This window comes from Myodes glareolus, chromosome 11 (genome assembly GCF_982192425.1).
Source record: "Myodes glareolus chromosome 11, mMyoGla1.1, whole genome shotgun sequence".
Classification (NCBI taxonomy): domain Eukaryota; kingdom Metazoa; phylum Chordata; class Mammalia; order Rodentia; family Cricetidae; genus Myodes; species Myodes glareolus.
This window is the reverse complement of record NC_142036.1, coordinates 35,960,464-36,248,821: the sequence shown is the minus strand read 5'-3', so window position 1 is coordinate 36,248,821 and position 288,358 is coordinate 35,960,464. Positions and strand designations below refer to the sequence as shown.

Here is a 288,358-nt window from a genome sequence, read left to right as displayed (position 1 = left end):
TGCTTCCTTTAAATGACTTTACTCTGATATTTATCACAGTAACGAGAAATGCACAGCACAATGGGAATGTTGGAAAAACAAGCAACAGTCTCAAGTTAACAGCTTATTTGGGAATCCCTGGCTTCTGATTTTATTCCCTTCTTGATATTACAACATAATAGAAGATATACACTTAGTGTCAGTCCAAGACTCTTAAGATATAACTCATACAACCTTTGCAGAGAATGGTGTTAGGAGAGACTTTCTGACCCAATATTTGGTCTCTGATGCTAGTTCCTGATCTAGAATCCCAAAACTGTTGGAATCTCATGGGAATATATTTTATTTTCCCTCATAAAGCAACCTTTGATTGGCTTTTGGATAATAATTAAGCACTAGAAATGTCAGCTCATGATCAGAAATTTTAGCTTCCACACTTCACTGCCATCCTTTGTAGGATGAGACTAGATCAGTGAATCACATCTGTGTGATACAACCTTCTCAAGAACTTCGTAATTTGGAGCCTGGTGAAATTCCTGGTGACTAGACATACAGAAGGACCGGGTGTGCGTTATGCTTCGAGGGAACATGGCATCACATGGCCTTTCTGCATCTTTGATTGTGCCATCCCTGAGTTGCATCCTTTTATCAGAAACACAGTTATGTAGGCAAAGCATTTCCCTGCATTCTATACACCATTCCCACTTTCAATTTATAGTTTTCTGAATCATGAGAGGCCTTTATTTGTTCTTGATATTTGAAGTGAGACACAATCAGGGAGTCTGAAACCTTTACCTGAGGAACCTGGCAGTAGCCCAAGGTAAATAATGTCAGACATGAATTTCTTATCAAGATACCCAACTGTACTTGGAGAATTAGTCAGCGGGGGTGAATAGAACTTGCATCTTACAGACCAGAAATGTTAGGTTAGAGCGAGTGAAAAACCAAGCTTGCTTTGTCTTTACTTTTGACTCATTTTCTACTGTGAAACTGGCCTTTAAGACTAATGTAACATAAATCTGGAAGATTTACAAACAGCAAGCATTTTTTCACCGTTCTGGAGATAGACACCCACAATGAAGTCACCAAGTAATCAGGTACATAGTGATGGCATCCTTTGTCTACGTGGCCATTCCTCACTACAAATGTACTTCAGCAAGAGAGATTTTTCAAGTGTTTTGGTAAGGGAACTTATCCTATTTAGAGAGTGGTGAGGAGAGCACTCTAAAGATCCCTCCGCCAAATAGCCTCACGTCAGAGATCAACTTTGACACATGAATTTTGGAGGAACACAAACATCCAGACCACAGGAGGACCTAATTAAATCAATTGGCTCTCTGTCCTTGGGCATTTGTGGTTTTAGACTTTACCAGTTGCTAAAGATAGCCATTGACCCTACTTGGAAGAATCTCAGGAAATTTGACAGGAACATGGAGGGGAGTCCTGGAGACAAGACATATTCTTATGAAATATAAAGCTTAGTAGAAAGGAAAGCTGAATTCAAGATACACCAGAGAAAATAGCATGGCCACAGCTTCTGGAAAATGGACATGGGAATGGGGACAGAGAGGAGGTAATGGGAAATCAAACCTGACCTTGTGGATAATTCTGTTTTCTCATAACTACTGTTGGTATAGCAGCTGGTGTCAAATGTGTACTAAGTCACTCAGCAAGCTGGCTTGGTTAAGAAGGGAGGCATTATGAAAAGCTGGTATTTATTTTTCAAGAAATTGATAGGAACCAAAGCTTAGGAGACAGTTTTACCCTACTCATTCTTTACTGACAGGAGATAATGAACTGAGACCTCCAAGGCAGCTGGGAGAATAGCAGCCTGCCACAGCCTGTAAGCTTCCTAGCGCAAAAATGATCTGTGTCACTAGCCTGGCCTGACCTCCACCAAGTTACATAACTCAGTTCCTTACATGGCAGTTATGGAGACAGGAGAAATCCAATCACAGAGTTGGTCGTAAAGATTTTTGTTAAGCCAAGTGCACCAGTGAATGCTCACTCAGAAAAGCCAATACGTACTGGTCAATTGGATTGAAATGAAAGCCTCACAGTGGGAAGACTGTGGTGTGTTGTAACCTACCCCCAGTCTTCCACTTATACGAAGTAACAGCCCAAACAGTGGGAGAAGATGAATCAATAAACACCCTGATAATCGCACATCTTCCATGCTAATCACAAAAATGAAACCTCCCATGTGGATATAAATGAGAGCAATCTCACTGTCAAAAACAGACTGGAAAGAATCCTAAAGCACAGCCAAACAGCCTTATCCATAAGTCTATTGCACCCATCTTCATTCATTACCTCTCCTACGTAGGTGTTCATTAAGAGAGTCAACGTTTATTGGACTACTCATAGTATTAGGCGTGTGAACTAAGGATAGCATTCTTAACATCGAGTGCAACATGTTGTAGGGGGCTGTCTTAAGAAGGAAGATGAGAGGTGCTCTCATCTGGGAACCTAGTGACCAAAGCGCTGGGACGAAGGTAAGGTGAGACTTGAAGAAGTGTTATCTCCCTGGACCTACAGGGTTAGTAAGAGTCCCCTCAGTAAAAGTGTTAGGAATAGGAAGTGAGTGTGGTAGACAAATTCTTTTTTTCTTAATTATTTTATTTCTTTTAAAAAACACCAATCCAAATTCCCACTTCCTCCCCTCCTTCCACATCCCTCCCACTCCCTCCACACATCCTACCCTTACCCCCCTCCAGTTTTAAGAGAGGGCAAGGCACCCTGCCTTGTGGAAAGTCCAAGGCCCTTCCCACTATATCCAGGTTGAGCGAAGTATACATCCAAAGAGAATAGGATCCCAAAAAGCCAGTACATGCAGTAGAGATAAATCTCAGTGCCATTGTCATTGGCCCCTCAGTCTGCCCCAACTGTAAACCACATTCAGAGGTACTAGTTTGATCCCATGCTCATTCACTCCCAGTCCAATCGGTGTTGGTGACCTCCCATTAGATCAGGCACACTGTCTCAGTGGGTGAAACCCTCATGGTCTTGACTTCCTTGCTCATACTCTCCCTTCTTCCACTCTTCAAGTGAACCTTGAGAGCTCAGTCCAGTGTTCCAATGTGGCTCTCTGTCTCTGTTTCCGTCTGTTGTTGGACAAAGGTTCTATAGTGATATTTAAGATAATCATCAGTCTGACTAAAGGGCAAGGCCAGTTCAGGTACCTTCTCTATTGCTTAGGGTCTTAGCTGGGGTCATCCTTGTGGATTCCTGGGAATTTTTCTAGAGCCAGGTTTCTTGCTAACCCCAAAATGCCTCCCTCAATCAAGATATCTCTTTCCTTGTTCTCATATCTGTCCTTCCTTCATCTCAATTATCCAATTCCCTTAAGCTCTCCCCAACCCTCCCCTTCTCTCCTCCTCTTCCCCTTTTTGAGGCAGATGAACAGCACATTTAGTCTCAGTGAGCCCCACCCTCCAGTGTTTATAGATTGGCCCCTACAAGGCAAGTCACATACTAGATGCACTGCCAAGCATAAAAATGAACAAGATACCCTTTCAGGTTCCAGTAACCTTGGAACTTGGCGGATCAGATTATGTTCACGGTTAGGAGACAAAGCATAATTTACAGGCAGAATTTCTTGGAGGTCTGGTCAGTTGAGTTAATTACCCTACGCACTCTTTTCACCCCAGAGATTCCACCCTGAGAAGAGAGCTGTTAGGATTTGTGTCAATTAAATAACCATTAGGAGATGATTTTCCTATTTCAGTTCTTACACCATCTTGAAGAAAGGGGAATAATTAAAATCATTCTGCCTTTGTGTATTCACTGGAAGGATGGTCAATTCAATGGTGAGAACGAGCTCCTATTGCACCTCTGTGCATCAGCATTGATTTGTTCAGTCTAGCCAGCACTCAGCTCCTATAACTTTGACATCCGACATCCTACTCCCTTAATGTTCGGCGTTCCTTCCATACCTCAGAAATTTGCATTATTCCTGAATGGCTTGCCCTGCAACCAAATATACCCTAAATTTATGAAATTTAATATTTTAAATGTACAGATACCTAGGAAGGCCTGCCCACTAGATACATTAAAGAACAAAGAAGTCAGGGAAAACTGACTCAGGGAATTGGCTCCTGGATATCAAGTCATATTTTCAGTCTTGTGTGCTAAGACTGCATAGTCCAAAGCTTTACTAGAACCCTCGGGTCCTCCAGACACTTCCTTGTCTAGAACAATAAGAGATGAACTCTATGAGAAGACTACAGTCTCTCCTCTGGATAGAGGAGCTGCTGGTCTGGTTTTTATCTCTTTTTCCTCAAGTTTCTGTATGACTCCATTATCCATGGGCTTCCAGAGAAGCACGGTTTTCCCTGAACTGTGGTGTCTTGCCTCATGGCCTGCGCGCTGGCTGCCAAGGCACCAGGGAAGATCAGATTCCAGGCCTTCTGGCTTTGCCCTGTCAGAATCTGGTCATGTAATGAAGTACAGCCTCTGTTTTCCTGGCATTTCCCAACATCTGCTCCATTTCACTTGCCTCTTCTCCACTGGCTTCTGACAGGTCACTCTCCAGATGAACCGCAGCTGAAACTGGACTCCGATGAGACTCCACAGGGCTCCCTCTGGGAATGAGAGGAAAGCCAACAAAGAGTCCCTTGAGGCCAAGCCATTAGGGTAGTGATCCTTGTCATGACGCCTTCCCAGTTATCTCACTTCCCCTGCTCTGTCCATCTTGCCTTCTTCCCGAGGAGATGCCAGCTAAGCCACAGAAATCAGGCGAAGGAAGGAGACTTGAGACCCTGAGTGAGAGAGTATATAATTTGCCTCACGGAGCTCAGAGTCCATGACATACAGCTTCGTGAGTCCAATTAAAAATCACAATCATATTGCAAGATTCTAATTTTCTTTTGAAGGATTGTAGAAAGACTACAGGCTCTTAGTGTTGCCTGTTAAGAAATGGAGAGTTACATAATGTCTCTACTTATAACCAGAGTTTGTAGCCCTTGGTGCAGAATCAGAAAGTCAAGTTGAGATTTCAGGATATTGTTCAACAAAGGAAAACCATTTCGTTCACTGTATCCTGACTGGCAACTTTGGTGCTAAGCATTGCTCAGCCCAGCAGCTAAGATAACTAATTAATCTATCTTGAGAAGACAATATTTAAGGTTACAAGTATACTCCTTAGCATACAGCCTATTGACTCTATACTCTACCACAGAGATACTTGCCCATTTATGTTTATTGCTAATCTGTTTGCAAAGTCAAGGGAATGTGACTGGCCTATATGTTCATCAACAGAATATTGAAAGATTAATACATTTGAAAAGGAATTATACTCAGATATAAAGAAAATTGAAATAATGAAATTTGCAGGAAAATGGATGGATGTAGAAAGTACATCTAAGTGAGGATAGTCACACATAGACAAAAATCATATTTTCTTTCTCCTATGTGGATTTAGCTCTTAATGCTTGTATGTATGTAAATAAGATGGTATGAAAGAGAGGGTACAGTCTGTGAAACTAGTCAGGAGACCAGAAAAAGATAGCAAGAGATATTAAGAAGAGCTGTGGGGACAAAAGGACATAGTGGTGTGAAAGCAGCAAAGAGACTCCTGGTGATTGGTAGGGTTCTGGGGGAAGGGGGAAACAGCAGTATAGGGTAAGAGAGACAACAAAAGTATTTTGATTAAAAAATCAGTAATGACCCCCAATTGCTTATATGCTAATATTATTTTAAATTAGGCTGGTAGAAATTATGCCACCTTGTTTAAGAAACAAGTTACAATGAGACTTCCTCCACAATCCTCATTTAATTTCCCAAGATAGAAGCCTACTTTGAAATATTTGTATCCAAAACATAAATGGTGGTTCTCTTGTGACCAGATTGGTGGTGGCAGGAGCTAAATTTGGAATTAGTTTTCTCCTTGGGGTTATTGTTTTTTTTTTTTTTAAACATTAGGGGTGGCTCTGTTGCTAAGTTTGCCCAAGATTACAAGCGTTTCCAACTATCTCAGTGTGCACATGGGTCAGAACGTGGTCCCATGGGGCAATCGTCTCTTAACTGCAAGTCCTAATCATGTTCCCCTGGGGCACTGCCATGTCACAGTTTCGTGAACATCATTATCGAGCCCTAATTTTGACCTGTGACTGCAACAATAGACTTATGCTCCACTTTTCTGTTTTAACTTTCAAAATCAAGCCATGTTTTTTTTTTCAGGTAAGATTTTTTTTTTTTTTTGATAATGTGACATAGACTTGAGTATACGGTTTGATTCGAACCATTCTTGGCTTTTAACAATCGTCACCTTAACCTGCACCTTCCCAAATCCCTTAAAAATATGGCTCCTCCTCGTGGCAAAGGGACTACAGTTTTCCTCCCTGGAAGAACTTCAAGGTAAACACTGGGCGCATAAGGTTTGGTGCCTACAAACTGTCCTCTGATCAAAGGATTATAAAATGTTAATGCTGGGGGGAGAGGGACAAAGAGAAAACACATCTCCATTAGCTTTCTCCCCTCAGTAAATAGCTAAGAATAGCTGCACTGTGTCTGGTAGAAAACAAACATACCACATAAAACATATTGTTTCTTCAGAAAATAAAGCCACACATGTGTTTCTTCCTCAGTATCTTCTACTCACAAAAGCTATCTAATATTCTCAGAACTAGGGACTTACTCAAATCCTGATGCTATCTCTGTTCAATGGCAGAAAGGTCCAGTAGCTTAAACTAGAGCTTAGAGGACAAACTTTTCAATGTGCCCTCCTTCTACTCCTTCCTTATGTGCGTCTTGGAAAACTTCTGTGTGAGTGTGTTCAACTGATTATGTGGGAAATGCGGATCTGAACTAAGGCACTCATGGTTGTGTGGCAAGCTCTTTACCAAACTTAACCCTCTCCCCAACCACTTTTCACCTATATTCATATACTTATTGTTTTATCCTTTATTCAACAAGCATTAAATATGAAGTATGCCCTCTCTTAACTCACAGGTTAACAAGCAGAAAGCCAATGTCCGGGCAGCAGGTTCAGCCATGCCTCTCAAAGAGACAAAGACAACCCAGTTCTTTCAAAAGATCTCTCCTCTCCAAAAGTCTAAAACAGGAGTGAAAGTCTAGGCAGAGGAAAGCTGGGGCTGCTGGACCTAGAACCCCTGACGTTCCTGTCCTCATCCACACAGAGAAACGTGAGAGCTGACATAGGCGTGCTCTCCCTGTGGCACAGAATTTCCTCCGGCTTATCCTAGCTTGCCTGGCTCGTTCTATCCCTGTACCTTTTTCCGCTCTGAAAGAAAATGCCTAGATTGCCCACGTTTTGTCTCCATATCTTCACTTAAATTCGCCCTTCTGATTCTCCCTTTAGCTCCGCAGTGCACCCTGGCTTCACTCCTATCATTCCACAGAACTTCCTTGCCAGAGTCAGTAGTGACCTCCATGTTGCCAAAGACAAGGAACACGGTCTGTCTCCTCTCTTGAAATCTTCTGTGAGGAACGTTTTCAGTCCTTTGTGTCAACTCCTCTAACAATATGTGTTTTTCTCCATTATTTGTCTCTCCGTGTTTCCTCTTCTTTTCTGTCTTCTGAATTTGTGAGTATTCTTCAGGGGGTTGCCTGGACCTCCTCACCTTTCCTTCTTTCCTCCCTCCCTCCTTCCCTCCCTCCGTCCTTCCTTCCTTCCTTCCTTTCTTCTTTCCTTCCATCCTTCCTTCCTTCCTTTGTATGTATGTGTTTGTGGAGGTATGTTTCAAGCATGTTCAAGTAGAAGTATGTATGTGTATGTGCAGGTGTACATGCATGTGTGTGCACGTGTGAATGGACATCAGAGGCTGACACTGGGTGTTCTCCTTCATCACTGTCTACATTATTTTTCAAGACATGGCCTTTCAAGAAATCTAGTGTTCACCCATTCAGGTAGGTGTTTGACCTGTGAGCGCCAGGGATCCTCTTGTCTTAGCCTTAGGGAAGTATATGACTGTGTTCAGCATTTTCTGTGAGTGCTAGGGAACTGAACTTGGGTTCCCATGCTTTTATGGCAAGCACTTTACCAGACCTCACCATCTTTACCCCAACCTCTCCCTCACCTATCTTCATATATTTGTTTTTTATCTTTAATTCTGCAAGCTACAGTTCTTCATTTATATATTTGGAGCATCTATTTTCTCTAATCTAATACAACTGCCTACTCAGAAGACTTGTGGTCATCTCAGCTTTCATGCTCCCAAGATAGATCCTGTACTTCCTTGTCAGTCTCCCTTTCTTAAGACAGTTTATAACAAAATTATCCATTTAACTGCAAAAACTAGATCTATTATGCCTTGTTATCTTGGTCCTACACATTTAGCCCACCTAAATCCAAATTGTTTCAGCCTAACAATAAACTCAGCCTTGCTCCTGCTGCTACAACTCTTGCTACAATCCTGCCACAATTCAAATGATTTCCTGCCCTGATGACCACTGCTATCTCTTGGCACTATGCCTTCCTTTCTTTGTCAACCATCCCCAACCAATTTTTATGATAGTTAAATAATAATTTTTAAAATGTAAGTAAAATCTTAATGCATTTCTAATTCAATTCCTTCAATAGGTTCCAAATATATAGAATAAGATCTAGACCCCTACAAGGCTATATGATGAAATCTCTCTCTCTCTCTCTCTTTCTCTCTCTCTCTCTCTCTCTCTTTCTCTCTCTCTCGTGTGTGTTTGTCTCTCCCCATTCATAATTTTCCCATTGTTATTTTTAAGGCAAAAGTAAGTCATCATCATAATTCTACAAATATTTTTTTTTTCTGTGGGATAAATGGTAGTTGACAAAATGACCCCTCAGAAAATATCCAAGCCTCGAACTGGAATCTACATACACTGCTTTATACAGTAACTAATCTACCAAAACACAAAGATTCTTTGCATATACAGAGTTTTCCATGATTAAACTATTCTGGTTTATCCCAGAGGGCTCTAAATGCAACCACAAGTATCCCTATTAAAAGGAAGCAGAGGGAACTCACCACACAAGTGGAGGCAACATGCTCAATGAAAACAGATACTGCCATGGTGTATACCACAGCCAAGGCATGCCAGCATCTACCACAAGCTGGTAAATAATGGATTCCACTCTAGAATCTCTTGGAAGCAAGCTTCTTAATTTTCATCAGTATTACTGATTTCAAGCTTGTTGACTACAAGAGAATGAGTTTCTGTTGGTTAAGTTACCAACTTATTGTTAATTTATTGTGACAGCCACCAAAATCTGATCCAAACTTAATGCAATTTTTGATTATGCTACTTATTTATTTATTTACTTATGTGGTAGTTCACAGCTACAATAAGAGTAGAGGTGACATTTATCTCTAGTGTGCATGACTGTATTCCTGAGACTTTGCTATTAGGATCCTAATACGTGCATTTTACTTAAGTAAAATAATTTATGTCTTTCAAATAATTTGTTGCTTTTCAAATAACTAGTCAAGGACTTTAAATTCAGATATCTATAAAGGCAGAGATATTTGATATGAAATCAGTAAATCAAGCAGTGTTTCCTCTTGCACGACCTCTTTCCAATGCAAACTTCAAACATTTATCCATTTGTTCTTCAATCATCTATGTAAATATATTTCTCCACCATTACTCCACTCCCAGAGGTTTCTAAACTTAGTAGACCAATGAAAACTCTTCTTAACTCTTTTAACTACCTCCATTCTTGCTCTTTCTAATCTGGTCACTATTAAGCCCTTACAGCAGGATGATATTTAAAATAGACTTGGTTATGCTACTTTATGCTTAAAGTCCTTCATCAAATCTTTTGCTCAAAACCCTTAACGTGGCCTACTAAACCCTTTCCCATCTGTCCTTCACCCATGGTAGCCTCTCTAGTGCATTATCATAGCACCTTCTTATCCTCCCTAACTCCCCATACTTAATCTATGAGGAAATGAGATAAAGAGAGTAGCAGTTATAATTTTAAATCACTATCCTAAAAACTATCATTATTGTGATCACTGAATTCAATAGTACCTAACACAATAAGAGATTCCAAGAGAAATTCTCAAGAATGGTTTTAAGTCTTTTATACTTTCAAATGTTGCACAGCAGATTTTACACTACTGTATTTAATGTTCCTCCTAGGAATCTTTGATACAGATTGGACAGGTCATCTGACTTTCTCCATTTTACAAGGTAAAGAATTAGACTCTCAGGTTTCAGTGACACTGACACACCCATGTGGGTGGCAAATTTGAAAAGATAAATTCTGTTATGCACCAGCATATGAGATAACCTGTACATTAAGTATGAACATCTATAGTATGTCAAGAATGTGCTAAACACTACAAATGTATTGATTTAATATAGAAAACCTTATAAGATAAAGACAGGTATATTGCAAGGATGAAAAAATTGATCTTTTGTCAAGTAACTGTCTCTAAACCACAGGAGAACTGAGAATGAATCTTATGTCTGTGTTATTTCATGTATCAGATACTTAACCACTTCCATGGCAATTTATTTCTTAATCCTGAGATGTTTCAAATAAACAAAAAGTTCAAAAACACTAAAATAAATCCACTGGCTCATGGTTCAACACAAGAAATGAAACACTACAAGGCAAATAAGAGTGATTCTTTCACTTATGTGTAAGACACCTAATTACCATAATTTATCTGATCATTTCTACTTTTGTTTGTACCATATCCATGTATGGATGCGTTCCCAAAAAATTACACAACATTTTAAACAGATAATATAAGTCCACTCAACAATCTATCTCTTAACACATCCTTTGTGATATGCATTCTTGTGGGTGTATGTGGCCCTCTGTTTATAAAGCAGCTTTAGTTTAGATTGACAGCAAGAAAGATAATCTTTTCAGAATGGAGGATTTACTCATTGTTCTATTCTGTAAATAGGAAAAATAGAAAAGAATAGTTTTACAGCTCTTGATCTTTTCTTGTAGTATTCAAGCTGAAGCAACACTTTGGTTACTAAAACAGCAATATTTTTCTGTTTGCTGCCAACTCAGATTCAAAGACAGCTCTTTGTCTTCAAAGAGAAGACACCGCTAAAGAAAGCTTTCCTGGAAGGATATGCCATGACTTTCCTCTGGCAGAGTACTCTTCACCGAAGGTGGAATCATTTCTGCAAAATACTGTCAATCCAACTGAGAACTAGCTGACATTTCAATAGAAGAAGCATGTATTTTGATTGCATTCTGACAATAAAGCTTGCTTTGAGTAAGAGGGCAGAACTAGCCTCAAGTCGACCAAAATTAACCATAGAAATTTTGGAGGACTAAGGACAGATAGAGAGACAGAAAGTATTAAGACAGGGCTTAGAGAGGATCTCAGTCTTTTGACTGGAGGAATGGAAGAGGAAGTTGATAGTGGTTTCTCTGCTGCTTTCCGATCATTCAGGTTTTCACCCTGATGTCTGACTCCTAATTCTTTATTGATAAGAATAATTACATAAACACATCAGAAGTACTTTGGGGGCTTCCTTTTTTGTTTTTTTTTTGTTTTGTTTTGGAAGGAGTATTTTTCAGAATGCCAGACCACCATCAGAATCATGTTTCTTTGTCAGCTAATTGGTTATTGGAAAGAACAGCTGAGAATTAATGCACTATACTAATACTAATTTAACTAATGATTTTTAACCCAAAGAAGACACAGTTGCAGAATTTGGGGAATGCTCTTCCAGTATTGCTCTGTCTAACAGGGAGAAATACTGCTTTCAGAAGAAAATGGAGCAGACATTTGTTTTCCATAGAAAATATTTGTTACGTCTGTACACAGTTTCTCTACAATATTTCGGCTTACATTCTGTATTAGTTACTTTTCTGCTGCTGTGATAGAACACCATGAACAAGGCAACTTATAGACAAAAGATTTTATTTGGGCTTAGACTTCCTGAGGGCTAAGCTTCCCTCATGGTGGGAAGCATAGAAACAAGTGACAGGCAAGGTGAGAGGAGGTAGAAAGCTAAGAATTTAAATCTTCAATTGTAAGCACAAGACAGGTAAAATAAACTAGAACCAGGCAAGTCTTTCAACTCTCAAAGGCAGGCCCTGGTGACATGCTTTCTCGAGGCACACCACCTAAACCTCCCCCAAACAGCACCACCAACAGGGTATCAAGTGTTCAAAAGCCCCAAATTACGGGAAACATTCTTCATTCAAATTACTACATATTTTCTTTCAATAGCTCATTACTTGAAATATGGTATCTGTTGTAGGGAGCAGATATGGTGGTTAATACCCATAACCACACCACTTGGGGCGCAGAGAGAGAGACATGGTGTTTAGAAGTTTGAGGCCAGCCTATGGTGCATAGAGAGGCCTGGTAATACAGTGAAATGGTACATTACCTGGACTTAATACTTTCCCTTGTGACTCTTAGCTTGTGAAACCTCCTCAGTACTTCCATATTCTAGAAAGATATATTGATCATATTGAGTGAAATATAGGCCTATGCAATTGGATAATTATTGCGTATCATTCTAGTAGTTAATTATAGTATGGAATCACTATTTATTCATGATAGATACCTATACACTCATATTTATAAAAACGTCAATAAAACTCAACTAAAAGCTTTATTTTAAAAGGTCAGGTATACATTTAAACCCAAAGCTTGTGATGATAAGGCAGTAGGATTGATGTGAGTTTGAGGGCAGCCTGGTCAGGCTAATGAATTCTAGAATAGTCCAGGCTGCAGTGTGATACCTTGCCAATAGAGGAAAGAGGGGGAAGAAGGAGAAAGACTGAGTGATTTTCGTAACTATGGGATTAAGTTGAATATTGTTGAGTTTTCTCTTTTGTTTTCCCAAGTAAATTTCCCCTTTTCTTTGCATAAAAGTAAAATTCAAGATGAAAGAGGGTACTAATGAAAAATCACAATTAAGACATACAAGGGAAGTTTCTATCCATCTTCAGCAAATTAATGCTAATAAGAGTCCAGTTTGGATATCCTTCAAAGAAACTTGTAAAAACTGTTTTGCATTTTGTCTCTGGAAAGGCTTTGTAACAAGTCTTGGGACAGACTAGTCTCAGGAATGGACACACAAACTAGCCTTCTGGAAAAGTCAAATAGACCTTAGTAAATCTCCCCAAATCAAAAATGAATGTTCCAGGCCATTGCAGGTGGAAATCTGTCCTGACATCAGGCACCAGTGTCTACTCTTGTCTGGAATGTTTCCACACTTAATTCCCTACTCAACTTCTCCCCTTCTACTCCTTGCAGTCAAAAAGGATTCGTAATGGAATGTTGACTTGGTGATCTCATTCCAAGGCCCTGTCTATTTAGACACAATAATTTGAAAAGGAAATAAAACTAGTCATGTTGGGAAAGGAAAACTAATAAAGAGGTTTCACTCCATCTCTTTAAAGGACTAAACTGAATTAAGTCTCTGTTTCATTTTCAAACTGGTTTGTGTGTGAAGACCATGCCTGGGAAATAACACAAATCCAAGGTCTTGGGGCTGTTATTGAGATATGTAACAGGGAGCTGAAAGGCCCTGGTCTCGGGGCACCACATTCACAGGTGGCTTCAAGTTGTTTGGGGAATGGAGTCTTCAGAGGTCCCAAGCTAGTTAATATTCAAGCCTGGTGGTGATGCTAGACAGTGACCTGAATTTCACACAGCAGGTTTCCGGAGAAGGATGAATAAAGATCAGAATAACATCAGGCTGGGCTATGACTGAATTCTTAAATTCATACTCCCAATGTTAATAAGCTGGGTCAAGAAACTCACTTAGGCACAGAAATTTAAAAATATAGAAATATAGAAACATAGATAAATTAGAGGCACCTATGAACATATAAAAAGACAATAAAGCAAAAACACAGGAGAAATAATTTCTGGCAAAGAATATATTTCCAATAAGATTGCATTGCTCTTTGAAGTAAAAAAGTAAATGAAAGATCTATTCAATACTCACCCTTGTTCTAGAATATTTAGATATATAATCCTATTAATTTGTTACAACCCTCCAATGAGCCTCCAGCAAATGTTCTTATAGTGTCATTTTAGTAGTATATAATAAAAAAACTATATAGAATGAGAAAAATAAATTTTTATTTTTAGCAAAAGTATTAGATATTTTAGATAAATTACAACAGAGAGCTGTTGTAATTTATTTGACCGTTATCTAACAATTTTCCTAATAAGTAAAGTGTTAGACAAATTTGTAAAGACAAGGACCCCCAAAAGAAGGATAAAGAAGAGCTCTTTCATTGGATGAAACTGTATGTGGCCAAGCAGAATTGAAGGGCAGCTTCTTCAACAGGTTCTGCGGAGTTTGCTTTATAATTGAACTAAAGAACGGATATCAGCATTTGTCCTTTGGTTCATAACTTTAGATAAAAGAATATTCTATTCGTCAAAAATGTATTGATTAGCTATTACATGAGACAGTGGTGTATATAATGATAAATGATATGCGGTCATTAATTTCAAACAGATTATTAGATACTATTGGTCATGTATTTGCAGAGAATAATATAGAGACTAGACAGGTGTGAAGAAGTATTTAATCTTGGTCACTATACTAATGTTTAAGAGACCTTAAACCAGCTTTAAATAAAGATTTGGAAAGAGGATATAATCTGGAGTACTTGTGGTGGCCAGTGATCAACCTTGTATATTATCCTTGGGTGCAAACCACCTCAGTTGCTCAGACATAGTATCTTATTGGCCTAGAGATAGCCAGTTCAAATAGGCTAGTGAACTCTAGCGATTCTTCTGCCTCCACCTCCCTAGCACTGAGATAACCAATGCAATCATGTCTAGTTTTTGTTTTAATGTGGTTTCCAGGAATAGAACTCAGGTATTCATTCTTGTGTGACAAGTGACAGAGCCTGTGCCTAAATAAGTACATTTAAACTATCACAGTTTCTTGAAAGAACTTTCCAAATCCTATAAGTTATAATTTCATTTGATAGATAAGGCATCTGATGTTCAGAGTATTAAGGGTCTAGCTGATTTTAAATTGCTTGCTTGAACAAGGACTCTTTGTTAGAGTCAATGGTTTCTCCTCTACCACTTGTAGGCTTAGTGACGCAAACTATTTCTCAACCTTTCTCTGAACCATAACCACTTAGCCAAAATCATGGTTTGGTTAATTCATTTATTAACTCTAATGATTTTACCAGTTGCTGTTTAAGGGACTCTTCAGCTAAGCAAAATAGTCAGACTTTTAAATTTTATGTAGGTCCAGATTTTAAGATTCCTTTCTTTATGACACTAGGAACTATGCCAGTATACAAAACTGTTTGCCAGAAGGCAACATGATCTGATAGTGTGCCTGCCTGGACAAAGTCTAGTGTCCAAATCCGATGATGGTGTCAGTACTTGGCAACATGTTCAAGAAAAGCTAAAAGACAAATCCAGCCCATGATATCACCTAATCTCTAATTCACTGATGAGAGAAGGCTCATTGTATCATCATGTCTATGTGATAGTAAGATAATCATTCTAATAGTAAAATACAAAAGTCAGTGGGAAATTTGCATTACTAATATTAAGCAAGGCATCCTTGAATCTTGGTGGAGTATTGCATGACAGTTAAGGCATATCTGATTTCTACGACCTGAACGTTTTAGTATCATGAGACTAGCAATATGTACTATATATTGTGATGAGATTCTCACTGTATTTTATATAAGTTTAGTTCTCTGAAAGGATGTAGTGATATACATTCACAGACCAAGATTCTCATGAATTTATGGGGAAACTATCTGAAACTTCAGTAAGACTCTCCTTAATATCCTTGACATATTTTAGTGAATCATGGCTTTATAACATAATCCAGGTGAACATGTTTAAGAAGCTTGTGACTCATGTAAGAATTGGACAGTAATGGCTTCTCTTGGACAATAATCTCAACATTCAAAAATACCATATGTCCAAATGTGACTACTGACTTTATAAGAGATGTATAGTTTACATTAGACTGCTTTGTTTCAAATTTCTTGGAAGGGATGAGGAATTGAGTGATGGAAAATCGATTATCAATCTTAAAGATTAATTTATGTCTCTCCTAATCACCACTAGTATAAAACTATTAGTAAATTGGGGAGTTAATAAAGATATTGGACAGCACGTTTATCATTGTCTCAATAAGTACACATAATATAGATATCCTCCAACTTCATTATATAAATTCATGGTATATATGAATTACTCACCATTACATCATTGGAGATTTTTTTCTATAAAGTCTGTATAGAAAAATCATGCTATTCTAAGTAATCTGCTTATCTAAAACTATTACAAAATCATTCTGATTCTCCTTGTGTAATAATTTTGTTAAAAATGTAATTTAAAACCTTTAATTAAGCATATTGATAAGGTACGAGGTAATAAATTAACATTTTAAATAGAGTGAAATTATAAAAATGTCTTTTAGTAAAAAGAATGATAAATCCTTTGCCAAAAAATACGCAATTTCTCAAAATTTTCTGCACTACAGTAAATAAAAGCAGTTAGAAGCACTGAGAATACTCAATTTACCAGCAACTGGATCATAGACCATATCAATATCCAAGGAAACAAAATGGCCATTTAAGTTCCTTTCAATACATTGTGTTTAGGGTCAGTTAAATGGTTGTGCTTGTCACAGATCAACTTAAGTCACAGTCACATATCCTTGTGGTATAACGATTTAGTTATCAGTTTCTTGAATGATTAGCTTGAATTGAGAAATCTGTTTCTTTCACCTTACAGGCAAGCAAGTTACTGTCTATATTTCCTCTTCTACAACATGAGGACAACAGACTCGACTTCCTTGGATTATTATAACTTGGATTATTATGACATGTATTATGTGTATTAATATAGATCATACATTAGTACGAATGAAGTGATTTTAACATGCATGGCGCTGACAGTTCAGCTCTCCCTTCATCCACGCCACGTCAGTAGGTAAAGTTTCTCATCTACTTTGTCTTGTGGCTAGATTTTCCTCTTCCAGCTTACCCATAACACCTCATCCTGACTCATTCTACCACAGAAACTCCTTTGAGGCAGAGACCACATCCTCTATGTCTTGGGTTCTCCCTCATAATGTGGTCTTCAATTCATTCAACATTGTGTGGCTAAAGTTAAACATTTATTGAAAAAGGTTGCCCTGTTCATCCTTTGACAAAAAATTTGTCCAAGAGGCACACTTTCTTCTGTGCTGTCTTTGTGAGGTGACCTAACACCACTCCAGGGATTTATTTTGAAAGGTATTATAAGCATCCTGATTACACATCATTAAAGATTATAGGGGACGACCTACAATGCATTCTTTACTTTGAACTCTGTGAAGTGGTGCACAGAAAGAGAAGGGTCAAGGACACACATGAGGCTAGATCCCAGCTAGCAGAAGGGATATTTAGATTGTGAGCTTTAGTCAAGTTATACTTTCTCAGAGGATTAGCACATTTTAATAAAAATAGTATGGAGAAGAATGAAGTTTTAAAAATTCACTGTTCTTTAACCAAGAATTTAATCTACCTAACACTCTCTACCTTGCCTAATTGCCTGCATGATTCTGAGATAACAGCTGAAAGTGAGTATTGTCAGATTATGTAAAACAATTCAATCAATGTAGAAAATAGAGCTGTATATTCCTGCTGCAAAAAGAGGCATCTTTGATGAGGGGTAAGTTCGTCACTTATCTATGGATATGAGCATAAGTCTTTAGAATGCAGCTAGAAATTAGGCCGGTCTAGTAAAATGGTAATAGTAATGGAACCATTACAGAAAGCCTCAACTAGTCAAAAATGTAAGAACAACTGATGTTGGGCTGCTCAGCCCCAGCTGACGTATTTACAACACAACCTTCACACCCAAGACTCAGGGAGCATCACCGTTGGTGGGACAGAAAGATCACAAGAGCCGGAGGACCTGGAAGTCTGCTGTGAAACTATGCCTCGTAGTTATGCCAGGGAGGCCATACTTATGAAAGCCCAACAACATGGGTACCACAACAATACCTGAACAATTCGAATGACAGCTCACAACCCAATGTACATGGAAAAATATCCCATGAAGTTGCACCCTCAAATGAAAAACTACAAGCAATTAACAACTGCTGAGAGAGGGCAAATTAATTTTTCCCATTGCAACACAGAACAGACTCTGAAAGTTGTGCATGTAATGTTTATTTGTTTATATGAATATGTAACAACTACAACTAACGAAGGGAGCCTATACATTGAGAAGAGAAGGGACACGCATGAGAAAAGCAGGAAGGAGGGAAAGGAGAGAAATGTATGATGTAATGGGCAAAATAATTTGCCCCGCAAAACCCACATCACGTCTCTTAAAGGAGTAAATCACAAAATAATCTCATACCAGTTTGGAATTATGATTAATAAGAGGGTTATTTATTTAATGGAAAAACTTACAGATCACCGTTCCAGACAATAGCCCTCTGCACCATCAGGAAAAGAGTCTGGAAGCTGGAAGCAGAGTTGGAAGCAAGAGAGGGAGCACAAGGCTTGAGCTACTTTTTCAAGACAAAGAGACCATGCCCAAGTGGGCTGGTATCTTAAAGGCTATTGGCTGAAGGAGTGGAAGGAGCTTTCCCAGCAGTTTCTCTCATGTTTATGTTGCTTTGTAGTATTTTTGGGGCAAGGTTTGATGTCATTGCTGTCATTTTGGGTTGTTTTGTTATGGAGATAAGAAGAGAAGAATGGTAAACTTCATGTGATATATAGAATATTCTTTACAAATGAAGGGTTTCAATTCTATCCTGGTCCAGACAAGAGGAAGCCAACAATATAATATACTTTCGAGCAAAGTGTGCTGACCTCGTTTGAGGTCATAGAAAGCCAAATATAATAAAGCTAATTTTACAGAAGTCATCTATTCAGTAAACAATATAACTCATACATACTCCATAAAAAATCCTTATTAGCTAACCTTATCTCTTCAAACCTGAATAAGAGGTTTTACATCTAGAGGAACTGATAGACAAATAAATCTGAGATTCCCAAGTTATAGGTGTTTCTAGAAGTGATATTCTTGGAAGTTCAGCTTCATCAATGTTTTATAAATTCAATGATACTTCACCTACAGTAGAAAAGCTTGACATTCCAAATAACTGTATAGTGATTTTTTTAACCACATCACTGATGATTGACAACCCATATATATGACTGATATATTCACCTGTCTATAAGGCAGAATCCACTCTAAGAAAAACCACTCTAAGCAAAACCACTCTAAGCAAAACAGAATCTAAGCAAAACCAAATCATAATGCCAAGATTGATTAGGTTCTTAATGTCCTTGTTTTATAGAGATTAAGTAAATTAATATACGCAAAACTCTTTGAGCCTAACAGATGTAAGTATTCAAGAATACCAGATGTTTTTGCTTACATTACCTTTCTTTGTGGAAGTATATTTGTAAATTCCCAGATACTCCTTAGTAAAGTGGGCAAGAGACATTTCTCTTTGTTTCCCAGATAGAGTTTTGTTTTTTTTTCTTTGAAACTCACCCCACTCCAAGTTCTCCCTGAGGCAAATCAAAGTCCTAACTGGAAAAACAGGGTTCAGGTAAATTCTTCAGAGGATTTCACAACCAGCTTTAGCCCAAATCATGCATAATTCATCACACTGACTTCATATTTTGGCAAGGACAGAAAGCGGCCATTAGCCTTAGTGATAGGACTTAAGTAGTAGACTCACACCTGTATTTCTCTTAGCTGTTTTTAATTGTCAAATCTAATTGTGTATTTACTTAAAGATGCTTAGTTGCCCTGGTTATCAGCTAAGAAAACTTTTCTTTGGCTTCCCTTTTTGTTTCAAATTCCTGGATACTTTTAAATTTCAAATACTTTACAACTTGAACTCTTAATGCTACAAGTTCTGATAAAAAAGACCAAAAGGAGGTGGACAGCACACAGCTAAGAGAAGAGACATCTTTGTCAGTTGGCCTCTTCTAGGTTTTCCTATTCATTATGAGTTCCTGCCCACCTTGGTTTTCCAGCTTTGTTTTCCTCCGTTCTCATACAGGGCCAATCAGAGTTCACAGTTCACAGGGCTATTGTGGGAAATTAAGTCACTGAAAAATGAATGGTCAAGGATCTTCTAAATTGTAAGTTCTTAGTGTTTGTAATGCTAGAAAAAGTGGGGGAAAAAAGAGACTGAGCGGTGGTGGCACACACCTTTAATCCCAGCCCTCAGGAGGCAGAGGTAGGCGGATCTCTGTGAGTTGAAGGCCAGCCTGATCTACATGAGCTGGTTCCGGGACAGGCTCCAAAGCCTGTCTCAAAAGTCAAAAAAAAGTGGCTGAAATGAGCAGAAATTTGGGTTATTAGCATAGCTTTGAACAAGGAATTATGGCCCTCAGAAACTATTCCTGTAATAGAAGAATAAATGATGACTGAAAATAGAATGCACATAATTTCCTTAAGTACAGGGATTAGTGGTTCTTGCATGTGAACATTTACTTGGATATAATCACATGCATAGTCAGGAACAGATTGCGTATGTCTGTTCATGTATAAGAATGTGCGTGCATATATGTTATGTATGTTGATCTGTGACTTCTTTTGAAAAGAATAAGGAAACAGAATATGTGTTTCTTCCTGGTTCAGGATCAGGACCAATCAAATATGACCTCACTGAAAGTCAAATTTTCCATGATCGCATATTTTCTTGGACATTTTGTAATAATTATCAACATATAATCTTGATCCATTATCTATTTAAAGGGTTTAGTGTTTATGTTTAAATATTGACCATGTAACAATGTGTTTAGAAGCATTTTTTGATATACCTGCTTGCAACCTATCAATCTCAATTTTTTTCTTTAGTTATAAACTCATTGGCCCATTAGCTCAGGCTTCTTATTAACTCTTATAGCTTATATTATCCCATTATTCTTATCTACGCTAGCCACATGGCTCAGTACCTTATTCAGCGAGGCAGTCACATCTTACTTTTTCTGTGGGTGGGTAACGACTGCCGATTAGAATGACGTCACAAGATCATTTCTAAGTGGTACTGTAGTTATTTGACAATCTTAAGACTTACTTTGCCAAAGGATCAAAAAAATCATCCAAGGACAGAAGAAATAGCTAATTCTGTCTATACTGGTTAACTCTTGTGTTTGAATGTACTGGGAGTATACAGTTGAGACGCTGGCCTTTTACAGGTTAGAGTGTCTCATAAAATGATGTCTGTTGTGGGAGTAACTTCCGCTGCCTCAATCAATAGTCGCTGAAATACGAGCCCACAGTGCAGCGGGGAGCGACTTCCGCTCCGTCAGCCAATAGCTACTGAAATACCAGCCCACTGGGGCGTGGTATATTTCTCTTTTAAAAAGAGAAGCATATCCGGAATAGGCCCTCTTGGTTCCGGCTCTTGGTTCCGGTGCTCGGTCTCGGCTGCTGCTCCCGGCTCCTGCTCCAGCGACTAGGCTCCCTTCCTGACGGTTTATGGTGTATGTAAGTTTTACCCCCCGCCAAATAAATAACCCCTTAAAACATAACTGGTGTGGGATTGATTCGTTAATAATTGGCGCCCAGCGTTTGGTTTAAGAACCGCCCCACCCCCCCACCCCCAGCTCGGCCTTCCAGGATACACAGGTCTGGACAGTCTCTGCCGGCTTACTTTGCCCTGTTCGGCACGGATTTTTTAATTTCTCCTTGCAACGTGAGTCAAAGAGCTCACAGCGCAAGCTCCCTTTGAAGTTCCAGCAAGCTGTTTGAAACCCATAACTGATTAGGAGTGCTGAAAGCAGCTTGACCCTTAATCCCAGCACAGGGACACGGGGCCCAAAGCACTAGGCCTCTTTAGCAACAGCGCAGTGGCTGTGTCACGACCCTCTGCATCCGGTTGAACAGAGCAGCAGGGCCTTGTTTATTGCCTTGTTTATTGGCCACTAGAAGCTCTCTGACCTTTTGTGATCTGTGGATTTAACCTCTGGATTTGAGTGTATATATTCTAGAGTTTACTTCCTCAATCAATACCACTGCCACGTGGATTCAGGTGCGCCCCACCTCCTACTGGCAGGCAACGGTCATTACAGGTAAGATTTTTCTTTTCGGTTGAAAATAAATACATACATACATACATACAAGTACAATTTCCTTTGATTGAAAATGTCAGAAAATATTACTATCCAAAAGTTCAATGGTTTTTTCAGTTGCGCTATGGAGGATATTCTGAAGGATGTCTCAGATATTCCTCTTACTTTGTTATTCCTGGGATCTGTTGCTTTTCTGGTGTTTGGCTATTTTATAAGAAAGATACAGTCCTTACAGACTGAATCTACAATGCTGAGGGCAGAGATTAAAACCTTAAGAACAATTCAGACTGATACCAACCTCCTCAAAAAAGAGTTTGGAGATTTCAAGGAGGAAACTAGATCAGAGTTTGGAGTTTTCAAGCAGGAGACTAGATCAGAGTTTGGAGTTCTCAAGGAGGAGAATAGATCTTTGTTTGATATGACTCGGTCAACTGGCCAAAATATCAAGAAGGTACAGTCTGATATTGCTTCTTTAGAAGGGAGCGTCACTGCCCTGGAGGAGGGGACAACCAAAATGAAGCATAACCTCCAGTCCATGACTGTAAGTGCTGAAACATTAGCTGAGAGGATTATAACCATTGAATGTGAAAATCGGACTTTATCAAAAGGGTATGATAGATTAATTGACAGGATTTCCATACAAGAAGGCACAGTACATGCCATGAGGATTATGTCCAAGGAGGACATCGTGTCTCTGACGGACAAGCCCCATGCCTTAGAATCGTTAATGAAGGCTTTGGAGCATAATACTGGACAGGAGATTCAGGACTTACAGAAGGCAATGGTGAGCAGATTTAATAAGATTGAGGAAATCATAGACTCTGATGAACAGGAGCAAAAGGTAGAAAGGCAACCTTCACCTCAAAAAACTCTCAGTCTACATAGAGTTATACCTGCCTTTCCAGTAATAACATCAGAAAAGATAACTGGCTCCAAAAACCCTAAGGTCGTTAAAGAACATACATGGGAGCCTATACGTATGAATGATCTGAAAGAATTTAAACAAGCAATTGTGAATTATGGACTACATTCATCCTTTGTTAGGGAGATGTTAAAATCCTGGGCTCTGAGCAACAGGGCCACCCCTAAAGATTGGAACCAGCTCACATCAGCTGTCCTTGAGAACGGACCTTTATGGCATTTCAAATGCCTATTCAAACAAGAGGCCAGACTTTTACAACAACAAGAATCAGCGAAAGGAATTGAGGTTTCTCTAGATCAAATTCTAGGGGAAGGACCTTACTCTGATCCTCAGGAACAAGCTCTTTATGATGAAAACATTTTATCCATATGTGCTACAGCAGCTCTAAGGGCCTGGGACAGGGTTCAAGACTCAGGTCAGAGAGTAGAATCGTATGTCAGGGTCAAACAGGGTCAGAGAGAACCCTTTAGTGATTTTTTGCAACGACTAACTAAGGCTGTACAAATAGGGATACCTGATCCAGAAGCAAGAAATATAGTAATTGAGTCTTTGGCTTATGAGAATGCCAATGTAGAATGCAAAAGGATCCTGGGGCCTTTAAAGCTCAGATCAGCGCCTTTGGACGAATGGGTTTTACATACAATGAATGTTGATACATTTGATTATGGCAATGAAACATGGGTACAAGAAGCAATTTCCAAAGGTAAAAGGAGACATCAGATTACAAAATGCTTTCATTGTGGCAAAATGGGACACATGAAAAGGGACTGCAGACAATGGAAGTCCAGGAATAATGCCTCTTCTAGGAATAACAGGAATAGGAGGACTCAGCCTTCAGGTTTATGTAGGAGATGTGGAAAGGGCACTGTGAATGAGTGCAGGTCAGCAAGAGATAAACAGGGCAACCCATTGCCATCAGGAAACTCAATAGGGGGCCTCTCGAAGGCCCCCATGGCAAATGTGGTCCAGTCATTTCCGATCACTGCAGAGAACATGCCTCTTCAGGGAAATTAGAATGCCCCATGCCTGCTGTTAAAAGCAATAACGGCCTGAAGGATGAGTTAAATGTGGTGAATGAATCAAGAAATCTAAGAGGACAAAGTAAACGAATATTCTGGCAGACTTCTATAAATGAACAAAGGCCACAGCTAAGAGTGTGCATAAATGGCAAACTTATTACTGGCTTACTGGACACAGGTGCGGATGTAAGTATCATTACACCAGAGTCTTGGCATCCGCATTGGCCTCTTCAGGAGGTAGATATTCAGTTCTTAGGAATTGGAACCCTATCTCGAGTAAGACAAAGCACGAGATGGGTCAATTGTATAGGTCCAGACGGACAAATAGGAAAACTAAGGCCATATGTAGCAAATATTGCAGTGAATTTATGGGGCCGTGACCTATTGCAGCAATGGAATACCCAAATTAACATTCCTGCTGCTTCCAGAGCCCATATTTCTGAGGACAATATTACAAGATATTACAGATGGCGGAAACCAGCCATTAGAGCTATACAAGAACACAACACAATTGATGGCTCTTCAGAGGTACCAACAGCCATGCCTCTACAATGGTTGACTGAGAAACCAATATGGACTAAACAGTGGCCTTTAGCTGAGGAAAAGTTACAGGCTTTAGAACAGCTGGTACAAGAGCAATTAGATGCTGGACATATAGAAGAATCTACCAGCCCTTGGAACTCTCCTGTGTTTGTTGTTAAGAAAAAATCTGGTAAATGGAGAATGGTGACAGATCTTAGAGCTATCAACAAGGTTATTCAACCTATGGGCCCTCTGCAATCTGGAATTCCTCTGCCCTCCCTGTTACCAAAGGGATGGCCTCTTATAGTTATTGATCTGAAAGATTGTTTCTTCACTATACCATTACAAGAAAAAGATAGAGAAAAGTTTGCCTTCACAGTGCCTACCTATAATAACTCTCAGCCTGCAAGGAGGTACCAGTGGACCGTCCTCCCACAGGGAATGTTGAACTCTCCCACCCTGTGCCAATATTTTGTAAGCCAACCATTGAAAATTATACGCAAACAATTTCCTAAGTCCATAATATACCACTATATGGATGATATCCTGATATCTGATCAAAACAAAGATACCTTAGAAAGGCTGTTTGAAGAAGTAAAACTAGTATTACCTAAATGGGGATTGCAAATTGCTCCTGAAAAAATTCAGAGAGGAGATTCTGTTAATTATTTAGGTTATAAAATAGGCTTACAAAGAATTAAGACTCAAAAGGCACAAATCAGGAGAGACCGGTTACGAACGCTTAACGACTTTCAAAGATTATTAGGAGACATTTCCAGTCTACGACCAGCTGTTGGGATAACACCTGATCTAATAATTCATTTAAACAAAACCTTAGATGGTGACAAAGATTTGAATAGTCCCAGAGAGTTAACAGCTGAAGCAGAAAAGGAACTGATGATGGTTGAGGAAAAATTACAGGAGGCACATGTAGATAGGGTGGATCCAAATTTTAGTTGCGTTCTAGTTATATTGCCTTCCAGAATTTCTCCTACAGGAATTTTAATGCAGAGGGAAGATACTATTTTAGAATGGATTTTTTTACCACACAAACCAAGTAAAAAATTAAAAACTTATGTGGAAAAAGTCTCTGAATTGATTATAAAAGGAAAATTGAGACTTCATCAATTAGCAGGTATAGACCCATCAGAAATTATAGTGCCTTTCACTGCTGATGAGATAAAAAAGTTGTGGGAAGACAATGAACCATGGCAAAGAGCTTGTGCTAATTTTTTGGGAGAAATCAATAACAATTACCCAAAAAGCAAGAGACTTAACTTTATAAAGAGAACTTCTTGGATCCTCCCTCGAATTGTCCGTGATGCTCCAATAACCGGAGCCCATACATTTTATACCGATGCTAATAAATCAGGGAAAGCAGGTTACAAATCAGAAGAATTGAGTAAAGTGGAACAAAGTCCTTATGATTCTGTCCAGAAAGCAGAATTATATGCCATCCTTATGGTGCTTAGGGATTTTAAAGAACCTCTTAATATAATTACTGACTCACAATATGCAGAAAGAGTTATTTTGCATATTGAAACTGCTGAATTTATACCTGATGATACAGAACTGACCTCATTGTTTATCCAGGTACAAGACATGATCAGAAACAGGCTCTGCCCTATGTATATAACGCATATCCGATCCCATACAGGTCTGCCAGGTCCTCTAGCACAAGGTAATGCAGATATTGATCAATTATTAATTGGTAGTGTGCTGGAGGCATCTGAATTTCATAAAAAACATCATGTCAATAGCAAAGGCTTGAAAAAAGAGTTTTCTATTACATGGCAACAAGCTAAGGAGATTGTAAAGAAATGCCCTACTTGCTCTTTTTATAACCAAACACCATTGCCTGCAGGGACTAATCCAAAGGATATTAAAAGGAATGAAATTTGGCAGATGGATGTGTTTCACTTTCCAGAATTTGGCAAGTTAAAATATGTACATCACACCATTGACACTTATTCAGGCTTTCAGTGGGCAACCGCTTTAAGCTCAGAAAAAGCTGACTCAGTAATCACACATTTATTAGAAGTTATGGCCATTATGGGTATACCTGCACAAATAAAAACAGATAATGGTCCAGCTTATGTATCTAGGAAAATGAAACGATTTTTTGCTTATTATAATATTAAGCATGTTACAGGTATACCATACAATCCTACAGGTCAAGCAGTTATAGAAAGATCAAATCGTACTATAAAGGATATGCTAAACAAACAGAAAGGGACGAAAGATACCCCCAGAAATAGATTGCATAATGCTTTATTAACCTTGAATTTTCTTAATGCTAATGAGAAAGGAACAACAGCAGCAGAGAGGCATTGGATAATGGAAAAAACTTCTGAACTAAACCAACCTGTTTATTTCAAAGACGTGCTGACCTCTCAATGGAGGCCAGGAGATGTGCTACGTTGGGGAAGGGGTTTTGCTCTTGTTTCCACAGGAGAAGAAAAATTGTGGATACCATCAAAATTAATAAAGGTTCGATTTGAAGAGGAGAAACCTCTTGGAAAGGAGAAATGACAGCTCATCCACAATGATGATATTCATACAGTTGGTAAGAAAAACATATAGAATGGGGGCAGGGTTCTGTTCTTATCTCCACAGGAAAACACTGATTTTTGAAAAGTTCAAAGGACCCTGGATATCTGAATACTGACAGATGGAAAATAATGGCACAATAAGGACTATCAAGAAAACTGAATAGGTTCTGTAAGTGAAATATACTAAATCATATTTCTAAATTTATAGAGCTGGTTTTAGAGTTGGACTCTGGCTCAGTCCCTCTCTAATTCCAAGCCTGTTGTTAAAAGAAAAACCCAGAATTTCTGGAGTTTCTGTCTCATGTCAAGAGCCATGATATGGGACAGAAAGAAATATGAGTTTAGAAAACATTTTTACTTTTCTTCATATCTATCATACCTTTCAGTGAATATATCTATCATGTCTTTCATTGAATATATGTATGTCTGTATATGTCTATATGATTAATATATGATTATATATTATTATAATCATATAATATATGATATTAATATATGATTAATATATATGATTAATGTTTAATTTTTCCACAATGAACAATAAGTTTTTCCTGCAGTGATATTTGAAGTTTCCAGGAAGAAGATGGGGCCCCATAACAACAACTCCACCTGGTTGAGATGACATCATGATACTGATAGCACTACTACAAGACCTGTTTTGGGTACCAGATGCACAAGACGATGCCAACGTGGTTAGCTGAAATGATGCACATCTTGTACAACATTCTGGCCAGACCTCCACAAAATACTCAGAGACTATTTGCAATTTTAAAAGACATTGATCTTGAAATTTAACCATCATTTTACTTTCACAGGATCCCCCAGAAAGAACGTCGCCCCCATGACAGCTGGAAGTAATTCTAGAGAACGACGTCCCCTCTCCCAGTAAAGTTTGTCCTTGGGTTTAGGGACATCATTTAGGGGTTGGTTATAATTAGTATAGGGTTGAGGGTTGGGGGAGAAATTTTATAAGCGCAGGAATTCAAAAAAAAAAAGAGGGATAATTGGATTATGGGATAATAGCTTTGTACTTGTGAGTTATTGTTTTTAGACAAATATATTGGTATTGATTCTTATATATTGATACAAACTTAAATTATGTTGACTATTTTAGGCATGCATGCTTCTACCTCTGTTTAAAACATTTTTATGTATTGACATATATATATTGTATTGATATATGTATATTTTACCATATTGCATTGTACACTTCTACCTCTGATTAAGATACTTATATATTGTTTATGTATTGATATATATATTTACCATATTGCAATGTATACTTGCACATTGTTTATACTTGGAGGTTATATTGTCCCCATTTATTGCACAGTTGTTTACTATTTCAGTCTTTAAGTTAGATAGATATTGAGAATAATATAGATCAATAGTCATCTAAGTTTGTCATTTATAATTAGACTAATCAGGTTCTTTAGATACATAGACATTATATTCAGTATAGATAGATAATCTTCAACCTCTTCAAAGAGCTGTAGAAAATGGCCTTTAATCTAACTCAGAGTTCTGTGGTAGGGAGACACAATCGCTCCTGGCAACACTGATCTATTCCCGAGAGAATGTTGAGCACCAAAGACACTCCACCTGGAGCCTTTCTTCTTGGCAGAACTGGCCTTTGGGTAAAGAAATGCCCATACCTCAACTACTGACAGAGTTACAGAGTATCCGTAAATGGATAAAACAGGACTGTCATATCCTGCCAAGACAGGATAAGATAGTTTTGAAAAGTTCCTTGCCTTTGAAAATGGTATGTCAGTTACGTTAGGCCAAAGTTGGTTGCTTCAACGCTGCAAACGTGATTTTGGGTGTTTGCCCAGGTAGCCAGTTGTCTATGTGATTTGTTACATGTTCTGGAAGTTTGATTGCACTTCCTAATTACTCAGGTAACATTATTTCCCTTCTCAGATCTTTGATGGGATTGAAGATTATATAAACGTAGTTACTTTCTTTTCATGACGTGGCCAAGTTATTTCTTATACAAGACTTAAGCTAGTTAGAATAGGATATTTGTATTTATTGTATATAATTGTGTAGGTTTGTACTTACTGTATATAATTTCGTAGTAGGCTTAGAACTCTCTTACTTAAACAAAAGGGGGAGGTGTTGTGGGAGTAACTTCCGCTGCCTCAATCAATAGTCGCTGAAATACGAGCCCACAGTGCAGCGGGGAGCGACTTCCGCTCCGTCAGCCAATAGCTACTGAAATACCAGCCCACTGGGGCGTGGTATATTTCTCTTTTAAAAAGAGAAGCATATCCGGAATAGGCCCTCTTGGTTCCGGCTCTTGGTTCCGGTGCTCGGTCTCGGCTGCTGCTCCCGGCTCCTGCTCCAGCGACTAGGCTCCCTTCCTGACGGTTTATGGTGTATGTAAGTTTTACCCCCCGCCAAATAAATAACCCCTTAAAACATAACTGGTGTGGGATTGATTCGTTAATAGATGTCACTAGCCGTCTCCAACAGCACTGGAGTTTTGTGACATTTCTTTCCAGTAGAATAATGCATTCTATAAAATGTGCACATAATTTTCAAATTCATTTTCCCTCTCTGTCCCCAACATCTTGATAAGTCTACTCTATTTTCATGTGCACCGGACTAAATAAAATTGGATGTGTAGTGTGTATATAATAGGTAAATCTTTACTGGCTAATTTTGTGGTCCTGGTCTCATTAATACCTTACTCTCAACAATGAAAGCAGCTAACCTACACTTAATATTAATTGAGTTATTGAACAAATTGGAATAACCCTAGCATGGTTTTAATGCTTTTACTTCATTAGAAAACTTCCCTGGTTAGCAGTGACATTGAATCAATCACATCACGGATTGTTGTTAAGTGTGTAGCCAAAGAAGAACAGTCAGCTAGAATCTTCATTTAAGTTCTAACTGTGGTTTCCACATTATGAGCTGGCTACAAGTGCATTTAGAATCATTTTGTGCTAAACATCATTACATTATCCTTCCTATGCTTCTTATCATTCATCAATATGCTAAATATTTTGACATTATATCTTATTTCTGATTTTGTGTGGAGTTGGTTTGTCTTTGAATCATTTTTTCCTTTTTCATGTATTCTGTTTATAATGTTTTTTCTTTTAAATTTTCTTTTCCTAAGTAAAAACAAATATTCCTGAACATCCACTTGAAGCAAAATTTTATTATTATAGTGGAATTATAGCAAAGAACAGGAACTCATTAGAAGAAAAGAGCAACAGAATTTAATGTATCCTATGGTATGTCTCACGGTGTGTTCTAATACCTGCTTAGGAAACCACAGGTGATCTCCCAGAACTCCAGGTTGACATTTAGTCCGAACATGAAGTAATAATAATAAAAATAATAATATTATTAATAACAATTAATAGTAACTATAGCATTGAATACATATTGATCTAATTTTATAAAGCATAATCTAATGTTGATACTATAAATATTGACATAATATACATAAGGTACATAACTGCATATTTTAAAATGTCGTATGAAATAATATGAATGTGCTATATCTATTTATTGATTCTGAATCTTTCTATGTGTCTTTTTTGTGGTCTGCCAAGAACTGAGACCACATCCTGGAACAAAGCAGCAATCCCACTTGTCTTCTACCATTCCCGTTTCCTGGTCGTGAGAGCAGCATCATCACAGGAGCATTTCTCCATCTCCTGCTCCCGCCCAATTGCTGCTTTTTCTGGGGAGGCCATGGTGTTCTAACTAGTGAGTTCTCAGCAAGCCTCACTCAGTCCTTCCGTTTCCCACTCCTGACATGCCACTTTGGCAGGTACCAGTCTTATGTGGCATTAACTATTAAGATGCTCTCTATGATGATACATCTAAGACACTTCCTTATCCTAGTATTCAGTAATAATACCAAAGTTTTGACCTCAAAAAAAGTATATTAAAACTTTTGTTTTATTAGTCAGGAGTCTCCCAGTTTGGGTAATAACTAGAATTGCTCTTCACTATGTTTCTTCAAACCTAACACTGCAAAGAAGAAAGGAGTGAAGCCTACCAATTACTAGTCCTTGCTCCAAACGTTAAAGTTGATTCCACTTCTGGATCTCACATTAGGCCATGTGCAACAAGCAAAAGACCTCTGACACCTTTAGAAACCAGTGCTGTGCTGCATTCTTATATCTCTGTTCTGTTCTTATGGGGCAGTCATAGATGAAGTGAAAGGTGGCACCCTTTGAACATGGGACCTCCATTAGCCCAGGACCCTGAAGGAATACTATACATAGAATTGTCCTACTGAGTCAGATTGGACTTTACACATGAATCACAACCAGGACTTTGTTATTATAAGTCACCGAGGCTTTAAAGTTCTGGTTGTGGGTTTAGACAGCCAGCTCAAGATGTACAGAGAAAGGGAAGCAGCACTGAAGCTTAGACAAGACAGAGGAGCAGCACCCATACATAGAAGAAACAAACTGAAGACACAGCTGCCACAAAACCACATGCGGGAGGAAAGAACATGGACTACTCTGGGACTGGAAGATCACAGCTGGAATGGGTCTGAAAAAATAAGACCATTGCCCAGGTCAGCATCTGCGGAGGCTTGAGCTCTTCTGTCTTCACAGTCAACACACCTTTGTTCTTTCCTGAAGTGAACCAGTGATGGCCTTTCCTCGTCTACTGTAGTGTTCTCAGGCTTTTAAAAACCCATAACACCAAGGATAGTAAAATATTTGCCAATGCCATTATCTAACCCCCATAGACCACAGACCTCCCAGCCATGAAGATGCACTTCATTTAGTTGCATCTGGGACAGAAGACTGAGGGATCTCTCTCATAGGAGATGCCAGGTGAAGACCTTTCATTTTCACCCCAGAAAGCAAGACCTGTCCCGTTGCCAAACCACATCCATTTCTGTGTATACTTATTCTTATTAGTGTATGTTATACATAATAATGTTTTCATTATGTTGAACGTATATAAGATATATCATCTCACTCATCCATACAGCATTGCCTGCCTATCTTCCTACAATTACTCCTCTTTGTTCCTTAAAAACAAACAAACTAGATTGAAGGCACAAACAATCCCACACCAGTTTGGAATTATGATTAAAGAATGGTTATTTATTCAAAGAGGAAAAAATTTACAGATTACCATCCCAGACAACAGCCCCTCTGCGAGATCAGGAAAGGAGTCTAGGAGCTGGAAGCGGAGCTGGAAGCCAGAGAGAGAATGGAGGACAGCCGCTGCTTTTTTAAAGAGAGAGAGACTACTCCCCAATGGGCTGGTATCTCAGTGGCTATTGGCTGAAGGAGCGGAAGGAGCTCCTGCAGCACTAGATTTCACTTTCTGAATCTGACTTATTTCATTTAATGTGATGATCTCTGTCTCCATCCATTTTTCAGGAAATTATTTAATTTTCTTCTTCTTTGAACCTAATTAATGAATATCCACCGTGAGTGTACACCTCTTAATCCATTCTTCTGTTAAAGGACATCTAGGCTGATTGAACAGATTATCTGTTGTGAGTCCTGTATCAATAAACAAACAAACAAACAAGTATCCCTGTGGTATGGTATAGTACCACAAACAGGTCATAGAGGGTCTTTCCTGACTCCCTCATATCCTGGGCAACAATTGCTGTCTTCTTTCCTTTCTTCCACATCTTTCTCTGTGTTTCTTTTCTTTTGCATTTATTTCCTTTTCCTTTCTCTTCTGCTGTTCTAGGACTTGACTCAGGGCCTAAGGTGCATTCCCAGGCTTACCTTCTTTATGGTAGGCATTCTGAACAGGGTGCAGTGGAATCTCAAACTCTCACTGTGTATCCTTAACTTCTGCTAAGGAGTTTTTTCAGCTGTGGGTCTCTAACATGCTTCATTGTCTTAACACTAAGTTTCCAGAACTCTTCAATCAATTAATGAGCTCCTTTCCTGTGCTAAATATTCTATTACAGCACAAGATAAATTGTATCATTTTTATTTATCACCAGGTGTGGGGGTACATGCCTCAATCCTTTCACTCAGAAGGCAGAAGCAGAAGCGACAGATTTCTGTAATTTTGCGGCTAGCCTGGTTTACACAATGAGCTCCAGGACAGCCAGGGCTGCACAGAGAGACTATGTCTCTCTCCTATTATTTATAGATGCTTTGCTCTCTGTCCTTAAATTTTAAACTACTGCATAGAAACTATTGTTTCCTAGAAGGTCATGAGACAAATCCACAATTGAGCAGTAGATGCTTTGTGGAAAAATTAAAGATGCCGAGGACCAGGAGTCACAGCCTGGATCTGCTCAGATTCAGCATGGTTCTACTGTCACATCTGGATCTATTCCTCTAGCCTGAACTGAATGCTCCATTCTCTCTCCTAGAACTGCCTAGGTAGAGCTGTCTGGGGAATGAGATCTTTCCTGTCTTGTACCTGGGGAAATTACAAATGGAGCTTTCCTTGCAGAATGCCATGGATGCCTCCACAGGGGAACACAGACATCTTGAAATCAATGCTACTATTCTTGTTGTTTCCTTACCTGCCCTTCAGGAAACATTGCAGTTCCACTGTATGGTCTTGATGTCCTCCTTGCCCAGAAGGTTCAGTTCAGTGAGCAGAAACATCAAGTGTTTTATTTTCAGAACATGGGCCTGGATTTCTAGCTCATGAAGTAGAGCCATTGTAGCATGCCTACTTACCAGAAGCCAAGAGTGAGCTACATACAAACTACCATGGTTGAAGGATAAGAGGAAAGTAGCCCTTGAGATGATCAGACCCTTGTGTCAAATATGCCACTGCAAATAAATACCAAGCCTATCTCTTGCAGTGAGCGAAGTTGAAAATAAAAAAGAAGTCACCCAGCTATGTTTAGAAAAAGCTATGGGTTTCATGAAGGTCTGTGTACAAAACCTAGAAGGTTCTGCAGGTTTTACAACTGGAGAGCATCAAAGTACTGGACGTGGAAAGTTTGGGGTATCAAGATAGCAGAAAAATACTAATTCCCTACCTTTGCAAAATGAGTAACTTTCAGAAGTGTTCCTTTGTCAATAAGAGTTCAAAAAACAGAGCGTTCTGAGTCACAAAATAACAGTGTTCCCACATACATGATGCTCATTTACAAAGGTGGAAATTTTCAAAGTTTTATTTTATTTATTTATTTTTTGCTTTTTTATAATTACTTTAAAAAGTATCCATCCAAATTCCCATCTCCTCCCCTCCTCCCACTCCCCCCCCCACTCCCTCCACACAATCTTCTCCCACCCCCTCCAGTCTTAAGAGAGGGCAAGGCACTCTGCCCTGTGAAAAGTTCAAGGCCCTCCCCATTACATCCAGATTGAGCGAGGTATACATTCAAAGAGAATAGGATCCCAAAAAGCCAGTACATGCAGTAGAGACAAATCCTAGTGCCATTGTCATTGGCAACCTCAGTCTGCCCCAACTGTCAACCACATTCAGGGGGACTAGTTTAATCCCATGCTCATTCATTCCCAGTCCAGTTGGAGTTAGTGAGCTCCCATTAGCTCAGGCACATCATCTCAGTTGGTGAACCCCTCATGGTCTTGACTTTCTTACTCATATTCTCTCTCCTTCTGCTTTTCAACTGGACCTTGGGAGCTCAGTCCAGTGCTTCAATATGGGTCTCTGCCTCTGTTTCTATCGGTAGGACGAAGGTTCTATGGTGATATTTAAGATAATCATCAGTCTCACTACAGGGCAGGGCCAGTTCAGGTACCTTCTCCTCTACTGCTTAGGGTCTTAGCTGGGGTCATCCTTTTGGATTCCTGGGAATTTTTTTAGAGCCAGAACAGTGTTCCCACATACATGATGCTCATTTACAAAGCTGGAAATTTTCTAAGTTTTAAATAGATGACTTCTTCTTCTCTGGGAAATTGTACAACATACTCAGGAGTTGCACTCCCTTGGATTCTCTTTGAAGTCAAGTCCACTTTACAAATCAGAATTGAAGCATCTTGACAAGTATCTGAGCACCAGGCAGGTGAAACGCTTAGTCTTTGCTCTTTTCAAGCTCTGCAAGAGAAGGCAGCAGGCACTTTAAGATCCCGGTACTGGACCATTATCAAACCACCAACTTCCAGCTCAGTACCCTCCTGCCTACACCGAGCCCCTGAGCTTTCAGCTCACTATACTCAGTTGATATGGAAAAGAATCTGCATGGATGTTCTGGAGAACCTACTGGGCAACACTGCCAAGTTCAGTCTGTTAAGCAATGATTGCATCTGTACCTCTGAAGAACCATATTCGACATTGGACTTTCTACTGCTGATCTTGGGTAATCTGTTCAGATGCCCTCTAAGTTGAGGCAATCACTAGGGGGTGTAAGGTCACAACATAAGGGTCACATCATTGCCTGTAACATGAAGGCCAGCTTGTTGGGGTTTCTGTCCTGCCCAGTACCCCAGAGCCGGCAAGTCCCAAAGAAAATCAATCACACAGAGATCTCTATAAATTATAAACTGATTGGCCCATTAGGTCAGGCTTCTTATTAGTCCTTGTAACTTATATTAATCCATTATTATTATCTATGTTATCCACACGGCTCAGTATCTTTTTCAGCTGGGCAGGTTACATGCTGTCTCTTCGGTGGTCTGCACAGGAATGGCTGGGAAGCTTCCTGCTTCCCAGAATTCTCCTGTTCTCATTGCAGCACCTCTACTTCCTGTCTGGTTGACCCGCCTCTACTTCCTCCCTGGCCAATCAGCGTTTTATTAAAATACATGATTGACAGAATACAGACAATTCTCCCGCACCAATTGCCAACTTCCGTGGTTTGGGAAAGCTCCTGTATTTTTTTCTGGGACCCAGTGGCCACTGGAAATTTACAGCAGAGTGTCACAACATATTTCCATATGACACCAATACTATTGGAGCATTATACACCTGCAGTCTGACTGAGGCAGGGAGATCTTGATTTCAAGGTTAGTCTAGGGTACATAGGGAAATGTTTTCTTCATCCATCCCACTAAGGAAGATCAGAAACAGAGGGAGTTCCCATGTGAAGAGAAAGGAAACCAAAGTTTTTATGCCAGTATTTGGCTTTCAAGTTTTTGGAATTTGCTTTTCCAACTAAAAATTATACATGTCAATTATAAAATTTTAATGTAAATAACAAATGAAAAGTAACCCTCAAACCCTTTAATACTACTTATATAATAATGTCTTTCCTTTAGTCTTTTTAATTTCCAGTAGATTTTTGAGGATCTCTCTTTATATATGAAGAGAAAATAAACTTTTGTCATTTGTGGGCCATTGTATTCATTTACAATACAAAACAAAAAATGAAAAATACATCCCCATATGATTTTACTTTAAATGGAGACTATATTTTGGTGGCCAAGTCTACAAAAATGAAGAACATATGCTATATTCACTCCAAATTCCCTTGCATTTAGCCAGTTAAGCAAAGAATGAAATTATGGTGCATCATACCAGTTTCAGACATTGTCTTATAATTGACTATCAAATTAGAGCATTATGCATTATGTTTTATGGAGGAATTAAAGACAGCATAATGAAATAGACTGAACGATTTTATACAAAAGGCAATTTTATATTTTAAATTTAATTTTAAATGTAATATATGCCCATGATTAAAATGAAAGCAGAAAAATGAAATGAATGCCATTATCCAAGATAAAGCTAATAAAAATAGTTTCTTGACATTCTTCCAGAATTTTCTATTCATTTATCAGGTTTTCTTTAAAGAATCCTTTTTATGTTATTATAAATTATTCTACAACTTCTTATTTTCAAATAGAATATTTAGAAATATTACATAATAGTGCACACATGTGTATGTGCACATGGAAAAATGGAACAAAACATATGTAACTCTCCTCTAAGTGATTTACATGTAGATTATTGTTGGTGTACTTTTTATTATTCTTAGGAAGACAACACCAGTAATGACAGCGGGGAGAAGGATGAGAAGACACTGATTCTGGGAACTGGCTTACACCATTATGGAGCCTGAGAAATCATAAAGTACCCCAGAATATGGAGTGTAAGGACCAGGGAAGTGGTTGGCAGGGCTCAGTTCAGTTTAAACAACAGCCAGTGGTATAATTCTTTGAATCCAGTGGGCTGAGAATTCAGAATCCCTCAGGGCAAGTCCTGAACCACAAACACCCCAGAACCTAGATTTCCATTGTCCGTGAACAAAAGGAGACATTCTAGCTCCAGGAGACAGAGAATTCATCTTTCCTCCCTCCTTTGTTCTCTCTGTTAACCCTATGGCTTCTGCCTAAGCTTAGAACAGATTTTCCTCTCTCGGTCCCCTGACTTACAGGCCAGCCTCCTCTCGCAGCCCCTCAAAGACAGGTCAGAAACAATGCTTCAACCACCTAAGTCTTCCCGAATCAAGCCAAACCCACAATGAACTACCATACTCCATCACTTTATTGCAACGACATGGAAAATTAGTTTGGTTGTTTTGCTGTAGTTTATTTTAAATACAACTTGAAAATCAACTTTTTCTTTTGGAAACTGATTTTGTTTTGCTACAGGCATCGCCCTAGCTGGTGAGTTTGTGCTAAAACAAGTTTATTAAAGCACGCAGCACTTTCACACTTCGTGGCTACATGGCCCGTGACCTATCTTGGTTTTTACTTTTTAAAATTTGTTCTAGTGAGTATATGTATAATTTGCTATAGAACACTCAAATATTAAAGGCTCTGATTGTTGATTTTTTTCTCCAGTTTCTATCAATTTCAACTATTTTGGCTATGTACTATTACCAGTTACAAAATATAACTCTCACTCAACAGCTTTTTTTATTTTTTGTTTGTTTGTTTGTTTTTTGTTTTCCAAGATAAGGTTTCTCTGTGTAAAAGTCCTAGCTGTCCTAGAACTCACTCTGTAGACCAGGCTGGCCTCAAACTCACAGAGCTCCACCTGCCTCTGCTTCCCAAGTGCTGTGATTAAAGGTGTGTGTTCCCACTGCTTGGTTCCAACAGCATTTTTCCCCTGTCTTTTCTTCTAATGTCAGATGGTTTTACAGCTTATTTTGGTTTTTACTTTGTCAAAGTTTTGAAACTTGACATTCAATTTGTAATCATAACACTTAATGCTTAGGATGAAGCCCATATTTCCAATTATTTCATGTTCCTTCCTACATGTTCCAAAGCTAAACTTTCCTTTTTCTGAGTTCTTGATTGACTTGTCTTTGAAGAGGCTGAAGTGTATCATCATAAATAATTTTCATTTTGACTTTTTTTTTCATTCAAGACATGTTCACTAGTGCGATATTCCATGACTGCTTCTTTGGGTAAACTTTTTCCCCCCAAATCAAATTTGGATAGCTTGAGAATGTCCATGACCCATTTACCCCAGAACTGTCTGCTTTGACCATATGAAAGCTCTGAGACCAAGGCATTCTTAAAAGTGTGCTGGTTTCAGAATTGATCTTAGTTGTTTATTTCATCTTTTCTCTGTATCTATAGGATTGATTTTCCACCCCCACTGAGGAAGTTTTGCCTTCTTTTATTTATAGGATTTTCTTCTGTTTTGTCTTTTACTGCATTTCCAATTCTATGTGTCTATATATCCAACATAAAATTATTCATATTTCATATTGTGTAGCATGTTCTCTGCATCAATCATTCCATCCTGGAGGAAAGCTACTGAAGATTCAAAAAGTCCTAAAAAGAGGCTCATTAAGAATAGCAAAATTCTAAGGGAGCTTTCCATGAGATTCGGTTAGTAAATGGTGTGTAAGCCTTAGAAAGTCCCTGAAACAGATCACATGTGCAAACCCCTCTCTCTTCAAGGTGACAAAAGCAGTAAGGACTGTGAAGATTCAGAACAAGCTCCTAGAGAAGAGGAGATTCTGACCAGTCAGGCTCTGAGAGTTATACAAAGGATCCAGAGTTCCAGTCCTCTAGGCATCCCATGCTTCTGGAAGTAGCCCTAATAAACTCTTTATTTCATTTACTCTGATTTGGGTGTGCAATCATCACTTTGGTTTATTATTAGTGCCCTATCTTGGGCAAATATATATGTGTCCCTGTCTCCCCATGAACATTGTCACACAACAACTGTGTACTTATATTTATCTTCCATATCTATCAACTCTCTAATAATGTGTACCATAGTGACATACTCAAGCCTGAATATTGTGTCAACAATAAGCTTTTGCTACTTAAAATGTTATGAGTGTCTTAACTGATTTTTTTTAGTGTGGTTTCTAAGTATGCAAAACTGATTTTTTTCTCTTCATAGTGGTATCTTCCCTGTCAGGCATTTTCATTTCTTCTTTTCTGAGTTTTTTCACCTACTACTGTTGACTTTGCAACATTTTAAAATCCTTTGTATATCCTTATTGGTTTCCCCTCCAAAAAAATATCCATTTAGTGTATAAAAACAATTGGCTGGAATTTCCTTCTACCTATTAGAATGTGCATACTGTTCTAGATTGTGTATATGTGTATCACTTATTACCGATTAGGTTTTTTCATCTGTTTATTTTTGTAGCACCTGTCCCAAAGTCTCCAATTCTGGAGATTGTCTATGCCTCGATCCTCTTTAAACATGAACAGTTCTAGGTACATAATTTAAAATAAAACAGGAAATATTATTGCTACAAAATCTACATGCCATTTAACTTTTCTGTTTCACTCTTAATCATCTACAAGACTGAGCTTTCTGTTAATACTCACCAGAAGTCATAATCATTGCTCAACTCAATGGACAACATTGTCAGTCTTGGATAAAAACAAACCACCAGCGCTATCAAGCACTAGTGACACATCTTCAGAGAACAGCACCTCACATATTTGCTTCAAAGGACACATGCTTCCCCTTCTTAAATTGACTGAGTCAGCCTATGCCAAATATCTTCAAAGTACTGGGCCTTACAGCTCTTTCCCAGAGTCCTCATGAGACAGTTTAACTCCGAGATCATGTCCTTGTTCCAGCTAAACATACCTCTTCCTTTCTGAATACGGTGTTTTCTACTGAATGCCGACTGGATCTCCTTCGTGTACTCTAGACCCACAAGCCTTTCTGCTCTCCTAAGGCACTTCCTCACCTCTTTCTGAAACATGCTGAAGCATTGTCATCAGGAGGGTTTTTCTTTGTTTTTTTTTTCCCTGAGGTCCAAATCTCTTCTAACCCAGAGTAGTCAGAAGTTCAGAAAGAAGATCTCTCTCCTCTGCATTCTGCTCATCCCACAGGAGGGGAGCAGCCCCAATTAATGTCCAGTGTGAGGCAACAGTATCCACATCTACTTGCAGCTCCTCTAGTGCACACCACCTCCCCTACCTTTTTATACCCCAGAAGTTTGCAGCAACATTATGTTCACTTTCTATGTCACAGTGTGTGTGTGTGTGTGTGTGTGAGAGAGAGAGAGAGAGTGAGAGAGAGAGAGAGAGAGAGAGAGAGAGAGAGAGAGAGAGAGAGAGCAAGCATGTTTTATTTGCTCTGGTTTATGTTTTCCTTTAGTGTGGAAATGGTGCTTATCTTTGATTCCAAAGCTTCTAGCATACAGTATGTGATTAAGAAGTGACTATTAAACTAAAACTAGTCATCTGACTCTTAATATGTATGTGTACACACACACACACACACACACACACACACACACACACACACACTTTAATTGCCCTTTCCAAAGTTTTTAGAGAGAAAACAACAACAAAACAGTCTTCTTCTTGTGTCCCTTTACCCTCACTCCCGGGTTTCTGCATGTATACCAGTGTAGAATACCATTCTTATTAAAGCGAATATGAACATTAGCTCTGAATATGCCTTCTCTTCCCATACATATTTTACCTTCCTCAAAAACCCAATGCATTTCAACACTGCGCCCCTCAGTTTCCCTGTTCTGTTGTACCTGCAATCTGAATTACAAGTCTTGAGCTCTGCTCTCCTGGGAATGTTCTTCACCTTCATTTTAGTCATGTCTCTCAGTTGTCTCCTATGTTAACGTTGATTCTTCTATATCTTTCATTCTTGGAGTATTGCTATATTCCTTATTTTATACGCTACATTTTTTGCATTTTTTTGCTAAGAAAATCTTTGTCGAAACTAATATTCCTCTGGAATGGTAATATTTTTAGAATCTTGCTTGTATTTTAAAACCTTTTATTCTACTTTCACACATGGTTTCACACATCTTTAACTTATAAAAGAATTCTGAATTAGATATGCCTATTTCCCAGAGTCCGTAAAGTATCCCTTGACTTGGGAGGGCTCAATGAACTCCGGGAAAAGAATCTCAGAGATTATGTAGAAAAGTAGACTGAGTAAGAAAGAACTCAGGGTAAGGCAGCACAATTGTCTTGGGGGAGAGAGGTGAGGGGTCATCACCGAACTCAGATGTAGACTTTCCAAGGTTGATTAAACATTGAAAGAACAGGGAAAGAATCAAAAAAGCCTTCTGCAAAGGATTTGAACTAGAGACATTTATGTGGCAACATAAAAAAAGTCAGAGAAAAATAAATAAATCAAATAAAAGATCTCTTAATAGCTTTCAATTTAGCTCCAACCACGGACTGCAGAAGCCTCTTCAGAGACAGTTCACAGTCCTGACACCTGGTCGTTATCCCTCCTCAGTCACATTTTTTTGACAAGGTAGTCTCAACTTTCATTTAATCTTGCAACTCAGGCCAAGAACAAAAATGACTCAAACATTCTCATATTTCCCTGCTGTAGACGGACCTTTAGGTCTACATTAGGTAGTTGCCACCTACAACATAAAATAGTTCAGGAAACTTGCCAAGCTGATAACCCCTGTTAGGATATTGAGAAAACCCAAGGGATTACTGAGTAGGAGACTCAAAGTACATCTGAGCAGGTAGAACTACAATCAAGTGTGCAGCTTGACTTATATCTCCCTGGATATAGTGCTCTGGACTGCTGAGAAGGATCCTTTCTGCCTCTGTATAGTACACAACCACGACTTTTAGGTAAGTGTGTCTAGATCTCTTTCCTATTCCAAAGAAGACCTGCTGCGTATTTGCTCTGAGAAAGGAAATGTGTCACATGCACAAATCATTCCTTTTTACTTCCTTACAATACTACTTATTTGAGTTTGGAAAGTTTATGAGACTAAAGAGCGTTAGATAAAAGCAAGAATCACTTAGCGTTCAGTAAGACAGGGTAAACTCTGAAGGAATGTCAGAAAACAAAGATAACTATCCTCCTACCTGCTCTCCTTTGGTTAAAGGCTTAAGGGTTTTCCCCCCAAAGGTCTTGATTTATAAATGTGGTTCACTTGACAGCAGCAGTTCATCCGGGATCTTATTTGAAATTTAGAGTCTTAGACCCAACCCTCCTCAATCAGAGCCTTCTATTTAAGAAGATCTAGATGAGGTAATCACTTCTGTAAGATTATATCTACATGGTTTCTCTAAGACAAAGCTAGAGTAGTCCTCCTTTGTTTATAGTTGGTATTTGTGTGGTTTGAGTCATCCTTGTCTCTCAACATTGAATTATAAAAGTTAACTCAGGTGTGTGGTATAGGAAGGCCTTCACATGGACTCCCTATCATGCTCACATGTATGTATATCTATGTGTATGTGTGTGAGTGTTTGTGTTTGTCACCTTCATGTGGGCTCTGTAGCATGCTCATATATATGAATACACTTATATGTTTGTATAGCATAAGAGAAGTTAATATGTATACTAATATATTAATATTTATATATATATATATATATATATATCCTTTTCTTTATTTCTAGCCCCTCCTACTAAGTTAATCTTAAACTTTGCTCATTCCAGCCTTTGAAAGTGACTTTTGTCTGAGAAATCAGTTGCCTTCAGTTAGTGACAAGTATTTAGAAACCGAGATCATGCTATGAGGATGCCATGATTTTCATGTCATCTCAGAAAGAGAGCAATAAATGTATGTGTCTGTGTGCTAACCCATGCAGATCACTTTTTCACTTTCAAGACTATTAAAGCACAAGGGCTAATACAAATAAATCTGCTTCCAAACCAGCAGCCTGGGACCTCATTAACTTTCCTCTTTCACTTACTTGCAGATTCCCTCACAAGAAACCATGTTTTCAGTATCAATCCTGGTCACTTGTTTATTCATAGCATACTCTAGCATACAAATAAACAGGTGTAATAATTGCTAACACATATCCTGGTGAAAAACACATCGATTGACTGGAGCCCAATATTCGTGTAAAGTCCTTAATATATTTTAGCTTCCACTGCCTAGTTGAAATTGTTCTCCAGGATCAATGAAATTGACTCTTTTCTTCCTCATTTTTATTGTGGATCTGTGGTTTATTTGTAGCATGAAATGAGGTTCATTTATCATTATGGTATTTTATACACTCTTGGATTATGGAGAAGAGGAATGTGTTGACTATCAAAAGTCCTACCTTCAGCAAAGAGCTATACATAGAACAATAATAGTCTAGCCTCTGTTGGCATTGCAAGGTATTGGACAGGAAATGATCAGTATATAATAACTACTGTCTTATACAGCATGGGAAGGGACTCATGAGTCACCAGTTTCTACTTGATGAGCTACTGACATCTGATAATTTCTGGAGGATAAATGTGGTCAACCATATTCCACTGAGTGGACTTATACCCATGAATATGAGCTGCATAAATTGTACTGGGTGGGTTATAAAAACAAGTTGAGAGAGGGGTTGAGGAAGTTGATAAAGAATAGGCGAAATGCAAAATATTCATGTATAAAATTCTCAACAAAATAACTTAATAACTTATTTAATAACAGATTGCTATTTTAATGCAATCTGAATAAGGAAAGCAAGATCTAGTTCAAAATGAGAGGCAATCCTGATTTAGGTTTTTTCTAAAACAGTGATTTGCTACTTTTGGAAATTTAGTAAAATTTTTATTTGCATATTATAGTCAAATAAATTTGTATCAGATAAGTGACAATCAAAACCATCAATGAGAAAGCACACTCGTCATTTACTAAAATAGGATAAAGGAACTGAACAAGAATAGGCTGTCTAAAAGTTACCCAATATTTCCCATAGCAGGTGAGACACACACAAAAAACTGAAACTGTAATTTCTAAGAGTAAAATGTATATCCTTTTGGTCTGAGCATCTAAAATCATTTTAACACTCATATTTTATGGACTCAAGGCATAACCAGCTGCCTATAGTTGGTAATGTCATGGATCCTATAGGAGATTCTATGACCACCACTCTCCTAAGCAAGTGTCCTTTCTAAGTGCAATCTAAATACTTATCCTTATACCCATAGATAAATACGTCCTTCACCCTTCATCAAGGAAACTTCTTCGTACAACCAACAGAGACTCTTTCAAAAACCTGCTACTGGTCAAAATGCAGAGAACAATTGACCACGGCTTACTCTGCTTTTACAGATCCTCTCCAATACAACCCCTACACCTAAGGCTAGCACTATATCGTGGGAGATGGGGCAGAAGTATTGTAAGAGTCAAAACACACAGGAAGTATGCTATGAGATAGTGTCTTCTATACATGACAGAGAAGTTGCGACTGTGAAATATAAGAAAAAATGTCTACCTATAATAACACAGCACTTTGGTGTTTCACTGTGACAACATCAGTTGACATCCAACATAGACGGAGAAAACCTTAGCCTAGAAGAAGAGTTACAGGCAATTATTGGTTGCTGAAGGAGGGAGAATCAGTCTCTTCCAGGGTTGAGCCCCTTTTGGGTTATGAGCACCTCATGGGTTATCTAATACCAAGCTGTAGCCCTAAACACCTACACATGTGAGTAATACCAAATGGATTCAACAGGGTGTGTGTGTGTGTGTGTGTGTGTGTGTGTGTGTGTGTGTGTGTGTTCAATAACCAAAGAGAAAGCAGTCATGAATTGATATGGAGTGCTAGAGACATAGAAGGAGTTAGAGGGGAGAGGGAGAACAGAAAGGAATACAGTACATCCTATGTCTGAGGTAGCCAATAAATTTCTGTCTAATTGAGTTTGGTTTTTGTTCAACTCTTTAGGTTTGGCATGTTTCACTTGCAGCCAAGGGTGCAGACTACAAAGGTCTGCAATAGAGTAAGGAAGGATTGGTCAGGTACTCAATCCCTTAGTGGTATATTCAGGTAGCTTCTGGAAATTTTGTTGCATTTTGTTATTAAAACTGGAGACAAAGGATCAAAATGTAAAGAGGTGAAAGCTGTTAATAAATATAAAATTGAAAGTTTATAGTGTCTGGCAAATTATCAATGGTCTATTATTTTTAAAATTAAAAATTTTAATTCCTAATATGCAATGATTACTAAACCACTTTCTAGAAAACTATAAACATTGACAGAGATTTTTATAAATGCTTTCTCAGTCAGTCTCTCCATTCCCTGTTAGTTCTTAGACTTAGCTCTGTGTTTAAAAAGAGCTGATTTGAAATATTAATACCCAGGCTCAAATCTCAGATATCATCAATTATTAATCTAGGTTAGGACCTATAGGACTATCTTTATTTACTGCCACATGAGACTCTGTTGCACAACTAAGTGGAAAACCAATATAATGGTGGATGGTGATCAATGGGAAATTCAGCACAATTATATATGTCCCGTGGTTCTTCAAATTAAATTTACAGTTTAAATAAACATAGGGATATACATACATATATATATACATATATATATTGTTTGTGATATATATATCACAAACAATATGTAAAGGTATCTATAAAAATACTTTTCATCAGATAGTTCATGAGCATTGTGGATTTATGCTTCTCTGGGACTGGTTGGTTCACACAGGTTTCAAGGAGAAACATGAGTTTCCATGGAACTTCATTACATGGGAATATGCTGTTTAAAAGAGGGTAAAAGCTATGTATGGTAGAGTTCAAGGCCATCTGGGTTTATGGTGTGAGTTACAGTCCAATCAGGGCTACACAATGAGAAAAAGAGAGGGGGAGGAAAGAGAAGAATCAGGGGTAAGACAGAAAGGTAGAGAGAGAGAGAGAGAGAGAGAGAGAGAGAGAGAGAGAAAGAGAGAGAGAGAGAAATGAGAGAGGAGAGGTAGAGAAGGAAGAGGGAGAGAGAAAGAGATAGATAAAGAGGGAGAGAGAGGGAGAGAGAGAGAGAGAGAGAGAGAGAGAGAGAGAGAGAGAGAGCAGGAGAACAGAAGGTGTCATGCCTGACATGTGGAAGCAGAGTCCAGAACAAGCAGAACAACTGTGGCTGGAGCAGACATGGTAAAGGAAAAATCCACAGCAGCCTCAGTGCTGAACTCTGCACTGTAGACTCCAAGTGCTATGAAAATTCCAGAGAGTCGTTTGGCAGGAACAGCCTGGAGTCTTCATAAGAATGTAGAACCTGAGCTGGACCATGAACGACAGATGAATTCCACGTCCAGGCAGAAAAAGAGAAGGAATTAATTTTACTTTGAGATTCCTGAAATCCAGCGAGTAAAATGAGACCACTATGCTGAAACATTCTAATTTTTGAATAGCTATAAGACTATGGTCATTGTAATCACTAAAATTTTTATCTAATATATATTTTTAAAGATTAGTTTCTTTTTATTTTATAAACATGAGTGCTTTTTCTGCATGAATGTATGTGTACCACATGAACGCAGTGTTTGTGAAGGCAGAAAGAGGGTATTGGAATCACTACAGTTGAGATTACAGATGGTTGAGAACCATTGAGTAGGTTCTGGAAACTGAATCTAGGTTCTCTGCAACAGCAGCTAGAAGCAACCTCAGAGCCTTCTCTCCTGTTCCTAAATGTGTACTTTCACATATAACTAAAGTGAGTTTTTAGTTCAGAGATTATATTTTTAAAGACAACATGTTAGGTTTCAAACTAAAATCAGAAAAACTTACATGAATAGGAAAAGTAAAGAAATAGGGGAAATTAATTGTGCTACATTTTATGTAAGTATAAGCATCCATACACATATGTATACTGGTTTCTATAAGATAAAGTTTAATTCTATAATGGCCAAGAGATTGAAATAAAAATAGAAAAAAGCAAGTCACACAATTCCAACATCCATGAGAAACATCCATGAGAATAAATTATATTAATATTTCCATGGGAAGGAAAATTTTGCATGCACCTACCTGTAAAAAAATTTTTCAACTTTATCTGAGATCCTAACCATGTTCTTACCTGTGGAATTGTGTGCATGTTCCTTATTGAAACTCCAGATCAGTGAATCACAGAAGTTGCTAAATGGGTAGGTCTGTTACATCCTTGTTGTTGAACTTCATGACACATCAATTGCTTGCCCATAAAGAGCCAAAGAAAACTTGATTTTCAATATTTTCCCTGTTGTGGGCTCCAATACTCTTGGAAGAACCAGGATCATCAGAAAAGAATGTTTGTGATGTGTCTATACAGAGTTAGTTCAGCTGCTTTGGTTTAATTAACTTCTCTATTTAATCAATTAACAATTTGATTCCATGAAAAACATTCCACAAAATATAGTAATATGAAAAGTAAGTAGGTTACTAACATTGAAGATGTTTATCTATTAAGAATGCTCTGTAAGCCGTGCAAAGACAGAGCTGGTTTTGTTTTCCTGTTTTTTAAAACCATAATTCTGAATATGCCTGGGAAGTGACTAGTAATATCTGATGACAATTATTTGCTTTTGCACAGCCTTTCCAGAACTTTCTCAGAAGTACTACCACCCTGAAAGATTGTGTTTCTACCTATGAAACAGGGAGCCCAATGATTGGCCAAAGTCTTGAGAGAAGAAAGGATGATGGTATACAAAGAGATTTAGAAATTATGCTAAACAGAAGTTTATTGTTTGAAACTTGCATTAGCTAGTTTTGTGGATTAATACCATGTTCCAAGTTCAGTCTAAACTCTAGTCTAAACTCTCAACAACGAACCTGCTATCCTGTCTCTCCAAATTTAGTTTTACCCTAACAATCACTTGATTTTTGGTCCTAGTTTCTATTTTTAATATTTTAACATTTTTTCACATTTTTTTACCTGAAATACCATCAATGGATTCAATATCTTGTTTGCCCTGGATGAGAAGGTCAGCCTCACTCTGGCAAAGGAGAACTTGGTTTTCATGCTGGTCCTGGTCTGAATCAAACACGATGGTCTCCAAGGTATTTACTGTCAGCATGAGATATGACTCCCATGGATACCAAGAACTAGGATAATAGTCATCACCAATATTAGGACATATATAAAGACTACAGAAGTCAACAAGATTAAGCCACAGAGAGAGAGAGAAAGTATGGATTGATTTATATCAAAAACAATACCAGTCCCAATACAAGAGGTGAAATTCTTTACATGAGTCGCAATAAGACTCTCCAAACTATATTTCAAGACAAATATAAATGTGAAATGTCCGTCGCTTCTGTTCATTTGTCTCAAATGAACAAACCACTCTATACCACTGGGAGGTTCACTTTCTAAACTATGGTATTTTGAGCCTTTTTTCTTGAGAGATATAAAGAAGCATCCATGCACCCCTAAAGAGAAGACACCAGCGATCAAAGAGGATTCTACTTAAGTCCTGGCTGGTGAACCAATGAACTGATACTATTCATGATTTTCCAAACCAAGCATGGATGACTCAAAGATGGCTGCTACACTACCAGGAATTTCCCTGGGTACTTCGAGGAACCAAAGAGTCTTACCCACAGTATGAATAACCCATAAAAAGCTGCAATGCTAAAGGCATCCATGAGGTAATTATAGACAGAGGAACTACCCAAGAACCTGAACCAACTCCTGGGATGTTGTTTAACTCACGTAATCAGTGAGAAGGTTTTACAAATCTCATGGACCTCTTTAGCCTTCTCTTTCCATACAGGAGGGGATGATAGTCAAAAATCTCACAAGGAGGGTTTCATGCAGGTGATCACGGCTGCTGTGACTCAAGTTGACAACTATGCCACACCCAGAGGAAGTAATTATACTCCCCTGCTTTTTCTGACTCTTATGTTTTTCCACTCCCTGTTCTGCGATGTTCCCTTGAGCCTGGATCTGCTCAGGGCTTAATGTTGAACCGTTCCGTCACTTTAACATTGTAAGCCAAGGTAGCAAACACTCACTCCAAGCAGTTCCATCACTTATCAACTATTAGTAACTGCAACGACTATAAAAAGAAGCTTCCTTCCCCTCTAGCTGAAAGCAGCAGTTATTTACAGACATAAGCACAAAGGTTTAGAAAGCAATATTACAGCACCCTGCCCACTTAAAGAAAACAATAGCAATCGTCTCCCCACTGCAGTCTGCAATTTCCCCAGCCATAGGTTTTTGCCTAGCTCATGGTACCAAACACGCGTTTCTTCTTGTGGAGTGAGCTTTCAACACAATTGGGAAACAATTGGTCACACCCATGACAGTCGTGTCATTATTGCATCAGTGACACACCTTGCCCTGGCATGCTGACTGCATAATATGCAGAGACCACAGCTGAGAAGGGCTATTAGGGAAACACCTCCCCAGCAACTTACAGAGGAAGAAAGTTCCTAGTCAATCAGACCTGACTTTGCCATGCCTTGCAACAAAAATATGTAATTTCTTTAGGATAAGAAACTTGCCGTTGAGTTCTGGCACATCACCAACAGCATTGGCAATAGTCTATATTATGTGGGGAGACTCATGGAACTCCCTAGGCTCATAGGGCAATAACTCGTAGGGTAATAACTCACAATTGGCATGAGGATTTTCACTCTTACTTATAGCACAGGTCAGGAAAGCAAAGTAAAATGTTGGGACATCATCCAGTATCTAAAATGTTCTGTGTACTCACAGAAAACCACTGCATTTCAACTTAGGGCTTCTGGTTGCCTTTCATGCCCTGCCCCAGCAGGTAACATTTACTGGCCACCTCATTAGTGTAGCACCGGAGATATTTCAATGCCACACAATATGTCATCCTCACTGAACGCACATGGATCATGTTCAGCGAGGGTAACAAACATATGCCTGTCATCATCTTTTGAGTGAGCTGTTGTTCAGACTTCATGGCCTTCTGGAGGCTCCTTTAGGTCTATCGGTCCATGTTTAGGTGTGAAGTATCATATGTCTTTCCTGGTGATGCTATTCACACAAATAGAGAAGGTACCAAAATATTTAAAAATGAGAGGGGGGGAAGGAAGGAAGGGAGGAAGGAAAGAAGGAAGGAAGGAAGGAAAAATAGATCAAGCCTGATGAGCTAATGAGTTTATTGGGGGTTATTTTCAGAAACATGAATAACATAGGGTACAACTAAAGAGGTCCACCTGCATCATGAATGACTGAGAAGATGCTGGACCGTTGTAGATACGCTAGTGTAGATACACTACAAAGTATTCCAACCCCTAGTCATTGTCCAACTCGTACACAATCTTGTAGAAGAGAGGGACTTTGCAAGGCTCATAAGCCGCTCCTCTCCTTTTACAAAGAAATATTAATAAGCATATCTCATGAGCTTATGTCACAGATGGTCACAGCTACTCCGGTTCAAGAAAATAGTGGTTACGTCATGCCTGGAGGAATTCCCACATTACAGCTCTGAATTGCCATGTCAAAATGGGAATATGTGAAATGTAGTCTTTTATTCCAAAACTACCACCCAACTTCTTCCCCCACATCAATTGACACGATCAGGCTATTTATAACCTTAATTAAAATATTATCAATAAAAAAGTAGACTTAGTGACACTGGGTTATAACAAACAAAGTTGAAACAGTTACTCGGATTCCTGTTTAGTTATCATATGGGCTAACTTATAGGCTTGTTAAGAGTCATTCAATGACTCTTTGGTAAAAGAAAACTTGACAAAAATATCAGCAAATGGTATTGTGTGTGATGGCACAGTATTACTATACCACTAAATGATTTGTTCTATCTATCTGTAATCAATGATTAAAATTACTACACATAGGTGTGTGGCTATAGACACACATACATACACACACAGAGTCGGTAGATTAGTTTGCTTTGTATGGCTTCAGAAAAGAGACTATAAACACAGACAATGTTTAAAACTCAAGAAAAGAAAAATTGCAGGATATAATGATGACACTATAATGTTGATGGTTATGGGGACGGTGGTTATAGTGGTGCTGGTTTTGAAATCCACACAAAGCTGTTAACAGCATCCAGTGTAACCTGCTTTGCCATTGCAGCAAAGGTGTAACAACTTCCTTTACTACTATCTTATGTAAGATCTGCTTTTTGATGATTCTCAGTTTCATGGAGATTCTAAGTTACTTGATGACCAGAAGGATGAAGATAAATGGTTTGTTCCTTCAAATAGACTTGTGGCATTTGTGAACATCTTAGACAAGTAAAGTCAATAATAGGTTTGATACCAAATGGTATTTCTTTTATTCCTTTTCTAAATTGTTCTATTGACACATGCAGCAACTAAAATCACAAATTTATTGAATTTACAGGAACAAAACGATAATTGGGAACTTTCATTAGAGAATTTTCCCAGGTATAATGCAATAGTATCCTGCTTGTCTTAAGCATTATGTGGGTGCCAAAGCCTAGGGACTTAATGGAACCCAGGCGGTCGATAAGAAGCATGACACACACAAAAAATGATATCTACAAAGATTGACTCTATTACCCATATTAGATAATGGGATTGTGGGGTGTCCAAGACTAGTTCTGTCAAGGGCCTCAGCCAAAGCTGAGTCAGTCTTAGGCACCATCTGTGACTGGTCTCTGGGACTGGAAATATTAGCACATTATTTCGGGGAACTCATGTTTGCCTTTGACCTCTCCTCCTGTATCCCAGACAGTCCTACTTGCCTCTGGCCATGATGAGAAGAAGTTCTGTGAGCTCATTTCTGGGCAGTGTTTCGATGGAATGGAGACAGTGTCCACTGGGGCTTATATGTGAGGAAAACTTCAAGGCCTTGCTTCCTACGAGAGCTGGGAAAGACATTATTAGGTGTCGAGAAGAGCTGCCTGTGGGCTTTTAAAATAAAATAATAAAAGTCAAACAAAATGAGAATTTTCCCAGGAAAATTTGACTTGGACATATTTTCTGTGGGTGGAGTAGCAGACACCAGCTTGGACCTTGCTGGACAACTTTGGATGAAAGCAGACAATGTGAGCTGGTCATTGGCTAACAGGATTGCTGAACAGGATCAATCTGTATCTATTCTTTGAGGCTGCTTTTGTACCCATCTTTGGTGTGTTATCGCTAGAGATGCCCCAACCTCTAGTTAGCCATTCTCTCCAGCCAAAATCAACAAGCTGATTATCTGAACTATCCAATATAATCACCAATAGCCACATGGACCTATTGAACTGTGGAGACACTGCTGTGCTGAATTATGCTTTAAACTTAAAATATACAAAGTTATTTAAAAATATATATAAGAGGATATTTCAAGAATTTAGTACAAAACTCTAAATTATCACACTAAAATTGTTTTGCATGTTGAAATGAAAATACTTTGGAAATACTAAGTTAGAAAAACAAGTATGTTATTAAAATTAAATTATTTCTCTTTACATTTTCAAAAAATGTGGCTACTACAAATTTTTAAATTACATTTGTGGTTGCATTTGTGGCTCACATTGTATTTCTTTTGGAGCACATAGTTCTCTATCCTCAGAATTGTTATTTCTAATATATCCATTTACCCTTGACAATGATGAGCATGGGATTTCTCAAATAACACATTTTATTTTAACAGGAGTCATAGAAAAGGGTAAGATGAGAAATAGGTAAATCCCTTCACCTCAAATATGCTTCCTCCTTCTTTATCCTGGAAAACTCTGCTTTTATCCACATCAAAAGTCTTCTCACCATGGACTTTCAGAAACTTTGGTTGAATCCTCCATAAAACTTAATCAGAGCTGCCTAAATACTACTATAGAGTATCTTAATGCACATTGCTTCCCTTCTGTGTTATGAGTTTGTTATAAACAAGAAGTTCTTTATTCCAATAACATAATGCCACAGTAGCAATATAAATGCTTTCTTATTTCTTATTTTATTCATTGATAAACTTCTTCACCCAACCTGGTACATAGCCTTATGTATCATTTAGTCAGTTATAGTAATCTTCTTCCATCCCTTGTTCTTCAAATAGCCCATAATACCATAAAGCGAAATTTCCTCATGTTAGTTGCTAACCCAGATGCTTCTTTTTAAATAATATTTGTTAATTCTTTGAGAATTCCATACAAGGTATTTTAATCATATTTACCACCACCCTTAACTCCCCCCAGAGCCACTCAAACTCCCTACCTATCCAATTCATGTTTATTTTAAAGCCCATAAAGTCTTTTCTCTGTTTCTGAGTTACTTTTTAGAAAATTAATTTATTTAGATATAAGTATTCCAGTGATGACAGAGGACAAAGTTTTTACCATGTCCTCCCCTCTTTTGTCTACACAAGGGTCCTGATTTTATTCCCCTGGTATGTGTTCCATACGATCAAATCTAGGCCAGCTTTATCTCCAGTGCTTACATTATATTTCTCTTTCTTTCTAGTAATGCTCTTAAGGTTTTGTTATCAGCTTTCTCCTTGCTTCACCCCTGTGAATACGTCCCTGTTTCCAAATGGAATGTTTATCCCACTGATTGGGTGTTGACTTTCTTTGAATCTAGTATAATATGGTATTGATTAGGAATATGATGACCTAATGACTTAGCAAGAATTAGTTCTTGTCCTATTTCCTGACACGTGTCCATCTACGAACTGACAAAGTCAAACTTTTAATACATTTTGATCAGTCTTTTTTTTTTTTTGGATCCTGCCTGAGATTTTGTTGATCTCTGCCAGGTAGACTAGTACACCAAGTATGAAATAGGAAGTCAGATCGTTTTTTGGTTGATTACAAGCATTTTCCTTCCACATACAAAGCCTAGGTGATACATCTAGGAGCTGACCTTACTCGAATAGCCAGCATGGCTCTTTCTAAGGGCTGTTGTTCAACCAACGCCCAACAGTTGACCTTGGAAAAAGTCTTTCCAACTTGTTTAAAATATGGTCCAAGAAGAAGAGGCAGCTTTGGCATTCTCATGAAAGGGCATAGTCAGAATTCTGTCTTCAATTATCACTAAGATAATAAAAACAAACCAGTCTGCCAAATTATTAAAGTAGTGAAAATATTCTGAAAAGTCTCTAATTTCCTTTGGTCATGAGGATATATTCAATATGACTGCAGAAGAAAAAGGAAATAGAATTGATAGATGCTGTCATCTTTTAAATATGAGATTACACAATTGTGTAATTTTGTTATTGTTCTTTTGCTTCCTTGACTAATTTTTATTTCTCAGATCTACTGGAATGGTTTAAAGATAAAACTTTGATCTAACTGGAACTCTCCCAGACCTCCCACTTTGCCTGAATAACATCTACCATTTCTCCCCACTCCCAGCCCCTCATCAGCTTGGATTTCACTCCTGTTATAAAATCTTTTGATTTGTTTCTTACTTTACTTTGTGTGTGTGTTTGTGTGTTTAGAATGCCTTTTTAAATTACATACTTTTTAATTGATTCTTTAGGATTTTCTCATCATGCACCCCAGTCCCCCTCATTTCCCAGTCCCTCTATATCTGACTTCACACTTGTAGCATCCCCCGACAGAAAAACGTAAAAAGAAACAATAAAGATAAGATTATGAATTAAAAACCAAAGCAGAAAAAAGGCAATTTGCTAGTCCATCTTCTTCTCCTCTCCCTCACCTCCTCATTCATTTCACTGGCACTGGGAGCTGAGGTGTACCATGCAGTGTACCCTTTTGTCCAACCAGTTTTACTTGCAAATATTTCTTGTGTAATATATTGCTATTTAGGCTCAAGGCCTCTGGATTCTGGTACACCATCAATACCAAACTCCTCTTGGATATCCTGCTGCTAACCCAAATTTTCTTACTGCAAAAAAAGAAATGGACTACTGTATGTCTCCCAGAATGATATCCAAACCAGGTAGCTATTCAAAGAATATTTACTGAGTAGAAATGAAGGAATGAATGTTAGCAAAGATAAATGTAGAAGATCATTGTGTTATAAAATTATCTTTATTTAAAGATAACCATAGTTCTATAAAGAGAAAAATAGAAAGACTCCCTCAAAATATCTGCTAGAACTAATAATTTAATTATAGAATTGAAGACTACAAATTATATACAAAACATCACCAGCGTTTTTATATATCAATAATGAACTTGATGACAAAAATACTGAAGAAAACAATCTTATTCATATTAGCTACAAAATAGTTGATGCCCTAACAATAAATTTAACCAAGGAAGTGAATGATGTCTATAAAGAAAATCATAAAATATGATGAAGGAAATTGAAAAGGACTCAAAAACTGAAAATATACCCCATATTTATGGTTTACTAAATTGTACTATTGTTTAAATGTTCATACTGTTATATGCTACCTGCAGATTAAATGCAATTTTCATCAAAATAGCAATGACTTCCTCTACAGAAAAGAAAGTAACCTTGAAATTCATAAGGAAACAGCCAAACATTAGGAGGAATTCTAATTAGGGGATTCCTGCAGAAGAGAAAGAGGGGAAAAGATTGCAGGATCCAGAAAGATCAAGAAAGGACATCACAAGAAAACTCACAGAATCAACTAATCTGGGATCATAGGGTCTCATAGAGACTGAACCAACAACCAGAGAGCCTACACAGGACTGACCTAGGTACTCTGCATATATGTTACATATACATTATTTTTATGTAGCTTAGTCACTTTGTGGGACTCCTAACTGTGGTAACAGGGGCTGTCTCTGACTCTTTTACAGGCCTTTGGGACCCCACTCCTCATATCTGGTTGCCTTAATACATAGGGAGGAGCTTGATATGGGAACTTGATATGTCACGTTTGTTGACATGGCAACTTGATATGCCATGTTTGTTGATACTAATGGGAGACCTGCCCTTTCCTAAACAGAAACTGAGAAGGAATGAATTGGGAGGGTGGGAAAAAGGTGGGCATGGAGAGGACAGAATGGAAGGAGAGGAGGGAGGGGAAACTATGGCCAGGATGTAAAATAACTAAACAAATTTTTAAAGATGTATGTGGAACCACAAAAGACTTCTAGCATCAAAAATAAAGTGAACAGATACAGCAAAGCTGGAGGTATACCAAACAGGCCTCCAAACACTCTACAAAATTACAGTAAGGTCCTGGAGAATGGTATCAGCAGTTCAAAATGTTTAATGCTCTTTCAGAAGACCCAAATTCAGTTTCTAGTTGCCACCTTAGGTAACTCATGACCACCTCCTAATGCCCACAAAGATCAACTGATAACTACCTATTAGTTCATTTTCTGGTGATTAAGTCCCTCTTCTAGCTCCACAGGTACCAGGACATAGGATGTAGGTAGGTAGGTAGGTAGGTAGGTAGGTAGGTACATAGATAGATAGGTAATGCATACATAGTTACTTAGAAGCATAGATACACATAAATAAAACATAGCTAATACATTGTTACTCAAATAAAGCCCAAACAAAATAGCAATGAGAAGAATAGAGAACTGAGAAAAATGCATATATCTTTAGGCTACAGATCTCCAATGTACAAAAAATATTACTGAAAATACAATCTCTTAATTATATATTGCTGGGGAAACGGCATATGTAGAATAAAATTAGATACCTGTCTATCACCATTTACTATAATCAACTCAAAATGAAACAAATTGAACTAACTTAAAAACCAAAACTATTGAAATTTCTAAAAGAAAATATATGTGAAACACTTCGGGACACTGGTATAAGCAACAATATTTTGCCTGAAGCTTCAAAAGCATAGGATATAATGGAAAAAATATACCATGGGAAAAACAACAAACTAATAAACGTCTTTATAACGAAAGAAAACAAGAAAATAAAGAAATAGCCTCCCCAAACAGAAAAGCCAATATTTTTAAAGTATTTATTTGTTAGCAAGTATATATGTATATGTATGTTCAGAAGCATGTAGTGCACATGTGAATGCAGGTGTTTATTCATGTATGTGGTTTGTGAAGGCCTTGATGTTGATTTTTGTGTTTTCTTGCATCATTCTCCACTTAATTTATTGAGACAAGGTTTCTCAATTATACCTGCAGTTGAGGATTGGAAGGTCTAGTTATCCAGCTTGCCATAGAGATCTCTGCCTCCAGAGATAGTTTAACATAGTTTCTGGAGATAAGAATTCATGAATTCATGCACTCACACTTGTATAACAAGCCCTTTATCCACTACGACATCTCCCCAGCCCCTTATAAACTCTTTAGTCACCAAAAGATTGTTATCCAAACACCTTAAAGGACTCAATTACAAAATGCCAATTAATCTAATTAAAAATGGGCAAACTATCTGATAAGACATCTTACAAACAGAAAATTAATATATCAAATATACTCATGGTCACTACTCATCAGAGAAATGTAGATCAAAAACACAATGAGATACCATTCTCAAGTTAGGTTGTCAATTAAACAAAATAGACAACAGTAGCAAATGCTCATAAAGATGCTAAAAGAAGAGACTGTACACTAATTGTGGGAATATATTATTAATTAGTATAGTCATCATAGAGAACAATATGGAGGCTTCACAAAACGATTACACAACTACATGACCCATTATTTCACTAGTGAATATATAATAATCAATATAGCAGAGATGGCTTTATATTTCTGTATGGTTTATAATAATTTAGCATATGCTAGCCTTTTGGAAAGGGGAAAACTCAATTAAGAAAATACCCCCACCAAATTGGCCTGTGATGCACTTTTTTGATAGATGATTGATGTGGGAGGGACCAGACCAGGCGTGGTGGCACCGCTGCCTTGATGGTCCTTAATGGAACAAGAAAGCAGGCTGTGTAAGCCATGAGGAACAAAGCACCATTCCTCTATGATGTCTGCTCTCTGGCTTCCCTCAATAATGGATTGATAAGCTGCAATATAAAAAAAACCCTTTCCTCCCCAAGGTGCTTTTGATTATGGTGTTTTATCACAGAAATAAAAACCCTTAGAACATAACCACCCTTGTATATTTATTAGAGTCAATGCTATTCACATTAGCCAAAATACAGTGTTAACTAAGGTGCTCATCAACAGATGAACTGATTAGAATGTAAGATACTGTGATCATTGGAATGTGTTTAGCCATAAAAAGAATGAAATTTTTGTATTTGTGACAACATGAATGGAATCAAAAGATACTATATTAAGATTAAAATATTCATATAAAGGAAGTTGTTTATATAGCAAGAGCAAATATAGGATGATCGTATTAATAGATAGATGTAAACATTGATTTCACAAAGTAGAGGGCAGAACAGTGGTCACTAGAGTCTAGGCAGGGCAGAAAGGAGGATGTTAGAGGGTAATTAAAAAGTAGGTACAAATGTGCAGTTAGAGAGAAGAAACACAGCTGAAGCTTATGCATGATAGTAAGGTGACTAATTTATAATTTATGATTCATTTTATAATGAGCTAAAAGACAGAGTACTGGTAAATGTATCAAACCCCGGACTTGAAGATCACCAGCATAACTCTTTACCAAACTTAGTAACTTTTCTACATTTTTTGAATTCATTTTTAAAAACAGACATAATCACATAGCATTCTGAGGTGAAGTAAGGTCAAGCTAGTGAAAACATTTTGTAAACTGAAAAGCCCAATAGAAAATGAACTGTTAACCTGTACTCTTTCTGCCTTCACATGCATATTCCCATGAAAGAACCAATGCAATGCATCAGGGTATGGGAGTCAAAATTCTCTGCAAGGCAGGTAGGGCCGAGGGTCTCCACGTCACATACAGTGCATGGTGCAATTCTACTTCCACATAAACTCCACGACTGATGTTCGGAGAATTCTTTCTAAGCAACACAGGAAGCCAAGCTCAGGTATCCTCTGCACCAGAGCAATGAAAGAACTCGCAGTAGTCAGAGGACGTGATAGCATGTTTTCTCATGCATGACCCCACCCATGGCAAAAATGAACTAAATTTAGAGACCCAGGGTCTGCGGGAGATTATGAAAGTCCAATACAATGTTTTAACTAACCCACCCGCCAACGATAACTGGGTTAACTATGAAGCTTTTTACCTTGCCTCCCCAGAGAACAGAGGATTTTATAAATTTATTTTGTTTCTTATTCTTTGAGAATTTAAAGTACCTGGTAAGTTAGAATCATATCTCCCTCCCTTCTTGCTGGTCCATAAATTCCAATTCCCCGTGAATATGCCTCTTCACTTCACATCCTATTTTTATAAATAACCCATTAAGTATATTTAATGCTGCCCGTATGTGCATGGGTGTAGGGCCATCTACTGGAGCATGGGCAACCTACCAGTGACCATACACCTCCCCCCCACACACAGAATGACCCTCACTCTTCTGGTAACAACCAACTGCCAGCAGCTTCTCAGTTAAGAGCAGGGCCTTGTGAATTCCTCCTCTGTCTATGTAAGAGTTTTGCCTGGCTTGATCTTGTGCAGGTCTCATGCAAACAACCACAGCCATCATAAGTTCATGGGTGCAGCAGCTCTAGCGTAGTTAGAAATACTGATCTAGTGAACAGAATGATGAAACTGTTGCACCTCGAGCCACAGATTGTTGACGAAAGGCATTATTTATAATGAGTGAGGAAGGACGGACTACAAGGAAAGAAAGAAAAATTAATCAAAAAAGGAAATATTATGGTGGTATAGCATGAGGTTTGCTGATATTTACAGCAAGAGTGTTGGTAGCATGTAGGCTGTCACTATATATGTGTTAGGCATTTAAATTTAGAATAGGGTTTGCTCTGAGGACCTGTGAAGAAAGAAAACCATACAGAGATGTGTTGTGCAATTCTTACTAAAGTTGACTGAGTGACCTTGACAGTCTGTCTTAGCATGTTTGTATGAGATGAACAGTGACCGTGATCCAAATCTATTGTTGCCAATTTTTGAGTCTTATGAATAAAAGGATTAGCCTAAGCATAGATGACATTGGGTCTTTGTAATAGTTTATCACAAAGAACAAAAACCTGGTTGAATTATTACAAGTGTTTATATTGTAATGAATCTCAGGAGTGTCCACGGATATCCAAGAAGAGTGGAGCTATACAAGGACAGAAGGTAGAGTTGACAAGTCAAGGAGTAGGACATTGACAGCTTTACTTGAACACTTTGGTCATCTACATCTTGATTTCCCACCACACCCTCCTTATTTTATGAACTTCTTTGTTGTTTATGTTTATAACGGAATATCTGGTAATTCTCCATGACTACATTCTAGCATCTAAGAATACTGACTACGGTGCCCTACCTGGATCAAGTCAACTGTGAACACTAAATTAAAGGTAAAAGTGGACATTAGGAGTATGAAGTTCAGGTGAGGGGATAGATCTGCCCTGTGGAAGCAACTCAGGGCTGATGAATATCTAGAGACATGAGAGGCAGTGTGGGTTGAAAGCTGGCAAAGAACTATGGTCTTCATCTTAGGACCATCACTAATAGAGGTAAAGGGGAAAAAAAGAAAGGAAAAACTGGACTATACTAAAGTGTCACACATCTCTTTTCTATGTTTCTCATCAATCCACTTCTAAGGGAAATGGTGATTTCAGTCTGCCATGAGTCACAAAGGCATGGGAAGATTCCATTAAATGGGTTTCTAATTGTGGTTTGGGAGGAAGCCTTGTTAAAAATCTGTACCTAATTTTCTGCTTATGAGCTAATATGCTTAACATATTATCACCAGAAACCAAAATATTAAAACACTTTCAGATTTCAAGTCCTCTTTCATTACCATGCTCCCTGGCTGCTTCCCTTTGCCTGGTGGCATGCCCCCTTTGGACTGTGGGTGACTCAGGAGTTTACCTGGAGACCTCACACTGTGGGCTGCCCACTTTTTCCTGTACTTGCCTCTGACTACCACAAAGAACCTTAGGCAAGAGCAATAGGCCACAAAAATTACTTGAACCCCTATTCCTCGTCTAAAGCAGCCACTTTTAGCCTTCATGTTCTTCATGTCGATTAAGAGAAACAAAGGAAAACAATTTCTCCTTGAGAACATAGGCCAGTAAGGAAGGCTGACCAAGCCCTAAGCACTGGCTTTAGGCTCCACATCTCTGCAGAAATGGGAATATGTCCAGGTTGAGGGGGCACGTCACGCCAGCACTCAACAAAATCTTAAATGGTGCAGGAGAAGCCAGACTCCTGTAGTGATGAGGACAAAGCTGGGCTTTAGTTGCTAAACCCTGAGACCGGTCCTGACTAGAAATGTCCAAGATCACCCAGGAACTCACCGATCTACATGGTGTCAACAGCTGTGTTTACAGTCTATTGGCAAGCAAGGAAGGAGTCATTATGTAGCCATTGCTGTGCGGGAGTGGGAAATCTTTGTGTTCCTGCCTTGTGCTCTAAAGGAAGTGTAAGATCAATCAAAGAGATCTACAGGTCTTCTTAGGTGAATCCAGTTAAAACATAAGTTCAGATGTGCAGCCATTGTTCCATGAAACCTCCAAAGATATGATATCATTATATTTAAAAAAATCTTAACCTGCCTTTATTTAAAGTAACGTTTTATGCTAACAATGCCCCATGTCCCTTCAGCTTCTTTTGTTCCTCTACTCACGGACACCACATGTTGACTCCAAGTCCCCTCTCTAAACTGTTCCTATCACATCAAATGTCTCTCCTCTTTCCTCCCCCTGCTGCCAAGATGCGTTTCCTGTCTAGACCATTACAATGAATTCCAGTCAATTAACCATCTGAATCCAACCTAAACAATAACATTTCTGTCTAAATCTTCTCAAAATACAAAGCTGTTTGCATCACTTCCCTACTTAAAAACCTCTCCAGTGGCTCCCCATTCATTAAACCACTAAAGAAGCTATGCAAACCCTTTAGCCTGATGGTCATTCTTCACAGCCCTCACCTCCACCAACTCCTCCACTGCATCTTTCTCTTGTCTACTTATTGTTTCTGTCAATATTTTAATAACATTAGGTAAGTCTAGAAAAATTACAGAAAAAAATGTATAAACCTCAACCCTTTGTCACCGTTCAGAAAAGCATTTTTGTCTATTTACACATGGACACAAAAGTAGAAACATCTTGGTTCTTTTTACTTATTCAGTAGTACTACCAGTGACATTTCCCCAATATTTAAAATATTTTATGTATTCAATATCACTTGTGACCCTGAATAAATATATAATTATTTGTTTTTATAGTATACTTAGTACTCGGGTATAAATATTATGACAGATGTAGACATGTACGTATATGTTAACAAGCAAGCCTATGACTTACTTATACAACATAGAGAAACCACTGCTGACATTTTTAGTTGTATAGTTATTGCTTCTTTAATTTGATCATCATATCATGGCATTCATTCTGTTATATTTTTCTTCTTCATTGGCTTCAAAACTTAGCATCATGTTTTGTTATGAACAGTAGTAAATTGCATAGCTCCTATCTTAAAAATATACTAGAGCCTGGTTCCTCTAGTTGTTGGTAAGAGTGAAAAGGGTGTATTCATTTCCATGGGGATGCTGCTTTCCTATTCTTGTTTCCTTAAGAAATTTCCAATTTTTTTTACAATGATCCGAATTTCCACAGCACGTTTATGACCTCTTGTAACCTACCTTTTAAAGGTTATTTTAACTATACAATGTTGCATATTAATAACAATAACAATAATAGTAATAGTAATAATAATATTCAAATAGCTTTATCTCTCAAGACCAAATTTCTGTTTTATTTTTGGGTTGATGGCTGCATTTGAATTTTCTATTTTCTTCAAATAATGTTGTTCTAAACAAGTTTGTTCAGAAGTATGCATTCATTCCATGCTCTCTAAGGACCTGTCTGAAATATGTTTTCTTTCTTCAAACTTATCTGTGGCCATTTTGTCATCTAGAAGATTTTTCCGTAACAATATTTAAAATTTCAATACCACCTCTTTTCATCCTCTATCCTTATTGGCTCTGTTAGTTTGAAAAAAAATTGATGTCAGTCTTTCTTAGGTATTTTTTGATGAAACCTGTTTCAATAAGCTCTAAAATTTTCCAGTTTACTTCATCTTTGATTTTAAATGGTTCAATATTAAAGTAGGTTCTAATGTATTTCCATTAAATTTAAATAAATAACCAATCATTCTTTTCAGTTAAAGACAGGTCTATTCAGAACATTTCGTTTTACTTTTTCCCCCTACTCTTTCCATGTATGTGATTCTACAAATTTCCATATTATGTGTGTAATTTTTTTCTTTAAATTTGTGATTGATCTTCTCTTTTATCTTCTTTTTCATTTAAGAATTGTACTTCAGTACTCCCTTAGTATCTCAGAGAAATGTTCTGTTTCCAAAATTATTATTCAGTTTTATAGTGTTCAATCAAATCTCTGCAGCTTCCTCCTAATTAAGCATTTTCTACAATTCTATGAAATCTTTCTTACTCGCAGAATATCCCCCATTTACAACTGCTCACTCAAATTTTATAGCTATGACAACCTCTTGAATCATGATAATAAGGATAACAATACTTCTAAATTTTCCTCCTACCTTAGAAAAGAGAGAATTACCCTTTTGAACTACAGTACAATTTTTATGTATCTGGTATTATGTGTCAGGTATTACAACCCTATTAATATCTCTGCATAAATGGAGAAATAAAGTCAGCCATGCTTGGCATTTGCTATTAAAGTAGGAGCTAAGGTAGGAGGTTCTTTTTCAACTTCTTGAGGGAGGAATTTCTGTCTTTCTGGTTTTAAGTTCTTATAAATTTTTACCCAGTCCTATCATTCCTCTGTAAGAGTCTTCATTAAATCTGTGCTTTCCTCAACACAAGCCTTATGCCCCTTACAAGAAAGAATGCTTCAGATCACTCTTCTATGCTTTGTTGTGCCTTATGTTGGATTTTATCAAGGTAGGAATTCTAGATGTTTTCAGAAAATGGTTCATTGGTTGCATTTTCATTATTGGTCTAACAGAAATAAATATAAAAGGTTTGTACGAGCTCATGGTTAGTGGTTAGACACTGTGGTTATCAGTACTATTTTATTTTATTTTTCCCCCCAAGATGGGGTTTCTCTGTAGTTTTAGAGCCTGTCCTGGAACTAGCTCTTGTAGACCAGACTAGCCTTAAACTCACAGAGATCTGCCTGCTTCTGCCTCCTGAGGGCTGGAATTAAAGGTATGCACCACAACTGCCCAGCAACAATACCCTTTAGTGGGGTTGAAATGAAACAAATCCCAGCAAGACTGCACCATAGGTCAAAACTCTTTACCTCATTGCAAAGAGACAAGAAGAGAAGAAGAGGAAAGGGTCATATGATATTCTTTAGAGAAACACCTCCAACAACCTGAGGGCCTCCGTTAGGATCAGTCCTGCAAAGGCTACATCATACCCAAGGAGCACCACCCTACAGCCTTTGGAAAATGATCAAATTCTGCATGTAACAAGTATATGTCAAGTTTCTGCTTCCCATATTTTTTTAAAACTTGATTACTTTATTGAAACCTGATGGTGTGAAAGAATGCAGTACACCTCTGCTGTCGTTACATTTCCAAACTCTTTAGGTTAAATATTTTATTTTCTGTATTATTATTTTTTATCAATCTCATTACTATATATTGTATATCTTCTAGAAAATATACATTTTTTTCATACTTTGTGTTTTGGAAAGGTCTCTTTTAATATCTCTTCCAAAACACTCTCTTCCTATTGAAATAGACAAGACTCTAACACTTACCAACTGCAATAAAAGTGTTCAGGAAAAAGCAATGGAAAACTCACCTTTGAGTAAACTTTCATGTTTTCTATGGGTTGGTATGCACTACACTGTGCCACAAATACTAGCCACATATTATTATGTCTTATTTCTCCCAACTAGAGAATTAAAACTGTGGGAGAAGCAGCCATGTTTTCTTTGTGTTTGTTTTCTACTAGGGTACAAAGTATCATATAACTGGGTCTCCCTAAATTATGCTAAATTTAGTTGAAGTGTAAGTACCATTTCATGTGCTATATATGTTACATGAATTATTATTATGTATTATTTATGCACCTCATAAAATCCATTGCAAATACCATCCCTTTTGCAAAATAGTTATATAAGGCATAGATAAGATCAATAATTTTACAGTTACCTACTTAATGATTAAAATTAGAATCAGATCCAAGTCTGATTCCAATGGCCATATGATGTTTCTGCTATGCCATTCTCATTAAATTAAATTTTAATGACATTGAAATGACCTCACCAAGCATAAAACTTAGAAGGTCTATATCTGAGTTACATATAAAGCAGCATTCATCCCTTATCAAGTCTACTTGCATCTTCTCTTTGACTGAACATGAGAACGGGGCTCAAAGTTTCTACAGAATGGGCTGTGGTGATGCTGAAGACCTTTCTAGTATCTCTTTTCTTTTCCGTGATAATAAAGTAATTTTCCACCTACTACTTCTATAAAATAATTTTGCCATGACATTCCTTAGAAATCTGAATGAAATTAGATCACGAACAGAATTTTTCCCATACCACAGCTACAATTTCATGTTAGAATATTTAGTCTACATATTTGGTGACCCATTCATTCTTCTGTGCTCAGTCCATCCTTTTCACAGTGAACAGGGGAAAAATGATGTGTAGCTGCAGCTGTTTAGTGACCAGAATCAAAGTCATTGAGAATGGAAAAGAAGGCTTTAAAGCTTGTACTCTCAACCCAAGGGCCAAACCCTATTCTGTGTTCTGTTTAGTTTGGATTGAATAGTACAAAATCTATTTGATTTTTTTTTTTAGTTAATTGTCTTAGTTGGGGTTTTTATTGCTGTGAAGAGACACCATAGCCATGGCAACTCTTACAAAAAAAAGTTTAATTGGGGGACTCACTTAAGTCCAAACTCACTTGAATTTCAAAGGTTCAAACCATTATCATCATGATGGGGAGCACAGCATGCAGGTAGATATGGTTCTGGAGAAACAGATGAGAATCCTATATCTTGCAGGCAACAGGAAGTTGACTGACAGTCACAGTGTGGGAAGCTTGAGCAAAAGAGGCCTTAAAGCCCGCCCCCACAGTGACAACCTGTAGGTACCCAGGTCTTTTCCCCTTTTCTTCCTTGGCAATTCGCAGGGTCGTTTGACCTCTGGCTCCCTGGAGATTCTGCACTAGCACTGGCTTGAGGGGATAGCTTAGGAAGAATTTGGCTCTCTTTTGTTATGGTGATTCCACCTGTAATCAAGGTTCTAGCAGTGGGCCCCACACGCCTGGCCCCTCCCAGCTGATTCTGCCTGAGGCACCAGGCACCTGTAATCTCCTTCTCCTGCTCCTGATGGGAGGAGGCCTTGCCCTTTTGAACCCCCTTGCCCACTGGTATAAATACCCGACTTGAGTTTAATAAAGTGGCCATTTACTCTTTGGTAAGTGAGCAAGGTCTCTTTTGTGTGTGTCTGTTTAAACCCTCAGGAGAATCGTCCATTCTCGTGGGCCCAAGTTTGGGAAAGCGCGTGCCCTGGATTGGGTGTGGGTATCCACAGAAAAGGCGGGAGCTTACAGATGGTATCCCTCGGTCGGCCTTGAAGAAGAACTGAAGAACCACGTCCTGCCGTCCGTGGATCCACCATGAGAAACCCAAGAGGTGAGGGTCCCCCCACGATCCGGAATCTGGCCAGTTTTGTAGTGTGCAATTGTGCACGTGTGATAAGGGGGTGAATAAGCTTGATATGTGAAGTATGGGTGCCAAAAGGTCTGATCCGGAGCTGAAGGCCAGTGGGCAAATCAGCTGCTAAATTTCTTAAAGAGACTAGGCACCAGGATTAAATGACACTGCATTAGAGACCGCTTAGACTATTTTAAAACTCAGTCCCTGGCTCTCACATGCAGGGAACTTTAATTTTTACCAAAGAGCACAGGCTGGGCGCAGTTAACTCCCGGCTGGAATCCGTTCCCAAGGCAGCAGGGCCAATGTAACTGGTGACTAGCAAAGTAAATAGCCGAGGGCCCATATAGGTGCGGGCCTTGGGCTGAGAGAGGATTAAAGATATATTTGTAAGTTCTATTAAGAGTTTTTGAGTAACAAAAGAACAGTTTCACAGAGCTTGTCTTTCAGGGAGACTAGAAAGCTCCCATGCATGTTTGAATGCGGGTCACAGGACCGCACTAGGCCCTTCACCATGGCTGAGGTTCTACAAAGTACACTTTAAAACAGAGAGACAGGCTGCTGGTTGGTGCAGGGAGGAGCACAGGCGGCCGGTGGGACCATGACAGGCAGGCCAAGGAGGGTAAAAATGCAGCGGTGTGCCGATACACTCAGCTGCGGATGCAAACTCGTCCAGGAGGCATGGCCGCGCTGACCAGACGCAGAAAGGCAGTCGCAAAAGGCAACGCAAAAGGCAGTCGCACATATGCTGACTCCCTAGCCCAAGGTGGCTAGTGAGCGGCAGGCCGCAGGAATCTAGGACAGGGTGCAATGCCAGTTAGGGCGGCGCATGGGCGGACAGATAATAAAGAGAGTGCTAGGCGGCTGAAAAAAAGCAGCGATGCTTGACTGAGGGCAACCGAGGCAGCGACTAACTGCAACACGGACGTGGCGGGCGTGCTAGGCGCCTGGAGGACTCTGGCGCCTCCTGGGTGGGGGCTACGGGAGGAAGGCGCAGGGCAACACAGGGCGCGGCGCCCGGCCTTTCCGCGGGGCCCGCGGCTTATTGGCGGACTGTTCCAGCACCTGAGCTGGCTTGGAGGGCTTACCTGGACAACAGAGGTAGACACGGGAGGCGACAACAATAGCCAGGCCTTGGTGGTACAAAGAATAGTTAAAATCCGCCCGCCAAAACTCAGGTGACAGTTTGCAAACGGAGCGGAGCGGGTCTGTGTCCTGCCCCCCACTGTGCAGCGCAGCTTCGACAGTTTTAAGTTAGAAACTGTAATAGATTCAAAGGTTATACAGACCCAAAAGAGGTTAACTAAATCTTGGGATGGTTTGTTGCCTAATTTTCTAAAAATCCAAACTATGCCAGTTTGCATTTTCACCAATGGTGGAGGAGTTTCTCTTAAGAGTTATGAGCAATGTTTGATCTTGGTCATGTCATTAAAATTAGATGGAGTCTCAAGAGTTATTTTGATTCACACTTCTCCAATGATTAAAGATGTTATAATTAAGGATTTTTTAAATGTCTTTCAGTCATTTTAAGTTTGTCTATTGAGAGTTTTCAGTTTAGGTGTGTTGCATATATTTTTATTTGATTAATTGCTCTTTAAAGGACCAATCTCTGAAGTCCTCATGTTTTTTATATGGATTGATAACTGACAAAGATTTCCAAATCTGTAGCCAGATATGTCGATCCTATTAATTATTTCTCTAATGTTGGTGGGAGGCAATGTGTCCCCATAAAGATAACAATTTTAATAATTCTATCCAATTGTGTAAGTGCTCACGTACTGGATCAGATAATTATTTTCTGCCCCTGGAAAAGTTCCAGGCGGAACTGATTCTCAAAGATATTTTGGGGCTGACCATTCAGCCCAGTTCAAAGACCTGCTGCAATTTTGCAGGCCAATAAAAAGTTGATGTTTTGAGGTTGGTTAATTCAGCCCAATATTTAGGCCAGTTGCAGTGGCACAGGCCAATAGAATTTGCTCCTTGGAGATGGAGACCTACAGATCTCTATGTGTCCAAGACCTGCTTGGTTATAATTTAGATCCTAAACAGCTAAGCACATCGCTCCCAGAGACTGACGAGGGGAGCTAGTTTCAATGGCACACGCAGGCAAGATTTGCCTCAGCTAGCATCTGGCATGGTCCAGGTCGTGTACTAATGTACATGGTTCGGACCAGGTTTTGATTTGGGGAAGAGGAGCTGTTTATGTGTTTCCACAGGATGCAGAGTACCCCATCCCCGAGCGATTGGTGCGGACCGTGGATTCCTCTATTCAGAGACCTGAGGACGAGGAGAGATCAAGAGATCCCACGGACACGGCGGTGAAGGTGGTGGCGGAGTTGGCAGATTCCTGAGAGATGATCCAGCGCCTGATTTTACCCCTTTCCCAGCTTCCTATCTTTGCTCTGCCTTGATCTGTCCGTTTCAGCCAAGGCTGCTAGACCCCCTGAGGGGAAAACAGCTACCTCCCCTGCCCTGTTTACAGTGTTGGGTGCTCATGGCAAAAACCTTGCCAGATAGACAGAATTACCGTAACTATTCAAAGTAATCTAAATTCACAATTGGACGCTGTAGTTAATCTTTACAATCTGGGTGTAGATTTTGACCTCTGCTGGTTGCAGGTTAAGATTTTGCTGCTTTTTCTCGGACCCCAGAATACAAAATTACTAATTGACTCTAATTTAGTTTGACTAGTCATACCAGGGGTCCCATTTGCCGGTGCTGTAGCCCTACTCAAGGGGCTCTATTGTGAGCAAATGTTTCAGATATTGTGCAAGCACTGTCTCTTCCAGGAATGCTTATGTGTATGCTGGAGTGTCTTCACCTGGCCAATGGCTTCAGGTCCGCCACGGCCTGGCCCTAGTAGGCGTTCGCCTTGGAGTATCTTTCAGCATAAAACCGGTTGAACGTGTTGGAGGATGGCTTTAACCAGAGATGGGTCTAGATCACTGGGCAGGCTTTTCCAATCTAAGACATGGGATACATCTGGACCTGAGGCGTCATCCTGACGACGGATCCGGATTTGAACTGGTTCCCGGTGATGCCTAAGGCAGGTTTTTGTCATCATATTTAATATAAATATTTAAAGGGAGACTTGTAGGTACCCAGGTCTTTTCTTCCTTGGCAATTCGCAGGGCCATTTGACCTCTGGCTCCCTGGAGATTCTGCACTAGCACTGGCTTGAGGGGATAGCTTAGGAAGAATTTGGCTCTCTTTTGTTATGGTGATTTCACCTGTAATCAAGGTTCTAGCAGTGGGCCCCACACACCTGGCCCCTCCCAGCTGATTCTGCCTGAGGCACCAGGCACCTGTAATCTCCTTCTCCTGCTCCTGATGGGAGGAGGCCTTGCCCTTTTGAACCCCCTTGCCCACTGGTATAAATACCCGACTTGAGTTTAATAAAGTGGCCATTTACTCTTTGGTAAGTGAGCAAGGTCTCTTTTGTGTGTGTCTGTTTGAACCCTCAGGACAATCGTCCATTCTCGTGGGCCCGAGTTCGGAAAAGCGCTCGCCTGGATCGGGTGTGGGTATCCACAGAAAAGGTGGGAGCTTACAACAACCTTCCTCCAACAAGGGCACACTTTCTAATAGTGCCACTCTTTCTGGCAGCCATTTTTTTAAACCACCTCACCAATATTTAAAAGTTTGAAATCCCATAAAAAGACTAATTCTTAGCTAAAATAGATATTTGAACACATTGGTCTTGCATTTCTATACACGAACGATAACTTAGCTTGAGTAATAGCAGGAATCATTACTGCCTTCAGTTATGGGCCAGAGATCATGCAGACTTGATGTCAAACAAAGAAAATTACAGCAGGGAGAAACCTTAGCAGAATTAACTCAGCCTTTTCATTTGTATTAAGGAAGGATGATGTGGGATCACCCAAGGTGGTGGTTTCCAGGAGACTGATAGTACAGAATTGCCTATTCTGATTGCTCAGGCCACTGCTCTTCTTATTATCAAGCTTCAAAATGCAATAAAGACCTCACATAAAATTCTATATTGGGTAATTTAAAAGTGAGCTGTACTGTGAAATACCAAGCTGCTGCTCCAGGTTCCCTTAGTGCCTGTTTTCTTCTATGTTTACATTCACACATCCTGCTGAAGGACAAACAGATCTTCCAGGCAGACACTGCAATTTCGCTAAATAACCACAAAGCAATGTCATTCTGAGCGTTGACTTTTTATGAAAATACAACCATTTATTCTGTATTAAGCTTATTATACATGTACTTTATTTGTTTGACATTATGCTATCTATTAATATTATATTGTATCAACAAATTGGACAGTCAGTGGGGATAAAAAGAATGGGCAGAACAGTAAAACCATTGCCTCCATGGTCATAATTAGCCATCCAGAACTGAATCCCCAACAGTGAGTATAACATGAGGGCCTGGCTTGTTGGGGTATCTGTCCCGCCCGGCACCCCACAACCAGCAATTCCCAAAGAAAATCACACACAAGACTCCATAAGATTATAAACTGATTGGCCCATTAGGTCAGGCTACTTATTAGCTTTTATAACTTATGTTACCCCGTTATCCTTATCTACGTTAGCCACATGGCTCAGTACCTTTCTCAGCTGGGCAGGTTACAACCTGTCTCTTCAGTGGTATGCGCAGGAATGGCGGAGGGAGCTTCCTCCTCTCTAGCCTTCTCCTAGTCTCATTGCCCTGCCTCTACTTCCTGTCTGGTTGACCTGCCTATACTTCCTGCCTGGCCAATCAGCGTTTTATTAAAATACATGATTGACAGAATACAGACAATTTTCCCACACCAAGTGAGTATGGAAGACATGCTTTCCAGACCTAAAATAGTCCTATTTCTTTGTATTTCCTAGATTAGATCAAGCATAATATGTGTGAGTCATAATTTAGTCAAAAGTTAATGACAATTTAAAATGAAAAACTCGAATAGAATCAGCAAATTTATTAATCATTCAACAAATTTTCAAGAATGGGTAAAAGTATTAACTTTTAATGATCTATTGTGTTTCTAGTAAAGGATTAGGTTCTTTTTTTTTGAAGCTTTATTCTAAAGCCTACCTATGATGGGAGAATATTCATGATCGAAGAAAAAGTCCCTAGCCACCCACAAAGAATGTTCTAAATGAGTATGTTGAATCAGAAACTTCTATGCAATAAAAGGAAGCTGCAGGATGATGAACTTTTCCCCTAATGTCTACGCATTTATTTCTTAAATGTAGTTCAGTGATAGCTATGAATTGGGCATCAATATTTGTCACTGGAAATATAAAAACAGGCTTATAAGATAACTAATTTCTTAGGTTACAAATTAATTTATTAACTGAGAAGCAGCCTAATAGATAAAGTTAACAAGGAAGAGGTCCTGGGTTTGATTCCCAGCACTTCAAGAAAAAGTTCATTAAAAGATAAAGATTGAAAGAGATGGAATATAGTTGATGCTTAGTTAACTATGGTTTTATTATTTTGTTAATACATAGAAAGTATATGCCGTAGATATGCAAAAATAGAAGCTAAAAGTGAGAATGGTCAAAACAGTCTTCAAGGGAACACTGAATTTTCAGGAAGTAAGAATAACTACAAAAGTGAAGGAGGGCAGGCATCTTTAGGAGCAGAAACATAAACATATCAATGGGGGCAGAAAATCAGGATTCTTTCTACCACAGAGTTAACTCTCAGCTAGACTCACAATGAGGACTGAAAAATGGCTAAGATAAAACAGTATATTCGAAGTGGAAAGTCGAAAGGGTAACAAAAGGAAATTAAAGAAAAAGAATGGAGGAGAGAAATTTATTATATTTAGCTAGACTATACTCAGCATAGCAAGACACAGATACTATAATGTTGTGCCCAGTCCATAGGGACCTCAAAAGAACACCAGGGAGACTGACTCACTGAAATGCAAAAAGCAAGGTTTATTGTGTGCACAATACAAGCCAGCAGGGACTTTGTCAAAGAAACTGGCACAGCAGCAGCAAGAGGAGGTGCCCCACACTTCTAGAGGACATCACTTAAAGGCAAAATCCAGAAAAGTTATATTAGCAGAGTGTGTGGTGACGTAGGGAATTTTCAGAAATTTTATTTTCTAACCTCACCTATCGCTTGTCAAGTTTACTTATTGGCTAGCCTCCAGGGAACATTCTGTGATCATTTGTACTTTCAAGATGGTTACCCTGTTACTTTTGCCCCTAGCCATTTCTGAGGATCAGCTTACACAAGACACAAGATGGAGGCAGTGAACAAAATAGGAACTTTGGTTCTTCAGCAGTGATGTCATCAGAAGTCCATCTCTGTTAGACCACAGATCTGCCTATTTTTGGACAAATATTGAAGTCTCTTCTTTCTCATGTCCACCCACACATTTATAACCTGACCCAGATACTTGAGAACTGATTACATTTAGTTAATACTTAATGAAACAATAATAGCATATGAGGTTAGTAGCTAATGTCTTCTTTATTCGTGTTTTGAAACTGAGACACTTTTTTTAATTATTAAATTTATTTTTTTAGAACAATCTTTTCTCATTTTTCATACCCATCCCAGTTCCTACCTCCTTCCCCTACCCTTCTCCCAACTGATCCCCCCACATGCACTCCTGAAAGAGGGTAAGGCTTTCCAAGGGGAGTCAATAAAATCTGACACATCACTTGGAGGCAGGATTGAGGCTCTCCCCATTATATCTAGACTGAGCAAGGTATCCCTCCAAAAAGAATGGGCTCTAAAACATCAGTTCAAGCACTAGGGATAAATTCTGGCCCCACAGACTGCCTTAGCTACACAACTGTCACCCACATTCAGAGGGTCTAGTTTGGTCCCAGGCAGGTTCCCCTACTATCAGTCCAGGGTCAATGAGCTCTCACTAGCTCGGGTTAGCTGTTTCTGACATCATCCCTTTGCTCATATTATTGTCGGCCCAGTGCTTAGCTGTGGATCCCTGCATCTGCTTCCATCAGTTGCTGGATGAAGGTTATATGATGAAAATTAAGGTAATCATCAATCTGATTACAGAGGAAGGCCAGTTCAGGCACCCTCTCCACTATTGCTTAGGGCCTCACATAGGGTCATTCTTGTGAATTCCTGAGAATTTCTCTAGTGCCAAGTTTCTTGCTAGCCCCATAATGACTCCCTCTATCAAGATATCTCTACCCTCGCTCTCCCCCCCCCTCTCTCCTGTGTGTGTCCTTCTCCCACCTCAATCATCCTGTTCCCTCATATTCTCCTTCTCTCTCCTCCTCCTCTTGCCCTTCTCTCTGCCCTCCCTTTTACCTGCCACCCAACTCCCAATATTCTCAGGAGATCTTGCCTAATTCCCCTTGCCAGGGGGATTTATATATGTCTCTCTTAGGGTTTTCCTTGTCATTTAGCTTCTCTGGGGTTGTGAATTACATGTTGGTAATCTTTTGGTTTATGTCTAATATCTACATATGAGTGAGTACATACCAAGTTTGTCTTTCTGGACCTGATTACCTCAATTGTGGTGGATTTTTTCTAGGTCTGTCCATTTTCATGCAAATTTCAAGGTGTCATTATTTTTTGTTTGTTTGTTTGTTTTGTTTTGTTCCTCTGAGTAGTACTCCATTGTGTACGTGTACCACACTTTCTGGATCCATTCTTTGGCTGAAGGGCATCTAGGGCATTGTTTCTAGGTTCTGGCTATGATGAATAATGCTACTATGAACACAGTTGAATAAATGTCCTTGTGGTATGAGTATGAGTGTATACCCAAGAGTGGCATTGCTGGACTTTGAAGTATATTGATTCCCAATTTTCTGATAAGCTGTCATACTGATTTCCAAAGTGGTTGTACAAGTTTATACTCCCACCAGCAATAGAAACTGGTTTTTTTACCCTGCATTCTCTCCAGTATAAGCTATCATTGTTTTTGATCTTAGTCATTCTGCCATGCGTAAGATGGTATCTCAGAGTTGTTTTGATTTGCATTTCCCTGATGGCTAAGGATGTTGAACAATTCCTTAAGGGTCTTTGGCCATTTGTTCTTCTGTTGAGAATTCTGTTTAGATCTGTACCTCACTTTTTTTTTTTTAGTTTTTAAATATTTCAACATTTTATTTGTATGTGAAATGGGGGAGGTAGTGTATTTAAATGAACATGGGCTTAGAAATCAAGACGTTACAATTCATATATCAATAAGAAAGTGAATTTAAGAGACAAAATAGAAGAGCCAGCACACTTACAGTACCAGATTTTGTCTTCCTGAGACTCCTAATCTGTTCTTTTTAAAATGGATGAATAAAGAGAATAAACAGTTAATAGATGTTTATAAACAAACCTTGAAGAAGCATAAATCACTCCCACATAGTTTTAGACCAAAGTTTGGTCACATGACTACACCTAACTGTGAGAGCAGCTACAGAATACAGAATAATTGTGTGATTGTGTGGGTAAACACATTTGATAGAACATAATCAAATACCCATCATAACATCCTTAACACTGTGCAAATACCATTATGTTACTCATTTAATAACCTTCATAAGGAAAGTGTCATTATTGTTCCTAAATTATGTATGATTAAAATAAGAATATTCAGAAGCATTTAATCAAGATCAATAAACTAGAATAAACTAAAATTGAAAAACTAGAGGTTTTATCCAAGGAACCAGAAATAAGACTACATAGTGTTCATCTCTTCCAACATTTTAAGAATTAGCTTGATTGTTTCCATAAAAAATATTTCTAAATAATAAAGATGTCAATTCTCTGAATTTATCTATAGGTTTTGTGCAATTTCTATGGAAATCCCAGAAATATTTTTTATGGAAACAATCAACCTCATTTTTTTTATTGACTTGTTGGGTCTTAGGTGTCTAGTTTCTTAAGTTTTTTATATATTTTGGAGGCCAGTCCTCTGTCAAATGGGTGGTTACCCAAGACTTTTCCCATTCTTTGGGATGCCATGTTGTCTTATTGACTGTGTCCTTTGTTGTGCAGAAGATTTCTAGTTTCAGGAGATTCCCATTTATTAATTGTTGCTCTCAGTGTCTATGTTGCTGGTGTTATATTTAGGAAGTGGTCTCCAGGGCCCATATGTTCAAAGCTATTTCCCACTTTCTCTTCAACAAGTTTCATGTGACTGGATTTATGATGAGGTCTTTGATCCATTTGGACTTGAGTTCCATGCATGGGGATAGATATGAATCTATTTGCATTCTTCGAGAAGTCGACATCCTGTTGTTACAGCACCATTTGTTGAAGATATTTTCTTTCTTCCACTGTATAATTTTAGTTCCTTGTGAAAAATCAGGTGTTCATGGGTGTGTGGATTAATACCAGGGTCTTCAATTCGGTTCCATTGGTCCACTTGTCTGTTTTTCTGCCAGCACCAAACTGTTTTCATTATTATAGCTCCATAGTAGAACTTGAAGTCAGGAATGCTGCTGCCTCCAGAGGTTTCTTTATTGCATGTGATTGTTTTGGATATTGTTTTGGTTTTTTGTTTTTCCATATGAAGTTGAATATTATTCTCTTGAGGTCTTGAAGAATTGTGTTGGAATTTTGATGGGAATTATACTGAATCTGTAGATTCCTTTTGATAAAATTGCCATTTTTATTATGTTGATCCTACCTATCCAAAAGCATGGGAGATTTCTCCATTTCTGGTATCTTCTTCAATTTCCTTCTTCAAAGACTTAAAGTTCTTTTTGTACAGGTCTCTCACTTCTTTGATTAGTATCAAGTATATTTGTTTGTATTTGAGTGAAATGTTCTGCAGATGTCTATTATTTCCATTTGAGTCATGACTTCTGTTAGTTCTTTTATTTCTCTTAAGTTTCTGTCTGGAAGACCTGTCCAGTGGTGAGAGTAGAGTGTTGAAGTCTCCTACTATTAGTGTGTGGGGTCTGATAGGCCATTTAAGTTTTAATAATATTTCTTTTACATATGTAGGTGCTCTTGTATTTGGGGCATAGATGTTCAGAACTGAGACTTCATCTTGATGATGAGTATGAAGTGTCCTTCTCCATCTCTTTTGATTGATTTTAGTTTGAAGTCTATTTTGTTAGATACTAGGACAGCTATACCTTCTTGCTTCTTAGGTTCATTTGATATGAAAATCTTTTCCCAACACTTTGCTCTCAGGTCATGTCTGTCTGAGGTTGAGGTGTGTTTCTTGTATACAACAGAAGGATGGATCCTGTTTTCATATCCGTTCTGTTAAACCTATGTCTTTTTATAGGTGAATTGAGTCCATTGATATTAAGAGATATTAATGACCAGTGATTGGTTATTCCTGTTATTTTTAGGTGGTAGTATTCATGTATTTCCCTTCTTTTAGGTTTACTGGTATGAGGTGCGAGGTTATCTGTTGCCTGTGTTTTCGGGGGTGCAGTTAACTTCCTTGGGTTGGAGATTTTTTTCTAATACTTTCTGTAATGATGGATTTGTGAATAGGTAGGTATTGTTTAAATCTGGTTTTGTCATGGAATATCTTGCTTTCTCCTCCTATAGTAATTGAACGCTTTGCTGGGTATAGTAATCTGGCTTGCATCCAATGTCTTTTAGTATTGGCAACACATTTCTCCAGGACTTTCTGGCTTTCAAAGTTTCCATTGAGAAGACTTGGCCTTTTTCTTTTTCAGCTTTTAATATTCTTTATTTATTCTCTTGTAATCTGTTGGTTATGTTTGCATCTGTAATTCTTGTTCATTTACCCAGATTTTCCATTTCCAAAATTCCCTTGGTTTGTGTTTACTTTACTGACTCTATTTCAATTTTCAAGTCATAAACTATTTGAACTATTTGCTTCAGCTGCTTGATTGGTTTTTCTGTTTGTTTGTTTGTTTTTGTTTGTTTTCTTGTCTTTAAGAGATTTATTGATTTCTTCCAATTTGTTGTTTGTCTTTTCCTCCATTTCTTTAAGGGAATTTTTTTATCTCCTCTTTAAGTGACTCTATCATCTTCAGAATGTTTTAGTTAGGATCATTTTCTTCTGCTTCTTTTGGGTTAGCATGTTCAGGTCTTCCTGTTGTAGGTCCTGGTGCCATATTACTCTTTATGTTGTTGAATATATTCTTACAATGCCATGTGCCCATCTCCTTTTCCAGTGGGGACACGAGAGGCTTGTGCTTCAGAGGGTCCCTCTTCCTCCAATTTGTGAAGGTGGGGCCTTTGACTTGGGTGGTCACTCTTCCTCCAGGTGCAGGCAGGTCCATGCCTCTGGTGGATACTGATATAGTTCTGGGGCTCCTCCAGGTGTAGGAGGGGCCAAGGCTCTCTCCATGAGCAATCAGGACCCAGACTCCAGTGGTCACAGATGTGGTTGGAGAATGGTTGTGTTTGTGGGAAGGCTGCTCTGGAGTCTCTGTAGTTTGGTGGGTAGTGGTAGGGCACAGGGATGTGCTTCCCAGGGCTAGTGTCTAGAGAGCAGAGCCCTTCATCTGGGAACCCAGACACTCACCTTTCCAGGAGCAGTCTGGGCCAAGAATCCAGTGGTCATAGATGTGGTGGGGAATGATTGCATATAGGGGAAGGCTGTTCCAGGGTTTCTGAGGTTTGGTGGGTAAAACAAAAAAAAAATCTTAGGAAAAATGTCAAATAGTATTTGCCTCTTGTATAACCTGTAGCATCTTACACATTACCACGGACAGACCAGATGAACAGTAGATATTAGTAGCTTTGAAATTTTCTTGAATTAATCCTAAGTGAGGTGACTAGGGCCGGGAATTTTATGTAGAAATGATAATTTATAATATATATTATGGGACAGACAGAGGAGCCAGTGGCAGACAGTTCTTATCTTCTGCAGTATTTTCAACACTGATGTGCTAAAATCTAAGAATAATGTCGACGTGTTAAAATAATAAAACAGCAGAGTTTGACAGGAAAATCAATCTGTGAAAGAAGATAAATTGTTCCTTGTCTTTTGCTTTAACAGCTAATGAAATATGTGAGTAGCTAATTCATGTTTCAAAAGGTCCATAGCAATGGAAAGCAGATGTGGATTCAGTTCTGCATGAGGAGGTTTGAGAATCACTCATGAACAAAGAATTGAGCATGACATTGTTCAGATTAGATAACATTCCCTAAGAAAGCTTTCAGCAATAGGATAAGCTATGTATTCATGGGGAATGGATCCTTCTACTATAATTCCTAATAGATCCTGGATAAAATAAAACTAACAGACTTCAAAACACATGAACAAATAACAAAGGTTTTCTTTCTCTACTATCATTCTCAGTTAGTACCAGTAATATATATATATATATATATATATATATATATATACATGTGAGTATATATTATATTATATTAGTTATAATGATTATATATTATATAATATTATGTTAATTATCCCATGAAATGATGGTAAATTTAACAAAATCAAATGAAAATGCTAAAAGACTTCTTTCTTTGATCTTGACAAGTACATTTTAAAACATATATAAAAGAAACAACTATGAATAATAATCAAAGTGTCCCTGGTAGATGAGTGTAAATGAAAAAGCAGAAGTAGAATTAATTGTAACAATGTAACAAAGCTCATCACAAAACTACAGCATTCATTTTAATACATAGGAAACTGTCATTGTATAGCTCAATACCAAATGTTGATAAATTCTCAAGAGTTACCAAAATAATGAACTCTCTCTCTCTCTCTCTCTCTCTCTCTCTCTCTCTGTGTGTGTGTGTGTGTGTGTGTGTGTGTGTGTCTGTGTGCTGAAATTATATTATTAGGAGTTCATGTCTTTCATAGCACAGCTCTGTCTTTCTTTGAACAAATGTTGTAATTTCCCCTTTCTTATCTCTAAACCTGTATTTATTGACTGATCCATACACTTGGGTAGCTAATTACATTTAGTGAATACTTAATTAAATGATATTTTAAGTAGTGGATAATTTGCATGAATATATGGAATATATATAATTCATACATGTTTTATATGTGCATACATATACATATGTACCTGCAGACATACACACTATATATGTATATATATATATATGATATATAAATTATTGGTACAGAAATATAATATACTTGCTGTAGGAGGCTGTTTGGTCAATTCCAGGCCACCCATATTCCTGAAATAATCACACAAAAACTATATTATTTGCAAGAGTCTTTGCCAATAGCTTAAACATAGTGCCAGCTAGTTCTTACATTTAGAATTAACTCATTTTGATTATCTTATATTTTATTATGAGGTTCATGACCTACTTGCAAGTTTCCACCTGTCAGCTTGCTTCTTTCTCCTACAGCTACATGGTGTCTTGTGACTCTCCCTTCTATCTCCCAGCACATTCAGTTTAGTTCCTCCCCCCACCTCACCCCTACCAAGCTCTACTCTGCCCTATCACAGGCCAAGACAGCTTCTTTATTCATTAACCAAGAAGAGCAACACATATGCAGAAGGCCTTCCCATACCATATATTTATATTAAAATACTTATATAAATTTATAACATATAATTTATGTATCATAGTTATGTAATATATATTTATAATATATTGCTGGTACAGAAAAAGATGATAAAGAAAAAATCTGTAGTTTATACAATCGAGGCACATATATGCATTTGGAAACTTGTGGTCAGAACTATCATTATTGAATATTGGTTAAAAAATAAACGAAAGGTACTTTAGTAATTAACTGATAAAGAAGTAAAGTGAAACTTTGTTTCTTAACTTGTATCATAAGAAAAATATGTTCATGTACATAATGTAATCAAAAGGTAAAATTTCTGAAAGAAAATAAAGGAAAATCTCCTCCTTCCCTTCCCCTTCCTTTTCTTCTCCACCTCCCTCTCTTTCTTATTATCCTATTTTTGGGGAGACAAAGTCTCAACATGTAGCATTGGTGGTTTGGAACTAAACCAGGCTGGTTTCAACTTCAGAGATCTTGCCTCTGCCTTCCAAATACTGGCACTAATGGCATGTACCACCATGCCTGGTTGCTTTTCTCTTCCACAGTAATGAAATTTTATATGGATGCATAGATATCAACAATGAAGACTGCATGTTCTAACCTACCTTACATGACAGTCAAGTCTGGTGCCGTGTTTCAGTGTGACTGCCTTCATAGGTTCATGTTCTGGATTTCCAGCTAGTGATGCTATTTTATCAGACTGTGGAACCTTTATGAGGTGGAGCCTTGTGAAAGAAAGTTGAGTTACTGAGCAGCAGACTTGGGGTTTTCTGGTCCAGCCTCACTTCCTGTTCACTCTTAGCTTTTCAAGTGTGGATGCAATGTGACCAGACAACATCCTTCTCCTGTTATGGCCTCTTTCCTGCCTTCTGCTCTTCTTTACCACCATGAAGGACTAAAATCCTCTAGAACACTAAGTGAAAAAAAAACCCTGTCTCCTTTAGGATTCTTTTCTCACTGTATTTTGTCTCAGCAATGAAAAGGTAATAGACAGTGGGTGATAAACTTCTTGCCAATGGGATGTGTTTGGAAATATCAATAAAGCACTTCACATGATCCTCCTTAAAAGACAGCTGGCACACAAATGCTTTACCCATCTAGTTTTCTTTGTCTACCTTTGTCTATAGTTTAGTTCTGTAAGAACTGTCAAAGATTGGATGGGGAACACAATCATTTGGGGACTTAAGCAGGCTTCATGCAGTATAACTCCCATCCTTGCTCTGATTTCCTACCTCAACACTCTCGATAACAGAGACTAGCACGTATCTGTCTTGTCTGAGTCTCTATTACACTATCTCTTATCCTACCTCATTTTACCTACATCACAATGCTTATTTTCTTTCTTTCAAAGGAGTAATGTGGTAGTTTGAACGAAGCTGGTACCCACAAGCTCATAGGGAGTGACACGATTGGGAAGTGTGGCCCCGTTGAAGGAAATGTGTCACTGTGGAGGTAGGCTTTGAGGTCTCCTGAGATTCATTCAGTGTGACACTCAGTCCATTTCCTGTTGCTTTCTGGCCAAGATGTAACCAGAACCACGTCTGCCTGTGTACCTCCATGCTTCCCACCATGCTCCCTGCCATGATGACAATGGACTGAACCTCTGAACTGTAAGTAAGCCACACCAACAAAATGTTTTCTTTACAAGCATTGCCATGGTCATGGTATCTCTTCACAGTAATAGATACCCTAACTAAGACAAGTACGTAGAAAAAATTCTATGGACATGTCCATTTTTAAGAGATTGTACGGAAAGAGAGAGGTAAAATGAGAGGCTATAGGAGTTAGTAACATCCAATGTCATTCAAATATGGAGAATGAGGACTGAAATAACTTGATCTTGTAGTCAACTAGATTAGATGGAGTTCACTGGTGACTGTAGAGGGCTATTTTCAAAGGGTGATTAAACAGCCGGTAAAACAACCCAGCCCTCAAGGGATTATTGCATGGTATGTGGAAGCCTTCCAGCTCTTCTTAAAGCCAGCACCCAAATATGTTGGGTGTTTCTGGACTAGGTGGATCTGAATCATGAAGAAATAGACATAGCCCTTGCCCTGAACGATGCCTTGATGCCTTCCCATAATCACGGTGCATCCACTAACATATCTGATCTACTTGACCTGGTCACTAGAATGTCATCTGCTTACTAATTTGAGTACAATTCACCTTTGTCCTTAGTTGAATCTTCGAAGGTCACCAACATATGCACATTCTATCACGAACAGCATGGATTTCTAGTAACAGTACAGTCTTATTTATAATGAAAAATGATGGCTATCTTAAAGATATAACCACAAAGTTGGGCCATGTTTAATTACCATTCTTTCCATAGAAGCCATAAGCAACAAAACATAGGAAACAGAAGCAGATCTAGGCCAAACTTAGAATTTTTCAAAGTCCGAATAAGCAGTGATTTATATAACCCAAAGAGATAAATCCCATAAAGTACACAAAAGTTTATTGTGCCAAAGTCATTGTTCCATAAGAAATATTGACAATGATTAAGTTTAGGGAATTCCAGTCATTATAACATAACATAGCCTTTATTTATTGACCTTGAAGAATAACAAAAGCACCTAGGCCTACAAACGCTACAACACATTGCTAAATTGCCTAAAATACCACATATGTTGTATAAAATGATGAATCAAGATTTTTGTCTGAAATAGATGGACTGATAACCTATACAGTCTATTCCATGCCATCCAAACTCCATGTCCCCCACACGCTAAAGTTTTTTTGTTGTTTTTCTTTTTCTTAAAAGAACAAAGAAAATGTGTGGGGTGGGGGGAGGGCAAAGGCAGTAGAGGAAACAAGCCACAATTCCCTTCTCCAGAGGTGAGAATGGGAGGCTCATCACTTCCAATCTCTCATTTTAACCAGTTAAAATGGTGGTGGTTTTCCACAGTGTACCTGAAATCTCTGTTAACTGCCATGCAGGCCTAGGCAGTTGCAGAATTGAAAATGATGCTCATGATACTTAAGCGGCAAGGCATAAGCAGTCACAAGCTCAACACAGAGCAAACTGCAGCTGGTTGGCTGTAGCCAGACTTGGATCCCGCAAGGAAACCCCTAGAATTCTCAAAGGCTAGATGCTATGCTCACTCCGGACATCATATTAACCTCACCGTAGCAACATCTGTGTTTCCTTGACAGTACGGTTTTAAGCTTTTGTGCTGGTCTTATGTGAGAATTTATCTCCTGCCTTTTCTCCAGCTTCATTTCCTTTGGATATGAAGCAAACTCACACCATAGCAATTAAACGCTTTGCTCAAACCATAGCAAATCATCATACATGCAAATCTGTGAACAATTATAAATGCCCAATGTAATGCACTGTGTTAATGATTTTATAAAATACAGTTCCAAGCAATAACAGCCCAAGGCTATTCAGAAGGGTCCTTTAGTGTGTGTGTGTCTGGTACATGTGTCTTCATGTTTGTGTGTCCATGCATTTTTGTAGGTACGGGGGATAGAAGTTATCATCAGATGTTCTCTTCTGTCATTGTCCCATCTCATTGTTTTGAAACAGGGTTTCCAACTGGACATGGCATTCACTGATGGCTAGACACTTGGCTAATAGGTTCTGGGATGCCTCCAACTTCACTTCCCACCAGGACCAATGTTCAGATATGCACCACCCTACCAGTTTGTTTCAAAATCATTACTATTATTATTACTGATAATTTTATATGAGGACTATATTTACATCATTTCCCCCTTGCAGTTTCTCCCTCAAACTATTCCTGTGTCCCTTGCCCCCTCTCAAATTCTGATTTCTTGATTATTATTTCATGTGAAAACATCAAGCTAAGTCTATTTTTGTGTGTGTATGCATGTGCTTTCAGCAAAGATCACGTGGTTTTGGATAACCAATTAGAAGGCTGAACCCTGGGGGATATTGATTCTTTCTCTTTTATCAGTCATTAGTGGCATGTTACTCTCTATATAAGAGTAGAACTTTGTGATAGTTCCCTTATCCAGATTACATGCAAGGTTTTATCCACAAGTGTAGAGATCTAAACTCAGGTCTTTATGCCTGTGCTCCTGGCTTTAATAACTGAGTCATCACCCAGCCCCTTCCCTTATGTTTTAAAATTCTTTTTTTTAGATGTTACTTCTGTATATTTTCGGACTCCCCTTCTAGATAGAATTGAATATCAGATCTTAAGATATATATATATATAATATTCTTAATATTTATAATATATATTTATATTAAATATAAATATAATATAAATTTAAAATATATAATATTCTTAAAATTTCTGTCCATTATTCTGGGTATATATGTATGATGTTTATGTGTGGGAGCACCTGTCACAACAAAAGTGTGGAGACTTAAGGGACAACTTCATGAAGTTGGTTCTTTCTTTCCCTCTCTCCATAGTTTGCTGGAATTGAACTCAGTTGATCAGCTTTGTGCAACAAGCACATCTACCCACTGAACCCTCTCATCATCCCTGTATTCTGACTTCCTAAGTTTCTAGTTACACAAGTGAGGCATACAAATACAGAATAGCTTAGTAGCCTGGCACTCCATTTAGCGGGGGCTCTATACATACCCCTCCTCTAATGATGCACCTAGCAATTCAGTACCCTCACCTACACTGAGCCACACAAACGTAGAACTTAAATAACAGAGTAAGTCTTTCTCCTTTAGTAATAAACTCCTCTTTTGTGGTTAGTCTCCATTCAAACATGCTAGAACCTATTCAGGAATAGAGGAATAGGGGCAATGGACTGATCTTGGTTGGGATTTCCATTTTTATGTCTATGCATAGTTGGGTATGTATATGATTAAAACCAAGTGTATTATGAGAAAGGACATGCACAGTGGAAAAAAGACTTTCATAATCTAAGTCAGTCAAACAAATTGGAGACTCACTTACACTGTTCCCCTCGGCAACTTATCCCTTCCCCTTCTAACCCTTTTAAAAGAGTCCCAAACAGCAGCCAATGTTCATGGATAGTCAAGAACCTTGCAATGTATCTTGCACTGTTTCTTTAATTGAACCCTCTCACTGCCTTAGCAGCTGTGTGCACCTTTTTAATTCTTTGACTAAGACAATGAGAAACTGGAAACATCAGGTCCAGATTAAGATGACAGGTAATTTATGAGCTTGTCTGTTACCACTTCATCCTAACGTGTAAACAGTTGAACAGACTGAAAACTCAACAATACTTTTCCATCCATGCAGAGAGTATAGACTCAGAAAACATCTTCCCCAAGACTGGGGAAACAGGAAGGTAAATACATCACAGCTTAGATGGTCAAGAAGCTTGGTTAGTAGAAGGTGAAGAGCTGGGAACACCTGCAGGAACCTTTCCCTGAGTAGAAATATCCAAAGAGTAATTGATGCATTGGAGGAGCCTCAATGTGAGAAATGGGTACTAAAAATTCCAGGAGGACCCAATCACGGTGTCTCCTCACAACTTTGTAGGTTTCAACTCCAGAAACTGAACTGGGCTCTGGGTTTCAGAAAATTAGAAAAATTCCTCTCTAGCATTTGGCAAGCAGAAGACAGAAAGATCCATTTTGAAGCACACCAGAACCTTGTTTCCAGAGGTCTAACCCCTAGGAAAGACGGGCGAACTATACCTGACCAGCTTGGGTGTTGTGAGAGTCTGACTGACCTCAGGAAAGAGAAACACAGTAATCAAGTCAATTCTAGTTAGTCAGTGCTATGTAAGCAGGGTGAAGAGATGGGGCAACACCTGTGAGGATCATAGTTCTGAGACAAGGGCTTATAGAAAGACTGAGGCATGCCTTTTGAAACTGTCTTTCAAAACTGAGGGAAAAAATAAAATCATTTTCAAACAAAAATGGAGAATGTTTCTTGCCAGGAGACCTCCTTCATAAGAAATGTTAAAAGAAATTCATTCATTAGAGAAAAGGAAAGTGATATAGGTCAGAAACTACATACAGAGCTTTGACAGCAGACCTGAAATAAAAACTCGGTTTCCTTATTCTTATGTAGCAGATAACAGTGTTTAAAAGATTGGCAGCAATAACACTTATGACTATGTATGCATGCACACAGAATAAATGACAGTGTTAGGGACAGGAAAGAAAAAACAAAGGTAGTTTGTTGTTTTAAGACGTTCAACCTACTTAAAACAGTAAGGTGTTGTTTGAATGGGATAGACAATGTTGTAATTGAGCACTGCAAACCCAAGGAAAACTATTAAAAAGTAAAGTGGTGTGTGTGAGTGTGTCCCGCGCATGTGCGAGTGCATATAAATGGCTCTGTGGTTAAGAGCACTAACTGCTCCTTCAGAGAACCCAGGGTCTGTTCCTAGCACCTGTAGCAGGTGCCTCAAAAACCCCTATGACTCCAGCACCAGACGGCTTAGTGCCCTCTTCTGGCCTTCACGGGTTCGTGCACGAAAGTATGCATACACAGAGTAAAGCACACACATAAATAAATATCTTTAGAGTAAAACAAAAAACATGAGGCAGTTATTTTGGGGGGTTGTGGTTACTAGCCAATAGAACCATTTAAAAAATTTTAAGCCAATTTGCACATGTTCCTTGCAAAATTTTAACAAATTCCTGATAGGCCTCTTGAAGAAGTCTGGTATTTATAGGCATATCACGGGAACCTAGCTTGGGGCTCTGTAAAGGAATGAAGCTGAATGAACAATTGTAAAATAATGATATTTTTTTTTAAAAAAAGTTCCACTAAAATTCAGAGTATTATATAGGATCCTACAAGTATTAATAATTATGTGTTAAAAATTCATGAGAAAGCATAGGGTCTCAGGAAATATCACCTTTTTGTTTAAGTAATCTGAGAAAGAAAATCCACATATTGAACCACATTCCAAGCATATTCCTTATGATTTCTGGTCATGGCATTCACAGTACATCCATTTTCTTGTGCTCTTTCACCCTGGGACACGTGTAATATACATAGGTCTAATGCTTTAGCTACATTATTAGTGCATTGCTAACCACATAACGAATAACATATGTATGTGTCTGTATGACTGTGTATGTGTTCTGCGTGTGTGCTGCTTTAACCAACTTCTTGAATGTTCCTTACACTCAGAAAACCTAGACTACAAATCTGACAAAGTAAATGCTTGCTTCACAGTCTCTGGAATTCAGGCCCCCTTTCATGGATCCTGTGTGTAATTTGTTAATAAATATGGAAAATATCTGAAAGTTTATTTTGAACTCACCTTGATTTCCTTGAAAACCCTGGCACACGGCATTTATTAAATAATCTGGCATGGCTTTGCCCACAAATACCAAGGAGTGCATATTAGAAAGATGGATGCTCTTTTCCTTGTCACCCATGAGTGTGTTTCAGCCCAGAGCGAGGTCTAGGAAGCTATTTAAAAATAAACAAATAGAGCCAAAGAGTAACTCTATTCTTTTATTCAAAGTTTATTAAAACATGAGAACAAGTTGTATAAGCACACGTACCACTCAGCACCGATAGAACAGCACTCTTTCTACTGATAATCCCCAAAGCTTTCCTCTTGTCTGCAACCAAGAAGCAGAGATGGACACACACACACACTCTCATCGCATTGACCCAGCACTCTTCGCATCGTGACCCAAATATTCTCCTTGCCAAGGAGACAGAGATGGGAGAGGCAGACTCATGTGACTACATCCAACCACAGACTGAGCGGGTGACTCTTTCGTCGGCAGTTATCATTTCCACACCAGTGAGCTCTGCCCATCTCAGTTTCTCCCTTCGGGTGTCTGGTTATCTGGGTTCGTGAGACAGTCTGGTGACAACGGACACACAATTAAACAAAACTGGCCAATGTTCCCTACCCAAGATCATGTAATTGCTTTGGTTATCAAGTACTGGGTACATAGGTCTTCTCGTTCCAACTCCTGACACATAAAAACCGCCTGGCATGGTCTGGAGCAGTTTTGAGAGAATTTTATTTATTTCTCATCCCCTTCTGAGGGCCTCTTTCATTTTTATGTTTACCTGTTTGAATTTTTTTTTCTCAAGATAGATGGGGGAGGGCAGTTTGAGTCAAAATAGCGACTTCATTAAACATCTGCTAGGTCTCCAAAGTCTCGGTAAATATTAAATAAACTCCCCAGAGCCCTGGTGCTGTTGCCTGAGACAGGCAGCAAGTCCTGGCTTGCATGAAAAGTCTTGTTTGGATATCTGTACGTGTTTGCTTTCTGCTGGTTCAGACTCATCTTGGAACAGAGCTGAGTCTGTCAAGTCTGCGACCTTGTTTCTGGCGTTATCTAGAACACAGCATGAAGAAGAGGCAGGGTGCTTGCTTATCCTAAAGTAATTCACTGACATCCAACAACCTCCAACTATAAGAAGTTTCATTTCAAAATTTTCCAAGCCAGGAAGGGGGGGGAGCTAATTCCTCCCACCCAGTAGCTTCCTAGTTCATACAGCCTCAGATTCCTCCTTTCCTAGGGGGACTCGGGACAGTCCCAAGACAGTACAGTCATCAAGCAGTGAGTGATTCTTATGACCATTCTAGGAATCTACATAAAGAATGGGGTTTGGCTTCTACGTTTAAGGCAATAATAGACATTGGAGTATAACCAAATATCCTTGGGTTCTAGTTGGGGACTGCATCCTAACGAAAGGTCCTAAAATTAAAAGACTCACAGCCAATTTCCACTAAAGAGAGAGGACACTGGACGTGTTCTAAAGATCAGAAGTGCTAATCTGCGCGTTCATATCATTCAGTGGGGCGGAATCAGCCTGATTTCCCCCTCTGCAGTATCCAAGGTTATTTTCCAACCCATCAGTCAGAGGTCAGGTGGAGCTAATGTCCAGGCCGATCCTCTTGTGAAGTACATACTGAGACGTCCTGGACACCAGCAAATCCCTCTTGCTGTGGATGGAAGCTACAGGGCATGCCAAGGACAGCTTACATCCACCTGAGAATTCTCTGAAAATCACAAGTAGCATCCACATCCTTCTCCTCCAGTATTTTCTGGGGTGGGGGGTAGCCCCTACCTGTGACCTCACAGTGCTCTGTAAATTTCAATCAAAACCCAAATAGTAAAATACACTCAGACAAAGGGATCAGACTATTAGTCTAATAGTCAGACTGCTGACTATTAGAAGTTAACTAAATCAATAGGACCACTTCGAAGCAGATAGTACCAAAAGTCCAGGGACATAAACTATGAACGAGGTAAAGACACAGGAGGGGAGATCTAGAGCTGGAATAAAGCCAACATGTGCGTTGCATGACTGCCACTCTGACCGCACAGAACAAGAACAATGACCACTCTGCCTCCACTGAGGTTCATTGCCGTTGTATGAAGGATGTCTACATTTGCTGGGTGGGCACTTTATTCACGCCCATTTAAGAAAGTCATTGTTCAGATTATTTCCTCTAACCCATAAACTAAAGTGATAGACTAAGATGTCTTTCAAACACGAAGGGTTTGAGAAGTCCAGATGCTGGGGTAAGTTCTGAGCAACTATTTCAACAGTGGTCAGGCCAATTCAGTTTAAAACTCTGAACTGATATGCCCATGTAAACATCTTACAGGAGGAAATGTTTATGTTCTGGGAAAAATAACTCCAAGATATATATCTTGGATATATCAATGATATACATACATATATATATACATATATATCATTGGAAGAATATATAAGCATATGTACGTATATTTCCTTGTGAGAATTATAGTTATAACTCTTAGAAGGAATATACATTATAAAAGGCATACTAGACAGGTGGGTACTGACAGCCTAATAGTGTCACTGAGCACAAGAGCTGAGCATGAATTTTCTTCTCTGGATTAATGACGTCTTAATTTTGTAAAAGGCACATCATAGGAACTCATAGACATATACATTGAGATAAATAGGTTACATAATTACAAGCGTATCCTACCCGGGAGACCACCCCATTCTACACAGTGTAAGATTCCTGAGCTCTGCCAACCCACCTTCTTCCTGGGCCCTTCAACAGTTTTTCTTCCAGTGTTTCTGCCATGTTCTACTGAACATGTCTGTGTCCCTGACAGTCAGACTATGTCTTTGTATATTTACTTCCTCTTCGTCCTTTCTCCACTGGCCTGTGCTCCCAAAGACAAATTGTATACACATACAACCTTCTCTTTCTGAAAAGATACAGCACACCTGGGTGCTTTGTTTCCATCACTCATTTCCCCCGACACCTAGCGTGGCTTTAGCCAAAACTCATCCCCCCACCCACTTCTCTGACGTTCTGTTCCACTGTGGTACATGAAAAACCAAGGGGACATTCAGGGACGACGATGTGAAGGTTCTGAAACCAATATTTCACTTTGCTTCTTTAGGGAGGCACATAAATCCCAACACCATTCTGAAGACTGAAATCAGCGAGGGATAGCGGATAAGCCTTGATGGCAGGCCTTGACATTTGAGGAGTCTGAAGAAGTCTCTCTTCAGTTGTATTTTCCAAAGCCACTGCAGTTTTCGAAATTTACTTTGTTTCTTTGTGGGCATGACTGACAGGACTGGCAATCCTTAGATGCTGCCAAACATAGTCACAATCCTGCTTTAATGTCTAAACAAATGTGGGCTGATGATCTGACTTATTTCTTGCTGCCATTTTTAAAAGCAATACTTTTGTTCCACGCACACCCACTTTCTAGTTTTCTCATTTGGGACAGCTTTTTAATAAGATGACTTTAACTTTAGATTATCTTCTCCCATGTAGTTCAAATTTAGATCTAATCATTGAAAGAGAGAGACATAAAAACCAATTGATTTGACCTGTAAATATAAACATATGCTGTTAGCTAAAAGTCTTTGAATTTAAAAAGTAATTATGATACAATATCACTTGGTCTGATTTTTGGGGGAGGCTGTGATCTTTATGTATTGCTTGTGGGTAAAGCTGTGTTCCTTTTATTTTAAGAGGAATGTATCCATAGATATAATCATAGTTATGCACATAGTTACTAAACTTCACCCAATGGGTTAACTCTAGTTAAAGAAAAAAACCCAAGTGCAAATTCAAATGTCAGTGAAAATTCTATTTTACCAGATCCCAGTGATACCAAGAAGCCTATAAGCCTTCAAAACTATGGGAAAAAATAATCAGAGTAAATTGTTCTCATGTTAAAGTGAAGAAACCCATTTTCATTAGAGTTTACCTACTTTAGGAAGGATCTGGGACTGAATAGCTAGGGTACCTGGCTCCTACACCCTTCACTCAGCATCCAGAGAAAACAGTGATTCTGAGATTACGGACAGAGGGGAGCGTAACATTGTAACTGTAGGAATTTGGCAGGAATAACTCAGCAGCACCTGGCCCCCTGGATTTTCCCTTAGCAAGTATCACCCATTGAAATGGGTATATTCTAGAAAGTAATTATCTCCATGTTAAGAAGGTTCACCTGTTTTTATCTTCCCATCTCCCACTCTCTCTCAGTCTAAGGGTACTGTTACAATCTTGTCTCCATGTGCATCCTCCCTGTGTTACTTTTAGCCAGCGCCTTTCTCTTTCCAGCTGTGTGCATGCTTCCATGCTGGTGTGGCTGAATGACACTCTTATCTACAGCTTCCAGGCAAAACACTGTGCAGTTTTCTCCTCTTTCTGCCCCCTCTTTCTTTGTTTGATGAGTTCATTTTCTCTCACCTAGCGCTTTCCCATCTACCAGGTTTCCGATGTCATCTTAACCCCCTAGGTTGGGGAACCCATTCTTGGTTTCTACATATATGGGAATATGGGAATTCTGGGCTATAGAGACTAACACAGGCATTGCACAGTGAGAACTAACACCTCAGACCTAAGGGCATGACATTGCTTCATGATCACATTATAAGTAAGTATTTGGGGGGGGGGGTTCCAATTGGGTTTGTTCCTGATGTCTAAAACGGAGACAATACAGTTCATCAGATCATAGGTAGTATAGCTCCCTTAACATTAAGTACTCTGGGAACTGTTGTCCTCTGCTCCCAACACATGTAAAGGGCAGAATCAATTCTGTTGCAAGCAAGGATGAACACACACCGCATCAAAGTTTCTTCCACTCCAACTCGGATCAGTTCACTCAGAAGGGAGGTAACAGGGCTGCTATTTAGCATGATGCCATTTGTGTACTAAAGGAAGTATTGAAATGTTCAGAGGTTGATGTTTTCTGACAGGTATATATCCCTGTCTTTCAGTGAGGCAATGGGATTCAGTTGAAATAGTAGATTCAGTTCTCAACTTCTTTTACATAGTTTTTCTTAAAAAAAATAATAAACACTATTACAATCACACATTTAACCAGCTATTCTAAAATTCATCTCTTGTTGAAATTCTTCTCCAGCCAACTCCGGACTTCTTGGAGGTTGTAGCTGAAGGGACCCTTCCCCCCTAAATAAGCAATTTTCTGTCTCTGCACGATGCACACACGTTCAAACGCTACCCCCGTAAGCTACGTTGGCGTTATTGTCCATGCGGTCAGCCACAACTTGACACTGGGGCGGCAAGGAGAAACGCTCCAGGAGCTGTTGGGCTGCTGCGCATCGGTCCTCTTGGTTCCGGTGCTTCTTCACCTCAAAAGACAGAGAGGAGTCCCCAGGCACTGCCCAACCATCTGAAGGATGAGCCTCATCAATGTATACCAACAGGAAGTCGGCCACTGATGAGAACTCTTCCACCAATTGGCGGAAGGCTGGCAGTTGCCTAGTGAAAGGTGGTCAGGTGGCTGAACCAAAGTTGACCACCAGTGGGCGCTCTGCACTGGCAAAGTCGAGGAGGTGGCATTCTGCCCCATCGGCTGTCTTCTTCAAGGCATAATTGTTACCTGCTTCAGGACTGGAAACATGCACCACGCTGGAATTGGGGGCATCTTCACCCAATTTAACCTAATGGTGAAAAAGAAAAAAAAATGTATTAGTACATTACTAGTTCAATTTACTCTAAATGCAATGGGTTCTAATGAGAGAGAGAGAGAGAGAGAGAGAGAGAGAGAGAGAGAGATTTGAGTAAAAGCCAGTCATGTCATGTCAGGTAATCCAAAGAATGGTCAAGAAAAAAATGAAAGTATAAAAGAAGTCTTCCATTCTGGCTATTCATTGGAGGTAATTCTTTCCATCTCTGAAGACACTGGAGGGAACTGCTTTCATAATTAAGTCGACTCTGGTGTTCTTTGCCACTCTCACTTTCCTGTCAATGCCTAACAAACACTATAGAATGAATGATTAATTGACTTCATTTTAAAAGTTAAAAGTAAATGGCCCACTTTAAGATAAATTATCTCATTTTTGGAATGGACTGCCTTCTTTCTGAAGCCTAAAAGATGCAGGCAAGACCTGAGTTTTCACACATATGGGTTTAATTTGTTTTCTCTTTTCTCCTCTTTTAAATAATAATTTAATATATTTATTTGTTTATTTGTTCTTTCTCTCTCTCTGTGCGTGTGTGTGTGTGTGTGTCTGTGTGTGTGTGTGTGTGTGTGTGTGTGTGTGTGTGTGTGTCATTCTCAGCACTTGTGGAGCTCAGAGGACAACTTGTTGGAGCTGTCCTCTCCTTCCACCATGTGGGTCCTTGAGTTCAAACTCATCTCATCAGACTTGGAAGCCCGGTGAGCCATTTCACGCACCCAGTGTAAGTCCTTTACTATTAACCAGTGAATCAGTTCTGTCTCTGGGCAAAGCTGGACAATCTCTAAACCACCCTTTGTGAGTAGGGTTCCTCCCACTTGCCCTTGTCCATGCTTTCCCACCCGGAAATTTAGGCAATCATGCCTGCTTCCCTTCTGTGGGCCATGGATGAGGAAGTAAGTAGAGGCACTCTATTAATGACTCTGTGGGGGTAAGAGCTGCCACTGTGGACAGCACCCATCACATAAGGCATACTGCCACTATTGGGAAATCATATGTTCAAAAAAGTGCAAATTGTTCTGAGAAAGAGATTTATGCTCCCCTCAGCATGCATGGTATGATCTCTGTAGGTTCTTGTGGGTACTGCTCACAATATGTATGTTTTTGCTAGAATCTCAGAGCTGCCCCTGAAAAGCAAAAACTAACAAGAAAAAGAGCTACTCCACAATCTGACTTTAGCTAAGTTCTGACTTTCTATATATTTTGGGGTTTTTCTTACACTTCTATATTGGAAGACCCAAACCTTGAGCTTTTCTGTCATATAATTTATTATCAAATCCTTCAGAATGATAATCATTCAGATACAAGGCATGGTGACTGAAATTATCCTATGAACCCCTTAGCCCTTGGTTTAAATCATTGAACATAGAATACTGAAAGCTAGTAGCCTTTGGATCTGTAAATTGATAATAAAAAGCAGGCAACAGAAAAGAGTCAGTTACTTACTTCAGAATTAACATGAATGAGTCTCCCTCTAGAATGGTTTAATCAAGGCTAATACCATTAGGAATAGCTTACAATGGAACAATTGATTTTTAGATACTATCCTTAATATTACAAAACACTTCCAACTGGATCTACATATCTTTCTCATATAAATATAGTCCCATATAGAACTACCATTAATTGAAGCTACTTAAAAGGGAATTGCCGGAGAGAAAAGATGTACACAGATGTAGAACACTCAGGAGATTTTCGCTTAGGGAAGGAATCAAAGTTCTTTCTCGTTCTTCTTGAAGCTTTCAGGACTGGTTTGAAATAGATACTAGTAATGGTCCAAAAGACATCTTAAAAATCATAGTCTTGCTTCTTAGATGTGATTTAAATAAATATATTTTGATTCAGTCACAACTATGAAGAAAGTTACTTATATGGATCATCTTGGCTATTTTACAATCAACCAGATAGAGAATTCCCATAATTCTCCTCTGACCAGATGGTCTCTACACTGCTCTTTGAAGCACTGAAAAACACATTAGGCAGGAAGACACACATTTTAGGCATTGTTGAGCTTTAAAGTCGTGGGGACTCTTGACACTTGCTCCTAAATAAGGTTATAAAGGGGCTTGCCATGACTTATGACTTCCCGTCGCACCGTGCACTGGTGCCAGGACTGCTTTGAATGCCACTGGCTGTGCGATGTTGATCCTCAATGGCCTGTGATAAGAAGGCGGGGATGTGCTCTGATGAGCATGTTGTAGAGACTACTTGTTGGATCAGAAAATTTTCATGGGAGGAAATAATCTCTGTCCTGCAGACTAGAGGATTCATTCTGGGTGAAAGCATCCATCTGCATGTGGGAGTCATCGTTGAGCTCTGTGAACAACTGTGTGGTCTTGATAAACAGGCCTGGGTCTCCCTGGTTCCCAAGCAGACCTGTTGATCATTGTGTTATTCCTGACTATTCACCGGAACAATCTGATCTAATATTTTAGTTACAGATGATCTCTTGTTACCTGCAGTAAATTTCCTTGGAAAGTTTAAGAGCATGTCACTTCTTCGAGACAACGGACAGTTCTGCCATACAACCCTTCACAAAACAAAGAAATTTTAGTTTCTAGATTACCTTAGAAAATGAAGGATAAGTATCACACACTTTAAATTTGAAATTTAGGGAAGTCAACAGATTCTTAATATCCCTGGTGGTGGAGGTGTTTAGCATTCCATTGCTCTGGAAAATATGCATCTTGAAAGCTTTAGGGAGTGAATTATTGAATAAATTCTGGTTGCTATAATCCTAAATCAGGGAAGACTTTTACACTGAATAGCAACCTTGTCATACAGTGAGCGCAGTCAGGTGATGGACAAATCCACTAAAGCACATTCATTCAGAAACAGGAACCCTACCCTGTCACCAGAGACTGCTGTAGTCAACACAAATATCGTTGACCTGTTCTTAATTATTTCAGCTAACCAGCAAATAAAAGAAATGAGATCAATCCTCTTTACTTTGTTCTTCAGCTGTGCACATTAGGAAGTCACGTATGAACACCTTATTCATGAAGGTCACAGGCTAGAGAAAATACATATGTAAGATTAACGGTACTAATAAAATGAAGTGTGCTGGGGCACTTGACTAGTATCCATAAAACCCTGGATTTGAGCCCCAGCAGAACAAAATTAGCATACACACACGAGAGAGAGAGAGAGATACATTTATGATATATAAGCCTAAGTGTGAGCAAACCATTGGTCAGATTTTATAAGCCTTATAAAACTAGTCATAAATTGACTCATCTCTTCTAAAATCTGATAGGAAATAAGTTGGATAAAATTTTGAAAAATAGAATTAATCTTTAAAAAATGTTTTAAATCTATTTCCCAAATCACTATGAAAATTAAATTTCTATTTGATTAAAATTCCCAGTAGAGAATTTCTTGATTTTTTTTTTTGGTTAGAAATTCTGCTGAGATGGAATGGGAGAAACCCCACTGTCACCCATACAATGGAAGACAAGAGCAACGTAGTCCCTGAAACAGAGCCAAAATGACGAAGAAAGTAAAGTTGGTCCCATAATAACACTAAGGCTACAGGAAAGACGCTCGACAAAAACAAACCATCCCCTGGTACTCCCAAACTTTGTTTTAATTTCCCACAGTGGTACAGAAAGTCTCCTGGCCACAAGTTACCTATCATCTTAATTTCTGCTTCGTAGAGGGTTTGTGTTTGGTTTTTGTCCTTAATGAGACATATTTGCCAAAGAGGCATTCAAAAGGCATTTTTTTGCTCTTGCGGAAGAGTAATTAGGTCGGTACCTCTTTCCCTGCCAGCATCAGCCGCCTAAAGAGAACCCTGCCTGGTATTTAATGCCCAAACACAAGAAGCATCATTTCCACTAATTGGTCTTGAAGTTCCGATGTTCCCAAAGGGTCTCTTTATTTTGCAAGGATCAGAAGGGACACACGTAAACTGTGATAGCGTCACTACTGACCTTTATCGCTCTCATCTGCCCTGTTACAGTCATTTCAGTGGACAGGAACACAATGCCCACTAAGGGAGTGGGTGAGGCATTGGCAAGTTTACTGCTGATGACATCTCTGGGCCAAGTTCAAAGGTGATAACAGATATGTTTGTAAACATGAGCAAAAGCACAAATGCAGACTGTATGTAAGAATTTGACTCCCTTGATGATGGGTTCCAGTTTAGGACAGTGTCGAGTACTTAGGGAGTAGAGGGATAAAGCAGCAAGATGCAGACCCAAGGGAAATATGGAACCATTCATTGAGTGAACCAGAAACAAAGCATATAGTGCCAACCTTGCTTTTGTTTTTGTTTTGTTTTGTTTTCCCACAGCATAAGAGGAGCTTTTGAGTAACATATCACATACTCTCATGATGAGTTGTGAAACAAATTACAAAAATGGGGGACAGGCACGTCCCAGAATATTTACACAGACTTTTTGTCATCCAAAGCACTGGAAATTAACTCTCAGGAAGTGTCCAATTCTTCAACAGAATGATCAGGCTACAGCAGTGTCCTCAGAAACATGGCCAAACAATCATTAGGCAGAGCTTCGGCCATCCCCATTCAGATGGGCCAAATAAATCAGCCTTGAAGAACAGCCTACCTCCTCTATCTTCTGGGTTAAGTTCTCCTCTTTGGCTAGTCTCTTTTTGATTTGTATCTTGAAAATGAAGCTCGAAGTCCTATCATTTCGCTATGTTTTATCCAAGTGACAGACAAGCTCTGGCTGTGGCCTTCTTTGTGTCCTTGTAGGACAGTTTCTCTCTCTAAAGAGCCTCTTTTCACTGTAGAAGCCAGTGTCAAAAGGCTGGAGGTTAATAAAGAGAAGGAGGAGAATGTTAAAGAGACCCTTTCAAAACCAAAATTGTATGTTCCCATGAGCATGTTTTCTGTGCCACTGCAACATCAGCCATGCGGAAACGAGCCTGCTTGTGAGTGTCTGTCTATACTGTCTGCTTACTTTTACACTTCATTTAGGTAGGAGCCAGGCTCCAAGGGAGGACAGCTTGCTTACTGGTTGCATTTCTAAGTCGTTGAGCACCAACACAAGGGTCCAGTGTTCACCAGCAAAGACACCGAGGAAACTTAAATCATAAATATCTGTTATTTCTTCCAACCCTTACACCAGTATTTTAGATTTCCTTTTCAACCCAAATTGCACACAGACCTCCTGATCCATTACCAAGCCCATGTGATCTTTGATAAGTTCCTTATAAAGATGACTTTAAGACACTTTTAAAATTTCAGTGCAGTTTTTATTACTAGTATTTCATTCTGTTCTCCTTCTCTCTCCTCACTCCAGCTTCTGCCTGTGTCACCTCCTCTGGGAATAAATACAGCATCTCTAAATATCTTCACAAATATAATAGCTGACATTCACTAAGCAAGGAAGTTGGGAGCAATGAATGATCTGTCCAAATGAAACTCATGGAGACACACCCCTCAACCTGGAGAAATCTGCTTCAGGGGTGGCAGTCGCCAAATAATGCAAGTCAAGATTGTGAAATCCCAAGATGCAATGTCAAACAGGACCTCCTCCAGCATCTATGGAAACAGTCACGCCTAAAGACAGTGTGCCACGGATGACACAGCATTTGGCAAATGATTCAACCTGTTTGAGAGGTTCTGAGGCCACCACATCCACCGTGATGCCAGGTATAGTTAAAGACAAAAGAGGACAGGATTTTGCTCAAGTCGTACTCATAATGTTTTCATTTATCTCACACCCAGCCCAGCTTTTTCTCTGAGCTTCTGTTTTCTTGGGGTTTCTTTGGCACATAGTCGCTATTGTACGAATCATTAAAAGCAAGCATAATAACATAAGTCATGAACTTGGTCATTAATCAAATCAGTGGGCAGAGACAGAGAAATAAATAAGAGGAATACACAAAGCATATGCCAACAGTAAAAACTAATCATTTATCTTTCTCAGTTCCCATGAACATAAATAACAACATACAACAACACAATGGAGCACTATACATTAGTGAAAAAAGACACTATGAAGATTATTAGAGAGGCATTTGCTTGCTTTTTCCTTTTCCACATCAGTGATATTGATGGGAAAACACCTCAATTAATGTTTATAGGTGTTTTTGTAGCCTCAAAGGTTGATATGAAAATAGTATTTATATTCTCTACATATGTGTATGGGTAAAATTCTCCAAAAATTCACTTTTAAATTTTTCTCAGCAGAAGTTCACTGTCTTTCAAAAGCGAAGCTTTTAGTATACTGAGATCAAGCCACTAACTTTTCATATTATCTAAGACATGATATATATCTAAGATATGATGTAATTGAAGGAATTGCCTAATCAATAACATTTTAATGTACAGGTGTAATGCCCCACTCCTCCAACCTCCTGACACCTGAACATACATACAGACATCACATTCTCTGTGGGGATGGAGTTATCTCTCAGTATCTCCATGCTCATTCTTGTTATTACCTCTACATGTAAGATAAAACGGGGCTTTAATTATAGTGCAGGAGACTCCTTTCCTGATGAGGGCATTCCTACTTGCTAGAAAGAGGCTTGGCATTGGACATGCCCTCAGCACAGGAAGAGGGGACCTTCTTCCGATGACTTGCAGCAACAATATCATGAACCACACAATCTATTCACAAAAGGCCTTTTCTTCCCCAGCACCGGCTTGGATGCTTTGTTTTTATTTCTCTGGCACATGGATTGGTTTTTCCACTGTTTATTGGGGGAGGGAGGGCTCCTTCCCCTCCTCCTCGGCTGTTATGAGTTTCCCTCATGCTCTCTACCATTCCACCTGTCTGAAGAATGCCACTTGGTTGAACATCTGGCTTCACTACTGCAAGCTCCCTTCTCTAGCAAGTTCTCCCTGTGGCCCTAGGGACACATTTCCTCCTTTTGCAGAAATCTCTTTCCAATGCATTCGTTCTGCCTAAAACCCAGGATGCTTCAGGAGTCCTGTGAACCTAAGCAATGGGAGCAAAGGCATGGAGGAGCATACAAAAATATTCTTCTCTGCCCTGACAGATACCATTTGAAAATGTTCCCCTAACATCTCCCAGCAGCAGAAAGGCTCGAACACCAGAACTTTTCACTTCAAAACACCAGTCACCCACTCGGGTGTTTCAAATGCCGATAAAGACACACGTTTGCCAGGTAAGGGAGGTCACTGTTGCAATGTTAGGCTTTGGGAGCCTGATCTTGGAACACACCATAGACCCATCAGAGCTTTCCTAGGTAACTTATTTGTGGCTTTGGTTTCACATACAAAGTTTGGATTTCTGGCAGTTCCTTGATCTTTCTTTTTGCAAACTGACACTTCATAACTAGGAATCCATACATTTCAACCAAGTAGGTGGCTGTCCTGGGCTTGCTTCCATTAGTTCTTACCTCCCTAAGAAATGAAGGGGCTAGGGTGTGATCATCATCATCATCATCATCATCAGACTCTGACCATTTCAGCAGAGACGAAGCATTATCCAGACCTTCCTACTACATCTCCTACAGCCTCCTATTAAGCAAAGCAGCAGAACCCAGCTCATGCCGAGAGCAGAACAAATGCAGCCCCCAGCCTCCAACAAGCCTAACTTCACCCAGGGTTATTTCACCACCACCAAGCCCCCAAACTGCCTAGTCAGAGCAAGGTAACAGCAGCCATCGTCAAAGACTCTTGCTGAGCTCACCCAGAATCCCGATGGCTCAATATCGGTCACTCCCAAATCTAACCTGTGCAACAGGTGTCCCAAGCGACATTGAGACTTCCTTGAACGTCATCAAAAGGGCAGGCCACCCCAGATAGGGCTGCCCATGACCTGCAGCCCCGTACCTTCCAGTCCCCTGTCTCTGCTGACCTAGAAGCCCAGTGGGTGCAGCTCACCTGTTTGTAGGCATCGAGGAGGAAGCTCTTCCAGACACAGCGTAGTCCCTCTGAGGTCAACATGCGCCGCCACTCTCCGCGAGTGGACTTGGAGCGGCTGAGCAGCAGCGCCACGTGCTTCAGCAGAATGACCGAGTCATAGAGCGCCAGGAAGAGGCAGTTGGAGAAAAAGACTGGCAGAATCTGCAGTGTGATCAGCAAGTCTACGCTGAGGAGTCCCATCTTCTCTCCTTCCGCAGCCTGTCCCCTGTGTGCTCTGCTTCCCCCTTCACCCTCTTTTTGAAAAGGAAGGTGGAGGTAGAGGAGGTGGGGGACCAAGGAGGAAGGTTGGGAGTGGGGGTGGGGGGAGAAGGAGAAAAACTAAATTAGAAGGAAACCCAAGTTGTCTCTTCTTTGAAAGAAGCAGAAATGGCAAGACTAAGTTCGCTCTCTGCAGTCCAGCAGTTGGAGTGTGCCCATCAATTCATTCAATTCCGAGATGCATTTTTTTTTCCAGGATTTAAGATGGTTAAAAAAAAAAATAGAAAGAAAGAAAAGAAAAAACCCTGGCGTACCAGTTCCTAATCCAGTTACCCCTGTCAGAGTCCGTTAAAGACAGGAAGCTCTGCTTTCATTTCCAGGCACCTATGAGACTGCAGAGATGGTAAAAATTTCTTTGAGCTTTTCATGTTCCTTTAAACGCAGTCTGACTTCTTGCAGTGCCAAATTTCTTAACTGTGCTGTAAGGGTAGGATTTGTTTGTATTTTTCTTTCTTTCTTTCTGTCTGTCTGTCTGTCTTTACTCCGTCTTAAACATACTTTCTCTTCTCCTCCTCCCAGCCTGCCTCTGTCTGTTCTTTCTCCAGGTTCTCCAGGAGCCGCTGAGTCCTCTGCCCCCTCCCTCTGGCTTTTCCTCTTTGCTATCTCCTGCCTGCGTAGCAGAGTGCCTCTCTCTGCAACCCAGTGAGTCTCCCGAAGCCTTTTATACATTCCCTGGCTAATTGCTGCAATAGAGAAATGAAAGCCTAATCTTGCTAAAGATCTTGACGTCATCGAGAAAGAGGGCTTTACTTTGGCCAGGAGCACAGTGAACAGAAAAGCAAAACTCCACAACTTTTTTTTTTTTTAAGAAGGGGTGGGGGAAAAGACAGTGGGATTTTGCTTTCTGATTTAAAGGGAGAGAAAGGAAAAGAAATCACCTTTGACAGCTTTCAGGAAATGCTTCCAAACTTGAAGGAAAGTAATTTGTAGATTAATATGTTAACACTTTCCTCTGACTACCATTTTTATTAACCTATCAGTAGCTTTGGCAATAATGACTCCTGGCAGACAGGTAGAAAAGGGGAGGAGTGAACATAGATGGGTTTTACCCATATATATGTTTTCAAAAGATATTAATGCTCCTATGTGAGCATTATGCCATGACACTTTTTTTTCACCAAATTTGGGTCCTGGGTCCTGTGAATAGGGTCCTATGAATATATATTTTTTATGTAATGATCTTATCTAAGAAAACTTATCTAAGTTGGAAAATTTGTAAACTGTTTGAGACCACCACAATAGCTCTTTAAAACCTATTCCCAAACTCGATATCAGTGTTATTTTTGGTTTTACTGAAGCTTCATTTCATAATAACAATAATAACCTTCCCGGCACGGAAGGAACTGGGTGACCAAATCTTTGAGTGTCATTTTCCTTCAACACTGGTAAAACAAACTTTCCATTCATTGCCATTTAGATGCCACGAAGTTGAGAAATCGATTATTTATGAGAGTCCTTTAAATTTAGCACTTCTCCTAAGGGGCCTGAAGACTTAGGAAATATTTTGGGATTTTTTGGCTTGGCAAAAAATAAATGAGTCTATAGGTAGGTGCTTAGGGACAAATCAAGAATCGGTGCCACATGCCTCCTGGCCGTCAATGACTTCCTTGCTCTTTGGTCTTCACGACAGTTATTTAGGCAGGTCCAGTGTGGCAGCAGCTCATCACCCCCCCTCTCCTCCTACTTTTCCTTCCTTTCTTGCCTAAGAGATCATCTCTGGGAATACTTTTCCCTGAGAGAAGTAGTGGCAATTATAGGCACTGGGGTGGGGAGGGGAGTCATAAAACTGTAATTGAAAGTTGATTAGTTGAGTTTTCTATGTGCACAGAGTCCCCATTAAGCACACGCTAAACAGTGGGCGCAAACAGGTGGTCAGTCTGCTGCCCTTACTGCTTTGTCCCTCCATACAGCACTTAAAAGCCTAGACAGAGCAGAGTCATTCTTTGTGGGGAGCACGGGCGAAAATCTGCATATGGGTGTATTTTGTTCAGCTGGCAAGGCACCTTTGAAATCGAGTCAAAAGAGAGGGTAAGCTCTGTGTGACCCACAGCTCTCGCTGGGCTTTGCCATCTCCCCAGCACTTAAGAATCCTGGTTGGCATTTGTTCAGCTCAGTGAGGATGTTCGGAATGAATGAATACCGAGGCACGCAGAGGGCTCAGCTTGCTTCACACTAGGGGGCGCCATTCACATACAACATATCAGAGTGGAGAGGTGCCCTGCAAGTCTAAAGTGAGGTAACTTTTGCATGGCCCTCCCCGAAGACAGAGATTCCATACCACATAACTTTGGTTTTGTTTTTTTCTATTAATCATCAGATGTGAGGTTTGGGTATATACCCATTGGACTAAGTGTTTGGAGGAGTACTCAGGTGTTTGAAAAAAATAACACAAACGACAGAACATCTGTCCTTGCAGTACCAGCGCCCATTGTTTGCAAAAGTCTATATACACACACAGTATACGTGTTCCGTTCTTGAGCCCAAGCTTCTAAAAGCCTTAATGGGAAGTAGCAAAGGACATGGAGATGGAGGTGACTGTGGTGTCTCAACTAGTGTAGATGAGAACACTTCAAGACCTGATGAAGTCACTGCCAGCAAGGACAGGAGGTGTGGTCCCCCAGAAACAAAGCTTCTACTCGCTGCTGAACCCTAAAAGTCTCAAGCCTTCACAGAGTTCTTTTGAGACCAAGAAAAGTAAGCAGATGCTCCCCGTCCACTCAAGATCTGAGGCGTGATTGGAATCGGCCTCTTAAGGAGAAAGATTAGTGGGAAGTCAGAAAATGCTTCCTTTTCAAACGCAAAGTGCAGAATACAAGCAGATGCCAACCAGAATTATAGCCACTGGCTGCTATTTGTTCACAGTTTTTCCTTTCCTTTCCTTTTTTTTTTTTTTTTTGATCACAAATGTTGGAGTGGAAATTGAAAATGTAGGAAAATAAGTAGCCCATAACCAACCTGAAAAAAACATTTGTAAGATTTCTATTGATTTTTTTTTCTGAGTAAAGGAATTATAAAACTGAGCACCTCCTCCCATCTGTCCAACACCTCAGAAGAAATTACAATCCTCCGAAACAAGGTCTCTTTCTACATGTGGTCCCCACTTGCTTGTCGGAATTATTTGGTAGTTATCATTTTTGATCTTCAAGTGATCTTATACTCTCTAAGTCACAGAAAAATAATGATGAGGCAGCATATGGTTTTCCCCAGAATGATGAGAAAAAGCAGGTCAGCATGGTTGGAGAGTCGAGTGGTGTGGGATATCTCTCTGCACCCTAAACTTCACTATTCTTATCAGCTGTTCTCCTGTTCCTGGTCAGGTCATGCCTCTGAGAACCAGAAACTCTTGCTGAAGTTGGTTCACTGGGAATTTTACCTTCTAAATTGAAGTGAATATCTAGGACTCAGCATCTGTTTAATATTGTCCCAACTCAACCCCTTAGTTCAGATTTCTTATCTCCTTGAAAGGTTTTGGATCTCCTCTGGTCATAAATTGTCCTGAGCAGTCAATATGCTAATGAAGTCAATGCAAACCAGCAGGGCACATGGTGGTTGAATTTCCCCATACAATTTTATACACTACTTTTCCTCCCCAAAGACTCAGCCCAGAGAAAAACACACTAGGTATTTTTTACTGAGTACAGAACCACTACAAAATCATATAAGATTGCCCCCTCTTCTCATAGTAAGAGTGCATCAGATCCTGCCTTTGACTCTCTTTGGTGGAAAAGAGTAATACATGATGAGTCTTTCCTTAGTCTGCTTGCTTTTGGCTTTTCAACTGAGATTAACAAAACGAAGTTGGGTGACCTGAAAGCCTACTTGATAATTTGGAATGTGACAGCTGCCACGCTCTTTCCTCCACTCTCACCTATAAAAAGAAACGAAAGCCCAAAGGATTTTGTCACAATGGTATTTCATGCCACTGGCATACAAGCTGCCTTGGTTTGGAGCATTATAGTTGTCCTCATTCACGTGATTTGTCAAATGCATAATAAACATGAGGTTTTATCTTTACTAAAAAAAAAAAATCTGTAGAATAAGTGCGCCAATTTTCAATCCAAAAAATCACCGGAGGGACAAAGGTGCTTGCAAATAGTGCTTTGTGACATATTTCGCTAAATGATATGTTCTAATCAGGAAATGGAATAATGCACAGCTTCCTGTCTCTAGTTCTGGTTCTGCCAGACACAGGACTGTGACGCAAAGTGTCTACCACAAGTACCAATTCCCTATGAATTCCCCGCGGGTCCACCCCTTCTGAAAACACAGCCATGTTCCCTGCCTTCCTGTGATGAAATGTGCAGGTCGATGGACAAAACACACAACCCCCGAGTCAACTCTGACGCTCCTTAAACAAAGCAACTCAGCACTAAGGTAGGGCATGCAGGCACTGTGGGTGGGGAGAAACGCCTTCCCTACAGCCCTTCCCTAGATCCTTGGCAAGTGCTGGCACATGGGAGGTGTGAATGCACTCTTCCCTCAGGAACTGAGGCTGCTCCTTTTTAAAGTCCACCTACCTCAAGCAGAAGGGAAGACAAGGAAAAAGGAAAAAAAAGAGAAAAAGGAGGAGGGAAGGTAAAAGTGGTAGTAATGGAATTTGAGGAAACGATGGCTTAGTAGGTGTCTGAGATTGTTATTGTTCTGATAAAACACCACCACCTAAAGCAACTTGGGAGGAAAGGGTTTATTTCAAGTTCAACTTTTAAGTAATAGTTCATCACTGAGGGGAATCAAGGTAGGAATTCAGGGCAGGAACCTGGAGGCAGGAACAGAAGCAGAAGTCATGTAGGCTTGCCCCCCCATGACTCGCTCAGTTTCTTATACAACCCTGTACCACCTGCTCTAGGGATAGTATGTCCACCTGCCCTAGGAATAGCATGTCTACTTGCCCTAGGGATAGCATGTCCACAGTGGACTTGCTCTAGGGATAGCATGTCCATAGTGGACTTGCCCTAGGGATAGTATGTTCACCTGCCCTAGGGATAGCATGTCCACAGCGGACTTGCTCTAGGGATAGTATGTCCACCTGCCCTAGTGGTAGCATGTCCACAGCGGACTTGCTCTAGGGATGTCCACCTGCTCTAGGGATAGCATGTCCACAGCGGACGTGCCCTAAGGATAGCATGTCCACAGCGGACGTGCCCTAAGGATAGCATGTCCACAGCGGACTTGCTCCCATCATCTCTCAAGAAAAGGCTCAATAGACTTGCACACATGCCAATCCGATTGAAGTATTTTCTCAGTTGAGGTTCCTCTTCCCAACTAACCCTGGTTTGTGTCAGGTTGACAAACACACACAAACACAAGACAGGGTAGTGGTAAAGTGCTTCCTGTGCAAGCATGAGAACCTCTGTTGGGTCCCCAGCACCCACATAAAGGCCAGCATACACTGTAACCCCAGTGCTGGGCAGTGGAAGACAAATGGATCCTTCAGACCCAAACAGAGTCTAGCCTAATAAATGAACGTAGGTCCCAGTGAGAGATCCTGGCTCAAAAAACAAAGAAACAAGGTGGGTGGTCCCTGAGGAACAATCCCCAAGGTTAACCTCTGGCTTCATGTATTCTGATGCATAGAAGTACGGATGACCCATTAGACACATATAAAACTAACATGGTGGGAAGTAGAAAACGGGAAAGGTTCAATGAATTACCCGTGGAGGCTGCCACAAGGAAATCAATGAATGCCAATTGTGGAGATGCCTCTCTTGAGAAAGAGAGCTGTCCAGAACCTGGATGGCAGCCATCACCTCAATTCACAGAGACCTCTAAACAGCTGTTCAGAGTCAAGAATGTTCAGTTGCCCCTGACCTGGCCTGTATTAGAATTAATGGCCGCTCTCCACCCCTCACACTTCAAACATCTCCAAGTGCCATGAGGCTGGCTCTCTGCGTGTTTGCTTTTGAGAATTATTTACCTCTGGAAATGGCCTAACTTGGGGACCTCGTGAACCAAGAGGTCGCAAAGGAAGAGAGTAGAATAGAGTCCTATCATGACACACATGACACACTCCAGGACAGAGAGCTCTCAGAATAAACAGTTTCGACTCACCCATTTCTGTGAATGTGACTCAATCATTTCATCTCGCCAACCTCCGTGACCTATTACAGTGGACCAAGAGAAACAAAGGCAAACGGCCAGAACCAGTCCATCACCTTTGGAACAACTTTCCCTTGCCCTTTATTTCATTCCACAGTTTGTTGGACACCAGTAGATTATATTCAGCTTGTAATGAAATAGGTCATTCTTGTAAATGGGTCTACAGCAGCTCTTAAAAGAATCACTTTATATCACCTTATTCATGATCCAGTACATGGGCACGCAGCATGAGAAACATTGCGGAGGCACATGCTGGCTCTTGTCACTCCAGAGACAGTGGAAGGACTTGTTGTGAGAGTGAGACATGCCACAACTCCCCTTCTAATCAGTAGACATTAATACAAAGGGAAAAACCAGATGGTTCGCTCTCAACTTCAGCAGAGATGGGGAAGCTGAAAGAATTAATTGTATCATGGGAAAATAATTCATGTTTGGTGTGGGGATGAATATCTGCAATGAAGATGATTATAAATGAGACCTATTACCAAGTGAAATTATGAAAATGTTACCCATGGACTGGCTCTTGAGATAGGGAGGAAGGTTAAAAAGATAATTTCTCAAAACTCCTTTAAACCTAGGGTGCTATTAAGATAATAGTTTAGAATGAATTACTGTACCACACATGCATAAAATCATGCAACTGGGCTAATGGCAGAATATGATATCCCTAAATGATATTTTTTTAACTTCCATTTCAATTTTAAAGGCTCTGTTTTTATCAGATTAAATGAATATTTGTGCTCTTCTAAGAGGCTGGAGACAGGAAAGGATTAGTGTGACATACAAGGACAAAAATCTAAGGCATGAAATGCAAATTTAGTTTGAAGCTGGACTTGTTCTTTAGATGGAGGCTAGGAGTCTTTTATCAAGATACAACCACTTAGCTAAATGATTACTTCTCAAATAGATATATAAACAAATTCCTGAACAGACATTTTACTTTCTCGGGGGACTACTCTATCATTTGAAAGATCCTAATAAATCTTCATTCCTGAAAGAAACCAATATGCTTTAAGATTTTTGCATTAGTAATAAAAGCTTCACTAACCTAACAGCCCCAGAGGAAGCATGTCTGCTGTTTCCTGGAAATGTTGAATGTTAAAACAATTGCAACTTCTTATTTGCCATTTCTTTTATTGCTGTTGATTTGTAATTGTTTTACAGATTTGACTGGGTATTGAACCCATGTGTGTGCCAGTCCAGCTTGTATTATGAACTATATCCTCAGTTCTCTCTCTGCTTTTTACTTTGACACTGTGTCTCTATGCTGTCCAGAGTAGAATTCACTTTGTAGCCCAAACAAACCTGGACTCTGAGGTCCTCCTGTCTCAGCCTCCTCATTAGCATTTCAGACTTGTGAGGACTGTTCTTTGTGGTTAACTGGAATATCTGCAATGAACGATTATCCAGAAATGGAAAGCAGACCTCCAGATCTTGATCTGGATCCTGAGACAGGAAGGCAACATGCCTTTGATTTGGATCTTGAAGCTGGGTGACACGGGTCTTTAATCCAGATCTTAAGAAGAGAACACACCTTTAATCTGGACCGCTTTTTCTGCTGGAAGTCTATATATAAACAATGGAAGAAGGAAGGAGTCGTTCTTCACCTGCTTACCCTCTCCTGGTCAGCACTGCATTCCTTCCCTGGCGTTGGAGCCTACTCTTCTTTGGAATTCCAGCATACACAGACCAGCTGAGACACCCTGCCTCATGAGACTGAACAGCTAGCTACTAGATTCTTGAACTTTCCACTCACAGCTACCCATTGTTGGATTAGTTGTATTGCAGCCTGTAAGTCACTCCAATAAATTATATATGTGTGCTTATATGTATGTATATATATACTTATATGTATATGTGTGTTTACATGTATATAAATATATATATTTAAAATTTCTGGGATCATGAAGCCCATGTAACCATAAACAGACCTAGTTTCATTTTTCTCTCTGTAAGTGGAGCTGTTGCTTCCCCATATATATTCAATGTTGATAGATGTCATGTTGTATTTCCAAGGAACTAGTCAAAAGAAAATGTTTGTTCAGACTTTCTTAAGTTTACTTCTTCTGAATAAATTTTCAATACCAGTGGTGATGGAGGAAGAGGAGAAAAAGAAAGAGGGGGTTGATGGGAATGAGAGAGATGAGGATGGGAAAGAAGAGGAGGGAGAAGAGGAGGAAGAGGAGGGAGAAGAGGAGGAAGAGGAGAGAGAAGAGGAGCAAAAGGAGGAAAGAGACAGAAGAGCTGCTTGCTGCAAGTCTGACATGACATTGCTACCAATCTGTTCCGGCTAACCTGATGAAAACTTTAGATGAAAGAGTGAAAAAGGATGATTATCTGTCACTGAAAATACTAGGCATGGGCACCATTCCTGAGGAACGACATGACCAGCCTGAGTCTCTGCCCCACGCCACTCTAAACCACAATCAAGTGTGACATCCTCCAAGGCACATATCTTGAGATTATTTGGCACTTAACCTTCTCTCCATCATCCAAGATGCTAGCGAGAATGAAAAGCTGGCCAAATATTTCCTACTGTATAGGACACCTCTTGTCTTAAATTGCTTGGACCCAAAGAGAATAGAAAGACTTCTAAAAGGAGATGTTATAACGGATAGAATGCTTTCCAAATTGAAACCTCAACAACATTCAGTACTTGCCAATGATTTCGGTACTGCTTTCATTCTTCACCAGAGCTAATTCCCTGTATAGGGGTCTCAAAAATCATAAGAAGAGGTGATTTGGTGAGAAAGTGCTTAGCAAGCCCAAAGCTGTGGATTCAGTTCTCAGAATTCCCTCAAACTGTAGAAAATAAATTGGCTACAAAGACCATCTTGTGTAACATAATTATCATTCTAGGAGCGGTTAACTGGAAGAACTAGGGAGTGGTGGTGAAGCAAGGTAAAAGACAGGTAGTCCAGATGGATTTCATTCAATATAAGGACAGACACGGGTAGGGGCAATAACAGACAACATTTGAATTCTTCAATTACAACAGTTGCTAAGCATCAAGAAAACAGAGACATGTGAAAAGTATAAGTTACTTCAATAAAGAGATAGGAAATAATTCAGTAGGCAACATATTTTTCTTTCCTAGATGCAGGACCATTGTAAGAATATGGAATATTGGTGCTGGAGAGATGACTTAGTTAAGAACACTGGGTGCTCTTCCAGAGGTCCTGAGTTCAGTTCCCAACAATCACATGGTGGCTCACAACCATCTGTAATGAGATCTGGTACTCTCTTCTGGCATGCAGGCACACATGCAGGCAGAACCTAGTATATAAATAGTAAATAAATAAATCTTTGAAAATATGGAGTATTAAAAAAGAATAAAACACAGAAAAGAAAGAAAAAGAAGAAGGAGAAAATAAAAGAACATATGTTTATATTATGAAACCAGTTCAGAGCTACACCAAGCATGAACCACCATGCATCACGTAAGCAGTCGTTCACTGATAACTGGTATTTGCTGGAACTATTAAAGATGATTCCTCATCTTAAAACAACTATTTAGAATCCAGTAGGGGGAGACAGACTTGTAAACTAAAAAAAAGGGGGGGGGAAATACAATGTTTAGATAGCACACAGCATTGCAGTATACAAAGGGTAAAATAAAAGAATTAGCTAATGTTTACGGAGTAAGAATAAAGAATGGACTAATGAAAAACATATCCTGACCCAACTACATATAAAATGAATTTCACTCATGTGATATTTGGTAAAGGAACAAATGTAAAGTGGTGGTTTCTTTATATATTTATGTGTGTAATCTTTTATAGATCACTATTCAAGGAACTTATATACTATACTATATAGTATACATATTTGAGGGCTTAGAAGACAACTTATTTAAGACTATAACCTACTAACCTATTAATACATAAGAATCTTCCAAGGAAAAGTGAGCTAAAATTTGTTTCAGTCTTTGTTTTAATGAACCCTGATAGTTAAGAGACAGTTACTGGGACCTGGGTTATTCCTTCCCTGTCTTCAATCTATTGGAAATGACTAAACATAAGTTCAATCAGCCTTAGCGTTTAAATATTAGCCATGGTATACCATCAAGAATCTTCAGCAATGCTGTTCTACTTCTAGTTAAAGAATTGTGTCAATGAATGTTATGGAAAACAATGACCAGACCAAGTTCTAGTTCTCCACAACTGTATTCATTTTTAGTTGATCCTTTTATTTTAGACTTGACAAAGTTCCTCTTTGAAATGTGCTTATAGAACACATTGATGTCCCAAGTTAACAGTGTGACTTTGAGAAATTTCATGCTATGGGCCAGATACGGAATCCTAGCAGAATAGCTTAATCCACACGTCCATTCTTCTCTTTCTGCTAATTCTATACTTCCACACTATTTGTTCTATACTTCTGTTCATTCTATCTTTCCTGCTATATTATGTGTGATGGTTATTACATTGATCCTTTCATACCAGACCATTCTTACAGAGTATAAGCAACAGAACTGAGTGACATTGAGGATGTTTCCAATGACATGTTCCAAAGAGATTTAGAAACTGAAATTATAGAATTATACCTGAAAAAAATGGAGATTGTGATATCTGTACATAGAGAAATTCTCGTTTCATATTTGGTTTAAATTACTGATGGAAAACAGCCAAAATACTGAGATTAAATTTTGTTTGGTTTTTTCAAGACAGGGCCTCACTGTGTAGCCCTGACTGCTCTGCAATCACTATGTGGACAGGACTGGCCTTGAATTCACGGAGATCTAATGCCTCTATATCCCAAGTATTAGGATTAAAGCATCTGAGATTAAAATTATTATGGAAAAATTAAAACATAAGCAATATTCAAGAGCAATATAAGGAAAAGTCACTTAGAATAAATATATACTAAAGACCAATTTCATTTCACTTCTGCTACCTTTATCTACCTCCTCAGTTCCTCTGTGACTATGAAGCAGTTTTATATACCCTCCAAATATCTATAGTTTCAACCACAGAAGACACAGTATAAATTTATCTGACTAATTTATTCACTTTCTACTGTATACTGTTTTCTCTTTGACAATCATATGTCAAACTGCTAAGAAACAAATGAAAACTATAAATTCCTTTTCATAATTTCTGGGCTTAAGCCAAATCTCCCATCTGAGTTCCTTTATACTATGGTGGAAGATGCTATTAAAAATGTATATACAAAAATAAAGTTGTATCATTATCTATTGAAAGGAGCTGCTGCCTGTTGGTTCCTGGCCACCAGACGAGCTTAGACCTGAAATAATCACACAGAAATTGTATTAATTAAATGACTTCTTGGCCCGGTAGCTTTAGCTTCTTATTGGCTAACTCTTGCATATTAATTTAACCCATTTCTATTAATCTGCATATCGCCATAAGGCTGGGGCTAACTGGCTAAAGTTCCCAGCATCTGTCCCCGGTGGGTCCACTGCTTCTCTCTCTGACTCTGCCCTTCTTGCTTCTCTCTCTGACTCCGCCCTTCTTTTTCCAGCATTCAGGCTAGCTTTCTCTTCCTACCAATGTTCTGTCTTGTTATAGGTTCAAAGCAGTTTCTTTATTCATTAATGGTAATCACAGCACACAGAGGGAACTCCCACATCAATTCTCCCAAAATTTCTGAGCCACAGTCATTTCCTCACCAATCCACCCATTTGTAATGATGCAGTGGACATGCTGGCACAGGGTCATATTGCTCTTTAGAGCATGGAAAGATCTCAGTTTGCTTATTTTCATACACTCCATCATTGAATATATCAGGAGGTATAATAGGAGATTGCTCCCCAGGTCATGAGTATCCTTGGATAGAAGAAATGCAATTAGTAAGAATTCACACAGCTTATCAATACCCTTCATAATCTGCATAAGTCAATATGATCTATAATGTAGAGTTTTCAATCGGAAAAAATCTCATTGGTGGGAGAAAATGATGCAACTTACCACAAAAACATAAATCATAAGTGGATAATAGATATAAAACAAAGGATAACCAACCATTCTATAGTTAATGACCCCAGAGAAGTTAAGGGACAAGGAGAACCCTAAGAGACACATTCATGGATTCCCCAGGGGAGGGGGAATAGACAAGATCTCCTGAGAATATTAGGAGCTGGGGGGCAGGTGGGGAGATAAGGGAAGAGAATAAAAGAACATGAGGGACTAGGATGGTCGAGATAGAGGAAGGACAGAGAGAGAGAACAAAAAAAGAGATATCTTGATTGTGGGAGTCATTATGGGGCTAGCCTGAAACCAGGCACAAGGTAAATTCCCATGAATCCACAAGGATGACCCCAGTTAAGACCCTAAGCTATAGTGTGCCCGAATTGACCTTCCCCTGTAATCAGATCGATGGCTACCTAAATTGTCATCATGGAATCTTCTTCACCCAGCAACTGATGAAAGAAGATGCAGAGATCCACAGCTAAGCACTGGGCTGAGCTTCTGGAGACCAGTACTAGAGAGGCAGGAGTGATAATATGAGCAAAGAGGTCAAGATAATAATGATGATACACACAGAAACAGCTGATCTGAGCTAGTGAGAGCTCATTGACTCTGGACTGACAGCGAAGAAGCCTGCATAGGACCAAACTAAGCCCCCTGAAGGTTGGTGACAGATGTGTGGTTGGAACAGTCTTTGCAGTCACTGGCAGTGGGACCAGGATTTAACCCTACTGCTTAAACTGGATTTTTGGAGCCCATTCTTTTTGGAGAGATAATTTGTTCAGCCTAAATATAGAGGGAAGGGCCTTGGTTTCACCTCAAAGTGATGTTTCAGATTTTGTTACTGCCCATGGAAAGCCTTACCCTCTCTGAGGAGTGGATAAGGTAGGGATGGGAGGAAGGTAGGGGGAGCGGGAGGAGCGGAGGAAGTGGGAATGGGATAGGTATATAAAATGAGAAAAGTTCGCTTTAAAAAATAAGTAAATTTAACAAAAACCATAAATTATAAGAATGTAAAACCTTTTAGCGAAAACCATGATAATGGGTATCTATGCCTACTTTTTTAAAGCCAATCTCCACTCTGGCTCATCACATGCCCCACAAAGAGATCTGTGTATCTCTTTTCCCTGGTGGTTTAGCATTTTCTCAATCACTTATAATGAAGATCCTCATCCCTCATATGATAAATGGGTGTTTTGGAGAACTTTCTGGAAAAAAATTAGTGCTCCTTCCCTGTATCATTGATGACAAGAAGACATGTGGAGGATGAAAGAGGAAGGAGAGGTGTGTGTGTGTGTGTGTGCACATCTATTTGCCTCTCTGCATTTTCTCCAAAAGAAGGTATAAAGATTTACCTGATATTATTCTTGCATCATACACTTGCATATGCATGTCCATTAAATTTTGTAGTCATGCATTGCTATATTGAAAAACATGCTCCAATAGTAAATTCAGTATATGAAAATTGCTTTCTTTTCCTACAGTATATAAAAGTGCCAGGACAATCTGCTCTCTGTGATCAGACACCAGAAAACTAAACATTGAGTGATCTCCAACTTTATGAGACACATAAAGAGGAAATAAAAATGGGTATGAAGATAAACACTTAAAGAGATAAACAGTGTCAAAAAGAAATGATTACGAAGTTTGTAACAATTTGTATTTTTCATTGTTTTCTGTTTACCTGGCTTTTCCCCCTATGAATTTCTTTTCTTCATTTCCCCTTCTCTTAATAAAGTTTGTTCCCATAACCATTGACATTAAAGTGAAGAATGGGAGCCAAGACTCGTTTGATATTTATTGGGAAGAACATAAGCAACTGGAAAATGTGAAACTCTCCCTATATTGTTGAAAGTTTCATCTAGCGGCTTCCATTTGATAGTTCTGGAAAACTGATCTCCTTTTCCACACTGTCTGTACCATATAGAATTGCCACTTTCAACCTATATTTAACATATAAAATAGTAACCCCTATTATTTAAGCCTAGTACTATGTCAAAGGGCAGAAGATCTACAGATTTGTGTTACATTAGAGCTGTGCATGATTCTTTTCTTGTGAAATGCAAAGAGAAAATGGATTATTGTTTCCATTGGTGTGCCCTTGACATTGTCATTTGAATTTTTGCTTCATTAAATTTTATCATTTGATAATGGAAATGACAAGATTGTTTCTAGTGTTACCCATAAATGACTGTCATTAGACTGATAAAACTCTCTAAAGAAATTACATAATCTGCCCATTAGTGTGTATAGTGCAGCCCCATCACAATGTATTCTAAACAACCTGATATGTACATTAGATGCATAGAATACTGTTCCTTCAAAAGGAACAGAGTAGAATTTGAAGCTAAAAAGGTTTTGTTGGTTTTTGATTAGCAAATTAATTGCACTTATTTTACATTAGTGAAGAGAGGAGAGGGCAATGTACTCTCTTAGAGATAAATAAAAAGAAATCTGAATGGGAGAATGACTAACATAAACTTGCATGAACCTGGGCTCTCAATTAAATCAAAAGGACTTCTGTTATAATCTAAAACCCTGAGGTTTTATCTTTAGGTCTGAAATGTTGATAAAGTGGACCAAACACTTCTAGAGTGCAGTGCAATTTCTTCTCTGCGTGGACAGTTTATCTCCTGCTCCTCTTAAGTCCATTTATTGTTAACAAGATTTTGAAAAGCTTAGTTTCAGAGTTACCTACTGGATTCTGGGATTCAGTTAGCATGTTTCCCACTGAGACAAAGTGAAATAAACTCCACCAAGTATATTAAATGCTTTGTTTAGACCAGTTGTCTGCTTTACTTCTATGATTTCCCTTAGTTGTAATGTAAAGACATAAAATAACGTACCAATAAAGAAACGTGTGAGAAGCATGACATAGGCCAGCCAGCAAAAGTTTAGTTTTTTTCTCCCATAGCTCTCTTCTCTGTGATCATCATAACACCAACATGAAGAGCATAAAAAGGAATGATTACTGAGTCTCACTAGAGTTCATTATATACCAGTCAGTCTCTAAGTATCTCAATAGGACTAACTGAAATGGCCTTCATAAAATTCTTATGGCCTATTTGTTGGTTCATTTCATAAATGAGAAAACCAAGACTCAAGGGGCAGTGAAGCAAATCACTGAAGATCACCGTGTGAATCACAGTGTCCTAATGCAGGAAGTGCCTGAGATACACGCAACTAGGACAGCCCTTAGTGTGTCTGTAACACTGGTGAATCTTAATACATTGAACCTGATTTGGAAAAAGTGAATGAGCAGCCTCCTAGTACATCTAGGCAGATATGATTACATTAAAGATCTTGATATGAGGAAATGACCTCAGTTGTAAATTAAGGAGGGTCTCAAAAGGCATCTCATACACCTTGATAAAATGCTGGTAGAGGTGCCTTTCACATACACTGTGAACAGCAAAAAGGCATCAGGCCAGAAAGAGATTTGAAGATGCTAGCCTTGAAGATCACAAAGATTTCATTAAGAGGAGAGGAATGATGGCAACCAAGACTTAAAAGGGGCAGGGGACATATTCTTTCTGAAAGTCCCTCGGTGGAATGGTACCCTGTAGGTACCTTGATTTTGACCTTCAGTTTCTGACTCCTAGAATACTAAGAAACTGAATGAGGGTGAGCTCAAGTTGAGACATGGCCCTTGGCACCTTGAAGCTGAGACTCTGTGATGATACACAGGAGACCCTCTTAAAGTCAGATCTCATGGAGGTTCAGTGGAGGGTCTCTAGAACTATGAGACTCACAAAAGCCCTAGAAGACAATCCCAGTATTCTCATAAGGACCATTGCCTTCTGAGATTATATGAGGTAAACAAGCAAACAATTACCTGGGGTTGATTTTCCCAGTTGTTTGACAATCCTTACATCACCCGGGGGCTTTGATATATCTGTTCCAAAGTTTCTCTTGTTCCAAAAGTAGCCCCAGCAAATTCATAGCTTCACCAAAATGGAATTTAATAGAAGTTTTGTTCTGTTTAATGAATTACATTTCTTTATATCTCTCCAAGAAAAGTCATGCAACATGAATGTTTTTAGTTATGTTAAGCTGATCAGTGGTAGTCTGTTACAACTACCAGAGGAAATAAACATGGACTATAATTAGGAGAGTCTCTAGATTCTGGAATTTAACTATTCCTGTTTTGTCAATAGGCCAAAAAAATTACATAGACTGTTACTCTTATAATGGCCGTCTCACTCTTGGTAAATGTATCTTCCACTTTACAAATCCAAATCCGTGACTTTCTTTGCTTGGCCTTCTGTGGTAACAGATACTAGCTTTGTTTTGTTTCCGTATGAGTCTTCCGTATTCAGCCTGACTTCTGTTCACTGCTACATTCCATAGGCTGAAGAGTCCTTATTTATCTTACCAATTACAGGACATATTTCTGCAATCATGACTGTCTAGCTTTCTTCCGCAATCTTGCTACAGTTGTGAAACTCAGAAATGGTTCTAGGATTCAAATAAATTCAATTTTATCAAAGATCAAAGTAAGGTGAGCATCCAAACAAACCAGGCTCTCACAAAGTCAGCCCATGCAGTAGAATCAAAACCCAGTGCCATTGTCCTTGGCTTCTCAGAGTGGGGAGGACCTTGGACTTCCCACAGGGCAGGGAACCCTGACAGCTCTTAGGACTAGAGGAGAAGGGGGAGGTAGAGAGGGGGAGGGAAAAGGGAGGCGGGGAGGAGGTGGAAATTTTTAATAAATAAATAAAAAACAAAAAAGATCAAAGTATAGTAGGGAAACCATGGAACATATTAGACCAAGTAGGTGCCATTATGCAATTTTCAAAATTTCTATTAGGTCTGTAACTGAAAAACATTTTAATGAATCCAGTCAATTCAGTCAATGCCTCTAACATTAGCAGTTAATCTACATTTCAGGCTCGTTCCTACCAACAACATGAGAGGTGTTTTCAGCTATGTGAAAAGAATGCCAAGAAATCACTAAATAATTGTACCTGTGACTTCAGTGGCTATATTTAAATCTATCCCACAGCAGAACAGACCAAAATAACAAATACTTCCTAAGAGATACCAAGCAGCACTCTTCTAAAACTGCTAGTTCAGGGATGTCATGGCCTCCAGTCTACTGGGAGAAGCCTATGGTTATAGATATATCCATAGGCAGTAGGTGAGGCAGTCTACACCCAAGTCAGTTCTGTTTCTAAGTAAATAAATAAATAAAAACAAAAATATGATTAAGCAATCGGAACCCATATTCTTAAAGATATCACCTGTGGCCATAATTAACAAAGATACAAGAGGCCTGAGAGTCACAGGCAACGTTATTTTTAGCTATCAATAAAATTTGAATCCCATCAGAATCAACGGAGTTTGCTGTGTCTACTTTGTTCTTATTGCTTAAACAAAGGCTTCTTAAACTGAGCACTACTGACTTTGATGATGGGTTCTATTTGTTGCAGAATTTCTACTACTCTATCTCTGCCAAGAGTACCATATCACACTAAGGCAGGACAATCAAATACGTCTTCAGCAGTGTCAAATATCTCCTGGCAAACAAAATGACACAAAGCTGAAACCACTATTTTTAGAGGAAGGCATTTGTGCTAATCGTAATTATAGAAATGTGATACATTGTTTGGTTTTAAAGTGGTCCTCTTAGCCATTAATGTTATTTTAAAGAAATTGGTACACTCATAACACAAGCCAGCAAGGGCCTCCTCCTTCTTCAAGGAAGATAGCGCTCTCTTAAAAACAAAGTTTATTTTTAATTATTCAGCTTTTATGGCTGATATCTAGGTCAAAGGACAAATCATGTATGCCCCATATCTCTTCAACAGTTCTTACCTTAGGTTTCTGGGAAGGAGGGTTTTAAAGCCAGTCCTGGATGTACACAGATTACACTGATACCCAGAGCAGACGTGGATCTGCACTCAGTTCTATTCATAAATGTATCTAGAACACATGCATACAGAGAAGCTGTCCCTCCATTAGACATGAGCAATATCATTAGGTTAAGTGGCTTACAGGTCCGTTTTTAATTTCCTGGGTCATTTAGGAATAAAGGCAGGGAGAAAACAGACTGAAGAGAAGATCAACTAAAATATTTGCCCCATTTCACCCGTTAAAAAGGGATCTTATGCTTTTATAGCAGATAGAACTGAAGTATCCCACTCAAGGGCTCTCAAGGGCCATAAGATAGCATCATCTCAAAGAGAGAGAAACTAGTGCATGTGCGACAGAGCTTCAGGCCTCTTTTTTTGAAAAGTAAGAGCAAAACAGGAGTCATATGAAGTTTTTTTTTTCCACATCATCAGAATAGATGTCTGTGAATATTTGGAAAATGGTAGTATCTGGACTGAGGGACTGGTTGCGGCAGGAGGGCTGGCTGCACAAGCGTGAGGACTCAAGTTCAGATCCCCAACACCTAGGTAAAAGGCCAAATATGACCCCGTGCCTGCAACCCAGTGCTAGGACTGGACAGTTGCAGCCAGATTTCCAGGGCTGTCCGGTCTAGCTGAAGCAGTAAGTTCTAAGTTCAGTGGGATGCCCTGTCTCAAAAAATAACACTAAATAAGAGAGAAAGCAATAGAGCAGGATACTGGACATCCTCTTCTGGCCTCTGTACACATGCACATGGGCTCATGAACATGCACACACATGAACACACATACACACAGTAGAAATGACAAGATATATACACTATGAGTAGCCAGAGTTTAAGGATTTCTAATTTGCTATGATTCCTTTACCAATCATGTAAATATTGAAATTTTAAATAATGTTGGGATTTTCATGATATTCTGCAGATGTATATAGCATCTAATTAGGGCAAAAAAAAAAAAAACCTCAGATAGCCTGGTTTTCAGAACTAATAATCTTTCCAACCTCAAAAGATACCCCCTCTCCGGCTAATAAGTGGGGTCGCAGCTTAATGTCTAGCTTTCATTTCTGATGCAGCCATCAGCAATCCTCTCTCTATGTTCCCAAAAGGTAGTGCATGTGCAAACAAACACAGGAATGTGTTTATTGTTACTATATTTAACCAGGCCATCATCATACAGGCAAGGTGCTAACTTTCCTGCTCATGACATCACAAACACACCCTTCCAAGGCAAACTACGCAGGTCCTGACCTCAACTCCTGTCCTAGCCAGTGCAGGGCTTCTACTCAGGATTGTTTTCAACATTCTTGCACAACTAAATCAAAAGCCTGTATAGACTAAAAGTATGGACACAGATCTTGTTGCCAGAGACGCGTAGTCCTGCCTCTGCTTCTGACTGATTTTCCATTTTGATTGAGGGGATTTCACCAATCAAGGAAAAGTTACCCTTGAACTGTCATCTCTAAGCAAGAAGCTGATTAATGGCACTGTCCCCGCCTGGAAGGCGGTTCATCTCTGTCGTTACACGATCAGGCAACCTTTGTAACCTGTCAAAGCTGTATGTGTTTCGTCCTCCATCCTCTTCTTTCTTTGGCTCCACCCAAAAAGTGGGGGGCACATACTAGTGTTACTGAAAACAGGAGGCTCCTATGGTTTGAATTTCACTGACTTTGAAAAATCCAAGGACTTTAGTTTGCAAATGGGAAAACTCTTTCATCAGTTCTTAGGCAGTAAAGTAGGATTGGGAGAAGAGAACAACCAGCCTATATTTTAATAACTTGCATAATTTAAAGAACCTCTTTAATAATAATAGTCATAAATATACAAATTAAATATAGAAGCATAGAACACTATGAACAGAAACCGTTATAATTATGCAGTTTAAAATACTGAAAAATACTAAAAACATCACAAAATTCAGAAAAACATTTCAGAATATTTTCATTAACTGCTTGATAAATTTTTTCATATTTTATGGCAATAAATTCTTTAATTGTTGCTTCATAACATAATAATATTGCCCTATATTTTTCTCCTGAGAGAATAAAACAGATAATAGCTGTTTGTGCAAATCTGCAAATAAGAATGAAGCTCTGTATTGCTATTGATTGCTTAAAAGATTTTCTTTCAGCTTTACCACCCATTAAAGGCAACATAAAATTTTACTATGGATGTCAAAATTCTTGCTTATTAGTGCCGTCTCAATTTTCAAGCATATAAGCTTCTAATTTTATGCATTTTCCACATTTTTTCTTCTACTAACATGTCTCTTAGTGCTTTGGATCTGCATTCTGTCATGGATGATAGTGTTTCTAGAAGCTTCCTCATACCAGAATGACAAACATTAACAAAACATTGTCACTATACCTTACATAAATATATTCATTTATATCAAGTTAAATACATCTTCAAAATGTCTTCCAACCTCCAAACAAATGACCACAGAAAATATAGAGAGACAAAAGAGAAGGCATAAAGATGGGGTGTTTTAATCAGTTACGCTTAAAACATATTGCTAGTATAACTGTTGCAAAAAATATGACTCTGAGTTTGATGCAACTGAAGGGCTTAAAACTTAATGGAACTAGTAGATTCTCATCTGCCTAAAGTTTGATTTAATTAACATAATTGTAAATAAGTCTTAGGGAGGTCAATAAAGACTGTGACCTGGGTTGAGTCTTCTGACCCTGCCCTACTTCTCCACATACATCTCCCAACAACTTGTGTAAGGTGACTATCAATAAATTTAACCACGTAGCTCCTACGAAAGAATGTTTAGTAATGGAATTAGTGTATGGAATGTGAAGTAAAAAGGCATGAAGATTTATACATATGATTATCAGCACAGTGTGCTTTGGTCACAACAGGACTGCTACGCTCATGAACTCATGAAGTTAGAGCTGCCAGCCCAAGACCTGAAAAAGGTAAAACCAGTCAACACTCTGTCGTGGAGTTGAAGAAAGTTCATGAGCCCCTCCTCCTAATGGAGGATCTATGGACAGTTCATGGCTTTACTTGAAGGGTATCCTTAGTAGGTTGGCCATGCTCCTGTGAGTGACTCTACAGTACCCGCAAGTAAATGGGCAGCAAATATTAGAGATGATGAGTTGCTGTTATTTGGGAAGTTGTGAAGTATGGTCAGATCTGAGAGGAGGTGGGATGAAAACAGGAAAATACAATGCATAGAATTTTCAAAGAATTAATAAAAAATAATTTTAAAAGAATAAGGAAAGGAAATGAGAGTGATGCTGACTACCTAGAGAAACATGTACAAATAAATTTATAGAAGCACATTATTTTAACATATGTGATTAAAACAGCCCATTTTTATATATACCTTATCTTTTGAGCCTTTATTCCTTTTGTGTTCACTGGAGAGCAGAAGGCATAAGTACAGAAATTACTCTGTATACATTCTTTTAAAGACAGGAATGATGTATCAGTGGGCCCAAGAACTTTAAACCAGTGATATAAATATACCCCAAGGATTTTTCCTGAGAGAAAACTATATCATGATATTAATAAGTGAATTTAATTCATATGTAAAGAGAAAAATAAAAAATCATGGAAACAACTAAAAGACAAAAATAGGTGAATATTTAACTCATCGCTTTTATAGAGAGAATACTTATACTATAGGATAGAAGAAACGAAATGGAAAAATTCAAAGATGCAAGTATATTATGACTAAGCATAACTACAAGTGCTATCATCAGCCACATCAATAAGTCTAAAGTAAGGTAAGGGAATGTCAATCATATTTACTGTAGATGAAAAGTTCAATGTGAACACTGATTATCAAATTGAGGGGATCTAGAATCACCAAAAAAGGAAAACAAACAAACAAAAAACATGCTTGTGGAAATGAGTTGTATTGTTGTCTTGGTTAAATTGATTGCTCCTGTACTGCATAAAAATGAAGAAAATTATCCAAGCATCAACATTTATCATTCTTGATGTGGGATTCCCCTATGTATGCTGTGAATATGTTTTCTTACCATTGGTTAATAAAGAAACATCTTGGGTCTATGTCAGGGCAGAATATAGCAAGGTAGGAAATCCAAGCAGAGACAGAAGAGGAACAAAGGAGGTATCAGACAGATGCCATATAGCTGCTGAAGGAGAAAACTGCCGGAACCTTACCAGTAAGCCACAGCCTTGTGGCAATACACAGATTAATAGAAATGTGTTAATTTAAGATGTAAGAGCTAGCTAGGAATATGCCTGACCCATAGACCATTGCTATAATTAGTTCAGTTTCTGTGTGATTATTCGAGTCTGGGTGGCCAGGGACCATAAGCTCAGTCTCCTTTACACACTCTTCTTCCTGACAATGGAGTCAATGTGACTGGCAGGCTCCTGCTCCTGCTACCATGTCTCCCCCAGCATCTCAGAACTACCGCAAACTGTAACCCAAAATAAAGCCTTCCTTCCTTAAACTGTTTCTGTCTTATTTTCATCACAGTGATGAGAAATGCAACTGATAAGAGTGAATATAATTTCTATATCAAAAGTTATATTAATTATTTTAGAATATGATATTCAGTAGAAAAATAACCAAATGTGATTAGTGTATAACTAACCAAAGAAAGTATGATGACAAATAGATGAATAGTAATTCAAAATAATAGAAATTAAGTAAATCAAAAGTAAGTAAACTATGTCATATTTTTACTCATAAAAATGTAAAGGTTTTTGTTTTAAAAGTATAAATTTGTGCTGATAAAGGTGTGTTGAAAGGGCACAATACTGTTAATGAGAATGCACTATAAATATTGTGGTGTGTTAAATCATTCAAGACAAAACTGTTAGTATTTATGACAAATATAAATTAATCTAATTTTAATGCTCCCATAAAAGATAAAGATTTTAAAATAAAGAGGAGGACATAAAGTTGATAGTAGTTTTATTTATAACGACAATATAGTAGCTATAAAATATGTGTCTAACAAGAGATAACTTAATAAACTATATTATATACAGAAATACTTCAAGGTTAAAAATTTCTTGAATCTAAGCTGGGTGGTGGTGGTATTTGACTATAATCCCAGCACTCAGAAAGCAGAGGCAGGCAGATCTCTGTGAGTTCAAGGCTAGCCTAGTCTACAAGTGCGAGTTCCAGGACAGGCTCCAAAGCTACAGAGATACCCTATCTCAAAAAATCAAAAAAAAAATTCTTGAGCCTTACTTATAGTAATAAAGCTATGCCTAAAGTATAACATAAATATACTTTTATGTAAACCATTGGATAAATATATTATTAAATCTTATACAAAATCAAGACCATTTGGGGTACTTATATAATAATAAAAATGGTGGGCAAATATAAATGTTATCAATAGGTAAATTATAGTACATTGCATGATAATATACTTTGTTTTACCAGGGATTGAGCTATTTGTTCATCTCTTTTTGTTTGTTGGTTGGTTGGTTGGTTGGGTTTTTTTTTTTGAGACTGGATTTCTTTGTATAGTTCTGGCTGCCCTGGAATTCACTCTGTAGACCTTGAACTCATAGAAATCCACCTGCCTCTGCTTTGCAAGTGCTGGGATTAAAGGTGTGCACTACCACACCTGGCTTTGCTCACCTTACTTAATAACACAATTTTAATTCTATTTGAAATTCATACCAAATATTTTCTAACTCTTTTTACCAATATATACAAATGACATTATGGTAAATAAAATAAAAGTTATAATATAATGAGGGGAGCTTGTGACAATATTTCTTTGAGGGTCAGATAGCAAGTATGCCATCTTATTATTCTATTTGTACTTCTGCAGAATACACAGTGCTTGGAGTTCTGACTTATATCTCAGACTCCTGTTACATCTCTGAAGATGGAAATCACACAGTAAGCCTGGTAGAGCGGAAATATGAAAATTTCCTACATCTCCAATAGTCATAGGCATATTCAACATGGACAGGATGGGTTGTTTATGTACTTCTTAAATAAAAGAGAAGTAGAAATCCATCATTTAAGTCATCAACTTGAGTTCATGTATCCAAACTTATCTAATACAACAGTGCTTGAAAATGGATGGTGACATTCATAACATAAGAAATGAATCAAATCTTCCCATTGGAAAAAATTACAAAAGTTAAAAATATATATAATTTACTTGACGCTCTAAAGTCTGTGGTGATGATTAGACATATAAGGTAAATATTTGGGAGAAAAAGTGACAAGTTCAGCATGCAGAGGCATTTTAGCTGGAAAAGTGTTGATAGATCTGGACAGTCAGCTGAGAGGCTGAGTAGAGTTGGCTTTTTCTCTTTTGTGGGGCCAACCAGCTACCAAATCATCATTACTAGTTCTGAATGTTCATGCTTGGCCTAGCTTGAGCACATTTCTGGCTAGCTCTTTTAATTTAAATTAACCTGTTTCTCCTTATCTACCTTTTGCCTCAGGGTTTAATGCTTCTGTAAGTTTTTCTACTTCTGTAGATCTTACTTTCACTGCTTCTCTATGTCTAGCTGGCTTGTGTCTGCCTAGCTTCTAGCTCTGGTCATGTCATAAGTCCCTCCTTTCTTCCTCCTTCTAATCTTTTGTTCTTCCCTCTCTTAAGCCTAATTTTTTCCTATTTATTCTCTCTCCCTGCCAGCCCTGCCTATCCTTTCTCCCTAGCTATTGACCATTCAGCTATTTATTAGACCAATCAGGTGCCTTAGGCACCCAAGGTGAAGCAAATGCAACACATCTTTACATAATTGATCACACATCCTTATATTATTAAACAAGTAAAACATAAACAAATGTAGCACATATTTACACAATTAAAGTAGTATTCCACATCGTAAAGAAATGTAACACACCTTTGCCAGGCTGAAACAATATTCTACTACAGCTGAGAGCCTAAGTTGTGCTTTATAGAAACTTTTAGGTTTAAGGGATTAAATATGAAATATAACCCTTCAGTGCTTCATATTGGGAATATAAAAACTATACCTTAATAACAAAGATAAATCAGAAATATAGCAACTCTCAAAGGGAAAAGAAAGATAAGATTCCAACAGTTTCAAACCCTGAAATTAGATTAAGGTTTTATCACAGATTGTGTCCCTAGTTATTTTCCAGAAGCAAATGTAAGCTTTGCTGATGAAAAATACCATTATTTTAGTTGACAAATTATTTCCATAGTTATTGCTTGCTTATATACAGCATCTTGTATTCTGTCAAAAATAAGTTGATACAAAAAAGGAAACAAAACAGCAACAAGACAGAGAGAGAACAGTTGATGGGAGCCAAGTGTTCAAATATCTTCCTAATGAAATTATCAAAAATAAATTTGAATCAAGTACCAAGAAAATGAGTTTGTTGAGAACAATGCTGAATAGGTACAAGAAAAAAGACTTCAATATTCAAAATCTTTTTTCAAAAGAAAACACCCTGGAAATTATAAAAGTGAATCAAATCAAAGTTCCCCAAAGCAAAAGATACAATAGCCAAGTTATAGCTTAAGAAAAAACTTGAATCTATGAAGTAATAAGAAATATACATAATGGGCTCTACTCTTAGACCTTGGCATTAAAATTATTTGCATTTCTAAAAACCCTAGTGATTTCAAAAGCTTTAAAATGCTAAGTGAATCTTTGTTCTATACTCAATTTCCACCCACTTGTGGAGAATGCTTCTCATGTTTTATATATAAGATTGATAGGAGAATCGTTTGATCAAACATTTGGCCTTTGCATTCTGATTCATGACCTAGAGTTTCTAATACTTTGGAGTTTCTTGATTAATGAATACATGTTTTATTTTAACAAGATGAGTATTGGCTAAAGTATATAGCTAAAAAGATGGAGGTTAGTAGTTATAGGTACCAACCACTTCATTATGAAGATTTAGAACTTCCCATTTCCCACACTTTGGAAAGAACAGAAGGACTAAATGTTGATGTGATCACCAATAATCAATCATACAATCAATTATATTTATACAATGAGGCTTCATCAAAAGCTAAAAGAATTGTGTTTGGGTGAGCTTGCAGATAAATGAAAACACGTAGGACAGCAGTAGAGAGGGGGCATGAAGGCTGTATACCCTTTCCAGATAATTGGCCCACTGTGTCTGTTGGGTCCTGTTGTTCAGCTGTGTTTTCTGTAATGTCTTTTATAATGTACTAGCAAGTGAAAATCAAGTGTTTCAATGGCAAAGGAACATGGGAACTCCCTGATTTATAATTGACTATGAGCTTAGCTCACAAATGACTGGTTGACATACTGTGAGATATGAATTGGGGAGATTGCTTAGTGGACAAAGCACTTGCCACTAAAGTTTTAAGACCTGAGTTCAAATCCCCAGAACTCACTTAAAAGCCAGAAGTGGTAGTGTTTGTCTATCATCTCAGTACTGCTAAAGCAAGACAGGAGGTGAAAATAGAACTCCTAGCAAGCATATCGATCAGTGAACAATAAGAGTTTTGGGGATTTTCATATGTTTGATAACCAACCCAATGAAAATGAAAAATTATATTTCAGTGTCTCTTTTGGTCACAAATGGAAGCAACATCTAAGTTAACTATTTACAAATAAAGATTGGTATTAAAGATTAATACATCAATATTGGTGAAGTTTAATATTCAAAACTTAACACCCTGTATTACTTGACTAAGGAAATTACATGATTCAATATGTGCAGAGAAAATGTTATAAATTCAAAATCTACTCACAATAAAAGCTTATAACAAATTAAGAACAAAAACTTTGATGAATTATCAAAAAGATAGCAGATAGCCAGGTGGTGGTAGAGCATGCCTTTAATCCTAACACTCAGGAGGCAGAAGCAGGCTTATCTCTGTGAGTTTGAGGACAGCCTGAACTACAAGAGCTAGTTCCAGGACAGGCTCCAATGCTACACAGACAAACCATGTCTCTAAAAACAAAACAAACAGGTAGATAGATAGATAGATAGATAGATCAGATATCCTAGATAATGTCAAAAGGAAGGTTTACTATCAGTAACAAAAAGGATTTTACTAATACTAATTTAATTTTTAAAAAGCATGTAATAAGTAAAGTTGAAGAAATAAACACTGAAAATATTAAAAGAAATCCATAGGTTGGCTTTATTATTGTTATGCAAAGTCACTATTTTTACATAAGCATCCATAGACAAATTATATGTAAATATATTTCTAGAAATCAATATAAAAACCATAACATAATAAACCAGGGTCCAGCAAGCATTTTCTGTAATAGCCAGATGATAAGTGTCTTAGCCTTTGCAGGCTGACTGGCTGATCTCTGCATATTTCATTGCCCATACAGAAAAAAAGTATGGCTGCATTCCAATAATACTTAATTTTCCAAAGTGGGTAAATGGCTGAATTTATCCCACATATAATTTTCTAACTCTCTCACTAAGACAAGCAGTAAAAATGCATTAATGCATTAGTGCATAATAATAATATAATTGAGATGCCTGTTCTCCCTAAATAGATCTTTTTGAGCACAACAATTTAACCATCCCAGATGGATGGATGGATGGATGGATGGATTAACTCAAGCAGAATATATAACTCAAAGCAGTGTGGAAGGAATTGTTCCAATAAATGGTTCTGGGTCATCTAGGTAGAAATATTCTAAAAGAAAATATTTTATAGTACACCAAAAAGTACACACATATTATCAACCTAAGCACAAAATATGAAAACAAGAAGCTGTAGAAGAATATCTGGAGTTCTTGGAGGCAAAAAAATATTCCCTACCAGAATCATCCCCTTTGCAGGGTAACTTCATTTACATGAGGTAGGGGTATGTGTGTGTGTGTGTGTGTGTGTGTGTGTGTGTGTGTGTGTTATAAAATAGTGGGTTTCTCTATAACTTTTCCAAACATCCTTAGTAGTATCTCACCCTGTGCCCTGTTCTCTGCTCTGCACTGCCATCCCCTTTCCAATTTACCTGTTTCCCACCTTTCACACTTCACACCACCTATGCTCCACTAACGCTCTCCCTTAAATCTTTCTCCCTACTCCACCCACGCCCCCTTTTTAGTTTCCTGGAAGTACTCCAAGTCTAAAGTACACTTTCTTTCTATTAATATCCATAATGTGTCATGTCTGTGAAATTCTCTCATATAATTTTTGTTCAAAAATTGAAAGTAATGTTTGAAATTTGTAAAACTATACTTTGTCTAATATAGAAGAATGCAGGGCACTGGTATTTTATAAAAGGAGAAAGATAGAGGCATTAAAAACTAAAAATGAGTTAGCCTCATCCTAGAATCCAGAAATAATAGCATTATTTTAAAAGAAAAAAATATGCTCATCCTTTCTTTAAAAACATTCTGGGCATAAAGAAGAAGAAAAAAAACACAATCTCTATTCAACTCATTTAAATAAGCAAAATTTTAACTATGGTGACTATGTATAGTTAAAACAAAATCACAGAAGCAAAATTTTAAAAGTGTTTACATAAAACAATATAATCTGTTCTCTTCTATATCCAGTAAATCCTGCGTTATGTGTATGAGTAATAACCACATTATATGCAGGACAGTAGTTTTTGTTCCTATCATTGTGTAATATTATAGCAGACAAATACAGAACAAACTCTGTATTTGGATTGTTTCTAAGGAAGGACAATTGTGATTAGCACTGCTATGAACATTTTTTCATATGCATGCATGCATTTCACATTGAAATGTACTTAAACTTTAACATTTAGTAAGGCACCCATATGTTCAACTTTACATGTCCTGTAATATTGTGAATACACAATTATGAACCCACACTATGTGATATGCAATGCTTACTGGTCTTTTTTAATGTTGATACCGCTTTGTCCCTTTGATTTATGCTGCCCTGACATGCCATAGTACCTACCACTTCTTCAGGGGGACATCTTCTTGTATAGTGTCCAATGGACTGCAAAAATTGACTCACTCAAGGGATCTTTAGATAATTAGGAGTTCATAAATTTAACGTTGACGCCTTTAAAACTAGTGTTATATAGATTCTGGTTGAAAAACTTTTGTTTTTCTTCCAAAACTTAGATATTCTTCTATAGTTTCTTGTTTTGTTTTTTTGTCAATAGTCTTACTGAGCTGTGACTGCAATGAACTAAAATAATGACCATTATGGCAAAATGTGCCCATGGGTGCAATAGTGGTATAAAGATTATGGTGGTAACCAACCACTCGCTAATTAGATTCCAGTTTAAGTACAGAGCAAGAAACTCATGCTGAGCAATATGTCTCTGATCAAGAATCTGTGGCTGGAGAGATTGCTTTTCAACAGCATAAAACATAAGAGCCTGGTGGTGGTGGCACACACCTTTAATCCCAGCATTCGGGAGGCAGAGGCAGGTGGATCTCTGTGAGTTTGAGGTTAGCTTGGTCTACAAGAACTAGATCTAGAACATCTAGGACTGTTACACAGAGAAACCCTGTCTCAAAAAACAAACAAAGATATAGGCACAAGAGACCACTTCCTAAGCAGAACCCCAGGAGTGCAGACAATAAGAGAAACAATAAATAAATGGGACCTAGTGAAACTGAGAAGCTTCCGTAAAGCAAAGGACACTGTCAGTAAGACAAAAAGGCTACCCTCTAACTGGGAGAAGATCTTCACAAACCCCTCAACAGACAAAGGTCTGATCTCCAAAATATACAAAGAACTCAAGAAACTAGACACTAAAACTCTAATAAACCCAATTAAAAAATGGGGTACTGAACTGAACAGAGAATTCACAACAGATGAACTTCGAATGGCTAAAAAGCACTTAAGGTCATGCTCAACCTCCTTAGTGATCAGGGAAATGCAAATCAAAACAACTTTGAGATATCATCTTACACCTGTCAGAATAGCCAAACTCAAAAACACCAATGATAGCCTATGCTGGAGAGGATGTGGAATGAGGGGAACACTCATCCATTGTTGGTGGGAATGCAAACTTGTGCAGCCACTTTGGAAATCAGTGTGGCGGTTTCTCAGGAAACTGGGAGTCAACCTCCCTCAGGACCCAGCAATTCCACTCTTGGGAATATACCCAAGAGATGCCCTAACATACTACAAAAGCATTTGTTCAACTATGTTCATAGCAGCACTATTTGTAATAGCCAGAACCTGGAAACAACCTAGGTGCCCCTCAATAGAAGAATGGTTAAAAAAGGTGTGGAACATATACACATTAGAGTTTTACTCAGCGGTAAAAAACAATGACATCTTGAATTTTGCATGCAAATGGATGGACATAGAAAATGCTTTACTGAGTGAGGTAAGCCAGACCCAAAAAGAGGAACACAGTATGTATTCACTCATAAGTGGATTCTAACCATAATTAAAGGTCTTTGAGCCTATTATTCGTGATCCTAGAGAAGCTAAATAAGAAGGTGAACCTGATGAAAATCATGTAGCTATCCTTCTGGAGACTGGAAATAGACAAGAGTGCCAGGTAACCTCGGGGGCATGGGGGGGCTGTTGGAAGGGGAGAGGGTTAGAGAGAAGGGAGTAGGGGAGGAATGGGGAAAGATTGGGGGACTGGGATGGGGGGGAGGGAGGAAGGATGGATATGGGATCAGGGAAGTATATACCTCAACTAAGGGAGTCATTTTAGGGTTTACAAGAGACTTGATTATAAAGGGGATCCCAGGTCCAAGGAGAGATCCCCAGATTGTTCTCTGGACAGAGGAGAGGGTGCCTGAACCGGCCTTGGCCCACAACCATACTGATGAATATTTTGCATATCACCATAGAACCCTCATCTGGTGATGAATGGACATGGAGGCGGAGACCCACGTTGGAACACTGGACCTAGCTCCCTAGGTCCAAACGAGAGGCAGAAGGAAAGAAAACGTGAGCAAAGAAGGCAAGAGCAGAGGAAACCTTCATCCGACGTTGTATGGCGATACAGACGGAGACCCATATTGGAGCACCAGACTGAGCCCTCCACGGTCCAAATGAGGAGCAGAAAGATGAAGAAAATGAAAAAAGAAATCAGGACCGCGAGGGACGCGATCACCCACTGATACAAGGGGACGGATATAATGAGAGTTCACCAAGGCCAGTTGGACTGGGACTGAACAAGGACGCAATCCAACCAGATTCTCTGAATGTGGATGGATTCTCTGAATGTGGCTGGCCTGGAGCCTTTCTGAAAAGCCATTGACAATGACACTGGGATTTGCTTCCTCTGCATATACTGGATTTTGGCGATCCAGTCTGTTTGGATTCTCACCTTCCCTGGACCTGGAGGGAGGGGGGAGGAACTTGAACTTCCCACAGGGCAGGAAAACCTGACTGCTCTTTGGAATAAAGAGGGAGGAGGAGAGGGAGTGGGGGGAGTGGGAGAGTGTTGGGAGGAGGGGCGGAAATGGAAACTTTTATAATTTAATAAAATAAAAAAAGAAAAAAATCAAAAAGTCAAAAAAGAAAAAATCAAACAAAAAAAGAATAGAAAAAATTATATAAGTATATCTAAAAACAAAAGTGTAAACAGTTTACATAATCATCAATGCAAGTAAAAAATGGGGGCGAGTATATAACACACACACGTACTCACATGTACACACACATGCATGTACATGTACGCACACAAACACACACACACATACACACATGCACACACACGTGCATGTACAGAGAGAGAGAGAGAGAGAGCCTAAGGGTTTGAAATGATGTGTAGCCTAGTACAAATTAATGTGGCAAACATGACAGCAGAAATGTAGGCCAGGTCTAGGCTATATCAATAAATGTTGCATCCTGAACAGGAAAGCTAATAGTTCCATCAGATTTTTCACTGGCCAGAATAAACTGGAATGTTGTCCTCAGTCCTGGATGATCATCAAGGAAAAGGCAGCCAAGATGGTGAGGTGTCTGGAAATCATGATTTAAGGGTGCTTGGTTCTTGAAAAAGAAGAAATCCAAAGAGAGTCAAGAGGACTGTCTTTGAGCACTTAAAAGGTTGCTGTTTGTTAGAGAAACTTGGTTTTCTATGAAACATAGTCCTAGTAAAATGCAAGTTCTAAATATTGAATATACTATAAAGGAATAAGATAGGCATAACCAAAATTAGGATAGATTATATGTATAAATTTCCAATAAGAAAGTCATATTATTATATTGATGAGAACAAATACAATCATACACACACACACACACACACACCACTACCACCACCACCATGAACTCCATTCATTACTCTGCACGAGAGAGAATCAATTAAAAAAAACTTAATTAAATAGTATACTAAACATATTTCAATAGTTTAAACAAAATTGGCAGTGACCCTTAAGCTAAGCACTAAAGAAATAAAATATTAGTATTTTAGAAGTGCTTGGGGATACAAATATCTTAAATTCAAATTGATAGCTTTACCATCTATATACAGGTCCCTAAATAATATATTGCATAATTAGATAATGATAGAACTTATATTGATCAATAATTTATACCATTGTTGACATGCATGTTGGTATGGGTGTGTGAAGATGGGCATTTAGGTACAACAGGTGCACAGCTGTGCTCTTGGAAGCTAGAGGTCCTTGTCTGCTATTCTCTTCTGTTACTCTCTATCTTCTCTTTTTGGAAGCTCTTTCATTGAACGTGAAGCTCACTAATTGGTTAAGGTGGCTGACCAGTGCTGATGTTACAGATGTCTGCCGCCACAGTCAGCTTGCATGTGGATGCTGTGACCCCAAACTCCAGGCTTATGCTTGCCAATTTACTGACTGAGGCATCATTTCAGCCCCTGAGTGTGAGGCTTTCTGATTCATCCATGCTGTTGCATAGGAGGATGATTTGTTGGTTTTCACCAGTGTGTAGTTCTTTCCTTACATGGAACTACATCTACTCCCTGATGCACACTGAGGGGCTGCTAACTGTATAAGATGCTTACACAGGCTAACCAGTGCACAGGAGTTTCTTCAAGTAAGTTCAACTTCCCTAGGTCACATCAAACTGACCAAAAATGACTGGCCCCATTTATCCTCCCATCAGCAATGGGTAAGGGCCAATACCTTCAAGTTATTGCTATTACTTGCTTCCTTCTTCAGACTTTGAGGCTGCCAATACAGTTCACATGAGATATATCTAATCATGATTTGTAGCTCACACAAATGAAGTGGTAGTTACAAAAAAAAGTTCATATGTTAAAGAGGCATTTGTTTTTCATCTTCTTGCCTATAAAAGTTCTTTTTCTGTTGTGTATGTTATTGTTTTATCTTGTTAATAACCAGACACCAGTCCTTTTGTTTTGCTTGTTTGGCTGTTTTTAATAATGATCTGTACTCTCCTTACTATTTGTATACATTTGGAATTTGAATGCTAATTTAACTTCTTTAAATATTAATTTAGTCTCATTGACCCATAATTTATCAGAATGATTTCTCCATCTTTGTCTTTATGGTCTGCCTTTATATGTATTTTTTAATTAATTTATTTATTTATTAAAAATTTCCACCTCTTCCCCTCCTCCCTTTCCCCTCCCCCTCCCCACCTCCCCCTCCCCACCTCCCCCTCCCTCTCTAGTCCTAAGAACAGTCAGGGTTCCCTGCCCCATGGGAAGTCCAAGGTCCTCTCCCCTCCATAAAGGTCTATAAAGGTGAGCATCCAAACAAACCAGGCTCCCATAAAGTCAGTCCATGCAGTAGAATAAAAACCCAGCGCCATTGTCCTTGGCTTCTCAGTCAGCCTTCATTGCCAGCCACGTTCAGAGTGTTCATTTTGATCACATGCTCCATCACTCCCAGTCCAGCTGGCCTTGGTGAGCTCCCATTAGATCAGTCCCACCGTCTCAGTGGGTGGACGCACCCCTTGTGATCCTGACTTTCTTGCTCATGTTCTCCCTCCTTCTGCTACTCATTTGGACCTAGGGAGCTAAGTCCAGTGCTACAATGTGGGTCTCTGTCTCTGTCTCCACCCATCGCCAGATGAAGGTTCTATGGTGATATGCAAGATATTTATCACTATGGCTATGGGACAAGGCCAGTTCAGGCACCCTCTCCTCTGCTGCCCAAGGAACAATCTGGGGACATCTCCTTGGACCTTGGAACCCCTCTAGAATCAAGTCTCTTGCAAACCCTAAAATGGTTCCCTTCAGGAAACTGGGAGGAAACCTACCTCAGGACCCAGCAATTCCACTCTTGGGAATATACCCAAGAGATGCCCTAACATACTACAAAAGCATTTGCTCAACTATGTTCATAGCAGCACTATTTGTAATAGCCAGAACTTGGAAACAACCTAGGTGCCCCTCAATAGAAGAATGGTTAAAGAAGGTGTGGAACATATACACATTAGAGTTTTATTCAGCGGTAAAAAAACAATGACATCTTGAATTTTGCATACAAATGGATGGAAATAGAAAATGCTTTACTGAGCGAGGTAACCCAGACCCAAAAAGAGGAATATAGTATGTACTCACTCATATGTGAATTCTGGCCATAATTAAAGATCTTTGAGCCTATAATTCGTGATCCTTCATATGTCTTTTTATGGGATTTCTTTCCTGCCATGATTTAGTAATATGATATTCTTTAATGCATCTTCAAGTTTTCTTGAGTTTTGGCTTTACTACACTTCTTTGTTTGTTGTTTGTTTGTTTGTGTGTATGTGAGGGCCTTGGTGTGCATGTGGGTATGTATATGGATTTTCATGCATGTGGAAGTCAGAAGATAACTTCAGGAGTCATTCCTTCCAGCATGTGGATTATAGGGATGGAACTCATGCCATCAGGCTTACTGACACATGACAGTAAACACCTTCACCCGCTGAGGCATGCTGCCAGCCCCACTTACCTTTATTCCTTCTATAGATAACCTTATTTAAAGTGTAAGGTCATGGGTCATGTCTTGGTTTTTAATCAATAGTCTCTGATATGAGGACAATCATTCAATATCTTTTCTATTCAAGTATGAATGTACTTAGGGCTCATTGTTCTACGAGTCAGTAAATCTATACCTACACCTTACTCTAAGGCTCTGTTCCTACAGGAACTAAAGATAAAAGAGTATTTTAAAATAAACTTGCTTTCCTATTGCTAATATATAGAGATACACCAGCCTTTTAATATCCACAACTATATTTGAGTTTCAAATGATAAATGCTTTGTAGATACTATGCATTTTAATCTTCACAGACCCTATTAAGTAGTTATGTTATTACACTAAATAATAAAGTTTAGTAAATTGACTTTTGTATCTGGCAGAATTAAAAAACATTTAATCAAAATGAATCTTATACATAATCTTTATATTTCATTTAGACAGTCCTTAACTTTATCTCAATAGGAAATGGAAAACTTTCAACATTTCACTTTAAATGTGATTCTTTATATAAAATTTTAAAAGATTTTACATTAGATGAAACAAAATCTCTCTTATTCTCATTTATTAGGAGTTTCATTTTCGATGCATTTTCAGATCTAAAAATTGCTTCTTGTGTTTATTATTTTTATATTTTATTTCCTCCTTTAATCTACTAATGGAATATATATAACTGAAATAGCTCAGCCTAGTCATGGTCATCTCCTTTAGATAATGCTCAATTTCATTTACTAATATTCTCTACCTAGTTGAGTAATGAAATGACCTCTTGCATTAATGGTTTGCCTGGCACCCCACATCAAAGTAATGTCAATTTCATTAGAGGAGCAGGAGAATTATTCTTAGTGTTTTCCTGAAGAGTTTGTGTGGATTTAAAATTATCCTTTAATATTTAACACAACTGCCCATAAAATATGTGAACTTAGTGTTTCTTTTTGGAAAGACTATTTCACTTTTAATTTATCTTTCTTAATGATTTTATAATGAGTGACACACTGTAATTCTTCTTGGGTCAATTTCAGAAGTTGTGTTTTCCTAATTATTTATTTATTTCACCAAGGTTTTAAATCATTGTAGCATTGAGTTATTTATAATAACTTCTAAAGTACATACTTTGGTCACCGTTTTCAATTATAATGTTTATTTCTAATTTCCAACATTAGGGTCTTAGTTAATCCTGTCAAAGGTTGTCTAACTTGTTAACACTTCTCAAACACCTACCTCTTACTTTATTGATTTTTGTTTTCTACACTATTACTTTCTTCCCTTTACTTTCTTAGGGTTATTTTCTTATTAAAACTTTTCAAGCTGGTTGCTGAATATGTCTGACAAATTGATCCTGAGGCTTTCTTATCTAGGCTAATCACATCCTCCTAACATCACCTAATTTCCATAATAGTTTTGACCTCAGGGTTTTCATTACTAAAGTTTTCTCGATATTTCCTAAGTGCTATTATGATTTACTCTTTGGTCAGTGTATGTATTAGCAGAGTATCTTAATCTTTAATCATATTTTCTATTTTCAAAGTACAATGATCTCCAAGCTACTGTGACCAGATATGTGGTACTTACGTTATTAAGTCTTTAAAAATGATTTTGACTAAATTTATGGTAGTCAGCTTTGTTCAATATGCCACATGGTTGTAAAGAATGCATGTTGGCCAACGGTTGAGTGAAATTTTCTCTGGAGAGCATATTTATTGATTCTTCTTCTCACATTCTCTGTATACACAAACATATACAAATAACTGAGAGATATATTATCAATCTTAACAGTATTTCACGTATATTTTCCTTGCACTGTTTTCAATTGAGCTTCAAAGTTTTGAAGCACCTTAATTATTTATATAACAACTGATATATAACAATATATCAATATCCTGGTAAATTCAGACGTTTCATCCTCTCAGTAATCCTCAGTTTTCTTTGTCTTAGGTAATATTGACATTGTTAGCAAGTTTCTTTTGGTTAGTTCTTTTTGTAAATGATTATTATTGCTGTTTCTGTACATGGTGATGGTGGTGGTAATTTTTTACAAATAGGGTAATCTTATTTTTAATTGAAGTCCTGAGAAGTTGAATTCAAAGCCCAAATTCAGATAATTCATGAAATGTAACTAAAATCCAGATTTCCTGAATTCCAATTAAGTGAGCACAGAGCCAGAAGGAAATGGTTGGTGACTGTGGGAGAAAGGACGGGGGCTGCATCTCTGGTAGAATAATGGAGGGAAATAAACCCAGGCACAAACTTTTGTGGCAAACACGTCCTGTCAAATTGAGATTTTCGAGTTCCTATCATTTCATCAGTATTCAGGAGAAGAGATGACTTTAGACTATTTAGAAAGATCCTTACCCTATAAATCTGCTCTAATGTAATAAACGTAGGAATCAAAGGATGTGAAGGAGAGAGAGAAAGTGGATCTGAGATTTATTATTTAGGCAAAATGATGTACCAAAATGAATCAATAGACTTGGGCAATGAAGAAAATGAGAGTCCACGTACCAGCTTACTTGTATTTATAGAGCCTAGCTGAAGCAGCAATTTTGGGTAGAAATCATAGAGTTCAAGCAGTCTTGGTAAAGATGATGGGAAAATGCTAAGGTCAAGCAGTGACCCTGCTATTTCTAACACACACAGAAGAAGAGGCTAAGATATGCATATCTTTGCTATTATGGGCCACTTTGTCTCATTTCATAAGTAAGGGAACTGTGTACTGAAGTGATTATTGAATTTTCCTTTTAGGTCTGTGTTTTTTTAAACACATAAGCCCTTTCAGGAATCAAGTATCACTTTTGACAGAGTTTTAAATTTAAAAACCTGTAGTAATTGATTGCAGTGACATTTTTAAAATTGATATCAGGGAAATGACTTCATAAACAAACTTGGTCAAATAGGAGAGCTTGGTTGGGCCATCTATTTACTGGAGGCTTTTATTGAATATTCTTGTATTAAAAAAAGTAAAATGTAATGTCTGAGACCTTTTGAGTACCCTGGGGCCCTCCCCTTAAAGTATCAACAAAGCTCAACCCTATTTAACTCACAAATATTAAAATCTAACCATTACATAGCACATCAACTTGCACAATAAGTAGTGACTTTAGAGAATAATCTGTGTATTTGGTCACCATGAACCCTGGGAGAATATGCTCCTGACAGGACGCTAAGAGCACTGTCCCCAAAGATTTAAACCAATGTGCACAATCAAGTGTACATTTTGTTATCATGGTTGAGTTTGGTTGTGGTTTTTGTTGTTCCAACTGGGCAAAATAAAAACGCTTGAGATCTTTTATGACATAATGTGATTTTGGAAGGGTCCCTGCTGATGTTGTGGGGCCAGTACAGCAAGCTGAAATTCAACTCCGGTTGGAAGTTCCTAAAAGCCACCCCAACAAGCCAGCATTCATCCAAAGAAAATACACACTGAACCCTTCAGTGACATCCTGGATGAATCATTTGATTATTCTTTAGCATAAATTATAGACTGTTTAGATACTCTGAAATGACAAATTCAAGTTTCAGGCAGGACCTAATAGCTTTTGGTCCAAAGTCCATTCCTAGGAAAGATTGGTACCCACTATGGGAAACTGTTGGATATGATATTTAGATAAATCCAGACCACATAGAACGTCAGTTTCAAAAGACTCCACATCAATTCTGCTCTCAGTGAAGGCTCATTACACCCTGAGATCTCAGACAGAGGCAACCTGCCTCTGAGAGCAGAGATATGTAATTCCAGACTGATAATAAATGACAAGCTTCTTTAGTCAATGTCTGAAAATGTATGATGTCTAGACCACAGAAAATGTTTCACAAATGTCTTCCAACAATAGGACACAGGAAAATGCCAAGCAAGGGAACCAGGAAGCAGCAGTGGGTCCAGTGGTTTCTGTTCATTCTCCAGTCATACCCCTGCTTGGATTTTCCTTGTCTACATCCTCTTTCTAATAAGTTTTAAGCACGTTTCGGTAACCAACTGAATTCTCACTTCTTCAAAAAAAAAAAAAGAACTAAAAAGTTCGCCCTAGTCCAAGTTTAATTTTATCATTTCTTTTGATTTGGTCACCTTCTTGGCTGCTCTTTGTTATTTTATCACGTTCTCTAACACTTACCAATACTTCTTTCCTGGAGGATTAGTTCCTCAAATACAGACTATCTGATTTGTGTCTATAATTCTAGCATCTATCATTTAAGTTTAGCAAAAATTTGTTAAGTGCATAATGGAGATCTAACAAACTTTCACATAGAAAAAAGATTTTTCTCTTACAGGAATTCCAGGACGTTGCATCCATTCCTCAAGCTATTAAAGATATTTACTGAGTGTTTGCTATATGTCTCCAAGTATAGGAACAGATAGCAGAACAATGAATAAAACATAAATAATTCCCCCTTGGCTATCTAGATTGCTCATTACCTGTGGGTTTGACAACCTGAGTTCCATCCCCAGATTCCACAAGGTAACATGAGAGAACTAACTTCTAAACTAACTCCTGAGAAGTGTCCTCTGACCTTCACCACATACACACAAACACATGCACACATACACAATCAATCAATTAATTAATTAGTTTAAAAGTATTACTCTTAGATCCTATATAATATTGGGGAATTCATACAATAAAACAAACCTAAGTAAGTTAATGAACAGTCTACAACATGATGCCAAATAGTATTCATATTAAAAGTTCATGAAAAAAAAGTCAGTCAGAGACATAGATATCAAGGTAATATATAAAAGTGGAGCTATGAAGTGGAGGAGCTGGAGACTGTGAAGATGTTTGGGAAGTGGAGAAGCCCTTTCTGGCCTGGATGATGTGAAAGGAGCCCATGGAGGCAAGAGCTATGTGTCAGGAAAATGGAAAGGTTCTGTTCAGTGAACTCATCTTTTGGGTGTGGAGAAGAGCAAGGAGCCAGTGTGACTCAAGCAGAGAGGGAGGGTTGTCACAGAGGACTCTGGCCTTAGGGGTTTTAACCTCCCAGAGCCTTGCAGCCATCTGAGAACTTAGCGTGGAAGAAACAGCATGCAAAGGCAATGGAGCTCTTCCCGATAGCCCTAATCAAGCATGTCTAGTTATGATTCTAGAGGGATTACTTTGGCTGTAAAGGAAGATAAAGGGGGAACAGATAACCTAATGTAAGGGAGCTTTCACCGTAACCTGGAACAGTGCAGGTAGTGAGCAGTAGGCACATTTCAGGTCAGCTTTGAAGACCGAGCCAATAGAATTTGGCATTTACTTCTGTGATGCTTTAAGCTCATTACAAAATAAATTATGCACAGGCTAATCCTCTGACTAATCACAACACATGCATGAGCATTCATCATGAGCAGATAAAGCCCGTGGCCCAGCACGCAGGAAGCTCCTCATTTAATCTGATCTGGGGCTGAGGTACTAGCTGAAGATGCTGTGGAGTTCTGACTCAGAACTCACCTCAGCGTGCTGCTCCACGGGAGTCTTGTCTGGCTCCCTCCACCCAGCTAGTCTACAGTTTTTCAGCTTTCCTTCCTCAGATATATCATCCTGTTTGAGACTGAATGCAGGAGCTCCTATGAGCAGTGGCTTTCACCCCAGTGTCATTACAAATCCTGTTTAAGTGATGTCCGAAGAGGAGGCTGTCTTACTCCTGAGATACGAGAGGAGGCTTACAGTTGAATCTTGGCTCTCACAGCAAAGCAGCGTCGTTTAGCCTCTCTGAACCTGTGTTTTGACTGGTATAAGGAGGAAATTTTACAAATTTGAAGAGTTTATGGCTTTTTGTTCACTTCATTCTACGCAGGTTTCACTTCATTTAGAGTTATTGCCAGAGAAGGTTGTCATCAAAAAAAAACACTAGTAAGACCTCCAACTGGGATAGCCATGGCAATCATGTTCAATATCCACAGCCACACATATGGTGGAAACATGCCTCTGCTCCCCAAACTCTTAGTATGAATCCCTTCCCATCAGTGGATTCTGTACAAGTACTCACTGTCTCTTCCAGAGTCCAAAGACAGCATCGGATGGGATCCTGGGCTTCTGTGACCCCATGGTGTCAACTCAGAGATCCACAAATACAGGTGACAGAGATGTCCTAGAAAGCAGGATACAAGCAAGACACTCTTCATCGTTGGGCAGTCGGGACCCTTATCTTTACAACACTCTTTTGGTTATCAAAAAAGGCTACGGTCACCAGAGTTGCACTTATTTGTAAGTAGTATTTTGAAATATGTGTCAAAAATTATGCCAGTGGAAAAGAGGGAGAGACTGCGAGCAAGAGTGAAGGGTGAAGGTTGAACACTGTTTCAATACAAACAATGGAAGTCACCAGCAGATGCTGGCAGCAAATTACTTTCATATACAGAAATTATACCCAAATAAAAAAGACGGATAGATGCTCTCACAGCTGTTATTAGGAAAACATAATGGCAATTGTTCCAAGTAAATAAGGGGGCAGCATCAGGTTCAATATGAGAGGCTTTCAGAACTTGCCAACAATAGAGAAGTGACAAGCATCAAACAAAGCTACGAAATAATCAGAGAGAAAGAATCAAGACTGAGCCTCTGGTTGGTGTGATGCAGAGAATGATGTTAAGAGGCTTCAGTCAAAGCTGGTCTTCTGATATCTAGGTTTAATTTCTAAACATACAGCAGGTTAACACACGGCTTTCAGACAACTTTAAATGTGTTCACCATTGGACTAGGGAGTGTAACTTTCTTTGTTTCTCACTTAAATTCAGCATTATATAATGGTTAGAATTGGAAAAGAACTGTCCCGTGAAAACCTTGGGCTCTAGAAGATGCTTAGGCACACGGACACAGGTAACACAATTTCATGTATTTGGACCCAGGAGTGCTTTAGAATGTGTTATTTGGCAAATATATTGCTGAAAATTGTGCTTTAAAATAAAGGTCCAAAACATTTGTTTCTTCTGTTGACATAATTGTACCATTCAATGCCTCATCAAAACTTAGTCATCTCTTCTCAAGAAAGGACATGGTATAATTTCATTTTGATAACCTATGAAATCAGAGAGAAGACCACTCTCTGTACTTATTTATTGCCAACCTGAAATGTGATTTTGGAAGATCAAGAGAACAGCTCAACACATTATGAAAAACTGAATATTATTGGGCAGCCCATAGAAATCCACAAACTACCTGAGATATTGACAAGGCTACTGGAGGCTCTCTACAAACTGACAGTAATGCTTTATTGGTAAAGATAACACTTTCAGAAAATGGAGCCGTGGAGCTTGTGCCTACCTAAGGCCTTCACCTTTACTGGCTAGTGTTCACGGTACTGGAAGGTATTCTGAATGCTAACACAGGAGAAAGGCAAACACCAACCCAGCTACAAAGCCTTCCGTCTAAAATGGTAAACTGCCTGCCAGATGAACTAGTGCAACAATGGCTCAAACTTTGTGAGATTAACTGACCAATATCCAGCAAGATAAGGCCCACTCACTCCACGAGATGCATCCATACCAGACACTGCTTGGGCAATGAAGAATCTGATATTTGACAGACCAGGGACCTAGGAGAAAGACAAATGTTACTGTTCTGCTAAAAGAATATAGCAATAATGTGACTCCTAAGGACATTCTGCTCTATGCATATTTCAGTTCCTACTTAGCCAGTGTCAGAGAAGCTTCCTCCTTCAGTATATGTGAATAAACACTGAGAGCAACAGCTGGACAATGTGCAGTGAGTGAGAGACTTTGTAACCATCAGCCCTAAATGGGATGTCTTTGCCAAATTCCTCTTTGGGGGGCTCAGGAAAGCCTCTGAAGGAGGAAACAGATTTTAAGAGCCAAAGGTGATTGAGAACACCAAGAACATAAGGCCTTATAAATACAGGAAGGACCAAATACACCTATGAGCTTACAGAGACGATGGTACCAAACACAAGGTTTGCACAGGTCTGAGCTTCATGAGATCCCAGGACAGAGAAGAGGAGTGGACACCTTGGAAGTCCAATTGGTAACCATTTGCAAATGAAAAATTAGCTCTCTGTGATAGATTTTCACTTGGTTTACAAACCACACTTAAGGCCAGGCCCCATGCCCAGCAATAGGTGCCCAACACCAAAGAAACTCAATGGTATTTTTGGCGCTCCTTTGTCTCATAATGCTTTATCAGATCTTTTCCTTTTTTGCTTTTTTACATGTCCTTTGTGTATATATTATGGGTTCAGGTTTTGTAATTTTCTGTGATTTCTGTGTGCAAATGTATGTATCTCTACATCTGTATATGTTTCTTGATCTTTTTCTTTAGCCTTTTTCTTTTCTTATTTTATTGTGTTCTTGTTTGTTTTTATTTTACCTAATTCTAATTAATTACTACTTTTTAGATGCCTGTCTGTATTCTAATAAGAAAGGAAAGGAAACAGGATGGATTGGGATGGGTGGGGAAATAGAGAGGCTCTGGAAGGAGATGGGACAGGAGATATCATAATCAGAATATATTATATTAAAGTTGAGGTGAGCTGCTTGTTTGTTCCGGTCACCCAGAGCCAAAATAATCACCCAGAAACTGTATTAATTAAATCACTTTGGCCCATTAGCTCCAGCTTCTTATTGGCTAACTCTTATATCTTAATATAACTCATCTCCATTAATCTGTGCATTATCACAAGGTTGTGGCCTACCAGCAAAGTTTCAGCATGTCTATCTCCAATAGTAGCTCCATAGCATCTCCATCTCTCTGCCTTCCTTCTTCCAGCATTCAGTCCAGTTTTCTCTGCCTACCTAAGCTCTGCCCTGTCAGAGAAGAAGCCAAGGCAGTTTCTCAATTCATTAACCAATAAAAGCAACACATAGACAGAAGGACCTCCCACACCATACTAAAATCTATTTTCAAAAAAAAAAAAACAAGAAAAGTAAAAGCTTAAAATGTGCTCTTCACGAAAGCAGTCTTGGCAGTGAGTCTGAGGTTCCACCAGGCAAGGAGGAGTTAATTAAGTTGTAAAACGTAGAGCCCTGCAGTTTCATTTGTTCCGTTCCTTTCAACAAAAATAGGCCTTGGGAAAGTTTGACTGACATTTATGATAATTACATTTAGAGATTAAAATAATTTAGGGTTTCACAAGGCTTAAAATTTATACACCATATTGGGCCTCGCGTGATTATGGTTTCCTTCATATCATTTCAGTAGGGTGTTGAAATCCATTTGATGTGAATGTAATAGTCATTTTAATGGATATTGTTAATTCCTTGTTTTCAGCATAATAGATAAAGGGGTTTTAATTAAATTCATTGTGCAAGCACTTATCAGGGGTAAAAAAGGTTCAGAAAATTATTATTTTTCTGGCATGACATGTCACGAGCATTGCAAAAGACAGAGAAGAAAGCAATATCAAAGTGTGGCTGTCATTAGAAGTCAGACCAGCTTCATTTCCCTGCAGATGACATGGCATGCTTCAAAACACAGCTAAAGAGTGGTGTCCGGCTATAGGTAAAGCATTCCACCTTGAAGCTTTACTTTTCGTGAAACCAGTGTACTGGAAGAACACTAACCTCACTCTTCATAACCTGATGGAGTTCCCAAAGGTCAGACTGCAATCCCTCAAAACATCTTAATGGAAAACTAAATTCTGCAATGCAAATCTTATCCCAGCAGTTCTGGTTCTTGGATCAGATCAGAAGAACCTAAGCATCAATACTCTTCAAAGGTTTGGGGAATTCATAGTTATAGTCTCTGGTTGACTATGGTTTTAAAACCATTGCCCAATTAGACAGGAACTGTGAATTTATAAAAAGTCGATTCTCAGGATGAAAAGTCCAACGTACATCACAGGGGAACTGGGCAAATTTTAGTAGAAGAGGAAGGCCCTGGATTATTAAACTGTTATGACTCATACTAAAAGAATCCTATTTTGATTGCTTACTTCTGTTTGGACCATTCAGCTCAAAAGCTCTGCCCTTAGTTGTTGTGAAATCTTTTTGTACATTGTGAAGATTTGTCATGGATAGGTTTAATAAAAATCTGAACAGTCAATAGGTAGGCAGGATTTGGAGGGCAGAAAGGACTCTAGGAAGAAGGTGGAGACACCAGCAGACACAGAGAAGCAGAATGGGAAGTAAGAAGATGAAGTAATAAAGCCATCAGGCAAAACGTAAATTAACAGAAATGGGTTCATTTAAGATATAAGAGCGAATTAGAAACAAGTCTAAGCTGTCGGCTGAGGTTTCATCATTAATAATAAGTCTCCATGTCGTTATTTGTGAGCTGGTGCCCCCCCCAAACAAAACCCCTTCTATATTTAGTTTACATCTCTCAAGCATTTGCCATCAATTCCTCAGTGTTGAAAGACGACACTCACACAGTAAAATCATTTAGTGCTGGTGGAAATAGAAGTGCCACTGAAAAAGAAACCATAAAAATTTTCAGCAAGTATAAGACTACTTATACTTCCACTTTACTCCTACTGAACATTCAACATTGAATGCAGATGGTAAAGACAAGCAATACAGTAATACAATACATATGTATGCATGCATGCATAGAAACATGCCTATAGCCATTACCTTTTTGTGAAGAAATTCCATAAGATTTTACTTGATCTTTCAAATGATTATATCACAATTGTAATGAATATAAATACTTTTTTTTAATTTTCAAAATGATTGGTAGAATTAAGTTGGGGGAAGGAGGTAAATGCGATCAGAGCTCATTGTATGAAATCCCCAATGAACTAAAATTTTTAAAAGAAAGTAAACAAAAACAAAACAAAGAAAAAAGATAATTAAGTGACTTATATGCAAGCTTTTTATGGAATTCAAGAAGATGCTAAGGCACCTAAATTGGATAGTGTCCATGTCATGTCTAACTGGGAGACAATGTATACAGAAGTCTGTGCAGGCCTGAGTTTGATTTCAGACTCATTAGGTTTGAGATATATCAAGCAGATCTAGGAGATGCTGGATAGGTTACTGATACTTGTCAGTATAAAAGAAATAGTTTGATCTAATAATTATATCAAGAACATACATACAAGTAACATTATGTATTATATTGACTCAACTGGTTATATTTAGAAATATATACATATATATGCATATATTAGTGAGAACTATTAGTGAGAAAAGAGATAATGAATTTAAAGGAGAGTGGAGAGAAGTATATGGAAAGGTTTGGATGGAGAAAAAGGAAGGGGGAAATGTAATGAAATTGCAATCGCACAAAAAGACGATAGTACACTTAAAGAAAATGAGTGAAAATAAGAGAAAATTATACTAATAGTCGTGGAGGCATCAGCATTTCAATAGTAGAGAGACCCAACAAAGCAGGAAGTGATGGCCAAGGACACAAACCCACTAGCATGGCAATAATAGACCCTATCTATGTCTAGCTGACACTGAAAAGGTGTCCCATGAAAACTTTCTGCTCTTCGGGATTACAAGAATTCCAAAACCTTGATAGAGCCAGGCTCTTCTAGAGTCCTCAGTCAAACAGGAATTAAAACAGTGCTTTCCAGACTTTTCCGTCATAACCCTTCTTCACAGTCCTCAGTTTAAGCCAATCAAAATGACCTATTTTCTTCAAATTTTGCATGCCCTATTCAGCTTCTCTGTCTTCATTCACACTGTTTACTCTTCCATGAATTCCCACGTCCCCATGCTAGGCATCTTCACCAGACATCATCCATCATCATTAGCCATGGCTTATGAGAAGCTGAAAATAGTTCCAACTGGAGTCACTAACATCAAGAAGAAAAAGAAGGGCATTGTGACTATTTATACAGGGTCTACGAATAATCTAGAACACAACTTGGCAGTGAGCTTCTGTGAATAAATCTCATTTAATCTCAAAACAACCTTAAAAATCCCTTTAATAGATCACAATAGTAGAGCTCATTCATTCCCTTAGTAAATATTAACCAAGCGCCTATTATTTGCCAGACACTTTTCTAGATGCTAAACAATGGTAAAACAAACAAAGCCCATAGTTTGCTCCCACAACGAGCTAACAATAATGAGAGAGGCAAACACCCAAAATATAATTGTGTAAACAAATACTTAATAATGAGTCTGAGAAAGGGACAGAATATAAAAGGATGGCCAAAAAGCTCAGGGTAGGAGCCTCCTTTAAGACAGGAGCACTTATGCTGAGACTTCAAAGATGAGTAGTCAGATAAAATAAGGGGAAATACAGAAAGTGTAAAGAATTCATGAACAGCCAATGTTATAAATTAATAAATGGGATAAAGGGGAGATCTACGTGACTGAACTTCAAGAAGTGGAGCCCAACTTATGTGTCTTTGTTGATCATATTCAAAAGCTTAGAGTTTAGTAATAAATAGAAAACAATGAGTTATATAGGAAAACTAGAACTAAACACTACTTAGTAAAGTATATAATGTCAATACATAAAGGGAAGAATAAAAGATCACACAGCAAGTCTGATGCCTTGCATTTTCAGAAAGCCTATATTATCCATTTATACCAAGTCACATAAGGTAAAAGACAAGGTCACTTCTGGTTTAGCTTAGGTGGGCTCATTTCAGATTTGATAATGGCTTTTGTTAAAATTCAAAGTCATAGATGATCATCTCTGAAAGTACATAAACCTTTTTGTCATATGGCATCCTAGGAAGACCAGACTTTTTCAAGTGTTGAGTTCCTTTTGTATCAGCTTTAGTAATGTGAAACCCATTTTTTATTTTCTATCATCACCTATGATAAATGTAGTTCAGTAAAATGTTTGTAATGGTATTGCTTTTAACACCATTTTGTATTTGCTAGAAATGAACCATAGCTACCTAGGGGTTTTATAAGGCAGTAGGACCAGATTACCTGGATTCCACATCTGACTCTCTTCTGACTAACTTGACAACTCTGAGCTAGACACTTTTGTACTATCATGTCACCTCTACCATGAGGATTGTGTGACTCATAGGATTGTGTAAAGATTCAGTGAGGTAATGTATATATATATACACATATAAAAACACTGGCAATAGTACCTAACACATAGAGTTTGAAATGATCCATAACTTAGTCTCTTTCTCTCTCTCTCTCTCTCTCTCTCTCTCTCCCTCATTCACTATCTATTTCTCTCTCTCTCTCCCTCCCTCCCTCTCTTTTAATTTTATCTTTTGGGCACGCAGAGACTTGAGTTTGTAATTATATCGCTTGGGAGGCTGAGGCCAGAGGATAGTCAGTTTGAAAGCACCCTAGGATGCACAGGAATATCTACCTCCAAACAAACAAGAGGTAAAAGAAAAGAATATGACCATGGAAAGGAGGGGGAGAGAGAAAGAGGCAGATAAAGAATAACAGCAGACTGACTTATTTAGATGAAGAGGCCAAGACAAAGATGTGTTATTTTCACATCCCTACTGAAATATGTACTGTTTGTGCTTACCAATGACTTCATGAGCACTCCCACACTTCTGTCCCTATGTGAGAGGTAGGAAAGCCCTGACAAATGGGTAATTTCCCTCTAGAACCTTGTCATTTTGTTCAAGATACATGTTCAAAGCAGCGACTATAAAAGCACACAGTGGTTGGTGGGCCCTAAACCCACCTGCCATCCTTTTAGAACTATTACTGGTATTATGAAGTCCTCAATCACCAAAAAGGAACAAACACAAAGCCTTGAGGCAAAGTCAGCAGCAATACTTTGTTATAGTTACAATCTCTAGAGAGTAAGAGCATACAGAAGTTACTTGAGAGTCGTGACAATGGGTTTCCACTTCTAAATACTGAAACAGAGAACGCCATGAGGGGAGCAGCTTCCCTACTTATCTACCCCACTGAGAACTGATAAAGGCCCCAAATTAAAATGGTGTACATGTAAACTTCAACAAAATGTTCTGATGAAACTAAAATATGACTAGGTGAAGCATTCCCATCGATTAGAAGCTATTTAAATAATTCCAGAAAGAGACAGAGAGTAAAGTCTGGCTACAGTCAGAAGCAGACTATCAGGCATTGCTCTGACTATCCCACAGTGATACCATGGGTCTTTTTCTCGAAAACCTTTTAAAACTGGAATTGTGCTTTCTAGAGATTTGCAGTCTTTCGTTCCTTTCTCCCTGCTGTTCTTATGTGAAGCCACCTCCTTCAAACATTTCAATGGGATAGGTGAGTTAGTTTCCTTCATGTTTTTTTTTTTTGGAAATCTGATACAAGTTAAAGACAAAGCAATCGAGCTGAAACAGAATCATGAGAATATTCATATTACGTTGTCTACTTCTTTGGAAAATTTGAGCTGAAAAGACCCAAGGATTCAATCCTTTGAATGATTCATTTATTACTTTTAAATTTGTAAATCATTTCTAAAATTCATCAGTCAAAAATCTTAATTTTTATTTTTCATTTAGATGACAAAGTGACATGTGTTTATTGTCTTTGGAACACAAGAGAAAAAATTAGAACCTTCTGTAATAGTTCTACCCTCTTATTCATAGTTAACGTTGCGAAGTTCATGCTCATTATACTTTATTCAAATATAGCTGAGTGATCTAAATGAAATTGCATTTCTAGCATATACAATAAACTAAATTTCACAGCTAGTCTTAAGAATTTATATCAAGTTTTATTCTTTTAATACATAGACTCTCATCAACAATCATAAAACAATTATGCAATTACACTTTTATTGCCATTAAATTGTTTGCAACTGCGACTGGAGAGATGGCTCAGAGGTTAAGAGCATTGCCTGCTCTTCCAAAGGTCCTGAGTTCAATTCCCAGCAACCACATGGTGGATCACAATCATCTGTAATGAGGTATGGTGCCCTCTTCTGGCTTTCGGGCACACACAGAATATTGTATACATAATAAATAAATAAATATTTTAAAAATTGTTTGCAACTATGAGAAGAGCCCATAAGCACTATGGCATTATTTGGTGGTTAGGCATGGCTTTTCCTTTAGACCAATCAAATATAAAGCAAACTATTAGATTGAAGGATATAAATATTTTAAGACATATAATACATATGAATAACTTGGGACCATCAAGATCATGCTGGTTTGTCTCCCACTGTCAGAAGGCTTATACTGGCGAAGTAAGAAGATGGAAAACCTTAAAGTTTTAGCAACTCAAAATAACAATGTCTGCTCTTAGCTAGAATCAATTCTTTTAAAGTGGAAGAATAATAAAGTAAGAACAAAGACAAGACACAATCTAGTTTTTCTTAAACTAATGGTCCTCTCCGCAAGAGTACCTCCTTCCTACTTGCAAGTCTTCTATTCCTGGTCTTTTAAAAAGTGTCATGGGAAACTACTGGTAAGTTGAATTGAATCCAAACACTGTGAGTCCACCCTGTTGGTCAAAAAAATATTAAGAAGGACTATAAATCCTGACATAAATATTTAAAGAAAACTGTATCACTTCAAAGCTCTAAATATTCAAATTATTGACTCAAAATAGGAAAAAAGAAAAAGGAAATCTGCATAGAAAACATCTACTATGCTGTCTAACCTTCGCCATTTTCCTCTGTGTTCAGGTTACCAGGCCCGCCTTGTCCAAGACTCCACCCACGAAAATAGTCACGTAAAATCTCTCTGCCCTCATTGTTTTCAGATCTTCCCTGATGAATCATCGCTCCTGACTCCCTGCTTTCTGTTCCACTTTGTGATTTAAATTCCACCAGGCAGGAGAAGTGGAGGCTGAAAAGCTTATACTAAAAGATGCCGGGAGAAAAGATAGAGGTTTTTCTAATACCCTGGTGAATAACTAATTGACTCAAATGTGTGAGCTAAAGTCATGAGAACTGAATGTGTGTGGGCACTGAAATATGTCCTGAGCAGAAAGGATTAGTCTAATGAGTCATAGGGCCATGCTGTTTGAATATAAGAACTGAATGGAGAAAAGAACAGAGCTGGGTTTTTACCTTTTGCTCTGGAAATTTCAACTTTTCCATGTGGATAAATTAAGCATTGATGTTTTAGCATGTGATGTGAATACATATATAGAATCATCTCATTTATTGAGTATTAGCATTCTCTCTATGTACCCTTTGGAATGGGCCTCTGGAAACTAAGTGACAGTTTTTAATTGTCGTGTGCCATTAGCTCTTGTGAGGAATGACCTCTGGGAGCAAGGTGGGACCTTGTGTCTCAAGAAGGTTGCTCTTAGGTGTCCTCTAAGACTGTTTGTCCTTGGAATGTTGGTTCCTTGAGACTGTGACAGAGAAAAAAAGACAAAGGTCCTAATAAACAATGTACCCTTAAGAAGAGCTAGAAGGTAAGACATTCTAGCAGAGGTCACTATCGATTATCCCGTCATAGAGAAGTGCTTGCGGTGAGATTGACAAGCACCATATGCAGGGAGGTCACTCTACCTAGAATTGTAAGTAGAGACTCCAGCTGGGTTGTTTCAGTCGAGCTTTCTGGCCATTTCTGCTGGATGTTGTAATTCCCTAATCTGGTCTTCTCCTACTTATCTGATACTTGCTGTGTATTCTTCTACTCACTCACTTGAAACAAAAGGCACTGCTTTTACAGATCATTCTCCAAACAGACAATATCCCATTGACTCACTATTGCTCCACACTGATCATGCGTTTCCAGTTCTGTTGGCCAGTGATAATTTGGAAATGGACATCTAACGTGACTCTAGCCAGTGAGACAAGGCAATTGAGTTCTCAAAGGAAGGTCCTGAGAAAATTGTTTCCTAGGGTGATAAAAACAAACAGAAGAGGAACTCCCGCCCTGTGCTACTCTGTGACAAGAGATAACGTGCGCTACAGATGCCAGCTCGGGAACACAAGAAGAGAGCCCTGAGAATGCAGGCTTGGTGAAGCCAAGTGTGAAATGATAGAAAAGCATGTCTTCCCTAAACTGGGAAGACATCTCATAGCACTGAGTGACTCTTGAAAAATCCCGTCTTCAGATTTCTTCTTTGGTAAGACAATCTGGTTTTTTTTTTCATTTTTGTTATTTAAGTTGCCTTTAATTAAATATTCCATTACTTGCATCTGAGGTCATCACATGAATATTATCTGACTAGACATGAGATCAACTTCTAGAAAGAGAGAGACTATGTCTGCCTAGGTTCTAGCTTAGTCCCTGTCATACTTAGCATCAGTTGCCTGCTTGGAAAATGTTGAGAGAGGGAACTGCAACTGAGAAATCGTCCCCATCTGATTGGCATGTGGGTATATCTGTGGGGCATTTTCCTGATTGCTAAGTGACATTGGAGAACCCAACACAGTGTGGACTTTGTGTGTATAAGAAAAGCAATTGACCAAAGGTATTGCTACACAACTTTAGTCTCAGCACTCTGGAAACAGAGGCAGGCAGATCTTTTTGAGTATGAGAGATACACAAGGTTAGTTCTAGGCCAGTCTTGTATACATAGCAATTTCCAGGCCATCCAAGTCTATAGAATGAGATCCTGTCTTAAACAAACACAGACAAAAACAAACAAGGAAAGGAAAGAAAGGCAGCTGAATGTGAGCATGGACACAGCCAGTAAGCATTCCTCTGTGGTCTACAGATGAGTTCCTGAGATCCTGCCTTAGTTTCTCTTCATGACAGACTGGAACATAAGCAAAAACAAACAAACAAACAAACAAATCCCACCTTTTCTCTCCAAGTCAGTTGTAGTCAGTGTTCAACACAGCACCAAAAGACAAACTAGAGAGCCTGCTTCTATATTATTGTTCACTGTGCTCGTTCTATCTGGACGGTCCATCATTCTCCCCTGAATGGCTGAGTCAGTTTCTCTTTCTCTGTGATGCTGTCCTATACCATGCTAGCACTGTCTTGCTTGCGTGCTCCATCATCTGTGCTTCTATACAATCAGCTACTATCATTATTATTGTAATTACAATCTGATTACCAGACATTGTGCAGTTCTCTGTGACAGGCACTGTGTAAGGTACATTGTGTAGTTTACATGCACCCTATCTTGTGGTAGGTTGATTTCTTTATTTATAAATATTTACTTTCTCCTCAGTTGTATCAGGAACTGTCCATTGAATTTAGTGCTTGGCAATTGTGGTGGTTTTAAAGAAAATGGCCTCCAGAGGGAGTAGCAATATTGGAAGGTGTGGCTTTATTGAAGTAGGTATGGCCTTTTCAAAGGACACGTGGCACTGTGGAGGTGGGCTTTGTGGTCTCATATTGCTCAAGCTTCTCTCAGTGTGATACCAGAGTTTGCTTACTTTTGCCTTCTGATCAAGATGCAACCAATACCATGTCTTCCTACATACCACTATGCTCCCCATCATGATGATAAAGGTCTGAACTTCTGAAATTGGAAACAAGCTACCCCAATTAAATGTTTTCCTTATAAGAGTTTCAGTGGTCATGGTGTCTCTTCATAGCAACAGAAAATGTAACAAAGATAACAATGTATCTAGATATGGCTACTCAACTTTGAGTGAACCAGATACTCATGACATCTGACAGACACTTCAGATACCCTCACAGAATCCAACTGTTTCCTCTTCACCACGACAAAAGGATGTTTCAGATATACTTCTTTAAAACAAATTCCAGAATGAGAGGACATGTGAGACTTAGCAGAATCTAAGATAGTCAAGTTAAAGCCTGGATAATTCATTGTCATCACATAGCAAGAAGAAACATGAATGAGCTTCACCAAATCATTGGGATGATAGGCACAAACTCATCACATTAGCCTTGACTCTAAATCTCATGAAAAAAGGCAAGTTAGAATGATATTAACAAAAATTACCATGGTTATTAAACATTGGAGAAAATCATCATCAATTATAGGACTGATATTGATCCCTCACATAATAGATACCTATGTCTCTTTCACCACACTGGACTCCTTCTTTCCCCAACACCTTACACATTTTGTCTTCTGGATAAAGTATGCTCTTGGAAGCAGGATTTGTAATTTACTAAAGTGTCTTCATTATTCATGTTTAGATACTTTGATATCAATAGTTTAGATGAGCCACTCTCTGCTCCTGTAAATGCCCTTTTATTTTAAGTATAAAGAGAACTTCTGACGTATATTCTGCTAACTACCTATAGGGAATATTTATGTCTTAGTTTCACCTGAGTCTATGCAATAAAAAAATCCTCTAGATAAAAGTACATATTTACTATGAAATATCATGTTAGAAATTTATTTTCAAAAAATGTATTATTTTTAGAACATTTAAAATAGCTTTAATTCAATAAAATCTAGTCTGTAAAGAAAGATAACACATATTTTGGTATCCAAACTCACAAAGCTTAATGACTACTTGAATAAAGATGGAGAAGAAAGAATTGTAATATATACAGGATGCATTAGAATTTACTTTTTAAAAAAATTTGTTCCTGTTCTATTTTTATTGCTTTTATTGTGCTATACACTTTTCTCTGCTCCCCTGTCTTCCTCCCCTCTCTTCCTTTATCCTTTCTTGTTTTTTTAAATATTTATTTATTTATTATGTATTATTCTGTCTGTGTGTATGCCTGCAGGCCAGAAGAGGGCACCAGACCCCATTACAGATGGTTGTGAGCCACCATGTGGTTGCTGGGACTTGAACTCAGGAACTTTGGAAGAGCAGGCAATGCTCTTAACCTCGGAGCCATCTCTCCAGCCCCCCTTTATCCTTTTTTGTGACGCATGATCCCAATCTTCTCAGATCTTGTCTTTTCTAGGGTAACAGAGAGGAAATACAGAGAGAGGAGGAAGAATAGAAAGAGATGGAGACATAAATAGAGAAGAGACTTGACTCATGGTGACTGAACACTGTGAATGCCAAGATTTGCTTGGATTATGTAAGTTCTAGCTCAAGTTCAAAGGCCCAAGAGCAAGAAGAAAATGGTATAAGTTCTATTCCAATATAGTGGATTTGGGACCCATCCAAACTCACAGGCTAAAAAACACCAGTTTCAGTTCAATTTGTCAAGTAGGAAGCATTCTCTCTTACTTACCCTTTGGGTTCTGGGCAAGGCTTCAGTTAATTAGATGAGGCTAACTGACATTATAGAATATGATTTCTTTAGAATTGTTTTAGTCTCAATTGTGACTCAAAACACCATCATAAAATATCCAGGATAATGTTTGACAAACATTTAGGCCCAATCGAGTTGACATGTACAACTTACCATCACTTAAGATTTCTTCATTCCCTAACCAAGAAGCAATCTCCAATTGACATCTGCTTGTAAAAGGAAAATTGATTTCTCCAATCGAATCACAACATACTGGTATATTAATCACACTTAAGGGTAAGGGCATTCTCAGCAGTAGATGGACAATAAAAGATTGAATTAAATGGCATTTTTGAATATATTTTGTCTCAAATTGTTTTGTTTGGGCATATTATTTATTTGTTTGTTTTTGTCATACTGGTCTTTTGCTTGTATATTATGTTTCTTATTTTTGTGTTTTTATGGATTTTGTCTGTATTGCTGTATATGTGTGTTTTTTGTTTTATCTCCTTGTTTTTTTTTCAAAAATCTGATTCATTTAATTTTTACCTTTTCATTTGTTTACTAAAGAGAAAGACAGAGGGAGGAGAGAAGAGAGATGGATGGGTAAGGATGTGGGGAGAGTCGACGAGTAGTCAGTCAGAATATATTGTATGAAAAGAAAGTTTTCTTTTCAATTAACAAAACAGAAGATCCCTTTACTTACCAAACACGTTTGATGTGCTCAGTACCTATTGCTTGCTTGAGATAAATCATTTCAACCTCCCTATAGCAATTCAATTTTCATTTTTCATAAAAGAATTTTAAAACTAATTCTAGAAGTTATTTTTTCAACTGAATCATTTGTACAGATGAGAAACATGAGGCTTAGAAACACTAAGTGATTTGCTTCCAGCAACACACTTTTACAGGTAAGAGTAAAAGCAGGTTTAGAGTCAAGGTCAGGAGCATATGCTCTTTCCACTACACTGCACAGTTCCCCTTCTAAGTATGTTACTGCAAATCCTAGCCCAGAAGTAGAAAAAGAATTAATAGATATAAGTGCATGCAAAAGGCTTGTGGAGTGTTTATCTTGTTACAGATGCATACACACAAGCATTTATGAACACGGGGAGAGATAAAAAGCTTTATGACAGCTTCCAAGCACTAGTAAAACCATTTGAGGCATAAAAGACAAGATTTCTATACATAAAACATGCGGTTCACCCTTTTCAGTATTTCTTCCATTAGAGAGAAATATAATAAAACACTCAATTTCTACTCCTGGATGAAGACTTACAGGACTTTAATTTTTCTTGCCAACCTCCAAGTAACCTGATGATGTTTGCCTAAACATGAGGGTACAAGGTATTAAATTCATCAGCATATAAATGATTTTTCTAGGATGTGGAGATGGGTCATAGAAAAAAAGTCCATGATTTCAAACAGTATTATTTACCAAAGGAAAAAATGTTCAGACTATCATTGTGGACGATTGTACTGAAATGTTCTTGATATTATCATTTTCTGCCTCGTGATTTTCCCCTAGAGAAACTACATATAAAATAAGGTATATGACCCAATATTCTCAGAATCTTCACATGTTTTTCTCTCATTGTTTCCCTAAACAATGCTGTTAGAAAAGAAAATATTGGCAATTGACCTCTATCAACTTCAGCAGTAGCATTTCAGGGTAACTTCAAAATGTCTGCATTTTATTTGCGTTCCATAGCAAATACGATTCCATCATTGAAAGACATTCTGCTAACATAAACACCAGCAAATATTTGTATACTTCAATTTTAAATGCTTTAATTTCAGTGCAAAGACAGTTCTGGAATAATATTTTTTCATGTCTTAAGATTACTCTTAAATATATGTTACCCAACAGAAAACTTTCGTATAAATTGACCGATGGTCAATTGTTCATTCAGTCATCAATTACTTAACAAACGTGTATTACTGTTCTTCCAGGGATCAGATGTTGAAGTTGTTTCTAGCAGTTGTGTTAGAAGCTGAATTCTCAAAACTTAATGATAAATGAGATAGGTATTGATAAAGAGCTACAGGAATAAATGATTGCTTTTACTTTACAGGACAGTGACTTTATCTAATTAATTATCACAAGGATATCCTTATATGCTCCTGAAGGGTAACTAAAAGGAAAACTCATTCTGGTTCTCATACCAGAATCAGAGATAATAATCCATCCCAAAGTAAGGTGGTACTGTGGTTTAATTCCACTGTGTACAGGAAAAAGCATCTTCAGCACTTACATTGCCTTCCCTCTCAGTGGGAACTAAGACAGACTCAACACAATGGACAGGAATGTTAATGGATTTTGTAATACCATGATTACCTAGAAATGCAGCATTAATGATATCATGCTAGTTGGTAGTTTCTGCCACATAAAATGAAGATAACTGACTTGTAGAACTTATACATAATGTGTTATAAATCTCTAAAAGTAACTTGACATGCAAGTTTATCTTTATGCTTTTAATTTTATTCCTGGGAGTCAGTGAAGATTAGGGTGTTGCTAAAACATTTTATTTGTTAACTGACTGGATCTTGGGCGGGTCTTGGGTAGTCAAACACTGGAACTACAAGTTCATGTGTACAGTAGTCAACTCTTGTCCAGAAGACAGCTTTTGACAGCATGCCTTTCCATCCCCCAGATTTGACATCCTTCTGTCCTCTCTTCAGTGTTTCCCAAGTCTTGATGGGGCAGGCAGTGATAAGATAGATCTTCTGTCTGCTGCTGAGTGCAAACAGTCAGTTATCAGACCAAGATATAATGTGTACATGTACAGCATTTTTTTAAATAACAAACAAACCCTTTTTATCAGTCAGTTCATTATTGGCTCATTTTAGATGTATGATACATTTGAATAGGCTAAAGAAAAAAGGCATCGAAAAAAGCAAAGTACTATCATACAGAGAATTGGAAGATTTATATTTAGTTGTCTAGGGAAGTAAATTGCCTTGGTTAGCTTGTTTTATCAGTCCTTAATTAATGTATTGTGAATTGTTCTTGTCAATTTTCTAAAAAGTCTTTGAAAAATGTATTTGACAACTTAGTGCTATATAGACTAAGAAGTCACTAAACTAAAAATTTTATGGCATTTGAATTTAATATGTTCATCTCTAAGTCAGGAAGTTTTTTTATAATACCCTTATCTATCTGTTATTTGGCATGTCCAATTATCTCATACACAGTAGATGATACTTCCTTTTAACATTACATTACATTTAATTATTTTAGTTTTTTAGTACAATTCATTCACTTAACTTTGTCTTAGGTACCTCTTTACTTTTCTAATTAGGAATGAAAGTAGCCATGAAAATTCATATGCAGGATTTTGTATGCCCATAAATTTCACCTTTGGGGTTAGAAATGAAAGATTTTGACCGCTAGGTCATCTAAACAGGATATGCTCAGTTTTTTAAGAAACTCTCAAAGTGCCTTCAAAGTGGCTGTAGTCACTATGTGTCACTACTAGCAGTGAAGGACGGCTCCTGATCCTTCACAACCCACCAGCCTTTGGTATGGTCTTTGTTCACACATTGGAATGATTATTGCAAAACAACATCTTATTTTAGTTCTCATTTTGTTGTTGGTATATGATAGTTCCTTTACCACCTAAATGTCTTCTTTAATGAGGTATCTGTAAAGGCATTTGGCCCATTTTAAAACTGAGTAAATTATTTTATCTTTGAATTTTAAAATTCCACGTGTATCTTAGATAACAATCCATTACCAGATGCCTTTTGCAAATGCTTTCTCCCAGTCTGTAGCTTGTTTCCTTGGACTCTTGAATATAAACACTTTCCAGGGCTTATACCATGTTATTAAATAAAGATAAATATGTATATATGTATATAACCCATTATATTTAGTTACATTTTGTAAGTGTACATAACCTAAAGTGTATCATTTAAACATTTTAATATACAGTTCAGTGACATTAAGTATTTAAACACCATCAAGCAACAATCAACACTTCCTGTATACAGAACTCTCTCATCATTATACATAGATTACAGTACCCACTAAATAACTTCCTGTTCTTCCTTCTCCTTCAACTTGCCAGGGTCCCTGCTGAATTATCCATCCTACAAGAAGACCTGTATCACATTAGTTTGTTGCGATAGGACAGTTAGGACAATGACTTCTGGGTTTAGCCATGTAGATATCTTGTGTTACAATGCCATTCTGTTTGAAACTGAATCCTATACTATTGTATATCATCAGTTTTAAAAGTCACATAAATTGCCATTACACAAAGCCATTAAGCCAAATATCCTCAGCAGCGAGCTGATAACTTCTGTAATACTGTGAGAAAACTGGCCATAATAACATTTGGAGGAACTTAAGATGTTATCTATGTCCTAAATTGTCTTCCATGCTCACCTTTAGCCTTTTACATATAATTTTACAAAGAGATCTTTTTAACTCAAAGGTTTCTGGGAAATAGTCATACTAAAACAAAAATATTTGGGGTAAGCTAAATCTTTACTTTCCTTCCTAAGCAGAACCTTGGTGGGAACAGAATGGAAATATTTCGTGCATGTCTAGTCCCTGGTGTACACAAACGCCCAGTTGATGAAGTAGGATTGCCAATCCTCCCCGTGATGAGGAAGCAGAGGCTGAGGCTGGTTAAGCAGATGAAACCAGATGAGCAACCTTCATGTAGGAAACCCAACTTTGTTTGCAGAAATAAAGCTTTTCCTACCACACCTTGCTGCCTACCAGGAACAAGTTACACCACATGGATGAAAAGGAAAAAGAAAATGAATGTGGAAGAAAAAAATCTATAAACTTTCTAATTTTACCAAAACTAACCTAGATCATCTGTTTCACTTGAGCTGGTTCTTAGTCTAAAATAATAGTGTGATATACCTCAAAAGTAATTTAAATATTAGCCTTGCTGGAATAAAAGCAGTCGACAATGAAAGATTCATGGGGGAAAAATGAAGCAACTGATTGCATTGTAACTATACAAGCACAAACTATCATAGATAGGGGAGTGTGTAAGTATTTTATCAAGGAAAGTTCCATCTCCAGCTGTCGTCATCTATGGTCTAGATTGATGACATCTTTCAGGGAGGAAGAAAAGGATGACACAGGCTTCCATTTGGCAAATCTCTTCGGGATTTGAAGCCAGACTTTGAGCTTATTGCTCACTGAGCTAGTCTTTAAGAATAGCTCTTGTAAATCAGGGCAGGGAAGAGATGTTAGACCATAAAGTGCTTGCTAAACAAGCACAAGTACCCGAGTTCAGATATCTAGCACTCACACAGAAAGCCAGGCACAGGAGCACATGCCTGGAATCCCAGAGACGGAGAGACAGAAATGAACAGACCTGGTGGTTTGCTGGTTAGTCAGCCTAGCCTAGCTAGCCTAGCTAGTAATTCCCAGGACCAACTAAGAGGTTCTGTCTTATAAAACAAAGTTTATAAGGCTCCTAGGCATAATATTGAAAATTGATCTCTGGCCTGCACACATGTGTACCTGTACACACCTGAGCATGCATACACACTCACACACACACACACACACGCATGCATGCGTGCACATTCACATACATGCATAAACACACTCACACATTCTTATGCAATCACATACACACACTCATACATACACACATACACACATTCACACATACACACACACTCATACATTCATATACACAGATCCTCACACATTCACACATAATCTCTCACACACTCATACATTTACACATACACATACATTCACGCACATACTCTTACATTCATATACAAACACGCTCGAACATTCACACACACTTCACACCCACATTCACACACAGTTACTCATTCACACACAGTTACACATTCACACACAGTCACACATTCACACACTCATACATTCATATTCTCTCTCTCTCTCTCTCTCTCTCTCTCTCACACACACACACACACACACACACACACACACACACACACGTCTCAGAAACCATGGAAGTTAAGTGACCAAGACATTTGAAGTGCTATAATATTCTCATTGAACTTTCTTTCCCCAGGTGAAATAAATTTAATTTCTTCTCTCCTATCTTCTAAAATCAAATTTTTTCCAAATTTAATAAGAAGTGTCAAGACTCAGAAAGAGACCATTTGTCTGAGGTCCTGCAGTATGAGTTATGATTTATAATTGTCAAGTATACATGCCAATATCAAGCATAAACATGGAAGCAGTATTATGTATTTAGTAGACATTAAATTGAAATAGCTTCAATTAGCTAATGAAGGTGACTCATACCTGTAATCCCAGCACTTGGGAGACTGAGAAAGGGTTGTCCCAAGTTCAAGGTCATCTTGACCTTCTTGGACTAGATAATGAGCCCCTGTCTCAGAAATAAATAATAAACAAGTAAATAAATAATCTACACTGATTCTAATTAAAAGTATGAGAGAGCATAGTTATATTATCTAGATTTCCCAAAGTCTACTACCATAAAATTCTAATTTGGTGGGCTGCATAACTAGAAAGAGAAGAAGCACTGACAAAAACCAGGCAAGAGAGAAGACTAATATGAAATTTGAATAGTATAGACTACATGGGGAGATCATGACAAAGTCATTAGAAATTACAACCCTGGAAAACAGTCATATGCCTCTCAGAGGTGGTCTCATGCTTAGCAATGCCATCGGTACAGAATTTATATTGCAAAGTTCACTTGTGTGAAGGATATAATTTAGAAAGTTTTAGTAAGCTTACAGAATTACACAACCATCACCATGATCTAACTTTAGAATATTTTATCACTGCACAAAGTGGCTTCATACACTCAGCAGGTACCTTCATTCTCTCCTCCCATCCCCAGGCAAAGCACTAATCTGCTTTAATGCTTTGGTTGATTAGTTCATTCTGAACATTTTATATAAATGGAATTCAGAGTGTTTTGTGACAGGTTTCTTTTTACTAAATGTGCTACATTTACATTCGAAGTGTATCTATGTTGTGGCATTTTGCTTTTGTTTTTAAGATTTATTTTCTCTCTCTCTCTCTCTCTCTCTCTCTCTCTCTCTCTCTGTGTGTGTGTGTGTGTGTGTGTGTGTGTGTATGTGTGTGTGTTGTGTGGCCATATGAATGGAGATGCCCACATTGTCCAAAAGAGGGTATCAGAGGCCCTGGAGCTGGAGTTAGAGGCAGCTGTGTGATGTCCAACATGGGTGTTGGGAGACAAGTTCCAATGCTTTGTAAGAACAGCAAATTTCATATCCAGTGAACCATCTCATAAACAACTACTTACAAATTATATCAAATAATCGGTATAATATTTGGATACATCATAATTAGTCTTTTGTTTTACTTTATGTGAAAGTATTAAGGTTGTGTTTCTCATTTTATCTACTATATGAAAACTTGTGTGCCAGTATTTGTGTGAAATATTCATTTTTATGTATCAAGCAATATTTAGAATGGAAATTGGGAGGCCTATGATAATTCTCTGCTTAACTGTTAGAACAAATAAGACTCTTCACCAGAATGGTTGAAAGCTTTACACACCAAGCAGAACATGAGTTCTCAGTTCTCATGTGCTCAGTAACAGTTGTGTCTGTCTTTTCTTTTATAGCACTGAGTTGGTGTGAAGTGGTATTTCATTTGTGGTTTTCACTTGTATTTCCCTAATGACTAGTGGTGCCAAGCATCTATTCATGTGCTTTTTAATCATTTCCAGATTTCTTTTAAGAACTGACTATTCAGATCCTTCGCCAAATTTTTAATTAGGTTGTTTGTAGAATTGTAAGAGTTCTTCATATATTCTAAATTCAAGCCTCTTACCAGCTATATGACAGATAAATATTCTCTCCCATTCTGTGGTTATTTTTTTATACAGATTCTGAATTTTGATCATGCTTCCAATGTCATTCTTAAGAAGCCATTACTAACCCAACGCCATGGATACTTAGAATTGTTTTCCTTTTAATCTTACACGTGGGTCTGCAATCTACTTGCTTTTATAGTGTATATCACCTTATATATGTGTTTAAATCCATATTTTTCACATAAATATCAAGTTATACATGCACCATTTCTTTTTGAACAATTAATTTTGCTCCATTGAATTGACTTGCTCTTTTGTCAAAATGAAATGAACCGAACACTATACTATATCTCTAGCTATTTAATTCTGTTACTCCAAGATAAATAAATAAATATATCCTGTGTCAGTGCCATCCTGGCTTGATTATTACAGCTCTGCAGTGGCTTTCTAAAATAAGGGACAATGATAGCTGTAAACTCACATATTGTTTCTCAATGTTTTAGCTAGTCCAGACTTCTAACATTTTCATAGGAATTTTAGGATCAGTTTGTCAGTTTCCTAAGATAAATTCAGTTTGTTTTTGGGTTGATTTTGTTGAATGTGTAAGAGACTAACATTGAGTATTTTCCATAATGTAAAATATTACAATTATAATTACCCAATAGACAGTCAGTTATTTCAGACTTGATGAGAAGTTGAAGCCATAATTGCATTTTATAAGTAGTCAATAACAGATGCATGTACATGATTGGTAAAAGCAATTAACTGTGAAATGTAAATATAGAAGAAAGTAATTAGTATTTTTAAAAAATGCTATTTATTAATGAACAAATTAGTTAGGTCCTCTAAGAGTATTAATGATAAAAAAGATTTAACTGACTCTAAATAAAAAAACATAATTGAAGAATCAAAATTCATTTAATAGCTGCAAAATATAAGTTCATGACAACTTCTTGAAGCTCGGTTCTTGTAATACTGGACAATATATGATATAATAACAAAACTCCCAGAAATAGGAGAAATCCTGTGTATGTGCAATGATCTAGAATTATGTAACCAATTCAAAAAGAATGCTATGTCAAGATTATTCTTACTGTGTGTGTGGCCATTTCAATGCATTAAAAATTGCTGGAAATAACTATGAGAGAACAATAGAAGCTGTGAACTCCGCAGAATATGTCTGCTTTCTTTGTCCCTTTGAAAAATAAGTCGTATGCTGTCTTTGTTGTGGTCTAGTATTCTACAATAGAGCAATCAAGTAATATTAGACCACACAATAGCTCAAGAAAATCTATTCACCTCTCTGCCTATTTTCAAAAGCATTTTCTCTTGACTTTGAGGATGATAAATATGCTACAGGACTTAATCAGGCCATCTATCCTTAATAAACAGTCCTACTAATTATGAGTTAGCTCTTGCTAGAGGAATTTTCAAATTCCACTTGAAAGGAAAAAGAAATGCTTTATTGAATAATTCTTCTTATTTATGTTTTATTTACTAAACAGCTGTAATTGGTTGCCCCCAGGATCTTCAGCTGTGTTTAGCCTCTGAGTGTCCTTTGTCACATGAACAGTCACTTTAAAGATCTTCCCAAAGCAACAAGTGCCACAAATCAATTATGTTAAAGGGAACTTCCCTGTAACCCCCTTAAATATTCCATTAATGTTTAAATAATGGTCGTTTTGTTCAGTGAAGACATTTTCACAAAACACTAATTATTAACTGTTAGGTTTTTTCAATCATGAGTATGTTTGTTTTGTGAGCAAGATTTACTGAAGGTGATTTTTTTTTTGACCAAGAGGCAGCTAAATACAAAAAAATAGCTATGTTCTTTAGTGTTAAGAATGAACACGTTGGCAAAGAGGTAGTGAGTGTTTCCTTTTTAATTGGGATAGCATTTCCTAGTTTGGGGGGCTACATTGGAAATTTGATGCTGACTGGTAAGAGTGGGTGTTTTATGTTTTTTACCCAATAATATTTTAGTAGTTCCCTGACACCTTACACTGTGAACTACAACTTAAGTTGATGTGCAAATTGAATTTAAAAATGTGATCTAAAAATCTAGCATATCCCTATTGCTAGTCTTATGAATACTTGGTTTGGGGAAATGATAAATTTACCAAGAAATAGAAGTCTATGACTTGACAGTCTGAAAAGCTGTTGCTCTCTTAGTAGCTACTGATGGTAATTTTAAAACTTTTAGAGATTCCTGTATGAGTTTGTCTATTCTAATTGCTCCTCTGAACATTCAAATCATACAAGAGCTTATATGATCATTTGCAATGAAAATATGAATTAAAACACCTAAAAACATTGTTGACCATTATAGATTACTTTACTGTGAAAGAGAGTAAATAAGTATTATCCATGAACAAATATTTCTTCAGGTATACTGTAAAACTATCTCTGATTGCTCAGAGGAACTGAACAAGGATCAGACATGATGTCATCACATTGGAAGTTAGTTTCTGATGTGGGATTCCCTTCTGTGTGCTATCAATATGTTTTATTACTATTGGTTAATAAAGAAGTTGCTTCAGCCTATAGCAGGACAGAATCTAACCAGGCTGGAAGAGATATAGAGGGAGTACGCAGAATAAGAAAGACACCACATAGCTGCTGAAAAAGAAAGACACCAGAAAACCTTACCGATAGGTCACAGCCTTGTGGCGCTACACAGATTAATAGAAAATAGTTAATTTAAGATAAGAGTTAGCCAGGAATATGCTTGAGTCATTGGCCAAGCAGTGTTGTAATTAAAATAGTTTCTGTGTGATTATTTGGGTCTGGGCAACCAGGAAACGAACAAGCATCTCCGTTTACAGTTTCAGCACATTAATTTGGACTCCTTTTCTAAATCACTGCTTTTTGTTCCCTATTTTGGCACACTATCCAACTGGATTGACTCATTTCTCTTCCTAGCTTAAATTGCTGAAGATTTCAGATTGTCTAAGGACTATACGTCGGCTACTTGAACATGCAAACAAAATGATTGACTCAAACAAGAGAGGGACATATTATTTTGGCTCATAGACTCAGAGACTTTAGTACATTATGGTAGGGAAGGCATGGCAGAGTTCATGATCCTAAGGGCATGTGCCAGAGGTTACTTACTTATCATAGCAGAGCAGAAAGCAAAGGGAGAGGGACCAGAACCAGGGACTAGCTGGAAGTTCCAATAGTCATCTAGGGATGACGTCAGCCAGACAGGCCCTATCTTCTAAAGGATCCATAGCCTCCCAGTATGGCAGCTCCATCTGAATATTAAGAATTAAGACATGAGTCAGAGAGAAAGCACATTTCACATTTATTTGATAACAGATGGTGCCTTACATCCAAACCTCATCATTCTTCAAAAGATGAAGCTTTCTTATTTATGTCATCCACCTACCATGAAAAAAAAGCTAATGGTAGTTTTTTAAATAAACTTGACTAACTTATTGTCCATAAAAAATAACACAGACTATTCGTACTACTTGCATGTTTATGTCATGCCTGTCTGTCTCTATGGTGACACTGGCCATTTCCACCTCAGTCCAAGTATCACTTCTTACTTCAAATTATCAGGTCTGACTTGAAAGAAACCTAGAATAGACTCTATTCTGAAAAAAAATATATTGCCAGTAACAATTGGCACATCTTTATTTATTTGACATTTTTAGGCACCTGGCAGTATGATATGTAGTTTACGAAAAATCACATTTAAACCTCCAAGTCCAGAAATAAATGGTGTTTTCCACATCTGCTTCTTGGCTTTCCCTTGTCAGGACAAAGGGATTTTCAGCTCAGTACTCCTATTCTCATGGTCAGAGAGGACAGTGTGCTCATCCAGGAGTAAGAAATGTGTTGTTGGACAGTTTGATCTCAGCTGTCAATGGTCTGATGAGACAAAGAATGTTATACACTATATTCAAATCTAATGCATTGTACATCACATTATGGCCAATAACTCTCAATGATATTATCAGCATAGTCTTCATAGCAACGCTGAGAAGCAAATACTTTTTACAGTCTCATTTCATCGTTGCAGTACTATGGATCAAACTTCTCTCTTCACACATGCTATGTAAGCACCTTACCCCTGAGCTATAGTCCCACCTCTGACTTCATTTTTCAAGGTGAGGAAAATGGTCTCAACTAGAGAGAAAGCTAGAAAAAAAGCCTGCTACCAAAAGACAGGCGCAAGAGTTAACAAGGCCTTATCGGCCTCCTCATCCATACTTATCATACACACTTTACGTCCTCAGAACAATATCATGGATACACGCTCTTATACATACCTTGTGCATTATACATACATTGTTGCATACATTTGTGTGCATATATGTATGTGATTGTGTCTTTTAAAGAAATGAAACAATTGTCTTTGAAGGAAGAATTATTTAAGGAAAAGATTTAAAATGAATAATAGCTGATACTCCGAAAATAAAAAGAAATATCCAATTATAATTAATTGATTCTAAAATCTATATTCATATTTATATGTAAACTAGAGGAATGTATTTATGGGATTTCATATAATTTCACAAATTCAATCTTACTTGGCTTATATATGATCATTGATATTGTAGTTACCACAACGCTTCCAAAGAAGAGGGAATGTAAGATTCTTAACATAGATCTTTTTATATTGACTACTATTCAGAAGAAGAAAAAATAGGGATATACTAGCAAATAAAAAATGTAAAGAAAGAATAGGCACAATGAGTAAGAAGTCTGAACTCCAGTCAATCTAATGTTGTATTTCCTAGAGAATATGAACTATAAAATACAAAAAGAACTTCTAAGGAAAGAGATAATAATTACATCAATAGCTAACATTTAATACAGACAACATACCAAGAACTTTAAATACATTTTTAGATTTATTTTTATTGCTTTCCATTATATGTAAGGGAGAGAGGTATGTGCACATGAATTCAGATGTTCCCAGAGAGCAGAGGTGCCAGGTAACCCTCAAGTTGGGGGTACAGGTGGTTGTGAGCCACCTAATGTGCTGGGAATTGAACTCAAGTCCTCTGGAAGAGTAATACATGTTTTTAAACAATAAGTTATCTCTCTAACCCATATATATGTATTAATATATTTAATATTCATGTAACCCCATGAGGTATAGTTATCACCTGTACTTCACTCAGAGGCCATTATGATTTCGGAAGCTATGAGAACAAATACCTAGAAGTCACCCTTTTTTAAATGTTTTGAGTCAAAATTTCTGATATATGGCTACCGATAGTAGCAGTCTCTCATGTGTAAGGGAAAGATTAATGAAATTAAGAAAAATGAAACATGGATCTACCAATTTCTCTGAATTTACTAAGCAAAGAAATTGCAGTAATTTCAAACTGCATTCTTTTTCAGTCAGTAATTTAACAAGAAATGCATGATAGTGCATGACTATCTAGTAGAGCTTAGGATGTGGAGGCAGGAAAATCAGTAGTCCAAGTCTACTTGGCTATGTAGTAAATCTGAGACCACCTCTCTCAAAATAAATAAATGCTACCATAGTAATTTACGACAGCTCATACGTTAAAAATATAGGAAGTTTTAGAGCAAATGCTTAGTAGAAGGAACAATTGTCAACTATGAAAATAGGTAATAAAAATAGAACAATTGTGTTTACCTGGAACTTCCTCTACAATAGAAAAAATCAGTTGGGAGGGGGAGGGAAAAATGCTGAAAAGAGGGTAAATAGATTCATCCTAAAGACAATGCAAGGAGCTCTCACTGAGTGCAGAGGAAAGTTCAGAAGTCATCAATACCCAAGATAGTCAGGAAAGCATTTGAACTGATTGCTTGAGGTAAGATTTGGAAAATAATTTTCTGGCTCATCTCTTCTTAGAAAGAACAGAGGAACATTCAACAGTTTGATCTCAATCATGATAAGAGATTTGCAGAGATTCTTATATCAAATTCCTTGTTTCTAAAAGTCTTGCCCTAAAGTCTTGTTATTCATATCACAGTCCTTGGATTCCAGGGTGCACAATCCAAGAACTGGCAATCACGGATAAGTGATGCCCGTGCTGTGAAGAGTCTGTTTTACCCTTCCTCGGGTCTTTCTGTGGAGTGTTGTAGGAGAATTACATCATGCATAGCAATTGTATTCAGCCCATCAGCTGATTACAGACATCCCTCCAAGGAAATCTTCAATCCTGATACGCCCCACTCTATTACTCAACTGTGCGGCAATGAAAGATTCATGAAGACATTACCACAGAGGGGTGAAACATGAAACATCCAGGAGGAAATGAGACTTTTTTTTAATTCCTTGATCAATTATGGTGTATTCCATACAGTAGAGAGTAGCAAGCTGTATACATAATAAAAAAAACATTTTTTTATGAGCTTGGGCACCTTGTGCCACATTTCTTATCTCCACAGAAATGTACCGAGTGATGTGATACCTAAGTAAAATTCCAGTTAGAGGCAGAGAGCATATCCATGTTCCTGAACACAAAGCATGTATTTACTCCCAAAATTCACTGACAAAAATGCTATAAAAAACAATACTGAGTCCTTATACAGAACTTTTATTTTTTTATCTTATTGTGTCTGCATGTGTTGTGTGCAAGGTGTATGTGTTTCTCTGTATGTGTGTGCATATGCTCATGATTGTGCAAATGCATGTGCATATATCTGTGCATGTATGTGGAAGTCTGGAATTGATTTCAGATATCTTCCTTATGTGCATTCCATTTTATAGATTGAAACGGGGTCTTGTTGGATCCAGAGTTTAGTTTTGGCTGGTCTGACTATCCATCTTTCTCAGGGCTTACCTTTGCACAGACTGGGATTACAGGTGGCTTTTTCTGGATTCTGGGATCTGAACCTTAGTCTGTACTTCTGCAGTGAGAACTCTACCTGCCGAGTCACCTCCCTAGTCTTATCAGTAGACTTTATCTACTAAGCAGTTTTTTGGCCAAAACCCCACCACAGCAGAGCTACCCCTTTGGTGGGCTTGCCATGTGGTGACTTGGCAATTTCCCAGGCTTGCATATGCTCTCCCCATCTCCCACAGCTTTCCATGTAGTGTGGTGACTTACACAGCTTCTGGATTGTGTTCCCAGCTTACAGTTTGTGTTCCTGGCTCATGAGCTCTGGATTTTTTGATATTCTGGCCACCAGAAAAACGCTGTCCATGTATGAAATTGATTTAATTGCTCTTAATTTGTCAAGCATATTTGTCAGTATTTAAGCATATGCCAATGTGGAACTGAGCAGGACTGTTCAGGCCACTACTGGTCACTTATCTCTGCCATGCACCTGCAACAGCAACACCTACTGGCCAATAAAGATTATTGCACCTACAACAATTTACTGAAATCTCATAACAGAGGTAAGTTCATCCAATAAATAAATAAATAAATAAATTTGAAAGTTATAATATATGCAGACAATATCACCATGCTGGAATTTAATAACTGTGTTGTTTATATAATGGTATTCTTTAGGTGTATATGGTTTCTCTATGCATTCATTTATTTGATATTGGGACTTAGCTTTGTTTTTCATATTATATCCTTAAAAATGGTTTGATAACAGAGTCAAGAATGAGGCACTTTTATAAATGATACAGTCTTTATAGACTAATAATGAACAGATAGCTGATAGAATTTATACCATCACAAATCAAAAGTTAGCTGAAAACATTAATACCATTAAAAAGGATAGATTTTATTTGACAGATAAAATTTAATCTATGTCAAAAGTTGCTGAGAAATTATCTGAAAGAATTAATACAATTTCACAATCAAAATCTGTTTAAAACTTATGATAAGATAGCAAATAGAGTATTTCTCCAAGGAGGCACTCTGTACATCATCCAAATATATCCAAGGATGAGAAGTTGTCATTAATGGAAAATTTTCATACTTTGGAATCATATGTGAAAAATGAGGACCAGAGGTTTTATTAATCAATGAAATAATTAGAAATTTTCACAGGTCAAGAGATTCAGGCCTTAAAAAAGATAGTGGTAAAAACATTTGAAATAATTGAGAAAATTATAGGAACTGATGAGCAGGGAGAAGCGGTACAATGACAGTATTTAGGATTGTCAGTATGTATCGGAGTCCAATTAGATTTATCAAGGGTTTTAGCTACTTATCTTGTGATCATCTCTGGCTAACCATCCAGTACTAAATACCCAAAAGGATTCAGAGAATGTAAATGGAAAGCTATAGGTATGAATGATCTAAAGAAAATTAAGTAATCAGTAGTATCTTATGGCTTGCATTTACCATTTGTTAGGGAGATGGTGAAAATGTGGACTTCAAGCAATAGGGCATCTGACTTCAATTAATTTCAGCAATGCTAGAAGACAGACCACAACTACTTTGGAAATACTACTAGTGAGAAAAGGCAAAAATTTTAGAACAACAGGGAAGAGCAAAAGGAATTGAGGTTTCCCAAGATCAAGTTCTTGGCAAGGGTAATTATGCTGATCCACAGGATCAAGCTCTTTATGATGAACACATCTTGTCCCTATGTCACACAGCAGCCTTAAGTGCTTGGGACAAGATTCAAGAACAAGGAAAAAGAATTGAATCATATACTAGGGTTAAACAAGTCCAAAGAGAAACCTTAAATGACTTTTTATAAAGATCATATAAGGCTATACAAATATGAGTAACAGACGCAGAAGCTAGATGAATATTTTTTTGAATCACTGGCTTTTGAAAATGCCAACTTAGAATGTAAAAGGATACTTGGACCTTTAAAGGTTATATCAGCACCAATAGATGAATGGGTCTTGCATATAATGAATATTGAGACATTTGACTATAATACTGAGGCTTGAGGTAGGAGAAGCAATTTCCAAAGGTGTAAGAAAACATCAAAATGCCAAATGTTTTAATTGTGAAAGAATAGGACATCTGAGAAGGGATTGTAGACAAGGCATTCCTAGAAATAATGTCTCCTTTGGGAATGACAAAAATAGAAGGTCTCAATCTTCAGGATTAGGAAGAAGATGTGACAAAGGCCAGCATTGAACCAATGAATGTAGATAAACAGAAGGCCAACAAGGGAACACAATACCATCAGGAAACTCCTTGGTGGGACCTCCCACAGGCCCCCAGGTCAAATGTGGTCCAGTCATTCCCAGTCACTGTGGAGGACATGTCTCACCAGGAAAATTAAAAAATCTATTGCCTTCTGTAAAAAAATTATACTATTCTTGATGATTGATTAAACATAGAGATGAATCAAAAATTCCAATAGAAAATAGGAAACACATATTTTGGCAGACTTCCTTAAATGATCAAAGACCAAAGCTAAGAGTACATATAAATAACATAGTAATTGAGGGATAACTGAACACAGGTGTGGATTTGACTATCATTACTCCAGAATCTTAGCATTCAAATTGACCTGTTCAAAAGGCAGATGTTTAATACCTAGTAATTGGAACCCTATCTCAAGAGAAACAAAGTATGAGATGGGTTGAGTACATAGGACCAGTGGACAGAGAGGAAGGTTGAGGCCATATGTGGCTAATATCACAGTGAATTTATGGGGTTGTGACCTGCTTCAGCAATGAACTATCCAGATTAACATCCCTGCAGTCCCAGAAACTCATGCTTCTGGAAGGATATTATAATGTACTATTTAAAAAAGGTCACCAGCCATTCAGGCTGTACAAGAACACAAAACAACTAGAAAACCATCGAAGACACCAATGGCCCTACATTTAAAATGGTTGACTGAGGAACCAATATTGGTTAATCAATGGACTTTAACAGAAGAGAGACTGCAGGCTTTAGAACAGCTGGTATGGGAGCCACTAGATGCTCACCATATTGAAGAATCAACCAGACCTTGAAATTCTCCTGTATTTGTTGTTTAAAAAAATCTGGAAAATGGAAAATGGTGACAGATCTAAGAGCTGTCAATAACATAATTCAACCTATAGATCCTCTACAATCAGAAATTCCTTTGCCTTCCCTATTGCCTAAAATATGGTCTCTTGTAGTAATTGATTTAAAAGATTGTTTCTTCACTATACCCTTCCAAGAAAAGGACAGAGAAAAATTTTCCTTCTGAGTGTCTACTTATAAAAATTCTCAATCTAGTAGGAGATTCTGATGGACCATTCTCCCACAGGAAATGCTCAATATCCCCACAATGTGCCAATACTTTGTAAGTCAACCATTGTAAATAATACACAAACAATTTCGTAAATCTATCATTTATCATCAAATGAATGACATTTTCCTGATTCAAATGCAGATCCCTTAGAAAGAACATTGGATGAAATAAAGTTTTGCCTAAATAGGGACTATAAATTGTTTCTGAAAAAATACAAAGAGGAAATTCTATCAATTACCTAGGTTATAAAATAGGTTTACAAAAAACTCAAATTAGGAGAGAACACAAAATGCTCAAATTAGGAGAGACCAATTGCAGACTCTTAATGACTTTCAAAGATTGCTAGGAGACATTTTCAATCTATGACTTGCTGTTGGGATAATACCTGATCTAATAATTCATTTAAACAAAACCTTGGATGGTTACAAAGACTTAAATAGTCCCAGGAAATTAAAGCTGAAGCTGAGAAAGAATTAACTTTGTTCAGGAGAAATTATAGGCGGCGCATGTGGATCAGGTAAATCCAAATCTTAATGCATTCTAGTCATATTGCCTTCCAGAATTTCCCCTGCAGTAATTTTAAGGCAGAGAGAAGATATTATTTTAGAATGGATATTTTTACTATATAAACCAAGTAAAAAATTAAAAACTTAAGTGGAAAAAGTCTCTAAATTAATTGTAAAAGGAAAATTGAGACTTTGACAACTAGCAGGAATAGACCCGGTAGAGATTATTGTGCCTTTTACTATTTGATTAAATTAAAAAATTGTGGGAAGACAATGAACTCTGGCAAAGAGTTTGTGCCTACTTTTTAGGAGCAATTAATAGCAATTGAACAAAAGCAATAGAATTAACCTTATAAAGAGGGCTAATTGGACTATTCCCAGCATTGTACATGACACACAAATAACTGGAGCCTGTACATTCTATACTGATGCAAATAAATCAGGAAAGGAAGGTTACAAACCTGAAGAATTAAGTAAGGTTGAATGAGGCCCTTATAATTCTGTCCAAAAGTGAGAAGTATAAACCATTTTCATGGTACTAAAGAATTTTAAAGAACCTCTCAATATAGTTACTGATTCACAATATGCAGAAAGAATTGTTTTGCATATGGAAACCACTGAATTTACACCAGATGATACAGAATTGACTTCATTATTCATTCATGTTGAAGATATAATCAAGAATAGGCTTTGTCTCATATACATAGCACACATCCAATCCCATATGGGTCTGCTAGGTCCTCTAGCAGAAAGTAATGCAGAAATTGATCAATTATTGATTGAAAATGTGTTGAAGGCCTCAGAATTTCATAAAATATTATATCAGTAGCAAAGACTTAAAGAAAGAGCTTTCTATTACATGGAAGGAAGCTATGGAGTTTATAAAAAGATGTCCTACTTGCTCTTTCTATAACCAAACACCACTACTTGTAGGGAATAACCCAAAGTGTGCCAAAGGAATGAAATCTGGCAAAAGGATGTGTTCCACTTTATAGAATTTAGAAAATTAAAATATATATACTACTCCATTGATTCTTATTCAGGTTTTCAATGAGCAACTGCTTTGAACTCATAAAAGACTGATTCAGTAATCAAACATTTATTAGATGTTATGGCTGTCATGGGTAAACCTGCACAAATAAAGACAGATAATGGTCCAGCAAATGTCCTTAAGAAAATGAAACAATTTTTGGCTTATTAAAATATGAAACATATTATAGGTATGCCAAACAATCCTACAGGTCAGACAGTTATAGAAAGATCATATTGAACTATAAAGGATATGTTAAACAAATAGAAATGGATGGAAAATACTCCCAGAAACAAATTGCATAATGCTTTATTAACCTTGAATTTTCTTAACACTAATGAGAAAGAATCAACAGTAGCAGAGATAGTAGAAATAACTTCTGAATTAAAAGAGCCAGTGTATTTCAAGGATGTGTTGACCTCATAATGAAAACCAGGAGATGTGATGTTGTTAGAGAAGGGGTTTTGCTCTTGTTTCCACAGAAGAAAAGCTATGGATACCTTCAAGATTGATAAAGATTCGATATGAAAAAGAGAAACCTCTTGAGACACAGGAATGACAGCTCATCCACAGAGGTGACAACCAGACAGGTGATATGGAAACTTCATAAGGATTTTGGCAGGGTTTTCTTCTTTGCCTTTGCAGGAAAATACTCATCTTCAAAAAGTCAAGAGACTGGACATTTTGATGCCTGAAGAAGAAAAAATATCTATCCAGAAAGAATCACCGAGCAAAGAAAAATCTGACTTATGGTACCTTATTCAGTACAGGGTAAAATATCATCACCTAAACACACACACACACACACACACACACACACACACACACACATACTTCTCAGTGTAATAAAAGTGTAAATCACTTAAAAAATCAAAGCTGGCTTTGAAGTTGGAGTATGGTTATCCTTCTCTAAATCTAAGCATGTTGTTAAAAGAAAAATTCAGAGTTTCTGTCTCATATCAGGAGCCATCTGGTATGGGACAGAAAGAAGAAAGACTTGGAAAAAATTTACTTCTCTCCAAAGCTATTTTTGTCTCTATAGTACATTTCATCTAATATATGTCTATATGAATAATATTTGTTTTTCACAATGAACAATAATTTTTCCTGCTGTAATATCAAGTTTCCAGGAAAAAGACAGGGCATCATAACATTGATTCCACCTGGTTGATATGATGTCATGATACTGATAGACTTACTTTAAGATCACTTTTAGGTACCAGCTGTTCAAGATAACTCCAACTTGTTTAGCTGAGATGGTTCACCTTCTTACAACATTCTGGCCAGAACTTCAAATAAGAACTTAAGAAAAACCCTTCATTATACTAAATTCTAATTGTAATTAATTCAAAGGTAGTATGGGACTACTTTATCATGTTCATCTAGAAGACTTTTTCTGGTGGACTAGCTCAACAAGTTCAAGGCCAGAGCTAGATGTGTTTATCCAACAGTAGTGACCCAATAATCCAGTTTGTCTTTCTTTAGATTTGGAAAGGATGAAATTAGGGGAGGAAGACCTTCAAAGACTTTAGACTTGAGAAGAGCCTTTCTGTCTGCTTGTTGTATGTATGTATATCAGCTTTCTCACCCACTAATAAATGCCTTTTTTTACCAGAGGGGGAAGAGAAAGAAAACTTGGGCAATGTACCACTCTGGCTCTGTCACCTGCAGCACATACAGGCTGACTTCAGTTTACATCTGCCACTGTCCTTGATGGGTATTTCACAGTCCTGCCATCTCTAGTATTCTAAGGTCTCCATTGCACCTGAGACTGCCTCTTCACCAGTGACCTCTTCTGGCTTTTCTTCAGAGACTCAGACCCTGACACTATACCAGGCTCCAGGAATTCTCTAAGATGCCCCCAATTATACAGTCTTTGTGATCTCAAAGCTATTACCATGAGGATCACTATTATATATTGCCAAGTTCTGCTGCCAGCATGAGATGTTCACCCCCTGGAGCACAGCTTCTTTATGCTGACACTGAGGAAACGCTTTTGTTTGTACCAAATAAATCACAGATTTCACCACAGTGGTGCTAGTGTCTATCAATCACAACTGACTTTAAAGACAGAGAGAGAGAGAGAAGAGAGAGAGAGAGAGAGCGCAATCAACAAGCACACAAAGCTGAGGCAAACCTCATAAACACACTATCCTCACAAACACACCATCCCACACTTAGGCAGTCTTTGCTTCCATATGAAACCACATAACCCAGGCTTCCATCACCTCAATTTCTCTAAGCATTCATAGCTTCCAATTTTCCATAAAATTCAACCTTTACTCTAAACCCATAACACACAACAGTTTTTCCAGCCTAGTACCAAAGGCTTCCACATTTTTTCTACAAACAGTCCAAGGCATAATAGCCTGTAGTCAAATTTATGACAGCAATATCCCACTTCTCTAATACCAATTTATGTTCTAGTTTCATTCTGTTGCTATGACAGCTATGACAAACACCATGAACAATAGCAATTAAGAGGAGAAAAATTTTTTTTCAGCTCATCATCCATCACTAAGAGAAATAAGGGCAAGCAAGAGAAACCATGGAGGAACATTGCTTGCTGGGTGACAGGCTCATGTTTATCTAGTCTCCTTGGATGACCCAGGACCACCTGCCCAGGAATTGTACCACCCACAGTGGTGTGGGCCCTCTTATGCAAACTAACAATCAAGATAATCCCCTACAGACACAGACACAGGTCAGTTTGAATCCGCTCTAAGTAATGCTGCAATTGAGACTACCTTTCCAGGTGACTGTAGACTATGTAAAAATGAAAGTTAAGACAATTCATGCTTGTGTTTTCCTCAGCATCAAAAAACTACAAAGAATATTGACTTTCTAATATTTAATCTGGAAATCAAACAGACAGAAGGAAACCAAAATTAGTGTACTTAAAAAAAAATAACCAGACTCACTTAGCGTTTGCCTTTAAAACATCCTGATAATGCATCATGTTTATTCTCAGGTAGATCTGTTATAACCACTTCTGGTTCTCAGCTATCAAACATAAATTAAAGGAGAGATAGCTTCTTCAAGATGCAGGCCTTCTAAGAGCATGCCTTCATTTTCTTGTATTTCTTTCCCTCACCTACATCACTGACCAAGGTAGATTGTAGTTGACTTGCATTCTGGGTCCTTTAGTACTATAGATCTGCTTCCATAGTATTGATTCCATGTCTTTTTTTTTAAGTAATTTTATTAAATTATAAAAGTTTCCATTTACGCCCCTCTTCCCAACACCCTCCCACTCCCCCCCTCCCTCTCCTCCTCCCTCTTTGTCCCTAAAGGCAGTCAGGGTTTCCTGCCCTGTGGGAAGTTCAAGTTCCTCCCCCCTCTCTCCAGGTCCAGGAAGGTGAGTATCCAAGCAAACTGGATCCCCAAAATCCAGTATATGCAGAGGAAACATGTCCCAGTGACATTGTCAATGGCTTTTCAGAAAGACTCCGGGAAAAAAACAAACTCCTAGAAAAAAAACAAACATTTGTAGTGTAGAAAAGATGAGCAAACTTCTCCTGTAAAAGTTTATGTATATATGATATGTGAAGCATGGTTAAGTAAAATGAATTACAGATGTTTTATAGACATTACATTATATAGCAAAGCATATCTACAACTCTTAGGTAAATAACATAAATAAAAAGAATATCTCCTTCATAAATCTTTGAAAAATACAAACATCAGAATAAATGATCATTTTATTATCTTAAAAAAAAAAAGAAAGTTAAGACAAGAACAACCACCTAACTGCTTTCTCTCTGGGGCTCTTTACTTAATACACTAAGTTGTTATATCTTTTAAACTTGATTTGTTAAAAGCATTTTGCATATTTAATATGGTAGCTTTTGATTTAAAATTATAAATAAACTTTCAGAGTTTGGACCTTTATTAGCATATTTTTGATTATTTTATTTTATTTTATTTTATTTTGCAAGCATGCACGTATGTGCACATAGTGGGTACACATACAGAGATCATAAGAGGGTGTCAGATTCTTGGAACTAAAATTATGAATGGTTTTGAGTCACCATATAGGTGGCTGGAAATGAAATTATATCATCTGCAATAGCAATAAGTGGGGTTTTTTTAAGTTCTACTAATTTTTTTCTTGGTTATCATTCATATATATATTCATGTATAGTTCAATAAAAGCAATTATATATGAATATATAATATAATATATATTTATTATATAATATTACATATTTATAATATTTATTATGTAATAAATACATTTATATATGTGAATATGTGTGTGAATGTATATAATATATTATATAATCTTATATTTGCATTTTACATATATTTATATATGATTACCTTTATGAGCTATACATTTTCTATGCTCCTCTCCCTTCCTCCCTCTCCCCTTCTATCCTCTCCCATGACCCTCACACTCCCAATTTACTCAAGAGATTTTGTCTTTTCTCCTTCCTATATAGTTCCATGTATGTCTCTCTTAGGGTCCCATTTGTTGTCTGGGTTCTTTGGGATTGTGATTTGTAGCTTGGTTTGCCTTTGCTTTATGTCTAGAAGCCACTTATTAGTAAGTATATATTATATTTGTCTTTTTTAATCTGGGTTACCTCACTCCATATAGTATTTTCTAGATCCATCCATTTGCCTGCAAGATATCATTATTTTTTACTGCTGTTTTACTACTCCATTGCGTAAATGACAACATTGTCTTGATCCATTCTTCTGTTGAGGGGCATCTAGGTTGTTTCATGGTTCTGGCTATTACAAATAATGCTGCTATGAACATAGTTCAGCACATGTCCTTGTGGTATGATTGAACATCCTTTGAATACATACCCATAAGTGGTATTGTTAGGTCCTGAGGTAGATTGTTTCTCAATTTTCTGAGAAATCGCCATAGTGATTTTCAAAGTGGCTGTACAAGTTGCACTACCACAAGCATTGGAGAAGTCTTCCCCTTACTCCACATTTTGTCGAGCATAAGATGCCATCAGTGTTTTTGATCTTGGCCATTCTGACAGGTATAAGATAAAATCTCAGAGTCATTTTGATTTGCCTTTTTTTTTTTTCTGCTAGCTAAGGGTGTTGAGCATCTTAAGTGTCTTTCAGTCTTTCAGCCATTTGAGATTCATCTGTTGAGCATTCACTGTTTAGGTCTATACTGATTTTTTATTAGATTATTTGTTCTTCTGATGTCAAGTTTCTTCAGTTCTTTGTATATTTTAGAGATCAGTCCTCTGTCCAATGTGAGGTTGGTGAAGATCTTTTACAAAACTGTAGGCTACTATTTTGTCTAGCTGACCATGTCCTTTGCTTTACAAAAGCTTCTCAGTTTCAGGAGTTCCCATTTATTAATTGTTGCTTTCCATGTCTGTGTTACTGGTGTTATATTTAGGAAGGGGTCTCATGTGTCAATGCATTCAAGTGTACTTCTCACTTTCTCTTCTGTAAGGTTCATTGTGGTTGGTTTTATGTAACAAGTGTTTTTCACTGCTAAGTAATCTCTCCAACCTTGTTAGTACATTTAAATAATACAAGTTTTACTATATCTGGGTTGTTTTTGATTTACAAAGTATTTTTTAATCCAAGACACTTAATTCTTATCCCTTCTTTGCCACTTATATTATTAACTCAACACCAATAAATGTTTATTGTTCAAGGTAAATAAATCTTCAATCAAACAACTTTTTTTAAAAATAAAATACTCAGCTTTTAAAATCCATGTATATAAAATCATGGGTCATTATGACACACCTTGGTCAAATAAATACCACATTGTCAATATTGTTATGAATGATAAAATATTATATCTGCTCAAATAAGTAAATATTTTGTCATTATAATAAAAAAAGAGAGGGAGAGAGAGCAGTGATCCAGAAAGCCTACAGGACGGCATGCTCTGTCCTGAGCAGGATGATTGACATTTTATTTAAATCATGTGAAACTAAGATTTGGTGAGAGGAAATCACCTACCATTAAGTCATACAGAGACAAAAACGAGCTTCTTCTGACTTTGAAGAAGTCTTTCTGTACAAAGTCACAAAATAAGTCTCACCACATGTCTGAGGAATGTGCCATCACACTTGGTGGCCAGTGTTATTTTTCTTAGACTCTTAGAAGCCTGTTTAAGCCCCAGATAACAGCTATTACTGACATTATGTGCTTAGGTACAGAAACCGAGAGAAAATGATAAGTAATATGGGCAAGGTGAACACTAGAACACGAAAATCTCCCTTTATCTAACTCAGATTGCAGAGTATCTGGAGGAGAATATAGTTTGTTTTGTGTTTTGTTGTTGTTTTGCTTTTTAGAGAAAAGGCTGTGAAGACATACAAAAGTTTTAGTGGTTAGAGAATTTGGTCTTTACAGATTTACTTCTGAAGAACATTATCCGGAATGATTTAGGACTGATCCACAAATGTTCTTGAAATCAAATACCACAATCAAAGAGTAAAATTCAGGCCTACAAGATGGCTCAGTAGATAAAATCACTTGCCACTCAAGTTTGATTCCCTGAATTCATTCCATGGACCCCACAGGGAACGGAGAGGAACAACTCCTTGGACTCACTCACTCATGCCATGACAGGCACTCCACTCACTCATGCCATGACAGGCACATACCCATACTCTCATATGTACATATATGATACACACATACATACACACACAATAATAGTTAAGTTATATTTTTAAGAGAATAAAATCAATTATGTCTGGTTTCTAGTTTAGATCAATAGAAATATTTGTTACTATTATACACACAAGCACATAAAGGGAGGAGGAGAGGGAGTGGGGGGAGTGGGAGGGTGTTGGGAGGAGGGGCGGAAATGGAAACTTTTATAATTTAATAAACTTTGGAAAAAAAAACATTTTAGTGTACCTGAAACATAGCAACAAGCTGGGGAAAACTCTGTTCCTTCCCACAATCACCAGATAACCAAAGCACTATTTGCCTATTTCTCAAGGACGGCAGACTCATACTCTTTGTTCTAAGACAAAAAACAAAATGAGAACACAAATAAGGGCATCAGCTGAGTCTCTTCCACCTCTAACTCTTTTGTCAGATTGTCACTCAAAAAGCAGGAAGATGGGGCAGGAGGAAAGAAAGAAAAATAAACTTTCAATTTCAAATACTTTGGAAAGTTTTAAAGTAATTAAGTTCACTGATATTGGACCTATTCTTTATAAAGTGATATTTTAACATCTGCCCTAGAAAATTTGAATACCTGAGGGGATAGATATCTACCCTGAGACTGATTTTTAAAAAGAGTAAACAAACCAGAGAGTATTCTACATGCAATTCTAAACCAGTTGCTGAAATGGGTTAATTTAAGATATAAGAGATAGCAAGAAATTTGCTTAAGTGATTGGTCAAGCAGTGATTTAAAAAATATAGTTTCTGTGTGATTATTTTGAGTTAGAGCAGTCATGAAATGAACTAGTGGCCTCTGTCAACACCAAATTTTTAGGTAATTAGAATATATTTATTATAAAGAAACCAAAATAATGATAAAAATGTATGGAAATGGACATAGAAGCAGTCTTAATATTTAGTTCAGTTTCTTTTGTGTGTTCATTACAGTTCAGCCATGTTGAAGACCAGGGACCAAGCAAATATTGTGCGCTAGGATTTTCAGAGATGCTTAGAAATAAAACCTGACACTCCTAACTTTACTTTATTTCTCACTACAACTCCAGAAAGAACTTTATTGCCATCCCTCTATTGACTTAGAAGTTGACTCTCAGTGGAATTCTAAAGATTACCTTTGGCAACACAGGAAGGTTTCAGATCCTATCTACAACATTATTTGCATATTGCTATGATTACTTTCTTTTTCATTCTATAGACAATACATTTACCCCTTGCCAACAGCCAGAACCCTTACTAAAATGGAAAGGCATGTGGAATCCCTCTGAGCTCCCTGTGTGTGCCTTAATGTTGTTCCAGTGGGAACTGGAGAAATTACTCAGTGGTTAAGAGCATTGGTTGCTCTTCCAGCAGACTTGGCTTTGGTTCTCAGCACCCACCTGCTAGCTCACAATCATCTGCAACCCTAATTCCAAAGGTTATGATTCCCTCTTCTGATCTCTGTGGACATCCATGTAGTGAGCATACATATATGAATGCAAATAATCACACACATCAAAGTAAAACAATACTGTAAATGGCTCCATTGAACATGACATATATTAAATTTTTGGTCATTTCACATCATGAAACACAACTCTGACCACCTCCCTGTCACCCATAGCCTCCCTAATTGCATCCCACATGAAAGAAAACAAAACAAAGTAGCAAGCAAGCAAACAAAAATAAACAAGCAAACAAAAGCTTCCTCAATAAACCAAAAAAGAACAAAAACCACACCAGAAACAGAAAAATCCCTGCTTCTCCATCTCTCCTGACTCTCCATTACCTCGTCATCTGTCCTGGTAACATTGGAGGCTTTGGTGTATCCTACAGTACATCCCTTTGTTCCATCAGCTTGACTGGAAACTAACTGTTCATTGTAATGAGTCCTTGGTCTAGCTCAAAGCCTCTAGATTTTGGTATACCATCCTCACTGGATCCTCACCAAATCTCTTCTGGGATACCCTGTGACTCGGAGATCTTGCAGGTATCATTCCACAGGACCAGTCCCTTCACAAGCTGTAGCAAAATCTAGATAAGATAGATGCTAAGGTGGGTCAACCCAAGGCCAGTTGTGGGCCTGGGTGCCAGTCAGGCAGGTCAGATGGAACCCCTGCAGCAATTACCTTGGGTGTGGTGGCAGAGGCAGGTCCCCTACATGCATGTCCTCAGGATAGGTTCATCCTTGACTCTGGTCATGCCCTGTCTCCAGAGGGCAAGGGCCAGCTCTCTTGTTACAGTGACAGCAAGAGGCAAGGCCAGCTTTCCCATGGCAGGGAATGGTGGCACAGGCTCGGTATAGCATTCTGGTTTAAAATCGCATCATTCCTAAGGCCTCCTGAGGTGATACTGGCCATAGACACCAACACAGACCCCACCTGCAGCTGGACCAGGAACCCAAACATGGCCCTAAGCAGTAGGTTAGGACTCATGACAGCCTGACTCTTGGTGGGAGGAATGGTCACCCAGGTAGAAATGGTTCCAGCAGTTGTGTGGTTGTTGGACACCATCAGGGCCTCAGATTGCAGCCCCAACCCTGGGCCTCTAAGTGACCACTAGTGGCAAAACAGAACACAGATGTTAGGTCATACCCCCCAGCGGTGGTTGGGCCATGGACCCCAACATGGTCTTTAACAGCAGTTGGGTCTTGAGGTCACCACTGCCTCCAGCAACAGTATGGCTCCAAGACATTAACTTGGCCTTTGATCTTTGGTATCTGCATGGTATTCAGTGACAAGAGGAACATCAGACATCAGCACAGATCCAGCCTACAGTTGAGCCATGGATCCAGTCATGGCCCTCAGCTGCAGCTCAAACCCAGGTGTAGCCATGAGATTGGATGACTCCTGGTCCTCAGACACCAACCTAGACTCAAGTGGCTGGTTTGACCCTAGGCTTCTTAATTTAGTTCAGAGGTAATCAGAACCACAGTGTCAGTCTGGATCCTGGCCGCTCCATGGTCACTGACCCAGACTAGGCCCTCAGTGGCAGCCTGATGGTAGCACAGGCCATCCATATCTGTATGACCCCTGCTTTGGTGTGGCTCCCCCGACTCTGATAAAACCACAGACTCTGGCCCAGACCCAGGGCCTCTAGATGGGCGCTAGTGGCAACCTGTGCCATCGAGTTCAATGAAGACCCCAGTTGCAGCTGGGCCACGGACCCAGACATGGCCACAGGCAACAGCTTAGCCTGGTCGACATCCTTGCTGAGTGGTAACTCTGAGCTCTCAGATCAGACTTTGATGGCAGCATGCCCTGGACACCAACAAGGTCATAGGATACAGCCCAGATCCCAGGCTTCGTGTGGCCTTTGATGGCACCATTGGAACAAGGGCAACAACGTAGATCTCAGCTGTGATAGAACCAGAGGCACAGACATGATCCTCAGCATCAGTCAAAGACTGGCTGTCACCATGACCCCGTCTGATGGCAAAGGCCACCCAGACTTGACCTAGGAGGCCCAGCCCACTAGAATCAGCATGGCACTAGAGTATAACAGGAGCCATGGATATCAACACAGACCCTGACTACTGCAGGACCAGAGACCCACACATGACCCCTGGTAGCAATCTAATTCGGAAATTGCCATGATCCCAGGTGACAAGTAGACCTCCGTCCACAATCTGTTCCTCGCAGCCAGTCACCATGGACACAGGTGACAAGATGCTCTCCAACATCTGCCCAACTTTCTCCATCGATCTTTCTTCTTTTATGTGTCTTTCCATGGCATATGAACATTTGAGCTTCGCTAACTCTCCCAATTCTTTGTCCTTTATTTCCTTAAAATGAGGAGGCCCCCACACCCAGTGCCCGTAGGTGCCAGACAGTTGCCTGGATGTCCTCCCACCAACCCATGGCCCCAAGGATCCAGGTTGGCTATTTTTCTGGGCTGTTGGGAAGGTCCCAGCAGGCTAGGCCCTGTCTGTACCTGCATCAGGCAGGTTTAGTTACACTCCTGCCACCCCCACTCAAGAACCCAGGCTGGCTTTCTTCAACATTACACATTGTAACATGAGGGCCGGCTTGTTGGGGTTTCTGTCCCACCCAGTACCCCAACAAGCCAGCAAATCCCAAGGAAAATCACACGGAGTCTACATTAGGTTATAAACTGATTGGCCCATTAGGTCAGGCTACTTATTAGCTCTTATAACTTATGTTACCCCATTATCCTTATCTATGTTAGCACATGGCTCCGTACCTTTCTCAGCAGGGCAGGTTACATGCTGCCTCTTCAGTGGTCTGCACAGAAATGCTGAGGGAGCTCTGCTTCCAGAATACTCCCAGTCTCTTTGTTCCACCCCTACTTCCTGTCTGGCTTTCCCACCTATACAGCCTGCCTGGCCAATCAGCGTTTTATTAAAATGATTGACAGAATACAGACAATTCTCCCGTATCAACACACTCTATCTCTAATAAGTTTACCAGTTTTCACATTGCTTCCATTAGAGAAAAATGCTCAATATCTTGCTTTAATGCAGTTCAAAGAAATGTACTGTGTTTCATAATTATTACTGACTATATACAAGCATCTCAAATGGTATCATGGGTGTACCCTACGTCAGAAAATCTATGGAGGAAAACGGCAATTAACCAGGCTGTATTTAGGCCATTGGAATCATTGATAGAGAACTTTTACATTTCCAGATGACCAAGAAAAAAAATAAAAGAGTTTCATTCTTTTTTGCAAAGCAAACATTTAGTAAGGAATATTTATGATTAAAAAAAGATAGTCTTTAAAACATTTAAGAATCTAGGACAGGAGAGGTGAGAAGGATCTGGGAGGAGTTAAGGGAGGGGAAATTCAAATTGTCAGAATGTATTGTATGAGAGAAGAATATATTTTCAATAAAAAGATTCTAATTTTTTAAATTAAGAATCTAATGTTTCTAATGTACTGAAAATGTATATCAAATGACTACATACTTCTAGCCATCGTGAAAAATTGTTATTTTGGGGAAAGCTTAGTATTGGGGCTAGAGATAAAAGGGATAGTGGGACATTCAGTGAGGTCCTGCTTCTTGGTATCAATACTGGTCATATGGTGACAATGAACTTGTATGTTTTGCTCATATGTTATAGGTCAGTTAAAAGGACTACCAAACAATATCTACCCATGAAGACTAAACTCAACACAAGGGTTTTGATGGTGATGGTGGTAACAGGGTTCTATATTTGTCTGGGCTTGTTGTTTGTTTCAGATTTTGCTTTTATCTGTGTCCTAAGGCCTCACACATACTAGGCAGGTGCTTTATCACTCAGCTATATCCCCAGCCCTTTTATTTTATTTTTGAGGCAAGGAGGCAAGACATCATTATATAGTCCAGATGACCTTGAACTTCCGATCCTCCTGACACTGGTTGTTGAATAGTTGAGATCATTAGGCACATGCCACATTGCTAACTGAACGTTTTTAACTAGAAGTTTTTCATCTTTGCTCAACAGCTATAATAATAAGTAAGTAAATTAGAAACAGAAGAAAAGTTTAGGTTTACTGGCTATCTATCCTTTTGCATTAGAAAAGAAAGACATCGTTTCTTAAAATCATTTCATAAAGCCAAGAGAAAAGAGATTCCTCTTAGTCCAAGGACTCCATAAGCATTTGACTGGGATGTAAAGAAATGATGGTACAGGACAATCCGCTCCTAAATTCCCCTTCTCCTTCACATGCATGTGCAAATAAACTGCCCTCAAACTGTGCCTAAAAATAAGACTTCATCCTGTGACTAGTCATCACCCAGCAGAACTCAAATGCTGATGTCTCTAAAGGTTAACTGTGAAGTAATGTTGACTAGCATCATCACTGATGAGCCAAAAGTAGTTTGCAAGACTGCTGTTGATCCATGAAACCAGTTTAAAGGAGACTGTTTTAAACTTAGTTTCTATTTAAAGCCTATTATGAAAAAAAAGAAAAATAACACACTAAACTTTAAGGAGACCTTGTAGTTCTCAAACAGTAGAATTGATGAGACTCTTCTGGAACATTTTTGAAAATGAAGACTTTAGGTATTTTTGATTGGGCTTTGTAAAAAATTCCACTGACCGTTTACAGAGATAAATTAACAAACAAAACCAAGATTTTTAAATCAGAGACCCTAATTGAGTAAGTTTTCAGGGATGGCCCCAAGAATCTGTGGTTTTCACAATCATGTCAAACCATTCTAAAAACCCTCAGAGGACAATATGTCAAGAAACACAGCTACTCATAGAATATCAGGCACATTTGGTCTATAGTTTCTTGAGAACACTATTCAAGCCTCATGCAAGAGCCTAAGTAACTATGTGGTTTTTATCCTAGAACTTCAAGGCTGTGGTGAAGCAAGGAAAAGTCACCAAAGGATAGGGGAGTTTACCATGTTCTCCCAGTGAAATTTTACATCATGTGCCCTGGCTGAAGTTTCATGCATTTATAAACTTTAGTCTAATACTTTTACACATGTTAGGTTCTAAGACACAAAAACGTAAGTGAAGGGCACAACGCAGTAAACATTATGATAGTATGATGAGCAATGGCTAAATGCTAACAAAGGCTTTGATCAACTAGAAGTTGTGATACAAGCCTTGTCCACAGCATCTGGTACAACCTGTCACAACAAGCATACATTTACATATATATAAGTATACACATGCACAAAATACACACATACACACATATGTATAGTATTATGTAATATGTTATAGCAGGACTATAATAAGATGTCAAAAGATGTCAAGTACAGATTGACTTACTAAATTTTCTGAATTTCATAATGCTAGAACACATGGCTAAATTATTTATCCTTTCTTAAGCAATCTTTGTCTGCACTATCATTTTGATCCTTAACATGCTTGGATTGACCAAAGCCAAAAAATGACATGACAACCCAGAAACAACAGAATATCTCATCCTTGAAGGGACATGTGTTCTGTCTAGTATAGACACCTTCTACTCATGATGAGTAATGTCAGAAGATCTAGGGAAAGCTGCAGATCCCTTTACATCTGCTTTTTCCAATGATACATCACAAGAGGATGTTTTCCTCTATGACCATGTATCACTCATCATCGTGGTCTAATATTTCAAGATACCAGCTCATAAAATCATTACCTTTGAATCGTTTCCTGCACTCTCTCATAAAACACACAAGTAAACAAAAGAGGAAACTTGTCCATTATACTCTTCATCAACTCTGGACTAAAGCAATCAAACTCACAACAGTTTATTCTGGTTTTCATTAAGGACATGGCTGGACATTTGGTATAAGACAATGTTTTCTGGTTCCAGGAGTCAAATGGCAACTCGCTCACCAACTCACATTTGGAAATAATAATAATAAAAATTCACTCTATTGCTGATACCAAAAGTAGCTATTCTAAAATCCTGTGAAATTTGGACAAGCAACTGAAAATATTTTAGGAAAAACAACAAAAATTTAATGTGAACAATGGTTGCTTGTTCATTTCCCAGTTACCCAGACATGAAAGAATCACAGAGAAACTATATTATTTGCAATACTGTTTGGCCAATAACTTAAGCATATTTTTAGCTAGCTCTTACATCTTAAATTAACCCATTTCTATTATTTTATATTTCACCACAAGGATCATGGTTTACTGGCAAGTTTCCGGCACATCTGTCTCCTGCAGTGGCTACATGGCTTCTCTCTGACTCCACCTTCTTTCTCCTAGCATTCAGTTTAGTTTTCCCACCTAGCTCTATTCTACCCTGTCACAGGCCAAAAATGCTTCTTTATTCACTAACAAATAAAAACAACACATATACAGAAGGACTTCCCACACCATCTCCCCTTTTCTGCCTAATTAAAAAGATGATGTAGGATCCCCTCTATATACTGTGAATACAACTGGTTAATTAAGAAGCTGCTTTAGGCCTATTGCAGTGCAGAATAAGGCAAGGCGAGAATTTGAGGCAGATAGAGGAAGAGAGAGTAGCAGTGTCAGAGAGATGTCATATGGTTACATTTCTGCTTCATGAAAGAGTCTGCAGGACACAGAAGAAAGTGACTGACAAACTGCCAGTATAGGCAGAACTGTCTTTGAAATTTCCTGCTTCATGAAAAAGTCTGCCATATACTATGGGCCTATAGGCTAAAGATGGGTGCCCCAACAATACTGAAGAACTTTGGGTGACTATCCAGGAAGCAAGATGTCAATTCTAGAGTTTTGGAAGTTACTTACAATGCACTCCCTGTTTACTTAGGTAACATTATATCCTTCTGATGTCTTTGGTGGAGTTGAAGAATAGATATTTATAGTTATAGTTTTCCTTAGTTGCAATAAAAGATAAAGTAGATAGAAACATTGTAACTATAATTCTTGCTTGATAACTGTTTTGTTGTATATAATCTTCCTATGTTAAAGTTAAAACCTTCCTTTTATTTAGGCAGAAAAAGGGAGGTGATGTGGGATTCCCCTTTGTATTCTGTGAATACCATTGTTTAATAAAGAAGCCACTTTGGGCTTATTGAAGTGCAGAATAGGGAAAGGTAGGAATTCCAAGCAGATAGAAGAGGAAATGGTAAACAGAGTGGGAGAGACACTATGTAGCCATCGCAGGAGACAGACGTGCCAGAAAATCACAAGCCTTGTGGTAAAATATAAAATAAGAGAAATGGATCAATTTAATATGTAAGAGCTAATCTCTAGTTAGTGATAAAGAGTATCAACTCACAGATTGGATCGTATATATAGAGAATGAGTGTTGTAATGTGAGGACAGAATACTTCAGAGTTCTAGGTTGGTGAAGTCTAGATTTCCTTAGGGAAAGGAAATGGGAAGGAAGTAAAGTGGAAGCTAGCTTTATGTGAATACTCTTTGCATGTGAATTATAGTATCTGGTATTTTCCTTTATTCAGTAAATATGCCCCCCCAAAAAAGATAAAATATGTAAGAGCTATCTGGAAATACTCTTAAGGTATTGGCTAAACAGTATTCCAAATGATATCATTTCTGTGTGATTATTTTGGGTCTAGGCAGCCAGGAATAAATGAACAGCCTCTGTCATCAATTTAATAACAATTTTAACAATTATACGCACTAGAAACATCTCTTAAGTTGAATCTTTTTCAAAAAAATTCAGAATTCTAAGTTAGAATGTTCATAATTTGTTCAAAAGGTATAGAGTATTCCTGGTGTTATGTTAGAGTAATATCCATGGGCCTTACTCTGAGAGAGTTGAGGAAGGGTACTGAAAAACTTAAATTGAGATAAGCAGATAAAATAATGGAAACTGAGAAAAATATTATGAAGAAAACCAACATAGCCCCAATGAAAGAAATACCTACTGTAGAGAGGTCAGCTGAATTTTCTCCAATTGGTGATTGCTATTTTTGGTTTTTTCCATTTAAGGGATGTCATCAATATCTACCTATCTTCTTAAGTTCCCAATGATAAACTTAAGTTTTATTCTATCAAAGTTCTAGAACTAGTGAATTTGTTTGGCTTCCTTGTAGAGAATGGATGGGAGGTTACTATCGGGAACTGGGGTGGCCTGGGGAGCCTTACTGGAAAATATTTACCCAGTCTGGTTAAAGGCTTCCATAAAACCACCAAGATGGAGCCATCTTTTGCAGTGTATTTACTCTATCCATCCCTAGGCTCCTGAGGCGATGTGCAATTAGGGCAACGGCCCTCTCTATCCTCATCTAAGAAGGATATCCACATCTACCATCCATGGGTCCCATAATAATAGACTCTTGCAAGTAGGCACAGCTGATCTCATGAATATGGTGTAAGTTAGGCTCATGGGACAATGTCTTAGAACAATCGCTTAAGGATAAGAAGACTGAACCTAGAAGAAATAGAGACAAGTCTTGCAGGTAGATCTAAGTTTGGACTGTTTGGGGAACTGGAAGTGAGTATGTCTTTAAAAAGGCAATCACTAGATCTTATGGGACACAGAAGTTATAATAAGGAGTCTGAGATTTAGTTATGAATGTGACACAAAATCATTAAAGGGCTTTAAGATGAAGAACAAGTATGATTGTTCATACATATTTAAAACATCACACTAGGGGCGATGAAGGTATTACAGTAGTAAGTATAGGATGTGCATGACAACAGATGGGGGTAGTCTATCATAACAGGATCCCTCCACCTTTAGAAAAGATTGGATGGACCTCTCAGCAATTTGCCAAAATGTAAAGTATGACTTGCTAAGTCAAAGATAGGGCATGTGACTTTGTAGTACTAATAAGTTCACATCCTGGTTGATGTCTCTGTAAATACCATTTTAATTCAACATGAGGCAAGCAGTTTTTCTGACAAGAGTCTGGAGTAATAAGAAACATCACCTTTTGGGGCACAGACCTAAACAGAAAATTCTCAACAAAAGAATCTCAAAAGGTAGAGAAACACTTAAAGAAATGTTCAACATCCTTTGCCATCAGGGAAATGCAAATCAAACAACTCTGAGATTCCATCTTACACCAGTTAGAATGGCTAAGATCAGAAATCCTCATAATAGCTTATGCTGGAGATGATGTGGTGCAAGGAGAACACTCTTTCATTGCTGGTGGGAATGAAAACTTCAACAATCACTTTGGAAACCAACATGGTTGTTTCTCAGAAAATTGGGAAACTACCTCAAAATCCAGGAATAACCCTCTTGGGCATATTCCCAAAGGATGCTCAATCATACCACAAAAACACTTGCTCAACTGCGTTCATAGCAGCATTATTTGCAATAGCCAGGACTGGAAACAACCTAGATGGTCCTCAACTGAAGAGTGAATAAAGAAAATGTGGTACATTTACACAATGTAGTTTTACTCAGTTGTTAAAAACAATGACAATAGGAAATTGGCAGGCAAATGGATGTAACTAGAAAAAGCATCCTGAGTGAGGTAACCCAGACCAAGAAAGGTAAACATGGTATGTACTCACTCATAAGAGGATATTAGCTATAAAGTAAAGGATAACCATACTACAATCCAGAGAAACTAGGTAACAAGGGCCCAAGGGGGGGGGGGGGAATGCATGGATCTCCCTGAGAAGGGGAAATAGAAAAGATCTCCTGGGTAGACTGAGGGTGTAATTTGAGGGATCAGGTTGGGAGTGGATGGAGAGGTAGAGTACTGATATAGATGACTGGTAAGCGGGAGCAGCATTTCGGGGTCATGTAGAAACCGAATGCAAGGGAAACTCCCACAAATCTACAAGGATGACATCAGCTAAGACTCCTTGCAATAGTGAATAGGTAGCCTAAACTGGTCATCTCCTATGTTAAGGTTGGTGATTACCTCAATTGCCATCAGAGAACCTTCATCTAGAAACTAATGGAAATACATGCAGAGACCCATAGCCAAACATTAGGCTGAGCTTGGAGAATCCTGCTGAAGAGAGACAGGAAGGATTGTAGGAGCCAGAGTGGTCAACAATATTACAAGATAACCCACAGAAACAACTAACCTGGCTCACAAGAACTCAGAGTCTAAGCCAACAGCCAGGGAGCCTGCATGGGACAGACCTAGGCTCTCTACATATATGTGACAGAAATTTAGCTTGGTCTACTTATAGGACTTCTAACAATGGGTGCAGAGACTGTCCCTAATGCTTTGGCTGATTCTTGAGAAGCTATTTCCCATATTGGTTTGTCTTGCCCAGCCTTAATACAAGGGGAGGTGCTTAGTCCTATAGCAACTTGATATCCCATGCTTTGTTGATGCCCATGGGAGGCCTGCTGCTTTCTGAACAGAAAAAGGAGTGCATTGAGGAGAGTGGTGTGGAAGGGTGGTAGTGGTAGAGAATGGGAGAAGAGGAGTGAAGGGAAACTGCATTGGGATATAAAAGAAATAAATTAAAATAAATTGAGATTTTAAAAACAGAAATATAATCTTTAAATTCAACAATGGCCAAGTCCTTGCAAATTCTAAAAACACAATTTCTAATTAGATATAACATATATAAGATATATAATATAATATGATATGATATTATATATGTTAATATAAACCTTAAAGAGTTTATCTATTTCCCCAACCATACCTGAGAGAATACCTGGGGGTCAGGGGACAGGCTTATATGTAAACAGAATTCAGGAAATGATTTTTGGCAATGCTGGGGTGGGGTCCTTGTGGGTCTCACTACAATTACTACCAAGATTTTGCTCTTGATGATGTGGTATTAATCGTCTGCTCTTGTTTATTTGTCAAGTTATATTTCTTGTACTAAGGAAAAGACTTAATGGTTTTGGGGTTTTTTTTGGGGGGGTTCAATTTAAAAGTTCTCCTCTTCTCTATACTGGCAGAGAGAAGAGAACAGCTGGGCCCCAGACTCTTCAACTCAAACCTGGTGTGAAGTTTGGCCTATTTCATTTGAGCCTTCTTTGTAACTTCCAGAAAGTATTTACATGTAAGAATGTACCGGGAGATCTATACATAGGGAGACTGTCCTCCCCAAAAAAGATTCATTGTTACCTCATGGTCCTGATTGTCTTTCCAGTGATACAACATCAAATGTTAGATTTTTAAAATTAAATTACAGATTTACACCTCTTTGAATGGAGGAACAGTAGAAATAGGAGGTGACTGTTGGCTCCTCCCTGCTTCTCTGATCTTTCAGAAATAGAAACCTTAAGATATGGAGTGTGGCTATCCCCTGCAACCTCAGTGGAACTCTGAAACATAACCTGCACATTCAGAGAGAGGACCAAGAGGTGAGTGACCACCCACCTTGTGGAACACCCCACTCACTAGGTCCTCCATACTGGGGCAAAAAGGTTCCTCCCCCACCTGCCTCAGTTTCTTTAGCCAGACAGCAGGCAAACTTCCTGCAGAGACGACCAAGAGGGAGGATCAAGAGCAGAATCCTGGAGTGCTGGCTGCAAATAAACAGAGAGGACCAAGACAGGAATTCCAAAACACAGGCTGTGATTACACAGAGTGGACCAGGAGAGCAAACCAAGAGAGCAGACCAAGGAAGACCTCAGTGGCTCCCTGAGGCACAGACAGCGATAGTATAGAGGAGACCAGGGAAAGTTAGCAAAGACAGAGACAGTCATTGCAAGGAGTGGACCAACAGGCAAAGACACTGCCGGTACCAATTGGAGGAAGACATGGGTAGATGCCAATGCAAGAATTCATTCAACACCTAAAAAGCAACATGGTAACACCAGAATCTAGTGGTCATACAACAGGAAGACTTGATCATCCTAAACTAGAAGAATCAGAAGAAAATTATTTTAAACCTAATTTTATGAAGATGATGGAAACTTTAAAGAGGAAATGAAAATTTTCCTTAAAGAAATGGAGGATAAGACAAACAAAAAAATGGAAGAAATCAATAAATCTCTCAAAGAAACCCAAGAAAAAAACAATCAAACAAGCAAAGGAAACAATTCAAACAGTTCAACACTTGAAGGCTGAAATAGAGGCAATAAAGAAAATACAAATCAAGGGAGGTCTGGATATGGAAAATCTGGGTAAACAAGCAGGAACTACGGACGCAAGCATAACCAACAGATTACAAGAGATGGAAGAGAGAATCTCAGGGGTTCAAGATACTATAAAGGAAATAGATTCATTGGTCAAAGAAAACATTAAATCCAACAAATTATTAACACAAAACATCCAGGAAATCTGGGACAACATGAAAAGATTAAACCTAAAATAGTACAGATAGAAGGAAAAGAACTCCAGCTCAAAAGCACAAAAAATATATTCAACAAAATTATAGAAGAAAACTTTTCCAACCTAAAGAACGATATCCCTATGAAGGTTCAAGAAGCATACAGAACACCAAATAGACTGGATAAAAGAAACACATCCCCTCGCCATATAATAATCAACACACAAAGCATACAGAGTAAAGAAAGAATATTAAGAGCTGCAAAGTAAAATTGTCAAGAAACATATAAAGGCAGACCTATCAGAATTACACCTGACTTATCAATAGAAACCATGAAAGCCAGAAGGCTCTGGACAGATGTGCTGCAGACTCTAAGAGACCATGGATGCAAGTCCAGACCACTATACCCAACAAAGCTTTCAATCATCGTTGACGGAGAAAACAAGATATTCAATTTAAAAAAAAAAAAACAGATTTAAACAGTATGTATCCACAAATCCTGCCTTACGGAAAATACTAGAAGGAAAAGGACAACCCAAGGAAGCAAACTGCACCCACAAAAAAACAGGCAACAGATAACCTCACACCAGCAAACCACAAAGTAGGGAAACACACAAACACTACCACCAAAAAATAACATGAATTAACAATCACTGGTCATTAATAGCTCTTAATATCAATAGACTCAATTCACCTATAAAAAGACACAGGCTAAGGGAATAGATATAAAAACAGGATCCAGTCTTCTTCTGTATACAAGAAACACACCTCAACCTCAAAGACAGACAGAGTAAAGGATTTGGAAAAAATTTTCTAATCAAATAGACCAAAGAAACAAGCAGGTGTTGCTATCCTAATATCTAACAAAGTAGATAACAAAGTAAAATCAACCAAAAAGCTAGAGAAAGACACTTTATACTCATAACAAGAATAATTCATCAAGATAAAGTCTCAATCCTGAACATCTATGCCCCAAATATAAGAGGAATTAAATATGTAAAAGAAACATTACTAAAGTTTTAATCGCACAAAAAACCCCAGACACTAATAGTAGGGGACTTCAACAACTCCCTCTCCCCAATGGACAGACCAACCAGACAGAAACTTAACAGAGAAACAAGAGAACTAACAGATGTCATGACTCAACATACTTAAGACATCTACAGAACATTTCACCCAAACACAAGAGTATATCTTCTTCTCAGCACCTCATGAAACCTTTACTAAATTTATCACATTCTTGGTAACAAAGCAAACCTCAACAGATACAAAAAATAAAAATAATCCCCTGTATCTTATCAGACCACTAAGGTTTAAAGTTAGAATTTAACGACACTAATTGCAGAAAGCCTACAAACTCATGAAAACTGATCAGAACTCAATTAAACCACAACCTGGGGCAAGAAAGAAAGGAAAGATGGAAGGAAGGAAGGAAGGAAGGAAGGAAGGAAGGAAGGAAGGAAGGAAGGAAGAACTTTCTAGAATTTAACAAAAATAAAGGCACAATGTACCCAAATCTATGGGACACTATGAAAGCACTAAGTGTCCACATAAAGAAAGTGGAGAAATCTTACACTAGTGACTTAACAGCACACCTGAAAACTCTAAAACAAAAAGAAACAGACTCACCCAGGAGAAGTAAATGACAGAAAATAGTGAAATTGAAACAAAGAAAACAATATAAAAAAATCAATGAAAGAAAGAGCTGGTTCTTTGAGAAAAATCAACAAATAGACTAACCCTTACCGAAACTAATCAAAAGACAGAGAGAGAACATCCAAATTAACAAAACCAAAAATGAAAAGAAGGAAATAACAACAGACCCAAGTAAATCCAGAGAATCATTAGGTCATACTACAAACACCTATACTCCACAAAATTGGAAAATGTAAAAGAAATGGACAATATTCTGGATAGTTACCACATACCAAAATTAAATTAATCCCAGGTGAACAATTTAAATAGACCTATAATCTGCAAGGAAATAGAATCAATCATCAAAAGTCTCTCAATCAAAAAAAACCCAGGGCCCGATGGTTTCAGTGCATAATTCTACCAGAACTTCCAAGAAGAGCTAATACCTATACTCCTCAAAGTGTTCCACATAATAGAAATGGAAGGAGCATTGCCAAAGTCTTTTTTTTTTGAGGCTAAAGTTACCCTAACCAAAGAAGTAAAAGACCTGTTCAACAAAAACTTTTAGTCTTTGAAGAAATAAGTTGAAGAAAATATGAGAAAGTGGAAAGATTTACCATGCTCTTGGATAGGTAGAATCAACATAACAAAAGTGACAATCCTACAAAAAGCAATCCATAGATTTGATGCAATCCCCATCAAAATCCAAACACAATTTTTCACAGACTTTGAAAGAACAATAATCAACTTCATGTGGAAAAACAAAAAAAACTTAGGATAGCCAAAACATCCTGTACAATAAAGAAACTTCCAGAGGCATCACCATCCCTGACATCAAGCTCTATTATAAAGCTACAGTAATGAAAACAGCTTGGTATTGGGATTAAAAACAGATAGGTTGGCGGGGAGAGGACCTTGGACTTCCCATGGGCTGGGAACCCTGACTGCTCTTAAGACTAGAAAGAAAGGGGGAGATGGGAACAGGGAGGGAAAAGGGAGGCGGGGAAGAGGTGGAAATTTTTAATAAATAAATAAATTATATATAAAAAACAGACAGGTTGACCAATGGAATCAAATCAAAGACCTGAATATTAACCTACACACCTATGAACACCTGATTTTTGACAAAGAAACTATATATAATTATACAATGGAAAAAACAAAGCATCTTCAACAAATGGTTCTGACATAACTAGATGTCAACATGTAGAAGAGTGAAAATAGATTCATATCTACCCCCATGCACAAAATTTAAGTCCAAATGGATTAAAGACTTCAATATATATCTGACCACACTGAACCTGATAGAAGAGAAAGTGAGAAACAGTCTTCAATGCATGGGCACAAGAGACCACTTCCTAGCACCACGGACACTGAGAGTAACAATAAATAAATGGAAACTCCTGAAACTTAGAAGCAAAGGAAACAATAAATATGACAAAAAGGCAGCCTACTAAATGGGAAAAGATCTTCACCAACCCCACATCAGGCAGAGGACTAATCTCCAAATCTTATAAAGAACTCAAGAAATTAGACATCAAAATACCAAATAATTCAATTTTAAAAATGGGGTACAGAACTAAACAGAGAATTTTCAACAGAAGGATCTCAAATGTCCGAAAGACACTTAAGGAAATGTTCAACATCTTTAGCCATCAGGGAAATGCAAATCAAAACAACTCTGAGATACCGTCTTACACCGGTCAGAATGGCTGAGATAAAAAATACCAATGATAGTTTATGCTTGAGAGCGTTGTTGGTGGGAATTCAAATGTGTACAACCATTCTGGAAATCAATATGGTGGTTTCTCAAAAAATTGAGAAACAATATACTGCAGGATCCAGCAATACCCATCTTGGGTATATACCTAAAGATTGTTCAATCATATTATAAGGACATCTGTTGACTATGTTCATAGCAGCATTATTTGTAATAACCAGAACCTAGATTCCCCTCTACCAAAGTATGAATAAAGAAAAGTTGGTACACTTACACAATGGAGTACTGCTCCGTGAAAACACAATGACATCTTGAAATTTGAATGAAATGAATGGAGCTAAAAAAAAAAAAAAACACCTCTGAGTGAGGTAACCCAGACCCAGAAAGATGAACATGGTATGTTCTCACTCACAAGTAGATACTAGCTGTAAAGCAAAGGGAAAGCTACATAACAGGGTGAACCCTAAGAAAAACATATATAAATCCACCTGGGAAGGAGAAATAGACAAGTTCTCCAAATGAATTTGGGAGCATGGTGGTGGGGAGAGAAGGGTGAGTGGAAGGGGAAGAAGAGGGGAGAAGGGGAGCGGAGAAGAGAACTTGAGGGAAGGGGATAGTCACCATCGAGGAAGGTCAGAAATGAGAGCAAGAAAAGAGATATTTTGATTGAGGAAACCATTATGGGGCTAGCAAGAAACTTGACACTAGAAAAATTCCTACGAATTAACAAGAATGACTCCAGCTAAGATCCTAAGCAACAGAGGAGAGGGTGCCAGAACTAGTTTTGCCTTGTAGTAAGACAGAATTGCATAAATGTCACCATTCATCCAGCAACTGATGGAAACAGAAGCAGAGACCCAGAGTGGAGCACTGGACTGAGCTCCCAAATCCAGTTGGAGAGTGGGAAGAGTGAGAATATGAGCAAAGAGGTAAAGACCATGATGGGAACACCTACTGAAACAGTTTCCCTGAGCTAAAGAGAGCACACCAACTCTAGCAGGACAGGGAAGTAACCAACATAGGACCCAACTAGTCCTTCTGAACATGGGTGATCGTTGTATGACTAGGACAGATTGTGGGGCCACTGGCAGTGGGACCAGGATTTATCCTTACTGTTTGTAGTGGATTTTTGTGAACCTATTCTCTTTGGATGGATACCTTGCTCAGCATATATATATATATATATATATATATATATATATATATATATATATATGTGTGTGTGTGTGTGTGTGTGTGTGTGTGTGTGTGTGTGTGTGTGTGTGTATTATGTGTGTGTGTGTGTGTGTGCTGAGCAAGGTATATAGTAGGGAAAACCTTGGACCATTCTCAAAGCCTTACCCTCTCTGAGGGGTCGGGGGGAGTGGAGAGAATGGGAGTAAGGGAGGGAGTGTGACCTGGGATTGGTATGTAAAATAAAAAAGATAGCTTTTTGTTTTCTTTTTAAAAAATAAAAGAAAAAGAAATGAATACAAAAAGAGAAAATTTGAATTTACAGCAATGAGCTTCTTTACCATGAAAACATAAAAGCCTGTGACTTTATATCTTTCCAAGGAGAGGAACAGTTTATAGAGTACAACTTGTGAGAGCCATGAGTTACATTACTGTAGAACCATGTATCCAGAACAATGCACCAGAATTCTTCCCCTAAAACATACTGTCTTTCATAGTGGGAGAAAGGCACTCTCTCCCAGATTGCCTCTTTTTCTCACCTAGAATAACTCTCAAACTTCAGAAGTCTTCAAAAACATGTTCCATGCATATCCACTTTGCCATCGAAGAAGTAATAAATCAGTGATCATGGTAATTGTGTACACTTCCTTAGACTTTATTTAGAACTACACCCAAAAGAGAAGATGAAACTCCAGCCCTCTATTTTAAGACTTTCATGAAATAATACTGAGTCTATTATTCAACTACAAAGATGTCCTCAAACTCAGAGCAAACATCTAGGCATTTCCCACTCCTTCAAAACAGCAGTTTTCTGCTTACAGACAGGCCACATCATCATGAAATGGACAGACTATTACCATTCCTTTTACATACATGAAGTACTGCACACATTATCTAAGTATTGCAGATTCCTCTGCTCCTCTATTTCAACACATGACAAACAATGATAATAATTTGGGCTTCAGAGTTGAGAGACTTTTCAAAACATCTACAAGCTTGGAATTTTTCTATTACTTGTTCTGCCACAATGACTTTAGGTCCCCATTATTTGCAGTATCAACTGTATTAATTACTATTCTATTGCTGTGATAAGATGCACATCTTAAACTTCCAGAATATACATAACCATTCCAAAGGGGCCTAATATGGATATGGATAGAGTGAGGAAATACTTGAACAAAGCAAGACCAAAACCTAGCAGGGCAAACACCAAATCCTTTAGTTTCATGTCCAATGACAAAGCGCTTAGATGGCTTCACCCCTCCAGCTTTGTTGCCTACAATATACATCTCTCCCTTGGGCAGGTGTCACCCTCTATATGTACTTCTCTTTGGCAGGTATCTCATACCCCTACAACTCCAGCATCTTGAGAATTTCAACACAGTCCAGAGTTCAATGCTGTGGGGCAATGGTTTTACACTGCAAAGATTTGTTTCTTGTATTTGTTTAATAAAATCCTGATTGGTCTTTAGCCAGGCAGGAAGTATAGGTGGGAAAACCAGGCAGGAAGTAGAGGCAGGGCAATGAAAACAGGAGAATTCTGGGGAAAAAAAGCTCAGTCTGCAGTCGTCATCCAGACAAAGAGGAAGTAAGATGCGACTGCCTTGCTGAAAAAGGTACCATGCCACATGACTAACACAGACAAGAATTATTGGCTAATATAAGTTATAAGAGTTAATAAGAAGCCTGAGTTAATAAACCAATCATTTTATGATTAATGTCAACCTCTGTGTGTTTCTTTGAATGGCTGTGGACCAGGCAAGACAGAAACCTCTGTCAATAGTTCTATTTCATAGTTTCAAGGTCTTCAAGAGGACTCCCTTACTACACACTTCCTGGCTTCAGCTGCTTTCTGAAACACATCAGGAAAATTCACAAGCCCTTAAGTTGTGTGTCTCCAAAGAAAGTACAACATGAAGGATCAAGATCAGCTCTCCTGTCAGCCTTGGATGCACCTTACCCAACCACACACACTGACTCTGCTCTCTTGTCAGCCTTGGATGGACCCTACCAGTTGTAAGGAGAAAGGCCGCTTGTTGGTTCCTGGCTCCTCAGCCCCAAAATAGTCACACAGAAACTGTATTAATTAAATCACTGCTTGGCCCATTAGCTCTAGATTCTTATTGGCTAACTCTTACATCTTACTTTAACCCATCTCCATTATTCTGTGCATCACCACGAAGTCGTGGAGGCTCCATGGCTTCTCTCTGACTCCGCCTTCTTTCTCCCAGCATTCAGTTTAGTTTTCCCCACCTACCTCTGTTCTGCTATAGGCTCAAAACAGTACTTTATTATCCAATGATTTTCACAGCATACAGAGGGGAATCCCACATTACCTACCAACTACACCGCAGACACCACTTTAGTAGCATGCTTTGTTGGCAGTTGCTTTCTAAGAGCAGAAAGATTCTGGAGCCTTTTTCTTGCACAAGTTGGAAGCTTAGGTAAGTGAGAGCATGCCCTGAGGGCACCATTCCCTTTATTACAGTGGAGAGCAAGAGGCCTCTAGTTAATAGCATTAATCAATCTCCTTATCTCTTTTAGCATAAGCCTTGGTTACATTGTGTAGCTCTTTCATCTCTAATTGCTCTTCTTCTCTGCAACCCTGCATAAAAGTTACTAATAAAAAACACACCACAGAATGAATATTAACCTACCTTGAAATTTATTCTACCAAAGAAATTAGCCCATTAATTTTTAATTTAGCCTTAGACACATTATCAGAACATGGGAAGAAAGCCACCAAGTTATTTGCCAAAATACTACATGAATGATCGCTAGCACAGTTTCTTTTAAAAACCCTTGCTTCCCTCTGAAGTCTCTTGGGTAGGGTCTCTATCATCCACATTGCTCTCAGCGCTACTGTTTCCAAGATCCTCCTAGAACACCCATTTATACCCTGTTTGTGTCATTCCGATGGTTTTCTAGTCCAAAGTTCCATAGTTGTCCAGATTCACAAAAACAACAACAACAACAACAACCCTTGCAGTCAGGTTGCTCACAATGACACCCCACTATTGGTACCCAAAATTTTAGTTACTTTTCTATTGCTGTGGTAAAACCCCAGGACTAGAAGCAATTTATAAAAGGAAGAGCTTTTCTGGGCTGCTGGTTCCAGAGGAATAGGAGTCCATCAAGGAGGGGACGATGGCAAGAAGCAGCAGGCTTGGCAGCAGAATCAGGAAGCTGAGTGCTCACATTTTAAACCACAAGCACAAGGCTGAGAATGTGAATTGGGAGTGGCAGGAGGATATTAGTGTTCAGAGCCCACCTCAGTGATGTACTTGTTTCAGCAAGACTTTACTACATAAACCTCCCAAATGGTGCCACTAACAGAAAATCAGGCGTTCAAATGCCTGATACTATAGGGACATCTGAGATTCAAACTCCTACACCAACCCACTGAAATTGACCTTACATGCAACCACAAAGGGAAAATTCCAAGACGTGTGATTACGGCACTTCCAGCACTGGGAACGTTAAATAATCGAACACCTCTCCCATATCAATGTTTCTGTCCAACTACCTCATCAAGGTGTAAAACCTTTAAGACAGGAAACAAATCATATTCATCCCATTAATACTTCATGGCATTAAATGTATCTTCCATAAATCCTTAGTAAATGATTTAATGTTAGATGCTCAGAGCTATAGACTCTCAAAAATAATGATTAAGGAAGACAGTCCAGAAACCAGACAAAAATGACACAAAGTCAAATTTTAGGCTTTCTTTGATATCCTCCTCATGTGCTTCAGAAAAATTGAGATATTCATCCAAGATAAAACGTTTAAACTACAACCTTGCTGCATCCATGACTTTTGAAATAATTTTGCATCTGAAGTATGATATTCAAGAAAATCATTGCTTAGCTCTTAAGCAATGTAAAACTCTGCTGTAGGTTTTAGGTAAAACGGAAGAGAATTCTTTCTGAACAATTTTTCTAAGGTGTATTAGAATACATGTCTTCAAGTATTGCCATCTCAGCACCCACAGCTGACACACACACACATGCAGACACATACGCAGACATGTTCCTGGTTTTGATACCATATATATTACCCATATGCACAGAAGGTAAGCCCTGTGGGCCCCTCACTGTCATTCCATCTCTGCTCCCCTAACTGCATTGTAATAATAGTCATTACTGCTATAATGATAGTCCTAATACTTTGTGCTTCTACAGCGCTTCTCACATGATCTCAAAGCATGACTGCATCATGACTGTAAAACTTAAAAACATTCATCTCCTCTAGAGATGGTGTTTATAATAAGGGCGGGAGCTCACAGTCTTGCCTGACACCCACAAATCAAAATTATGAGAAGGCTTGCTCAGATCTGTTTCTTTTATTTTGCTAGGAATGGGTGATTTTATTGGTGCAGGCCAGGACAAGTCTTCAGGGGGCCCAGCACAGAGGAAAGACTTGTTCCTAGCCAACACTCTCTGGCCTTATCAAATACATTCTATGCTGACAAGGAAAAGGAAAGTTTCCCAAGGTTTCATGGTTTAAATCTGAAAAGCACCTTTTACACTGGGATAGTAAATTGACTCTACTTCCAACTCCTGCAAGGAATCTCACTCTCCACCCAGGGGCCAGGTTCTCCATATGACTCAAATATTTCTTCAACCTCTTTCATATGATATTTTCACCCAAATCCCCCACTATATATTTACAAGGAACTGCACAACCACCATGAAGGTGATCTTCCTTTGGTTCCTGGGAATCATTTAGGAAACAATAGCATGAACCCATTTCCTCTTCATGTAGCTAGACCAACCTGTGAGAATGGCTCTAAGTCATGAGAGGCTAAAGTACTGTTCTACTCACCCACATTTTCAGGATATATTCAGTATCTAGCAGTGCTCATGAAGGGATAGGGAAAGGCAAAGCTCTGACAACGATTATGTGCACACAAATTCTCTACATTTGAATGGTTTGCTTTCTAGATAAGCAGAATTTTTGAGAGGACAATTGATATCCTTGCTCCCATGATGTAATTGACCCAAAATTTTATAGCCATGGCCATATATAATAGCTCAGATTCCATTGCTCACCTGTTGAAAATCCATTAAGTTGCTCTGATCACACAGAAAAATACTGAGGAGGTTTGGGGTAGTTTTTTGTTGTTGTTGTTTTGTTTCTCTTCTCTCCTTTCTCCTCTCCCTCTGCCTACTCCCTCTATCTGTCTGTCTGTCTATCTCTCTCTCTTTCACAAACACACACACACTGTACATGCACATACATACACACACTCATATATTAGATGTTATAGTCATGGTTTTATAACTTGATAATGACTGTCTAGAAACCAGGCAGGATACATGGTTCATTGATGTGTGTTGTCCCTGGGCATAAATAGGCCTAACAATTATGTCCTCTGTCTCTATTTCTGTCCCTTCTGCTCTCCTCAGTTGGCTTAAACTTGATGCGTCCAGGTATGATAGATAAGGCTCCTCATGCAGTAAAAGCAGAAACCAGATTGCTTTCATAGAGTTCCATACCTCTCCTTCTTCAGACCTCAATGGACAAATTCTTCTATCTTACTTCTTTATGAGGGACCAAAGATAAACTGTTGAATTATTCAGTTGTCTATAGTCTGTATGTCTACCTATCTATATCACACACACACACACACACACACACACACACACACACACACACACACTATCTTTCTCTGTGAAAAATATTGGTGAGCAAAATGGTAAAGACTTCAAAGCTCCAGCTTCCCACAGCAAACACACAGATTATGAGATATGTCAAATTAGTGAATCCTTGTGGATTCAAGTGAAATATTGAAACTTAATTGCCCCAAGTTGTGTGTGAAGGTTGTTCTCCAATAAAGACCATACTCTGCTTCTTACCCAGTGCCTAATAAGGACATGGGTTCCTGTTGGCAGTAGGCACCAGAGTGCTCTGTGGCATGAGAAAATAAAGCCTAATGGCCCAGGCTTTCTGCTTTTTTTCTGCTCTCACTATCATTTATCATTTAACAGTTGGCTCTGTCCCACCAACTACCTAGAGCACTGATTCAGAATATGAGACTTCTAATCACACAGAGTGAGCCTTGTGCCCACAGCCTCATTCAACGCCATTGTCTGTCTCTCTGAGATAAAGTGCTGTATGTCTCACCAAAATGTTTAACAAAAGTCAGGATTGTGGTAGGCCTTTAAAACTCCATTGAACTGTGATAGAGTATTTTTTTAATAATGTAGGTGGGTCTTCTTTCTATGTGTTGCTTTCATTGGTTAATTAATAAAGAAACTGCCTTGGCTTTTGATAGGACAGCAGCTTAGATAGGTGGAGTAGACAGAACACGATGCTGGGAGAAAGAAGCAGAGTCAGGCAGACGCCATGGAACCAGCCGCCAGGTCAGATATGCTGAATCTTTCCCAGTAAGCCACCACCTCGTGGTGCTACACATATTATTAGAAATGGGTTAAAGAAGATGTGAGAGTTAGTCAGTAAGAGGCTAGAGCTAATGGGCCAGACAGTGTTTAAATGAATACAATTTGCGTGTTGTTATTTCGGGTGTAAATCTAGCAGTGCAGGAGACGGGCGGGATGAAAAGCAGGACTGCTTGCCTCATCACTACATTTTCTTTTCCATTTCTGAATCCTATAAAGCACACCTCTCACCTGTCAGTCATTTCCAGGTCCTCTAAAATATGCAGTGAATGCCTGCTCAATAGGAGAGTCTGGAACTGGACATTCAAGTTTTAGTGAGTCACGATCCTTGCCCTACCAGTTACCTTGCCTTCAGCCACAGTTTCAGCATTCACCAACAGCAATGGTCCACGTCACTTCACCCTCACCAGTTTCTGTCTGAAGACTTTCTACCCAACCCTTCACTACATGAAGATAACTGCTTAGGATGTGGGATGTCCTCTGCATTTGTGATCACTTATTCATAGCAATCCAAAATTCACAACCGGTTTTCTTAAGCAGCATTTGCATAAACCCTTACAAGAACCTATGAGGGAGACTCTATGAACCTCATCTGAGAGAAACAGCAAGAAGTTCAAGGATACTGTCACCGAGTCAGGGTCACAATATCAAAGGGAGAAAATACCTGTTTCTGACTCCAAATGACTGCACTGAAACATCTAATTATTTCTACCACCTCCATTGAGTATTTTGTTGAGCAGCAATTACATGCTAAATGTAAGTATATGCAATTTTTACAGCTCTATCAGTTTATCTATTGCTTTGATGAAGAAAAGTCGGTTATCTCTATGGACACTTTGTCTATAACAGACCTCCTCTAATTTATTTTTTGGATGAATTTTATTATTGTTTGAAACTAGATAGTGCTGTTCTACATTGTCAGTACATTCGTGACTAGGCACTTGTGACTGAATGGCACTTCAGGCTTTTTGTGTTGTCCTGTCAGTGTTTTAAGTTAGTATGACAATGAATGGGTTTCATTATCACAGGTTCACATCCCCTTTTCTCCCCCAGTCCCCACCTCTGTTTTCCCTGAATCCTCTTGTGGCTCCCCTTCCTACTCTCCAGTAGCCTCGCCATTGTGTCCTGTCACATGTATCCCAATCTACTCTCTTCCTGCAACTCTCTTTCTGATCCAATGGTTCCCTTTCCAGTTTTACGACCTATGCAAATACACACAAAAATTGGAAATCTTTTCAGACTATCGTATTGTTGAGATTTCACAGCAAAGAGGGGGAGGCAATTTTCCTATCCTATATAGAAGACACATTCTTGCAGGAAAGGTCCTTTTTAAATTTTATCATCCCTAAGTTTTCTTTTGGAATTTCAAATTTTCATGACTTATACTAATTGACCTTTGAAACATTTTGAGTTGACTTTATGATGAGTAATAAACATGGAACATGGATCTGATTTACTCTTGGGCATGTGAATATTCAGGTTTCTTGGCACTGTTTGTAGAGACTGTATTCCTTTGAAGGCCTTGACATCTTTGTCAAAAACTATGCAGCTGTAGCTATATGGCTATATCTCCAGATCCTGCCTTCTTTCTGTACTATTGGTCTACAGATGTCAGCGCTATACTGTTTTGGTTACTACACCAGCAGAATAATTTGAAACTCAGTACTATGATATCTCTAGTGACATTATTTTTGTTAAGATTCCTTTGGCTACTAAGGGTCTTTTGTGTTTCCATATGAATTTTAGATTTTTTTCTATTTCTTTGAGGAATAACCTTGATATTTTGACAGGGTTGTATTGAGTATGTAGACTACTTTTAGTAACATAGCCATTTTCACAAAATTAATTTTGCTAATCCATGAGCAGGTTTCCATCTTCAATTGCTTTCTTTGCTGTGCTGTCTCAATATTTTCACAAAGAGGTATTTCACCTCAGTGACTGAATCTATTCTGAGTTTTTTGTTGGTTTTTTTTGTTTGTTGTTTTCTATTTTTTTCCCAGCTTGTTATTGGTATATGGAATAACTGCTCCTTTTTCATATTTATGGCATTTCTTGCTAATTTGCTACACTTGTTTATCAGATGTAAAAGCTTTCCAGTAAACATTTAGCAGCTTTAATTAGCAGCTTTTAAATACAAGATCATACCATCAACAACTAAGGATAATCTGACAACTTTCTTCCTATGTATATCCCTTGTGTGTATTTCTCTTGTCTTTCTGCCTTAGCTAGGACTACGCTGGATACAAATGGAGGGAAGGGGACCTTATCTCAATCCACATTTTAGTAGGAATGCTCTAACTTTTCTTCCATTCAGTAGAGTGCTGGCCGTAAGTTAGCCATCGATAGCCTTCATTATGTTGAACTATCCCTGTCTCTAATGTCTTCTGGACATTCTCTGTGAAGGGATGGGGAACTCTACCAAATGGTTTTGAGGTGTTCATTGAGCTGATCATGTAACATCTCGCCTTAAGTCTATTTATATGCTGCATTCCATGTATTTGTGCATAATGCCAGGATGAGATCAATTTGCTTGTGATATATGATCTTCTCAATTGTTCTTTATAAAATTTATTTTGTATATTTGTATGTATGCAAGTGTGCTTAGTCACACATGAAACCAGGGGTCAATATCAGGTATCTTCTTTTATTTTTCTTTACCTTTCTTTGATTTATTTTTAGTAATGTATATTGATTATAGCCATCAACTGGCTCCTCATTCTGCTACTTTTCCCCAGTACCTCTCATCTCTTTCCCCAATACCTCTCACCTCTTCTCTTTCTCAACTTCATGACCCACACCCATGTGCATATGAGCAGAAACATTTGCACTTGGGTGTTATCAATACCTTACTTTTGAGACAGAGACTTCTATTGAGCTTGGGCCTTACCAGCTGGCTATCTTGAATAGTCAGGTAGCCTATAAGACTCTCTTGTTTCTACTCCTGCTTAGCTCTTGTTATGGGTTCTAGAAATCTGAATTAAGTTTTTGAATGTCTGTGCAGCAAGAGCTTTTTCCACTGAACCATCTCTTGAAGCCTCTTCTAACAGCTGCATAGGACTAAACTAGGCTGTCTGAATGTGACAGTTGTGTGACTGTAGCTGTCTGTGGGGCCACTACCTACCAGTGGAACCAGTATTTATCCCTAGAGCATGAACTGACTCTTTAGGGCCCATTCCCTCCACGTGGAGGGACCTTGGTCCTGCCTTTAGTGATGAGATAGACTTTGTTGTCTCCCCATAGAAGGCCTCACCCTCTCTGAGGAGTGGATGGGGTGTGGGGTGAGGAGAAGATCTGGAAGTGGGAGAACTGGAGAGAGAGGGAACTAGGATTGGTATGTAAAATAATACTTTTTAAAAGTAAAAAAAAAAAAGAACTATGCACTGAACCATCTCCTTAAGCCTCTTCTTAATGTATTCTTAAATTCAGTTTGCAAGTACATTACTCAAACTTTGTACATCTGTGGCCATCAGAAAAATTAGTTTGTACATCTGTGGCTATCAGAAAAGTTAGTATCAGAAAAAAATATAGTGTTCCTTTTCCTGTTGATCTTACATGTTTTTGTTGTGAAGGTTATACTGGCCTAATAGAATGAGTTTGGAAGGATTCCTTCCTCTTCTATTACGTGGGGCAATTTGACAAATACTGGTGTTAGCTATTCCTTAAATGTCTGGTAAATTTTGACTGAACCTGTCCAGTTCTGAACTCTGTTTTGTGATGAGACTTAATTCCTGCTTTGATATCATTGTTATGGATTGGTTTATTTACATCTTCTTGATTTAATTTGAGTAGGTCATACGTGTTTAGGAATGCATCTGGTTCTTCTGTATTTTCCATATTTTTAGTAGTTTATCCAAAATTTATTCTATATTTTCCATCTTTTTGCAATATAGCCTTTCAAAATATTCCCTGATGATTCTCTTTATTACACTGGAATGTGTTTTAATAACTCACTTTATAATTTTATTAATTTTGGTATTTTGTCTCTTTTATTTAATTTGCCTGGGGATGTGTTGATCTTGTTTATTATGTCAGAATCAATTCTGTGTTTGGATGATTTTATACACTTTTGGTTTCTATTTTATTTATTTCTGCCCTAATTTTTATTACTTTTTACCATCTACTACATTTGGGTTGCACGTGTTCTTATTTTTCTAGAAGGTTAAGGTGTATCTTTAGGGTTTTTTATTTGTGATCTTTCTTTTTAATGTAAGCACTTACAGCTAGAAACGTGCATCTTCAGTTGTCTAAGCTGTATGCTAGAGGTGCAGCTAAGTTATGTTATTGCTTTCATTTGATTATAGAATTCTTTTTGTAACTCTCCTCTCTGCTTCTTCAGTGTTCCCCTGTTCCTTCAAATGTGTATTGATCAGTCTCTCAATGTTTGTGTAGTTTCTGTGGTTCCACTTGCTTTAGACTTCTAGTCTTATTCCACTATAATCTGAGCAAAAACAATGAATAATTTCTGTCCTTTCATATTTGTTAATCTTGCTTTATGGCCCATAATGAGATAAGTGAGGTTCTGTGGGCTGCTGAGAATAATATGTATTCTGTATCTGCTGGATGGACTATTCTATAATATCCATTACACCCATTTACGCTGTGGTATGGCTTAACTTTCAAGCTTCTTTGCTGATTTTTAGTTTGGGTAAATTCTTAAAATGTTAGACTTGGCTACTGTAAGCATGTATGTTATTCTAGCAATACCTGTCTATCTGTGTTTTTCACGCATTTTAGTTTCTATTACTAACTTGAGGTGAGTTAGCAAACAAAGAACTGGGTTTTAGCACAGCACCTTCATACAAACGTGTCATTACACTTTGAGTCATTCAGTCCTCTGCTCCATTTCTCCTGCTGGATTCTACCTGGTTCCCTTCCTTTTCCCAGTTTAGTGTTGGTGTTCTAGCTCCTAGATTGGTTCCCTGTTGTGGGAGTATCTTCCGCTGCCTCAGTCAATAGTCGCTGAAGCACGAGCCCACAGTGCAGCGGGGAGCGACTTCCGCTCCGTCAGCCAATAGCCGCTGAAATACCAGCCCACTGGGGCGTGGTATATTTCTCTTTTAAAAAGAGACACAGATCCGGATCAGGCCCTCTTGGTTCCGGCGCTTGGTCCCGGCTCCTGCTCCAGCGACTATTGGCTGAGGCAGCGGAAGATACTTCCACAACAGTTCCCTTTATTAATATAAGTAGTCCTATATATCTCTTCTGATTAGTGTTTCAAAGTCTATGTGATCAGTTAGGAAGTTGGATGTGCCAGTTTGTCTTCAACTTCAATTCAATTAATAGGTGAACGTCCATTCCTTGAATCTCAATTTGTAGACATCTTTGCCATGAGAAATGTTGTTGCTGCTGCTGCTGCTAGTTACAAAGAATAGGTGGCATTTGCATTTTGATCAACTCAGCCACTATGCATCTCCTAAAAGGCAGTTGAGGCCATTTGCATTTAAACTTATTGTTGAGGGGAGCTCATGATTTCCTATAGTTTTGCTAGTTATTGCTCTGGTTGGTTCCATTATTACTAGTTCTGTTCTTTGTCCCTGTGAATATGAAAGGTTTCCTACTTTACTGTGATAGACAGTGATGAATTACTTACAAGCTTCCCCTTTGTTTATTCCTCTCATGAAATTTATTCTGTTTTTGAGCTCTCATGGATGATTGTCTTTTTCTTCTGTGCATATTATTCATTTATGTATCTTCTTGCAGTCATGTGTGGTTGTTATAATTTATCTTAATTTGTGTTTACTTTATTTCGACCTTATTTCTCGTGTAATTTATAAGATAACTTCGTTTTGTTGGCAGTTGTTTCCAGGGCTTGAAAAATATCCTTCCATGATTTCCTGACTTTTAAGGTTGTTGATGAGATGGCTAATATTATTGCAATGTCTTTGTGGGTAAAATAATGTTTTCCGTTACAAATGTTGATATCGTTTCTTTGCTTTGTATTTCTGACATCTTGGGTGTTAGGTATCACAATCAGTGTTGTTTGGGTGGAAGCATCACTCTAGCCCCTGGCATCCATATATTCAAAGAGTCTGGAAGTTTGGGTTCCATCCCAAATCCCCTTCCCTGGGAGTTGCCTCAGTCCAGACTCTGCCCCTGAGAAAACTAAAGCAAACTATGACCCCTCCCCAGAGATGTTCAAGACTACTCCCACAGGAAATTTAAACTGCCCCTCACGCCAGAGAACAAACATGTGTTTTTTCTAGTCTTCCTCTTCCATCTCTTCTCTGAGGGGCTGAGAAGTCATCCAAGAGTTTTTGGACTTTGTCTAAATTGGTTTGATTTGATCTGTTTCGGATTATTGCATTGGTGTAGAGGCTTATTAGGGTGCAGACATTTTTCAAGTATCTCTTCTACTGTCTGTCTATTTGGGGTTCTAAATGCTTCCATTTTCAATGTCCCTTTCTTTACATCTGGGGGACTTTGTACTGTGATTTATTTGAGTAAGTTGCCTGTGCCTTTAGATTTTCCTTCAGCTCCACGAATTCTCAGGTTTGGTCTCTAACAAATATCAGAGAGTCCTTTGAGGTTTGGTCAAATTCATTAGCCTTTTTCCTTTACATATATGACTGAATGTGTTGCTATCTTGGCCTTGGCTTCTACCCTGGAATTCATTTCTAAGCTTTGACTTATTAGTGATGGTGATTTCCTATGTGTTTTTTCTTGATCACGTGACTCTCTCATTTCCAGCATTTCTGTTTGGTTCATTTTCAGTCTAAAGTTCATTCATTGCTGAGTTTTTCTTCCTGATATTTGATTTTCCTCTCCAATGATGATAATTTTACCTATTTTGTTAACTTTCTTTTCTGGTTGATGAATTTTTTTTTATTCCATTCAACTGCTTATTTGAGTCCTCTATGAGACCATTGATTCTTTTTTAAAAATTAGATTCTGGAATACTTTTCTAGCTTTTTATTTAGTTCACCGTCTTTGTTTTCTAGTATCCAAAAGTTGTAATCTTGTTCAAATATCCTAGTGATTTGGTTTTCAGACTTTTTGTCTTTCCTTCTTCTGTTTTGTGTCCATGTTGAGATGGAGGTATCCTACTGTTTTTCTTTCTTACGCACCTACCTTTCTCATTTGTTCACTGTGTCTTACATGAATTTTTTCCTGGTGAGTTATATCTATTTGAACTTATGTCTTCTACTTCTATTTAGTGAGGAAGCTGACTACCCTAATAGGTACAATGATTCAACAGCAAAGATATCTTTGGACATCACACATGCCTTCAATAAGGTACAGAGATGGTAGTACAGGAATAATGATTGGGGCAAAAGATAACCTATAATTGTTTAGTGCTAAGGGTAATGACAATTGTATTGTAAAGTGAGGCAGGACTGGGAAAGGGAGAAAGGGGAATAAAGCATGAATGAGAGAGAAAATATGTGAGTAAGATATATGAAGAGCCCTAGAAACATATTACAGAGTAGGTGCAGAGAGAGAAATATTTACAAAATGCCATTCAAGTGAGGTACAGGTGAAACAACTGACGTGTGAACAAGCAAATAAAATTAATGAAAATTTAAATATGAAATACAACGTATTATAAGCTCAGTTATTATTTCTTCCTATTTGGGAAGAATGTGGTTTCTCTCCCTTACCTCTTCTTCTTCTGTCTTTTGTAGCAATCTCAGGAGGTGAGGAGGGGGCTACTTCTCTCAGCAAATCAAACAATAAAGGCATAAAGCCCTCCCTTCTGTGTGGGGACTTCACAACTTGAGGGAATCCATGAGCGTCAGTAAAGATGCTATGTCCTTGCTTCCATGTGGGGACTTCACACCTTGAGGGAATCCTTGTCTGAGAGTCCTGACCTGAGCCCTCCTGATATAACTTCTTCTCTAGTATTTTGAGAATCATTCATTTCATGTGTAGGACATTTTGTGACTGAGTTCCTGAGGCAGCAGTTCTCAATCTGAGTCATAGCCTCCTTAAGGGTTGAACAATCTTTTCACAAGAGTCGCCTATCAGATATTTACATTACAATTCATAACAGTAGTGCCATCGCCAGGCGGTGGTGAAAGCCTTTAAGCCCAGCACTTGGGAGCAGAGGCAGATGGATCTCTGTGAGTTCAAGAACAGCCTGGTCTACAAGAGCTAGTTCTAGGACAGGCTCCAAAGCTACAAAGAAACCCTGTCTCAAAAAAAAAGAAAGTTCACAATAGTTATGAAACAGCAGCGAGATAATTTTATGGTTGGGGGGATCACCACTACATAAGGAACTGCATTAAAGGGTCACAGCATTAGGAAGGTTAAGAACTACTGCTCTGAGGGTTCTGGTTCTGATAGGCTGCCGAGTTGCTTATCTTTGTCAGTCTTTCCATCACGGAGACTGTGCCAAGGTCAGCAGTGCACCTGTCCATTCCCTTGTCGCTATCTCAGGAGATGGAAGGGCTCCAGGGGGCTGGTGTAGGATTTCAGCTTCAGGCTCCATGCCACACTTCTGACTCCACCAGCACAGTCTGTCCTGTTCTGGCCAACCCCTGACGACAGAGTAGCCAACCGCTGTCTCTGCAACCTGTCAGTCTCCCTTCAACATGCTGAGCACCTTAAGTCCAAGAGAGGAGACAACCCAACAGCTACTACTGACTCCATCCTCAAGAGTGGTGTGGTGGGGCTAGGAATCATCTATCTTACCTTAAATTCTACTTTGAAATTCAAATTAAATCACATAGAAGTTCATGTGAGGCCTGAAGTTAAAACTCTTTAAATTTAAATTTATGATCTTTTTAGTCTGACATAATCCAACTTTATATTATACTATATTAGCCATTAAATTATTTTCTCTTTTTGCACATCTGCATGTAGCCTCTTTCCCAGAGAAAAATGTGTCCGCGGTGAAAGCAGATAAATAAAACAGTGTTACTTGGGCAATATGTGAGATGTTAGATGCACTAGGAAGGGTGATAAGGCAGATGCGAGGCCTTGAAATGCCCCAAGCCTGGAGCAGGTTCTCAATATTCGAGGACGGAAGTTTAGGGAACCGTGCCAGTTCTTAACTGGAGCCACTGTGCCAATTACCTCCATCACGCGCCTGCTGCTTGTGGAGCTACTCTGGACCCTCCTTCAGGAAGATGGACATTAAAATCAAGAGGACACGAAATTAAAAGCAGATGCTTCTGGGCATGGGGGGGGGGGTCACGTCTGGGTCTGGAAATGGAAACCCGGACAGCAGGTTTTCATATCCTCAAGCAAATCCCAGGACATTTTCTAAAATGAAACATTTCGAAAAGACATAAATATTTCCGTTAGTCCACAGATACCAAACTAAGTGAACTCAGTGAGGGTGAAAAGTTCTCCCCGTGGAAATGTCTCCAAGAAGAATAGGCCCGTCACTGTTGCCAAGGACTTGGTGAGATCTTGCCTTCGTTTCCTAGACTATGGTGTGAGGAGTGATAAAAGTAAGCAGGTGACATGAAACCGACTGAGGGGAAAAGGCTGGGGGGAGTAACAGCAAAGGGGGCCAGGAATAAGTGTAAAGAAGCGCTTCAAAGAAAGATGGGCGTCAACTGGAATTCCATTTGAAAATCCATTGGAATATTCTAGGGTAGTTATTGTGGACAATTAATTGGATTATTTCAATGATTCTCTATGAATATGGAAGCTGTTAAAAGAAAAACTGAAAACTTCTTCTATATAACTATGCCTCTCAATCCTGGGGTGGAGGGGGGCTTCTCAGCATCACATAAAGAACCAAAAATGAAGTTCAGGGCCAGCAAGATGGCTGAGTGGATAAAAGCACTTGCTGTCAAAGCTGACAGCCTGAGTTTGATTCTTGAAACCTATGCGGTGGAAATAAAAGACAAACTCCAAGTTGTTCACAGACCTCCACACATACTCCATGACACATGCATGTCTACATACACATGAACAATTAAAAATAAATGTATATAAAATAAAGTTTGATAAAAGACCAATTCTTCAAGCTGTTCATCTTCACAAATTTGCTTTAGTAGATCTTAGGCAAGAGTCAGACACCTGTGTGTGTGTGTGTGTGTGTGTGTGTGTGTGTGTGTGCGCGCCTGCATCTGTGTACTTAATGTCCACACATATTCTGGTGTGCTAACTTCATTGCAAGTGGTTGCTGAGAGACATGCCATAAGGTGCACAGAAAATATCAATAAACGAATGAACACATTTTTCTAGAATGAATATTGCAACTTTCTAAATCCAACTGAGACCCACAACTATGAGGGCTTTTCTTTTGTGGGGAGAGGGGCTTATCCCCTATTATAGACCCAATATGTAACCTACAGGTAGCCATGGAAGCACAATAAACCCAGATGTTTGCCAAGCCTTCATGAGTCTATCCACTATTTACCACTTAAAGGTTTCTACTTCAAATATTTGAAGAAACTCATGATTAAGAAAGGCAAGATGACCACAGCATTTAATGTCCTTGGGATGGAAGAAGGGGACATAATCTAACTTGACATTTCACTTGGATTTTGCTGCTTCTTTCTGCACAAGCACAGACTAGCATCTGGACTGTTACTTCATTTGGATTTGGCCCCCAGGGATTTAAAAGTATCCAATGAGAACATCTTACTGAGTCAAGCCCATACGGTAACTGTGTTATCGCCAACAGAAGATGCCCTCGCTGTCCACTCAAAATACATCTTTGACTTAAGATTATTTAAGAGACCCATAAGTTCCACCATTCCTGAAGGAAAATGGTTAAAAAACCTCAAAATTTTCTACACCAAGTTAACCATTTGGAAAAGTTGCGTTTGCAAAACCCCGAGAGCCTCTGATGCATTTGTTTTTAGATATGCAAAAGAAAACTTGCTCCAAATTAATTCTCAAACGAAATGCCAAAGAGTTGGGGAAATGTACTCAGTGGGCCAAGAAAACAGAACAGAGTGGATAAGATGTGAGTCTTGCCTCTTTTTCATCAGGTTTCAGTTAGCTAAGGTCAGGCCTGCAAGCTCAGATAAACAAACAGTGAGACTCACATTTAAACATGGTGCATTCCTGCCACGGCTTCTCGGCACTGGGGAGAGGGTAAGCCTTCCCAGTGCCTCCCTTCCTCATGGAGGAGCCAGCTGCTCCTCATCGCTCGGAAAGCAGGATGTGAAGAACACTGGTGACTTATAATTAAAGGAGAGAAATTCCATCCAGATGGAATCACAAAGGGAAATGACAGAGACACAAAAGAAATGAAGAAATGAAAAGAAAAGAAAACCCATGAAGACCCAAAGTGACCCTAGGTTACAGAGAGAGAGAGACAGACAGACAGACAGACCGAGAGAATTGGACTTAAGGAATTATCCTTTTGTTGGGAAAATTACATCAATATCAACAGAAATTCTGAGCATAAAATGACCACATTGGTAAGAAAAGAAGAGATAGCCATGTAAGAGCTCGGCAATGTAGCCAGCCTAGTGAGAAATGCAGGGTGGGAATGGAGTTCTGTGGTCCTTCACTGGCTTTCTTCTGTCAGCACTGCAGGTTGATACAGAAGTTTTAATACTTAGTACACCAATCATCTTAAGAACATTAAGGTAGCCAGGCTGTGGTAGCATATGCCTTTAATCCTAGAATTTGGGAGGCAAAGACAGACAGATCTCTGTAAGTTCAAAGGCAGCTAGTCTATGGAGTGAGTTCTAGGACAGCCAGGACTACACAGAGAAACCCTGTCTCAAAAAATAACAAGAAAAAAGGAAGGAAGGAAGGAAGGAAGGAAGGAAGGAAGGAAGGAAGGAAGGAAGGAAGGAAAAGGAAAGAAAGAAAATAAAAATGAAAGTTAAGATAAAGTTTATTTCTGTCTTTCTCTTAATTTTCATCATGAAGAAAAGAAGAGCCCCATGTTTTGCTGACACCCATGGGGGGCCTACACCTTTCTGGACAGAAACAGAGGAGGAATGGTGGGAAGAGAAGAGGAAGGGAAAACTGCAATGGGTGTGTAAAATAAATGAATAAAATTAATTAATTAAAATTAAAGAGTCACTGTCTTCTTTTTCTGCCTTGTTAAAATATATAACAACTATGGCCATTTGAAAGAGATGAACAATTTGAATAATTCATTGGCTATCCATACAGCAGGGCTAGGGAGAATGCTCAGTGAACAAAAGAGCTTGCTATCCAAACATGAGGACCTAAGCTCACATCTTCAGCACCCATGTGAAAAGCCAAGCATGACGACATATAACTGTTACTGGAACCTGGTGGAGAGAAAGTGAATCTCAGAAGTTCACTAGCCACTGAGTCAAGCCAAATGATGAGCTTCCGCTTCAGTGAGAAACTCTGTCTCAAGTCAAAAATGTGAACAGCAATGGAGGAAGATACTAATCTACTCCTCTGGCTTCTGCATGTGCATCACACACTCACATGCTTGTCACACAATGCACACACACACACACACACACACACACACACACACACACTGAATGAATGAAAATATCAAATAAATAATACAGCCTCCCTAAACATAATGAATGAGTCAATGATGTCATCTCAAATAGTCATATGAGCTATGAGTTGGATTTTATTTTAATAGTATAGTACAAGAATAAGGTAAAGCAGTAATTTGGGATACAATGGAGAAAAAAAAATATATACCCAGGGCATTTACCCTTAATTACTGAACAATGTTGCTAAAGACTGGCCTCTGTAAGGTGACAGAGATATGTGGACCTATCAACTTTAGCCACAGAACTTACATGACCTTCCAAGACTTTAGTCTCTGCACCTAAGCTGATTTGGCGATCAGGGGGTCAGTTTATAGCATTATAATTGTATTTTTAATATTGTGTAATCACAATTAATACAATCACATTGAGAAACTATCCAAACTTTCTATTTGCAGCCATATGCTCAGTCTTCAGCATGTTCATCACCTTGATTCTTAGAACAAGTGGAAATCATGACCTAGACAACCTCTCCTGGCCTTCACCACCATAGCATGTGACTCTGGGAATAATCCTGGCAGTCACTGAGAACCAAGCAGTTGTTACACACTGTTCTGAGCACCTGGTCATCACAATCCTGCAGTTTATAGAACAGCTCTATGAATCGCATAGTAATCACATTAGAGATGTTGAAACCGACATGCACAGAGGTCACGAGTGCATCAGTGAAGAAGTATTTGAGTACAGGTTTCTGCTCCTCCCCATGGTCTTGGTTTCTGTGCCATGTCATCGCTCATCAGGATTTAATTTCTCTGTCTGGGCCTACGTTTGCTAATGTGTGAGAATGGAAGGATTGTGGTGAAGGTTGCATCATACACACAGTGACCTAAATGTTTAAAAGATTCTAGTCTTAAGGGGATGTCCAAAGCCAGGCCAGATCTCTGTACTTTAAATAAACAGAGAAAGGAAAAGACCATGTGACCGTCGTCATTTAACAACTGGTGATGTAGGGAAGAGAAACAGCAGCAAGATATGCCTAGAGAGTTTCTAGGATGCACAGTGGGGGGAAAGAAGAAAGAAAAAGAAAAAGAAAAAGAAAAAGAAAAAGAAAAAGAAAAAGAAAAAGAGGAAGAAAAAGAAAGGAATCCACACAGCCAGCCAGAGGTCACTCTAAAGACAGGAGACAGAGCTTGGAAGTCAAGCGTAAATATAAGTATGGATAAAGTATAAGCAGAGGAAAGGACTGGTAATACTTGGATAGAGCTCTGATGACTTACAGAACAGTGTCACGTGGTCACATGACCCATGCAGTAGAAAGGAGGTGATGTGTTGAAAATAGGAAATAGCCAAGAAATTCTTTCAGATTGAATTTGAAAAGGTGACTTTACAGTCTTGTTAGTCACACACTGTCCTCTAGCCATCGTATTTTCTATAGGTAATCTGCTGATCACTGAGTGAGCAGTCAGAATGAGTGGGGAACAATACACATGAGAAGGTTGCATGAAGGCCCCCAGAGATCTGTAGGGTGTGAATCCTTGTGATTTGGCCTAAGCAGTGATCGGTATATGTTAGAAGAAGCTTCTCAAAATCAAGAGAAAGTGGAGGCTGACAAGCTGTGAAGCCCACGTGGGATTCAGAAGAGCTTTGCTCAAACTGTAATGTTTGAAAAGGTATCTTAATTCACTGAGAAATGGATTGCATCCAACTGGGGCAGTGACCTTGAACTTGGGCTAAATTCACTCATAAATTAAAAGCTGACCTTATTCTGCTCCAACATGACCTAGAAAACCCATCTCCCAAAAGGTTTAACCAGTGCCTAATAATTTAACTGTAAATCATGACAAAACTAAATCCTATTTTTTTAAAAAAATTAATGCTCAAGAAAACTAGTTTACAGTACAGTTATCCATTTAAAAATGGCAAACTATGACCATTTTTAAAAGGGGGAAAAATCAATAGGAACAGACTCAGACATAGAGTTATAGGGACTTGAAAGTTGACTCAGAAGTTAAGAGCAATGGTTGCTCTTCCAGAGGACAGGGGCTTAATCCCCATAACTGTAACGGTGGCTTAAAACCATCTATAACTTCAGTTTCAGGGGATCTGACTGTAGTAAGAACGAGCGGTGGGTTGCGTTCCCGCCATCCGGACTCCAGCTAGCTTACACTCGAAATAATTACACAGAAACTGAACACTACTTGGCCCATTATCTCTAGGGAGTTAGTTACTGGCTAACTCTCACATCTTGATTAACCCATTTCTAATAATCTGTGTAGCACCATGAGGTGGTTGCTTTCCAGGAAAGATTCAGCATGTCTGACCTGGTGGCGGGCTCCATGGCGTCTGCCTCATTGCCCTCTTCCCAGCATTCTATTCTGTTTACTCCGCCTACTTAATTTTCTGTCCTATCAAAGGGCCAAGGCAGTCTCTTTATTAACCAATGAAAATAACACATAGACAGAAGGCCCACCTACATCATCTGACAATCTTTTCTGTCCTCAGTGGGCATCAGGCATATACATGGTGCAAACATACATGCAGGCAAAACACCCACACACATAAAAAATAAGTACAGATGAGGACATTAACACCATTGCAAAACTCAGCTGAAAATATTTAAATGAGAGGGAAAGAGCATGATAAAGAGCTAAGTGGATTATAGGCAATTGACCAATCAAATCCCATCTAACATGGGGGCGGAGCTGTATGAGATTGACAACAGAGTCTACTGTGAAAAAGACAGAATCAAAAGACAGAGCACACAGAAACCCTGAAAGTAAAGTGAGGGCTTAGAAAAGGTTTAGTAATGTTTGAATAGAACAAAAATGACTTATAGAACATTTCGCATAACCTTGCATACTAGAAAGGTAGGTGACATGTTGAAGATAGAAAATGATCAAAAATTATTCAAGTTCTAGTGAAAACAATAAAGCAACAGTTAAGCAAAGCTCAGCCCACCCTCAAACAAAACAGACATGGAATCTGTCCAAGTCTATCTTGTACAAACTTCAGAGAAACAGTAATAAATAGAAAAACCTTTAAAACACCATTCAGGGATCAACAAATTACATACAGAAATCAGAAGGTTAGAGGACAGCATGTGATCAAGGAGACCATGGAGTCATGTCTTTAAGTCTCTTACATAAAAGTACAGAATCATATGTCTAACAAAATGACTATTATCAAAACTTTAAACTGGAGCTGGGGACATGGTTGAGTAGGTAAGAGCACCTGAGTTCCAATCCCTAGCTGCCATGTAAAAGCTGAGCCTGGCTGTGTTTTCCTGTAGCACCAGCACTAGGGGACAAAGACAAGAAGTGCCTGAGAGCATACTTGCCAGCCAGCCTGCTAAAAAGCAGATGTTCTAGCTCAGTGGGAAAACCCATTTCAAGGTAACAAAGAGGCCAGAGATAGAGTAAGTCATTCAATATGATCCTTTAGCCTCCATATGCATCCACATGAATGTGGACAGACATACACCCAAACACATGCAACACATGTGTGCATGACCCAAACACATGAAACACATATGTGTGCATGCATACACATGCATGCATACACACACAATGAAAATAAACTAACAAGTTTCTAGACAACAGAAATGTTTATCACCAGAAGCTCTCTGGGCAGAAGGAAAACAATAACATATAGAAATTGGAATGTATGCAAAAATATCAAGAGCAGCAAAAATGATTAATACAAAGGCACTAAAAGCACTTCCCATTTGTTAAGTTTCTCTGGAAGATATTTATAATAGCTATATGTAGTGTATGGGCTTATCAAAAATTTAGAAACAAAATGTATGACAACATAAAGGAGAGAGTGATGGAAATACAGCGTTTTTAAAATATAGGTATAGTGTTATTATATTATCTGTGGGATTATATGAGAAGTTAAGATTGTATATGACATCCTAGGGATGGCCCCTTTTTAAACTCCACAACTATAAGTCATCAGGGGAGAGAGAATGAAATCATAATACAGATTAATACCAAAAGAACAGAGTATAAGGTTTCTATTAAGTATAAAAACAATGTTTTTCTGTCAGATTGCTATAGAAAAAAAATTGACAGTTGCAAATATAATTATTTCAATAATTATACTAACTATAAAAAGACATAACAATCTCCTAGAAAAATCAGAATTCCATAATAGAGGGAATGTGCTTCAAGAGCTGTTAACACTGAATTGCCTCTGAAACAGAGACTAACGTGAGCTATTGTATTTAGAGCCTTTGTTACTAAAGTTAAAACACACCAGCAGAAACTTAACCAAACAAACTGGAAAGTTTGTTTTTGGGAGGGCATGCAGCCAGATGGAGACTGAGACTGTTGGAGTAGAAGGTGGATTATAGAAGAAGAAGCAAAGCTTGTTAGGTCCAGTTTCCAGGCCTTCTCACCAGTAACCAGCTGACAGATCTGCACAATGCCTACACATTTACATCTTTACAAAAACACCAACAAGTGAAAAGATTAGGTAGTCTAGAAACATAGGTGAATAAGTTCTAAAAACAGGGCCATAAGCCTAAGGTTAGACCACCTATAATGAATTTCAATGAACTAAACACCAGCTAGTATAAATTACTGGCCTTCAAGTTAGTGACTAAAGAAACTGTTGACTTTATATTACTTGGGTTACATTATTCAATATGCAGTGGTAAACACACAGGTATGTCAATACTAATCATTATTAGAATTCAGGTATTTCTGGAAACTTTGAAGTTTTACATGAATGGTGTATTATTTAGTATCAGGCCAAGAAACATTAGAAGTTGAACCAGAAGAAAAGTAAATAAAAGTTGTCCCCCCTTTGACATCTTATTCATTAATTTTTTTATTCATTTTTATTTTTTAAATATCGTATTGAAATATAACCCCTTAGGGGATATGTTTGTTTGGGGGTGCTTAAGTCTTCTGACTAAGACAGTTTTCCCTAGTTGCAGCCCTGTGTAAAAGGTAGGGAAGAGTCATGTTCCTACGAAGTCATAGCTCCGTGGGGAAACACTGAGGAGATACAGGGAAAACCAGTCATCTGAAAGAAACAGGGATGAAAACACAAAGAAAAAAAGTTATTCCATCACTCACGTCATTTCTGACATCTCCACTCAAATACACAGCTTTTCAAAGCTCATTTCCCCCAAAACATTCAGTTGACCAAAACATTATTTGCACAATTATTTATAAAAAACATTTGACCTGCAGAATATTTAATCTTCAAATAAGTATATTTGTGAGATATCTCCCACAGTGGATCATTAATGACAGCTACTGCTCTTGGCATTCCACATAGATCAAATGACCTTAATTCAATGGTCCTAGGAAATCAGTATAATTTTATTGCTTTTTTTACAGATGAGACAATGTAAGCCCTTGGCCTAGAGGCTCCATGACTTCCCCGGACCACAAACAGCCCTGGGAGGTAAGCTGAGGCCTTCTCATCTTAAGATTCACTCAACATCCTCAGTGTCAGAAAGTAGAGACCCAGGATCACAAACCTACCCAGCGGCAAAAGCATCCAGGGGTCCTCCCTAGTTTTTGATGTTACCAAGTCTCATCACTGCTCCTCTATTAACTGGGATCACAGGCCAGTAGGTAGCCATGCCAAAGGCTGGTACCCATGACTAAATATTCAGGAAAATAAAGGAATATTTTCAGTGACTCATAGTGAAACTTGCTGCCTATTGGCAAAAAAAAAAATTCAGATGCTCACAGGCAAATGTGAATATATATGTGCACACACATGCACATCCCAAATGCATATGGAAATTCATTTCTATATTCGTCACGTTTATATAAAAATGAAGACTACTCAAAACACTTGGGTACATGTCCCCTCTCCACATTACCATATCTTTGCAGTCTTGAAGGTCATTGACAGCAAATCAATTTGGAAAATGCTGTATCTGTTGAAAGCTGGATGGGTACATCATGTTTTAATGCTAATTCCTGCTTGCACATAATCTTCTCCATGTGGTGTTTACACATGATACAGAGAAACTACAGGATAAAAATAGTTCCCATGAAATTCTCTATAGGCTATAAACAGTTTTTGAATTTTGGCAGAGGGACTTTACTATTTACATTCTCAGACAAATATAGGTCACACTCTTCTCACATTATTAATGTTCCTCTGCAGATGCTGACACACAGTGAGCGAACGCATAAGCAGGTCCCCTTCCCCTTCCCATGTCCTAATTAAATTCTAGCAAAACTGCTGGAGTCTTCAGTGGTTGGTTCTGCTTCATCATTAATACACCTCGATAATACTGAAGCCTGACATTTTGGCTTGCCTTATGTTCAGAACAGATGCAGCTGGGAGGGGGCTAGCTCTAACACTGAACTTGAAAATCTCAAGGCTGGAATCTCCACTGACCCACCATAAAGCCAAGGCACATCAAATAACCTCTCCTGACTGTAATCAATGGGAGGCGGCAAATGACTAAAGAGAGAGGCTTGTAAATTGACAAGAAAGGAGTTGCTTCTCCCAAATCTTATGTAAAGAACAGTATCTCAGTTTAGCATTCTTTAGCCAAATGAAGCATCACGCTGATGAACAGAACCTTCATGCCTTCTTTGGTCCATGCAATGTGATCTCCGTAACCCCTGTAACCCCTGGCATTTCCAGTGTGAACAATTTGTCTGATTTAAGCCATGAGACAAAGATTCTCTGTAATGAACAAAAACATTTCTGCTTCTCATCCACTGCCTCTGACATTTCTAAAATACAGGTATCTCCTGAGGTCTGTAATAAGTGGAAAAATGACTCAGAATATATATCTGCATCCTGTTCCTGGCCCTGTAAATACGTTTCTTTACACGGCAGATAGGAATGAGCAGATGTGGTTACCTCAGTGCCCATTCAACCTTAGGTAGGTCTGGAGTTATTCAGGTAGACATCCATCTAATCACATGGTATTAAAATAGGAGAGCTTATCCCCGTTGAGATTAGTGTCAGAGGAAAATGTGACTCTAGGAAGGGTCTAAAAAGTACACTGCTGTTGGCTTCGAAACAGAAGAACCCACAAATTAAGGAATGTGGGTGCTCTCAAGAAAGGAGAGGAAAACCATAGTGCCCTAAAAGTTCTAAAAAAAAAGAAATGTAGCCAGCCCAGCATCTGGACTCCAATCTAACATCTGTGTCAAATTTTTAAGCTGCAGGTGCAGATTTGGAGTGCCAAAATATCTGGTAACTTGTTATACCAGTAATAAGGAACTAATAGAAAGTATTTTCCAGTTAGATGGTAAGTCAGCTTCACAAGGCACATAATTGTGCCTTCACAACATTTAGCTTTCACATGCATTCCCAGCAGAGGGCAGGGACACGTCTCCTCTCTTAATGCAGAGCCATGCATGTTATTGGACACAAAGGGTCCATTCATCTTCGCTTTTCAGGAAATAACCTCAAATATTCTTAGGCACCACACCCAAATCTGAAAAGCTCAAGCTTCAACAATATCCTGTATGTCTCAAAGATAAGGGCATCCTACAGTTTCCTAACAATAAACCCGTCTACGTTCCTGGAACTCCAGGTTCATTCTGAAGGAATAGGGGAAGGAGGTACAGTGTGGGAGAGAGAGAGAAGTGAGCAAGACCTGGCTCTCGGGTGATTTCCTTAGAGCACCGGGGTTTTCTACATGCCTGGCAGACCCTAGGCTAGCATACATTTGTTCCTTAAACAAATATTGAGAGTGTGTCTATAATATTCCAGAAATTGTGCTAGGTGCTAGAGACAGAAAAGAGAACTTAACAGACAGTGCCATGGCATTGGCAAGAATGCTGGCATTTAGAGTTTCTAGTGAACGATGTAAATCAGCAGAACAGTGAGAACCTGTCTCACAATCACCAGTCAGGGAATGTCAGCCCTACTTGGTGTGTAAAGAACTGGCTCGACTGTATGTACTGATGTGTTTTAAGTCAACTTGCTGCAAGATGAAGTCATCTGAGAGGAGGGATTCTCAGCTAAAAAAAACAACAAAAAAAAAAAACAAAACCAAAAACCCTCTCCCCTTCCAACAACCTTCCCACCCCCCCCCACCCATGCACCCGAGGTTTCCTGGGACTCTTGTCTATTTCCAATCTCCAGGAGGAAAACTACCTGAATTTACTTCAGGTTCACCCTCCTATCCAGCTTCTCTAGGATCAGGAATAATAGACTCAAAGACCTTTAATTATGGCTAGAATCCACTTATGAGTGAATACATACCATATTCCTCTTTTTGGGTCTGACTTACCTGACTCAGTAAAGTGTTTTCTTTTTTTTATTATTATTATTTTTATTTTTTTTAATTTTTTTATTTATTTTTTATTTTTTTTATTTAATTTTTACTGGGAACCCCTCCAGAATCAAGTCTCTTGCAAACCCTAAAATGGCTCCCTTAGCTGAGATATAAACCTTCCTGCTCCCACAACCATCCTTCCTCCCTCCCCCCCCCCCCCGTCCCATTCCCCCAAGCCATCCCCAATCCTCCCCCTCTCCCTGACCATCTTCCCTTACTTCCACCCCACCCCACCCCCCATGCACCCGAGTTTGCCCGGCCATCTCGGGGAACTGGGAGGGGGGAGGGAGGAAGGATAGATATGGGATCAGGGAAGAATATATCTCAACTAAGGGAGTCAGTTTAGGGTTTACTAGAGACTTGATTATAAATGGGATCCCAGGTCCAAGGAAAGATCCCCAGATTGTCCTCTGGACAGAGGAGAGGGTGCCTGAACTGGCCTTGGCCCATAACCATACTGATGAATATTTTGCTTATCACTATAGATCCTTCAGCTGGCGATGGATGGAGATGGAGACGGAGACCCACATTGAAACACTGGACTTAACTCCCTAGGTCCAAACGAGAAGCAGAAGAAAAGAGAACGTGAGCAAGGAAGGCAAGATCAGAGGGAACCTTCATCCGACGATGGATGGCGATACAGATGGAGACCCACATTGGAGCACCGGACTGAGTCCCCAAAGGTCCAAATGAGGAGCAGAAGGAGGAAGAACATGAAAAAGGAAATCAGGACCGCGAGGGGTGCGATCACCCACTGATACAAGGGGACTGATCTAATGAGAGTTCACCAAGGCCAGTTGTCTGGGACTAAGCGAGCACGTGATCCAGCCAGATTCTCTGAATGAGGCCGGATTCTCTGAATGTGGCTGGTCCGGAGTCTTTCTGAAAAGCCATTGACAATGACACTGGGACTTGTTTCCTCTGCATATACTGGATTTTTGGGATCCAGTCTGTTTGGATGCTCACCTTCCTGGACCTGGAGGGAGGGGGGAGGAGCTTGAACTACCCACAGGGCGGGAGACCCTGACTGCTCTTGGGGATGGAGAGGGAGGAGGGGAAGGAGTGGGGGGAGTGGGAGGGTGTTGGGAGGAGGGGCGGAAATGGAGCCTTTTGTATTTTAATAAACTTTGAGAGAAAAAAAGTCTCCATAAGACTGGTCTACTGTAGGGCATTTTCTTAATTAGCTTAGAGATTGTTAGGGAGGTGATGCCACCTGGGCTAGTGGTCCTGGTCCTACAAGAAGACAAGCTATGTAAGCCATGGAGAGCAAATCAGAATGTTGCACTCCTCCATGTACTCTGCATCAGCTCCTGCCTCCTGGTTCCTGCCCTGCTTGAGTTCCTGCCCTCATTGCTCTCCATGATGAGCCCTTAGATGGAAGTGTGAGTGGAATAACCTTTTCCTCCCCAAGTTGCTTTGGTCCTCGTGTTTCATCACAACAATAGTAACCCCAACTAAGAAACCGTGGGAACTCGTTTTATCTTTGTCCTGATTTGGATATGATTTGTGTCTAAAATCAACCTCATACCTATATTTGGCTGCTCATGAAATAAGTATGGGGAGGAAGGGGACCAGACAAGAAGATTTAGGTTTTGGGAGAAGGCCACATTTAACCACTTAATATTAAGATAGGTGTATCCTCACCAACAAAATCAGAAGCAGAGAGGGATATGTGATTATAGGATCCTCCCACAGAAGCCCTACATACCAAGATCCTTCCTCATCTTATGAGACTTGATTGTATTTCATGGGACCAGCTTAGTTTTAAACAAGCAGACAGCCATATAGTACCACACTGTCTTCCACTGCCCTTTATAAACTGAAGCAACATGAGGCCCTTACCAAAAGCCAAGAAGATTCCATAATTATGTTCTTGGACTTGGTGAACAATGTGCCCAAATATTCTTATTTTTCCTTCATAAATTACTTGGTCTCAACTATTCTGTTTCAGTGACCTTTCTGGCTGCTCACAACTTTGCATTTTAAATCTCTCAGAAAGAATAGACTCAAAGACACTACAGCGGTTCATATTTTCTGCTCTACAAAACACCATCTTTGCCAGGCAGTGGTGGCACATGTCTTTAATTACAACACTTAGGAGGCAGAAGCAGGCAGATTTCTGTGAGTTCAAGACCAGCCTGACCTACAAAGAGAGTTCTAGGACAGGCTCTAAAGCTACAAAGAAACCCTGTCTTGAAAAACCAAAAACCAAACCAAACCAAAACAAAACAAAATGCCATTTTTGTGTGAAAGCTAAATAAAGCCCTTTACATACTTGTCTTCAAATATTAGTTTACAAAAGAATCATCCAGAATGCTTGTTTACAATACAAGTTCTTGGTTTCTCATCAAGACAATATGATACAATGAGTATAATAGAATATCCAGAAATGATAAACAAATATTCCAGATAGAATCTGCTGAGTTGACTGTAGATGACGCTCTGCCAACATTGTTCTAATGACTAAATGTTTCAGGTAAATAAAACTAAGAATAGCATTACATTTTAAAAAGAATTTTTAAATTTTTCTTGAAAAAATTAAATTATAATTAGTACTGGAAGAGAAAATTATACACAGTCAGAAGATAGAGGCTGTAGGATTAGAAGTTCAATACATGTCCACTATGAGACCTTTTCTCAAATACATATAAACATACATGTACATATATACATACATATGCACATACATGCATGCATAGGTGTGTGAACACACATATATATATACATAAATAATAACTCATTTGGGCTTTGTAATAAAAATAACTAATAACGTATAGGTAGTATTGTCCAATTATTTACCTATATAAACTAATGTTTAAAATCACACTATACACAAAGATAAGGGTCCTGCCAATTTAAAATAAATATTATGAACAATTTCCCATATAACTATATCTCCTAATAATCCATTCATGGATATTTTCAATTATTATTATTATTAATAGAGAAAATTTTTGCTATTATATTTTTCTATTGTCTAAATATGCTCCTACACAAAACTCACTTTCTTTTATGTGTTTAAGTGTTAATGGGCCAGCTCATTTCATCTTTATGTGGGTTCAAAAACCTATTAAGTGGATTCTCTTTAATTTCCTAAATAATATGCAAGGATTGACAGTCATGTTTCCTCATTATAATATTTATAACTCTTTGATGTTTTTATATTATTGTGTCTGTTAGAATTTTAAAATCAATGTTACATAATAAAACAGACTGCATTCCTTCATCTATAAATTTGCTGATATTTGTCTGACATTTCATCATTAAGCATAATATTGAGATAGCTAATAACTTTAGTATGATGAGGCAGCTTTTCCCTGTGTTAAGCTACTAAGATTTATTTCTTTGATGAAGATGAGACTGCATCATATAAAATAAACTCCACGTTTGCTAAGAAAATACTATTTTTCTTCTTGGATTTATACTTTAGTTACTTTTTGTGGTAAGAAGTAGTGATAAAATGTAATAATTTTCCACTTTGTATTTGCATTTTAAAAACAGACATATTTGCTCATTGATTCATTCTTTTAAACTATTTCCAATTACTATGTGTTAGGTTAAAATTTAATGCTAATTTTAAAATTCCAATGAAGTCTAATTTAAAATTTGGAATCCTTACCCTAATATTAGGAGGTAATGCCTGACAGCATTGGCACACACCTTTAAACCCACCAATTGGGAGGCAGAGGCAGGCAGATCTCTGAGTTTGAGGCCAGCCTGGTTACAGAGTGAGTTCCACGACTGCCAGGGCTACACAGAAGAACCCTGTCTCAGAACACAACAGGCAGAAAACAAAGAAATGAGACTGGGTGTGAGCTTTCTTCCTGCCTGTGAAAGCGCCGATTCTGTTAGTGAGGCTCTCTTGAGAGTAGAACACTAGAATAACACAAAATGGGAAGACGGCTGTGTTATTCAAGTTCCTTTCCAGAACGCAGACGTATCCTTAGAGATTTAACACCTACAAAGTACTTACATTAAAAAATCTTTAACCCTGATATCTCCAAGAACATCTATCTTTCCACACATGCAGACAGATTATCTGGAGAAAAGAATATTAAATCTTGTTTGTCCTCTAAGTCTAGATGTATTTTCTTGTTATTAATATTGCAAAGGAGGTGCCACTCGCTTGCCCTGCCTCTGTATTTCCATGTATTTTGCTAAATATTGGAAGACATTTTAGGTTGACTAAGTGACATGCCTTTTTGTTTAACATTTTGCCCAAATTTGAATTTGCTTATTGTGAAGCATTGAATCCTGGACACTGTGCATGCCATCAAATGCTCTGTAAGCTGCAGATAGATTCTCAGGTGTATTCAGTTATGGGGGTCCACAAGCTGAATACACTGGTGCTCATCTGAAAAACTAGTAATTCCCCTCTTTGTAGTTTGTTATCACTTGTCTGTTCCTCTTGTATTAGATATTAGTAGGTTGAATTACCTAGGACAGTTCTTTTTTTCTTTCTTTTTTTTTTTTACTTTTTTTCTTACAATGATCATTTAAATGTTTCTATGAGTTCTATGTAAATTTTTCATACCTAAAAGTAATCAATATTTTCAAGCTTGTTTTTGATGTTTGCTCTGACACATGGAGATCACATAGGGGTACAATTTTATTGCTTTAACTTAATGGACTGGTCCTCTGAGTTGTACATTTCAGATTCAACACATACACACATGCACACATGCACGCATGCATGCATGCGCTACAAGTTCATTCAGAAAGCTACATACTATAAGATTCATAGCAGAATTTAGAGGCACATTACTCAGGGATTTTACTGAAATATTTATATGACCTTCTGTTCTTCCTGGTTACCTTGCAGCTCAACTGCCCAAAGCCATGCCCCTCTAGGAGAATGGCCAACCAACCTGTGAGTCATCACAAGCAAAGAAAGCCATGCCTGGAATGTTTCCTCATACTTACCGGCTTGTGCTTTCTGTCCTGAGTCAAACAATTCTTTAAAACTGATTGCATGTAAAGTCCTAGTTTTCAGAAGACAAGAAGTTTCCCTTCCTGTCACGTGGAATTGGAACACGTAGAATAAATGTCTCACAGTCCTTCGCATCAGAACATTACTACATTATTAAAAGTGCAAAACAGGGCATGCAAGATAGCTCAGGTGGTAAAGCATTTGCCTTGAACACATGAAGACCCAAGTTCAGTCACAAGAAGTCATGTAAGAAGTCCGGGATTTTGGTGGGCAGTTGTAAGCCCACAGGTGGCACAAAGGAAGACAGGGACAGGTCTAGAGCTCATTGGCTTGTTAGCCTTGCCTACTTGGTGAAGTACCAGGCCAGTAAAACACTCTTTCTCAAAGCATAGAAAGAGAAAGGAGAGAGATACCAGTTGTCCTCTGACCTCCACATGAACGTACACACAGGTGCATATACATACCAACAAAACAATGTCAACATAAAAATGGCTATGAGTATAGAAGACGCATATTCTAAAGCTGGCAGGTGAGAACAGGTGACGCAATGCTTTACAAAATCAAATGGAAAGGAAGAGAGAATGGAGCATGAAGCATCTTTAAAGAGGCAGGCCTGATGGCACAGGCCTGTAATCCTAGCTGCCTGGGAGACTGAAGAAGGAAGATCATGAGATAGATGCCTGTCTGGGCAACAGGCTGAGTTCAAGGACAGTCTAGGAAAGTTAAAGATGCTTTGTTTCAAAATAAAATGTGAAAAAAAGGAGAGAAGAAAGAAAAATACATTATTTATAGATTCTTATGTGTGAAGCAATAAAATGTCACTTTAGAACAGATGTTTAAAATTTAAAGCATATATTACATGATTTATATGTTAAACCACTAAGCCATCTTGAAAATTCTTAAATGATAGAACTAATAAACTGTAAATAGATAAAGCAGTAAAAATAAGGCAGAAGGGAAAACTTATGGCTATATAGGCAAGTAAAAATTACTAATAAAATAGATTTAAACACATTATGCTAATAATTGATATCTTAATTGTAAAGCAATTATTATTGCACTGGATTTTAGAAAGCAAGGCCCTTCAATAGTCAATTCACAGAATCCACTTAACCTAGAAATATATAAAAAAATATGTAATAGGGTTGGAAAGATCAGCAACAAGAGAAAAAAATGAGGGATGGAGGAGAGAGGGAATAAATTTGGGATAACCATAATAATATCAGATGACATACTAAGAAAAGAGACTATTGATATACATAAGAGTACTTTTATGGTATTAGAAGTTATAAGGTAACTTTCTAACTCCTCTATATATCTATATATACATAGATACATAATATTAATATATATAACTTATATTCTAAGTTATAAGGTAAGTTTAAATGTGACTGTATCTGACAGCAGAACTTTGAAAAGCACAAGGAAAACTTAAAGCTCCAAGAATAAGGAAAACACATAAAACACATTTTAGTAAGATACTTCCTTATCCTTCTGAATGAATGAGCCACAAAACAAGGAAATAATGAAATCAGTAGAGGCTTGCACACAGCCAACCAACTTGGTCATATTGACATTTGTAGGACCCTCCACTCTAAAACAAAGAGTACACACCACTTTCTAGTTACTAAGGACAACCATCATGTTCAATTATATTCTGGACCTGAAAATAATATCAAAAAATGGAAAAGAAGCAATATAATATAAAACATAATTTATAAATTTATGACTACAATAAATAAAGCAAGATAGATGATTGATAAATAGATAGATGATAAATAGATTTATAGATGATGGATAAATAGATGGATGGACAGATAGACAGATAGACAGATAGACAGATAGACAGATAGACAGATAGACAGATAGACAGATAGATAGATAGATAGATAGATAGATAGATAGATAGATAGATAGATAGATAATGTAACAACAATTAGTAAAAAATAAAAAGAAGCTATGAATTTGAAAAAGGACATGGAGGAATAATGGAAGGGTTTGGAGGGAGAACATGAAAGGAGAAAATGTTATTATTAAAGTTGAATGCCAAAAACTAAAAACAAAATAAAAATAAAAAGTGAGTCAAACTGAGAAGAAAATGGGAAAATCAGCATGCACCATGAAAAATAGAGTAAGTGTTTAAAGGTATTTCTTTTCATGAATAATACCCTAAATTGTTAAGATGACTTCACTTTTTCCCTCCTCTGAAATATGGTGGTTCAGAAACATCTACAAAATGACACACTAGCTCCACAGCCTCAGCGCAAATCCTTTTGTGGTCTTATTTTGTGTCTTCTTTATATTCCTCATCTCTGGTCCCTCAGACCTTTGATGGTTCAACCATAGTTTCCAAGTCCTTTTCTTGTCTTCACTTTAATTCTGTCTTTCCAAGTCCAGTCCCAGTACAGTACTATGTGTGCTTAAATGCCCTTGTTCATTTAGTAATCTTTAGAAGCCTACCATGACCTCATCATTAAGATCTATCCCAGCAAGGCTCATGTTCAAAGCAATTTCTCTTTCCATGGTAACCCAATAGTTTAACCTATACTACAGTTTTGAAAATAATAAATACCAAAAGCTACTCCTCAAATAAAGCAGGTCCTGTCAGGCTGTTTACACTTGTTGCCTCTCTCTTGAAAAGTTTGCCAAGACGTCTTAAGTCTCCTAATCTCTTCCAGTATTTAACTTGTGGGAACCTTCCAAAGGGGATTTTTGTGCCTATTATTTCAAATTGCAGCTTCTTCTCTAGATTGTATCTGATTTTCTCACTAATACTTACCATATGCCATAGTAATATACATACATTACAACATATGTAGGATAAAAACTTCTTTATGGTTTATTAAAATGCAAGATCCCGTGCACAAATATTAAAATACAAAAGGGGAACTTGAGCCCAATCATGAGCCTCTGCTTACCCACCTTCGCTTGCTTCCTCACTCAAAAGAGCTGCCTCTTTTTCAAACATGTCCTTCCCCATGAAAACCCTACCTCTCAATTGGCTAATGGACCCCTAACAGAATCCCCATATTATTTTCATCTTTTTGTTTAATTGAGAAGTCTAAATGAAAAGTTCTAACTCTAACATTGTAAAATCATACAGTAAAAATAATAACCAGGTGTTGTCCAAATAGAAATGAATGGTACTAACCCTAACAAAAATGAAACTACATACAAGAACAATTATCAAGTAAGAAATACATTCCCAATGCCCAGTCCATAAGTAATTGGTACATTTATAGAGATTATACCATGAGTTGTCCTCTCCTGAAGAGTCCAAAGTTTTGTACCTAATATGCCTTTTGCCAAGATTTGAAAGAACTATAACTGTTACTGGCTAGTCTTCAACCCCATCAAGGACCCGAGAAGGAAATACTATTATCTGAATAACCAGGAAGTGACTTCCAAAATATGTAAGAAATGACAGAAACAACTGACTTCCTGGACAGTCACCCAAGTTCCTCTGCTATGTTGGAACATCTATCTTTTGGCCTACAGGTCTAGAATATCTGACAAAATTTTTACAGAAGCAGGAAATTTTGAAAAACTGTCTGATTCTATCTTGGCAATGTTCAGCAGTTACCTTTCTTTGCTTTCTGCTTCTCCAGGTTGGACAGTATACTGCAGTCGAAGAAAAGTAGTTTCTTGCTATAATAGCTAGCTTATGCTACAAAGAAAGCAAACTCCATATGGAATTTCTTTGGTGCCCATCATCCTCCTTAGAAGTAGATTGGTGCGGCCAGAAGCATATGTATCTCATGTCAAGAAAAGTCTAAACTATTAAAACATTTTAAATGCCATATTCTGTAGGTCTTTGAAGTTTTTGAAGATTACCTATATATCTGAATGATATCAATGTATACCTAGAAAACCTAATTAACATGACTATAAGTTTGATAGTTAAGTGTGACTATTATCCTATTATCCTGTATTTCTTTATTATCATATATATAGATGATATATATATACATATGTATATATATACTTTTTTCAGGACTAAAACTTCAGATTGCATAATTAAACAAGCTGTATCAGTACAAGCTGTATAGATAATACCTTAAGCAAAAATTGAAACAGATGTAAAGTATAATGACAATAACCTCAAATTTGTAACAATATACAAAAATATCTTAAACAGAAAGAGAAACATAAACACATCATAATAAAAATAACCTTAAATTTGTGTCTATAAACAAAAATATCATAAAAAGTAGAAGCATATATACAGAATGACAAATAACCTTAAATTTGTATCAATATACAAAATCCATATCAATGTAAATTAAGACTAGTAGTTGCTTTTATAGTTTAAAAATAGATTCAATGATCTACCTTTTAATCCTATCATTTCTATCCTCCCTTTTTTGACCATACTCAGTAGCAAATTGTAACCAACTACCTCCAAATGACAACAAATATCACTGATAAATGTTTATTGCCAAGAACAAAGCCTGTGACCAAGTAGCTATAAGGTTTGGTTTTGTATATCACATAGACTAAGTCACGGTAACCAGATATTTAGTCAAACAGTATAGATGTCACTATGAAGTTATTGTTTGAGATAACATTGACTTTTAAATCAATAGTTTTGAGTAAAGCAGATTATTCCCTGATGACATGAGCAGGTCTCATTCAGTCAGTTGAAGAACAAATGGGCTTCCCCAAATAAGGGATGGGAGGAATTCTGGACCCAGTTTACCTTCAGGCTCCAGCTACTCATCATGTCTTCCCTGGAGCTACAGCTTATCTTTTTCAATTCCAGATTTTCTAGATCTCACAATCCTACCATATGTAATTTTATATGTATAGAGACTGACAATGAGAGAGAAAAATCTTATTTGTCACCTTGGATATCCTATGGATATTTCATGCTACCCTAACAGGAACTCAGTAAAACATGTTGAATGAAGGGTTTTTTTTCTTTTTTAAAATTGATTTATTAAGCTATATATTTTTCTCTGATTCCCTCTCTTCCTCTTCCCTCCCCTTCTACTTCTCTGATAGTTCTCATGCTTCCAATTTACTCATGACATCTTGTCATTTTCTACTTTCCATGTAGATTAGCTCCATGTATGTCTCTCTTAGGGTCCTTTTTGTTTTCTAGGTTCTCTGGGATTGGGAATTGTAGACTTGGTTTTTGTTTTTTGCTTTGTTTTGTTTTTTTGCTTTATGTCTAAAAACCACTTATGAGCGAGTATATATGGTATTTCTCTTTCTGCATTCTGTGGGACATTAGTCTGTACCCTGTGGAACAATGGTCTGTACCCTGTCACTTGTATTTTAAATAAATACTGATTGGCCAGTAGCCAGGCAGGAAGTATAGGCAGGGAGACCAGACAGGAAGTAGAGGTGGGGCAATAAGAATTCTGGGAAGAGGGAAGTTTTAGTCTACAGTCATCATCCAGACACAGAGGAAGCAAGATTTGATTGTCTTGCCAAAAAAGGTACCAAGCCATGTGGCTAACATAGACAATAATTATGGGCTAGTATAAGTTATAAGAGTAAATAAGAAGCCTGAGCTACTAGGCCAGTTTATGATTAATGTAGAACTTTGTGTGTTTCTTTGGGACTTAATAGCTGCGGGACTGGGCAAGACAGAAAACCTAGTCAACATCTGGGTCTGCATTACCTTACTCAATATGATTTTTTTTCATTAGTTGTTTATAATTCCTTCCATCTTTTGATTGTCAAATGACTAACACTAACCATTTATAAATTTGCCACCTATTTGCTGATTTGCATCCAAGAAAACATTGAGTCTACACAGTACACATGCTTTAAACATACCTACTTCTCTACCTGTGCCCTTCCTTAATTATTTTTCAAAGTAGGTTCCAAGAATAAATTGTTATATAAAGAGAAGTTTGAAGTGACTGTGAGAAACATTAATATTAAACTTCTTAAAGAGACTATATGTCAGTACTATTGCGGATATTAAAATATAGAGGTCAATTGCTTGGTATGGTAGTTTGGATAAGAATAGCCCCCACAGGCTCATACATTTGAATGCTTAGTCATCAGGAAGTTGCACTACTGGGGAAGGGCTAGGAGGTGTGAACTTATTAAAGTAGATGTGGTCTTGTGTCACTGGGTGTTCAAAAGCCCACGTCAGACCAGGAGCTTTCTTTCTTCCTGCTGCCTGCATATTCAGATGAAGAACACTCAGCTACTTCTCAACACTGGTCAGCCTGTGTGCTACCATGCTCCCCCCATGATGATAATGAACTAAACCTCTGAAACTCTAAGTAAGTCCCAATTACGTGTTTTCGTCTATAAAATTTGCCAATCATGGTGTCTCTTCACAGCAATAGAAAAGTGACCAAGACACTTGGTGTCATTTGAATACATTTCACCTCTGAAATATGCTGACCAGTCAGCTAAAGAACCACAAATCTGGGGTGTTTAGTATTGAAAAATGTTTATTCATTTGAAAGTAAAAAGGTCAAATAAATGTGCCCAGTGGAAAGTGTATAAATTTTAATGTGAGTGCAGCAGGCTGAGGGTAAGAAAAGAGGAAAATGGCAAAGATTTTCCAGGGAATTATCATATTCACTCCAGCTTCATCATTCATCAGAGTTCATGAATCCAGAGTCCGTGTCAGCACTAGCAAACTAAAACTTTATGTATGACGTGAAAAGTCGTCCCCTTGGCTCCTGCACTACACTGACATGATTAATGAGGATAACAGAGATTGACAGGTTGAAACACTCTTGTCCAGCCAGCCTCCTTACTGTATCTTTTTTCTGTGGCCTAAGAAGCTTCCCTCAGAGATGCTGTGTAAGAACACATCCATATGCCTTGGATTCTCCAGCAGCTAAAAGGTCAGTTTGGACCTAAGTGCCTCTTGGTCTCATGGGGTGCACCTGAACCAATTCACCTATGAAGCATTGGATTTAAAGCTACAAGGAGGTAAATTTCCATCTCTTGGTTCTTGTCAGCCTGGATCTAAGTCATAAATTATGCTTTCCCACTTTACAGTCAGAAAAATCTCCTCTTCTTCAACGATAATAAAAATCAGTGGACCAGATTCTGCCCTTCGTTACTAATATACAAATTCTGCTGAAGTCAGCAAAACTTAAGGGCATGTAACTTTGGGCACACTGTGTTCCAACTTTCTTTCTTTCTTTTTTTTTCTTATTTTATTTTATTTTGCTGGATTTTTATTACCTGACATCTTTTTGATTCCTCTGGATTGCACAATAAGGGAAGGGTGGCCCAGTTTGGCTAAAATAAAAAATGACCCAAACCACTGACCTAAATCCTGCCTTTGAAATTTAAAATTACATTTACTAGGAAGGAAAATAGTTTTTTGAGTGTGGGTGGTTTTCTTTTTCAAAACCATTTCAAATGTTGACCTCCTGAATGTTATCATACCAGTTTGGATTGGAAAACAGAAGGGTAGGTAAACATTTTTTTAGCACACGGTGGGGAGAGGCCATCCTTTTCTGCATTCATTATCTGCAAAGAAAAAGGAAATACTAAGAAATTATTCTCCCCCCTCCAAAAGATAGCCTGGCTACATTGCCAGGTTTAACTCTAAAAGTAAATTCTCAACTTTTCTTCCTGTTATCTCCAATGGTGAACTGATCTGCTGATGAAGAAGTGGCGGTAGATTCTTGGGCGTGAGGTCAGATTTAAGAATGGGCCCTTCTTTACACAAACACAGACACTCTAGGTACCAGTGCTGCAAAGAATATACTCCAGAAGCTTTGATTTAATAAATATTCCAAGAATTTTCCACCATAAACTTCACAGTTCTCCAGAAATACCCAGAGCTACCTACAAAAGTCCTTAAGTCATTTGTTCCTTATATAACTCAATGTGTGCTCCAGACAGCCTGTCCCCTTTGTTTCATGCTGCCATCATGAAATATAGAGCCTCTGAATCTATTCTGAGCATGCTATGCTGCATTCTACATCAAAAAAATATATAACATCCGCTGAAACTTTAGCACACATTTTATGCACTTTAACATGAGTCAGCTTACTTAATACTCACACTTCTGTGATGTGAATACTACATGTGAGGAAATTTCCATCATTATAATCATTTTATAGATAAGGAAGATGAAGCATGTAGAAGGAAATGCTTTGGATCAGGTCACAGAGACAGTCAGAGATGACCCAGAAATCTGAATGCAGACAAGCAGACTCCAGAGTTCTAAATTCCTACACCGAATGTCCTATTAGACACACCGCCTCTGCCTGCCTCTCTTGAACACCGTCATAGTGGTATTTGGGTGTCACATTATAGCTGAGTAGATTTTGAATATTAGTAGAAATATGACTGGTTACCCAGAGAGGACGTGAAGTTTGATAACGGAAGCATGGTACCCCATAGGCAAATCCTACTTGAACACAAATTTGCCAATGGTATATATGCCAACTCAAGGATGTGGGTCAGAACACTGGCCATGTTCTCAACATTCCACCCCCCAAAGGAAATGTGGCCTGTCGTGAAGTATTCAGTCACAACCCTGGTTAAAGAGGAATGCCTCTAAGGACCTCTTCCCACTTTCCAAATTCTCTGCCAGCGGGGCAGAAGATAACAACTGGGCAATTGTGAAGTTGTATACAGAGCTCCCTAAAGCCTCTTGGCAAAACTTTCAAAGTGCTGGCAATGCTTCTCTCACGAGAAATTTTGCCTAAAATTAAATTGAGCATAGCAGTCACCAAGAGAAAGGGCAGCAATTATTGGAGACACTAAGCAACGTGGGACATCCTGTCTTCCTTTCAATTTATGTCCTGGGCCCAGGCCCAAGCACCTGTGTACCTGAACGCCTTTCCAGTGCTTCCATAGCCGAGTTGTTGCCCTCAGGAACTGAATTCATACACGTCCTTATGACTGTGCATGAGTACTTAAGATTGTTTCCAACACTGATTTGTTATCCTTGGGTCGATTATTTCTAGCTGTCCTAACATTCAGCAGCAGTAGCTGTTCTCCATGTTCTGACTCTGCACAATAGAAAGATTCATTACCTTCCAGCTAACTGAGACTACACAAAAGCAAGTTGCAACTGTACGCTGTCTTGCATCCAAATGAAATGTTAGTTCTGTCGGAGGGTAGGTGGATTGGGTTGCATATTTATTAAAATTCAAAAAATAGGCCAGGGACTTTAGACGACTCAACTCTGCTACTCCTCAGAATCATTTTTCTTATGAAATGATTCCCCCCCTTTATCTGGAGCAGCTATGGCAAGTCATAGAAAAGTTGCCAATGTCCTTAAGATGTGAAGGCAGGGAAAACTTGGGCAGCCTTGTGGATACTTTAAATTTTATCCTATGCCTAGTATCTCTACTGCAGCTTCCACACACTCATCCATCCCCTCTTCGTTCTGTAAGTTAGCTGAGATTGTGACCTGTGAGATGGAGTGTTCCTATCTGCAAGTGGGGAATTGTAGTAAAGTTACAAAATACTCTAGAAGCAGAACTTGCATTTGACCCTAAGCTTCAATGGCCTCGTGCTATGCCAAACACATAGTGAATAACCAAGAAGAATGCCTTATAGCTCTGAGATTCTGACAGCAGCTAGTCACCGACTGGGAGAATAACACAATGCCTGCAACCATAATTTGGATCTGCATGACTGAAATTTATTTGCTGTCATTCTTGCCTACCCACAGTTTCTTCTCATAGAAACCAGGGTGGTTTCACTAATCTGTACTTTGTCGGCCATGTGAAGCTTTCTTTTCTGTTTCCTTGTGAAATAAAAATCTATTAAAGTCATTCATGAGGGGGGATATTGGGTGATACAGGTTTATGCTCGAGAACTTTCCAGGATGATGACTATAATATGGGAGAAGGGTTGAAGCGGCGATGGCATGGAGAGGGGAGCGGAGACGCTCATTTCAGTCAGAGAAGCAAAATAGGCAGGGTGAGCAACTCTATGAGTGTTGGAAACGTTTCGATATTTTGATTTATTTTATCTAGGAAAGCTACAGAAGGTCTTGCTGAAGGAAGTCACAAGAGAAAGCATGTCTCACAGAGAAGGGAAAAGTAGTATGGCTAGTCAATATTCTTGATTGAGAAACATTCTGCCCAAAGGCTCTGAGACAGGAGAATAACAAGAATATTAGGGAAGCAGAGGGCTACAGTGACTGAAGAATAATGATATGGGGATGATTAATAGACAGGCTACACGGAACAGGGATGTGGATATCAGAGTTAAGCCCTTTTGTTTTCATTGAAATGAAAAGCATTTGTATGGAAGGTCAGGTAATTTGCTAACATTTTAAGAGGGTCTCTTCAATTGCTTTGAGAATAGTCCAAAGAAAACATTATGGACTAGATGCTGTGGTAGCTCAGAATCATATGCTAATATGTAACCTCCGTGACCACTGCTGACACTTTGATCTGGGATTTCCAGATGGAAGAGCTGTAAAAGGCATTGATCTTATGGGACCAAAAGATGGTGTTCACTTGCCTGGTGACCTTACATTGATCCCTGGAATCCACAGAAAGTTAGAAAAAAGCAGTTCTACAAAGCTGTCCTCCAACTTTCACACACACACACACACGAGCACATATCATACACACACAATACACATATGTGCATGCACACACACATGCACACTAACAATATTATATTTTTCTTCCATTAAAAATGGGGTATTTTTCATACAATGTATTTTGGTTAAGATTTTTCCACCCATAACTCCTCCCACTTCCTCCCGACCTCTGGTTCCCTGTCCACACCCATTCTGTCTCTCAATAGAAAATAAACAGGTATATAAAGAGTAATAACAAAATAAAATAAGGCGAGATTTTTCTTTAAAATTCAGAACAGGACTAACTAATAACAGCAGAAAGCGAGCCAAAGAAAAAATCACGAGAAAACACATGCTGACACAGAGACACCAAAGTCTGTGCATATGCACAGGAATCCCAAAATAACACAAAACTGGGCTCCATTACATATACACAAAGAACATACAAGGCTAAAAAAAATGACCTGACACAACATGAAACCAAGAGCCTCCAGCAATACCATTGAGCTTGCTTTGTGTTGGCCATCTCCTGCTGGGCATGGGCTTTGGCCTTAAGAGTGGTTTGCATCCCTGGTGAGATTCCCTTGGAGGAAAGCAATTTTTCATTTGCCAGTGGTTATTAATTGGAGACAGAGATGGTGGTCTGTGCTCACTTTTCCTCTCAGCTCTAGGACTCTGTCTTGTGCTGACTCTGGCAGAACCTGTGCGCACTGCCACAGTCTCCAAAGTTCATCTGTACAATGATTTGCTGTGTTTGGAAGGCCTTCCTTGGTCTCCTCCATCCCCTGTGTCTCTTATGGTCTTTCCACCTCCTCTTCTCCAGAGTTTCATGAGCTCGACATCCCATTTAGAGCTAAGTATTCCAAAGTCTCTCACTCTTTGCATATCATCAGTCTGTGGTTATCAATTGGACATAACTTCTGGGTTTGGGATGAGGGTTTGTGTCCACTTCCCCTCTCAGTGCTGAGATCCATCAGTCTCAGACTTTGCGGGCCCCATGCTTACTATCACCACCTCTATGAGTTCATAGGTGCGATACTCTTGCTGTATTTGTAAGGCCTTGTTTCCTTGGTATCATCTATCACCTCTGGCTCCTACCATCCCTCTGCTTCCTTTTCCACAGAGATTCCTGAGGTCTGAGGAGAGAAATTATATGGAGATACCTCATTTAGGGATGAGTATTCAAAGGTCTCTTGCTCTCTGTACGTTGTCCGATTGTGAGTTTCTGTATTTGTTCCCATCTGCTGCAGGAGGAGGCTTCTCTGATGGTGCATGAACAAGGCACTGTTCGATGAGTATAGTAGGATGCTATTAGGAGTAATTTTATTGCTATATTCCTTTAGCAGAAGAGTTGTATTTGGCTTTCCACTTGGTCTCTGGCCTATCTAGTCTCAGATTCTTGGCCTACCAAGTAGTGTCAGACATGGGTTATATCTCATGGAGTCAGCCTTAAATCAAATTAGATCTTTGTTGGTTACTCCCATAAGTTTGTGCCACTATTGTACTAGCATAATTTGCAGGTATATCACCATTATAGATTGAAAAGTTTGTAGCTAGGTTGGTGTTTACCTTTCTTCTTTGGTAGCATTCAAAATACTTTCCGGTAACATGAGAACCAGTCCACAGGGGTAAAGTGATATGGGATTCCCTTCTGTTTTCTGTGAATACCGTTGGTTAATGAAGAAATTGCTTTGGGCCTATTGCAGCACAGAACAGGGCAAGGCGGGAACTCCAAGCAGATAGAGGAGGAGAGAGCAAATGGAGTCAGGGAGATGCCATGTAGCCTCTGCCAAGGGAAACAGACACCAGAACCTTATCAATAAACCACAAGCCTTGTGGTAAAGTATAAAATAATAGAAATGGGTTAATTTTAGATGTAAGACCTAGCTAGAAATACGTTTAAGCTATTGGCCAAACAGTATTGCAATTAATACAGTTTCTGTGTAATTATTTCGGGTCTGGGCAGCCAGGAACAAGGAAACAGCCTTCACCAACAGCAAAGGCTCTCTGTAGGCATCAACTCTACTTCTTCATGTTCAGTGAATTGTGTAGGTGTTGTCTTCAGCAATAGGATCTTATTATCAGTTTGTAGAGAACAACCAATAGCTTGTGTTGTTTGAGGGTCCTCATGGGACTCCTTTGACCAACAACTCAATTTTTAAAAATTGATCTCTTTTGTTTGAGTCATCTAGCCTACTGGTTGTACTCACACAAACTATCTAAGATAGGAAAGAATAATATGAGGCTTTGTTTCCATCATAGCATACTAAAAAGAATTCCCTATCATAAATATCCACCAAGGTGCATTTGTTTCAAATCTTATCCACTAAGTTATAATCTACAAAGACTATGCTCTGGGTCTCTGTCATTAGCCACTTTGCCCAGGTCCTAATCTTGTACCCAGGAGGCCATGCATCTGCAATAAGACTTTGCTAAGTGAGTAATTCAATGAAAGTTGGATTTCATTAAGAAAGACCTTATGGTACAGATACTATCTTTGAAATCAAAAACACTTGTTTGGCTGCTTGTTTGCATTTGTTCCTATAGAGCCTTCTGTGGAGTGATTCTAGGACACTCGATATTAGCCACTTTCCTCTCCTACATACTCTCGTTCCACAGTCATCTTCTGCTACACATGACACTCCACCACAGTTGAATACAAGAACAAATCCTAGTGTGCTACTTCAAGACATCAATAGAGATCTTGATGTTTTTATTATACAACACCATGCCATTTAAGGAGAACTCAGCACAAATGGTCTTTGTTTCTGAGATCTTTTTCACTAGATTACTTGTTAATCACATATTAAAATCCAGGTGCCTTCTCTTCAAAATATAATTTCTGTATATTTTAGGCTACAGATTTAAAAGTCTGATGATCTTGGTAGGTTATGTAACTTCCCCAGGATGCCCTAAAAAAAAAAATAAGCCAAAGTGAATGGCATATGCAGTGGAAATCTATTCTCTGGAAGTTCAAGAGCAAGTCTCCATAGAACTGGCTTTTGTCAGGGTCTGCAAAAAAACCCTGTCCATTAATCAAGAAAATGTCCCCACAGACTTGTTTACTGGCCAATTTGACTGAGGAATTCTTGATTGAGGTTCTTCTTTCCAGACGGAACTCTTGCTTCTGTCAAGTTGACAAGTACCTAACCAGGATAGATCCTATTCCCAAGTAAAGTCACGTGCTACAGTAAAGGGAGGTGGTTGGGGATTGACTGTGTGGATTTTAGTGTGACACAATTGATCTCACAGTGATTATTAACCAGGGGTTAGACAATATGCTCTTCTAAAAAGTTTTTTCTATCCTTTAGGACTTAATCATTGTCTTTTGTAAGTGTTGGTGTTGAAAATTATAAAATAAATGCATCACTGAGTTCAACAACTTTCATTTTAAAGCACCAAGGGATGTAGAAGAAAAATTATTAAGCCTTATCCGTCTTGCAGACATGTTAGTATCTATCTAAATTCAGCTTTACATAGATTCAGCTGACTCACATGAACTCCACAGGGTCAAATTCCATGATCACTAATGTCATAACCTGTCCCAGAAAAAGGGAGAATGTGCTATTTTCTGTCAACATAATTACAAAATTATTCCCTGGTTACCTAGGGCTGAGGATGTAGCTCAGTAGTGGAGTGCTCATTCAGCATGTGTCAGATTCTAGGATCTATTCCCCCAGTACAACACACACACACAGACACACACACACACACACACACACACACACACACACAAACACAGGGTGTGTCCTCTACCTCTTGTCACCAGTTATAATCAATTATAATTGCATCCCAGAGAGCCTTAGCTAAACCCATCAGCCCTCTCAAAGTTGAGCATGTAGCATGTTATCCTTCGAGAAACAGAAGGAGCTCAGAGTTTCATCTTAAATGAGAGGAGAGAGATTCTTATGAGGGACGTGGTACTTGAATCAGGAACTTCAGAGCTGCCTCCCACTTAGAGAGGGACACAAGAAGAAACAAAGGCCTATTCTACAACTGCCAAACAGTTCCTCCTTCCAGCCTGAGAGAGTGAAGTAAACTCCCCTGAGAGCCTCCACATAAGCATCCAGCCTTTTGAAGCCTTAAGGAGAAAACTCAAGCTAAATGAGATAGAAATAAGCCTTTAAGGCATTATGTGTGTGGCAGTGTGTTCCATGGCAACAGTAAGCTAATATTTGTTTGCTTTGGGACAGAAATAGAATGGGGAAACCAGGAAGAATGGAATAGAGAAAGACCGGGCCAGAGAAAAATCAAAGCAAACAGAGAAAGAAGTGTGTAAGACAGAAGATGAGCCCTTCGCATTTTCTTTAGAGATCTTGCCTTGCTCCCAGGTGACATGTGGTGATCGTGAATTTACCATCAAGCACACAGCACTTTCCAGAATTAAGATGAAATCATGACCAATCTTATGAAGGACGTCTGTATCCAAACAAATGAGAACAGATTTGTTTTTTGTACATATGAGAGTAATAAATAAAGAGTACAGAGACCAAATAAAAAGGAAATTTGAAAGGGATGGAAGAAGGCCGCAGGCACAGAAGAGAAGGAAAAAGTAGCAGCGTAGACACTACAAGGGGAAACGCATGGTCTCCTACAGGAGCACACAATTCCACACCCACATCTGGCCGGATGCCAGGCATCAAAGAGGAACACAGCACTGTCAGACAGAGCGACAGAGAAACTGCCATTTCCAGTCCTCCGTTTCAGTCTTTCTAAACTTGACTAGTCCCTGGCTGCTTGCACAGCCTTTCATGCCATCAAAGGAAGCAAAAATTGCCGACATGACATTTGAAAAAAATGCCTTTTCCTCATGTAGGTATTTCTCAATCCAACAATTATGAAAACACAAATTACATCTTTTTGAAAGAGGTAGGTAAGCCAATAGCATCTCAGACACTTCCAATAAAAGTTAGTAAATGAAAATAGGTTTTATTAGGAAAATATCAGTTTTAGATTTTCTTGCAGTAAGGCAAAAAAAAATTGGGACCTGGTCAAATCCCATTGGAATTTTTTTTTTATTGAGCTCGACATTTTTCTCTTCTCCCCTCCCAACCTCTCCCCTCCCCTTCAACCCTCTCCCAAGGTCCCCATGCTCCCAATTTATTCAGGAGACCTTGTCTTTTTCATTGAAATTTTGTTCTTGTTTTGTGTCCATAGTGAGTCTGTGACTACTTTATAGTATATGGGGATATTTTATTCCAAGGGTGATGCATGGTCATATGGTCATTAAAACAACCGTTGACCAACTTGGTATAGAATTTATAGTGAAATGCATTCATAAAGCTGCTAGTCAGTTAAGACCCAAGCACACTCAAAATCGAGGGACTTCTGTGTCCAGACATCTACAGCTTGTTTCACAGAAGGTATTTCCCATGAGCTCTTAAACACTAAAACCGAGAACTTAATGCTAAGGACAAAGTTCAGCTATCTAAATTGGCTCCTAGTGGTACAGAAGAAGGCAATATAGCAACTTTTGTTCTGGGCTCCAATGTAATACCAGTGCTGCTTCTTTGCTGGGATAAGCAACATTGCAAAACTTACTCAACTCATTGGTGAATGGAAATCTCTTCCCCAATCAGAGTCCAGAGACTTCTAATCAGAGTGTGCTTTCAGTAGCTCCTCTGATGGTCCTCAGGAAATTCTGCATGATTATTGCCTCTATTTCCTACATCGATGACGATTGTATAATTGTCTGTTTTCTGTCTTGTGGCCTTGGAAGGACTATTAATGTGACGGCTGATGACTAGCCAAACCCCAAGATTGTAGAGTAGCCCATAGAGTTGTTTCTGCCAGTCTCAAAGAGGAAAAGTACTGCATAATTTTAAAATAACATATTTATACCAGGGGTCAGCAAACATTTTCTGAAAAGGGCCACAAAGTAAATGTTTTAAGTTTTGTGGGCCTAAATACTTCAGTCTTTGTCACATCTTTTCAGCTCTGTAGCTTGAATGCCACCACAAAAATACATACATGCGTAAACATGACTGTGCTTTAATAAAACTTTATTTGTATACAAAATTTTGAATGCCTTAAATTTTTGCATGCCAGAAAATGTTGTTTTTACTTATCTCTGTTTCAACCAGCTAAAAAATGTAAAAACATTTCTTATTGTAGATCAACACAGAAACAAAGGATAAGGCAAACAGCATGGCTGCTCACCCTGACTTAAACTTAATTTGAGTTCCCAGAATATACCATGATACCCTATATAGTCATAATTCAATTTTACTGAAGTTATATTAACAGGCACCAGTCGCACATTCAGTTTTGATCATTTTCTTTCTCTAATATATTATTTCATTTAATTCATACTTTTAAATCTTCCAATCCACACAAAAACACAGTACAGTACCAAAGATTCTGACTACTCATCAGATACAAGTACTTGACATTAAATATCAAATATTGCCATAAAAATCCTGGTATTTTGTTTATCAGAAGATGCAAATTAATTTATAATGATGTGATATTATAATTTGGCAGATAAATCCTCTCAGAAATATTTATTTGGTCATGTACAAAAATTCAATTATATATAACCAATGGTTAACAAAGACTTCTTTTGCTCTTTGTCCCCTATTATCAGTGATTATTAAATGATTAAATCCAAAGAGGCACATGGAATTCAGCTCTAATTGCAGAGGGTGGGAAAGGCTATAGGAAGAGATAAATTTGCATGGGTAAGTTTTGTGCTGGATGTGGATGCTTATTCTTTGCTATTCAAATAAGGTGACTAGAATTGTTCAATCCACTTTACTCCTATCAATTCACAAGCATTTACCAATTAGTCTAGCCAACACTGTGCCGAATCTATAAAGGGAATATTTATATGATCTTTCCATTCCATATCCCCACAAATTATCTTAGTATTTAGCAGATCTGACAATTATTTTTCATAAACTATCACTTTTCCTCTTTAAGTTCATTGAGTTTAAGTTTTGGGGATCTAGTTAAGTTCCAACACTAAAGAAAAACAATTTAAGTTTTCTACAGGAAGATAAACCCCAGCCCTTCGTGTTCCTACATTCTCCTCATGAAAGTGCACCTTTTCAGCTACAGACAATAATCATCCGCTGTTATCTTTCCTTTATCTCTGACTTATTTTATTCTCTTGCCCAACATAAAATAACAATGATTTGTGGGTGTTGTTGTTAAACAGTTACTTCTTTATCCTGTTTGAAGACTGTCTCACTACACAGCGCAGACTTGCCGTGAGCTCAGTCACCCTCACCTGTTCTTGTATACTTGGTTATGTCAACTGATTCTTGTTTTTTTTCTCCTTGTTTTAATTTACATTATGATATCATACTATATATGCCAATTCAAAACTTGATTTGCAAATATATTTCGTTATTTATATATACGCTTGTCAACTAGTTTTTATCCCAACCTAACCCAAGATTTAGTCACCTGTAATGACATTTTATTTGTATTTTAATAAATAAAGCTTGACTGAAGACAAGAGTATAAAACAGCCCCACTGGTCAGCCTTACAGACCAGGCAGTGGTGACACACACATTTAATCCCAGTAGCCACGCTAGTTTGCCATAGAAATCAGGCAGTAGTGGTGCACACCTTTAATCCCAGTCCTAGAGAGGAATATAAAATGGGAAGAGATAGGTTTCAGATTTAGTCTCATTCTGAAGATTCTTGGAGGCAGAATCATCATTTCAGACTGAGGTCGAGGTAAGAATCAGCAGATGATTGTTTTGCCATTCTGAACTTCAGGTTGAACCCCAATATCTGCGTCTGGATTTTTATGAATCATGTAACAGTCATCTGAGAGGAAGAAACCTCAATTGACAGAATGCCTCTCTAAAATTCAATTATAGTTAATCCTGTAGAACATCTTCTTAATTAGTGCTTGATTGGGAGGTCCCAGACCATTGTGGATGCTGCCACTTCTAGGCTGGTGGCCCTGGATTCTTTAAGAAAGCAGACTAAAAGGACATCACAAGACAGGACAACCCACAAAATAAGATAACCTGGGCTCATAGGGGCTCACAGAGACTGAGCCACCAACCAGAGAATTTGCATAGGACAGATGTAGGCCCTCTGCATATGTATCATAGTAGCTTGGTCTTCTTGTAAGGCCCCTAACAGAGGGATCAGGGGTTGACTCTGACCCATTGCCTATTTTGGGGATCCTTTCCTTCTACTGGGTTTCCTTGTCCAGGCTTAATGAGAGAGGAGGTGTCTAGTCTTACTGCAACTTGATATGCCATAGTTGGCTGATGTACGTGGGAGACCCGCACTTTTCTTAAGAGAAAAGAGGAGTGGATGCGGGGAGGGACAGATTGGAGATGAACCAGGAAAAGAGAAGGGAGCGAGGAGAAACTGTGATCGGGCTGGCAAAATAATTAATTAATTAACTAAGTAAAGAAAGAAAGCAGGATGAGCAAGCCATGAATAGCAAGCCTATAAGCAACACGCCTCTGCATCAGTTCTTATTTCTAGGTGCCTGCCTGTCTTTTTTTGATAATGGACTGTGATGCGGAATGAATCACAAGCAAAATATTGATTTGGTCATGGCGTTTATCACAGCAATACAAACATTAAGAAAGACATTCATGTTTCATATTTTTCCATCCTAATGCATATAGTTCCAATTAATTTAGTTCACCTGCTGAATATTTACTTTTCCCTTATTGATGGAAATTCATACGGCTTCAAAATTTTACTACTAAATATAGTATGAAGTGGGTATTTCTTCTCATGTTTCTTTGTGGACCAGGAGAAAAGGCTTTCTGTAGAACTTTGCCAGAAATGGGACATCTGGACCTGGAGCTATGTGAACTGTCAGCTTCACTAGATGAAGTAGGCAGGGCCAGTTGTCTCTGCAACACAGTACGTTCGTGTGCTCTGCCACTGTTGGTGGACAGGGCTTCTCAGAGGCCATGGAGCAATTGGTGTTGTCAGACATCTACAGTTTTTACTGTCTGATGCTTTTTAAATGTATCTTATCACTGCTTTCCAATCTGGTTTCCATCCTCATTTAGCTATTAAAAAATTGTCTTTTTGTGAACACCTAATAATCAGCTCCTTGCCAAATCATAAAAAGTTCACTTGGATCCATCACTCTGCTTGACCTCAATTGCATTTGGCAAGCTGATTACTTCTAAGTCCAGAATCATTTTTTTTTCTTATTTTTAACATTTAGCAATAGTCTAGGGCACAGACGACCCTGAGCAGGAAGTCGTCCTTAGAAATTCAGTTGTGAACCTGCTATGTAAGTCAGGGGGTTTTACTCTTCAAATTCATACATCTAATAATAATGCTGAAAATGGGGGAAAGTTGAAAACATAAAATAACTTTCATAATATTAAGTACGTGAGATAAATATTAAAACATTTAATTAAGAAGACTATATAAAATGCAAGAAATAATACATTCATTCTAAGTAATACATTTACCTCAACATACACTAATTATATCAATTTTGTTCAATGTAGTTTATGTGTGTAAAGCATGGTATAATGAAAACATAATGGATTTTAAAACATACAAATATTTTATTCTCTAATAAAAGAATTTGATTCTCCTAGTATATCGAAAGATGGGCCAATGAGCTCATGAAAGTTACTAATAGCAATAGTGTCTCCTACTTTTTATTTCCCATGAACTACATTCAGCTTATTCTGAATATGAAGCTAGGACACACAAAGCAATAGTGCTGTCAAACACTATCTTCCAGACATAATGGAAATGCACAGAAGTTGTGCAAGACCTACATAAGGCCAGTTAAAAATTGAAACCTAGGTGGTAGGGGATGGTGAGGCCACACACTGCGCTGAGGAGCTATGGCAGTTGGTAGCTGCTGACAGAGGGAAGCTGATTTTTCCTTGGAAAGTGGCCACTGGTAGGTTACCAATGCCCCAGTGGATGGGTGTGAACCAACAGCCATGCCTGTGGGAGGAGTACTAATCGGATTCAGTTTTTTCAATGAAATTTTGAAAGCAAGATCACTTGACCCCATCCCAAGACTCTTTAGACTAGTTGGATGGGTAGCTGTATATGGAAAATAACCTTGAAAATTGTTCTGTGGGGCTAAAATAACTCTGAAACACACAGTCCAAAACATTCCCGCTGATGAAAGACACTGAACAAATATTCACTGAAGAAGGTGTTCTTGTAGTAGATCCCTGCTCAGCAGAGTGTGCATGGAGAAGGGCTCGCATCTCAGCAAACATTTACAAGAGAGAGGAAGAGCTGTAAGTTATGTGGACTCTGGTCAGTTCCTCTCGTTTAGTATTTTGATGGTGTGTTTTGTTTGGGAGAAAGATTGGGATAGTTGTTATCACTGGCAAAAATAAAACTCTAAAATTATAAAAGGCTGCTATAAAGTCATGAACATAAGAAGATGGGTCCAGTATCTCCGATACACACACACACACACACACACACACACACACACACACACACACACACACACAAACAAACACAAAGGAATGACAGCAACTAAATCTCTTGGAAACATTTTTAGTAAAAACCAGACAAATTTAAGTTTTAAAAAATTCCTCTTAAAAGTCCTAATCTCTGTCCCACACATGAAGTTGGAAATTACTAGAACCTATAACCAAGAATCCTCAAGGGTCATGGTGATTTATTTGTGAAATGGCTCCTTTTAATTACAAGAGGCAAAAGTCATATTTCTCTAGTGACTGTCCTTAGACCTGTGTTCTGAATATTTCCCAAGCTTCTATTAAAGAAACACTGTGATGTTTCTGTCTTGTACATTTTGTATTCAGTCTTCAATTAGACAAATCAAGAGAGAATATGATAATTCAAGTTTGGCAAAGGATCAGTCATTACTTTAATCTCCTTTCTTAAGAGTTCTGATGATTGAGCTGAGAAAATTAATGCATCAATTAGCTTATGCTGATTATCTAGGTAAATATTCTATGAAGGAAAAATGCCCTACTCCCAAATCTTGACTCCCCCTCTGTGTGTGTGTGTGTGTGTGTGTGTGTGTGTGTGTGTGTGTGTGTGTGTGTGGTGCTTTCATGGGTAAACACGTATGATGAGTGAGTGTGTGTGTGCAAGTGTTGAGACCAGAGAGCAACCTTAGGTGCCATTCCTTAGGAGCCATCCACCTTATTTAGCTTTGTTTTTAATGCACTGACTATTCTACAGCATGTCAATTGGGATAAACTGACCAGTCAGTGAGTCTCAGGGACCCTCCTGGGTCCCTATCTTCAATACCGGGATTCAACTATGGGTCACCACCCCCACCTTTTTTCACATGGGTTCTATGATCAAACTCGGGTCCCCATACTTGTCTGCCAGTTACTTCTATGACGGAACTAATTTCCCAGCTTAAAATGCCCCTTTTGTAAACCTTGAGAACGAGCATATAGATGAATTATTGTTACAGTCTTTAAAGCCTTACTAACAAACAGGCCAGCTTTTCAGTGTGGGCTTTGCAATCCTAGCAGTTTTTGAAATAGTAATTTGAATTGCTGGCAAACATTTTTAAACATGGCCCTCACCATCTATCATTGGGTGATGATCTTTCAAAGACTGCCAAGAGCCGGCCTCAGTCTCACTCTTCAGGCAATTGGTTATGAGAAAACAGGGCATGGAAGAACTTCAGCATTTTTCCTTTGGGTTTTGAAGATATATACGCGAATCAAAGCATGCCCATGCTCCATGTTGAGCTGCTTGGGTTCTCAGAAATAAATACGCTTTGGCTAAATTTATGAGGCGAAGGACCAAATAACCTGTTTTTAGAACCAGAGAAAAGGTCAGTTGTGTCAGAGTTTAAAGAAAAAAATTGCAACTGTCAGTGGGTCTTGGCTGTTTGGCAGACTACTTCAAGCACGGAGGAGACAGGGTCTGAAATTTCAAGAGAAAAATTCCGACCTCACTTTTCCCTATAATAGAATGTCGGCACTTAGAGCTGAAATTTAGATATGGATGGAGCATAATAACACACAAAACTGTAATTATTGCACTACTTTGGTGAATATTCCAAAGATGATGTTACAGAATGATTTAAAAAAAAAAAAACAAAGCCTTTCATCTGCTGTTGTAACAAAAGGCTGTTGGTATTTTCATGGTGCTCTGGCTAAAATCCTCTTTTGGAAGTGTGTAAGAAAAAGTTCCTAGCTTTGAACCATTCATATATAGGTCAAATAGAAATTTTTAGCATTGTGTTTGGTTTCATTGTCAAAATTAATTCTTATATAATTATGGCAGAAGAAAATATTCCCCAGCCTTCCTCACCACTGTTCAGAGATTATAGTATATGCATGTGATCCATTTTTTTTTCACTTTGGTCAAAAAGAGAAGCCTGCCCAATAGATGTGCTACTGTGGTGCCTTTCAGTTCCCACAAAAGCTACCATGGAAGATCTGATAGCATCCAAACATACTCAGCTATCATGCGATAAATTCTCAAAACCGCTTATTCACAGAATTACTTCATCTTATTCCCAGAGGATTCCACAGTAGATTATTTAGTGATTATGTCAAACTGCTAGCAATTTGCATAACTTTCTCTTCTACATCATTTCTTTTGTAGGTGCCTTACCTTCTTACAATTCCTGATTTGAAAACTTTCCTGCCTTGTACCTTGGTCTTTTCTTTTGTGACATTCTTAGATAACTGATCATGTCTTATAAACTGTTTAGGAATCTCTGTTCAGAGGACTTTCAGGCATACTCTTGATCTTGGTCCAAATCTCCACTGTTACCTATTCCTTTCAAGTCTTTTACCTAACGTGTATGTAACACCAGCTGTCTCCGGGTCCTGCCACAGGCACTGAGGAACAACAGAGCACACAGCAGGCAGTGCAGACCCCTTAACCCTGGCCTTTCTATGGCCTGCTTAAATGCTTGCCCAACACATGGCACTCAGTATTCAGCATTTAACATGCATCATTGTCCTTTTGTACCAGTTCGCTTTCTTCATTAATATTTTGCCAACACTTAATCACCCTACTCTTTATCCAGATGTGCAAATGTGGAGGAAATGTCAGTATCGGGGGAAAAAAGAATGGTCCTTCTCTTTCTATTCCACATCTATTTCATTTTGCCTATTACTTTAAATTAATACCCATCCCACACCCAAGAATTGGAGCTCTTTTACTTCCAATCCTCAGAGCATATCTACCATTGGCATATTATTTTGAATATGTCATCCACATAGTATCGCTTCTCCTTGCAAAACCTTCAGTTCTTCATTGTTAATGATGGAGAAAAATCTACCTTTCTCATTCAAGCATTTAGTCTAATCTACAAAAAGTTAAGATGCATTTCGACTGTCTCTTATAACTCCCTACTATGTATTTTTGGTATATCCTTCTCTTTGTTCTCAGAACTTAATTAATATTCCTCCACTGTGTTCAATAACTCCCAAAGCATTTCCCACAATACTCTGTAGCTGGTTAGGTTTCACCAAAGATACAGTCACATCTTTAGCTGTGCCTGAGTTTCCATTTAATTAACACTGTTCCAACCAATACTCCACTCACTAGAATTCAATCTCCTTAAGGTTCTTGTTTTCAACCTGTTTTTTTCTTTCACAGTTCCCAATGCCATTCTTTCATCTAAAGCTACATGTCAAAACAACTATGACTTTAGCAGGTTTATATACAGCAGAGTCTAACAAGGTTGCCTAAAAACTGTGCAATAATGAAGTATTGCATAGAATATTTGCCTGTTATAACATTCACACTTGTGGCTACTAGGGCATGGTGCTAATGCAAACCCCTGCATGACAGCATCCTCTCTGCTTTTATTAGGACTCAAAGAATAATTCAGGTTCTCTACATTAACCATTCATGATGACCCAGTGAGTGCGCCATTTATAGACAATTAGACAGCACTTCCTACATTTGAGTAACAGGAAAAGTGGCTAGAACTGTATTTTATTTTGTTTGCTTTGTGTATTAAACATAAGAATCTTATTTTATTAACTGAATTAGTGAGTGGAAGACTTCATAAAAAAACTGGCTGTCTAGATATGTCTGGAAACATCCTTTGTTCTCTGCACAAGGAATGATGGCAAGAGTTAAGGATGAGGGAGAAAATAGCAGACGCCATGTACTGTGAGTAACGGCACCAACACAGCCTGCGCCTGCTCCACGAGTGTTTATCATCTGCTTTCCAACACGCTTGGCATTCTCTCCAAAGACTCTTACGTGGGAATGAACAGAGAGTCCCTCAAATAATTTGATCTGCAGTCCACGGATAGTGAAGTGCTAATGGGCATTATTCAAAAACTCAGAATGTCAAGAACTACACCCCTGTGGCTCATAAGCGGAATTAAGGGCCCCTATTAGACTGGTTTGCCAAGGCCACACTTTAGTTTCGTAGGACTGACAGTGCCAGCAATAACAGCGGCCCTTACCTAACACCCCCCCCAATGGGTGTTAAGTCTCCTGACATTTTACTAATCACCTCGTACCTGGAAGTTACTGAGAATTCTGTGGTCAGAGTAGCTTCATCTCCCCACTCTATCCAGTAAGACTTTTGCAAGTACTCTAAAGGATCTGTGAAAAGTCCACAGGACTGAGAGCAGCAAAATCTCAAGAGAAGCTGAGTCTGGATTAGAACAGACACCTGGGATGTGGGCTTCACCAATTTTACACTATGATGAACAAGATATTTAATAAAAAGTTTTCTTTTTTTAACAGTTTTGTTGCAATATAATTTAGGTTGTACAGATTCATTTATTGCAAGTGCAGTAGTATTCAATGACTCTTAGAAAATCAGGTTTGTGTCACTCTCATAACACAACTTTAGATATTTACAGTACCCACAAAAGTCTTGTTGACCCTAATTTGACATTAATAGTTCCTCCTAATTTGGCTCCCAGAAACCACTGATCTGCTTTATAAATTTGTCTTTTCTGGGTATTTCATATACAAGAAATTTTATCATTTTGCCCTAGGATGTGTCACTAAACAAAATGTCTGTGAGATTCAATTGGTTTTAGTATGTGTCAGCATTCATTCCTCTTTATTGCTGAATGAGAGTCAATTACACGCTTATCCATTTATAAGTTCCTGGCCACTAGGATTACCTCTTTCTGGAGATAAAATGAACTATGCCATGACATACATGTGTATGCCTATATTATATTTATAGGTATGTTTCTTTCAATGTATATATTGAAATGCATATATATAATATGTTTATAATATATATATATATAATATGTATATATGTGCGTGTGTGTGTATATATGTATTCCACATCTCATCCCCTGAAAAATCAGTTGTTTTTCTAAATGTCACAATTATAAACTCTACTGAAATCATAAAAACTCACAGAAAAGAGCTATGCCAGCAAGATTTTCAAAGAATAAGAAGTCTGCCCTGATTCACTCCAGTCTGCTGAATTCATTGCCTGGCTTTTCCTCGAGTTTATTTTTGTGTCCAGAAACACATATAGAGAAATGACACAAGGTCAAATCAAAATGCTAGAAAAGGCAGCCTTTATCAAGGGTCATATATTCTATTCATCTGAGTCTATAACAGTCTAAAGAACACAATAAAAACTTCTCGGGTATTGACTTATCCAATGCATTAGATATATTAAGACTACCAGAAAAATTAATCCCTTATTAAGACTTGATTATCAGTTAAATATTTTTCCCAAGAAAAACTCAGTTGTATAATATTTAATCTCAAAGCAGAAAATCTTTACTATCAACTTTCAGATATGAAAACCTACCAATCAGATTATCCATGTTATAGATTGAATGTTATATTGATTCCCCCCATAAAGGCCCCTCATAATTTGAAGGACTAGCCTCAATGCAGTAACATTAGGACGAGGAGCATTATGACAGAGGTATTTAAGTCTAGAGTGAGTCCTCACAGTGTGTTCTTATGAAAAAAGACCGGAGAGGGATTGCTCTCTCTCCTCCAGAAGAAGGGAGTTATCTGCAAGCCAAGAATGTACCATTTCCAAACTAACTTTACAGTACTGTGATATCAAGTTTGCAGCCTCCAAGCTGTGAGAAACACATTTCTGCTGCATAATCCACCAGTACAAGTATTTTGTCATAGCAACCACAACTAACTATGTGAATCTCTCAATTATCTTCTCCTCCTCACATTCTTCCTTTCTTAAGATAAAAGAAAACTAACAAAATCATAGAAATACAGTGAATGTTGTGATGTACTTTTTCTAGTCCAAACTCTTTTTTTCATGATTTATGAAATTAAAGAGGACCCGACTGGGGTTTTGCCCACTTTTTATACTTTTGTGGTTAATTTTTCTTTCTTTTGTAATATTCTCATTTTCACATTAAAGTGGCATTCTGATTTGCACTGGTCCTAGTATTTTTTAAGAATTCCTTATTTTCCTTATATTTGTATAAGTGTTTTAACTGCCTGCATGTATGTGCACCGCATGTGTACAATGCTGATAGAGGCCAGAGCAGACAAAGGATTCTCTGGATGTGCAGTTAGATAGTCGAATTGTAAACCACTATGTGGGTTGTAAGACCCAAACCCAGGGCTTCTACAAGGACAACACATTCTCTTAACCACTGAGACATCCCTCCAGCTTATGGTGTCAATATTTTTTATGAGGGCACGTTTCCCCAAAATTACAAAGGAAATAGCTGAGAAAGTATTGTATTCTTTGTAAAATGTTTCAATGTGATATTTAAGAGGCATAGCGCATAGTGATCTTACCTCAGTTAAGTTAGGTGTTAGCAACCATATATATGTGGCTCTAACTGAGATAACTGGCAATGTCTCATTTTTGTTGGGACAACCGCAAACCCAAGCTGCACTACGTATCAGTAACACACACTCACAGTAGTGACTCAGAGTATGGCACAACACGCCAAGCCAAAAATTCTGTAACAACTACAGAAGAGCATATTAAATATTATCAATAGCATATGGCACAAATGGTCAGTAACAACACAGCAAATAGTTACAGCCACTCTTGCTATAACAAATAGCAATCTTTCAAATTAAAATACTAAAATTCTAAAAGGCTAGTATCTGTCTAAACCTACAAAACACTTATGTGAAGAGGAAGACGGCATGAAAATATTGAATCTTTCTTCCTTTATACTTTCTTGTTGGTTAAAAAGCAATGAATGGTATAAATAAATAATAAATGACTCTGCCTCATGCTCTGCTGATTCAGGATTAACAGGCTTATAAGGTAACACTGAGTATACAGTGGCCTTGGTTTGTCAACTATGGTAAGTTATCTCGGAGTTGGAAAAAATAGTGTACAGCTTATAATAAGGCTCTGACTGGCGATCAATTACAGTTCATCAACACGAAGATGTCAGTTGAAGCCATGCTAGTATAAAAACAGTAAAAGGACTATACATAGGATGATCATGAAGCTCAGGCAGCTCTCCTAAATGTCTATACAGGCTGAGCATGCAGAAAAGGTGTCGAGAAAAGCCAACAGGCTGTCTCAGAAGCCAAGGGAAATAGTTAGATGCAATGACCCCCAAATACTGCAGAGAGACCCGCAGAAAATTCCAAAAATATTCATGTGATTAGTAATGAAGAGGTTGTCGGTCATATTAACCACATTTCGGTGGACTGAGACAAGGAGAAACCAGAGACACAAACATTAGGCCCTCTTCTTTCAAGATAATTGGCTTTTTTGTGGAATAGAAAGAGGATATGAGATAAGTTAGACAGCTAAGTAATTATTTATGTGGGTAATTCAAGAGACTAACAAGAAAAATCAAGGAGGAAAATGCAAGTCACAATTAGGCGAGGTGGGGGCTATTGATGAGTGCTGATGTTTGACCTCTATTTGTGAGAACCAGTACTCAGTTCCCTATATTCTAAAAGTGAAGATCCTTGGCTTTCTAACCAGATCTAACCCTCCTCATATATAGGTCTCACCTCATTCCCCTGTGTCCATATCTTATTGCTGTGCAGGTCAAATGTGTCTGATCCCCATTTGACTTTAGTCTTTGCTACACTTCCATAATATTGTTGCTAAATAAAATGTAGGGTGCTTTATATATAAACCTGGATAAATTTGAATTTCTAATAAACAGTAAGCTACTTTTTAGTGTAGATATATTCAACTCAATGTTTTGTATGTGTAGATGTTAGAAGACTATTTGTATGTATGTGATACATTTAACTGGGCATTCTATGATTTTATTTTATGAGTGAGCTCTTGGGCATTTCCATTTATTTTTATAATGTGCTCTGGTTACTGTCCTCACTTACCTTCCTCCACCCCTTTCAACCCTTCCCCTATTCCTACTGTCCCTTGCTCAGATTCATGACTTTTGGTTCTCTTTGGTGACTTATTTAGTATAACAAGGGCCCCCTGTGTGACCAGTGGATTGAAACTATCCATTAGAACCCGATGTCTACCAATGGATGGATAACTAAAGGTGGTGACTACCTCTTTCCCAGTCTTTTCCGAGAGCAGATAATCTGGCTTTCTCCCTCTTTCTCTTCACTGTTCTCTATGTTGCAAGAGTCATCTCATAACCCAATTCCACAGTCACCACTACCTGAGCCCCAGATTAAGACGAACTCTCCCGTTCTCTGGCATCAACCTTCCCAAGTATTTCCTAAACCCTAATCGCGTCTCTTTGTCTCAGCAATACACTCTAGCATGATTCCTTTTTCTAGAAAATTAGACTCAAGTTTTTGTGCAGCTTGAGTGATGATACATCGCAGAGCAAAGGCTATGGCAGGAACATGAAAGAAGCTAGGGCAGTACTTCTACAAATAATTCACAGAAGCAATAAGCCGGGACCACCATATTTCGTCTTCACCGCGTGGCTGGTTTATAAGAGGTAATTTAGAATGAAAAAATCTGAGTTTGAATCCTCTTCTCTTGTCTCGAGGGACTACTTGCAATTCAGCAATTTTTGGCACTCAGAGTTGCTGACCCAACACTATGGTTTATAGTAAATACAATGGCACAAGGAGTCAGTTAATTTATGCAATCTTGACTTAATCTTTTAACCCACATATATGCCAAACACATATGAGGAGGAACAATTCTTTATAGCACTTAGTCTCAAGAATACAAAAAAAAAAACACACACATTTTGCCCAGAGGATTTTTCCCCTTCATTTGAAAGTTAAATTGTATATTTTGAAAATAAACTAAGCCATGTGTCTCGCTCTTTGTTAACAGCAAACTGTTTAGAAAGGACTCAATGGCATACAAAGGATTTCTAGCATGTCATGTTAGAAAGAGCAAACTGTGTCTTCCCTCAATAGATACAAATGCTAATGCTCAGAAATATAAACTTGTGGCTATATCTCACATTTCATAAAATACAAAAATAATCTGCGTCACATGATTGGTTTGCAGGCATTCTGAAAATGGCATCTGATCCGTGCCGTCAACCACTATAAACTGACTAAGCTAGTACTCTATAGGGAAGGAGGTGTTGGATCTGTGAAAAGTTGGAGGAGAGGTAACAAGGGTCAAAACTCACGGTGCAGAGAACTAATTTAAAAAAAAAATCTGCTATGTATCAGACACAAAATTAAGTTATCTGCTCTACAAACCTGAGTTAGAATCACCTTCATCATCAGCCCATTTAATAACTGAAGGTGGTAGCATGCCAAGAGGCTGAGAAGCCCACCAGCCATTGGAAAGCCTACCATGAGTTCTTTCATACGCAGGGACCCAGTGTCTTTCCATCAATGTTCTCTTACGCTTAAGAGAAAGCAAACTCACTCTTATTTTTTTGCAGCAATTATTTTTAAAAGACACAAGCAGAAGCACACTGACACAAAGTTAGTTCACCCATATTTAACTAAAGAGTAAGGCACCAAGACAGTAAGTGCATGCATTAACTACAGTGAGCAGAATATTTATTATGAAAATAGTCTCCATAACTCACAGACGCGAAAGACCCAAATTTCCTTAAGAACATGATTCATAATGCACTCTATCTCCAGGACACACAGCTTCTTTTTATTCTTTACTGTAATTGTTGTAGCCTAAGAAGAGGACATCTTGAAAGCACATGCACTCCAAACAGCTAACAGAAAAACAACTGCCTACAATTCCATCTCTGGATTCAGAATCACTTGGGTTCCTGAGTTGTGCCACTTCCTGCCAATTATTCAATCAGAGTTCCCTTACCGTTCTCCAGCGTCCTCATCTACAAAATGGACATAATAATACCTATCTGACTGGGATGCTATAATAATTAAATAAGATTATATTTGGAAAAGTTTGGCTTAGTAACCTCCTGAGTCATAATAAGCACACTGTAAATGCTGGTTGTGGTTGTAGCTAAACAATCAAGCAGAAAACCCTGGCAAACATCACAGACACCCAGAGGCCAAAGAAGCGACATTTTTACATAATTATAGTCCATGATAGGAAAAGGAGAGAGGAAGTAAAGGGATTGGCAGCACTGGGGAGGATGGGATGAGAAAGAGACTGTAAATTGGCACGTAGAAAGACACAAAGTGCTGGCCAGCACACTGGCTGAAAGCAGCAATGGGAGACAGGATGCTGGCTTGCGAGTGTGAGACCTTCCATTAGGATATTTGTATATGAAAATAATAAGGCATCAAAGCAGAGATGATTTTCATTGGAATAAAGAAAACAAAAATTTAGGACACTAGGGTTTCTGTGGCTCGATCTCACAAAGAAGATTTAGCTGCTACATATCCACCCTGAAAGTCACGTTGACGCTAACAAGAACTACACATTAGAACTTGGATGAAAAATAGCTAAAAGAATTGATTGCTGTTACTTTTGTTTAATAACAATGAATATCTGTGCTTTCATAAAAGAGTTTTAAGTATGTCTACTTTAAATTACTATGTGTTCTTAGACTGAAAGTCAAAAAAAACTTGAAGATTGTAGAAGATAAGGCCCACTATTTGTTTTTGTAACTCAAATTTTGTCGAAACCTAACTTAGCTCATGTTTTGCATACCCTATGGCTGCTTTTTAAGTCAAAATGGTAGACGTTGAGTAGTTGCAATAGAGAATGTATGATCACTGCTAGCAACTGTCAGCTTGAGAGAATCTAGACTTACCTGGGAGAGAGCCTCTGAGCATCCTTGCAGGTGAGTATCTTGATTACATCATTTAACATAGAAAGAACTAGCCCTGTAGGTGGCCTTGTTCACTGTCTGGGATCCTGTACTCTACAAAATGGAGAAAGCAAGCTACAAGCATGCATCTCTTCATTGCTCTCTTCTTCTGACTTTGGATGTGCTATTATCAGCTTCTTTGACCCCTTGACCCCTTGACTTTCCCGTCATGGTGAATGCACCATGAATGGTGAGCTAAAAAGTACCCTTTCTGCCTGAAGTGGATTCACCAGAGTATCTGGTCAGTACAGTGAGAAAAGATGTAGCAGGTGTGGTCGATCGATAGAATAAACAGACCAATACTATATAAAAGATTTAGCTTTTAATAAAAAAAAAGGGAAAACTTACACCAGAGTCCCAATGGTCCATGCGGAATGCAGGGGCCAAGAGAGAGAGCAGGGAAGCACACCTGCCAAGTTTATAGGTAAATTTTTGCCTTAGGGCAACACGCCCCATGGACAGAATGTGATTGGCTGAACTTCCCTATCAAAAAGAAACTAAGACAGACTGTGTAAACCACAAATCCTAAATCCCTCAGTGGGCACGATAAGGTCAGAATTTTGAACTAACCTGGTCAGACTGTCATCACAAAATGCCATAAACTTGAAATCTAAAACATAGGCATTTGTTTTTTGAAGGGTACCAGTTCTGGTCAAGAAAGGGTGCATGGGAGAGAGAGAGAGAGAGAGAGAGAGAGAGAGAGAGAGAGAGAGAGAGAGAGAGAGAGAATGTGGATTTAACAGCAAACTCTCTGGTGTCTTCCAATTAGGGCACTAATTCTACCAAACTAAGGCCTCACCCTTATAACCTCGAGTAACCTTAATTACCTGCTTATAGGTCTGTTCCATAAATAGGCACACATTAGGGAATACACTTTCCAGCATAAAACTTCCAGGCCATAATTCAATCCACAGATTACTTTGAACTTGCAAACTCTAGCTTAACCTGAATTATCCACTGCACCACCCATTGTGCCTTGCTAAACACATCTGGAAAACAGCTCGCAAACAAAGTACAGTGGAAACCTTTTCCATTGGCTATGAATGAAGAGACTATGCAGAAACGCTGCCACAGATGTTCCTGTGGCAAACCATTTATATGCTTGAAGAAAAACAGACAGATGACTTCTAGAGGGAAGGAGAAAAGAAGACGATTTCTCCTCTCCAGGGTAAAACTGGAACACATCCATTTATCCATGCCCCAAGTGGGAGTTTCCATCCTGTGGTTATTCTGTTCTCTTACTAAGGAAAGGCAGTAATAAACCTTCTTGAGAATCACCTGTGACCAAGTGGGGTGATGAGATTCAAGCGCACATGGACAGGTCAACGTCAAGTGGTGGGCCTCATCACCCCTGTGCTATTTTAAAAGGGTGTTAGGTCTGTTTCTTTACTAACCACATGGTGTTTTAAGGCACACGGCCTCATTCATCTTCTGGGTACCTGTGAAGTGAAGCGTCCCGCATTTTATTTCTGGTTTACAAATGGAAAAGTAGGGCAGGAAGCCGTCGCATCCCTCTTTCCCTAGCGAATTAATCACTAGAAAAGCGGGAGCTACCAAGTGTGAAGTCCCTTGTTCCTGTGCATCCAATCATGAATTAGTTTGCTCACTCTCCGCGGATATCAACTCCGCACTGCTACTTGGAGAAGGAACTGCATGCATGATGATTACACGACACATCTACCATAGCGGTGTGGACACGTCCCTGCCTCCCTCTCTCTGGTGCATGTTAGAGCCCCCTTCTCAATTAGAAGTAGAAAAACATGGAAAACAGGAAAGAAGTATGTCATGACCTAAGTACCAGAAGCGGCTCTGAGTTGGCATGCTTCCCCACCTCATGGCATGCCGGCAAGGTCATAGACTGCAGCGCCCTCTGGTGAGAAGCCAAAGTGACTCACAGATTAATAACAAAGTTGTGTGTCATCAAGAGGTTCGGATTAATTCCAGATCAAAGCTTCTTTGGGCTTAATCCTGCTCCTAAATTGGCCAGTATGTCTTCCTTGAAGTCATTGTGTGCGTATGACAAGGGTGTGGCCTGAGCTACTAGTGTGCTTCCTGAGAAGGCAGCCCGGCTCATTAGGTGAGACACAGGATGAAATCAATTCTGCCATCCGTTCTCAGGTTTTATACAAATCGTGCTAATGTCTCCAGAGTTCTTCAACATAATAAAGGTAATGTTCACCTCATGGTATTATAGCTCTGATTATGAAAAGGGAAAAAAGGAGAAAATGAAGGAGACAGCTTGGTGGTCGAAGGGTTTGCCATGCAAACCCTAGGTCCCTGGGTAAGAATGGTGGTCTACCTGCAATTCTGGCCTCAGAAGGTAGAAAGAGGAATATCTTCAGAGCAAGCTCAATAATGGAGATGATTCCCAATATTAAACTTCAGCACACATGTGCTGACATACATGAAACCATGCACACATACATACATACATACATGCATAACATACACAGTGCTAGATGGGGAAAAGAGAAAGAAATAAAAAAAATTTATACTTCCTTTCTTAGTTTCTATCAACTAATATTCACTTCTCTTCCTCCCACAGGATTGCCGTAAACTTCGTATTCAGGCCCGTGCTGGTTTACTAAGCTTTCAATAGTCAAGTACCTCAACTTAAATAGCTTAAAAGACAGCTCAGTTCTCCCAATCTTCTGAAGGATGAGAACCCAAGGTAGGAATGCTGTGAAGTATCACCTTTTAGCGGCATGGGGGACAGGCAGTTCTGTTTCAAACCTGTCAACTGGGTTTGTAAATAGATTAAAAAGATCCGTGTCTCTGAGTCACCTTGCCTCTTTATGTACCTGGAGTGAAAGTTCCTGTTCTTTTTTTTTATTATTGAGCTCTACATTTTTCTCTGCCCCCCTCCCTGCCTCTCCCCTCCCCCTTCAACTCTCCCCCTTCTTAAATTAGCAGTCAGATCAGGTCCCATGCTGACAACCCCATTTAATGGCCTCTTCAAAGAGGCTGAATCTGAGTACAGTTACCTTCGGAAGTACTGGGGTATGATGACTAACCTTGACCAACGGTCAACCTGATGGGATTTAGGATCACCATGGAAACAAAGTCCTGGGTATGTGTAAGAGAGATTCTCTAGATTTGGTAAACTGAAATAGGACGGCACACCCTAACTGTAGATAGCACCTGCCCATAGACTGGAGTCCTGGGCTGAATAAGAAAAAGCAAGCTAGCTAGAATCAGCACTCACCCCTTTCTGCTTCCTGACTTGTGCAGTGTGACCACCTGCCTCTTGTTCCTGCTGTCATGACTTCACCATGACGGACTAATCCCTCCACGGTGACCCAAAATGAACCCATCCATCCCTAAACTGATCTTGTCAGTTATCTGGCTGTAGCAACAAGAAAGTTAACCAAGACATGGGGTTTAAGCTTCCAAAGAATGGATTTCATTTGGATGTAAGGGGAAAAAGATGCAGCTTAGCAGAGAGCAAGCTTAATAAGTATACGGAGATCTCAGGGGACAGTAGAGACGAGAGAAGTCCCAGCCCCAGCCCACTGTGACACAGACACGCTCCCTCCAGGCAGGTGTGAATAGAAAAATAGAGATTATAGGTCACACTGCAAATCTTGCCTCTGTTTAGGGCAAGCCGTGATACCCCTTCTCCAGGATCACAGGTTGCTGAGATAAAAGGGATTCTCCAAAGCCAACAATGTATTATTAATTACAGTGAGCCCTCAGGAACCCTTGGCAAACAGGAAGACTGAATCCAAACATTTGTCCTATTCCCTCGCTGGATTGAGTCAACAACTCTTCAGTTATTATGTTACCCTCCAGTGCTAAACCAACTTTGGGAAACTTCATGTTACTATTTAGCTGACTCAGGCATGGTTTTTGTAACTTCTGGCTAATCTACAGCACAATTCAAAATCTTTAGTGGCTGAAAAACTGCATTCTCTAGTATTTATTCTGGAAAAAAAAAAATGTGTACCTGGCAGCATTTTCCAAAAGCATTTTGTGAGGGGCACAGATATTAATATAAGGGTAGCAAGACTGTCCATCCACTTCGGCAGTCTCTGGTTAAGATTTTCCTCTGCAATCTTCCCCACAGCAGCCTCTCACTTGGGTTCAGAGGGGACAGAGCTGCCGAGGGTCCCTGCCTGCTGGACTGTGACTTTGCCACTTCCCCATTCCAATCTCCTCACCACCATGTTCCCATGCTTCCTACGCAGTCTTCCCATGCCAGGACCAAAAGAAGAGAAAAATCTTTCTGATAAAACACAAACAGGAGCCCTAGAATCCTTCCAGAATAGCACTGTAGTTACCATTATCATATTATCGTCTTCACTGATGTTTAAGTGCTTATTGGAGTGGGCTTCATTAAAAAGTGAAAGAACAGAGCAGGCATTACAATATGAATCAGCACTTGGCTTTGTGAATCCAAATGAAGAGGCCTTTGCAAGGCAGATTTGAACTAGCATCATAGTCGATGTCAAAGCTAGCTTGCTACAGGTTTATCTTCATGCCCATCATCACATGACAGGTCTGTGTTGAGCTATTATGCATATTTGGCTTCAGCATTTCACCAAAGTAACCCAGCAAGTGTCTTGTTTTTACCTCCAGTTTCCAACACATCATTCAGTGCACTGGTAACTAATCATCCTTAGTCCTTTTCCTCTGCTTCCTCTCATTCATGAGTAAACGGGTAGTCTCTTCTTTTACTTCATGTTGACTTCTGTCCATTATGAAAATAACACATTTTCTGCATCCTGTGCCTAGACCTTGGTTCCTAATGTTACTCCACACTAAAGAACTCCAGACCAATTCTAGGTATAGGGCATAAGATGTTCAAAGTAAGCCTAGAGTAATCTGTAGAATCAGAAATAAGGAAGTGCTGGAAAATGAGAGAGAGGGAGATAAATAATAGATAGTTAGAATAAAGGAGGGAGAGAGAAAGAGATGGAGGGAGGGAGGAAAAGGGAAGGAGGAATGAAGGGGGAATCAATGGTGGATAGATAGACCATAGAAAAGGAATAACAAGGGGGTCCTCTGAAAGAACTATAATGAATGGCTAAAGCTGGGACAATTTGAACAATGAAATAAACAGTGTTGTGTTTTGCCAGGTGGCAGTGGCTCATGCCTTTAATCCCAGCATTTGGGAGGCAGACGCAAGCGGATCTCTGTGAGTTCGAGGCCAGCCTGGTCTACAAAAGCTAGTTCCAGGACAGACTCCAAAAGCTACAGAGAAAGCCTGTCTCAAAAAATCCAAAAACAAAAAAACCAAAACAAAAACCAAAACCAAAAAACAATGTTGTGTTTTATTATAACACAAAATATAGAGTAAATACACATAAGTCCACAAGGAAACAAAGAAAAGATTCACTAAATATAGGAAGTAAAGGAAACAAAGCTTGCGGTGCCTACTCCCTGCCCAGGAGGATCAGCTTAATCTCCCCACACCCTGGTGTGAGTGTGAGCTGGATTTAATGACTCACCTCTAAGGAACAGGTTATGGAGAAATGTAAAAGAAGGGAACAAAGTTAAGATCCCCAAGGATGAGGCCTCTAGATCCCATGTACTCTGACGTTTAACAAGATGAGAAAAAGCATTGTCAACACTGGGTGATGCTTTCCCCCAAACTCACAGCCCTTAGATAATCATAAGGAAAACATTGGGTCAACTAAATGAAGGGTAGTCCTTAAGAATTTCTGCAAAACCTCTCTGCAGAAGTCTAGAGATAGGGCCAAAGAGATGGCTTAGTGACTAAGAACCACTTGTTGCTCTTGTAGAGGACCTGATTTTTATCACATCATGCAACTTAAAACCATCTGTCACTACAGCTCCAAGGGCCCAATGCCCTCTCTGGACTCCAATAGCACCCACACTCATGGGTGGATGTACACACCACACACACACACACATGTGCGCGCACGCGATGCACTCACCATCAATTCTTTTTTTCAGTTGTCAGACTCTCAAGTGTGTGCCAAGTAAGTGAAATAAGTGTAGAATAGTATTCTGCTTGGAATTTCTATATGGGGGTGGGGAGTGAAGAAACTGGAAAAGACTGAATACAATCTCAGGTTTATTAAATAGCAGTATACCAATGCTGATTTCTTAGATTGGAGTCCATGGCTATTAAAGATGCTGTCATTCATAGCAGGCACTTTGCCCTCTGACCCATCTCCCCAGCCTCTGATTCTTTTACAGTAAACAATAAAGTGGTTTTAGTATATCCTCAAAATTATGCAACGATTACCGCTGTCTGATTCTGGAACCTTTCTTTTTAAAACATAGGCTTTCTCTGTGCAACTTCACGCCCAAAAAGATTGCTTGATTTTAAACAGCAAAAGTAATTCTTAGCTTTAACTTTTCATGAATCTAAGTCTTTACCGAATTTCTGCAGATTCTCCCTTTAAGAACATAGTGACTGGTAGGAAGATAGAAAATGAAAGAAGTATCTCGCTAACTATGCAGTTATTAGTAACCTTGAAGGGAAGAAGCAAAATGACCTCTGTATATTTTACAGAGATTTCACACACTACAAAATTTGCTTGTGTCTGTACTTGTGGTATGAATGTGTTTGTGCAGGCATTTTCACATATGTGTGGGTGCTTTTCTGTATGCACCCAAAGGCCGATATTGGGTTTCTTCCTCAATTGCTTTTTATCTCATATATTGGAGAAGTGTCTCGCACATGAATCCAGAACTTGTAAATCTGCTAAATTAGACAGCCTGCTTGCACTGGAGATGCTTTATCTCTGCCTCCCAAGTGCTGGGATGGCAGGTGACCCACCACAAAGTCCCAACAATTATGCAGGTGCTGCGGTTCTGAACTGCAGTCTTCACATTTGGGTGGCAAGCATTGTATTCACTGAGCCATATCCCCAGCCTCTGATTCTTTTTTTTTTTTAAGTGAACAGAGCAGTGGTTTTAGTATATTCACAAATTTTTGCAGTTGTTCCCAGGATCAGATTCCAGAATTAAAAATCACTGGTCTACAGCAACCGCTGTGTCTATATTTTCCTACATTGGATATTTCACAGAAAATGAAATCAAAGGTTTGTGGAACCACTTGCAAGATTCACCTACATTGCAGCATGAGTTTGGATGTTATTCTCTTGACGCCTTAGAAATTTTCCATTGTATCATTACCCCACATCCCATTTAATCCACTCATTAGGTGATGCAGTGTTTCCACTTTTCAACAATTACAAACGATGCTGCTATAAACATTCTCAGAGTTTTTTGTAGGAACATTTGCTTTCTTTCCTTTAAGGTATAATCCTATGAGTGAGACTGCTGTGTCATATGGTAACTTTATTAAGAAACTGTCAAACTGTTTCCAAAGTAGCTGCATCATTTCAAATGTTTCCCATAATGCATTAGCTTATATATTTCTCAAATCTTTGCCGGCTCTTGGCACTGCATGTCTTTTCCTTTCTTCCCTCCCCCCATATAACAGTATTAGGGATCAAGCATGGGACCTTGTGTATATTAAGCAAGCATTCTACTACTGAGTTATACCCCCAATCTATCATCTTTTTGTTATAATCATTCTAATGCTTATGAAAGTGTATTTTATCAAAGTTTGATCTGCATTTCCCTAATAATTGATACTATTGACATTTTTATTCACTGTTTAAAATGATGCCCACTTAAATATTTTGTCTAAGTTTAAACTGAAGTACATTTTACTATAGAATTTTAATAGATATTATTATTAAATAATACTCTGGAATTATGCCTTAAGAGATATATTATTTACAAATATTTGCCTGCATTCTAGGATCATCTTTTCACTTTCTTGATAATGTCTCTTGAGGCATAAATCTTTCAATTTTGATGAAATCTAATTTTTTTGTATACTTGATCTTCTGGCCTATTATCTAGGAAAGTATTACCTAATCGTAAGTTATGAATATTTATGTCTATATCCTTATCTAACATTTTTCTCTTTTATATCTCTTACTGATTTTAACTTAATTTCTATAATTCCTGAGGAAAGTGTCGCCTACAACATATTTTATTTTTCTTTGTATGACATCATGAGAAATCATGATAAATGCTAAAATATTTATAGATTAAAATATATGATAAATTTGTTTTTTGAACTAATGAAATCCTCAGGGCAGGAAGATAGGTGGAAATATCATCAGACAAAGTAGGGATGACCATAAATTTCTCCTTGCTGGGTATTTATGGATTCATTATAAAACTCTTTTTTAATTTATTTGTACAAAAATTAAATAATAAAACTGATGATTAAGATTGTCAATAATTCAAGTTGCCAAGTAAAAACATATTTAAAAACCTACAACCTAATAGCTTTTCACATAAAGAATATTTTTCCCTCATCATAGTGAATAGTATCTTCACATATAGGAAATTACTTCCATTTGGAGAGGGAAAACAGCATCATGAAACTCACATTTCTCACCTAACATCTTTTCTTTGATCAGAGACAATGCTGATCTCTACCGTGGTGTTTGGGAACCAGTGAATCAGATCTCGATTTTTAGGAATTAAAACCACTTGGGCTGAGGTATATGATTTAGTTATTGCAGATAATTTCAAGGGAGTGGAACTGAATGTTCTCATGTGAAATCCGCTTAGGGCCAACACCACACTCAGCCGGGGAGAGCCGAGCTATGAGGTACTAAGGAAAGTTCTGGCTTAGTTCAAAATACTGTGAACTTTTCATAAAACATTCATGACTTCAAAGTAAGTCATTTCACTAAGAGACAGGGAAAGAGGGAGAAGAGAGACTATCACATACTTCCTAGAATTTTTTTTTAATTAAGTAAATATACAAGTGTGATATATTGCTAAAGTTTTATAACATTCATTAAAAAATGAATCTGGACACAGTAGGACCCTTGCACATATGATGAACTCACAGCAGTTGGGGCAGCATGCACAAGAACTGTGCAATATCAAGCCAGAAAAAAAAAATCACAGCATGAAGAGAGGTGGACACAGAGTCCCACTCCTAGCTGAGGAGCTAGTGCAATCGACAGGCGCTCAGAGAAGTGTGGGCCCTGGTAGATCAGCCATGCTCTGGTGGATGGCCACACATCCAGCACTGTATAAGTTTCACAGATCGGACTGACAACCGGAAGAAAAGGAAAACAAGACGCATGTGGGATGAGGAGAGGAGGGGCTGGATCTCAGAGGGCTTTGTGGAGGGTGATAATATGGCTCAAATACCTTGTATGACTTTCTCAAAAAAATTAATAAAGATAAGAAAAAGTCAACTCACAATTTGGGGGCTGGATAGATGGTTTCATGCTTAAGAGCACTTGGTCTTGTGGAGGACCTCAGTTCAGTTCCCATCACCCATTCAGGGGGCACAATCACCTGTAACTCTCGCTCCAGTTGATCCAAAGCTCGCTTCTCGACTCCATGGGCACTTACGCTCCTGGGTACCAGGCACACACATCACACACATACATGCATGCAGGTTCAGTACCCATGCACATAAAGTAAAATAAATCATCTAAGAAAGTAAAATTTTAAGTATAAAATATACAGAAGGTAAAATTTAGCAAAAGATACTTATTTATGACATCAAATTTGATCATACTGTTTGTGTTAGGAATCTTTACGGCATTGATTTTTCACAAATGTGTAGAATGAGGAATAAAACACAGAATCATAATTTCCAAATCAAAGGATAGTACAAGAATTGGAATTTTTTGTTGTTTTCATTGATCTCTGGGTACTCCACACAAATAGTAAGTCAGTAGTGTCTCCTTTGACTCGATAAATTTTAGTTCCTTTCCCATTTTCACAGCAATACTAGAGAAAAATATATAGATTCTGTAAAGGTTTAGATTGATATTTTTGCCTATAATAATTTGTGCGCAAGGCTAAATGTGCATAAAACCAGCACATTCTTGAATTCTAAGTTTTGTGTTATCATTAGCACTTAATATGTTATATATCTTCTCTGTTTTTTTTTTGAGACAGCATTACACTGTGTGGCCAGGCTATCCTTGGACTTGTAATAATCCTCTTGCCATAAATCTTCTTATGTGATTCTGTGAACTTTATAAGATTCCTTTTAACATTATCTTTTTTGAATACCAAGTCTCATAGTCATAATTCATGAATTTTGAATTTACAAAGTACCTATTTTTGTACATATACCTATGCCATACAGTCCTGTAAAATAGTTACAACACATGCATCTTATAACTAGAATGTTTGAGTCACTAAATTTTTTAAATTTTTTATTGAATTTATTGAGCTATACAATTTTCTCTGCTCCCTTCTCTTTCTCTCCCCTTCCCTTCTACCTCTCCCATGATCCCCAATTTACTCAGGAGATCTTGTCTTTTTCTACTTCCTATATAGGTTAGATCCATGTATGTCTCTCTTAGGGTCCTCATTGTTGTCTAAGTTCTCTGGGATTGTGAACTGTAGGCTGTAGCCCCAGGTCACTAAAAATTCATGTGAGTTAATTCCTCAACTTCTTCCCCTACTACTAGCTCCTTTCATTACTTGTAGAAAGCACTCCTGTACTAGACTTGCATTCAGTCCTTCAGCAATATTTCCTGGGTACCTGCCTAATGATGAGCATGTTTGTATTGTGTGAAGATACTAATGAACAACAACGACAAGGATGTCTCCTCTCACAGATGAGACCCCATCCTTTCCTCTCTTTTTGCTCACCCCATACTCCCAATGTGTTTTGAGAAGCATATAAGCAGTGATGTGCTGCCTTACCATAGGTCCAATACAATAGGACCAGCCACCCATTAACTAAAACTTCTTTCTTTTTTATTTTATATTTAATTGATTTTATTGAGCTAAACTTTTTTCTCTGCTCCCGTCCCTGCCTCTCCCCTCTACTTCTACTCTCTCCCATGGCTCTCATGCTCCCAATTTGCTCAGGATATCTTGTCTTTTTCTACTTCCCATGCACATTAGATCCATGTATGTCTCGCTTAGGGTCTGCATTATTGTCTAGGTTCTCTGGGATTGTGAATTGTAGGCTGGTTTTCTTTGTTTTGTGTCTAAAAGTCACTTATGAGTGAGTACATATGATGTTTGTCTTTCTGGGTCTAGGTTACCTCATTCAATATGATGTTTTCTAGATCCATCCATTTGTTTGCAAATTTCAAGATTTTTTTCTGCTGCGTAGTACTCCATTGTGTAAAAGTACCACAATTTCCTTGTCCATTCTTCAGTTGAGGGGCATTTAGGTTGTTTCCAGGTTCTGACTATGAAAAACGATGGTGCTATGAACACAGTTGAGTACATGTCTTTGTGATACAATTGAGCATCCTTTGAATATAAACCCAAAAATGGTATTGCTGGGTCTTGAAGAGGGCTGTTTCCTAATTTTCTGAGAAATCACCAAACTGATTCCCAAAGAGGCTATACCAGCTTGCACTTCCACAAGCAATGCAGAAGTGTTCCCTTTACCCCCATATCTTTTCCAGCATAAGCTGTCATCAATGTTTTTGATTTGGTCATTCTTACTGGTATAAGATGGAATATCAGACTTCTTTTGACTTGCATTTCTCTGATGACTAAGAATGTTGAATAACATTCCTTAAGTGTCATTCAGCAATTTTAGATTCCTCTATTGAGAGTTCTCTGTTTAGGTCTGTACCCCATTTTTTATTGGATAATTTGTTGTTTTGATGACCAATTTCTTGAGTTCTTTGTATATTTTGAGGATCAGACCTCTGCCTGGTGTGGGGTTAGTGAAGATCTTTCCCATTCTGTAGGCTACCATTTTGTCTTGTTGATCATGTGCTTTGCTTTACAGAAGCCTCTCAGTTTCAGGAGGTCTCATTTTTTAATTCTTGTTCTCAGTGTCAATGATACTGGGGTTATATTTAGGAAGTGGTCTCCTGTGCCAATGGGTTCAAGTGTACTTCCACTTTCTCTTCTGTAAGGTTCAGTGTGGCTGGCTTTATGTTGAGGTCTCTGATCCATTTGAACTTGAGTTTTGTGTTTGGGGATAGATATGAACTTATTTTCATTCTTCTACATGTGAATATCCAGTTATGCCAGCACCATTTATTGAATATGCTTTCTTTTTTCCATTTTATACTTTTTGCTTCTTTGTCAAAAATCAGGTGTTTGTAGGTGTGTGGATTAGTATCTGGGTCTTCGATTTGGTTCCATTGGTCCTCCTGTCTGTAAACTTCTTTTTTGGTAGTTGATGTCTCAGGTATTTTGTTACAGCAACAGAAAGCTGACTCCCACACTTGGTGACTAGCTTATCTTTGTGTGACAACAATTCTGTTCTCATCCCCTCTGAACAATATTTTAAGTCTTATGACTCTCCATCTTTCAAATCATTCAAATCTTTCAATGTCTAGAATCATTAAATAAAGTAAATAAAGCTTATCATTCAGAATGTACCATACAGCTGCCAGTAAGACCCTGCCTCACTGAGGACTTTCACACTTACTGACAGCTGAATTGCCAGTATGTTCTACAAATAGAAAAGCCCCTTGTTAGGCTGTACATCTTTCCCACATATTTCAGCAGCTATAAGACACCCCTGCGCACTCCTTACCCTTCCATCCACCCACCCAAATGGGCAGGTCTAACAGTTTAGACTTTTGAACTGAGTCCATTTGCCTGATATCTAGACTAGCTGTTGTTTTAGGCTGTATTTCTTGAGCTCAGAATGTTCCTCTCAGACAGAGCCCAAACCTACAAGCACAGACAGAAACTTGAATGAGATAATCATTCAAACTCAAGAATCCAGAGAAAATCTATTAATGGCTCACTTGCCTTTTCCAAGTTTTTAATAGTCTGTCTTAAAAACTTAGCATTACGACCATAAATAGCAATTAAATCTCTACTTTTTATATTGTGATATAGAAGGGATAGTAATATTTTATTTCATTGTATTAAATTTAACCATCTAAGCATGCAAAATATAACATAATTGATACATTTTATGTTATATAGAAGAGAAGCTATCTTTAAGTTTTGGTCCCTAAGAACAAAAGTAGAGTCATTGATCAAAAGTAGTGTAGTGGCCTCATGGAAAAGAGATGGGTGTTATGAGGTCAGAGCTAAGGATTATTGGCACCAAACCACAAACACACAGGCCCTGTCGTCTATAGTCACTCAGGACTAAAACAAGAATAGTCAATAGGCCCATCATCTCTCTAGAACTCTGAAGTGAGACAATCAGCCCCATCCCATTGTGCATTTTTCTTTTTAGTGATATGAAAAAAAAACAATGATAAGATGGGAAGGATTCCAAAATGCAAAGTATGTCAGAAAATGAAAGCTTTTACTTCAATTCTCCCTCCCTGACTTCATTGTATTGCTGAAACTGAAACAAGTTTCTCCTGACCAACCGTGAAGAGATAAATGTTGCATTGTCACCAAAAAAAAGCAGATAGAAACCATTCTAAATGGATAAATTCATAGTGTATCACATATGAATAGTTCATAATCCCATGGATAAAGTCCTAACGAGTCATCCTAGACGTATTAAACCAATTAGATTTGTAGGAATGGACTGAGAAAGGCTGTAACATGAGAGCCGGCTTTTTGGGGTTTATGTCCCACCCAGTACCCCACAGACAGCAAGCCCCAAAGAAAATCACACAGAGATCTCTATAAATTATAAAACTGATTGGTCCATTAGCTCAGGTTTCTTGCTAACTCTTATAACTTATATCGATCCATTATTCTTATCTATGCTAGCGACATGACTCGGTACCTTTCATAGTGGGACAGGTCACATGTTGCTTCTTTGGTGATCTGGGCTGGACTGCCGGAGGGAGCTTCCTGCTTCCCAGAATACTCTTGTTCTCTTTGCCCCACCTCTACTTCCTGTCTGGTTGACCCACCTATACTTCCTGCCTGGCCAATCATCATTTATTTAAAACATGATTGACAGAATACAGACAATTCTCCCACACCAAAAGGCTATATTGGAGTGATGGAGTTCAGAAGACTGAACTTTCTGACTGTAACAATACTCATGTTTAAGAAGTATTCATAGTACAGAGAACCTAGACAACAACAATGACCCTAAGAGAGACATACGTGGATTTAATCTACATGTGAAGTAGAAAAAGTCAAGACTTTCTGAGTAAATTGGGAGCATGGGGACCATGAGAGAGGGTTGAAGGGGAGGGGAGAGAAAGGGAGGGGAGCAGAGAAAAAATGTATAGCTCAATAAAATCAATAAAAAATGTAAAAACAAAGTATTCATACTAGACATACGAGCATACACAGAAAGGAGCACAGAGGTAGAGCTGGTATTGGCAGAAGATTGGCTCTGTCAGAAAGAGAGGAGTTGATGTTGGGTCTGAGATGAAATGATAGCTGGATATATCATCTTCTATCATGAAAATGACCCATTCTGACACAAACTCTTGAGCATCAAGAACTAACACAAAAATTCTTATAGATGCCACCCTCAATTTAAAACAAGGTTCCTCAAAGTCAAGCTACCTAGAGATTGTAAGATAAGGAGAATACAGCAGGTACAAGAAAAGAATTAAGAGGGCATGGGTTGGATGAATAGAAATGGAGATGTATTTCTTTTATGGCAATTAAACAAATAGCTCAGGGGTGTCTACAGTGTCTTTGTGACATGCATGCAAAAAAAGCACAAAGATTCCTACAATAAGAATAGGAACCAAAAGAAAGTGGCACTCTGCTTTTGGTAATGTCAAATTCATGAAGAATAACTTTGCTCGGGGTAACCACACTGGTTGAACATTAAATCTCTTACTTATCTTGAATGTAGAGACTATAGCAAGGAAGTTTGCATGTCTTCAACAATGTTACTGAACACACACACATACACACATACATACATATAATAAATGACTATTGGGAGCTTAAGTTTACAGTATGTACTAATAATTAACGTTTGTTGGATTGATTGAAGTGATATTCCTTACACTAGGTGCAACAGTGCAACTACCAGAAAAATTACTAAGGTAAATGATGGCAAAAAAATTTCCTTCTGTGATTTAAGCAAAGTTTACTGACTTGGGATATTCATAGATCAAGACCAAATGGAAAGTTTGAATCTCGAATTGCAAAATATCATGACATTTGTGCATCTGTATAAAGAGTAGACTCTTTGGACTCTGAAGTAGGATTTCATCCCAGCACCCTGAAGATTATTATTAAACAGATACATTACTTTGTATTGACAGAAATATTCTGCTTGGCACAGGAGGCCACCATCTCATTGATCACTCATTGCTTCATGTCACATTTAGGAATAAGACAATGGCATGTGTGTGTAGGAATGCATTTATGCAAATTATCTTTTCAAGATGTATTTGACATGGCTTTCATCTGAAGGCTTACTGATTTAATGAATCAATGAAACTATCTTTCAAAAACTTAGCACTAAGAATTTTACTCTAGGAGACTGTAAAAGAGTAATCTTCGCCAAATATAAATATGAAGATAATCATATCTAATATTTTCTAATCTTTTCACTTTCAACCCCAAATGTTACTAAATGCTTTCAAAGCCCTATAAACAATGGCTAATTCCTTTCCCATCCTGAGAGATATCTTTACTGATTTATGTCCTGAAATATTACAGGTTTTTTTTTAAATCCACATATCTCTCAAAATGCCTGGACCTATTGATTTTGGGAGAAGGCTCTTGCTTGGCTGAATTTAATTTAAATGTAGCACTTTGTTACAGCTTAGAGAGGATGACAGTCATTTCTAACAAGCACGGATTATTCAGAGCATGACCCCAAATGCTGTTATTTCAACTAGCAAAAGAAAACAAGCTATCCTGTAACCTACTTCACACTGCAGGAAGAGAAGCCCTGTGAAAAGAGAGCTGGAAAAGGGCAACCTAACCCAGAGACAGTTGTCCTCACCGGGGCCCTCCTCCCAGCTGCTCTGGCTCTCTGGATAGGCCAGTTGCACAAATACAAGAAGATCAGGCCAGCATCCTGGAAGGGGGATGGGAATTGGTATCACCCTCCTTGGATAGCTGCTGCCAAGTTCTAGTTAGCCCAGTTACAGTAAAGCCATTGTGAACTTTTTAGTGGAGCAACCCTCAAATCTACATGGCATTCACGAATTTTTTTTTTTTATGGCTATGGCCACAGCCAGTAACTGCAATTTAGTGGCTTACACATTACCATGAAAGGGGGCGGGCAAAGGCTCGAGAGCAATGGATTTTTTACAGCAATAGGAAATGGAACACATTTGTGCAGCTGCCAACTCCTTTGCATTTGTGAAGATGAAATGTCCCCTAGATCAAAGTGACAAAGTAGTTAGGATATTCACGGGACAGGAGACAAAAAGAGTTCATTCGCTGCCAAAAAACCAGCCTTCTGTGGAGTATTTACAAGTTTAATAACAGTACTTACATGAGAAGTGGAACGCAGGAAGATGACTTGAATGTGTGCACCGCTTAACAGGCGCTAGGCATCCCCCTTCTCCTGGGCAGGCGGGTGATGGCAAGGTCTGCCCTGTTCACTCACTCAGCTGTCACACATATGTTGTGCACCTACTCTAGGACACTGTGCTAGGAATTTTAAGGGGAATGAATGAGCAGAATCAAAAAGCGCGATCCTTAAGGAGGCTGCAGAAGCTCCGTGTAGATGATGACATAGATACACAGATCAAGGTGTCAGGTCTGCTGTGCAGTGTTTGAGAAAATAGAGAAAGCTGGCTTTGTGAATTTGCTAAGTGTCCTCAAGGAGGAAGAAAACGCTGAGGCTAAAGAGAAGTTCTTTATAAGAATTAGCTTGAGTTCTCTGCAATTTCATCACCACTGTCCCTGTTGGCCTAAGCGAAAGACATTGCAAGAGAACCACTCTGGGCACTGGACCTGGCTCTCTCTAGAGTTTCTGCAGGATACAGGGTCAGATACAACCAATGCCCACCCCCCCCCCAAGAAAATCACCAGCTGGATCTAGCTGGGTTCTCTAGAACTGATAGAATAATAGAATAAATCTCTCTCTCTCTCTCTCTCTCTCTCTCTCTCTCTCTCTCTCTCTCTGTGTGTGTGTGTGTGTGTGTGTGTGTGTGCGTGCGTGTGTGTGTATGTGTGTGTGTGTGTGTGTGTGTGTATTAAAGAGAATTTATTTATTGAATTGGTTGGCATGACATAGTCTCGGTAGCCCAGCAATCAGTGTGTTTCATACTGGGGATGCTGAAAACCCAGTCTCTGCTCAGTCCATGAGGCTGGATGTCTCTGCAGGTCCAATCTGGTACTAAATGCCTGTAGGAGTAATAAGGAGACACTGCTCTTCTGTCCACATTCAAAGGTCAAAGAAGCTGCATTTTGATGTCAGGGAAGTATGGCAGCACTAACATCAGAGTGGATGGGAAGTAAGATGCAAAGGCAAGAAGGCAAAAGTGTCAGCTTTTCCTTCAGACCTCCTTCCAGCTGCCCACCACTGCCCCTTGCTCTTGCAGATGGTCTCCCTCTTTCTGCTAATCCTTCCAGAAAATACCTTTGCAGGCCTGTCCAGAGGCCTCTGGGGTTGATTTCAGATCCAATCAAATTCCTAAATGAGATTACCCATGCCTCCAGGTAGAGTTCATTGCAAGAGCCCAGTGTATCTGATGCGAGGACTACTGAGACCCAGCTGTGTCCACACTGATGGGAGAGACAATGGGGGCACAAATGATTTCTGTGTGTGTGTGTCACACACACATCACACATCACACATAGTCGGCAGATTTCATAATAGATTCCACAAGGGTTTTTACATAGACAGACTGCACACTTAGACAATGGGATGCAGAGGCATTAAAAAGCACAGACAAGAAAACCATGTTGTCAATGCCCACTTCCTGCAGACATCAGAACACTCCAACAGACTGATTACATATACAGAATCTCTTTAAGATACTTCAAGATCAAGCATTTGAGGGGACTACTGAAGGTCACCTGTGATTTTTATTATATACTACTTATGTGTGACTAAATGAAGGCTGAGTGTAAATAAAATAGGATGAGAAGTCTGAGTGTTCAAATAAAAAAAACTGACATTTTCAGTTTGCATGTACACCTCTGGCTTTTATTATTCTGAAGTTTTAGAGTTTCAAGCTTTGTGAAATGGTAATTTTATCTGCTAACATATTAAGGCATAGCATGAATTTAAAATGCAGGATTAGAGTTACCTGCATATATTGGGATCTCTTGATGAAACATGGTGTTAAGAGCAGATGGAGAATTAAAGAAACTTTTGTCTGTTGCTTTGGAGGCACTGAGATGAGTTAGAGGTCTAGAGGTAGGAGAGACTGAGGCAGCTTCTCTGGTGTTCGTCACTTGTTAGAAAGAGAGGTAGATACACAGAGGGCAGAGGACAGAGGGTAGAGGGCAAGGACTCCATATCCCAACCTCATTTCCATACCTCATGCATAAGTTTCTTTCTCCCACTGTCTTGTTTCTCCACTCTTTTGACTACTGGCTCAAACAGGCACTGATCAAAAGAGTCCTCTGGAGGTCAAGGCCATGGACTGATGCATGTTTGAGGAGGTAGAGTGTACTTCAAAAAGTACATAGTACTGCTTTCCATCCTGAGACCTGAAGAAGTGTCCCACTTCTTAGCATCCACTGATCATGGCAGTGGCAGTAGAATTGTTACTGTCATCCTCTGCTTCTCCAAGGCTACTCAGTCACACTGCCTTAACTTGGAGGCAGGAAACAGTATAGGGTCCCACATGTGCATGCTGACACACACAGGCACACACAGAGGGAACAGTGAACAGCTCTGTTCATTCCACCTAGGAGGCAGATGATCCCATTTTCTTTTAATGATCACACTTTACGTATTTGGTGCACATAGAGATACGTGTGCGTGTATGCACGTGCCTTTGTGCACATGCCAAAATGAGAGATCAATTAACAGGATTTGCTGTTCTCCTTCCACCACGTGTATCCAAAGGATTGAATGCAGGTCATAAGTTTTATTGGCCAGCACTCAACCCACTGAGTTATCTCAACAGCCTAAATGCTACTATTTCAAACATTTTTATTTGGTATTACTAGTACCTCTTTCCCAACCAAAAAAAAAGAGTAATTTTAAAAAATTATAAAACCATTTTCACATGCTGTGAAGTCATACCATGGTGCGGGAGAATTGTCTGTATTCTGTCAATCATATTTTAAATAAACACTGACTGGGCAGGCAGGAAGTATAGGTAGGTCAACCAGACAGGAAGTAGAGGTGGGGCAATGAGTACAGGAGTATTCTAGGAAGCAGGAAGCTCCCTTTGCAGTTCTGCCCAGAGCACCGAAGAAGCAAGATGTAAGCTGTCCCGCTGAGAAAGGTACTGAGCCGTGTGGCTAACATAGATAAGAATAATGGGTTAATATAAGCTACAAGAACAAATAAGAAGACTGAGCTAATGAGTCAATCAGTTTTTTATCTTATGGAGATCTCTGTGTGATTTTCTTTGGGGCTTACCGGTTGTGGGGTACTGGGTGGGACAAACCCCAACAAGCAGGCCTCTTCATGTTACAATACCATGTATCAACAGTCAATTGACTAAATTTAAGGACTTTTAGGAAAACATCATCAATGTTCTTGCCATCTCTACCTAGAAGTCTCTCATCTCTACTCCCAGTCTTCACTGTATACACATAAATCATAAGCAGTTATTGTTCTCTCAAGACAAATTATGAACAAAAAACCACGTGGTTTTCTGTATCACAAGTCTGCTGTAGGGATGTCACTCCTCGGGTGGTACGCATTTGAGCCCACACCTTTCCTGGACAAGAACCACAACAGCATAACATCCTCACAGTGTTCCAGCCTCACACCAGTGGGTGCAGACCTACAGAGAGTGAGAGACTGAGCAGAACTAGCTGCAGAGGGAATCTCTTTCGCATCCAAGCATATTCCTTCATCTGAACCCAACAGCTCGAGTTGCTGGAACAGAACACCTGGGTTGCTTTCTGACAATTGTTCTTTCAACAGCAAAAAGGCAATTTTTTCCATAACATGAATAATATAAAAAGATATGTACTAATGAGATTTGCGCAATGCTGGAAAGAAGGATTATGAATAGGTAATTACACTTTTAGGAGATTTACAGATTTCAACCAGTTAAGCCCGAGGGGGTGATTATCTCATTAGTCAAAATAAATATAGAATAAAATGGGTGTGACCAGAGAATGCCACTCTTGCCAAAAGCTTGCAAAGACCAAGCTATGAATTCAGCGGCTACAGACTGAACGTTTTCTAACCGGGTTTCACACAGCTTAAAAGACAGAACCATATTTAGCTTCGCAGGCTCTCCATGTCACGGCCACCTGCGTTGTCAGCCATGTTCCCAGGCTGCAGTGTCTCATCCCCGCATCCCAGGCCGCCACTTCTCAGAGTACATCATGTTCTTTCTCCCCTACTGAAATGAGTGACTTACCTTTCCCTGGGGCCCATTCTGTGGCCGACTCCCCGGTCTGTCTCTGAAAATGAAGTTAACATCAACCCATCTTAATCCTAGGAGGTGTGGGAACAATTTCAGCACACGTGACTCCAGGAAGACTAACCCACTTTCTTTACTTAGATCCGTCCTCAAAAACGGTGCTTGAGGACTGGTGAGACGGCTTCGTGGATAAAGGCACCTGTCTCTAAGTCAGACAACCTGAGTTCAATCCCTGGGACCTACATGTTGAAAAAGAGCCAGCTCCCACAAGTTGTCCTCTGAAATCTACATGTGCGCATATGTGCATGCATATGCATGCATGTGCGTGTATGTGTGCATGCACATGCATGTGTGCATATGTGCATGTACATACACAGATAATTTTAAATGGGTCATGAGAAACTCTACACAAAGCTAGGAGTGGCATAAAAACTCTGTCTGTCCGGGAGTGAGGGAAAGCAACCATGCAAACACTCTGAGAACTTCATCAGTAGGGGCTAACTCTGCATGACCTTCTCTTGGGCACTCAGCTCCAGTCTAACCCTTCTCTGTCTCAAAATTCTCAACTCTCTCAACAGCTTTCCAAGACAAGACTGCCTAAACTTGCATTATTATCCTAGAAGTATAAAGAAACGAAGTTGGGGCCAGCGAGATGGATCTGTGGATGAAGCACACAGGATGAGGACCGGAGGTCGGGTCCTCAGCACCCATAAAAATATCAGGCAGGTGTGTGGTCTGCCTGTAATATCAGTGCTCAGAAGACAGAAAGTGGTCCTCAGAAGTATCTCGTTAGGAAACTATCTGAATCAGTAAGTTATGGGATGAAGTAGGAGACTCTGTCTTACTATGTGAGGTGAAGAACAACTGAGGAACATGGCTGACATCATCAACCTTGAGCCTATGTGCACACACACACACAATCATATGCACATGTACCTTTACATATAAGAACATGCATATATGTATGCATGTATACCTTAAACATACATGCATAGAGATTTTTAAAGGAAATAGAGGAAATTGCTATAGGCTAGAATATCAGAACAAAGACTAAAAAATAATAAACCTACTCAATGACCACACAGGTACATTCAGTTCCTAAGATTTAATTATATGTAAATTTCAGTATATATGAGATGTATATATGAGACATACATATTCTTTCACAATGCCATGAAGTTGGTGGCATTATGATGTCTCTTTATAGATTGCTCTTCCATTATATCCGAAGTCCAGAAACGCCAGGATCCAAACTATGGTTAGAATAGAGAAAAGCCCCATCTTCTCTGGACACTCTTAGCTCCCTCAAAGCATGTCCATCTGGTCCCTAAAGAGACTGGGTGGGAATCTTAAAAAGACATGGAGTGCCCTAGTGCTGGAGATGGTCAAGGAGGAGGCCAGTTACTGAGCTCCACGGCTTTCAGAATACTCTAGTGTACCCACATAGTAGGGACAGCTGCTGACAGCCCTGGATGGTTGTGTCCATGTATTTCCTAAGCCCTCCTCCAACCAGGTTTCTGTTTACCCAGACTGAGGTTGCGCACTTCCTGCCCTTCCTTGCGTTTGTTTCCTCACAAGATCTGGGTGCCATGCTCCGCTCTGTCACGGTCCCCGCTGCTGCCGCTGGTGCAGCTGAGAAGCTCGGATTATGGAACAGCTTGAAAAGCAAGTCTGAGTTGTATTCTTACCAAACAGACATTTCCTTGCTCAGTGTTTTCTGCCCCAAGCAAGAATCACTTTGTTGGGACTTGTAATGAACCGAGTGCTCCTGAGACAGCAGAGGGCCGCCACACCCAAGCATCACATTGGGATGCTTTCCTCCTCATCAGATCTGGATCTATATGGGGATCTGAGTTGCTGGCATAGTTGGAGCACTTGGTGATAACTCATAAATTAAGGGTAGAAGTGTTGAAAAATCATGGACGTCATTAAATTCTAAATCTATTTTCATAGCAGTCAGCTTCTCCAGGAAAGACGTCTAAACAATATAACAACACCACCTAACACCTACTTAGAATTTACCATGGGCATCTCTACTAAGCACCTTGCAGGGATTATGTCATTTAATCCCCACATGTCAAGGAAAATTGAAGTGTGTGTTGATACTACCTGGTTTCAGGTAGGGAAACTGAATTTGGTGAAGTTGCAGAACGAGTCATGTCACACAGCTGTGAGTGTTAAAGTGACCATTTCAAAACAACCTGTCCCTTAACCCCTATTCAACATGTCCCCAACTGCCTGAATATAATCAAATGCTAGTATCATTTTAGAAGGTGTACCTTAGTCTGTTCAGAGTGGAGGCTTGCAAAAAGCAAGCACTCAAACTTGAAAATATACATACAAGTAACATTATATTGATTCAACAGATTATATTTAGAAATATGTATATATATAAACATATGTGTGCATATATATATATAAACAAATACCTGTATGCATGCAATAACAATTAACATAAATATGGCATGAATTTGAAGGAGAGCATGGAAGAGGTATATGGGAGGGTTTGGAAAGAGGAAAGAGAAGGGAGAAATGCAATTGAATTACAATCCCAAAAGTAAACAAAAAAAATAAGTTTACTTCTCACAAATTAGGAAAATAGAAAGCCCAAGATCAAGGCACAGATGGAGGTCGTGTGTGGAGAGGCCCTATCTCCTGACTCAGAGCAGGTTCATTCTCACTACACCCTCACCTGGGAGAAGGACAGACTAACTGCCTGGGGTGCTCTTGCATTGGCGGCAATCCCATTCATAGAAACCTTCACCTCATCCCAATACCATCAGCACCAGGGCTAAAATAGCAGCATATGAATTTGAGGGGCATCTAATTCTACCTCAAGATGCAACATGGGGGCATCTGAACACACAATGTACAACTTGTACAACTTGATGTTCATCCCCCAAAGACCTAGTTTCTCTTCACAGTCTTATCTGTATCTAATAATCCTCAGAGTTGCAGTTTGAAGAACTGTACCCCTCATGTGCAACAGCTTCATGTTAAAACACACTCCTGGGGCTGCTGTTAGGTTGTTTGGGGAGAGGAAACGCAGATTTGTTTCATGCCATTGAGTTTTATCTTTGGATGATACACAGCTTTAGAAACATAACAAAAAACAATTTCTTAAAAACATTTCAATTATTTTTTACATAATTTTATAGTTCTAAGCTATGTTTTATGCCAAAGAGCACCTAAAGCCATTGAAGTAAAGGAAAACATAAAGTATTACATATAAATAGATAAGAAATAATGAGATAAAAGTTCATAAATGAAGAATTAGCATAGAGACTGTTCCAACTACACGAGTATTTAGGGATTGAGACTAAATTATCTTGAAGTGTCCAGATCACAGAAATTTATCCCTGAGCTGCCTTAGAAATGAGTTTTCACAATGTTGGGAGAACTCATTTGGGTTCTTCTGAACTCCAGACCACAGATAGGACCAACTTTCATTATTCATTCTCAATCTGTTGCCTACAGATCCTCAGCCCTTGTCTTTTTCCCCCCATTTCCTTCTGTACCTGGTCCCCTTGGCTCATTTCCTTCACCAGATGAGAGTTTTCATTCAAGACACTCTGGCACCTTCTAGAAGATGGGCCCCATTCAAGTCTGACCTTGGCTATTCACTCACCATGGAACAAAGTATGTGCCCTGCTGCCCAGTTTGCTGCAACACTTCTCAGCTACCGCTCACTGATGCCCACACAAGGACAATGACTGCGCTGCTGATGGATGGACCTAGAGTAAGGGCCACATCCAAAGGGACAGCTGACTGGCTATGACTGAGTTTTCCAATTTGGGAAGGCCTTGTATCTCAGCCAGTTGCTTTTTTAAGCACCTGGAAGCCACAGCAGAAGATGTAACATGCCCTCTTGATAACAAGCCAGGGAATAAATTAAATATTGGTCTTTCTCATAAATGTTCAGCCAGGCGTCTAACACTCCCTTCCTCCTCTGTGGTAAAGTATTTGTGCCAGATAGTTTCAGATATTTCATCATCCTGGGTCTGTCTTTGCAAGACTCTGTACTCTGAGCAGATTTGTTTTCATCCACTAATGATAGTGGTCTGGTCAAGAAGTCAAAATCAGATACCATTCTAGAAGCTTTCCTTGCCTTCTTCATTGACTGGAGATGCTGAGGGGATTATTACACAGATCCCCAGGAGAAATGGGAGTGTTTGCAGCTTTCAAAGACATCAAAAGTTTCCTCACACTGTCCCAAATATTCCCCCACTGAAAGCTGTGTCTCTGCATGCCACTGGAGATAACAAAGGGGCTATCTAACAGCTATTCAAATCTCAGAAAGAGGTTCAACTTGAGGGAAATCAGAAATAATTGTCAAGTCCAAATTTCCCTGCCCCTAATACTTCCATCAGTAAAAACTCAAAGCTTGCCACTGAAGGATCATGCCAGGGAGTATAAGCAGTGCCAATGGGGTAAGACACATCATTCCTTTGGGACCATGTTATGAATTAGACTTTGTATGCTCAAAATATATATATTAAAGTCTGAACACATAGCAGTTCAGGAAGTAGTCTTGCTTACAGTTATTATAGATTAATGAATTCAGATATAAGACTACGTTGAGTAGGTTGGTACCACACTCATACAATTGGTGTTCTTAGCGGAAGACACAGACACATTGAGAGAAGACCAGACATTGTAGAACATCATCAGATTCCAGGAAAAAGGCATTGGACAGACCCTACTTCATGGTCTACTGACAGAACTAGTTCTGTCTGTGACTTTACCTCAGTAGCTAAGCATCAGAACAGCGAGGCAGCATATCTCTACTATCCAAACCACCCAGTCTGTGCTATTTTGCTAAGGCCACTCTAAAACACCGATATAAACTGTATTTCCTAAATTTGAAAAAGTTTAATATAAAGCTTTAGCAATCTATGTATTCTAGTAGTAGGTAGACTTTGCTAATTCACAATAGTCAATACTATCCTCGTCATTTAACGCATTGTTCATCTCTTCTCAAAAAGTACTACATTTTTGGTATTTCAAAATAAACCAACCAGAAACAAAAATGAACTCCTTATCAAAACCTGGATTTTTCTTCAAAATTATGTTTACAGCAATAGATCATGACTTTTTTGTTAGAACTAGCTAAGAACTTTCTGTTCTTTCTAGAAAAGTACATATATGTTATTTCCTTCTTTATAATTTTTACTGTACAGATGCTGTGCCCTAGATACTAGGACAG

General features: G+C 38.6%; 1 protein-coding gene across 1 annotated transcript; it reads right to left on the bottom strand.

Annotated features, from left to right (window-relative positions):
• Positions 1-87,189: 87,189 nt before the first annotated feature.
• Positions 87,190-286,857, bottom strand: Dio2 (iodothyronine deiodinase 2). The gene is given in 7 exon segments (XM_048449347.3): positions 87,190-92,191; positions 92,193-92,630; positions 100,474-100,748; positions 141,383-141,484; positions 142,859-142,927; positions 166,138-166,280; positions 286,781-286,857. Coding segments are annotated over 6 exon segments (1,032 nt in total). The 5' UTR covers positions 166,145-166,280; positions 286,781-286,857; the 3' UTR covers positions 87,190-92,050.
• Between the last annotated feature and the right edge of the window lie 1,501 nt (positions 286,858-288,358).